Source organism: Corella eumyota, chromosome 1, assembly GCF_963082875.1.
Source record: "Corella eumyota chromosome 1, kaCorEumy4.1, whole genome shotgun sequence".
Lineage (NCBI taxonomy): Eukaryota > Metazoa > Chordata > Ascidiacea > Phlebobranchia > Corellidae > Corella > Corella eumyota.
Window position 1 is genome coordinate 14569477 of NC_137490.1, and position 276084 is coordinate 14845560.

At 28.5% G+C, this 276084-nt stretch overlaps 44 protein-coding genes, 1 long non-coding RNA gene, 1 other non-coding gene and 1 pseudogene across 60 annotated transcripts in view; 33 read left to right on the forward strand and 14 right to left on the reverse strand.

The window, feature by feature from the left end:
- Positions 1 to 7348: 7348 nt before the first annotated feature.
- LOC145744225 (uncharacterized) lies at positions 7349 to 12950 on the reverse strand. The gene is made up of 18 exons (XM_082562294.1): positions 12578 to 12950; positions 12350 to 12460; positions 12144 to 12231; positions 11824 to 12019; positions 11671 to 11741; positions 11486 to 11592; positions 11088 to 11242; positions 10728 to 10929; positions 10218 to 10373; positions 9790 to 9928; positions 9457 to 9673; positions 9209 to 9371; positions 8931 to 9115; positions 8661 to 8860; positions 8474 to 8578; positions 8108 to 8245; positions 7856 to 8006; positions 7349 to 7719 (listed from the first exon to the last, which is right to left on the reverse strand). The coding sequence occupies exons 1-18, from the start codon at positions 12948 to 12950 to the stop codon at positions 7624 to 7626; spliced, it is 2853 nt and encodes a 950-aa protein (XP_082418420.1). The 3' UTR covers positions 7349 to 7623.
- Positions 12951 to 14567: 1617 nt separating this feature from the next.
- On the reverse strand, positions 14568 to 18578 carry LOC145744446 (uncharacterized). Its single transcript, XM_082562309.1, has 13 exons — positions 18326 to 18578; positions 17985 to 18122; positions 17781 to 17897; positions 17565 to 17656; positions 17291 to 17474; positions 17065 to 17153; positions 16793 to 16883; positions 16585 to 16701; positions 16352 to 16499; positions 16040 to 16192; positions 15776 to 15941; positions 15539 to 15674; positions 14568 to 15330 (listed from the first exon to the last, which is right to left on the reverse strand). Exons 1-13 carry the CDS (start codon positions 18407 to 18409, stop codon positions 15124 to 15126), a joined length of 1722 nt encoding a protein of 573 aa, XP_082418435.1. The 5' UTR covers positions 18410 to 18578; the 3' UTR covers positions 14568 to 15123.
- Positions 18579 to 18989: 411 nt separating this feature from the next.
- Positions 18990 to 22697, forward strand: LOC145744525 (2-phosphoxylose phosphatase 1-like). Of its 3 annotated transcripts, none has more exons than XM_082562387.1 (6): positions 18990 to 19240; positions 19437 to 19547; positions 19679 to 19839; positions 20192 to 20357; positions 20785 to 20957; positions 21607 to 22697. In XM_082562387.1, the coding sequence occupies exons 1-6, from the start codon at positions 19171 to 19173 to the stop codon at positions 22363 to 22365; spliced, it is 1440 nt and encodes a 479-aa protein (XP_082418513.1). In that variant the 5' UTR covers positions 18990 to 19170; the 3' UTR covers positions 22366 to 22697. The 3 variants fall into 3 exon arrangements, with proteins under 3 accessions (XP_082418513.1, XP_082418522.1, XP_082418531.1); XM_082562396.1 differs by having other exon boundaries at positions 18990 to 19164; XM_082562405.1 differs by lacking the exon at positions 18990 to 19240 and having other exon boundaries at positions 19431 to 19547; positions 19665 to 19839.
- A 553-nt stretch (positions 22698 to 23250) lies between these two features.
- On the forward strand, positions 23251 to 24913 carry LOC145744729 (N-lysine methyltransferase KMT5A-A-like). The gene is made up of 5 exons (XM_082562666.1): positions 23251 to 23650; positions 23768 to 23858; positions 23948 to 24051; positions 24130 to 24276; positions 24517 to 24913. The coding sequence occupies exons 1-5, from the start codon at positions 23307 to 23309 to the stop codon at positions 24749 to 24751; spliced, it is 921 nt and encodes a 306-aa protein (XP_082418792.1). The 5' UTR covers positions 23251 to 23306; the 3' UTR covers positions 24752 to 24913.
- Positions 24914 to 25484: 571 nt separating this feature from the next.
- Positions 25485 to 31012, forward strand: LOC145744290 (sorting nexin-29-like). Its single transcript, XM_082562298.1, has 18 exons — positions 25485 to 25991; positions 26130 to 26300; positions 26673 to 26798; positions 26932 to 27002; positions 27119 to 27295; positions 27403 to 27979; positions 28087 to 28208; positions 28432 to 28501; positions 28565 to 28632; positions 28776 to 28893; positions 28997 to 29125; positions 29199 to 29281; positions 29384 to 29457; positions 29532 to 29660; positions 29775 to 29918; positions 30011 to 30151; positions 30228 to 30367; positions 30565 to 31012. The coding sequence occupies exons 1-18, from the start codon at positions 25861 to 25863 to the stop codon at positions 30638 to 30640; spliced, it is 2547 nt and encodes an 848-aa protein (XP_082418424.1). The 5' UTR covers positions 25485 to 25860; the 3' UTR covers positions 30641 to 31012.
- LOC145744997 (thioredoxin domain-containing protein 17-like) lies at positions 30850 to 32044 on the reverse strand. Its single transcript, XM_082562985.1, has 2 exons — positions 31942 to 32044; positions 30850 to 31693 (listed from the first exon to the last, which is right to left on the reverse strand). Exon 2 carries the CDS (start codon positions 31625 to 31627, stop codon positions 31250 to 31252), a length of 378 nt encoding a protein of 125 aa, XP_082419111.1. The 5' UTR covers positions 31628 to 31693; positions 31942 to 32044; the 3' UTR covers positions 30850 to 31249.
- Positions 32045 to 32643: 599 nt separating this feature from the next.
- LOC145763931 (creatine kinase, testis isozyme-like) lies at positions 32644 to 33751 on the forward strand. Its single transcript, XM_082575492.1, has one exon. The coding sequence runs from the start codon at positions 32645 to 32647 to the stop codon at positions 33749 to 33751; it is 1107 nt and encodes a 368-aa protein (XP_082431618.1). The 5' UTR covers position 32644.
- A 1219-nt stretch (positions 33752 to 34970) lies between these two features.
- LOC145744274 (microsomal triglyceride transfer protein large subunit-like) lies at positions 34971 to 41806 on the forward strand. The gene is made up of 20 exons (XM_082562297.1): positions 34971 to 35092; positions 35241 to 35372; positions 35463 to 35545; positions 35637 to 35765; positions 35941 to 36048; positions 36179 to 36295; positions 36665 to 36810; positions 37000 to 37085; positions 37292 to 37377; positions 37507 to 37667; positions 37861 to 38029; positions 38196 to 38309; positions 38451 to 38666; positions 38889 to 39103; positions 39229 to 39327; positions 39450 to 39570; positions 39706 to 39933; positions 40046 to 40170; positions 40322 to 40492; positions 40658 to 41806. The coding sequence occupies exons 1-20, from the start codon at positions 35035 to 35037 to the stop codon at positions 40800 to 40802; spliced, it is 2709 nt and encodes a 902-aa protein (XP_082418423.1). The 5' UTR covers positions 34971 to 35034; the 3' UTR covers positions 40803 to 41806.
- A 297-nt stretch (positions 41807 to 42103) lies between these two features.
- LOC145744413 (uncharacterized) lies at positions 42104 to 47919 on the forward strand. The gene is made up of 11 exons (XM_082562307.1): positions 42104 to 42322; positions 42628 to 42827; positions 42959 to 43078; positions 44137 to 44269; positions 44857 to 45024; positions 45111 to 45220; positions 45317 to 45367; positions 45448 to 45583; positions 45738 to 45806; positions 45870 to 46357; positions 46484 to 47919. The coding sequence occupies exons 2-11, from the start codon at positions 42631 to 42633 to the stop codon at positions 46890 to 46892; spliced, it is 1881 nt and encodes a 626-aa protein (XP_082418433.1). The 5' UTR covers positions 42104 to 42322; positions 42628 to 42630; the 3' UTR covers positions 46893 to 47919.
- A 2513-nt stretch (positions 47920 to 50432) lies between these two features.
- On the forward strand, positions 50433 to 53730 carry LOC145744770 (prohibitin-2-like). 2 transcript variants are annotated; one of them, XM_082562723.1, is made up of 10 exons: positions 50433 to 50680; positions 50929 to 51026; positions 51215 to 51285; positions 51720 to 51829; positions 52398 to 52481; positions 52563 to 52692; positions 52776 to 52879; positions 52988 to 53065; positions 53173 to 53249; positions 53487 to 53730. In XM_082562723.1, exons 1-10 carry the CDS (start codon positions 50594 to 50596, stop codon positions 53503 to 53505), a joined length of 858 nt encoding a protein of 285 aa, XP_082418849.1. In that variant the 5' UTR covers positions 50433 to 50593; the 3' UTR covers positions 53506 to 53730. The 2 variants fall into 2 exon arrangements, with proteins under 2 accessions (XP_082418849.1, XP_082418841.1); XM_082562715.1 differs by having other exon boundaries at positions 50436 to 50680; positions 52776 to 52878; positions 52987 to 53065; positions 53173 to 53273.
- Positions 53731 to 54110: 380 nt separating this feature from the next.
- Positions 54111 to 55139, forward strand: LOC145744966 (troponin C, body wall muscle-like). The gene is made up of 6 exons (XM_082562950.1): positions 54111 to 54140; positions 54229 to 54253; positions 54339 to 54482; positions 54635 to 54804; positions 54865 to 54964; positions 55077 to 55139. The coding sequence occupies exons 1-6, from the start codon at positions 54138 to 54140 to the stop codon at positions 55121 to 55123; spliced, it is 489 nt and encodes a 162-aa protein (XP_082419076.1). The 5' UTR covers positions 54111 to 54137; the 3' UTR covers positions 55124 to 55139.
- Positions 55140 to 55261: 122 nt separating this feature from the next.
- On the reverse strand, positions 55262 to 59606 carry LOC145744241 (uncharacterized). Its single transcript, XM_082562295.1, has 7 exons — positions 59500 to 59606; positions 58831 to 59211; positions 58231 to 58677; positions 56968 to 58079; positions 56623 to 56831; positions 56394 to 56473; positions 55262 to 56279 (listed from the first exon to the last, which is right to left on the reverse strand). The coding sequence occupies exons 2-7, from the start codon at positions 58910 to 58912 to the stop codon at positions 55399 to 55401; spliced, it is 2811 nt and encodes a 936-aa protein (XP_082418421.1). The 5' UTR covers positions 58913 to 59211; positions 59500 to 59606; the 3' UTR covers positions 55262 to 55398.
- A 2014-nt stretch (positions 59607 to 61620) lies between these two features.
- On the forward strand, positions 61621 to 87746 carry LOC145744092 (uncharacterized). Of its 4 annotated transcripts, none has more exons than XM_082562196.1 (30): positions 61621 to 61827; positions 61967 to 62086; positions 62220 to 62312; positions 62381 to 62564; positions 62669 to 62839; positions 62925 to 63271; positions 63436 to 63601; positions 63687 to 63912; positions 64000 to 64155; positions 64267 to 64435; positions 64503 to 64778; positions 64843 to 64973; positions 65042 to 65221; positions 65303 to 65406; positions 65670 to 65797; positions 65924 to 66056; positions 66231 to 66349; positions 66425 to 66640; positions 66795 to 66979; positions 84671 to 84848; positions 85036 to 85197; positions 85270 to 85458; positions 85537 to 85794; positions 85875 to 86062; positions 86171 to 86286; positions 86347 to 86492; positions 86563 to 86685; positions 86757 to 86876; positions 86962 to 87238; positions 87368 to 87746. In XM_082562196.1, the coding sequence occupies exons 1-30, from the start codon at positions 61702 to 61704 to the stop codon at positions 87559 to 87561; spliced, it is 5181 nt and encodes a 1726-aa protein (XP_082418322.1). In that variant the 5' UTR covers positions 61621 to 61701; the 3' UTR covers positions 87562 to 87746. The 4 variants fall into 4 exon arrangements, with proteins under 4 accessions (XP_082418322.1, XP_082418339.1, XP_082418347.1 ...); XM_082562213.1 differs by having other exon boundaries at positions 64267 to 64432; XM_082562221.1 differs by having other exon boundaries at positions 62940 to 63271.
- LOC145763686 (uncharacterized) lies at positions 67523 to 80607 on the reverse strand. The gene is given in 14 exon segments (XM_082575190.1): positions 67523 to 67981; positions 68095 to 68207; positions 68301 to 68886; positions 71545 to 71913; positions 72029 to 72141; positions 72241 to 72826; positions 74708 to 74824; positions 74990 to 74997; positions 75360 to 75813; positions 75929 to 76041; positions 76141 to 76726; positions 79555 to 79716; positions 79828 to 79940; positions 80040 to 80607. Coding segments are annotated over 14 exon segments (4347 nt in total).
- LOC145763688 (uncharacterized) lies at positions 82814 to 84382 on the forward strand. Its single transcript, XM_082575193.1, has 3 exons — positions 82814 to 83601; positions 83699 to 83811; positions 83924 to 84382. The coding sequence occupies exons 1-3, from the start codon at positions 83037 to 83039 to the stop codon at positions 84380 to 84382; spliced, it is 1137 nt and encodes a 378-aa protein (XP_082431319.1). The 5' UTR covers positions 82814 to 83036.
- Positions 87747 to 87876: 130 nt separating the features above from the next.
- On the reverse strand, positions 87877 to 89753 carry LOC145763942 (neuronal acetylcholine receptor subunit alpha-3-like). The gene is made up of 8 exons (XM_082575500.1): positions 89602 to 89753; positions 89391 to 89526; positions 89198 to 89331; positions 88930 to 89134; positions 88662 to 88865; positions 88501 to 88584; positions 88236 to 88388; positions 87877 to 88062 (listed from the first exon to the last, which is right to left on the reverse strand). Exons 1-8 carry the CDS (start codon positions 89736 to 89738, stop codon positions 87877 to 87879), a joined length of 1239 nt encoding a protein of 412 aa, XP_082431626.1. The 5' UTR covers positions 89739 to 89753.
- Positions 89754 to 92678: 2925 nt separating this feature from the next.
- LOC145763377 (uncharacterized) lies at positions 92679 to 97808 on the forward strand. 2 transcript variants are annotated; one of them, XR_014288415.1, is made up of 9 exons: positions 92679 to 92824; positions 93321 to 93443; positions 93711 to 93800; positions 94009 to 94300; positions 94456 to 94566; positions 96094 to 96169; positions 96548 to 96670; positions 97024 to 97081; positions 97411 to 97808. It is a non-coding gene; the product is annotated as an uncharacterized LOC145763377 (long non-coding RNA). The 2 variants fall into 2 exon arrangements; XR_014288416.1 differs by having other exon boundaries at positions 94231 to 94300.
- A 291-nt stretch (positions 97809 to 98099) lies between these two features.
- LOC145750734 (apoptosis-inducing factor 3-like) lies at positions 98100 to 102414 on the forward strand. Its single transcript, XM_082566820.1, has 7 exons — positions 98100 to 98843; positions 98930 to 99117; positions 99397 to 99629; positions 99936 to 100067; positions 100855 to 101045; positions 101445 to 101608; positions 101727 to 102414. Exons 1-7 carry the CDS (start codon positions 98104 to 98106, stop codon positions 101915 to 101917), a joined length of 1839 nt encoding a protein of 612 aa, XP_082422946.1. The 5' UTR covers positions 98100 to 98103; the 3' UTR covers positions 101918 to 102414.
- A 61-nt stretch (positions 102415 to 102475) lies between these two features.
- LOC145763953 (iduronate 2-sulfatase-like) lies at positions 102476 to 105602 on the reverse strand (annotated as a pseudogene).
- Positions 105603 to 106593: 991 nt separating this feature from the next.
- LOC145763984 (mitochondrial inner membrane m-AAA protease component paraplegin-like) lies at positions 106594 to 112557 on the forward strand. Its single transcript, XM_082575543.1, has 15 exons — positions 106594 to 107005; positions 107133 to 107284; positions 107603 to 107712; positions 107848 to 107944; positions 108140 to 108298; positions 108396 to 108593; positions 108669 to 108723; positions 108945 to 109105; positions 109416 to 109578; positions 109982 to 110092; positions 111097 to 111296; positions 111514 to 111633; positions 111766 to 111873; positions 112051 to 112218; positions 112334 to 112557. The coding sequence occupies exons 1-15, from the start codon at positions 106639 to 106641 to the stop codon at positions 112364 to 112366; spliced, it is 2202 nt and encodes a 733-aa protein (XP_082431669.1). The 5' UTR covers positions 106594 to 106638; the 3' UTR covers positions 112367 to 112557.
- A 1015-nt stretch (positions 112558 to 113572) lies between these two features.
- Positions 113573 to 116853, forward strand: LOC145750112 (uncharacterized). 2 transcript variants are annotated; one of them, XM_082566062.1, is made up of 5 exons: positions 113573 to 113672; positions 113777 to 114045; positions 114145 to 114411; positions 114551 to 116200; positions 116286 to 116853. In XM_082566062.1, the coding sequence occupies exons 1-5, from the start codon at positions 113600 to 113602 to the stop codon at positions 116628 to 116630; spliced, it is 2604 nt and encodes an 867-aa protein (XP_082422188.1). In that variant the 5' UTR covers positions 113573 to 113599; the 3' UTR covers positions 116631 to 116853. The 2 variants fall into 2 exon arrangements, with proteins under 2 accessions (XP_082422188.1, XP_082422195.1); XM_082566069.1 differs by having other exon boundaries at positions 113591 to 113672; positions 113761 to 114045.
- Positions 116854 to 117206: 353 nt separating this feature from the next.
- LOC145763805 (thialysine N-epsilon-acetyltransferase-like) lies at positions 117207 to 118072 on the forward strand. Its single transcript, XM_082575331.1, has one exon. The coding sequence runs from the start codon at positions 117332 to 117334 to the stop codon at positions 117845 to 117847; it is 516 nt and encodes a 171-aa protein (XP_082431457.1). The 5' UTR covers positions 117207 to 117331; the 3' UTR covers positions 117848 to 118072.
- Positions 118070 to 122574, forward strand: LOC145763804 (phosphatidate cytidylyltransferase 2-like). The gene is made up of 13 exons (XM_082575330.1): positions 118070 to 118159; positions 118291 to 118389; positions 118593 to 118703; positions 118792 to 118845; positions 118917 to 119039; positions 119138 to 119257; positions 119455 to 119625; positions 119823 to 119891; positions 119985 to 120134; positions 120209 to 120343; positions 120533 to 120636; positions 121077 to 121176; positions 121368 to 122574. The coding sequence occupies exons 1-13, from the start codon at positions 118094 to 118096 to the stop codon at positions 121383 to 121385; spliced, it is 1320 nt and encodes a 439-aa protein (XP_082431456.1). The 5' UTR covers positions 118070 to 118093; the 3' UTR covers positions 121386 to 122574.
- A 418-nt stretch (positions 122575 to 122992) lies between these two features.
- On the forward strand, positions 122993 to 124271 carry LOC145763962 (sulfotransferase 1C2-like). Its single transcript, XM_082575521.1, has 3 exons — positions 122993 to 123007; positions 123114 to 123785; positions 124101 to 124271. Exons 1-3 carry the CDS (start codon positions 122993 to 122995, stop codon positions 124269 to 124271), a joined length of 858 nt encoding a protein of 285 aa, XP_082431647.1.
- Positions 124272 to 124840: 569 nt separating this feature from the next.
- LOC145763388 (sulfotransferase 1C2-like) lies at positions 124841 to 126624 on the forward strand. Its single transcript, XM_082574827.1, has 2 exons — positions 124841 to 125766; positions 126057 to 126624. The coding sequence occupies exons 1-2, from the start codon at positions 125044 to 125046 to the stop codon at positions 126225 to 126227; spliced, it is 894 nt and encodes a 297-aa protein (XP_082430953.1). The 5' UTR covers positions 124841 to 125043; the 3' UTR covers positions 126228 to 126624.
- A 510-nt stretch (positions 126625 to 127134) lies between these two features.
- Positions 127135 to 130146, forward strand: LOC145763973 (sulfotransferase 1C2-like). Its single transcript, XM_082575531.1, has 3 exons — positions 127135 to 127860; positions 127982 to 128121; positions 129981 to 130146. Exons 1-3 carry the CDS (start codon positions 127135 to 127137, stop codon positions 130144 to 130146), a joined length of 1032 nt encoding a protein of 343 aa, XP_082431657.1.
- A 526-nt stretch (positions 130147 to 130672) lies between these two features.
- On the forward strand, positions 130673 to 133557 carry LOC145762854 (nucleotide exchange factor SIL1-like). The gene is made up of 9 exons (XM_082574713.1): positions 130673 to 130865; positions 131083 to 131224; positions 131317 to 131395; positions 131493 to 131675; positions 131819 to 131962; positions 132042 to 132221; positions 132362 to 132474; positions 132561 to 132738; positions 132839 to 133557. Exons 1-9 carry the CDS (start codon positions 130721 to 130723, stop codon positions 132968 to 132970), a joined length of 1296 nt encoding a protein of 431 aa, XP_082430839.1. The 5' UTR covers positions 130673 to 130720; the 3' UTR covers positions 132971 to 133557.
- Positions 133558 to 134424: 867 nt separating this feature from the next.
- On the forward strand, positions 134425 to 135463 carry LOC145740773 (oligosaccharyltransferase complex subunit ostc-like). Its single transcript, XM_082558615.1, has 4 exons — positions 134425 to 134602; positions 134805 to 134898; positions 134981 to 135178; positions 135271 to 135463. Exons 1-4 carry the CDS (start codon positions 134464 to 134466, stop codon positions 135287 to 135289), a joined length of 450 nt encoding a protein of 149 aa, XP_082414741.1. The 5' UTR covers positions 134425 to 134463; the 3' UTR covers positions 135290 to 135463.
- Positions 135277 to 136982, reverse strand: LOC145740771 (uncharacterized). Of its 2 annotated transcripts, none has more exons than XM_082558613.1 (4): positions 136300 to 136982; positions 136051 to 136195; positions 135862 to 135974; positions 135277 to 135796 (listed from the first exon to the last, which is right to left on the reverse strand). In XM_082558613.1, the coding sequence occupies exons 1-4, from the start codon at positions 136549 to 136551 to the stop codon at positions 135542 to 135544; spliced, it is 765 nt and encodes a 254-aa protein (XP_082414739.1). In that variant the 5' UTR covers positions 136552 to 136982; the 3' UTR covers positions 135277 to 135541. The 2 variants fall into 2 exon arrangements, with proteins under 2 accessions (XP_082414739.1, XP_082414740.1); XM_082558614.1 differs by having other exon boundaries at positions 135561 to 135726.
- A 636-nt stretch (positions 136983 to 137618) lies between these two features.
- Positions 137619 to 138624, reverse strand: LOC145763981 (uncharacterized). Its single transcript, XM_082575544.1, has 4 exons — positions 138373 to 138624; positions 138167 to 138314; positions 137995 to 138101; positions 137619 to 137879 (listed from the first exon to the last, which is right to left on the reverse strand). Exons 1-4 carry the CDS (start codon positions 138622 to 138624, stop codon positions 137619 to 137621), a joined length of 768 nt encoding a protein of 255 aa, XP_082431670.1.
- Positions 138625 to 139866: 1242 nt separating this feature from the next.
- On the reverse strand, positions 139867 to 140822 carry LOC145763991 (uncharacterized). Its single transcript, XM_082575552.1, has 4 exons — positions 140571 to 140822; positions 140368 to 140515; positions 140208 to 140305; positions 139867 to 140118 (listed from the first exon to the last, which is right to left on the reverse strand). The coding sequence occupies exons 1-4, from the start codon at positions 140820 to 140822 to the stop codon at positions 139867 to 139869; spliced, it is 750 nt and encodes a 249-aa protein (XP_082431678.1).
- A 579-nt stretch (positions 140823 to 141401) lies between these two features.
- Positions 141402 to 142570, reverse strand: LOC145764000 (uncharacterized). The gene is made up of 4 exons (XM_082575563.1): positions 142319 to 142570; positions 142076 to 142223; positions 141829 to 141935; positions 141402 to 141671 (listed from the first exon to the last, which is right to left on the reverse strand). The coding sequence occupies exons 1-4, from the start codon at positions 142568 to 142570 to the stop codon at positions 141402 to 141404; spliced, it is 777 nt and encodes a 258-aa protein (XP_082431689.1).
- A 1161-nt stretch (positions 142571 to 143731) lies between these two features.
- Positions 143732 to 154017, forward strand: LOC145763648 (2-oxoglutarate dehydrogenase complex component E1-like). Of its 2 annotated transcripts, none has more exons than XM_082575153.1 (21): positions 143732 to 144048; positions 144517 to 144714; positions 144922 to 145024; positions 146866 to 146966; positions 147289 to 147443; positions 148043 to 148189; positions 148469 to 148551; positions 148896 to 149012; positions 149476 to 149591; positions 149940 to 150055; positions 150208 to 150304; positions 150524 to 150604; positions 150741 to 150863; positions 150989 to 151177; positions 151511 to 151698; positions 151887 to 152014; positions 152246 to 152424; positions 152521 to 152721; positions 152835 to 153071; positions 153208 to 153362; positions 153571 to 154017. In XM_082575153.1, the coding sequence occupies exons 1-21, from the start codon at positions 143770 to 143772 to the stop codon at positions 153671 to 153673; spliced, it is 3096 nt and encodes a 1031-aa protein (XP_082431279.1). In that variant the 5' UTR covers positions 143732 to 143769; the 3' UTR covers positions 153674 to 154017. The 2 variants fall into 2 exon arrangements, with proteins under 2 accessions (XP_082431279.1, XP_082431278.1); XM_082575152.1 differs by lacking the exon at positions 144922 to 145024 and adding an exon at positions 145539 to 145671.
- A 2138-nt stretch (positions 154018 to 156155) lies between these two features.
- On the forward strand, positions 156156 to 170633 carry LOC145755034 (uncharacterized). Its single transcript, XM_082571236.1, has 15 exons — positions 156156 to 157115; positions 162727 to 162915; positions 163504 to 163631; positions 163882 to 164018; positions 164117 to 164230; positions 164440 to 164549; positions 165046 to 165114; positions 165370 to 165453; positions 165688 to 165840; positions 166236 to 166349; positions 166907 to 166987; positions 167125 to 167268; positions 167430 to 167501; positions 167647 to 167866; positions 168031 to 170633. The coding sequence occupies exons 1-15, from the start codon at positions 156363 to 156365 to the stop codon at positions 168429 to 168431; spliced, it is 2769 nt and encodes a 922-aa protein (XP_082427362.1). The 5' UTR covers positions 156156 to 156362; the 3' UTR covers positions 168432 to 170633.
- Positions 170634 to 171416: 783 nt separating this feature from the next.
- On the forward strand, positions 171417 to 190625 carry LOC145743883 (ectopic P granules protein 5 homolog). 3 transcript variants are annotated; one of them, XM_082561947.1, is made up of 53 exons: positions 171417 to 171538; positions 171672 to 171750; positions 171891 to 172142; positions 172358 to 172542; positions 172953 to 173087; positions 173599 to 173739; positions 173890 to 174000; positions 174463 to 174700; positions 174872 to 175044; positions 175224 to 175358; positions 175773 to 175952; positions 176183 to 176333; positions 176502 to 176622; positions 176785 to 176898; positions 177041 to 177285; positions 177532 to 177683; positions 177904 to 178030; positions 178186 to 178337; positions 178562 to 178711; positions 179038 to 179176; positions 179476 to 179629; positions 179882 to 180022; positions 180216 to 180361; positions 180457 to 180613; positions 180703 to 180909; positions 181021 to 181167; positions 181383 to 181502; positions 181641 to 181772; positions 181932 to 182096; positions 182282 to 182384; positions 182636 to 182803; positions 182875 to 182985; positions 183300 to 183439; positions 183639 to 183782; positions 184081 to 184201; positions 184361 to 184588; positions 184802 to 184959; positions 185119 to 185264; positions 185467 to 185665; positions 185945 to 186157; positions 186320 to 186412; positions 186651 to 186825; positions 187064 to 187268; positions 187483 to 187748; positions 187903 to 188101; positions 188326 to 188513; positions 188704 to 188848; positions 188990 to 189102; positions 189164 to 189357; positions 189540 to 189634; positions 189778 to 189909; positions 190083 to 190180; positions 190271 to 190625. In XM_082561947.1, exons 1-53 carry the CDS (start codon positions 171482 to 171484, stop codon positions 190463 to 190465), a joined length of 8235 nt encoding a protein of 2744 aa, XP_082418073.1. In that variant the 5' UTR covers positions 171417 to 171481; the 3' UTR covers positions 190466 to 190625. The 3 variants fall into 3 exon arrangements, 2 of the variants coding, with proteins under 2 accessions (XP_082418073.1, XP_082418080.1); XM_082561954.1 differs by having other exon boundaries at positions 186654 to 186825; XR_014281043.1 differs by lacking the exons at positions 188990 to 189102; positions 189778 to 189909; positions 190083 to 190180; positions 190271 to 190625 and having other exon boundaries at positions 189540 to 189624.
- Positions 190626 to 229239: 38614 nt separating this feature from the next.
- LOC145764009 (protein O-mannose kinase-like) lies at positions 229240 to 231094 on the forward strand. The gene is made up of 5 exons (XM_082575574.1): positions 229240 to 229482; positions 230005 to 230223; positions 230355 to 230458; positions 230546 to 230915; positions 231059 to 231094. The coding sequence occupies exons 1-5, from the start codon at positions 229240 to 229242 to the stop codon at positions 231092 to 231094; spliced, it is 972 nt and encodes a 323-aa protein (XP_082431700.1).
- A 916-nt stretch (positions 231095 to 232010) lies between these two features.
- On the forward strand, positions 232011 to 232083 carry Trnar-ccu (transfer RNA arginine (anticodon CCU)). The gene has a single exon. It is a non-coding gene; the product is annotated as a tRNA-Arg (tRNA).
- A 161-nt stretch (positions 232084 to 232244) lies between these two features.
- LOC145744380 (tetratricopeptide repeat protein 5-like) lies at positions 232245 to 235393 on the reverse strand. 2 transcript variants are annotated; one of them, XM_082563409.1, is made up of 7 exons: positions 234958 to 235393; positions 234107 to 234736; positions 233888 to 233988; positions 233550 to 233749; positions 233354 to 233451; positions 233098 to 233214; positions 232245 to 232653 (listed from the first exon to the last, which is right to left on the reverse strand). In XM_082563409.1, the coding sequence occupies exons 2-7, from the start codon at positions 234683 to 234685 to the stop codon at positions 232441 to 232443; spliced, it is 1308 nt and encodes a 435-aa protein (XP_082419535.1). In that variant the 5' UTR covers positions 234686 to 234736; positions 234958 to 235393; the 3' UTR covers positions 232245 to 232440. The 2 variants fall into 2 exon arrangements, with proteins under 2 accessions (XP_082419535.1, XP_082418770.1); XM_082562644.1 differs by having other exon boundaries at positions 234107 to 235393.
- Positions 235394 to 235453: 60 nt separating this feature from the next.
- Positions 235454 to 238868, forward strand: LOC145764019 (uncharacterized). Its single transcript, XM_082575584.1, has 8 exons — positions 235454 to 235478; positions 235768 to 236585; positions 236681 to 236884; positions 237079 to 237129; positions 237286 to 237504; positions 237648 to 237750; positions 237823 to 237928; positions 238118 to 238868. The coding sequence occupies exons 1-8, from the start codon at positions 235454 to 235456 to the stop codon at positions 238539 to 238541; spliced, it is 1950 nt and encodes a 649-aa protein (XP_082431710.1). The 3' UTR covers positions 238542 to 238868.
- A 248-nt stretch (positions 238869 to 239116) lies between these two features.
- Positions 239117 to 241321, forward strand: LOC145745991 (protein O-mannose kinase-like). Its single transcript, XM_082564552.1, has 5 exons — positions 239117 to 239679; positions 239863 to 240009; positions 240213 to 240431; positions 240554 to 240657; positions 240793 to 241321. The coding sequence occupies exons 1-5, from the start codon at positions 239311 to 239313 to the stop codon at positions 241103 to 241105; spliced, it is 1152 nt and encodes a 383-aa protein (XP_082420678.1). The 5' UTR covers positions 239117 to 239310; the 3' UTR covers positions 241106 to 241321.
- Positions 241322 to 241405: 84 nt separating this feature from the next.
- On the reverse strand, positions 241406 to 242241 carry LOC145747221 (meiosis expressed gene 1 protein homolog). Its single transcript, XM_082564908.1, has one exon. The coding sequence runs from the start codon at positions 242180 to 242182 to the stop codon at positions 241898 to 241900; it is 285 nt and encodes a 94-aa protein (XP_082421034.1). The 5' UTR covers positions 242183 to 242241; the 3' UTR covers positions 241406 to 241897.
- Positions 242242 to 243395: 1154 nt separating this feature from the next.
- LOC145750568 (glutathione S-transferase alpha-4-like) lies at positions 243396 to 245237 on the forward strand. Its single transcript, XM_082566639.1, has 6 exons — positions 243396 to 243614; positions 244087 to 244161; positions 244235 to 244344; positions 244492 to 244630; positions 244707 to 244838; positions 244912 to 245237. Exons 1-6 carry the CDS (start codon positions 243537 to 243539, stop codon positions 245041 to 245043), a joined length of 666 nt encoding a protein of 221 aa, XP_082422765.1. The 5' UTR covers positions 243396 to 243536; the 3' UTR covers positions 245044 to 245237.
- LOC145750558 (putative inactive peptidyl-prolyl cis-trans isomerase-like 6) lies at positions 245146 to 247237 on the reverse strand. The gene is made up of 6 exons (XM_082566628.1): positions 247113 to 247237; positions 246895 to 246990; positions 246514 to 246702; positions 245964 to 246174; positions 245686 to 245878; positions 245146 to 245603 (listed from the first exon to the last, which is right to left on the reverse strand). The coding sequence occupies exons 1-6, from the start codon at positions 247188 to 247190 to the stop codon at positions 245486 to 245488; spliced, it is 885 nt and encodes a 294-aa protein (XP_082422754.1). The 5' UTR covers positions 247191 to 247237; the 3' UTR covers positions 245146 to 245485.
- A 14146-nt stretch (positions 247238 to 261383) lies between these two features.
- LOC145749350 (THUMP domain-containing protein 1-like) lies at positions 261384 to 262601 on the forward strand. Its single transcript, XM_082565101.1, has one exon. It carries the CDS (start codon positions 261421 to 261423, stop codon positions 262468 to 262470), a length of 1050 nt encoding a protein of 349 aa, XP_082421227.1. The 5' UTR covers positions 261384 to 261420; the 3' UTR covers positions 262471 to 262601.
- LOC145749360 (caspase-6-like) lies at positions 262533 to 265812 on the forward strand. The gene is made up of 7 exons (XM_082565111.1): positions 262533 to 262779; positions 262866 to 263028; positions 263246 to 263361; positions 263554 to 263745; positions 264329 to 264482; positions 264651 to 264737; positions 264902 to 265812. Exons 1-7 carry the CDS (start codon positions 262663 to 262665, stop codon positions 265075 to 265077), a joined length of 1005 nt encoding a protein of 334 aa, XP_082421237.1. The 5' UTR covers positions 262533 to 262662; the 3' UTR covers positions 265078 to 265812.
- A 5719-nt stretch (positions 265813 to 271531) lies between these two features.
- Positions 271532 to 273723, forward strand: LOC145763590 (uncharacterized). 2 transcript variants are annotated; one of them, XM_082575065.1, is made up of 6 exons: positions 271532 to 271648; positions 271768 to 271890; positions 272136 to 272255; positions 272415 to 272531; positions 272987 to 273106; positions 273604 to 273723. In XM_082575065.1, the coding sequence occupies exons 1-6, from the start codon at positions 271579 to 271581 to the stop codon at positions 273612 to 273614; spliced, it is 561 nt and encodes a 186-aa protein (XP_082431191.1). In that variant the 5' UTR covers positions 271532 to 271578; the 3' UTR covers positions 273615 to 273723. The 2 variants fall into 2 exon arrangements, with proteins under 2 accessions (XP_082431191.1, XP_082431192.1); XM_082575066.1 differs by having other exon boundaries at positions 272418 to 272531.
- Positions 273724 to 275657: 1934 nt separating this feature from the next.
- The window catches only part of LOC145764027 (uncharacterized), a 1937-nt gene continuing 1510 nt past the window's right edge, over positions 275658 to 276084 (forward strand). The window contains exons 1-2 of the mRNA XM_082575597.1: positions 275658 to 275773; positions 275845 to 275964. Coding sequence (XP_082431723.1) covers positions 275701 to 275773; positions 275845 to 275964 — 193 coding nt within the window. The 5' untranslated portion in view covers positions 275658 to 275700. The remainder of the gene's footprint in view (positions 275774 to 275844; positions 275965 to 276084) is intronic.

The window sequence follows — 276084 nt, forward strand, 5'->3', positions numbered from 1 at the left end:
TTCTAGAAGTGGTCCTACAATTAAAGTGGTTTAACTTTTGATTTATATTAATCAGTTTTGGGTCTAAAACAAGTTAATGTATTTTTCTGCTTACCCATCGCCGTAATGACCAGAAGGACAGGAGCACTGAACTCCTGTACTTGGTGCTTTGTTGTCAACACATTCCGATACCTCCGAGCAAAAGTCATCGGCGTATCGACAATCGTCTTGATCAACGCATCCATTTCCAAGCGAATCTGTTAAATTAATTAAACAATATTAAATAAATAAATAAATGTTACAAATTTTTAATTTTAATATGGAAATTTCTTAGGTGTCTGTTAAAAAAATAACAGTAATGAATGTATCAAAAGTGTATACTCTTTTTAAGCTTACCTGTGGTAGGATTGACTCCGTTGCCCTCAAAGCCGTCGTTGCAAACGCACGTGGCGTGCAATGACGTCACGCCGGTGACGTCATCAGGTGTGCAATTCGAATTTTTGTCGCAATAGTTAAAATCGCAGACGTTGATTTCTGTGCAGACCATAAAAAAATTACATTAAACGTTTTCGGATTTATCAAGCACGAAGTTTAAAAATACTGGCAGAAGATATTTTACTTTATCACGTTTCGAAGTTATATTAAACTTATTTATCAGACAAAGTTTCGGTGAAAACACCGTTTAAATGCACATGGGTTAACCGAGCATACCTGGAACTGTGAATTCCTTGAAACTAACGCAGTTTCCATTTTTGCAACGTGACGAGTAGGTCAGACTGTCAAAGTTGGTCGTAATCATAACGTTGTAGGTTTTCCCCGGTTTAAGATCTGATAAAACGACTTTATAATAAAACTCTGTCGTGTCGCAGCTATATTCAGGTGTGAACACGGAGCGGGCATCTTCACTGTCATGTGCTGGAATTCGGAGACGCTGAACTCGCTGCAATAAAATTAAGAGTTAGATGGAGGGCATAAAATACAAAATAAATTTGTTAACGTGCTGTGTAGTGCTTTTAACTTGTGTTAATAAGTAGGTTAAATTAAACATTATAAAGTTAAATGTGGCGACTGAAATCATGTTCGAAGCAAAACTTTGTAAAACTCACATTCCAAAAAGGGTTATCAACAAAACTGTTTCGAGTTAACATGTAATCTCCAAAGTCGATCGTTGTAAGAGAAAAACTTAAAACTTGACCTGGGACGTTAGGTGGCAGCCACGTTGCCGTTAAATTTACTATTTTGAGTGCGGGGTCAACGCGAAAATCCCCTACAGTGATATTGCGCACTTTACTAACGTCTATTTCAGTAAGGTTTAAACCTAGAAAAAAAAAGAAAAGCGTTATTTTGGTGATTCCAGGAGCTGTATAAGAATTATAAACCAAATAAATTACCTAAGCAAATTAGTATTTTAGGTAAAGCAAAGCTTTTTGGAACTAATTCAAATAATTTTTCTTGAAATTTTTATGAGACAAGTGACTGTCTGGCCATATTTTTTTATGAATGGGAAATATGGTAACCGGTTTTCCCCAAATGCTATTAGTCAAAAAACATGTTAAATATTATTAACTTAAATCAAATGACGTTATTTGGCTCCACTTAAAATGGTTTAATTTTTATTTAGGACAACTTACCGCAACAGAACTCGGCTGCTTCGTGTCTATTCGGATGTGACGTCATCATCACGTGTTCAAGACAGGTAGGTGCATAAATTACATGGTTGATTGCGTATACATAGTTAGGTGATATGTATTGCCTGTAATTAAATATTAAATTATTTAAATGGCTGTATATTTAAGTTGATGGTTATTGCGATAAGTTGATAAAATTGCCATTTACCTGTAGTAGGGAACAATAGAAAAATGATATTCTTGTAAAAAATCAATTGTGAATGTTAAGTTTCGAATTGTCTGCAAAGCAAATGTAACGGTTAATATTTGTTTTATTAAACTATATAATATATTAATACATAAAAAGTTGCAATACTGGTGAAGTGTATGCAAAGAATTGTTGTTTGCTTTTTGTTTACCTTTGGTATGGAAAAATATGTTCCATGCTCGTTCCAATGAGTACAGTTTTCCTCCCCCACTGAACTCTCTGGGGTTTTAGAGATGCAGTAACTGTTAGATTGAACCTGATCTTTACATATTGTTGTATCGGTTGAACACTCGCTTGGGTCTGTTGTAAAAATCCAGTACTGATTTCTATGAAAAATAATAGATTGTTATATACCTGTTGTGGGCGTTTCGTAAAATGTTTATTAACTTATATAGGTTATGAGGCGTATTGTCTGCGTATTTTTTGCATCTTGAACAAAATGTACATACGTCATTGTTTACAATTAGGTAATTTATGTATATATGGTGGAATATGGTTAGTGATACGAACTATGGTTGAATTTTTAGTGATTTTTTATTTTAGTAGTCTAATTACATAACTTTTATAAATACAGAAAAATTGTGCTTTTTAAAAAATATATATATATTTTGTTTAATTGATAAACTTATTAAACAAACTAATTTTTAAACTTACTCGGTGTTGCAAAGATTTTTTGGATTTATCGATTTTTCTAAATTGTTGCTCGGTGTAAAATTCACAAGAAATCCATCGAATTCGACCTCTAAAAATTATGAAATACTGTGTTAAGTTGTTTTCGTGGTGATATGGCTATAATATTTCAAAGTATTGTTAAAAATATCTCTCTTACGTAATAAGAGGTCAAGTGAAAAACATAGAGGTAAATTTAAGTGGACACAAATATTTGCAACGTCGATAAATAATAATCAAAATCGTATTAACGATAAAATTTATTTTGGACCAGAGTGCCCTTTAAAAGCTCTATGTTTTTTTTGCATAATTGCATCATTGCAATATTATACCTCTATGTAACGTGACCATTATAAACTAATTAAATCCAGGCTCAAATGATTAGGCCATCGTGACAAATTGTAAAATTAATTTTTGGGTCACAAAAAATTATGCAAATTTCTGTTGGAAATGACACGATTTTAATACACGTAGATAAACACATGAACTAAAAAATTAAAAGGGTTAAAACAAGAAAATTATTTAGATTTTCATTTGAGTAGCTGATTTTTAATGTGAATTGTTCAATAACTGACTAATTATGTCGAACATTTTTTTTCATTTCTAGAAAAATTGTCTAGCACATAAAAAAATTAATAATTTGGTTTAAATTTAAAATAAATACCTTCGTGAAACCGAGACGAAATATTCCATGTTAGAATTGCATTTAATTTCTTTTCTTCTTCTGAAAACTTAAAGGAAGATTCGATATCAATAATACGAAGCGAATCCAACGAATCTGAAATTAAAAATATTTTTTATTTTAAGTCGCGATTAATAACGTTTGTTTGTTAAAACTGGATAATTGGCAAAAATATTTCACGGAGCGTCAACGTGTATTAATTGGATCGAAAAATTTAATTATTGCAATATTAATTGGCTTTTAATTAAAAAATATATTATTAATTAATTTTGCTTGGAATATTTTTTTTAGAAATATTATTGTACAAAAATTACAAATTCTAATAAAGGGCGTGTTCTAAATTTTTTTCTCAAAATTTTAAATCAGTAATTTTAGGAATTTCGGCGTTTCTGTGTTAACTAGAACATGCTGCCTTAATTAATCTAATAACAAACATAACCTGTGATAATAATAAATAAATATCAAAGTGTTGTAATCATTAGCGTCACCCAAAACAAATAATCGAAAATTATTCCCGAAATTTTATCGAGATTTAACACTTTATTCAAAACAAAACGATCAATTGCTGTGAAACAAAAATTTAATTAAAATTTTTAAGCGTTTAATGTAAATAACCGCCATTTAATCTTTTAAATTGTGTAAATAACCAGACAAAAATTGAACCTGACCTTTATCAATTTTACATTTTTAATGCTTACAAAAAATAAAGTGATGTTAATTAATAGGTTCCCACTAATAATGTAAACAAACATGACAAAATTGAAGTAACTGATTAGTTAAATAAATTACGAAAATTAAAATTTTTTAAAAATGTAATTTTATTTTGTGACTTACCCAAAACGCATTCGTTTAATGGGGGTGGGATATGATTAGTTGCATCGTCATCAAAACTGGGGTAATTTCCGTATGGGTAACTTGGGTAATTTGAATATTCTTCGTAATTTCCCTTTGAAGAGATGACAAATATCATAACCATAAAACATTTGAAAACTGATTTTGTCATTTTGTGTATTTCTAATAATTACCTATATCTTAAAAATAATTGATTGATTACTGTAAATTGGCAGTACAAAAACATAGCATTTTTATACCACTGTTTCCTATAACAATTGTAAATGAATTCTTTTTACTGTATTACGAATGCTAACAAACTACCTTCCAACTTGCATTTAAATACACATCATCTTATCTTGATAAATTATTTGATTTTGACTAACCTATTTCTCAATCCTTAACTTTGATCACTTAAAACCATTCAAAAGCGTGACTAACTGGTAAGATACTGTTGCAAAAACTGAATTTTAATTATTAGTCTGGTCATCAACTTGTGGCATGAGATTAAGACTTAGCCAAGATCGAGCAACAAAGCGTTGGGACTTGGCCGTGGTCTTTTATGAACAAGTGCTTATTAAGTAGCAGCACGGTAGCGGTTAAAAGCGTCATATTTTCTTGTGTTATCAGCGTGCAAGAAAAGATCTCGAATACTAATCCACACTTGAACCTATCGAGAGCGCTCAGGAAAAATTCCGTTTTACAAGAATAGTTTTGGCAACACCGTAATTTTGAATGTCACCTCTCGCTTGACCATGACGTCATTTCGCTCCCGAATATGAGAGAACAAGTTAAGACTTTATCTTACCACTTCTCCACAGCGTACACGAAAATAAGTAGCTGCTCTGGTAAACAGGTTGAGTTCGAGTTAAGTTAATTCGATAATTATAATTGTCTCAAGAACATGTCTTTGTTTCATGGAGTGCTTTGTTGTTGAGATATTTGAAATATTATGTCATGACTAAAACACTTTATAAATTATTTTCTCTTCATCTTAATATTTTTTTGATCTTTCAATTTTAGTGCTATGCATACGCATTAAATCCTCATGTAGGACCCAATAAGGTTATATATTGATAACGTAACCGGTTTTAGCATTCTAAGTTTTTTTTACTAAACTTTCTTTATTTTGCTTTTGTTTTTAAAACTTGTTTCTTTAAAATTATTACAAGTTGTTATATGACTAAAAAGTAATTCTGCATATTTTAGTCCCTGTGATCACTCTATTTAAATTACAAAACTAACATTTCACGGAATAAACCAAAAGTTTACTTATAAATATTACTTTGCTAGCACGTGTATATTTAAACGTGGTTGTCTTAATGCCTCGCGATTTGTTTTGACACACGGTTGTATCCGACTGCCGCATTCCAACGTAGACACCTCTATTTATATTCGGAAGTCTGTGGCGTGATACACTTTCTCACACACAAATACACTTTTCTTTGCTAATTGGTCACGTGATCCCGGCCGTAGTATGCAGACACGTGATTACGCTTTTTTCAGAAGTAGGCGCTCACACCGCGCCAAAACGACTGGAACGAATCGGCCGCGACCAGCCCTAGTGACGTCACGCACAATGGAATCGTGGTCATTAAAAATATGGTGCAGACTTTTTTCTTGAAATTCACAGAGCGCCGCGGTATTCGTGAAGTTTTGGTATTGTTTTATTAGAGTGCAGGCGTGCATCTAAATCGTGTGAACCTACCAAGTCTTTCAAGTTAATGAGATCCGAATCTTGTGTTAATTTCACGCAGATTGGGGATTGTTTTGTCATAGAAAATTGCGCGAATTGCGAAATAATTATATCACGAGTTTCTCGATATTAAATTTAAATAATCGAATTAACGTTTGCATTAAAATAAGCGAGAAAATAAGCCTGATAAATTACATCCCTGGATTAAAAATATCGTATCGAAGAAGTAAACTCAAATAATCCGTCTAAGTTTTGCGCAAAACACAATTAATCACTGGTATTAGACCACCTTGGTGGGATTATTAAAACTATTATTGTTCTAATAGTAAATTCCAATTATTTTTTATTATATTTTTCTACATGGACATACAAAGTTATTAGCTAAAATGTAAAATTTTTACCTATTGCTCATAACATTTTTATAAAATAAAAAAAGTTATGTTATTTTAAAATGTTGCTATTTTACATACGTACTACTAAGCATTAGTTAACTTTTTGCTTAAATACTTTTATTCTGAGTGCTTAAAATTATTTAACTTGTACTTGTATGTGGTGGTAATGGAACCGCCTTACACAAGAACGTGGAAAGCACGAGGTTTAACAAATTGTTTGAACAAAAACAAACATTTTGCCACGATTTCCTGTGATAAGCTTACTTTGATCAATTCGCTAAGTTTGTTTAGTTTTTGGTATGTCATAATAAACAATACAGGCGTTAATACATTGTATGCGTTATGTTAATGACTCTTTAATTTAAAAAACTTCATTGAAAAATGGTAAAAACAAATTTTTAGTTAATCGCCTATTTTTTGTAAAGGATATTGCAATAGTAAATACTAATCAAAAATTAAAAATTGTAGTTAAAAAATGGTAAAAACATGTTTTTTTATTTAAAATATGTCTAATTTAATAAATGTTGCACAATCTAGATGACATTTCGTAATATCTCATTAGCCAAAGATCTTTAATTTTTATTATATAATTTTTAACATTTGCGTATTGCGCTAATAAAAAAAGAGTACCAGTACTAACGATCTGGATAATAACTTAATGCAAATATGCTAATTGATACCCTTATAAATATTGTAACCTTTGGGCTACAGCAATGATTGGAATTTGTGTCTGTATGCAAATTTAACTTTATATCGCAATATAATGTGACGCTTTTTTGGCGAAAAATTTGCTGATTTTTAACGCCAAAATTAATTTGATTTATTTATTTGTGACTTAACTAAAACATGACGTAACATAAGCACGTTTATTACAAATAAACAGAGTCAGAAAATCATGACAATGCAAATTAATCAAATTTATTTAATATAATATAATTTTTTTTTAATTTCAAATGATTTCAAATTTGGTGAAGTCATCTTGAATAATCGGTCGGTCCAAAAAAAGGTTATCGAGTTATTTAACTAAAAGCTTTTTTTCATTTTTTTACGAATTCTAAACGCAAATTCTAAACGCATTTTCTTAATTAAAGCCATCAATTAATTGTTGTATTTTGTTAAATGTATAAACTTAGAACTTAACGAAGTCTTGCGTTAAGATGTTATCTAAAAATTTTACAAAAAATTGTTTTTTATTGGTGCCAATTGATTTTAGAACGTGAGAAATCTTTTATTACAACTTTTGTATAAAAACGAAAAAGCGATATGTTTTTTAACAAACACATTATTAACTATACATTCATAAATTTTTATAAAAAATTATAAAACAAAATAGGAGAACTCTTTTGCTCGGCGTAATAAGGTCAATTAATACTTGTTAAGAGATTTTTTTTAACAGTGGAAACATACAAAACGTAAACAAAAACGTCAGTTTAGTAAAGATATTGTGGTATAAAAATTGGTTTTGCAGTGGATGTTTAAGTCATCTTGTTATGGTCGATTTAAACTGGGATTGTTCCGTTGATTAGTTGTGCAACTTCGTCCGAGTTAGAAATTATTCCGGGGCTGGGCGGCTTCTTAATCTCATTTTCGTAATCCTACAGGTTTTATAAATTTAAAAAAAATTATAAATTTTTTTTTAAATTGGTAAAATTACAAAATCAAATAAATCGTTGTTAATTAAATTAGAAATCAAAATAAAAGTTAATTTTTGCTTTGTTTTTGTACACGCACCGTAAGATTCAAATTCTCAATATTATCCGCTAAATTTACATAGTTATCGTCTTTTTGGTTGTCGATCGCAACTCCCAAACTGCCGACAAGATCGGTAAATGTTGGCCGCGAGTGGGCGCTCCACTTCCAGCATTTGGTCATAATTGCGAACCTAATATAAATAGCTGAAATTATTTTTTAAACTTTTTTAATTTTTTCATATTTTTTTTAAATTTATTTTTGTGTTCTTCTATTTATACAAAAACAACTCACAATTGAACTGAGCACGTGCTCGGACGTCCCATTCGATATCCTCCTTTCAATTTTTCCAACAAATCCTCAGCTGAAACTCCCGGATGTGGCATGCAACCCAACGTCACCATCTCGTACATTAAATTTCCGAACGACCAACTATGACGTCATAATAAATATTTAACAAGACTGTATTATAACAAAAGCAATAGTTCTTTGACGACAGGATGTAAAGCGCTAATGGCCGCAATTTAAAACAATAAAAGAAAATCTATGTTGCTGTAAGTATATAAACAACATTGGCCCCGACAAATAACGCTGGTTAATTACTAAAAAACAATACCTTATAAAATGAAGAACAAACACAAAGAGTTTAACAACACTTACACGTCACTCTTGCTGGTTATCGGAACTTTTCCTCCCATCATTCTTTCGGGACTTATCCACTTGAAGGGAACTACACGTTCAGATTGTCCTTGAAGTATACCGTATCTGAGAAAAAAATGCGTTTTAAAAATTGGCTCAAATTGCATTTAGTTTAATGTTACAATTAATATAATTATGTTATGCAAACCTATATACGTCGTTGGCGAGCCCGAAGTCGGAGATTTTACAAATTAGATTTTCCCCTACCAGAATATTTCTGGCTGCCAAGTCACCGTGAATTATTCGAGTTTTTGTCAAATATTCCATTCCACGCGCCACCTGTCGAGCCATTTGACACAACGACTTTTCGGTCACGTGATAAGCTGGGTCGTTTAAGCATTTCGATGACTAAATAAAAATAAACAACTTGTAAAACATAACAAAACAAGAAAATATAAAATAATTAAATAACTCTTACCTCTCTTGCGTCCCATAAAAAGTGAAGAAGATCACCATATTTCAGAAACTCAGTGACCAGCAAGACTGGTTTTTGTGTGGTACAACAACCAATCACACCAAGAACGTTTTGATGGTCTCCAACATTTAACATAAAACCAATCTCATAAATAAAATCCTTTAAAGTTTCTTCTTCATTTATTCCTTCTACAAAGTTTTTTTTTAATTTAGTTTTATGTATCCGAGCTCTAATAGAGTTCAAAATTTCTGTATGCTTAATATTTATACAGTTTTTTTTACCTTTGACCGTTTTTACTGCTACTGGCACTTCTTGAGCAAACAACTCATTATCATACCACCCTTGATATACAACACCGTAATTCCCACGCCCAATGACGTCATCTAACCTCACTTTTGATCTTTCCAACTCCCATTTGTCACCGAAGGTTGGTTTCCAAAAATCCTTAAAAATTAATTCTTGTTAAAACATTATCTTTGTGAGATTATATATTTAAAAGCTATGATGTTATTTTACTTTTTATGCTTACCCCTTTGCCTTCCATTGCTGTCCCGGAATTTAATATAGTGTAAGAAAGCCGGTCGTTGCTGACGAAATGTGTCCACGGGAGGTCGCGTTTAAAATCACGTTTACGTTTAATTTTGTAGGCAACGAATGCAAACACTAACAATGCAAATACAACCAGAGGAATCGCAATTTTAAGGGCTAAAACTGATACGTGTTCGCAACCCGATCCGTCAATCATTCTATTAAAAAGGGAATAAATTTATTATTAAGATCATATTATGTGAACACATCCTAGTGTCTATGTTAATTATAACCAGGAATTTATCTTATAAAACACCATACATAAAGGGCTTACCCATCGCCTAAGTAAGAGTCAGCACACATACAAGTAGCACCCAACTCAGGTGCAGGGTTGTCAACACAAAGTGCTCCAACCGAGCAAATATCCGAGGAAAAACAATAATTGGCATCACTGCAGCCAGATGCAAATTGATCTAAATAATATTCGGTTATTGAAGTTCTAATTTTAAAATGTAAAATGTAAATCCGAACAATTACTTAATGAGTAGTGGGTGCCGCTTAAAAATTTAAACACGTCTGTTGCCTTTTATAGATATTTGTCAGCGAACGGCGACATTATAAATTTGCATACAAGACCGTTAAGAAATATTATGACTTGCTTTAAGTCACAAAAAACAATTATATTTTAATGTTTAATGAATTTTTTTGTACTAATAAAGTAATTTTACTAATTGGTAATTTAAATTATTTTTTTGAGCTTACTAAATTTTCCTTGAATAGTTGTATTTATTCCATTTCCTTCGTAACCAATTTGACAACTACATGTTGCATTCAACGTGGTACGGCCAGTGACGTCACTAGCTGTGCAATTTGCGTTAACATCACAATAACCAAATCTTTCGTCGCATGTATCGATATCTAAATTGTTCGTTAAATAGAAAATATGATTTGTTTTAACGACATTCCTTCCTTTAGGAAAATTGTAAAATTTTAGTTGCGTGCATTTGGTTTTGGCTTTAAAATTTTTAAATATTATTTTTTTTTTTAATTTGAAATTAAATCATAGCACTAATGTTAAATTGGCTATGGTTACTAAGCAACATTATCCTAAAAGGTCAAAATCTATATCTAGTTGTTACCAATATCTAAATTTAAATAAGCTTTATATATTGTTAATCGATGACGCAGATTCAAAAACACATGGTGTAAAACTGGAACAAGGTTAAGGTTAATCATGCCCCAATATACTTCACAGTTAAACTTCATAATTACCTTGAATGTTAAACATGCGATTGACATTGCAACGGCCACGCTCACACAATGTTGAACTAGTTCTGTCCAATCCAGTTGGTCTTATAGTGACGTAGTATTCCTTACCGGGCCTTAAATTGTCTAAGGTCGATGTGTAATAATATTCAAAAGCAAGGCATGATGTAACGTTGTCTGCACTGCTGTAAGGAAGTCGCTCGACGCGCTAAAAATACCCGACAAAATTTTTCAGGATGTTCGTAAAGACAAAATAAATTTTCGATTTTGATTTTTACGCCTTTATTTTCCAATAGGTAAACCATAAAAATTCACAACAAGAATGTTGAAATTGTATTCATTATGATTAAAATATAGCTTTTGTACCTGTTGCTCTAATCCTAAACTTAAAGTGTAATTATAGTCGTCATCTACTGCGGCAGGTAACCAGGTTACAGTTATCGACATAGAGTCGCTTGCGTGATTTATCATAGGTTCGCCAACCGTGAAATTTCTTGCTTGTAAATGCGGAATATTTGTATCTTAAAATATAAAATTTAAAATTTAAAGGACTGTGCTTTTGTTTAAATTTTTTTCAAAGTATAAATTTAAACGTTGTTTAGTACAACAAAAATGATATATTTATTAAAGCTTTTAAAGTTATGGCAATGGTTATAGTAAGACGCCAAAATGACTTAAACTCTGCATACTAAAAAATTAAAAATGACAGAATGCATTTTGCAATTTGTAAAATGCTATGAAAAAAAAATCCAAGTATTTCTTACCGCAGCATATTTGAGATGCGGACGTCCAATTCACACCACTTTCTATGAGTGAATTTGGACAATCCGATTCCAGAACGGTAAGAAATGATCTCTCAAAGGGAAATTGTCTGCAAAAACACGTTTATGTTATTTTACAAAATTTAAAAGAATTTTTTATTGAAGTTTTTGATCTGTATTTCTCATACCTGTAATAAGCACGAATTTCAAGGGTGTAAGTTGTGTGGAATTCAGTTTCAAACAGCAACGAACGAACGTTCTAAATGGAAAACGAGGTTTAAGCCAAACTGTTACGAATGAAACCTTAAAAAAAGATTACACATAAATTGAATCATTTTTACCGGTTGTATTGACATAAAATTCAGACTCGTGACGTAGTAATTGTCAACTCCTACACAATTACGTAATCGTGACGTCAGTCCCCCGCAATCAGAAGTGCAAACGCATGACGTCATATTTTCGTTAATTAAGGTCGAAATACAGGAGTCATTTAAGCATGAAGACGATGAAGTTGTGGTAGCCCAATAATTACTTTGACTTAATTGAAAATAAAAATTGCTAAATTTTTTTTCTACCGATGAAAGGTTGTTTTAACAAAATGCAAACCGTTATACTTTAAAAAAGGATCTATTGTCATATTTTTTGTTATGCAAAGACTTACCCAATGTTACAAACATTTATGGGAAGTATTGGAATTTTAGAAGCTGCGTTGTCAAAAAAGTGAATAATAAATCCGTCAATTTCAAAATCTTAAGAACAAAATTGAAAAACATGCTTAATAACACGACAACAACAAGAATAAAAAATCCAGTTTTATTTTTAACTTGTCATGTTCTACGAAAAATATCCATGATTGTGGTCACATACCATTATCGACTTCCCATGTTATATTACTCAAAATGCTAATTTGAGATTCTTCATTAACATCAGCAATTGTTTCATGTTTTAAGTTCACGATCTTCACAGAAGGCAAATCGGCTAAATTAATTATATACAAAATGTTTTTAAGGACTTTGTCAAAACTTGTAAAAGTAGTTACATTTTAAATTTTATATTTTAAAATGCAATTTGCTAATATTATTGTAACTGACTTACGACCAGGGTGACATGGTCTTGGTTGTCTGGTTGGTGGTCTTCTAGATGGTCTAGGTCTAGACGGTCTTCTTGGTGGTGGTTGTTGTGTTGGTTGTGCTGGTATTTCACCATTTACTGGTGAAGAGGTTTGAATAACCCTATTTGGTCCATTTCTAGATGTAGCTATTGGCGGTGGTACAATATTGGTTGTGGTCAGTAGTGGTGGTAAAACAATATAATTGGTTGTTGTTGATACCGGTGGTGCCGATCCTAATGGCGGAATATTTGGTGGTGGTGGAGATTGTAAATTTGGTTGTAAATTGGTTAAATTTTGAGCTTGAATTGATAAACATAGTCCATACAAAATCCATATTAAATTTGATGCAGACATCATTTATAACCAAATCTTTAAAAATAATTGTTTAGTATTTCATTTATATATTAAATAAATGTGTTATGATATTTAAATGTTAAACTATCTATTTTTTAATTAATTCCATTTTTTCTATTTATTTTTGTTTTCTGGAGATGCCTAATATCACGCGTTTAATTAGCTAACTTATACTTTTGTAACAGCAGACCTAAAACTTTAATTAACTTTCTAATTTTAGTTTTTTTCCTTTGACTTATTAAATATAACTAAACAAAAAACATCTTAACTTCTACTTTAAGTTAATTCCCATTTTTCAAGAATAAAAAAGAGGTTTTGCTTACTTTAAAACATAACATGTTCTACTTTTTTATGGTGAATATTTTTTTTCTAACATAGTAAATAGGCCTAACTATCTACATACATGCATGTGGTTTTTCGGAATTTTTTTAAAAACATAATTAATCATTAAAATAATTTGTCAGGGCCTTTCGCTAACTTTAATTTAGAACAGTTTTATAAGAAACTAGACACAAAAAATATGAATTACATATTTCGTTTTTCGAAAAACATACGTTTAGGCCAAATCTACTATATCCGCTTATGTGTACATCATTAATATTAATTCTAAAAAGGAAATTTACTCGACAAGTTATTCTGACGTCACAATGCGTGACATTGCGTGTTTATTTGTCGAAATACGTCACTTCATGTTTTATTTTTAAACGCATTTATTAATGTAAGTTTACAAGATACGTATTTTGGTCAAACTTTTGTACGTAAAACAGGAGCTGTTAAAAATCACGATTTGCGTGCAAAAATTTTCGAAATTATTTTTAAAAGTTTTCAGTTATTACCTTTTAACTCGAAGTGTTTTTAACTCAAACATTATAAAATATAAACCTTTTAAAAATTAATTATAGTTGCTATAAGTTGTAATGTATATTAAAACTTTTGAAGTTTGGTAATATTATGTGGTTAAGTTTATGTATCACCATATTAATGCGTATTTTAATTTAGCGACTTATAAACCAAATAGTAATAATTAAAATTCAAGGTATTTTTTAGCATAAATTGTTGTTAAAAACGATAATTTTAAAATTTTATGACATTGCATAGTAATTTCACAAAACTTTGCTACAATTTTTTTCATTTATTTCACACAATTTAATTATCACAAAACTTTTTCTACAATTTAAATGCAAATGCAGTCTGGAAACTATTTCTAAAAAAAGCTACTATGTTCGATGACTATTTCACACGCGCCATTCATTATTTACAAATTAATAAATTATATTACTAATTTAACTAACATGCATATACGTCTTTAGATTTATCAATGGTTGGGTTTAAAGGTTAATACTTAGAGTGGGACTTTGGACACCACAAAAATAATAATATTTAAACTTTAAGCGTAGCAAAAAAAACTTAACATCTTATTTAGGATCTAATACACTCCTACTATGGCTTAAACAATTAATAAACCCCAATAAAGTACGCTGTAAAAATGAGCATAGATAAGAAGGCCACACTTAATTAAAATACACAAAATAGTCGTGTTAAATTAAACTCGCTAACTTATTACCAAAACCTGCCCAAGAATTCAATCTACCAAATGTAATCTGTACAAGCGGCTTTTAATTAGAATTAAAACTACAGGAAATGCGAAATAAATGCGACACAAAAATAAGACATGAAACACAAACTACAAAGTATATAATCAACAAATTAAGTATAAAAGCGAGAGTCTAATTATATGTTAAACCTTACTTATTTATGAGTTTTTACGTCCAGCGAACTGACCAAAAAGCTATATTGTCAGTTATTTAAAGCGAAATAAAATAGGAGAAAGCGCATACAAACAATAAAGAAAATACAAAGCATTATCGATAAACAGAACAACAAATGCGTCATAAATGACGATGGGGAGTGAAAAATCTCCCGCATCTGGGATCAAGCCGAATGATTCAGCATGAATCGCCAAAGCTCACTAAAAGTGACCTCCCGCTAATAAATCATTTCAAAAATTTAATAAATCGATAATGGACATAACATCTTAGTTGTTTTTAAAATCTTTTAACATTAAAATAATTCACTGTAAAATGTTGGAGAAGTTAATTAATGTTTTTAAGTAAATTTGAATAGAGTGTTTATATACAATAAATACAAGAAATAACTTTATGTAGTTTGTTTTTGTTTAAAACTGGTTCTCTTTGATTTCAATTTTCTTATTTTCGGCTTTAATGGAGATGTTTAATTCTGCAATTCTTTGTGCCAACCTAAATCTTTTTCCATTCAAGATATTGCAATCTTCACCTTCGTTCATTTTTTCTAATTCATTCTTACATGTTTCGATTTCGTTTTCTTGCGAATCTATCTTCTTTTTAATGCACGTAATGCTTTTCTATAATAAATTTTTGTGAAGCATCAACAATTGTTTATAAAAACTTATAAACAATTGTTAAAAAAAGTAATAAATGATATAATGTACATGTTATAAAAAACACTTTGTGGGATATTAATTTTACTTAATTATTTTTTTCATTTTCATAAATTGATAATTTAAAACAAAAACAAAAATTGCAGATGATGTTGATTTTAGTTTAACTTACTATGTAATCCAAAGATTTTTTCAAACTTGTAGGTATAGATGGCTGAACAAAATCAGGACCAAAAATACTCGGTGCTGTTGGCAGTTCGGTTTCAACAGAGGACAGAATAGCGTTATATTGGGTGGTCGCTATAGTTCTAAAATAATAATTTTTTAAAAATAAATCAGCACATATTAAAATATTAACTAACGAGTTGTTAAGTGAACTTTGTTGTATATACAAATATAATCAACATACTCAGTATTATTGACTTTTGTCCTGCATTCCGAAAGGGAGTAAAGAAAATACTCGATTTTCTTTTTGAAAGTTTCTAAGTCGTCGAGGTTGCCTGTACCAGTAAAAAGCACAACTAAAATTCTACTTTCATCAATCTGGTGTATGGTTTCGTCAATCACCGACGAATCTTTTAAAAGAGAACAAGTTTGGTGATTTGGTAATTTATACTTCCAAGCAAAAATAAATTAATATACTTTAAAATAAAGTTTTAAAATTTCAACAGACTCTCAGAGATTTTTGCTTCCTGTAAGGCATCGATGGTCAGAGATCTACATTCTTCTTGGGTCACTTTAATATAAGCCCTTTTGGCATCAGGCAAATCGTTCCTGACTTCGCTGTCGACCATCGAATAGGCACACGTTGTTGACACAAGTTCACCTGTATTATTTGTAACATGATGTTATGACAATATAATATGTTTTTTACAAAGTACGTTTTGCAAACAAAACTGCATACTTGGCAAAATACTTTACCATAAAATGTTTGTTTGAGTTTGTTTTTGTACAACCTAACTCACAAAATAGTTTATTTAATTACGTGTCGCATTTGTGACGTTTTTATTTGAGGTTTCTATGATTTCTTTGATTGTTTTTAAATTGATCTCAACAAAATCAGTTACTTCTTCGTGCTGATTTTTATCGTTCATGAATGACCTTTGAATTTTAAGAACCTCGAATTCATCTTGCTATATTTTAAAAATATAAAATTAGACTCATTCTAGAGACACAAACAACTAACATATTGACATCTTGGTTAACACAAATAGTAACCTCTTCAACGTTGCTTGGAAGCCCCAATACAATGTAAAAGTTTTTCTCGGTATCTTTTGGTATGTGATGCATAAAATATTCCAAACCAACTACATCTCTATCTACAACTTCTGTATTCTAAAATGAAATAACTGTTATATTAGTTGTTACAAGTATAAATTAATAGGCCAATATCGGTATTCATAGCCCATACTTAAGAACATTGTACCTTCAAAAATTTTTGTGGCTTTTTTTTAATGACAACATCATCTTGTAAGCAACTTATCTTTAAAGTAATGTCCACAAGTGGAGAGGATTTTCTGTGAAGTAAAATATTGCATTTATAATTAAAATTTCTTGTTTAAGAAACATATTAGATAACGAAAGAAGTAACAACCAGGGACAAAGGTGCCTTTTTATATAATTCTGTATCTTAATTAAAAAAAAGTGGCTTTTTAAAACTTGTTTAAACATAATACCGCTAGTTCATTAAACAAATACCTGAGTTCAACGGGAATGTGTAAATCATTTTCAAAATCTTCGTTTTCTTTAATGACGAAAAGCGCGTCACTTCCCAATTTATCAGCCAACTATTAAATATAAAATCAATGTTGAATTAATTCAATTTAGTCACCTAGTTTTTTAACTATCACGTTAAATACATGCCAATTAAAAAACATCCTATTTTAGTCACAATAAAAAAATGCAAGTTTAAAACAGAATATACCTGTGTTAATAATTCAGAGGGGCATTCCTCTATTGCCATAACGGACAATGGAACCTCATTTCTTCCCTTAAGTTCGCTTGTTTTTTCTCTGTATCGTGCAATTAAGGCATTACCGTCCCATATTCCCTCGTTTGCTTCTCCGTCAGTAAATAACACAATGTAGTCTCTAAGGTTTCTTGAAGCACTATTTATTGTGAAAACAAGTTTTTGTAGGTAACATTAAATATGGTAAGATATTAAGCCTTGCAGATTGGTTTTATCAACGAAATCTTACCAGCCAATTAAATCCAAAGCTGAAAAAAGTCCACTACTTAAGTTTGTACAACCGGCAGTCTTCAAACTATCAATCTGAACTTCCGCAATTTTCTTAAAATTAAAAATTTAAGATAGAACCGTAGGCCTTTGGGTCCATTTAAATTAATATTATAAATAATAATAATTGTTTCAGTTTTTGTATTTCAAAAATTGTTTTAGTGTTAATATAAATTACTTTTCCATTATTGTTCATCAAAGTTGATTGAAGAACTGTTGTAGAAAATGTGCCAAAAGACACCAGAGCAAAGTAGTCCTGATTTGTAAGATGACTAATCATCGACTTTGCGAAAGTCTGCAAATTAAAAAAAGGGCTTAATATTAAATTATGTTAAAACCTAGACTATTGCTAATTAACTAAAAATATGTAAATTATATTTACTTGAACTCGTTTAAGTCGTGTTGTTGTTCCAGAAGCTGATGACATACTGGAGCTAACATCCACCACAAAGACGACGTTGTTCGGAATTTTACTCGAAACATTTTGGTGTGGCTTCAAAGTAATATTCACACCTAGATTCTAACAAAATAATTAAATAGCAATATGTCAATAATAGGGCAAAATTTTACTTATTTAATTTTTTGATATTCACTTGGGTCTAAACCAAATTTGAGTCCGCTTTATTTTTAAGCTCATAAGTCTTTATTTATTTTTTAGGTTCATAATTTGACATAGCCTACTCTATTGTAATACATTTTTTTACAAAAGTTTAAAACATTTACCTTGTTCTTGATTATTTTGCAAAAGTAAGATGCTTCCAAAAGATTTGTGGGTTTCTGTTGTTTTATATTAGGGTTTTGGTACATTTTTTTTTGTAACGTAGACTTATTCTTTTATACAAAATTGTACTAAAAAAATGTTTGGTCGTACTAAGAATTTTGATCTTAAAAGTATTGCAAAGACCAAATAGGCTAAATTCTGTGCCTGTAATTTATGTTATTGTTTAGAACAATCTCGGTTTGCTGCAACTCGTTAGCTCACTAGGCCTACTCCTTGAAGTATACCAAACAAATATGCTGGTCTACGTGACTAAAGGTAGAATACATATGTCCTTAAATTTCATAGTTATATTTTTTCGAATATAAAAGATTGTTGTTGTTAGATGATATCTTTTAATCATATAAAACATGTTTTTCTTTTGTGCGAAAGAGGAACCGTTTTTGTAATTGAAAAAAGCACCCCAAACCTTGAATTGTTTGATCACCTTTGCTTTGATAACCGACCTTGTTCGTACTTTTTTAAAACAAATTAAGCTTCGTTACTGACAAAGTGCTCGTTTTTCCTTGGCAAAAATTGAAATACGTGTGAAGAAACACTTTGTTATTATATTAAAAACCCTCTTGTGGTAGTAGCTTGTCGTATCTTATTACATACCGTTGAGTTTTGTTTGTGGCATACTCTCGTGTACGAGTTGACAAAGTTTAAACAGGGTATTGTTGTTTACCTATCTTTTCCTTTTGTAATGTGTGCTATGTTCAATAAATAATAATGTAAATTTACGAGTAACCAAAAATTCGCTCACGTGCGTTTGTTGCAAGTGTTGATCAAAAGATGATGAAAAGTAAATATGATGTTTTACCAGAAGAAATTCAGCACTATATTGATATTCCTTTTTGGAATTGTAACTAGTTATATAAGTAGGCAATAAAAATATTTTTCCTTGCAAATTATTTATGTTTAAAAAAGTATTGTATTATTTTTAAAATAAACTTTTTTTAATTGATAGGATTTTTTTATAATACTTTTATATATTTTGAATACAATTTTACTATCTTACTGTTAATAACTTAATAGTTATTTATATATATATAATAAATTTGACATTTTATTTAGCCTCCTTTATATCGTACGAAGGACAGAAATATACCAAAAAAGAAAACGTGATTTTATCACATGTCAACACATACTGCAATCGACTTGATTCTATTATAGATGGGGTTGAAGGTAGGATAAACTGTAAAATTATAAAATATTAACTTTCGTTTTTTGTCAGCTAACAATCCTATAAAATCGTCTTTTAAATTTTTAAATGAGAGAAATTATTCTATGGAAATTTGCTAGAAACCTGTTTTAAGGTGAGCCATTGGAACTTAATCATACTCTTGTGTCGGCTGTTATTCTTATTCGCCATGGCGACAGACTTGCTATGTCCAGACCAACTACTTGCACACAACTAACTCAGGATAATTGTAATCTATCCACCCAAGATGGTCAACTGAACAACCTAAAAATCTTTGTAAGTTTTTACAATATTTTACTTCATTGTAATTTTTGTTTATGGAAGTTAAAAAAATGCACTGTTATAAATTTTAAATTGAACATTTTTTAACTATAGTCTATTTTTTTTTTTTTTTTATTTTGGTTTTTCGCGCATTGATAAAAGTAAATAATAAATACGATATACAATTAATATTACAACAATGCGACGGGAAAAAATGACAAAATCAATTTAATGATTTAAAACATGCCAAAAGTATTAATGTTTACATAAAGATTTTAATTATTTTATGGCATGGTCACCAAACCCAGATTTAAAAAGACATTTCGATTAATATAAGATAAAGGCATCTAATTTTTTTATTTTGCAGTTAAAAGTTAATGAAAAAAGGATTCGCAGTGGAATTAACAAAGATTTGAATCATTTTCCATTATTTCCTGATCTTTGTTCTAACATTTCCATTTCAAAGGTTGGACTACTTCAAGTCATTAAACTGGGAAAATATTTAAGAAAAAAGTATATATCACCTTACAAAGGTTCCTACTTTTTTTTACTTACACACAACAATAAAGAAACATTATATATTCCATTTGAACTTATATATTCACTTTTATATAAGAAAAAAAAGTTGTTTATTGTAAAAAGGATAATCCTGTGATTAAAGTTTTTATAGTGGACTTTTGTAATTTTACTATCTTTTGAATTTACTTATAAATGATTAATTTTATGGTAAATTTAATTTTATGATTTTTTTGTAAAATTGTTTATCTAACGGATGTTTTTCGTTTAACTACTTCCCTTATAAAGTGCTAAAAAAGTTAAGTTAGTATTAGTATTATTTTAATTTTTTTGTACAGTCTCTAGCCTTTTTGTACAATTCTTAACTGATACTAGAAAATATTGTCTCACCCGTGTATTTTTATTTAAACTATATATAGTATTTAAATTAAAAATTCTTTATAGAACTTCAAAATGTCAGTGTTTCAACAAGTAGAACTTCTCGCACATTTCAAAGTCTCTTAGCTTTTTTATATTCCTTTTCATCAAAGTTCAATACCATTTCTTCATCAAGTGAAATTTATTTTTGTGATAGTGATTTGGATAGGAATCATGTTAATCTCTGTCAATGTGAAAAGGTGCTTAAATAATAAAACTATTTTACTTAAATTTTTTTGTTTTAATCAATAAGGCTAGAAATTTGAATTGTTTACTTTTTTTTTTGTATATATCTTTATCCTCGATGTGGGAAAGTCGAATGCGCGACTTAAACATAGAGTAACATAAGTTACTCCGACCCAGTCTCGAGTTGCCTGTGGCAGTTTGGGATATTATAGAGATTATAATTGCCCGGTAATTATGCTGCTGATTAAGTGCTGGCTCAGCAGAAGTTCATACCGTTTATAGCGCCTTACTTAAGGGAGCTACAGCATGAGATCAGTGGGGATTGAACCCACGACCTCATGTGTGGTGTAGCAAGAGTTCTTACCACTACACCACTCTGCCGGTACTACTACACCACTTATTATATCAAACTCTGCCAGTACTACTCTGCCGGTACTACTACACCACTTATTATATCAAACTCTGCCAGTACTACTCTGCCGGTACTACTACACCACTTATTATATCTACTACACCACTTATTATATCAAAATTTGATATTTTCTGAATAAAAAACCCTGCACTTATGACCGATTAGTAATAGAATATTTGTTTATTTTTTATCATATTAAATTCAAACCAAATTATCAACAAAATAATTTAGCAATATCCTTTAAAATTTAGATGCATCAAATCCGAACACTTCGTGCTGGTTTTCGAAATTGGAATTTGACAGAGAAAAATGTTAAGCATCTATACAAGATTTTGCAAATCGAAAATGGGGCTGGGGTAAGTAGCACAGATGGCCCCACATATAACATTGCAAGTCCAAGTCGAATTTGGGATTGGTTGGTCTCAGAGTATTACTGTCCACGTAGAAAATTACCATGCATTGCAGATCGGGATGGTGTTATGACATGCTTAAATTCATCTGTGTTAGAAGCCTTGCTGTCGAGTGTTGTCGATAATCACTTAAAAATGGTGTCAGATTATAATTACCTCGAAGCCACAAGTCTTGCCATGTTTCCTTTTCTTAAAGCAGTTGCCAAAATATTTCAATCACGTAGCTCTATGTATTCTTTAAAACCTAACTTGCCGGTTGATTTGCATATTTATTCAACTCATGACATCACTATAGGGCCATTGTTTAATGCACTAGGTATACCGGTATTTGAAAAAGTACCCTATGCATCAAGGGTGGTGTTTGAGTTATGGCATTCGCCAAAACTTGATTATTATTTTAAACTTTTATTTAATGGTGATGATATTACACAACGTGTTCCATTTTGCACAAATTCCGTAGCCCTTAGGTGGCAGTTTAAATCCAAGTTACACAGCACTGAAACACATTACTGTACATTGCATAATTTAACTAGTTTTTTGTCCAGCAGTTTTTTCAATGAGATGACTGCAAAAGATTTTATTAGTGCCTGTCGATTGTAACCTATATGTATTCTAGAGTATGCAATTTTTTAAAAGTGCTTTTACTGTATATTTTATAAATTTTCAGCTTTGCATTTAAATTTTTTAATTAAATTATAATAAGTTTTATTTTTTTAAATCAATGAACATATATTTTTAAATGATATTATTTAATGCTTATGGTTATGGTCACTACTGACCATTTTAATTGGGTTTTATTCCACTTTTTTAATTACATATGTTTGCTTTCTTAGGAATGTAATAATGTAAGTACAATGTTATAGTGCATTTTGTTAATTGATATGTTTTGCTCTTAAAATCATATAAATTTATCAGTGTAGGAACTATTTGGTATCCACTTTTTAAATCTAATGTAAAGTATTTGTATTGATCTTGTGAATGATACTGTATTTTGTTTCACTTCAAGTGAACTTAATATGTAGTGTTTTTGAAATGTGCAAAATTTTTGTACTAATTAAAAAAAAATTAAAGTTTTATTTATATTTCTTTAAAAAGAAACTTTTGGATAAAACATAGTTTAATGGATAAACAAAACAGTAAGCAAATAAAAATTTTAATTTTTAATTTTAAAAATTTAATTTTTTAATATGTTAAACTTTTTCGCTGTAACGTATATCTCAAGCATTTAAATTCGGGGATTTTTTTCTTTCCACACGCGAATTCAAAACAAAAGTGTAAAATGTTAATGCCGCCTAAACAAAATAATAGAAAGACGTTTAGATAAAGGCAGACAAGCGTTTAAGCACTTTTATGTAATGCAGTCTACATAGTGTTTACAGTACATTGATTAATAAAACATTAGAATTCTGTAACGATTAACATATGAAAGTACTAAAGTATAATTAATGTTTTAAATTTACCTTAGCAGATTAGCATATTCAATTTTGTATTAAAAGCTTAACAACATTGAAAAGCTGAAAAGGATAGTTTTACTATTAATTATGAATGAAAACGTGGAAATTGTTGAAAACCATGAAGTAAAAAAAGCAAAGTCTATAAAAAATAAATCAAACAAGGAACTAAACACTGCTTCCAAAACTAGTCAAGAAGATTTAATTGTTAATGATACAACGTTGCCAAAAATCTGCAATACACCTCAAAAAACTGTTTCCTCGGCTATAGATATTGGATATTTAAAAATGTCACCAATGCCTAGCAAAAAAACTGCAATTATAAAGACTGAACTAAATGCTACAGAAATATTAACTTCGCCAAATGCAAAATTAAAAACTAAATCAAAAAGAACTGCTTCAAAAAATAAATCAAAGCCCAATAAAAACAAAAAGTAAGAAATAAATTGGTATTCTCATCTTGCTGCCTGTATAAACAATTTTCATTGTTATAGATTATTTAAATTATTTATTTTATTATATAAAATTTAAATTTAACTTTGAATTCCAAGGGTGCCCAAATCAGAACCAGTTGAAAATCATAAACTCACAGACTTCTACCCAATTAGAAGAAGTTCTAGAAAAACTAAATCTTTAATAAAGGTAAAAATAAATTAAATTAACTAATAAGTGCCAATTTCTTCAATCTTGAGAATTGCAAAACAGTTATAAGTTCAAATAATTCCTTTTAGAAAGAACAGGCTGATGAACTGGTCAATTTAATTCAGTCCAACTGTGAGCATGGCTTAGAAATTGTAGAATTCACAGGAAAAGGCCGTGGGGTTGCATCAACAAAGTTTGTTTTATTTTTTACCTATTTTTAAAATCAGGTATATATTTGATAGTGCTTGTTAAAAAAATGTATTTTTTTCAGAAATTTTACCAGAGGTGAATTTGTTGTTGCATATGCAGGAGATTTAATTACTTGGCCCGAAGCTCGCCAGCGAGAGCAAGAATATTCACTTAATTCATCTATTGGATGTTACATGTATTATTTTAATGCAAGGGGGCAAAATTATTGGTAAAAGTCAAAAATTAATTTTTTTTTATGAAAGTATTTAGTAATTGTCCTAAAGGCAAAAAAATTAATAATTATTGCAAAAAAAAACTACCAAATTTAATACAGTTTTGCAGTTTTAAAGCCTGAAAAGATTAATATATTTACACACTTTGTTTGTTATGCAATGTAATGCACTTTATTTGTGTCTTCAATTTACGATTCCCTTTGAGGACAAGTTATTTACATTCTATTTTTAAACAGCATTGACGCAACTGCCGAATCTGGTAAACTGGGAAGATTATTAAACCACAGTAGAAGAAGCCCTAATTGTCACACACGGTTGGTTTGGGTACCAGATATTAAAAATCCTGAAAAAGAACTACCTCATCTTATTATCGTTGCAAAACAAGATGTTGCTATTGGAGAAGAACTGACATACGATTATGGTGATCGAGATAAATCAGCCTTAGAAGTTCACCCTTGGCTTAAATCTTGATTTTGTTTAAATACATTGTTGTTTTTTTAATATATCTAGAAAGTCCCAAACGACAACTAGGTTTTATTTTGTTTTTGTAAGAAAATATGTTGTGTTTTTTGTGGTTATATTTTTTGTACACATTGTTAACAACAAAGTAGGATATACAACTTTAATTTTAAGTCTACTATAGGATCTTATAAGTTTTGGGTTAAATTTTAAATCAACCATCTAAACTATAAAGATGATTAAATGGTTTAAAAAACACAATTTAATGCTTTTTTATTATTTATTTTCACTGCCAGTGCATATAACATATATGTGTCCAAACAGCAGTTGTTTAAAGTAATGTGTTTTGTTTTTTTACAGGTTTTTTAACAAAAATGTTTATGATTTCTAAATCAGTTTGTTTTGTTTATTTAAATTTTTTGTTTTACCTTAAATAAAAAATGCCAAAATGTATAAATCCCTTATTAACTTCATAAAATTTACCTTTAACATTATAAAATTTTAAGTTTTTCAAGAATTTATGACTGTTACATCCCCGATTTATAAATATCAATTGCAGTTATACGAAATAACTGTTGTTAACGTTTTAGTTTTCATTCGGTTATGGATAACCGCGCGTGGGCGACCAGGAGCTTTGTTTATGCCGAAATATTACAACCACAACGTTTGGCTATGCAGCGAAATAGAGAGTGGTATTACCGTTGTTGTACTCTGTGTTAACGTAATCAGCTTTGCGCAATAACATTTCTTATTGATTTTAAATTTAAACACTGTAGTCAGTCTTTTAATTCTTTGCGTTTTGTATGGCAGCAATATAAACCAAATGATAGGCGAGAGTTTAACAGTTTTATTTGGACGGTTTTTGTTTTTTGTATGTTGTTATTTAACCGCAATGTCAGAACTGCAGAATATATGTTTTGTCTACATGTTTTTTTTACTAACAGACTAATTACATTTTGATCAGTTAATAGTCTCCCGTCGTTTTAAACTATTTTTTTTGAAGTTTAACATAAGAAAAGCATGTGGATGGTGTGGTAGGACCACAAATAAAACAAAAATAAATTTGAAACTTGACAATACAATCTATAAAAAATGTTTTTTGCAGATAAATTTATTTTAGAATGTCATCGTTGACAAGCGACACAAACAAAGGAGAATGTGAAACATTACATATGAAATTACTGGATGCAGTAAGAAGTTGTCAGACTAATTTGGGTGGAAAACAGCAATTGGTTTCAGAATCAAGCAGTTGGTAATACATACACATTATTGTGTTTTAAAGTAATTTTATTTTATTACTGTATATATATTTTTTCTAAATAAGAGAGTTTTCAGTATGCCTTAATAAGTTTATTTTACATTTAAATAATGTTATTTTTTGTCCATTCAGGGTTTCCTGCCTTTGTACACAGATTGAAGTTGTGTTACAGCATCGTTTAAAAACAAATTCATTATCAAAAGGATTACTGGCTTTAAAACAAGTTACTGTTGGTTCTGTTCCAGAAGAAATTGTGTTTTGGCATTTTATCAGAAACCATTTGACACAGCATGAAATTGAACGGTAAATACTTTGAAACAAAGCAAAATTAAAGTTTTAATTGGTTAAATTTTATTTTTTGAAAAGCTTATTGTCTCGAAATTTATGTAAATCAAAAAAATTTGTGTAGTTTTAAGTATATGAACAAGTTTTATAGGACTATTTATTTAATTTTGTCAACATTTATGCATCATTCTAGAAATTAATAATTAACTGTTTGCAGGTAGGTGAAATGAGTAAATTCTGTGGGTCTGTTTTGTTATTTATTATTGTGTCAATATTTAAAAACATAAAAAAATGTAAACTGTTAGCAATAATCCTAAATTTCCATTCGTTTAAATGTAGCCTTAACTTGCAAATTGTATTACTTATTTTAATTTTTTTTAAATTTATTAGGTTTGAAAAATTGGTAAATATCACAACTGATGTTGGTCGAGGTCGTGCTTGGTTAAGGTCCTCGCTAAACGAACATTCACTTGAAAGATATTTTTACATGATCATTGGAGATGTTGACATGATAAAGTTAGTACTTAGTCTCTGTGCAATAAAAAACAATGTTAATTTGTTTTTTAACTTAATATCCTAAGCATTTTTAAACTATATCAAATTTGTCTAAATGTGAAAAAGTAAAAAGGATTATTATATTTAATTGTAGGAATTATTATGAAGATGGAGCATTCCTTCTCGATGAGGAAAGGGCAAGTACTTTACCGCAGATGGCAGCAGGTTAATAAAATCTTACTAATATTACCCAATATGAGATTTAAAAAAATAGCCATTTAAATTATAATGAAACATATTTATTTACTTTGTATGCTATATTTAATGTTTATTTACTTTAGGACTTGCTTCAATCTATTTTAACATTCGATTTGACAACCCTTCCTTGAATGGTTCTCCCAAACCAATGCCCAACTCACTCGGTTTTATTCCTAATATACTAACTCCAACTTTAAACAACATATCTTATAAAACAATATCACAACCAAATAATGAGAATATTGATGCAAAATATGCAGGTAATGTGCAAATTAATGTTATTTTAAATTGTTTTGCAAACTTGTTGGATATTCCAATTTATTTGGAATATTAGCATTTTCTTATATGGGTTTAAATTTGGTTTTAGAAAAAGTAAAGAAAAGATCTGGAAAACAAAAAAAGGCCAAGATAATTACATTTGGTGGAGATGATACCTCTTTTGATGGCCTCAGTGTAACTTCTTCATCAACCAGGGGTGAATCTGGAAAAGTCGTTACAAATCGAAGTATCTCCTCAAAATCTTCAAATATTTCAGTCTCCTCGGTAAATTCAGATGATTTGTATGAGATTGCAAGACCAGCACCACAAGTATCACAAAAAATAAACCATGATTCAATTCAAAATGGTTTTCAAAATCAAAACTCTAAAAATGCTGTAAATGCTGAGTTGACTAGAAGTGTAGCAGGTGTAGCTTTGCATCCAGAGAATTCAGAATTGAGTCACGAAAGTTCTCCTAAACCCGGGATTCCTTCATTTTTTTCAAGTCCTTTAAAAGAAAAATCTTCAACAAAAAATAAAAAATTAAAAGATCAAGAAAACGAAAATGGAATTTATCAAAGTGCAATGGCTACACAAAATTTGGATCAAGTTTTGCCAAAGAAAGGTGAAGTTGAAAAAATGAAACAACAGTTGTTAGCAGTTAAATCTGAGGAAGAAAATGACAAGTAAAGATGTTAAACTTATATTTTTATGTAGTAATGAGAAATTTTTTTTTATAATTGCAAATTGCATTAAATTTATTGAAATATATTAATGTTAAAATTTTAAATAGCCATGACCTTGTTATGGATGGTTGGTCAGTTCGGTCTAATTCTGTTCCATTGAGGGTAGATAATTCATCAAGTGAGTTGTACCTTGTTCATGATGATGATGATTTCTATTCTCAATCAATAGGTAATTTTGTGTTTAAATTTGATTATGATCTTTTATTGCTGGCATAACAAAATAATTAGGATTGCAAATATTAAGTTGTGATTTAATATTATATATAGTTCGATTTCCACTGTGAGCATGTAATTTCTCTACTGCATATGACTTTATAATGAACACTTACAACAATTCCAAAAATATTAGTAAAATGATCTCCTGAAATAGTTAAATTATATATATTGTTTAGAAGAGAAAAGTGAAAATTTTAATACAAATGAAGTAGAGGTATTACCGTCATTCTTGGAACGCAAGGCAAAGTAATTAAAATTTATTTTGAAGTTGTTTTGTTTCAAAGCATTACTAAGGTAATTGTTTTTTAGCACCCAAGCACATGAACCAACATCTTCTGGACAGAAATTGTCTTTTGATGCAGAACAACCTAACAATAGTAAGTTAATACTTTACGCATTCCAATGTGGTTTTATTCTTAAAATACAATTTTTTTTGTACTTATCACATGTTGTTGTGTAATTTTAAACATAATTTAGAACATATAAAACCACCTTAACTACCTGATTAACTTCTTCTTAGATTTTTGTTCGAATATAAAAAACGATATAGGTAAAAAAAATTTTTTAGATTCTGAAGACTTGAGACAAGCTTTAGTTGCGGTTATGCAACGCAAGGATGAAGTTGAACAAGCCAACAAGTAAGTTAAGCTAAAACATATTATCAATGGACAATGTCTTATTGGTGTGTTGCTTTTGTTATACCTTTCAACTTTATATCAACTTGGTTGTTTATTTTTACAGATCAATAAGAGGTTTGTTGGATACAGAAATGGAGCACTCTGCTGGCTTGAGACTAGAAATTGAAAAACTGCAGATGACAATTATGAAGCAAGTTGAAGAAAGCACTTCAGCTAAACAACAAGCTCAGCGGTAAAAAAAACTTTGCAAAGCATGTGTTGTTTTTTTTCTAATCAGTTAGTTATTATCTTGTTAATATTCTTAGAGAGAATGATATACTTAGAAACCAACTGAAGAAATATGTAGGAGCTGTGCAAGCACTTCAGAAAGAAGGAAAATCAAATGAGTGTAAATATTTAACTCTATATGATCCATCTATATTAATAAAACAGCTTATTGCAAATCTGCTGATAAAGTTAAGCAACATGACCCTTTTTCTTTTTATCTTAGTGGCAGTTCCAAATGATCAACAATCAAAGGAGCTGTTGGAAAATACTGATGTAGGAGCAGAGGTTTATGAAAAGGTAAATATTGTGCCCTTGTAATATTAGTAACATTTAAACTGCAGCAACTTGAATATAAGTCGTTCTTTATTTAGAAACTGATTGAAGTAGCAGAAATGCATGGTGAGCTCATGGAATTTAATGAACGCCTTCACAAAAGGCTTCAATCGTCAATTTCCTTACTTCACAACATGAGGACTGAGTTAGTGGACCTTCGAGGCCCAGTAAGAAACCACTTATGTAACTTAATTTTGTGTTATAAAAAAACTAAACTTTTTGTGCTTAGTATCAGTAACTGTAAAAACTTTTAACTTTGATTTATTTATTCTTTTTCCTAGATGGCAACTGACGACCGAATTTTTCAAATTGAAAATGACAATATTTCTACAACTGTAGAATCATTTTCACGTGCCTTGATTAATATTTGGATGCCGTCTGTTTATCAAAAGGGTAAAGGTCCTGATTCCCATCATGTTTATCAGGTAAATTTTTTTCAAAAGTAGTAATTAAATAATTCCTATTTACATTTTTTTTGTTTGAAATCAAAATGTAGTCTTTAATATACAATTTTTAGGTTTACATTAGGATTTCAGACGAGGAATGGAATATTTATCGAAGATATTCCCATTTTCATGAACTACACATACAGATAAGAAAGAAATATCCAATTATTGACACTTATGCATTTCCACCTAAGAAAACTGTTGGAAATAAAGTTTGTTTAATTCTGATTATTTTCATATGCATTGAAATTTTAAAATTTAATTTTTTAATAAATATAATTATCGCAGGGGACCAAATTTGTGGAACTACGCAGGAAAGGACTTCAAAGTTATTTAAGATTGTTAATGAACAGTGTTGTTCAAAATCATGAAAAGATTGTTGCAAGGCCGACCAAACAAACACTTATTACTTTGCTGCCATTTTTTAGGTGATTCAGACTTTGTAGTTAAAAAGTTCTTACCATATTATATGTTTTTATTGCCTAATTCCATAAAATTGTATTAAAATGATTGTCCCATTATTGTTGCTTTTTGGTAAGTTTCTGTTTTTTTTACTATAAAACTAAACTTTAGGTTATTAATCATAGTTTTTAATTTATTAAACTAATAAATTTTATGTTTCAAGTGAAACCATGATAACAACAGAAGATCCAACAGCAAGCAAAGGCAAATTTTCCATTCTTAAATCTCGTCGTAAATGATTATTTAATTGCAAATTCAAAAAAAGCCATGATTATTTTAGTTCTATAAATAAATATAAAGCAGTATATTTGATTTTTATGTTCGTTAATAAAGTGCAATCTATTTTATTATTTCAAGAATTTTTTACCTACATTTTTTTAATTAAAAAAATTGTTTAGTTTTATTAGGCTGTTCAAGTAATTTAATTTTTGATAACCACTCATTATTGTACAAAGTAATTTTATATATTTAAAGACAAAACAATTAAAAAAAGTAAAACAATTTTTCATTTAATCTTTATTGTCATTGGAAAAATTTGTTTTAACACTAAATTTGATATTGGACTAATGCCATGTTTAAAATTGCATAAGTAAATACATAGATAATATACAAAAGAGCTCTTTTAAAGTACTATTTTATAAATATTATTTTATAATAAGTTTCTTGTATTGCAAATAATTGCAGATTCAAATATTTTTAAGTGTTAATTTACAGTTTTTAAGTGTTTCATTATACATTTTATAATTAAAAAATCATTTGTTGCAATAGTGTGGTTTGTAATCTAAAAACAGTAGAAAATTATTTAAATTAAGTTTAATTGCACTTGTAAAAATAAATTTGATCATTTTTCAGTCTTCATTAAAGAGCATAGAGACCAAATTTGGTTGAATTTTTTGCTCAGTAAGGCGCTGGTTGGGTGAACCCCATTTCATTAAAGTGGGCACACCAGTTAGTTTCAACCTTTTATCAGTACGAAATTCATTTTCTTTGTTTTTCCAATATTCCCTTCCACCCACTGCGCAGTAAATAAAGACTACATCACTGTCGAGTGATTTTAGACCTTCTCGAACGATTGGTTCGCTGACAACACAATCTGGACACCAACTTTTTCCATTGCTATCCTTGTCTCCACAAAATAAACAAAAGATCGTTTTTCCTTTCAAAGTGTCATCAGTAACTTGCTTAATAAAATCCCCATAACCCTGTGCTTTTAATTCTTGAACCATTTTTCGATTGGGAAGATAAGTGTTTTTGTTTGCAATAAGTATATTTTTGAGAATTTTAACATATACCTAAACACACAAAAATTAAACTATATTAATGTTATAGCTATGCAAAAAGGGGCCTTTTGTATGGTTAATTACAAGCTTTTTCTTGTCCCTTTTTGGTAGCGAAGGAAGTATAATAGAAAAAAAAGAAATTTGACTCTTACATGGCTTTTACTGATTAAAGCACATTTTAAAGGATAACTAGGGGTGTAGATGTATCTTTAAAAAAGTATGGTCCAATAATACTTTGGGTTATATTTGCGTTGCCTTACCTCCTTACCCACTTGTCTGCTTGTAATTTGACATACTTTTGGTTCTAATCAGCCAAGTAGAAAAAACACTTTTATACACATAAAGGGTGAAATAATTATGTCGGATTGTTTACATAAATTTATAAGGACACTACTTTTACTTTCTGCCGAGTCAACGATAATATTTTGCTGCATGTACATACTTGCACACGGGTTTGTGTTATAAATAGTGGATTAATAATCCATTGAAGTTCGCTACGCTTGACTAAAAAAAACATACGAAATAAAAATGTATCCTCTTTTGGCAATAATCATGAACAATAGGTAAGTCGTTTTTGAACAAAATACATTTTTTTCAATAACGTCGTTTTATAACATCCAATGTCAAAATACAATGTTTAATGTTCTTTTTATATTTATATTATATAGAAAAAATGGAGCACGGCGTTTTATTTGTGTTGTCTGTTTCAATCTTAATTTTTTGTTAATTATTGTAATATATGTCCTTTAACAACTGACGATGTCACTTCAACGTGGTTATTTATCGTCACATACTGCACAGTGTAAAACCTCGCACGTCAATGTAGTGGTAACAGATGATTAGTTGAGATAAAACAGAAAGCCTAGATATAAAAGTCACTGTTGAAATGTCATTGGAGTTAAAAGCATACACCACTACACCAGACAATACAGCTTTTGGTAAACTAAAAATATTGTTAAAAAAATGGAAGGACAGTCAAGTTTTAGCTCGTTAGAAAACTATCCGGACCTAGAGGGAATAGATTCTCACATGTCTCATTGCCTGACTGAAGAAGTATATGAAAAGCTACATGGCGTAGAAACTATAAGTGGTTTTACAATTGACCATGTTATACAAACAGGAATAGATGACTTTAGAAGTGAAGATCGAAATAGACAATCAGGCTGTGTGGCTGGAGATGAACAAACTTACGAAGTATTTTCAGCGTTTTTTGATGACGTCATAGAAGCTGCACATGACGGTTATAAACCAGGACAAAGTCACGTCGTTCAAGAACTGATAAACGAGGGTGAACTGGTCCAGGTTAACTTTGATAAAACAAATGTTTTTTCGGCAACTGTTCGTCTTGTTCGAAACATTCAAGGGTTTTGTTTTCCAACATTTTGCACCCGTTCTGAACGAAGAATTGTCGAACGAATTTGCAAAGATGCTTTGAGCAAATTAAAGGGCAAATACCATTTGGTTCAAAAATTATTGGATGATTCGGAGATAAAAATATGTGGAAAATCGCTTTCTGAGTTTATTGATCGGTCATCTATGCACACTTGTGTTGGTCGAGACTTTCCTGATGCACGTGGACTGTGGGTAAGCGACGATGAAAAAGTGGTCGTCACTATAAACTGCAATTCTCATGTTACATTGTTTTCCACGTTTTTGGAAGGAAATATCGTGGAGACTTACAATGCTGTCAAATCCCAGTTGCAGTTACTGGAAGCAGCTATCACAGAAGGAGGAAATCGATTTGCAGTTAATGATCATCTCGGTTATATAACAACTTTCCCAGAAGACCTTGGTATAGGAATGCGAGCAAGTATCGAACTAAATTTTCCCAAATTGGCACGAAATCACTATTTTGAAGAAATTGTTCGTAAGCTGCGACTACAGACAACACAGCCAGATAAGGAAGGCTGTATGATTGCATCAAACATCGACAGTCTGGGTTTTACTGAGACCCACGTTATTCAGTTAATTATGAATGGATTGGTATTTATGGAGGAATGCGAAAAACGACTTCAGAAAACACAGACTATTGATCGATTAGTCAACGATCTTCTGCCAATACTGCGTTAAGTAAAAAGTTTAATGTATGCAAATAATTGTTTTAATGTTTTCTAAGTTTGTTAACAGCTATAAACTTTATTGTAACAACGAATACGCTTTATATTTATGTCAATTTAATTCACTTTTTCGCAATTTTTAAAAATAGCGCATACTTTTGTCGTTTTTGTACGAATAAAATTAAATACCAACATTGCCGCATACTATTTTTTATACAATCTATTCGAGTTTTACAAGAACTTTTTTTATGTTGAAATTTCTTTGTCTAAGAAGAAATTAAATGTGTCGCAATAATAACATCAGCTGAAACCAGTGATGCATGGCGGAGATGTAAACAAAGTGAAGTAATAACATGTTTTGCACATTCAGCAAAAACGTAAAGTACCGGCAAAACAACTTTCCGGTTTAACAGTTCAGTTAGTACCTCAAGTCAGTTTAAGCATTTTACAATATTTTTTTAAAATTTTTTATTAAATATTCACTTTGTACTGTTGTAAGTAAAATTGCAACTGCCTTGGCGGCTAATAAAAGTCTACAATTTAGCAGTTTCTTTTTTAAAAGTGTTTTTAAGTAAATATTTAACAAACTTTTTAAAATGTGATCAGTTAATTATTGTCTGGAACTATGTATTATTAGACTGTAAATATAAGCTAATACCAAGGAACAAAGACTAGAGTATATAACAGTTATTAATTTAGCATTAAGATGATTTTTACCCATACAAAAAATAATTTAGTATAGCAATGACAAGATGCATACTTTATTACATTTTATATAAGTGTTGCAGTTAACAGAATTTTTTTATTCTAATTGGTCAGCATCTTGTTTGTTTTAAAGATAATAAGTCATATTGCTGAGAGACCAAAGTACTGAAATTGGACTTTGACCAAGTATTTGTCCTGTGTACTTTACCTTTCTCTCTTGCTCTTTGCATAGTTCTCTCTATTTCTCTAGTCTTAATTACTTTTTAGATATAAAAACATATTTGTACACATTTGATTTTAGTGTGGTAAATTTGTGCTGGTAATTATTTGCCACGTTGTCTTACTAGTTGCATTTCAGTTGAGTAATATGTTGATGATGTAAGAATAAATATTTATTAGGGAGATCACATGTTAGTGTCTTGTCTACTACTGATATAAATTCACAATACTTTTAGCTATGATATTTAATTTTCTAATTATAATATAAATTTATAACTGAAAATATTATTGACAGAGTTATAAATAAAATTGTATATATATATCATTTGTGTGTATTAATATTTTTAAACTAGCTTTTTAAAAAAATTAATCATGGGATTAATACCTAAAGTTTTCTGCTTGCTGCTATGTATATGCTATTGTATCACAGGTATGTTGTAACCAGTTTAAAAAATAACTTTAAATAAAAAAAAATTATACGATTGTGTTTTAATATATGTATCTTTTTTATATTTTTTTTATTAAAGGATAAAATATATGGTACTGTAATTTACTTTAATCTATTCATATTAATTTAGTCCCAGTTTGGTCTTCAGGGCTTCATATAAGTCACTCTAAGTTGTATCGCTATAGTTATGAAGCTGATGTTATCCTAAACGAAGCTGATATTGCAGAAGAAGATAAAATACACAGAATGCATGCAGATGTTGGTGAGATAATAATTATTAGACTTAAAAAAAGGATAAACTTTATTTAGATTTTGATGATAAAAAAAGTTAATAATATTATTGTTTTTCTAGGTCTAAAAGTAAATGCTGTGTTTGAAATATTTTCAAAGTGGACAAATCCACAAAATCCGAATGATCAAGTTATTGAAATGCAGGTATGTTCATATAACTTAAGTATAACACTTTTTTCCCCAATTACAACACTAGTAAACTGCTATAGCAATTATCTAAATGACATATTTTTAGTTTGAGGAAGCTGAAATATTCAATGTAAGTGATAGACTAAAAAGAGATAACAGTTTTCATTCTGCAAGGAAAAGTAAATCTCTTCGAAGTATTACAAAACCACTTATATTTCGATGGATTGATGGAAAGGTAACAACTTTATATTTTGTTTATTTATTTTTTTGATTTAAATTGATTTTAATGTTGCAGTTATGTATGCAACAATTATTTTTATTTTAAAATATAAATATTTTATGTAATGCAGTTGTCATTTTTCTAAATTTTCATAACTAATATTTTTATATATGTTCTTTTTTTTGATAAGGTGATGGAATTTTATGTAAACAGTGCTGAAACAGTTTCTTCACTAAACATTAAACGAGGAATACTTGGTTTATTACAACTTCAAACATTATCTGGAAAAAGAGAAGAGGTATTTATTTAACTTAAAACTTTTACTAACTTTTTTAAGGATTGACAATAAATCATGTTAACACTGTTTTAAAAGTATTGTATCTTATAACACTTTGTTAAAGGTTAAACAGTTTGTTTTATCTTTTTAGGAAGACCCTGCTGGTTTGTGTAGTGTGAATTATTTAGTTGAAGATAAAGAAGTAAAAAAAATTAAAGAATTGGAAACTTGTAAAAATCAGGAAGAGAGATACACTGCTTTAAGCAAGGTTTTTAAAAAAATATTTCTTTTTTAAGTTAAATTTTTTGTACAAATTCACAGATTTATGTGGAATTATGACAGGATCTAACATTTACAAATGTAAATAATAATATAAAAACTGTAATCAACAATTAGATACTTTTAAGAGAATATATTTATAGGATTATTACAAATAGTACCTATATTTAATAGGTTAGGTTACATTATTGCAAAACTTAAACTTTTTTCCCATGGTTTAACTGTTCAAAGTACATTTTTTTATTGACGCAATATCTGGGGATTTTTTTTGTTCTTTCTTCAGCATATACTGGTACATAAGAACAATTTAAAAACATTTATTCAGTTGAAATACAACCTTGCTAATTGTTTGTTTAAGGCATTAGGAGTAACACCTGCTTCCACAAGCCGGGCGCTGTACACTTTATCTGATGACATGTCTCATATTTTGTTTGCTGTTGCTATGGAATCCTACTCTCTTCGTTTGAACATTAAACAGGATATTAGTCTGATCGTACTTGGAAAGTAAATAATGCAATTTTGACTTTGTTTGTTTATATAATATATCTATAAGAAATAGTTATGGGTATAGGGTATAAAAAAATTTATTTACTTTTATACTTTGAAGAATTTATTTGATGAAAAGTCAGATTTTTTTATAACTGTTTTTGTAAAAGTTTAAATTTGTTAATTGCAATTAATGTTATATTTTAGGCAAACATTGGGTTTAATAGATTTGGTAGACCATACAACGAAAATGTCATCAACTAAGGAAGATGCTTTAAGTGAATTTGCAAATCGTATGTTGGAACTATTACTAAAAATAATTAACTAAACCTTTTTGTGCAAAAAAAATTGTACAAAAACTTAATGACTATAAATATATTTGTGCTCCATTTATTTATGGGCTGTATAATTTTTATTGGGGGGAAATATATTATTACTGTTAAAAAAAAATTATTACTGTTAAAAATTATTGTTAAAAATTGTTATTTTTGCATATCAGGAGCTAGAAAGCTTGGAGAAAAGTATGTCAAAAAATCGTTGGTATCCATAAAGGATGTAAAAGACTGTGCAGAGGGATGCTTAAATGTAGGTTTTAAATTTTAAATGTTATAGAGAAATAACTGTGTATGCTTATTTTAACAATAATTAATACATTATTTAAATTTTAAAAAGTTTTTATAATATTGTCGTTTTTTAAATTGTTTTTAAACACAGATCAAACAAGTTCTAGAGGAATTTCATGATGAGTTAACAAAGGGAAATATGGCAAACAGAAGCTCAGTTCAGGCTTATATTACTGCTGTTCGAGCTGCAAGACAAGCTGACAAAAAAACTTTATTAGAAATCATGAAAAGCAAAAAAAATCAAGATATTAAGTAAGTTTAACAAAGTTTATTAAAATTCAAGTAAAATATGTGAAAGTAACTTTTCGTAACTGTTAACATTTTTTTTATTTTATTTCTAACTTAAGTTAGATGTTTTCTAACTAACTTTATTTATTACATTGTTTTTAACAAACAGTGCTTTATTTACACCAAATTCCATTTTTATATTTTAATGCTCGTTTAGATTGACTTTGATTGACGTTCTTGCTGCTACCCAGACCGAAGCTTCACAAGCTGTGCTCATGAAATCCTTGGATTTTAGTAAAACTGAAAATACAGGAGATATTGAGAGGGCATTATCTGGAATATCGTTTTCTTCACATCCTACTGAAAATGCTTTAAAAGATTTATCTGTAATTTTTACTGTATATTGAATGCAATATTTTGTTATAATTTTTGAAACAAATATTGTAGAAGTTATTTGTTTTATTAGGCATGCTAAAAAAGTGTATAATTAATTTATTAGGTAATATTTCGTAATATTTTTCTTCTTTGTTACATCTTTATTCTATTTTTTAGAGTGTGTTTCAAGGAAAGATAGGCAATCCTAAAATTAAAGAATCTGTTGCACTTGCTCTTGGTGCAGTTTTAAACAAGTTCTGTAAAGCCGCAAAGGAGAATTGTGAAAAGAAGGTAAGTATTAATAAGTGTAATGCTACTATTGTTTGATATCTGTAATACTTTTTTGTATTTACTTAAATAAGAATAATTTGGACAATTTGCAGATATTAATTATTTAAATTTGTTTATTCTAAAAAAATAACTTTTATTTAGTCTTCCAAAGAAGTGATCGCAGTGATTCAAAAAGGCTTAAAAGATTCTAAAACTGAAGCTGAACAAACTCTTTACATTCAATTTGTTCAAAATTCAGGGATACCAGATTTTATTCCACAACTATTAAACTTTTCTGCAAACAGCGAGTTTCCTTTGGTTCATCATTTGGCAATTACTTCACTTAGTGTTTATGACACAAAATATTTGGATAAATCAGTAAGCAAAAACTAAATAAGGCTGCTGAAGTAGCTACACTTGTGTTAAATAACAATTAACTATGTACGAACCAATAATTGTTGGCAATTTTGTTTTGCTAAAGTTATATTTTTAATTTTAATGTTATGGGTTTTAGTAAAATCTTGGTCTAGCATTTTAGACAACATTTTGTTGTTACAAAAATTGTACTTACATTTTAATTTTTTAAATTACAATTTTTAGGTATCTTGTGTTATGAACCAAATTTTCCATCAAAATTACAAGAAATTTGAAAGTACAGTTAGATCTGCGGCTGCTAATTTAGTTCTTATGGCCAATCCAACAACTGACAGTGTTAAAAATATTTTTCTTTCATTGCCTTATCTTAAATCCAGAGAACTTGCCAATTTTGTGTTGGCCCGTGTTTTAGATTTAATTAAAACATATCATCCATCAAGGTAAAATATGGTTAAAAATTAGGTTATTTTATTTATTTTAGTAAAATATGGGTTAAAACTTAATTTGTTTTGCTGTTATTATCAGGTTTTTATGTTTGCCATAAAAACCCCTTTTTCTATTTTAGGGAAGTTCTTTTATCTGTCCTTAACAATCAATCTTATGGGAATTATTGGACATTGGCACAATCAGGAATGGCTTCAGCGTTTACTGGGTTTATGTACAAGTATGGGATATTATTTAAATTATATTTAAAGCAGGCATATCTTTATTAAATCCGACAATGCATTAATAAAATAATACACACTTAAATGTATTTACTTTTTTTTAAATTATGCTTTGTTTTAGTTCTACTGATTCTTCTGGTACATATGGCTTGTTTATGGAGTACAGCAACGCTGGCATGATGAGACGAACTGCTGTTGACTTTAGTATGCACAGTCAAGGGGATAGAATTGCATTAACACAAGTAAAATGTTTTTAAGTTTAAATTTGTTTTACAAAATAGATGTTCAAAATTTACAATATTTATTAGGCTATTTCTTTATTTTGATTTAAATTTGAAAATCAAATATACCATTTAAATTACTTTTTTTATTAAAAGCTTGGAATAGTTGCCCAAGGTTTGGAGGGGTTAACAGGAAGTACTCCGGATGAAGGAGAAGAAGAGCTAGATTCAATGGTCGGGATGGCTTCTTCCATGATGGGGGTCAAACTTCGACCCTTAACCTTCTTTAGGGGTTATAGTGATATGATGTCTTTGATCTGGGCGGGAGGTTCAGGGGATCCAGCTGGAGTAGAAGCAATGTTAATGTTGACAGATCACTTGCAAGTAAACCAATAAGAAATTGCTCATTTAAAATAAATTTAAAGTACATTTTAATGTGTTACATTAGAATTTTTGTAATTTACAATGGAATAAACTTTAATAATTTTGATTTTAGCATATTCTGCTATCTTCTGGTTTAAGAATTAAGGCTGAAGTGTTTGGAGCAATTTCAACTAAAATCACAGCAGAAATTAGCTTTTCTTTATGGAATAGAAATGTGGAAATTGTATCAAAAAATGCGTAAGTAAACCAGTAAAGTTATAAAAAAAGAAATGTTGGTTTTTTAGATATCAAAATAGTTTTAAAATAAGAGCAACTTTTTCATAAAATTTTTTATATAAAAAAACATATTTTTCATACTAATGTTTTTAAAACTGTAATGTATTTTTAGAGGAGCATTATCGATACAATGTAGATTAACTTTGGAATCACCAATTATTAGAGCATCAGTTCGCAATGCATTTGATACCAAAACAGCGTTAGAATTTTCTGTATTCACCGACTTTTCAACATTGCCTCCAAAATCTTGTATGAGATTATCTTACCCTCCGTTTTTATTTGAGTAAGTATTCTTTGTTTGTAGTTTTACATCTAACTCTCACTAGTTATTAAATCAATTATTTAAACACATGTGGAATTGTGTTTTCTTTTATTACATACCTTTAAACCAGATAAAGTGATTTAAAAAATATAGAGTAAACCCAATAATGTATTTTTTGGTTTGCAGAAAAACTTTAAGAAAATTTGAAAGAGTGAAAGGTTCTGTGAAGCGTTTGTTAACAATGAGACGTGAACAATGGAACATATTGGGCACAACTTTGCCATTACACCAAGGAAATTCGCAAATGTGCACTAAAATAGTAACATCCTGAAACCAGTTGAAACCAATAGATAGTACAGTTTAAATTGCCGATATTGGCGTTATTAAAAAAATACACTATTATGGTTGCTAATGAACAAAATACTATTGAAATGCCAAAATGCAAATAATAGTGCTATTTTTTAGGTTAGCAATTGTTTTTAAGGTTTTTTAATGCTGCGATATAAGAAATTTTATATAACTCAAATCAGATATGTTTTTGCTGTTTTTAACATCATACCTTAAATTTAATTCATTCTACAAGTTTTTTTATTGTAATTTTTTATCTCAAAAAGTATATTTCACATTGTTTAAAGACAAAAAGTTTAGCAATGAATATAAAATATATTTGAGAATTTCATAATTATGTATCATTAATGCAAAAACAAAAGAATTTTAAAATAGCGAGGGAAGAAAAATCTTTAGTCTTATTTCTTGTCATAATTTCACACTTGCCTTAATATTTTGTTGTTTTATAATCATTATTTTTTTAATTATTTTTTGTATCTGTACCTGAAATTAAGTGATCACCACATTTTCTGTAACTTTTAACATTTTTTGCTATCTTCCATTTTCAAACTTTATAAAAGTACATAAATAAATGTGTTTTGCAAGCAATGCTGTACTGTACTTGTGTTTTTAAAGCTAATTGTACTTTGAACTACTTTTCATCATTTAGTCAAAGCAGTTTATATGTTTGAACTAACTAGTAAAACTGTGGTTAAAACATATTTGAATGAGTTTTGTGCAATTTTTTTCCAGACCTTAATGTTTTGTTAAAGTAACTTAGATATCTTTAAGTGGGTTGTGAATTTTTAAATTAATAAAGATTAAAAACCCTAAAATTTGCAGTTATTAATGCACTTTTTCTAATATTTTGTAATAGTTTTCAGTATTTGGCGTATTTAATACCTTTACTGTGAAATTTAGCTTAATTAGGAGTTTTACCAGTACTTTAACTTTTTTATTAATTGTTTGTTACACGTTTATTCATTCTAACATTATTAACGTTTTTGTACTAACAATATAGTCACTTTTGCCAATACTCTAAAGTGCTTTGGTGTATGAATTGTTTAAATAAAATAAAAAAAACTTTTTTTTTTTTTTTTCTTGAGTTTTCTGTTATTTGAAATTCCAACTACTGTAAGCTTGTGATTGGAAATTTCGAAAGAGGCATTTTAGATATTAGACATAAATAACATATGTCAAAACTTAAAGCCAAGTTTAACTGTCGGGAAATGACCTTCGGGACAACTTAAATTTCCGCGAGTTGGCAGCAAACGGAATGCGGCATTACGTCATGGGTCGGCAATGCTTTGATGTTTTCTTTTTTCAGAATGTATACAAAGAGACCGGCCTCGTGTTAAAGTACCACGCGTTATCTGTGGTTTTAGAGAAAGAATTTTTGGATGCGTTGGTATTCAAGTTAAATGCGTAGGTAGAAGATTCATGGTATGGTGGCCCTATCAACAAAACGTGGTCGTAAAAGTTTATAAACGCCTTTAATTTTACAAACAAGAAGTAATCGAAAAGGTAAGCCTTTTTTTTAAATTTATGCTGTAATCTTATTTAAAAATAAAATCTGTTCTTTTTTTTATAAAAGTAAACTTGTCAGTCAGTCAGTAGTTGTGCAAATACAAACAACCGAACAAGCGCATTATTTTAAATCTTGAAAAAAAATATTTAAAATCTTAATCGGTTATAAATAAATCATTTATTATCAAAGTATAATAAACAGATAGAGTTTTTACTTAATGAAAATAAATATATAAATTAATTTAAGTTTGTTTTATTTTTTTTGTCATATAAAAAGTGAAAGAATGTTTTTTGTTTAACAGGCAATGACAACGCATCAGCCATGCGATGCGTCTGGGCCACCACTTCCTGCTCCAGAAGATCGGCGAGAGGAAAATTCCGAAGAGAGTGATGGTGCAGGATCAGATTGGAGCAATTCTGATAGATACAAACCTGTGGAAAAAATCGGGGTTGGAGCTTATGGGGTGGTTTTTAAAGCTAAAGACTTACGCAAAGATGGAGAGTTAGTAAAATTTTATTAAAAAAATACTTGTACGATACTTAACCTATTAAGCATTAATGAAATTGCTATATAGGGTTATTAAAAATAATATTAAGTTCTCATTTATATTTTACATTCACTTTGTTATATAGGTTTGTTGCCATGAAATGTCTTAGAGTAGAAAATACTGAACAAGGAATACCCTTATCTATGCTACGTGAAATTGCTCTTTTGAGACAATTAGATTCAAGGTGTCATCCAAATGTTGTAAGGTAATAACTTTCTTATACATATAAAAGTTAGTCACTAAACTATTTTTTATGATGGCGTTTTCTATCCTAAGTGGATTCTATACTTGAAATTCCAGCATTGAGAAGTGTTGTTACTTGTAAGTAAACTGCTTCATGATGAGATTTTACGAGCCACTTCATAACAAAGTAATTTTCACAGCTATTTTAATGGGATTTGCTCAAAGAAAAGAAATTTTAATGAGTTACTTGACATACATTTCTTACTCATGTTAGGATAAAATGTATTCTTGGTACAAATGTTTTGATTGGTAAAAACACATTATTATCGACTATAAAAGTTTATTAATAGGATATGCCCAACTTTGGTGATATCACAATCTTTTTTACCCAGTGACATTTTTCTGTGAACTTGTTTTATGATATGTGTGAAGTTAAGAATAGCCTTATCAAGGAAGGAAGCAATTTGATAGATGATGACATTTAAAATTTAAAACCAAACGGGATGATTCACTGAAAAAAAAATTTAAATTCGTATTTTCGAAATTCCAATTATCAAATGTTTTTGTGATATTTATTAAAAAAAATGGTCAAAAATATTTTTATTTTTACGATAGTAATTTGTAATATTTAAAAAAATAAATAATCATAAATAAAATAGAGCATCACCTTAACATTTGCATATGGTTGTTTTCTCTGTAATTGCTTCCCTTTTTACATTGAAGGCATGCTTTTATGAATGGCAATATAGTTTTTATTTTTGGACATCCTGACGTAACCTGATCTGGGTTTTACCGCAATTATGTAGCTCGATACTAGGCTTGGGAATGTGGTTTTTCTTGTTAATTTTTAATGTTTTACTACCTGATCTTAGGCAATGTTAGTTCTGTTTATTTAGCGTATCACATTTTCTTGATGTAGGAATAAAACTTTAAGAGATGAACAAAGTTTTTTGTTTTAACATCCAATAAATATGTTCTGTTTGTGTGTGTGTGTGTCTTATTATTTTTAATTTAATGTCCAAATATGCAAGTAAAAGTTTTTAATCCATCTGCTTTTTAAACAAAAATTTTTTTTTTAAGGTTGTTGGATATCTGTCCGGGACAGCAAACTCCACGTGAGACTCAACTTATGTTGGTATTTGAGCATGTAGAACAAGACCTTGATATGTTTTTAAAGAACTCTCCGGATATCCTACAGACATCAACTATACAAGTTAGTATAACTCAAAGTCTACTTAACTTTAATAAATGTAGTTTTTGGGAATGTTTGTGTAAACTAATTGGGTAGCAGCCAATGATCAAAATGGAAAATGTAGTCATCTTTTTCCTTCGGCTTTTTTCACTGTAATATTGGGAAAGTTTTAACATTCTTTATCAGGTTTTAGTATTGACATACTTAAACCTTAGTACATAGCGTTCATTATTAACTAAGTTCTGAGAATGTTAAGGCATCTCGATTTTCAATTACGGTAATTAAGGAAGGGGGAGGCGGGGAGAGCCTATTGGTTTTTTGCTGACGCCAGCATGGATACATAAATCATGTTACCAATTAAAGAGTGCACTTTGGTGCATAAACGAGATTACGATAAATTGTTTAAGTTAGAACAAAGCCTTCTTGTATGTAAAATACAAACACAAAAAATGTAATCTTAATTTTAAGAGTATATCAACATTGATTTTTTGTATTAAAAGTGATAAACTGAAAAATTAATTTAAACTTTACTTAAACAAATTTCTTGGTTTTATGTGATGACTGTTCTTTGATTATGCCAACATAAAATTTTATTAAATAATTTTAAGAACGTCATGAGACAATTACTTCATGGAATTGATTTTCTACATAGTAGAAGGGTGATTCATCGTGACCTTAAACCTCAAAACATTCTTATTACGGCAAATGGGCAAGTGAAAATTGCTGATTTTGGTTTGGCAAGAATTTATAGCATCGAAATGGCATTAACAGCAGTGGCAAGTATTTTTTTAAATGTCTTGTTTGATTTTTGACTTGTGCACCTTTCAAGTTTGTTAAAATCAAGTTTTTGCTTAACTTTCAGGTTGTAACTTTGTGGTATCGCTCCCCGGAAGTTTTATTACAAGATAGTTATGCATCGCCAGTTGACTTGTGGAGTGTTGGATGTATTTTTGCTGAATTATACAACAAAAAGTAAACCATCAGTTATAAGTAGATACTTTAGGTGTTTATCTTGTAAATCCTTGTTTTTTGTATGTGTATTAAATAAATTATTTAAATTTTTTAAAGAGCATTGTTTAGAGGAAGTGGGGATGTTAATCAATTAAAGAAAATATTTAGGTAAGCATTACAATATTACTAAACTTTTATTGCGTCATAGTTAAAATTTTATATTAAAACGAAGTGTTACATTTTTTTAGTCTGATTGGTCGACCAAGTGAAGAAGAATGGCCACCAGATGTCGCTATTCCGATCACCTCTTTTCCGTGTCAATCACCTAAACCTGCTATCCACATTGTTCCTTGTATGGATGCTGATGCCAGAGATTTACTGATGGTAAATTTTTCAAGTTTTCCTATTTTGTGTTACTTTGTTGTTTTATTTGTATAAGCGATAATTGTTTTACCACCATGTGGTTTAGAATAAGTTTATTAGTTTATTTTTTCTTGAAACATTAATTCTCAAGTACCATTGAATTTCTACTTTTTAGAAACTTTTAACTTTTGATCCAGATCAAAGACCATCAGCTGGTGTTGCTTTGGAACATGATTATTTTAAGGCAAGTTTGTTAGTGTAAAAATATCCTAATATAGTATTTTAATATTTTTGTTGGTAACTATAGAAAATAAAACCACCCACAGAGCCTAACAGTTCTAACAAGTTAACTGAAGATAGCCCTTCTAGTTCTCGAGGGCATAGGCGAATGCCTTATGCTCAGCAGATGACATCTGGTATTCTCAGCCAAGATGCAAAGGAGGCATCCACATTTGCAGGAAGATTTTTTGACGAGAAATATGGCTATGATTCAAGTCACAGTGGTTATGACTGCCTTGATAGTAGCTCTGAAAATCCTGTTCCAGGTTCAATTCAACATTCAACAATAACACCTGATCTTCAACAAGTAACAACTAGTGATACACTGCCAATAAAATCAGCCAACCGAAGTAGGCGATCTTTTGGTGACCCGTTGCCACTTTTAGCAAAAGATGGGGCATCAGGTTTTCAGGAGGCAATCAAGTCTCCCTCTAGAAATGATGAGTCAGCTTTTCTCACCCCACCATCAGATCTTGCTTCCTCGTCTTCCGAACTTGTTACTTCTTCTTCCTCCAGGTTAGATTACACAAAAAAACAATGATTTTATTCGAGTTCAGTTACTATTGTATTTAAAATTAAGGTTGTTTTGTAATTTAATAAATTTATTAAACTTTACCAATAAAAAAAATTAAATTTATTTAGGTCTTCTACTCCTCCCTCATCTTGCGAAGATCTTCCTGCTTCCACAACTTGTCCTCAATCTTTTTCTATTGAGGCATCCCTTGCTCGCCCCATGTCTACAACCCCCTCCGTTGATGCCCCCAAACTACGAACTCATAAAACTTCAGAAACTGAACAAAGTCGAATGTCTTGGACACTAGGTGACTCCCAAGATACATATATTTTGCCTTATGAACAGATTCCAAAACTTTCAGCCTCAATGGAACCTAATTTCAAAACTCCAACAAACCAAATTCGTTACACAGACAAATATCTTGCTTTGCGCGATTCCGTTGAATCAGAGACCCCATCGTGTGGCCATTCATCACAAAGCTCGTACAGTAGTAGTGAGGGGGATTCCCAAACGTCACTGCCTCGCCCAGAAAAGTAAAATTAATTCTTACTTTACTTAGGAAACAGTATGACCTCATGTTATTCCATGCCACAGTAAATTTAGTATTTGCACTTAATTATGTTGATAATACCCTCTGGCTAATTTCAGTTTTAAAGGTACAATAAAGTGTGTTATTGAAAGTATTTATGAAGTAGTACTTTAACATTACAATTAAATTTACTTTAAATTTCTGGTATATTAATTAAAAGTGGCCTTGTAGTAAAAAAAATTTACAAACAACTTGGTTGTATTGTTTATGTCACTACACTAACTTGTCTTTTAAACCTAATTAAAATATTTCATTGCTGTAAGGTTACTTAGTTCAGGAAACTAAAACCTTTTATTTATTGCTTTACACTTGCGGTATTTAAATGTTAAAATTCTGTTTAAATAAGTGCCTAGCTAGTCTATTGCGCGCAGTTTCCACTGTTTGTTTAAAAAATGTTATTTTGTTTATTGCTAAACTCTGTCGCCAATTGTATTCGTTTAAACACTGCCAGAATTAAATATTACTGCCATGGCCTTGTAGAATCTTTCATTTTTTTTCATTTAGCCATGTTAAATTCTTTCTACCTTTAATTTCACACATAGTCAATTCATATGCAAATATTTTTATGTGTATTATAATTCACGCACCATAGGTGTTTGGTGACATAATTTTGCTATAAGTATATTTTAATTTCAACCATATTATAGGTTTGGTAAGCAACTTTCTAATTCCTGTAATTTTTACATGATAATCGAAATATTTTAGGATTATAATAATGTTTAAGGTGCTTCTCATTAACATTTGCATTAATAGCAATGTGGTGTGTTTTTTGCTCTTTTGTGTTGTGTAGAATTAATATAGTTTTGTAGTGTTTTGTTTTGTGTACATATTTTTACCACTGTTTTTTTTTAATTTAACCCTTAAAGTTATAATTGGTAAAACGTGGGCTTAAATTTATAACGTTTTCTTGAAAAAAATTATTAATATGAAGGTGAAACAACCTTTTTAAATGCCACAAAAAACTGTGTAAATATTTTCGCCTATCTCTGAACTGATATTGCTGCTAAGCTCTGTTTTTTATTATTCCAATAAAGTAATTTTTGTGTTTTTTTAAAAATATATTTTGGTTAGCAATAGTAAGTTTAAAAGCCAGGTAAATAAGTTTAATATTTACATTAATAAATAAACTATCGAGTATCCCTAGGATAAGCAGAGAATTTTTTTTGTTTTTTCAGACTGGGCTCTCAGACCATATACTTCAAAAACCAACACCAACCTTACCATATTCCTGCAACCACCCTGAACAAATAATTTGGACCATACAAAGCTACTTATTCATTCAGCTACTCTAACACTTTGCGTCACAAACTTAACTTAATTATGCAATCTCTCTTTAAACTAATGTAACAAATAGCGTTATCACTTAATTTGCCTTTAAATTAATGATTGGTCTGCACCCGCTGATAAGGGCGTCACCGGATTGATTTAAGTTTGAGAGCAGGCAAAACGGTGGTAGTATTCGGGTGACGAGTTTGTGAACGTTTTGTATGTGTATCTTTTCGCTACATTAAACTATAAATTATAATACGGCATATGATACGAAAGAATAAAAGACTCGAACGTTACATTGGAGGTCCTGCCGAGATTGTGGAATAATTGCAATAATTGCAACGCCACAAAAAATTCCCCTGCAGACACCAAGCTTAATTCGTAAAGAACAAAATCTGGACAAAGATATAAATACGTTTTGCCATGGCTCATTGAGCAAAACCGCTTATTCCTATTATCAACAATGGGACAGCCTTACACTGCAGGATGGTATATTATATAGAAGATGGATTTCACCCTACAATCAATCTGAAACTTATCAATTGATTGTCCCACGATCCCTTCAACAATCTGCATTGGACTTTCCCATTAAAAATTATCACACGCCTAAAATGGCGCTAAAACATCTGCACAGAAGGTACTACTGGTATTTTAGTAGGTCCGACGTGCTTAAATTGTTAAGAGCAGAAAATTTTACTGTGGAAGAAGAAAAAATTAATTTCAATCACATCGTGAACTCATACAAATGTTTTTTTAATGGAGAAAATGTATGGCTAAGACAATTTGGGGATAAGCCTTGCGGCCCATATAAAGTAGTTAAACGTATTAACGATATAACATATTTAATCCGATCTGTCAAGTTTATGTCTTATCACATAGTTAGAGACATCAGGTTAATTAAATTTCATGAATTACCTGGCAAATCTTATTAGTATTAACTTTAAACGTATAATGTTCTGTATCCTCTGATTTATTATTAATGTTTACCGCTTTTATGTTTACTGTGTATGTTTTTGTTATATTGTAAAGCATTCCTTTATCGGGAAGGGAGGAATGTAACAAATAGCGTTATCACTTAATTTGCCTTTAAATTAATGATTGGTCTGCACCCGCTGATAAGGGCGTCACCGGATTGATTTAAGTTTGAGAGCAGGCAAAACGGTGGTAGTATTCGGGTGACGAGTTTGTGAACGTTTTGTATGTGTATCTTTTCACTATATTAAACTATAAATTATAATACGGCATATGATACGAAAGAATAAAAGACTCGAACGTTACACTATCAATGTAATACATTTTAATTAATCAAGTTTCCTCTTTCTTTTCTATTATTAACTAGTTTTAAACATTTATATTCACTTACTCTATATACGTGAACCCCCACTAGTTGGTGGGTTGTTTAATATTTTTGTGCGTTGTATGCGATATACGTTGTGAAAGGCCATTCTGGGACGTTCTTTCTTTAGGTAGGTTTATTTCGGTTAGTCCCTTTATCACATGCAATTTATCGTGACCAGTTCGTGCTTTCCTACTAGAGCCATACTGGATTATATTAAATGTAATTATTATTTTCTTTGAGTTATTTTTTACACTGTAACTACCATCGACAGTGATTGCTCTACTATTATAAATCAAATGTGTCGTAACTTTCTTTTTTTTTCGTACAATTTTATTTTGTTATTTCGTCACTCCTTTGTTATAGTTTTATTTTTTTGGTGTATATATTGTAAAATGTATTTTATATATCGCATTTAATAATAATATAATCTATACTGGGTTTGGTGACCATGCCATAAAATAATTAAAATCTTCATGTAAACATTAATACTTTTGACATGTTTTAAATCATTAAATTGATTTTGTCATTTTTTTCCGTCGCATTGTTGTAATATTAATTGTATATCGTATTTATTATTTACTTTTATCAATGCGCGAAAAACCAAAATAAAAAAAAAAAATAAAAAAATAAGCTACATTACATTGGGCTGTAAAATACAACAACAAAAAAATTGTTTTCGATAAAGGATTCAAGGTTAATGAGAATGGATTTAGTAGACATTATATTAATTTTGATAAATATATTATTAAATGTGCATGTAATGGCTTTCATTAAATTTGTTACGTTTTTATATTTAATAAAAAGGTAAGTACGATCAAAAAACGGAAACCCTGAAACTATTCTGCAAAATTGTGTGTGGGCACGTGTTTCGTGACTTTTTCGAAACTTGCATCATTGTTTGTAAAATTATAAACTTTTGAGGTTGCTGTGTTTTAAATGCTATAAATTTCATGTTTTAATTCTATTTTAACTTATTGGTAAATTTAGAAAAGTTTTGACCCGTAGTTTACAAACTAAATTCGGCAGTCTGGTTAAATTAGAATGAATCGGTTTGCTAATCTCGGAAAATTTGTTAGCGGTGGTGGTTCTTTTTTAATTGCCGCTCTTGGTATAGGATACGGTGTTAAGGTAATATTTATTATTTTACCTAATAAAGTCATATATATATATATATCACTGTTCTAAATTTATTTTGTTTCTGTCTAATTATAATTCTTTTTTTGATATTTTTTTATTTATGATCGTTCGTTGGAAACTTATCATATTAATTTTAATGTCACATGCAGTAATACAATAATTTTGCATCATAAGACACTTTTTTAATTTGGATAGTTTATATTTTTGTTAAAAATGAATGTCTTGGCTTTTTATTTTAGGAGTCCATTTATACGATTGAGGGCGGTCACAGAGCTGTTATATTTAGTCGAGTGGGCGGTGTACAAGATACAATATACAAGGAAGGACTACATTTCAGGTAGTTCATTAAAGAATTTTATGTATTTCAATTCTCTCGACCCCTATTACAAATAATTAATTTGTGAGTTTCTACATTCATGAACATAAAAAGTTTTTGTTAAGGAATATATATTTATAGATATGTATATATACTTGTGTTTTATTCTAATAAACTCTGAAAGTTTAAAATGCACCATTATATTCTAGAATACCATGGTTCCAGTATCCAATTATTTACAATATTCGATCTAGACCAACTAGAGTAGGATCACCTACGGGTAAGATCCTGTTTTTATTTTTTTTTTGCTAATTTACTTGAATAAGTAATACACACTGTATTAAAAATTGTCATATGATGATTAGAAAGGCGAATAAGAGTCAGGATTTTGCTCGATTGTTGCCAACTTGTGACTTGTAATCTTGATGTTTGGTCAAAATATTTAATGTTTTTAACATGACCTTGCATTGTAAACCCAAGTTCTCATTAAAGGCATCTTTAAGACTCGGAAACAGGAGAGTGATTTTGTTTCTGTTTGAATAAGATGCAACATAAATCTTCACATCTTCTTTGTTCTTGTTAGCAGCAATCAAATTAATGCAAATCCTGGAAAATGTGTTACATATTTAGTAATCTGATGACAATTTCTAAAAAAAATTTGTTTTCGAATATTTCTTAATTGTTTTTTTAATATTTGTGTTAATTATTTAACAGGTAGCAAGGATCTTCAAATGGTTAACATTAACTTAAGAGTGTTGACTAGACCTGATAGTGCTAAACTTCCAATTATAACTAGGACTCTAGGCCCTGATTATGATGAAAAAGTAAGTTTATTTTGTTCGATTTGTGTAAAACACAGTATATGTTATAGCCAATGTAATTTATTTTCTATTTTGAAGGTATATGTTTACCAAATTTATATAAACATATATCTTACAGCTAAAAATCACCAAAAATCTTGCTTAAAACAAGTTTTTTGGTGTTGTTAATATGTCAAAATATGTCGAATGATGAAACAAGTATTATTAGCCTTTATTTTGCTTGATTGCTGCCACCTTGTGACTTGTAATCTTGGTGTTTGGTTCGAAAATAAATTTTCATATAACATAACCTTACATTGTAACGCCAAGTCCTCATAAAATGCTTCTTTGAGACTCCAGGAACAAGAGAGTGATTTTGTTTACTGTGTGACAAAGAACCTACAAAACCTTTCCTTTATATATATTTTTTTTTTTATACTTTGGTGGCTCTAATCTCGTGAATGCAAATTAAGGAAAATGATTTACGTTTTTAGTATCCTGATGACATATTTTTGGAACCCCAAAGTTAACTTATTTTTAGAATTTTTAGAAGTTACTTTTTTTTAAGTTTATATGAATTTTTACTTTTAAGGTTTTGCCATCTATTGTCAATGAAGTTTTAAAAAGTGTTGTGGCAAAATTTAATGCATCTCAGCTTATCACACAGCGTTCACAGGTACAAATATATTAATAAAATTGTGATATTTAGGAAGCCTTTTTGCCAGCCTTTTTTAATGTCATAATTTTATTATTTTAGGTCTCTCTTTTAATTAAACGAGAGTTAGCACAGCGTGCACAAGACTTCCATCTTGTGTTGGACGATGTTGCAATCACAGATTTATCTTTTAGCAGAGAATACACCCATGCTATTGAGTCAAAACAAGTTGGTAAGAAAAACAAAATCCAAACATTGTTGCACTTCTATTTTGCTAGAACACACATTTATGTAATCCTATTTATTTTTTTCTAGCTCAACAGGATGCCCAAAGAGCCCAATATATTGTTGAGCGTGCTAAACAGGAACGTCAACAAAAGATTGTACAAGCTGAAGGAGAAGCTGAAATTGCTAAAACCATATCCTTTTATAAATCATCTTACTTACCCAGTGTTAAATAAAATTTTTTATTTATTTGTTAAAATTTACTACAAGTTCAAGTTATTTTTCCTTAACCTTTTTTTTACTTGGGTGAGGCCATCAGCAAAAATCCAGCTTACTTAAAACTCCGAAGAATACGAGCTGCACAAGGCATTGCTAAAACTGTAAGTTTATGTCTGCATCAAAGGCTTTATCAACACAGCTCTATACATTCTTTAATTAAATATATGTTGTGCTACCATTTTTAGTAACACATTATGATTTTTTTTAGATTTCTCAATCTCAAAACAAAGTATATTTGGATGCAAGCAGCTTGATGCTTAATGTTGGAGAAGACCCATTTGCATTGTAAGAAATTTATTTGTTATTAAGGTCAGCTGTGTTTCATATCTTGCTAGTTGTATTTAGTGTTAGTATTCGGACCAATATTATAAGTATAATCAGTAGGTTTATACTATAATTAGTAGCTGCATATTTATTTTAATAAAAGAACATATGACATAAATGATGATATTTACTTAATTTTATTATTTAAGCTACCTGAAAATGTGTATTTTTTTTAATTAGTAAACATATATTTTTTAGGGAAACAAAACATAAATAAAATACGTTTACCAACCTTTATCCACTTTTAATCTACTCTCGCACGTTGGAATAGAAAATTTTCACTGATGACGTCATTTTAAAGTCACGTGTTGTCCCGGTCACGTGATTATGAGACATTTATTTCCACCATAGCAATTGTAAATTTAGCGGATAATTATTTTTTTGTATTGATGTTTTGTGTTTGGCATATTTAAATGCGAATAAATTGTAAAAATGTACCTTACATATATTGTAAAAAACTTCTATTTCTCTATACTTTAATGAAATGATTGTGGAACGCTGTTAGCAAAGGTTTTTAGATTACGGAAAATGTTTCAATAACATTTTAATTTTTTTTTATTTTTCTTACTGTTAAAAATATACATTGGTTTAAAATAAACCAAACCGCCTCAAACTGGTGTTAGCTTTTTTTCAATTATGACATCGAACAAGCTGCACTTGATTTCATTTGCAGGCGTTGTACGTCATTTGTCAGCACCCTTTATAAAACATTAACACCTCGTTGTCACTCGTTTTCGTAAATGAAAAAAGGCAAACTCGTACAAATAGGAAAGATCACATCAGAATTCATCATTAGTTTTATTATCAACTTCAATTCGTTTCAACTAATCAAGAATCTTTTCAGAAAAAATGGTGAGTCAATTAGTTTTAAAATGTGTTTAGCTATTGCAGTTGTTAATTTTATAAAGGCACATGTAATTAACAAAATCTTTTTTTCTAGTCTTTCTCCGACGAATTGAAAGAGGGTAAGTGTGGCTTATATATATTGACAAATAAATATATTTATTTAAAACTGTAACAAAACTTCTAACATGTTTTTATTTTGACTAGAATGCACTGGCGCTTTCGAAGTTTTTACTAAAGACTCGCCCGATGGTAAACTAGGACCAGAAGAGTTAGGTAAAGTAATGAGAATGATAGGACAAACACCAGGTGATGATGAAGTTCAAGAAATTATTCGAGACTTTGCTGAAGGTCAGATGCATAAACATTTTTTTGATTAAAGTTTGTAAACTAAATGATCAATACATTTAAATTATCATTGGTTTTATTCAATATTTTTAATTTTACTTATTTTGTTAATTATCAATTGCTATACTTTAAGAAAGTGCATTTTATTTATCCAGGTGATACTATGGGCCTCGAAGAATTTCTCGATTTTATGGCAAACCAGTTTTCTGGAAGTTCGGACAAAAGAGAAGAAGATTTGAGCAAAGAATTTAAAAACTTGTTGAAAGAAACTTTCCGATTTTACGACAAAGACGGCGACGGCATTATTAGCTGGGATGAATTAAAGGTTTGCAATAAAAAGATATGAAACAGACCTAAAAACTTTTAACACTTTTGTTTTTTTCAGATTGCACTTAAAAATACTGGTGAAAAAGTTGAGGATTGGGAGGTTGAGGCTCTAATGAAAGATGTAGATGAAAATAATGACAAATTTATTGACTTTGACGGTAATTTTAATTTTATTTAGAAAAATTACAAATGAAATCTATATCTTTGTTTAACTAGTAAGTTCTATTTGGTAGCAATTTTTCTTTATTTTTTTTTTTTTAATTTTTACAGAATGGATTAACATGATGAAAGAATTGGAAGGTGTTGTTCAATGTTAAATCAGCTCAAACCAACTTGTTTTGCCTTTAATTGACATATTTAATATGTTGGTTCTAACTTTAATTGTTTTTTTATTTGTTAATATTGTTTTACAGTATGTGTGCAAATAAATAAAATAAAGAATTCGTTTTTAGTTTTTGTTGTCTTTTTATTTTTTTAATTAACATTAATCACAGTGACAAAATTATAATTATAACACTACTGTCGAAACTTTAAATAGAATTTTTATATAAATATTTAGCAATAATAGTTTTTAAACCAATAGTAAAAATAGCTATGCCTTGCTAAGTGCTTGTCTTATAACTGGATTTCGCTGGTGTAACGTCGACTTTGAACTAGTTTTTTTGTCGTACGAAAATTTTGGTCTGTCGTCTTGTTTCAAACCTTCTTTCTTTTTTGTTTCCCCTTTCTCTTCTGCGAAATCTTCACTCATTCTCCACTTTTTATTTGGTTCTTTTTCAGCTTTGGCTGGAGAAGCCGACGCTGGTCTGGGTTTAAGACCAGAATCCACTCGCTTTTTTTGGTCTAGTATTTTTTGAATTCGTCGCTTTGCTAAATCAGATATCAGTTCGTTAGTAAGCGGATCGTGAACCATTCTGGATTCCTTTGGCTTTGTTTTTGATCTTCGTTTGTTTTTGGGCTTTATTGGCGTTTTTCCGTCTGTTCGTACCCAGTCGTTGTATTGGTTTCTTTCTGGACTTTTATTGTTGTCCTGCTTCTCGGTGATGACATCTTGTGTCTGGGCAAAAGTACCTGGAGGTGGAATGTCAAACATGGATGGTGTTTTCTCGCTTGTGACTTCTAAAAACTCGCGCAAAAATCCATTGGTTGCTCGTTCAGACGACTTGTTCCCCATAATTGGTTCTCTAGCTGATAAGTTAGCGTGGGCGTTCCCTAAAACAGTAACATCTCCATTCTCGAAGTCAAACTTAACTGGAACGAAGTTTTCCTTTTTCATGGCGTGTGTTGCCACTGGAGTGTTAAAACTAACCTTTGTGGGTGCTGATTTAGGACGTGGTTTTGATCCATCTTTTAGCTTGGAATGCTGCGCCGGTGGTAAAGGAGTTATAACTGCCGAGCTTCTTAAATCAGAGAAGGTGGTAAGCATGTGATCAGTTTGTCTTGAATTACGAGGCAAAGTTGAGTCCGCTGCGGCTGATAAATCACAAAAAAATAATAAATAACATTTTGTATCATAGATATATTAAACATGAGCAAATTATCTACACAGTAAAATCATATCTTCTTTTTTTTGGACACCCAAGATACCTGTATTTGGACGTGAAGAGTTAAAGTTTTTTTCACAGTTTGCATCTAAAGTTTCTTTTCTTCTTCTTAACAATATTTCTCTAAAAACAAATTAAGCATTTTTAGTTTCAAAGTTTTAACAATATTTTGCCAACTTTGTAAATAGGCATAATTTTATGTTAGATAAACATTGTTCTTCTTCTTTTTTATATTTAATCAAATATGTAAAAGGTCATTGAATTCGTTTTACTTGTTTTTACGTTTCTTCCACTTCTCGTATTCGACAAGAGCTTGTTCTCTATGTTCTTCTTTTTCGTTATACTCCTCCATCAGTCTATCGCGCTTTACTCGATTTCGCCTTGAAGCCATGTGCTTCTCTTGTCTTGCCAAATTATTTTTGCGCCTTAGCCATTCAGCTATAGCCGGGTTGTCGGTATTTTTTAATTGATGATCAGTGTCCTAAGAATAATAATAATAAATACAGTCCTACAAATAGTTTTGTAACGTTATAAACGATACCTCATATTATATGAAACGAAAACCTTTAATACTTCTAGCTATATGGTTAACTAATTAACGTCCAACATTCACTAACCTTGTTTTCTTTGGGTTGTTGTTTTTCGGGCTTCCAATTACATTTGATTGGTTCAGTTCCTGGAGTAACTCTCGGAGAGGGAGGGACTGTATTTGCTTGGCCGTTTCCTTCATCTTTAATAACGATATACGCCTTTGGGATAGCAGTTTTTGGTCGTGGCATTCGATGTACATCTTCTCTGTTCTTTAATTGGCGTTGTTCTGTTTTGGATTCGTTGCTTTCTTTGTCCGTATCACGTGCTGAATGTTTATTACTTCGTGACACCGGTCGTCGCTTGTAGTTGTTGAATTTAGGTCGTACAGGAGCTCGAAGAAGCGATACCCTTTTTAAAGGTCCTTGTGGTCCAAGCAAGCTATTTACTTCTGATTTAGAGCATTGTAGGGTACCCAATAAAGATGCGAGGTAATTATATGAAAAAACTTGGCCTTGATAATAGTAATGGCTCGAGGATTTGATTTCTTGACCTCGTTCAGTGCTCGAATAGGAATCATTTGACTTCCGTCGATTATTCATTCTTACATGTTTTTCTTTAATCGGGTCAACGCTTGTATCTGGGCTTTTCAATATACCCTTAGGCTCAGTCTGAACCTCGGGTGACGGTATTACTACTTTCACTTCATCAATTTTTTGATTTTGTCCGGTTGCATCTGACTTCTCTTGCAACTTTTCTTTTCGCTGTCTTCCTGGTTTAGCGGTCTTTGGTCTTGGCGGTTTTCCTGTCATTGCGTTTACCTTATCAGCCTTTGAGGGTATTCGATGGCTCAAAAACAATTTGTATGCCTCTAATCTTTTTAATTTGCGTATAAGGCGGCGTATAGAGCGTTTAACTTCGGCTTCCCGACTTCCAACTATATTAAATTTCGGTTTACGATAAGCTAATCGTGCGTGTCTTAACTTTGGCGGGTCTTCGCCAAATTCACGATCTCTGGTCAAATTTGCTTTTTTGCTGGAGCTTTTCTTTGGGCGAGCAGGGGGTTGTCTTGAGTATCTATCAAAATCTAACTTTTGTTTTTCATAACTCTCGGAAATGTGGAGATCCAAGTAGCGATGAAGTAGTTCTTCTCGAATCTGACTCTCACGGTAGGTGATCAAGTTTTCGGTTACGTCACGATCTAACAAAGACAGAAATATCAAGTTACATGTAACAATTTACTGACAAACAAACACAGTTTACATGGGACTCAAAACAAACAATACATTGTTAAAAAAGTAGTGTATTGTTTAAATAAAGCAATTATTTCAAGTGGTGTTATGCTTATTTACCAAAAGTATTTTCGCTGTCGTTTTCGTCGAAAGTTCCCTCGAATGTTGAAATTGAAGACAAGCTATAAGTGCTGGTTGATGAACTTCGTATCTTTTGTTTTTCTTTGTTAGATTTTTCGAAAATGTCGGACGACGATTTCTCACTGCTGTTGCTTGACGCACTTCTGCGTTTTAACCCGGAAGGTTTTGCTGTCTTTGGTCGAACTGGTCTTTGATACAAACTTTCCTGTTTTTTTACTCCGTTTTGAACATTATTTTTTATATTTTGCTCGTTTTTTACTGTTTTTGGTTCAGATTTTGCAAATGACGTATCCGTGTGGCCAATCTTAGATTTATTTTCGAGTTTTTTTTCTTGTTGTTCATTAAGGATGGTTTCAAGAAATGGAATTTCCGCTTCTTGATTTAAGTTCTTTGATTTATTCTTACGCTTTTTGGATTTAGATTGGCCTAGATAAAAAAAAAGTTTTTTTTTTGTAAATTTTTTTTTTTATAAATTTTTTGTTGTTAATGCAAATTTGAAAAACTTTACTTTAGAAAAAAAACTTTATCAATTTGCAATAAAGTTAAGTTTTGTTCACTAACAAAGGTTAAAACACGAACCTAGTTCCTTGGCCGTTAATTCAGATTGCCTATCAGAACTATCCTTCACGCTTTCTGAGCTAAAAACACTTCGCGTCGGCATCGTAAATCAATTGAACCACACTTGACAAAGATCGGGTCACGTGACTTCTAACCGCGTGCTCTATGTTGGGAGGCGCTTCGTAACAATCAATTGTTTACGGGCAATTCTCGTCTTTGTGGCGGAAATAAATATGAATTGTGACGTAATAAAGGAATCTGGGTTGTTGTATTGGGAACGCACACGTCGTGTGCTTCGACAATGGAACTTCGGTAGTCCAGGTGAGAGCCCTCGAAACAACTTTGTTTTGTTGTTTATTGCTTGAGCGTATTACACGATCTATATCATAACAAACCCTTGTCCTGTGAAAAACAAAGCAATGGATTAGCCCTCGGTGTCAAAACAACTTTCACTAAACTGCGATTTTGTCTTCAGAGTCTGATCGATGGACTGACTACGAGATATTTGATGTAGCAAATTAAACCACATAAAACCTATTAAACTACAGCGCATTACCGATTTGCTAAAGCATTTGTGAACTATTTTTTTTAGTATTTCAATATCAACCTTAACGTGTTGATAATCAAACCGAAATGAATATCACGCCTAAACATATAGAGATTTTGTACAATTATTTATTTATTACGTACCCTATGTCGACAGAGGCTAAATCAAACAAAATATATTCAGATACAAAATATTTCCTGAATATAGGCAAAACAAAGCATCAAACCTAGTTTATATATTACAATAAAATTTTTATACAAATTTTAATTTTTAGATGATTTGGTATACATTTAAATTATCACTTGCTTTATAATTACACTTTGGCCTGCTAGCGTAATTCTGTAACTATGACAACCATTTGCTATTCTGTAGTGGTACGTTCAATAGTAAACAACTCGATTCTTTACATTAGAATCATAAAAGTAATACTAACTTCTAACATTTCGAAATATCAAAATATTTGCAATTACCTAAGTTAAACACCTAAAATCCTGATTTGTCATCGTTTAAAACATTTAATTATTGACGCTATATCTTCGATTTCGATTAGCTAGGGTGTGTAATACTAGGCTGTGGTTAACTATTGTTGTTGGCAGCTAGGTGACGGCAGGTTACGACTTGTAGCAAACTTACAAAAGCTCGAAATGAAATGCTAACAATTACAATTACTTGAGAACTATAAGCGCTGTTTACATAGCAGACATTTTGGACTTAGAACAAAGCAATTTAGCGTTTGAAAGACCATTATATTATTACGTGACCAATTCGATTGCTGTAATTCTAATTCGATTTACAACCCATTTGTTAAATACAAACTGCATTCATTCCGTCGATTTTTAATGGTTATTACTGACAGAGTATTATTACTTTTACGTGATTTAATCAATTGGTTATATACAAAGAGGTTGTAAATATCAGTATTATTATTCACAATAAACTTAAAAATCGCCCGTTTTAGTGCGAAATAATTCGCATGTTTTGACTGCATTTCGACTAGCCCTGTGGGTTGAACTTTGCTGTTTAAATAAAAACTTGTATTTACTAAAGATTGATTGCTATTATATTCACGTAGTTTAATCAAGTGGTAAACAACAAAACTGGTGTTATTATCAGTACTATCAAAAAATACACCAAAACCACCAGTTGTGGTGCGCACTGTTTTGTGTGTTGCGACCATAATATGACCAACCAGAAATTGTTTATTGGTAAATTATCACACAAGCGTCATAAAAACATTAAAATGCACAGTTTTTATATACTTTTGATCTTTGTTGGTTTTCTTATTAAAGTTTATGTTTTGTGGCCTACGGAAGAATATAAATTTTAATGAATTTGCCGATGGCGAATATTTTATCGTATATTTTACTTGGTAAATATCAAACTTTTTTTATAGTTGAATTTAAAATTAACATAATTAATTGTTGAGGATCACACTAGCAACGCTCCCTTAACAATAGAGCTGCGTTAAGTTTATGGGTTGTAAATATCACAAGTAATACTTTAAACAATCCTTTGCTTTTATTTAATATATTTATCGATAACCTTTTAAAGAACAACTGAAGTGATCAGTCACTTAATGATATGATAAGACTCCACTCAAATACCACATCGTTAAAACGTAATACGTCATGAAAGCACACATCTTGGTATGTATGTATGGCCTTCTGTACCGACCAAGCAAATAAAAACAAATTTTATTTTTTTCGAATAACCTTGGAATTTTGTTTGTGAGGCTATTATTGTTGTTGATTTCGACTTCGTGGTCAAATTTAGAGTTTTGGCAGACGACAGATAGAGCGGAAACAATATTGCGCTAAAGGTTAACTTTTGTGCTAGTTATGACCTTAAAATTTACAAAGCTATTAACATTTGATTACTTTTCGCTGTGTCTGCGTATGCCTGAATGAGAATATTCCTTAAAGGAAAATCAAGGAGTTTATTACATCAAAGAATGTCCACGTAGTAATTGGTTTCCAGTAATAAAAATAGGACTCATTGCCGAACGATATTTAGTTAGTCAAGTGGCATGTAGTAAGTTAAGTAATTCATGATATGATACAAATAAAATGCGAGCTTTAATTTAAAAAAAGTATTTAAACATCTGCTTACTAATTTTATAAAGTTATTCTGTTTAATAAATAAAGAAGGTCTGGGTAAACCTTAATATTGCTTTAAGTTTTAAATGAAAATATTTATTAAAAAAGCTTTCAACAAAAAATAGTTTAAAAATATTAATGCAATTCAACTTAGTATGTTAGGTTTGATTATTTATAGAATCATTATGTAAATTTTACTTAAACGTCACATTTGAATTGTTAAAGGGGAATTCTGCTTAAAAAGCAGCTATGGGTACGTTAACTATCCTATATGGAATTTTACTGCCGATATGCACGTGCAATATAATAACAAATCAATTTTTACATGGAAATAAACAAACTGAAAATAGTGCGAGTTTAGATGCCACAACCCAGGTAAAGCATCTGTTTAAATGGATAGGCTAAATATGCTAAGAACTACCAACTATTTTGCAAATTTATATTCGGCCCTGAAATGATTGTACATCAAATTTAAGCTATTAAAACACATATCTTGCTGTTTTTAAATTTTTAGTCACCACTTAAGAGCCACGAAACCAGTGGGAGTGCATTCAAACAAAGGTCGTTTTTATCTTCTTATAATTTCTATCGTCTTCGGCACAAAGGAATTTCTCAACAACAAGTTCAGGCTGAGGTTAGTAAATTTTAACTTTGTAAAAGTTAATAAAACGAAGTAATTTTATTTTGCAAATTTGTTGGCCTTTTTAAAGTATTTATGTTTTATACACTAAAATTTTTAAAGTCGAGAATGAGTTCTTACTCTTTAGAAAGAATTGCAAGACGAATTGGAAAGGCTTGAACGAAGGCCAAGATGGGCTCCTTCAAAACAGCATTCACAATCCTATACAACCCCTTATTCGGTAAAAAATTTAACGAATAATTTTATGCAACTTTTGTTGAGTAATTTTAAGGACTTTTATATCTCTAGTTATATACCTCAAATACTAATAATGGTGCTGAGTCAAGAAATTTACAACGACAAGTTCAGCGACTTTTAGAAGAAAACAAGAGAATGGCAGCATCCATTGAAAGTTTAGTTCGATACAAATCCACATCCGAGCAACGAATAAACAGACTTGAAACACGGATTAGGAGATCACCACAAGTCACAGGTTAGGGTTTTAAGTAATATAAATTAATTCAAGTTTTTTTTAAAAGAATATCAGGACAAAAATATTATTAAACCTATTTTGCTTTAACAACTTTTAATAACAAGCAGGTGAAACTAGCAACGGTGTACAAAGGATAAATTCGCAGGCTATTGCAACACTCCAAGAAACGCTTTTGGAATTATCTGAAACTATAAATAACTTGGAATCGCCAAAAATGGACACGCACCAAACATATCTTTCTCTTGAAGAAGTAAATACAATCACTAAGCCCATTGGTAATCAAGTAAAAATAAATTTGCAAATACTTTAATTGCATATTAACGGCTTTTGCTAACTATTTTTCATCAAATTTACTTTTAGCTAATCTGTCTTTAGATGTGTCTGAGCACGTTACAGCCAATAATGAAAGACTTGGTCAACACGACGAATTACATCGCAAAACGGTTATCGATATCACAAGTTTACAACATCAGTTAATGAGATTGATTATTAAAACTTCAGACCAAGAATTGAAACTAAAAGAACTTGAATTAAAGAATGCTACCAGTGACCCAAACGTGCAAGTTAATCGGCTGCAAGATGTTGTTCAACAACAGGACAATGCGATTAATACTTTACAACAAACAGTCGCTCAAAATGGAGCATGCTGTGGTCAAGTCACTACACTTTCGGAAGAAGTCGTTACCTTAAATGAAAGAATAGACGAAGTGAGTTAAACACGTAACGTTTGTTAGAATTGTAAGGGGTTATTTTACTTTAGAAATAAAATTCTGGACGTCTAAGTAATTTATTAATTAATCAAAATACTAAAAATATTGACTCAAATATCATGAAAGTTTTTTATAGTGACCTAATATCTAGTTTTTTACAGGCTGAAGCAAAGATTATCGAAAGTAAATCAGTTATTGGAGCACAACAACGTAGAAGTGAAATACTTACAAACAAGTTAAACCTACAAAAACTGGTTCTTAAAAGACTTCTTAGCAATACTAAAATGTATCAAAGGAACATTATTAATATAGAAAGCAGATTGCATGGTATAATTATAAAAAAAATTTCTTAAATACAAAAAATACAAAACTTCTTTTCTGGATAATTATTTTACTTTTTGATTTTTTTTAGAGTCTATGGATCGTGGACTTGAAACTTTAAATGAAACTATTTTTGACAATATTTACTTGAGTGAGTCGTTAGTCGATCAGCGAATTGAAACACACGTGCAAAGGGAACATGACAAAAACAACGAAATTAGTTTCCCAACGGACTTGCATTCGAACGATATCGACACCGAAAAATTTCTGACTTATAAAGAGGAAGTTAATCGAAATTTTACAGAAATTGCTCACAGGTTAGTTCTATATTTAATTAAATTTCAATGTCAAAAAATTTGGTTATAAACATGTGTTTAAAGAAGTATTTTTATTATTTGATGTAGAATTGGAGCCAATGACAAGACTTTGGTCGGAGTAATGCTTCGGTTTGATGAAATTGAACGAGATAATGGACACCGAACAAGAGCACTGTGGAGTAGAATAAGAATGGCTGAAAAAAAAATTCGAAATCTGGAGGACAAATTTAAAACTCGCTTGCCGTAAGCAAATTATATTATATTACTGGTTGGTTGGTTGTTCAGTAATATTTTAAAATTGTGTTGCAAATTTTCGGAATAGTGTATTACTTAGACCATCATACATTTTATTAGAGTAAGGCCGTTACAAAATGTTGATGTTGCGGAAGACATTTTGTTTCTGAACAGTTCGTTCAGACAACTTCGGACAACCGTGAGAAGACAATTTAACAACGTGGCTCTCTTGCACTCCCGTGTGGAGAGGCTAAACGCCGCCGAAAACAGAATAAACGAAAGACTTGTGGTAACAAAGATCTTGTTAAATTGTTTTTTTCTGCTAAGCTGACTATTGTTTTGGCTTCTTCATTTAGAATTTTAAACACGCAGCCAATAACGATAAACTTCATTTCGAAAATGTGACGTTTAATCTACGTCACTCTCTGATGACACATGTCTTTGACTCTGGCCAAGTCATGTCCGCTAGATTGGATGTTTTTGGAGAAAATCTTCAAGAATTATTTGCAAAGACCCTAAAATTAAACTCCGATCTGGATAATATTGCTGCCACTTGTTCGAGTTTTTTAGTTGACCGAGGCCAACAACTGAACGAACTTGAATCAAAAGTTAACCAAATAATGCTTAATAAAGTAAGTATAACAATAACTCTTCTTACAATGTTTTTCTCATGTATTGTATTGTACTTTTTTACAGGCTCAATATGGTTGCGAAAATAAAATTACAGTATCTATTCAATCTTTAAATTCAACACAGCAAGTTATATTGCATAAGCTAGTGAAAATTAAGAAAAGGACTACGGAAGATAATGCTACTCTGCACGGCTTGTACGTACTTTATTTATTTATAGCATTTACGGCTTTATACCAAACTAATGACGTGATCTATTTTTTAGATTTGTTGAATTGCAAAATCGTGCAAACCTTCCAACAAACGAATCAATCCCAAGTCAAGCAGAATTACAAATAATACAAAATCGGATAAACAATTTAAATTTTTCAATTGATACTCTCGGTGATTATACTGTTAGTTTAAGCAAGAGAACATTGATGACAGCAGAAACTCTACAAAATCGGCAAGCATATTTTATGCATTAATTAGTTCTGTGAAAGATAATTTTGCACCGTTTTTTGATTGTGTTATTTTATCTAAACAGGCTTGATGTTGTTGATACCAGCTTTGCAGAATATGCATTGGCCATTATATCGAGCAATGAACTCATTGTCAACTTAAACAACTCAATAAAAAACAACAAAAAAGGTTTTTTATTTTTTTAAATTCTTTGTTCAGCCTAACTTGTCGAAATTAGCAACGTAGTTCATTTGCGCTTTCCACGCCTTTTAAAAATTTTAATCGCTTTTCGTCTTTAGGCTTTACTAAATTTTAACTTAAGTTTCATTAAGCTTTGTTTTATAACTATGTCAAGTAACTTTTTTTTTGGCAGATATGTTATTCAGTTATTTTTTTAATTTTGATATAAAAGATGGCGAGTTTTAAGTTTGACCTAAATTTTCTTTTCTAAGAGTTTATTCGATTTCGTGAAAACACGAATAATGCGTTTGCTGACTTCAGGTTGAAACTTAAAAATTTGAAATCAAGAAAAGAGATTAACAAGGCCATAAGTAATGGATTACGAACTGTAAATACAAAGGTAGGCTTAATTAAAGATTTTATTGTACTCCTGTTATAATATTTAAACTAAACTACTTTAACACAAAATAAAAAGAAATTTGCCAAGTACATAAACAACTTTAGAATGTTTGTAATATTTTATTAGGTAACCAAAATAAGGCAAATTGTAAATAACTTACATTTTCGACAAGATGGATACCAACAACACTTAGATGGTTTAAATGCAACATTTCGTAGGCATACTTTGAAATTTAACAACACTGTTTCTATTGTACAAGGTACGTTAATTTAAATAAATTTTAATTATTTTTTTATGCTATGAGTTAAGTTTCACAGGTACATTCAAGAAAAGGGTATAGGAATAATTTATTTTTTATTTTTAATCACTTAGCATTTACTACAAAATATTAAACCTTCATTTGCAAAACAATATTTAAATAATTTTGGTTTAGGTGACATAAATCAACTAAAAGTGGTCGATGCTTCTTTGCAAAGATCTATTAATCTTAACAACAGAGCTCTAACGGAGCACAGAAATTTGCATAACAACTTAACCTCTTTGTCGGATGGGGTAAATACATTTTTAATTACTTTCAAACTATTTTAAATATCTTATATAAATATGTTGCACATTTATGTTTTTAAGCTATATGATGTAATTGACGAACATAGCGAAGCTCTTGACGTTGTTCGCAATGTTGTTTCTCAATTAAACGAATCTTTGGAAGGTGAAAAAGATTACATCAACGAGGCAGTTTCTCACCAAATTCGACGACATTATAACGAAGTAAGGGAGTTCAGGATAATAATGTACAACTTTACATCACTAGTACAAAATGTGCTAATGGATATGCTAAACCAAGTAGGTTAAACATTTTTGTTTTTGTTGTTTTTGTTATCAAATATGTATATAAATGGCCCTGGAGAATAATCTAGTGGTAATCTGCTTTGTTGCAAATGTAAATATTACAATGCAATTTTTATACAATCAAAGAAAGAAATATATTTTTGTTTAGGAAATATCAATAGCTTCCAACAAGATCAAACTACGTTCCATTATAGAATTAATGGACAATTATGATGCATCAAAGGAAAGAATAAACCAAGATATTGCCAGATTGCAAACCAGAATGACAATGGTGGAAGTGGGTGGAGAGGAGACGACACGACAAGTTGCTAAACTTTTCATGTACGCTGCCAAGTAAGTAAAATGTTATCAATGTAGGAAGGTAAAACTATGTCTTTTGGTATAAACAAATAGATATTGCTGAACACTTTGGTTTGTTAAACAAAGTGTATTATTGTTGGGTTTCTTAGGAATTTTAATAACATATTTATTTTTGTACATTTACACATGGTTTTGCGCTGAAACAAATTTAGAGTAATACATTTAAAGTACATCAAGAACGGTGTTTCATATTTGTATGATACGACCTGTTGCCATATGACTAATTGGAATCCCATTGTTTTCAAAGTCTGTTTTTGAGAACATACTTTAAAATATTCGTACGTATACACGTACATGCGATTGATGGCAGTTTTTTTGTCTAGTTTTAATTTTTTTAGATATTGCATTACATGTGAATTTTAATATTTATTCATAATCAGTTTTTTAATAAATTGTAGTAAAGGAGATAGTTACACAAATTGTATTAGTAAAAACGTATCTTAATCACGAAATAAACTTATAAAATATTCTACAAAGGCACTTTTAAAAGCTAAATATATTAGTACCAGTGGCAGTTTATATAAAAACATGTCGGTTTGGAACAGGGTAGAATGGGTTATATTGCGAACTACAAGCGGTTGTTTCCACATTGTGTTTTTGGGATGAATCCCACCAGGACAGAGGTTGTTTAAAGTTCTCAAAATTAAAATTTGGAGAAACATTTTCGTCGTTGGGCAAATAGGATGTTGGTTGATTAAAAACATTACCCATATCTGATGCAATGTTGGGTGATTGTGGCGTAATAGCTGGTGATGACGTAGGAAAGTTAAACGGGAATGAATAAGTCCCAGTTTCTTCCTGTCTTAGCATAATTTCTGGTGGAGATTCAGGGTGAACTTCGGGAGAACTACACGATGTTTGGGGTGATGGGATGTGTGAAATCAGTACCCCCATGACGTCACCGTTGGATTCGTGCATTTTGATGTGCTTACGTAATGAACTAGGATGAGTGTAACTTCTGTCGCAACCTTCATACTTAAAAAAGAATAATCAATTTAGTATATGCGTTGCCAGGATGAAAAGCAAATTCAATTTGGTAAAATAGATAATTAGTAAATTTTACACATCAAATTAAATATGACATTTACCTTGCAAGCGTAAAGTCTTTCAGTATTGTGCATGTAGCTGTGCTTTTTACGATCTGAACTATTTCCAAATCTTCGTTCACAACCAGGAAATTTACAAGGAAACGGTTTTTCTCCTGCAACAAAAATTTAAAATTATTGTCATGTTAGATTTTACAAATAAACAGTTTAGAAAATTTTCAAAATATATTTAATTAAACTGTACTTACCACTGTGAGTTCGTTTGTGAATTTTGAGATTTTCGCTTCTTCCAAAACTTTTTCCACATCCAGGAAAGTTGCATACAAAAGGCTTCTCTCCAGTATGAACCCTAATGTGGTTGACCAATTTGTATTTTGCTTTAAACGTGCTTTGCCTTCGAACACAACCTTCCCAATAACAAGTATGGTCGGCTTGATCAAGTCCCCCGACATGGTCCTGAGTTACGTGGTTTACCAAATCGTGCATGTCGTAGAATACAAGGTTACAAATATTTTTTTCTTGAGGATTTTTCCATTTACAAGTCACCGGATTTTGAAGCGGTGAACTTTGAAAAGTTTGGGAACTTGGTGGTTCATAATATCCTTGAGCCAAATGATGATGAGATGGCGTCATCGGAGTTGGTATATGATGAGGAAAATGTGGAACTCCATATCCCGTATAGTAAGTTGAAGATTGAAGATTTTGTGGAACATACGTTTGATGGTGAGCAGACAAAAATGACGCATGCGCAGTTAAACTAGCGGCTGGATCATAAGCTGCATATGGTCGATCAGTGATGACTGAGGAATGCATTTTAATATAACTTTGATTATTCTTTAATGAACTTGTTGCAATGATGATAGAAGCAACTGATGACTTCATGCCGAGAGTTCAGGACTATTTGTAGCTATCTCCAACTTAGGTTATTTTTTCTTAAACAATGCTTAATTACCGTCATTATCTCTCCTTGTTTGACTTCCGATCGCCCGTCGCGTTCCCATGCATTCACGCATTCCCATCTCGCTTACCGTTCATTATCGCTCGTCCACTCTCTATTTAATTGTTATTGGCACGCTTAACGCACGTGACAACTTACAGTGTGACGTCATACAACACTTGTTTATTGACATTGCTTGTGAATATTTGCACTTGAACCCCTAGCGAGTGTGAGTAAACTAATGGGAAAGTGTTTACGTCACTTTTTATCAAATATTTGCAGTAAACAAAAAGTGTTTTATTAGGTGTAATTAAAATCGGTTGATTTTAGGTTATTTTTAATCGTTTGTAAAACTTTGGAATATTTTAATATTCACATTTGGCAAATGTTTTTTTATTGTATGTATATTTAAAACAAACGAAGTAATTAAGCATTAATTTTTTTTGTAATTCTAAGAATCTCAAAAAATTTACAAGCGTGAAATTTTAATTAGTGTTTAACCATTTTAAAGGAAGTTAAAAAATTATTTAATTATACTGTTCACTTCATTTAAAGTAATTATCAAACAATAAAAAGTTAATGACAGTCGTCTAGCCAGTCGTTCAAAATCGGAAGCATTTTATATATTATACTAAATATTAAAATTAAGTTTTGTAAAGATTTTTATTAAATAAAGTTAATATTTAATATTAATACCGAGATATTAATTTAATATTTTTTTATAAAACGATTTTTTATTTTTGTTTATTATGTTTTTATTTTACACGAGTTCGAAATTCAAAACATATTTACTTCCGATTTGTTTATCTCCGATCTATTTGCTTTGCATATCTACGAGAATTTCGCAGATTTAGAAAAGTTAAAATTACGTACAGTCCACCAAATACTAAAATTACAACACAGCAAAGACTTTATTAAATATTTAGTAGCTTATTTTTGTATGAATAATAGTTTATTTAGGTATTAAAAGAATTTTAATATATTTCATGATAAAGTTATAACAAAATTGATTAGTTAGGTATTGCATATTCTTCTAATTTTGTATTCAGTTGTATAGGATAAATTAAGTGATCAAATTTTAGCCCAAAGCTTTGTGTAAAGTTTTTTGTTGATTCACACCTATTGAAATACCCGCAGGCAATTCCGAATCTTTAATAATTGTTAAGCGAGTCTGAAGCGTGTTAATAATGAAAATGTAATTACCCTTTATTAAATTGAACGTGAAAATTATTTCTTTGTTTTAATTTCCTTTTTGGTAATCCGGTTTAATTTATTGTCACCATTGCGGTTATTCTTTAAAAAAATAATTTTGTTAACTTTTGATTTAATTATTCAAATTAAAGTTTTATTTATGTTTTAAATAATAGGTAATTTTAAAAAATCGTTTTTTAATATGAGTTTTGTATTCAAAGTTGTTATTTAAATATTGTTTTAAATAATTCAAAATCTTTGTTAAAATTTTGTAAAATATTTTGAAATTGCAAAAAAAGTTTTAGGGAATTCTCTGTCCTAAAGTGTCGTTAGCAATTTTGTGATTTTACTGACACTTGCGAGGAGTTTAAGTGCAAATATGCACAAGCAATGTCAATAAACAAGTGTTGTATGACGTCACACTGTAAGTTGTCACGTGCGTTAAGCGTGCCAATAACAATTAAATAGAGAGTGGACGAGCGATAAAAAACTGTGTGCGAGAAGGGAATGCGTGAATGCATGGGAACGCGTCGGAAGTAAAACAAGGATAGATAATGACGGTAATTAAGCATTGTTTAAGAAAAAGGAACCCAAGTTGGAGATAGCTACAAATAGTCTTGAACTCTCGGCATGGAAGTCATCAGTTGCTTCTATCATTATTGCAACAAGTTTTATCCTCCTAAAGTATACACAAGTCTGGTTTGATTTAGATTCGCCCAATTTTATTTTATTTTATTGGCAACCTGGACATATTAAAATTTATTTTTTACATACCCTATTTAAAATATTTAACTATTAAATTTATTTTTCACCCTAAAATACTTTGCATCATTTCATTATATGATTGAATTAGATACAAGTTATAAAAAAGTTTGAATTATGCAATATAATTGTTAAAGAACAACGTACCTTCTTATATAGTAATTTTGATTTGTTAATATATAAATATATAATGAACTCTATGCTTTTGCGGAAAAATCTGTTTTAATATGTTTTCGAATTTAATATTTTTTTAAAAACACCTGTGCATTTTCAAATTTTACCTCAATTTGTAAACACAGAAACTTCTATTTTTTAAGATTTTTTAAATAAAATTTTAAACAGATATATGTGGGCCATTTTGCGGGATATTTAAAATCTATCTGGTGTAAACTATTAAAGTGATAATAATTTTTGCGTAAACAATTTTATTTTGTTAAAACATAGAGCGCAAAATACAATACAATATAAATCTATATCAAAAATTTAAGTAGAACTACAAAAAAAATTTAACATGAACCAATGTAAGAGGGTATATAATGAGAAGAAAAGTTCGAGAAAGGTTGTTGTGTTTGGAAATATGATTGTTGTGAATCATTTAAAACTAAATGGTTAATTTCATTGTGGGTTTGCTGGTTGGTCAGAGCAGATTGTTGGCAATGCAAAAAATGGCTATTTTCCAAAGCTTTTGTATTAAAAACATTTTTATTGATTGGTAAAGGGGTTGGCAATTGTGATGCATGGATAGGTGATAACGTAGGAAGGTTGGGCGAAAATGAAGGAATTGCAGTTTCTTCTTGTCTTAACATTACTTCCGGGGAAGATTCAGGGTGACTTTCAGGAGAACTACACAAGGTTGGAGGTGATGGAGTGGATGATATTTGTATCCCCATAACGTCACCGTTAGATTCGTGCATTTTGATGTGCTTACGTAATGAGCTTGGATGAGTGTAACTTCTGTCGCAACCTTCATACTAAAATAAATAAAAATGATTATTTATAATTTATTTCTAGAAAGTAATGAGAATTTGAATTTGCAACAATAGAATTTTAGGAAATTATTAAGATAATGTTAAATATTATAATTACCTTGCAAGCGTAAAGTCTTTCAGTATTGTGCATGTAGCTGTGCTTTTTTCGATCTGAACTATTTGCAAATCTTCGTTCACAACCAAGGAATTTACAAGGAAACGGTTTTTCTCCTGAAAAGAAAAATTACAATTATTTTTAAATTGAATTCGCAAATGGACAATCAAGCAGAGAAAGAAATTAACAGTATATTGTTGTTAAACTAGATTTACCTGTATGAGTTCTTTTGTGAATTTTGAGATTCTCACTTCTTCCAAAACTTTTTCTGCATTCAAGAAAGTTGCAAACAAATGGCTTCTCTCCAGTATGAACCCTAATGTGATTGACTAATTTGTATTTTGCTTTAAACGTGCTTTGCGTTCGAACACAACCTTTCCAATAACAAGTATGGTCGACTTGATCAAGTCCCCCGACGTGGTCTTGGGTCACGTGGTTTACCAATTCATGCATGTCGTAGAATACAAGGTTACAAATATTGTTTTCTTGAGGATTTTTCCATTTACAAGTTACTGGACTTTGAAGCGGTGAACTTTGAAAAGTTTGGGAACTTGGTGGTTCATAATATCCTTGAGACAAATGATGATGAGATGACGTCATCGGAGTTGGTATATGATGAGGAAAATGTGGAACTCCATATCCCGTATAGTAAGTTGAAGATTGGAGATTTTGTGGAACATACGTTTGATGGTGAGCAGACAAAAATGACGCATGCGCAGTTAAACTAGCGGCTGGATCATAAGCTGCATATGGTCGATCGGTGATGACTGAGGAATGCATTTTAATATAACTTTGATTATTCTTTAATGAAACTTTTTGCAATGATGATAGAAGCAACTGATGACTTCATGCCGAGAGTTCAGGACTATTTGTAGCTATCTCCAACTTGGGTTATTTTTTCTTAAACAATGCTTAATTACCGTCATTATCTCTCCTTGTTTGACTTCCGATCGCCCGTCGCGTTCCCATGCATTCACGCATTTCCATCTCGCTTACCGTTTATTATCACTCGTCCACTCTCTATTTAATTGTTATTGGCACACTTTACGCACGTGACAGCTTACAGTGTGACGTCATACAACACTTGTTTATTGACATTGCTTGTGAATATTTGCACTTGAACCTCTAGCGAGTGTGAGTAAACTAATGGGAAAGTGTTTACGTCACATTTTAATAAATATTTGCAGTAAACAGAAAGTGTTTTATTAGGTGTAATTAAAATCGGTTGATTTTAGGTTATTTTTAATCGTTTGTAAAACTTGGGAATATTTTAATATTCACATTTGGCAAATGTTTTTTTATTGTTTGTATATTTAAAACAAACGAAGTAATTAAGCATTAATTTTTTTTGTAATTCTGAGAATATCAAAAAAATTACAAGCGTGAAATTTTAATTAGTGTTTAACCATTTTAAAGGAAGTTAAAAAATTATTTAATTATGCTGTTCACTTCATTTAAAGTAATTATCAAACAATAAAAAGTTAATGACTGTCGTCTAGCCAGTCGTCCAAAATTGGAAGCATTTTATATATTACACTAAATATTTAAATTAAGTTTTGTAAAGATTCATATTGAATAAAGTTATTATTTAATATTAATACCGAGATATTAATTTAATATTTTTTTATAAAACAATTTTTTATTTTTGTTTATTATGTTTTTATTTCTCACGAGTTCGAAATTCAAAACATATTTACTTCCGATTTGTTTATCTCCGATATATTTGCTTTGCATCTACGAGAATTTTGCGGATTTAGAAAAGTTTAAAATTACGTAGTAATAAACAACAGCAAATATTATATTAAAAATTCTGTAACTTATTTTTTATTTAAATTAAAGTTTATTTAAAAATTAAAAATAATTGTAGTAAAACATTAATTTGGTTGGTAATGTGTGTTTTTTTAACTTTGGATTTAGTTTGATAGGGTAAATTAAGTGATCAAATTTTAGCCCAAACCTTTGTGTAAAGTCTTTTGTTGATTCACACCTATTGAAATACCCGCAGGCAATTCCGAATCTTTAATAATTGTTAAGCGAGTCTGAAGCGTGTTAATAATGAGAATTTAATTACCCTTTATTAAATTGAACGTGAAAATTATTTCTTTGTTTTAACTTCCTTTTTTTAATCCGGTTTAATTTATTGTCACCATTGCGGTTATTCTTTAAAAAACAATAATTTTGTTAACTTTTTATTTAATTATTTAAATTAAAGTTTAAATTATGTTTTAAACAATAGGTAATTTTATATAACGTTTTTTAAAATTAGTTTTGTTTTCAAAGTTGTTATTTAAATATTGTTTTAAATAATTCAAAATCTTTGTTAAAATTTTGTAAAATATTTTGAAATTGCAAAAAAAGTTTTAGGGAATTCTCTGTCCTAAAGTGTCGTTAGCAATTTTGTGATTTTACTGACACTTGCGAGGAGTTTAAGTGCAAATATGCACAAGCATTGTCAATAAACAAGTGTTGTATGACGTCACACTGTAAGTTGTCACGTGCGTTAAGCGTGCCAATAACAATTAAATAGAGAGTGGACGAGCGATAAAGAACTGTATGCAAGAAGGGAATGCGTGAATGCATGGGAACGCGTCGGAAGTAAAACAAGGATAGATAATGACGGTAATTAAGCATTGTTTAAGAAAAAAGAACCCAAGTTGGAGATAGCTACAAATAGTCCTGAACTCTCGGCATGAAGTCATCAGTTGCTTCTATCATTATTGCAACAAGTTCTATCCTCCTAAAGTATACACAAGTCTGGTTTGATTTAGATTCGCCCAATTTTTTTTTTTTATTGGCAACCTGGACATATTAAAATTTATTTTTTACATACCCTATTTAAAATATTTAACTATTAAATTTATTTTTCACCCAAAAATACTTTGCATCATTCATTATATGATTGAATTAGATACAAGTTATAAAAAAGTTTGAATTATGCAATATAATTGTTAAAGAACAACGTACCTTCTTATCTAGAAATTTTGATTTGTTAATATATAAATATATAATGAACTCTATGCTTTTGCGGAAAAATCTGTTTTAATATGTTTTCGAATTTAATATTTTTTTAAAAACACCTGTGCATTTTCAAATTTTACCTCAATTTGTAAACACAGAAACTTCTATTTTTTAAGATTTTTTAAATAAAATTTTAAACAGATATATGTGGGCCATTTTGCGGGATATTTAAAATCTATCTGGTGTAAACTATTAAAGTGATAATAATTTTTGCGTAAACAATTTTATTTTGTTAAAACATAGAGCGCAAAATACAATACAATATAAATCTATATCAAAAATTTAAGTAGAACTACAAAAAAAATTTAACATGAACCAATGTAAGAGGGTATATAATGAGAAGAAAAGTTCGAGAAAGGTTGTTGTGTTTGGAAATATGATTGTTGTGAATCATTTAAAACTAAATGGTTAATTTCATTGTGGGTTTGCTGGTTGGTCAGAGCAGATTGTTGGCAATGCAAAAAATGGCTATTTTCCAAAGCTTTTGTATTAAAAACATTTTTATTGATTGGTAAAGGGGTTGGCAATTGTGATGCATGGATAGGTGATAACGTAGGAAGGTTGGGCGAAAATGAAGGAATTGCAGTTTCTTCTTGTCTTAACATTACTTCCGGGGAAGATTCAGGGTGACTTTCAGGAGAACTACACAAGGTTGGAGGTGATGGAGTGGATGATATTTGTATCCCCATAACGTCACCGTTAGATTCGTGCATTTTGATGTGCTTACGTAATGAGCTTGGATGAGTGTAACTTCTGTCGCAACCTTCATACTAAAATAAATAAAAATGATTATTTATAATTTATTTCTAGAAAGTAATGAGAATTTGAATTTGCAACAATAGAATTTTAGGAAATTATTAAGATATTGTTAAATATTATAATTACCTTGCAAGCGTAAAGTCTTTCAGTATTGTGCATGTAGCTGTGCTTTTTTCGATCTGAACTATTTGCAAATCTTTGTTCACAACCAAGGAATTTACAAGGAAACGGTTTTTCTCCTGAAAAGAAAAATTACAATTATTTTTAAATTGAATTCGCAAATGGACAATCAAGCAGAGAAAGAAATTAACAGTATATTGTTGTTAAACTAGATTTACCTGTATGAATTCTTTTGTGAATTTTGAGATTCTCACTTCTTCCAAAACTTTTTCTGCATTCAAGAAAGTTGCAAACAAATGGCTTCTCTCCAGTATGAACCCTAATGTGATTGACTAATTTGTATTTTGCTTTAAACGTGCTTTGCGTTCGAACACAACCTTTCCAATAACAAGTATGGTCGACTTGATCAAGTCCCCCGACGTGGTCTTGGGTCACGTGGTTTACCAATTCATGCATGTCGTAGAATACAAGGTTACAAATATTGTTTTCTTGAGGATTTTTCCATTTACAAGTTACTGGACTTTGAAGCGGTGAACTTTGAAAAGTTTGGGAACTTGGTGGTTCATAATATCCTTGAGACAAATGATGATGAGATGACGTCATCGGAGTTGGTATATGATGAGGAAAATGTGGAACTCCATATCCCGTATAGTAAGTTGAAGATTGGAGATTTTGTGGAACATACGTTTGATGGTGAGCAGACAAAAATGACGCATGCGCAGTTAAACTAGCGGCTGGATCATAAGCTGCATATGGTCGATCGGTGATGACTGAGGAATGCATTTTAATATAACTTTGATTATTCTTTAATGAAACTTTTTGCAATGATGATAGAAGCAACTGATGACTTCATGCCGAGAGTTCAGGACTATTTGTAGCTATCTCCAACTTGGGTTATTTTTTCTTAAACAATGCTTAATTACCGTCATTATCTCTCCTTGTTTGACTTCCGATCGCCCGTCGCGTTCCCATGCATTCACGCATTTCTATCTCGCTTACCGTTTATTATCGCTCGTCCACTCTCTATTTAATTGTTATTGGCACACTTTACGCACGTGACAGCTTACAGTGTGACGTCATACAACACTTGTTTATTGACATTGCTTGTGAATATTTGCACTTGAACCCCTAGCGAGTGTGAGTAAACTAATGGGAAAGTGTTTACGTCACATTTTAATAAATATTTGCAGTAAACAGAAAGTGTTTTATTAGGTGTAATTAAAATCGGTTGATTTTAGGTTATTTTTAATCGTTTGTAAAACTTGGGAATATTTTAATATTCACATTTGGCAAATGTTTTTTTATTGTTTGTATATTTAAAACAAACGAAGTAATTAAGCATTAATTTTTTTTGTAATTCTGAGAATATCAAAAAAATTACAAGCGTGAAATTTTAATTAGTGTTTAACCATTTTAAAGGAAGTTAAAAAATTATTTAATTATGCTGTTCACTTCATTTAAAGTAATTATCAAACAATAAAAAGTTAATGACTGTCGTCTAGCCAGTCGTCCAAAATTGGAAGCATTTTATATATTACACTAAATATTTAAATTAAGTTTTGTAAAGATTTATATTGAATAAAGTTATTATTTAATATTAATACCGAGATATTAATTTAATATTTTTTTATAAAACAATTTTTTATTTTTGTTTATTATGTTTTTATTTCTCACGAGTTCAAAATTCAAAACATATTTACTTCCGATTTGTTTATCTCCGATATATTTGCTTTGCATCTACGAGAATTTTGCGGATTTAGAAAAGTTTAAAATTACGTAGTAATAAACAACAGCAAATATTATATTAAAAATTCTGTAACTTATTTTTTATTTAAATTAAAGTTTATTTAAAAATTAAAAATAATTGTAGTAAAACATTAATTTGGTTGGTAATGTGTGTTTTTTTAACTTTGGATTTAGTTTGATAGGGTAAATTAAGTGATCAAATTTTAGCCCAAACCTTTGTGTAAAGTCTTTTGTTGATTCACACCTATTGAAATACCCGCAGGCAATTCCGAATCTTTAATAATTGTTAAGCGAGTCTGAAGCGTGTTAATAATGAGAATTTAATTACCCTTTATTAAATTGAACGTGAAAATTATTTCTTTGTTTTAATTTCCTTTTTGGTAATCCGGTTTAATTTATTGTCACCATTGCGGTTATTCTTTACAAAACAATAATTTTGTTAACTTTTTATTTAATTATTTAAATTAAAGTTTAAATTATGTTTTAAACAATAGGTAATTTTATATAACGTTTTTTAAAATTAGTTTTGTTTTCAAAGTTGTTATTTAAATATTGTTTTAAATAATACAAAATCTTTGTTAAAATTTTGTAAAATATTTTGAAATTGCAAAAAAAGTTTTAGGGAATTCTCTGTCCTAAAGTGCCGTTAGCAATTTTGTGATTTTACTGACACTTGCGAGGAGTTTAAGTGCAAATATGCACAAGTAATGTCAATAAACAAGTGTTGTATGACGTCACACTGTAAGTTGTCACGTGCGTTAAGCGTGCCAATAACAATTAAATAGAGAGTGGACGAGCGATAAAGAACTGTGTGCGAGAAGGGAATGCGTGAATGCATGGGAACGCGTCGGAAGTAAAACAAGGATAGATAATGACGGTAATTAAGCATTGTTTAAGAAAAAAGAACCCAAGTTGGAGATAGCTACAAATAGTCCTGAACTCTCGGCATGAAGTCATCAGTTGCTTCTATCATTACTGCAACAAGTTCTATCCTCCTAAAGTATACACAAGTCTGGTTTGATTTAGATTCGCCCAATTTTTTTTTATTTTATTGGCAACCTGGACATATCAAAATTTATTTTTTACATACCCTATTTAAAATATTTAACTATTAAATTTATTTTTCACCCAAAAATACTTTGCATCATTTCATTATATGATTAAATAATATACAAGTTATAAAAAAGTTTGAATTATGCAATATAATTGTTAAAAAACGACGTAACATCTTATCTAGTAATTTTGATTTGTTAATATATAAATATATAAGTAACTCTATGCTTTTGCGGAAAAATCTGTTTTAATATGTTTTCGAATTTAATATTTTTTTAAAACACCTGTGCGTTTTCAAATTTTACCTCAATTTGTAAACACAGAAACTTCTATTTTTTAAGATTTTTTAAATAAAATTTTAAACAGATATATGTGGGCCATTTTGCAGGATATTTAAAATCTATCTGGCGTAAACTATTAAAGTGATAATAATTTTTGCGTAAACAATTTTATTTTGTTAAAACATAGAGCGCAAAATACAATACAATATAAATCTATATCAAAAATTTAAGTAGAACTACAAAAAAAATTTAACATGAACCAATGTAAGAGGGTATATAATAAGAAGAAAAGTTCGAGAAAGGTTGTTGTGTTTGGAAATATGATTGTTGTGAATCATTTATAACTAAATGGTTAATTTCATTGTGGGTTTGCTGGTTGTTCAGACCAGATTGTTGGAAATGCAAAAAATGGCAATTTTCCAAAGCTTTTGTATTAAAAACATTTTTATTGATTGGTAAAGGGGTTGGCAATTGTGATGCATGGATAGGTGATAACGTAGGAAGGTTGGGCGAAAATGAAGGAATTGCAGTTTCTTCTTGTCTTAACATTACTTCCGGGGAAGATTTAGGGTGACATTCAGGAGAACTACACAAGGTTGGAGGTGATGGAGTAGGTGATATTTGTACCCCTATGATGTCACCGTTAGATTCGTGAATTTTGATATGCTTACGTAATGAGCTTGGATGAGTGTAACTTCTGTCGCAACCTTCATACTAAAATAAATAAAAATGATAATTTATAATTTCTAGAAAGTAATGAGAATTTGATTTTGCAACAATAGAAGTTTAGGAAATTTTTAAGATATTGTTAAATATTATAATTACCTTGCATGCGTAAAGTCTTTCAGTATTGTGCATGTAGCTGTGCTTTTTCCGATCTGAACTATTTGCAAATCTTCGTTCACAACCAAGAAATTTACAAGGAAACGTTTTTTCTCCTGAAAAGAAAAATTAAAATCATTTTTAAATTGAATTCGCAAATGGACAATCAAACAGAGAAAGAAATTAATAGTAAGTTGTTGTTAAACTAGATTTACCTGTATGAGTTCGTTTGTGAATTTTAAGATTCTCACTTCTTCCAAAACTTTTTCTGCATTCAGGAAAGTTGCAAACAAATGGCTTCTCTCCAGTATGAACCCTAATATGATTAACCAATTTGTATTTTGCTTTAAACGTGCTTTGCGTTCGAACACAACCTTCTCAATAACAAGTATGATCGACTTGATCAAGTCCCCCGACGTGGTCTTGGGTCACGTGGTTTACCAATTCATGCATGTCGTAGAATACAAGGTTACAAATATTGTTTTCTTGAAGATTTTTCCATTTGCAAGTTACAGGATTTTGGAGCGGTGAACTTTGAAAAGTTTGGGAACTTGGTGGTTCATAATATCCTTGAGACAAATGATGATGATGAGATGACGTCATCGGAGTTGGTATATGATGAGGAAAATGTGGAACTCCATATCCCGTATAGTAAGTTGAAGATTGGAGATTTTGTGGAACATACGTTTGACGGTGAGCAGACAAAAATGACGCATGCGCAGTTAAACAAGCGGCTGGATCATAAGCTGCATATGGTCGATCGGTGATGACTGAGGAATGCATTTTAATATAACTTTGATTATTCTTTAATGAAACTTTTTGCAATGATGATAGAAGCAACTGATGACTTCATGCCGAGAGTTCAGGACTATTTGTAGCTATCTCCAACTTGGGTTCTTTTTTCTTGAACAATGCTTAATTACCGTCATTATCTCTCCTTGTTCGACTTCCGATCACCCGTCGCGTTCCCATGCATTCACGCATTCCCATCTCGCGCTCCGTTCGTTATCTTTCGTCCACTCTTTATTTAATTGTTATTGACACGCTTTACGCACGTGACAGCTTACAGTATGACGTCATACAACACTTGTTTATTGACATTGCTTGTGAATATTTGCACTTGAACCCCTAGCGAGTGTGAGTAAACTAATGGGAAAGTATTTACGTCACTTTTTCATTATTATTTGCAGTAAACAAAAAGTGGTATATTGTATGTAATTAAATCGTGTAAATTTACGATATTTTTAATTGTTTTTAAAACTTAGGAATAAATAAATTTTCAAATCTGTGCTAATTTTTAAATATATTATAATATTCAAATTTGATAAAATGATTATCACTTAGATAAACGTGCTAAAGAATAACATACAATTAATTTTATTGTTAAAACAAGTTTTAATTCCAAGAATTACAAAATTTCAGGAACACAAACTTTTAATTAGTGTTAAATTTTAAGTGTGTTAAGGTGGATAAAAATATTTAATTAAGTTTTTAATTAGTGTACGGTTATAAAAAAATAGTAATTTTATTAATTACTTTTAAAAAGTTGTTAAAATGTTGAATCTATTTTTTTAATAAACGATAATACTAAAATTACACTCAGCAAATATAATAAATTTGTTATGAAATTGCATTTAGGAATTATATAATTTGGGTTTTAAGTCTATTTTAACTTCTAATTTGTATTTTTAAATTTCTTGATATATGTAATTCAATTTTGCGAATGCAATTAATTTAAAAACTTTATTATTTTGTTTTTAATTACAAAAATCTAAATAATTTTAATATTTTTAAATTTTTTTAATAATAATATTTTTAAGAAATTATTATTTTTTTAATAATACTTCAATTTAAATAATTGTTCTATCAAATTAATTTACGGTGTTGGTGGGTTATAGACGCAAAGGTAACAATAAATTTAACCAGATTAACAAAAAGGAAGTTAAAACAAAGAAATAAGTCTTCGACGTTCAATTCAATAAAAGGTAATTAAATTCTCATTATTAACACGCTTCAGACTCGCTTAACAATTATTAAAGATTCGGAATTGCCTCCGGGCTTCCACATGTGTGAATTAACAATGGTTTTAAATCTTTTAGGCCTTAATTTTTTTAGTACTATAATTACCACTAAATTATATTCTGTTTTATTTTATTTTATTTTAACCTATTTTGTAATATGTAATATAATTTTTAAATAAAAAAACATAAAACGCCTAAGATTTTACAAATGCAAAGAGTTGTTAAATAATGTTATTGAAAAAAATGTTGAAAATTAAGTTAAATTTTAGTCGTCACATAGTTAGTTGCTTTTCGGAGAATTCTCGGAGATAAACCGCGAAATAAAACGAATAAATCGGAGATAAACCAATCGGAAGTAAATATTTTGTACATTTTAAACTAATGGGAATTAATTTTAACGTACTCAAAAACTTACAAATGAAAAAAAATTAATAATGGTAATTTTTTTTGACAACTTTATTTTAATATTTGGGTAAGACAAAACAGCTTACGATATTTTAACGACTTTCTAGACAAAGTCATTAACTTTTTAATGTAGTAATCGCCTTAAATTATTTGAACAATGAAATTTAATAGATTTTGTGAACTTCCTTTAAAATAGTGGCACACTAATTCAAATTTCACGCTTTAATTTTTGAAATTCTTAGAATTAAAATAGTATTTTTGTAATTTGTTATGTTTACAAAGTATAGAAAATTGATTGGATTTGACTATTAATAAGTTTTGTAAACAACCTAAAAGATTTCAAATCACACGATTTTAATTACACCTAATATAACTCTTTTTATTTACTGCAAATATTTAATAAAAAGTGACGTAAACACTTTTCCATTAGTTTACTCACACTCGCCTAAAGTTCAAGTGCAAATATTCACAAGCAAAGTCAATAAACAAGTGTTGTATGACGTCACGCTGCCACGTGCGTTAAGCGTGCCAATAACAATTAAATAGAGAGTGGACGAGCGATAATGAACGGTAAGCGAGATGGGAATGCGTGAATGCATGGGAACGCGACGGGCGATCGGAAGTCAAACAAGGAGAGATAATGACGGTAATTAAACATTGTTTAAGAAAAAAGAACCCAAGTTGGAGATAGCTACAAATAGTCCTGAACTCTCGGCATGAAGTCATCAGTTGCTTCTATCATCATTGCAACAAGTTTCATATAAGTTTAATCAGAGTTATATTAAAATGCATTCCTCAGTCATTACTGATCGACCATATGCAGCTTATGACCCAACTGCCAGTTTAACTGCACATGCTTCATTTTTATCTGCTCACCATCAATCGTTTATGCCGTCAAATCTGCAATCTTCTTCTTACTATACGGGATATGGAGTTCCCCATTTTCCTCATCATATACCAACTTCTATGACATCATCACATCATCATTTGTCTCAAGGATTTTATGAACCACCAAATTCCCAAACTTTTCAAAGTTCACCACTTCAAAATCCGGTGACTTGTAAATGGAAAAATCCTCAAGAAGACAATATTTGCAATCTCGTATTCTACGACATGCATGAATTGGTTAACCACGTGACCCAAGACCACGTCGGGGGACTTGATCAAGTCGACCATACTTGTTATTGGGAAGGTTGTGTTCGAAGGCAAAGCACATTTAAAGCAAAATACAAATTAGTTAATCATATTAGGGTTCATACTGGAGAGAAGCCATTTGTTTGCAACTTTCCTGGGTGTGGAAAAAGTTTTGGAAGAAGCGAGAATCTTAAAATTCACAAACGAACTCATACAGGTAAATATATTTAAAAAATAATATACTATTAATCTCTATTTTTGTGTTTTTCCATTGGCGAATTTAATTTAAAACTAATTTAAAATTTTCTTTGTAGGAGAAAAACCGTTTTCTTGTAAATTTCCTGGTTGTGAACGAAGGTTTGCAAATAGTTCAGATCGAAAAAAGCACAGCTACATGCATAATACTGAAAGACTTTACGTTTGCAAAGTAATTGCTATATTTATCAACATCATATTAATTTCTTAACTTTTTTTGTTGCAAATCCAAATTTTGTTTATTGTTTAGAAATATATTATAAAATGAATATTTTTTATTTTAGTATGAAGGTTGTGACAGAAGTTATACTCATCCTAGCTCATTACGTAAGCACATTAAAATGCACGAATCCAACGGTGACGTCATGGGGGCTCAGATTTCACCCAGACTATCACCCCAAACTGTATGTAGTTCTTCAGATGGAAATCAATCAACTTCTCCAGAGGTATTGATTGGCCAAGAAGAAACTGCGATTCGACCATTTCCTTTCAATCTTTCTGCATCATCACCTATCCATTCGTCCCAACCAAACAACATTGCGACAGACATGGGCAATTTTTTTCAACAACCAACAACCTATTTGCAAAACAATGAAAATATTTCTCCAAATCAGAATTACGACAATTTAAAACAAACCTCGTCATGGTGGGGGTCGAAACTCGAATCAAACGTTGCTACGGCCCATTACAACTCACAATACAATCCGTTTCACTCAGTTCAAAATCAACAAATATTTATATAAAAGTTGGTTTTAATTCCAAGAATAACCCGTAACTTATTTTTGTGCTTTTGTGGTTAATAATTGCTTTGTATATTTATAAATAAATTAAAATTATAAGCAGCGTGTCTACTTTTTTACTAAAAAAGCTTTAGGCATTTATCTAACAAATTTATAAAAAAAAGAAAAAATGTCATAAAATTAACGGTTTCAGGATTTATTTATATTTTAATAGAGGCTATATTTTTGCATCAAGTTTAACATTAGTTCTAAAGTTAATGCTTTGGTGACTAATCATTTAACATTTTTTAGTCATCAGCACAGACTTGAGGAAATAAATGACTTGCAAGATCGTACTTCTGACTTCCTTACAAATATCAATGGTTCCGTTAATTTACATTCAACACACTTACAAGAAATTGAAGATATGCTTGGGGCAAATCAAATGTTGCTTTCAGACATCGCTGAACTCTATGCAACACAACAAGAAGTATGTTAAAACTTGTTTTAAAATCAGTAAAACATGCTTGCATGTACTATTAAATACAGTTTTGTATTTTATGTAACAGTTACCATAATAACCTTTGCAGTTGCATTAGTGCGATTTTTATTTCTGACAATTTTTTTCCAGTTTTTTATTGCCTGGTTTAATTTTTTTAATAAATACACATTTTTAGGATTTTTTAGAGCATAGAGATGATGTTCTACAAGATATAAACAAAATAAAAAAAGATCAAGTAACATCGGATCTAAACTTGATTAGTACAAATCAAACCCTTGAAATCTTACATTTATGGACCAGTGGCGTTCATTCTGCAATCAACGTCATACGAGATGATGTAAATCAAATTTTTGTAATAAATTAAATATATTCTAACGTTTGGTTTAACCTAGTTGGTTGCTTTAATCAGGTTAGTCTCAATCAAGAGAGGATCAGCATTGTTGGAAAATCTCTTGATGTAATTACAACACTTGAAGGAAATATTAGTACAATTGGTCAAAGAGTTTCAGATAACAAGGCCTGTTGCAACAATTTTAATAAAAAGATTACCGAGGTGCAGGAAGATATGGATCGAATAGACGAAGATTACATGATTTTGGTAAATATAAACCAAATATTTATAAAAACTTTTGCTACTTCTTTAAATTTGCATATTTAAAAGCTAAATCATTCATAGAACTCGGCTGTAGTTGATTCTCGTTCCATGTCAGACCGCCAAATCCATAAAACAAATTCCAAGTTGTCCAAACTACAAATCAACTTGTTTAACTTAACTCAAACTGCAAAGCAACACGCTCGTCGGTTGCATAACTTTAGATTTGATCTAAATAAATTCAAAAACAAGAATTTATCAGAAGAGCTTGTAAATGTTGTTGCTAAACAAATGAGCTTATTTAATTTACTTAAGGAAAATATATCCAATCATGAAAACTTGGTCAGTATCACTTATTTTTTTATGTACTTTGGAATATTTCATTGTTAAAATTTTGATTTGAAAAAAAAGTTTTTCAACAGCTATACTTGCACTCTGGTCATATATTTTATGCCAACTCTAGCATATTATCCGCTGAAAAATTAATCAATAATTTACGTGAAGATCTTAATTCTCAATCACAAGTTTCAGCAAACCTACTACAACTTTTGTCAGAAAGTGATCAAGTTTTGCGAAAGCTGCAAACTACGTCATGGGGTGCATCTGCAAGGTATTCTCATTAAATGTATCGTATTACTTCTTTTGCATAGCAAATTTTCTGTTTATATTGTTAAATATTTATAAAGTCACCACACTAAAATACTTTTTACTTACGTAGGCTAACCGAAATATCGGCAAGAACAGACGATGCCGAGGAACAAATTAGTTTACTAGAAGCTAAATGCAGTTCGCGGGATAAAATAGAAGCTGTCGAGTCTCATCTAAACGATTTTGGTATACATTTGTATACATAACATTTACAAATATAAGCATCAAATAATATTGTATATACAGAAACGTCTTTAAATGAGGTATATGATCGATTTGACACGATAGAATACAACCAGGCTGAAGCATACAATGTTACCTCGCTACTTCTTGACGAATTTCACGAAATATCCTATCAGATTAGTTACCTAAACCTTACTTCCTCATTTGGGGTAAGTGTTATTGTTCTACAATTTGATTTTTTTAAGACTTATTTATAAAAACTAGTTTCTATGTTTTAAGACAAAGGAAGAAATCGCTGGCCTGATGGAAAAATTTCAACTTCTGCAATTTAAAATCGACGATGTTGAAAATAATTTCTCTTCTGACATCGAAAACAATAAAGAACATTTATTGGATTTTCAAGTACGTTTTATCATGTTATATTTAATACAAAATGATGAAGCTGAGGTAAAATTACATTGTTTCACATTTAGATGGCGTTTGTTACTATGGGCCGACAATTGGAAAGATATGAAAATCAATTAAAGATTTCAAATTCGAATTATTCGAATCAGTTAAACTATTACTCTACTTCAATAGACTACCTCAGAAGGGTTAGTAAATAGCTTATGTTGTCATTTTAGTTAATTTTAGCTTCTTGTGATAGAGTTTTTACCGTGATCGGTATTAATGTTACAGATAGTACGAGAAACAACAGATGCTGTCCAAGAGAACCGAATTCGAATCAACCATATTAATCTGACCTCTATTTTGATTCAACTAACCCAGTCACATCTTCTAAGTAATACTTCTTCTTTTTCTAACAACTATGATCAAGATGTATTGCAAAGGCCAAGTGGTATTTTAAGCAACAGGCCAAAGCTTCGCAAGAAGTTGCCAGAGGCTCTTCAACAAGCAAATAAATTTATTTTGGACGAGGAAAACTATTTTCAAGCTGTCGGTGATTACTATTACGGTATTTATGTTTTATATAAGAGCCGTTTTTGTTGAGTTTGTTGTATATTTTAAAAAACATAAAATTTTATGCGTTGTTCTCAATATTTAATATGATCACTTAATTTATAAAGCCTTAATCATTAAATAGATTATGAAGATAGACCCAGATCTGCCGACAATCAGATGATTGATCTTGACGCTCTTCTAAGTGGCGATGCTGATAAAGCACGACTTGAAAAAAGGCTACGTAATCCTAAAATGTTTAAAAACTATGAACTCTATGATGACGAGAGTTATGAAGGAAGCTACGATGATGATTACATTAATGACGAGAGTGGTTAATGTAATATAGTTAAGGGATTTTCATAAAAAAAAGGTGTCGGATCAAATCTAAAGAATTTTTATATGAGATAATACTATTTAAAGTGCATGTTGTTTTATTAACGCCCGCTTCCTGCTGTTTTGTTATAAACTTGTGACAACAGTATTTTTCTTCACCTCGAAATGCATATTGCCGTTTTACCAAATATTACAATAAACATTTTTTAATTGTGTTAAAAAATAGAGTGCAGTAATGCAAAAACTTAAAATTAACACAATACACTTAACAAAAATACAACAATTTGTGAGAAATACACGTTTTGAAAACGCATCTTCTTACTCTAAAACGTCTACTACATTTTCGTGGTTCTCCGGGACAAGCTCTTCGACAATTGCTGCTTGGCTCACGTCCATTGAAGGCTGGAGAAATAAGCCAGCTGTTCCAAATATGCATACCAGTATAAATACCCACAGGAATATGCGATCGATGACCATACCGACATATTTCCAATCGTTTTCGATCTAATTTATCGAAAATTAAAACAACGTTGTTTAATTAATTAGCGTTTGTGCTTAGGTAAAATGACGAATGACAAAGCAAAATCTTTATCTAACGTTTTGTTTTATAACTTCATGCCTAAACCAATCTTGGTCATAAACAGAATAAGTTTAAACTAAGTTAAAATAAATCTTACTGCGCTGGCTTCGTCCTCTGCTTTTAAAGTTTTTGCAATATACGTCACCCCTTCAATAGCCTTTTTTATGTCCAATGGAAGTTTTTGGTAATCAGATTCAGATTCTTTCAGTTTTCTTTTTGTTTCGTTGTTTGCTTTTAAATGTTTGCATTTCTGAAGAAGTTTTATATATCGTGTTAAAATATTCTCTAAGAAAAAACAAAAGCATAAGTTTTTATAATACGACCTTTGTTTTCGCTTTATTAACATCTTGCCCCCATGTTACATGTAAATCTTTTTTGTCAGAAACTCTACTTTCCTCTGTTGGTATCTCATTTTCTTTAAACCTGGGTCTTTTCATTAACATAACCTAATAAGTTTTTATATTTAAATTATTTTGGTAATTGTCCAAAAGTGTTATTGTTATACGTTTATATGATATCAAACCTTTGGTAGTATTTCCAAAAAAACGCGTTGTACCCAGTTTGGCATTACATGCGTATTTTCCGACCTGTAGTGAACATTAAGAACCAACACAGTAATAATGATTGACAACGTAACGAAAATCATCGTAAATAGAAGATATTGGCCGATCAACGGAATAACTAGTGACGTCGACGGAATAATTTCGGTGATGACCAACAAGAAAACCTTAGAAATGTTATACTTTAATACAGTTTCGAATCTTATTTAATAAAATCAAATATATGTATACCGTCAAGGATAGAAGGACTGATATGCACAACGTTATTTTTTCACCACAATCAGATGGAAGATAAAACACAAGTAAAGATAAAAACGAGATGAGAAGACATGGGATTATCAGATTGACTGTGTAAAATAAGGGAAGTCGACGAATGTGAAATGAATAAGTTATGTCTGGATAAATCTCTGGGCAGCAGTTGTACTTTCTTTCGTGCCTGAATATAAAATATTATTTTTTAACTTTTTTGTAACGTTTAAAATTAAAAACAGCTTTTTACCTATAACCAAGTACATCTAGTACTTCCCATTCGCCACTTTCCCAATACTCTTTCATGTTTGCTTCGTTGCCAGGAAAGACAAGATTAACACGTGCCTTATCGTATGTCCACGAACCAAATTTCATTGTACAATTCTATTAAAAAGTATTAAGTCGAAATTCTTTGTATAGTTCAATATAAAAGGTTTGCTTACCTGGGTGTCAAATGGAAAATAAGTAACATCTATGCTACACGAACTTCTAAAAATGGCGGGTGGCATCCATGACACATTACCATCATACGAAACAATAGCTTTAGTATCATGATCCACTTTGAATCGTCCCACGGCTCTGTATAACAATAAGTTTAACTTGCAATGCTTTTTGCTAGTATAAATTTACTCTTTATTGTGACTTATTTTGTACGTGTTGTAAAGCACGATATCAGGTTTCCAAATATTTTCTGAGGGTATTCGCATTTGCTCAACTCCACCATAGTCACTTGGTTTCCACTTTAACTTGTGGTCGTTCCAATCTTGTTTTAGCCAAAGATTGGTCATCATTATCTGATTAATTTCGTCCTATAGTATAATTAAATTTAAAATTTTTTGTAACAACAACTTATGTTACAGTAAAATTAAGAGCTCGCGCAATGCAATTAAAAGCAGCCTAAAACTAACTCTTTAAATGGCCACGTATATTTGTTTGTAATACATAGAACATTTAATAATAATTATATTAAATTTAACTACCACTTTAACAAGCTGTGAAACAAATAGTTCAAATTCAACAACTACGCTTTCATTGCTGTTTGCCACCGGTCGAATCCAGTTTGTATAATTACTCAACAACTTTGTGTATAAGTCTTCTTCGTGTTTCGATGAAAAACAACCTAAATTTTTATAACAATGGTTAAAAGTGTTTAAAGTTTAAATGATAAAACAACTTGTTGTGACATTTTTTTTTCTTTTAAACTTAATAAGGGTTAATTTTATGCTAATCACCTGAAAAACCGAGCAAACTAGTTAGAAAAATTGCTTCGATAAAATTTAAAATCCTGCACATTTTCTCTTATTTAGCTCTGAAGATATTTTTTAAACCTATTAACTTTAAATTTTGTTTTTTCTTACTGTGAATACTTCTATAAATAAAATAATCATCTCACATTTCTGTATCGATTTTGATTCAAAGGCGTTAAAAACAAAAAGTAATTAAGCGATGGCTTTTGTGAGCTTTCTATCGATTTAGTGCCATTGCATTAGTCAATTTTGATATAGCAAGTGTGATATAATTTACAAAGTTAAAACACGTTAATGAAACACTTAATTTGAATTTTATTTGTTACATAAAAATTTACATAATTTTTAAAGATATTGAGGATAAATCCAATCTTTTTATTAAAAGTATGTGATTTTGTGATGTCATAGTCTGCGTAAAATTGTTTTATAATTTGTTCGTGCATTGAAGGCTTGAATAGCAAGCAAAAAAAAATAAAAATTTTTTGTACAGCAGGTGATAATATAGAATTAATATTAATTTTTTAATACAGAATAGTTTTAGGCTAAGTGTTATGTAAACAAATTTTATATCACTACTTTAATAATACACTAAAAACTATGTTTTTTCTAATGAATAGAGTTCTTTAATTTTAATAAAGAAATGTAAGTTTGTAAAGTTAATTTGCAAAAACAACTTAAGCCTAATTTAACAAATAATGGACAACTCCATTACAAACCTTAGCAAGTTTTAAGATTACAAGCAAAAAGACAAATAAAAAACCGAAAAACTACAAAAACAATAAAAAAAACTAAAATTACCAAGATGTCTGAAATGCCGATTTGGAAGAGATTTTTGGAAAATTTTAAGGAAAAACTTAAAACAGCATACACTGTAACAGAAACAGTTGGAAAATTACTTTTTCAGACTTTAATTATTGTTTTACTTATATTTTTGTTTTCTTTTACGGCTATAGAAATGATGATTGGAGCTATAGGAATGATACCACATTAAAATAACTGAAAATTCGATTTCAAATCTGTTAAATTTTAGTTAAATTTATAATAAAGTGTCAAAAAGCATTATTTGTTTGTTTACGTTGCCAATCTTGGCATAGTTTAACGAATGTGAATTTTTGTTAATGTAATTTATTACTTTTTTATTTAGTTGAAAAACATTAAGAGTATTAAGCTTTTATTTAACATAATGCTTATTAAACAGTTTGTTATGACCTTTCTTGGGGCATTTTTTGGTACGTTTTTAGCCTATTTTGCAAATGAAAGAACAGCGGTTCCGGCCATTGTATATCACGACCGCTGCATTTATAACAAGCATATAAATTTAGCAATGGTTCAACGTCAAGCAGAACAGAAGGCGATACGAACTGTTACCCGCAAAATGTTAATATCTAAAGGCCAAGAAATCAAAGATGTAAATCCTAAATGCCAATCTACGGAAATTAAGCAAAAACCCTCCCCAAGAAAATCACAGTTTAACCATTTTCAGAAAATTGTCAAGACAAAACTTTTTAAAAATAGTTTTATCCTAACTTTAAACAATTCCAATTCCGTATTTCCGACAAAACAAAATACTGGTTGCAGTTGCATTGTTTGGCATAAAAATATTACGCCTGAAAATCAAAATACTTTTAGCCATAACTTTGTACATAATATAACTGATTATGGAAACATATTTAACGTTTCGAAAAAAGAACGTGTTCAACCTCATCTAAATATTAACAAAACAAAAACTATTTTTAACGAAACATCACATTTTACAAAGGTCAAGAATAAAACTAAGCACAACAAAAACAAAACTGCTTCTTTTTTACACCACGATCACATCGAGTGTTTGGATGCAAGACTTGAAGAAGAATGCGCAGATATTACAATGGCATTTAGTTATTTGTTGACGGGCAAACAAGAAATTCTAACAACAACACAGGCTTGTATAATATTAAAGAATTGGGCTTTAAAATCCATTACTTTTAAGGGCAATAGTTTTAAAACAAATGGACAAGAAAAAATGAAATGCAGTGCCTCGTATAAAAATAGAGCAATTTCGTGTTTGCTGCTTGTAAACTTTCCTTTTCACTTGATAGCGCTATGTGCACACTACATGTTTTTGATCTATTTGGCCTCTAGCTCTGTTTGCTTGAATAGAAAAAATTCGCTTGAATAGAAGTTGCAGTTGCTTGTTAGGCAGTTTAAAACTTATACTGCTATTGCTTAAAATAAAAATAAAATTGTATTAACTGTGTGCCATAAGGTATATAAGAAAATGTTTTTTTTATATCGTACATTTTCTGAATATTCGTTTATGCCCTGTTGACATGGCTGCTAAACCAAATTCACCAAGCTCAAGCGATATTGAAATGGCGTGCAGTACAGGCAGTAGGCGGCGCTTTTATTTATAACACTTTTTCACAATAAAAATTTTGTTATCACACATTTTTGGTTTAATTTTTTGTTAAATTAATTGTTTTTTGTTAAATTTTTAGGGTTTTAAACAAGCGTTGGATGTAGATTATGTTAACCAGTGTTATAAATAAGTTTTGCATATGTGTAGCTGCAGAATGGTTTTGGGTGACCTGATTTTGCTGATTGTAACAAATGTTAGAAAAATAAAAACAATAAAGCTCATTGTTTAGATGGTAAGTTTTTGTTGTTATTACTTCATTTAAATTCAATGAAACTAATATATATTTCAAAAGCATACTTGCTGACTTGTGAATTATATAATTAATTTGTATAAAATTTTATATTTATTTTATAGAAAAAGTTTTTAACTAACTTGTATAGATATTCATGCATTTAAATACAAATTATTTTACGTGTTTAAAGTATTTATGTTACACTGTCACATTTGTATAAAAACCAACCACAAATAATAAGGGTATCGTACAACTTAACACAGCGTGGCATTGACATTTAAGCACTTAGAATTGTTTTTAAATTGTGGTCATTGATTTCAAAATATTTTCTGTCCAGGTTTTACGGGTATTTATAGGTAATACCAAAACCTTTTAAAATTTTATTTTTTTACAAATATTTGTCTTGCACATAAACAAAGCATTAACATTTTTTTCTATGAAGTTATTTAAATTTATTTGCAGTCATCTTTTTAATTAGTTTTTGTGATTTTTTTAGCGTGCAACAATATTTACAAAACAATGACGAAAAACTAAACTTGCAGTTCAAGTGTAGAGCACTTAATCTTGCACGGACATTGCAATCTCGCACAGACATTGCAATTTCGCACAGACATTGCAAGTACGTATACAATTAAAAGTTATAATACAATTGTTAAGTATTATAGGTTTTTAAATTTAATTATAAATAAATTTCTTAATGATCTGTTTTCGAATAGTTGAATTCAGTAGTTTTTGCTTGAAAGTATTTTTTTAATTGATTTCTTGTAAAAAGAATCCCATTCACTAAATTTTTTCTTTCAAATTAAACGGGCTAAAAATAGTTTTTAATTTCAATGCCGATTCTCTAACAATTCCCCGACATATTAAGTTTCTTATTTATTTATAGGTGCTATTCGAATCACTTGGGAAAATCGCACAATTTAGAAGACCCAATTGAGTTGTCACTTGTGGTAATAGCAAACATTTACTTGCGACTGTAAGTAAAACAACTATTTAAAGTTTATGTTGAATAACGCTTATATGTTTGTAAAACGCTTAAACTAAATTTACAGACAAACGAGGTGTAAACTAAGTTTAAATTATCTTGTTTTGTATTTGAATCTAATACAAAACATTCAGTCTAATTAAATATTTTTACCTTTTGAGCGTGTAAGTTTATGTTAAACGATTTTAAATATTTTTAGGTTTACAGACTTAAGGACTGTTTACCTTTCAACGAAGAATAAAATACCCCTTAAATAAGTTTAACTTAGTTTTTTTGCTATTTTTAAAAACAAATTAAAAAAGCACAATGTTTGTGGTACCCTGGCATTTTATTTTATTTTTCGGAACTAAACAAGTTTCTAAAAACTTAACTTTAAATTAAAATTAAGTTTTTATAAGTCTTTAATGAATATTTTTTAAAGGTTTGCCAGCTGAATTACGAGTTTTTATCATGAATAACAAATAAACAAAATGGATGCCAAAATAAATTAGGTATATATATATATTATTTTATTTTCAACGTTTTTAACTTTTATTCTTTTTATTTAAGTAAGATGCAAAGAAAAGGAAAAAAAATACTTACTTCTTATTTTAAGTTAAATATTTTTAAATAATTTATTTCGCCATTTTTTGTATTACTTATTTAGAGTGCATTTTTCAAAAACAATTTACTGAAAGAGAAGTAACGAAAAAAAAAGAACTATGAAACATTATATAGATTTTGCAGTTTTCTCGATTAAGGTTCTGTTTATTATAAGGTAAATTTAAAAAAAAAACTTAATTAATTGTCTTTAAGTATATACAATTTTTCACAACTAACCAACTAGATAAATTACTTATAACTCGTAAATTAAAAGAGCAAATGCCCGCTATTAAAATATATGCTGCTGAGTACTTTAGTAAATCAGTATAATAACTAGCTAATAAAGTGTTTTTAAATCTTTGTAATTAATTTTATATTTTAAAACCAAACAATTTTAATTTTAGTTTTAAAAATCAAAAAATATTGAAAACACATTTTTATTGTGTTATATCTAGAATAAGTGCAAATATCAAAATTTCTAAAAAAAACACAAACTTATAAACAAACAAAAAAGGAAATATAATTGGGTATGTTACTTTTAGATTTGCGCAAACTATTAAAATTTGATAACTAAGTTTTAAATAGTTATAAAATTTTAATGGTACATACACAAACAAGCTAATGCTAAGAGAAAAACAAACAAAAATAACCTCAGGGCTTCTACATGCATTTAAGTACATTTAGCCTTAAAATCGTTTTTAGCTTAATCCACCCGATTTCGTTGACTGATTTTAGTTTTACGGTAAACCATTTTAGTAGGCTTATTCAAATTTTCATAAACTTTGACATTCTTTGAAAATCTCTCATTGGACGTTATTAAAATTTACCTTTTTTTAATTGAATTTTTAGAGACGAATTGGTGTAGAATAGGATTGGTAGAAAATGTTAAATAATATTGTTTACGGTAAAGATATCTCGGTAATCCCATTGATTATTAGATTTATTATTCCGCGTTGTATCGTTTTTCTCCACACAAAACCCATATAATCCCACACTAAACCCCTATAATATGTTAAACATCTAGGTTTAACTTTCAAACGAACGTGTAATCAAATGTTATTTTATGATAAACAAGTATAACTTGTTCGACAACATTGTAAAGAATATATGGGAAACTTTATATGCGGTGTAAAAGTGAAATTTGATAAGTTCGTCTTTAAAACATTTTCGTAAGAACGTCAAGAACGCCGCTTTGATGTAATACAACACCAATATTTAAAAAACTTTTGTTAAACGTTAACAAATTTGTAAAACATGAGTGTAAATTTGTTGATTGGTAACAAAAACACGTTTTAATTGCAAAAATTGCGAAAAAAGTTTTCAAATATATACATTTAATTTGGTCAATTTAAATATTTAAAGCCAAATAGTGTTAAGAGTAGTTAATAATTTTTTAAACAGATTGTTTTACCGTGACGGGCTTAGTTTTAATATTTCCTAATTAACCCCAATTACTTCCAAAGTTAAGGTTTACGCTTAGGTTCAACAAATGTAATTTTTCATGTAGCTCACGAAAATGCTCACTTGGGACATCTTGCGGCATGTTATTTTTTGCAGCGCATTTCGCAATCCAACTTTATCGCATAATACCCTTTTTTATCATTAAAAGCAATCAATTTTTATGTGAATATTATTATTTCTGCGTAATTTAAATGCACAGGCATAATTTGCTAGATTTGTGAATTAATTTTTTGTTTTACAGATTGACGTAAAAAAGGATATCACGTTTGTGTAACGAACAAACAAAGAAGTAAGAATTAATAAAGCATGTAATTAAGGTAAGTATAAACATTTAAATATTACAATTTTTTATTTTATTTCCTCCATTTTTTAATCTTTTAACGTTTCTTTGATTTTGAATCGTTTTCTGTTACTTTTTCTGTTGAAATAATTTGTTTTATTTTCTTTTTTTGATTTTAAATCTTTATTTTATTTTTAAAATTTAAATTTGATTATATTTCGTGTTGTTAAACTGGTGTTTTCTAATTTACGTTTTTATCATTTTCCGCTCCCGCGCTTTTGTTTTATGGCGCGAAAAAAAAACACGTGACTTTGTGTTCACCACGTTTCTATCTTATTTAACACGCCTTACTGTTTCTATGAAAACTAACAGTATTTTAATTTAATTCAAACATTTCTATATCGTTATTATTTAGTATCATCGAAATCCGTAACTTTTGGTGGATCACGTAAAAAACGTCATTTTTGGCACAAGTCATCCGTAAATTCTCAACATTTTGACAAGCAAACATCTTTCTCCTGCGTTAACTCAAGTAATGGTAAGTCAAACACAAGATTTTTTTATCACAGTGAGTGTGCAAATAATGTGGTAAATTAAAAAAATATAAAGTGTTTTTATACGTTGTGCTTCACAGTGAGTTAATGTTAAATTAATCACATACTTTTGATCACTCCTCTGTGAAGTATTTAGATTTTTTTGAAAAAAAATTTTATACACTAAAATTATAAGTCACAGATGGCCATATTGCTGTAGGGGTAATGTAAAGGTGGTGTGAATCTTCACATGTGGTCCAGAGTTCAATTCCCAGTACTTCCATGTTATTGCATTTTTTTAATTTTGGTGATCAGTTTTGTTAGTTAAAAATCTTTTAATAATTTTTTTGTTTATCAGGCTGAAGTGGAAATGTCTTCCAACTGTTTCTTTACATTTTTACATATTGGAAACAATGGTGAGTGTTGTTAGTTATTAGACAACATAATTTATAAAGCTAAACAGCAAAAAAATTAATAAAAACTTAAACAGCAAAAAAATTTAAAAAACTATTTTTAATAGTGCACAAAACTGTTTTTTTTAATAGTGAACAATTTGATTTTAAAATTTATATATTACTTCTTTTTAACACAATCATAAATCTAAATTGTTTTAATATTTTAACTCATAAAATAGAATTAAATAAAAAACATTGCATAAATTAAAACATTTACCAAACAATACTAACAAATCTTAAAATTTCACAATACCGAAAGTCAAACTTTATAAATTTTCCTTTGTTTCTAGTTTATCTATATGTGCGTTATGACCTCGATAAAAACATAGTTTATCATGGAGGTTTTATCGATGGTGATTGTCTTTTACCAGAATTTTGTGGACCAGTTCAACCAAGAGTGTAGTGATATTTTATCTGTCCAACTCAAATAATGGTGCTAAAAGATCCACTTCAGGATTGTTCATTGCTGTACCTCAGTTGTTGTTAACAAGATGGTGCTGCGAAATCAAAATTTAGCAATTTTTTTAATAAATCTGATCACTTTTGTTTCGAGAACTGATATATTCAATATATTCGATTATGTCATTGTAAAAACTTAACATATGTTTACAGTATTTGAGAAATGTGGTACTATGTGTAGAAAATAAGTAACAATTTAACTCTAGTTAATTTATTACCAAGTGTTTAATATGAGCATTTAATTGACTTAAAACTTTTTTTGTGATTGTATTGTTTTTTGTTGTTAGAAGAAAATTTGTCCTTAACAAATATATTGCTCAATCAATTCGAGTTTTTACTATTGTTTAATAAATTCTAAAGAGTACTTTTATTATAAAAAACAATAAACTATACTGAAAAATCTGAAAAATTCGGCCATTTTTTTAGTAAGTCAGAATTACCAGCCATTTTTTTCTATTTTGCACGTGCAAACGTAACCATATTTTTTCTCCCAACCAGACAAGTGGTTTAGAGAGAAAAAATCCATGCAACTAACTTACGTCAAACAAGCCCGATCTGCCACTGTCAGCCAATTGTTTATTTTTAACCAACGGAAATTGGAACGAACCGCGTTTAGACATAATCACAGTGCAAAGATTTCTAAAACCTGTTTTCATTTATTTAACCAAAACCAAGTAAATTATTGCAAACGTTTAGAGCTTTCAAGTTTCTATATAAAATATATTGCTAGAAATATGGGCGGAAATGCAACAAAAGATCCCAAAGATGAAATTGTCGAGGCCTATGCCTGTAAAGTAAATGAAATGAAAGATGGAGAAATGAGAGAAATTGTCGTTGGCAGTGGTAAAGCATTACTGGTTCGATCACAAGGAGAATACAGTGCAATTGGTCACAAATGCACACATTATGGTGCACCATTGGTCAAAGGAGCTTTAAGAAATGGAATGGTACGATGTCCATGGCACGGGGCTTGTTTTAATGTTAAAACTGGTGACATTGAAGATTACCCAGGATTGGATTGTGTCCCTAAACATGAAATCAGGATTGAAGAGGGAGATAAAGTGATGATTCGTGCTACAAAGTCATCGTTGGCGAGCTACAAGCGGTACAAACCAATGGTACAAACACAGGATGAAACTGGACCACATATTCTTATCATAGGAGGTGGACCAGCATCTGTTACCTGCGCTGAAACATTAAGGCAGAAATCTTTTATGGGAAGAATTACAATTGCAACGGCAGAAAATCATCTACCCTATGACAGGTTTGTAAATTAGTATATATAAATTTAATGATTTTACTTTGTTTATGTATTTCAAAAAGTTGTAATATTATTTCTTGTTCATATAGGACTAAGCTAAGCAAGGCAATGGATGTTAAGGCTGAGGCAATTTATTTGCGGCCACGAGAATTTTATGAAGCAGTCAACATTAACATCATCCTGAATAAAGTAGCAACAGGAATTAACACTACCAATCAGGTTGTATCTTTTGCAGATGGTGATGAAATGAATTACGACAAACTCATGATTGCAACAGGTGGGGGTTTTTTAATATGTTTTGTGTATTTTTTTGTAATATAAAAAAATTTTAATAGTCATGTGAATACACGAAGTTTTCGAGTTGATTTTTTAAGGTAAAAGTTAGGAATCTTAAAATGACCTTAAGTTGAGTACCATTTGCATGAAAAATGCTTACCATATATGAATTAACAGAGAGATATATACCGAAAGAAGAACTCTGTAAATTGTAATTAACGTTGTTTTATGTTCATTATTTAACATACATAACCCAACTTAACATATTATTCAAAAAAAGGTGGACATCCTAGGACATTACCAATCCCTGGGTGGGACTTGAAGAACGTATTTGTGCTTCGTACACCAGAAGATGCCAACGCTATACTTAACATTGCAAAAGAAAGCAAAGTTGTTGTTTGTGGTGCTAGTTTTATCGGAATGGAAGTGGCTTCATCATTGGTATCAAAAGCAAGCGAAGTTAGCGTGTGCGAGTTTTTTAGTGTCCCATTTGAAAGAATTTTGGGATTAGAGGTAAATAATATTTCTTTGTTGAAACAGGATATAAAATATTACAGTTATTTTATTTTTTATTGTTAATAAAATTATAATAATTTTAAGTAAGTTCATACAAATTCAATAGGCCTATACAAAAACTTTACTCTTTCCCTTTTTATTAATTTTTATTTAATGCTTAGAATATAACTTGTAATTTACTAAAACTTTGGTATTGTTAGTAAATTTTTAAACAAAGATAAATAATAACTAATTCAGTTCCATCGTAACAGTATCATGTTTAGAGTTTTCTTTTTTTTTTATAAACTTAAATGTTAAAAATAGGTTGGACGATACTTGCAAGGATTGCATGAAACAAAGGGTGTGAAGTTTTTCATGAATGCATCGATGGTAGAACTACAAGGAGATAACGGTGTTTTGCAAAGAGCTGTGTTAAAAGATGGCTCTATATTAGAAGTAAGTGATTTTGTGTTACACTATATCAATATTAACACTGATTAGGTGGAAATGTGTATATCATTGTTTAGTAACCTGATTTATAAATGGTCTGGGCAAATATATTTTCGACCTAAATAAACAAATTGTTTAGATAATATCTGTGTTTAGAGCTATAGAAGTTGCAATTTTAATTTTTGTTTGGTTTATTATTTCTAGGAAATCAAGCCGCTAACGCTTAATTGTATTTCATAGTAAAATAGTCTGCATTTGTTAAACTGTTTTAATTAGGCTTTGAAAATATTTGTTATATATAATATGTTTTAGGAAGGATAAGCTTAATTACTTTTAATATTGAAATGACACAATTTCCTGTGTATTAGTGACTGATGTTATTTTCATGACAACTTAAAAGTTATTTCTAATTGCAGAACTTTTGGCTATTTCTATAAAACCATCATTTTATAAATTAAAACCAATATTTGAATTTAAAATTTGTATCTGGGTCCAAGTAATTAAATTATTATTTTAAACAACGGACTTTACCTTTAGGGCACTTACTAAAGCATAAAACTGTGTAAAAATAAACATTCAATCGTGATGTACTTTTTTTAAATTTGGGCAGTTCTCAGAACCTGCTAATACAGATAGATTCCTTAGTAAAGTATACAAAAACAATGTTTAAAATTGTGCAACTAAACAATATAAAAAAACTACTATTTAAATTAAATTGCTAAAAACTTTACTTTTTTAATTAAAAACTTTACGTTTTTAATTGTTTTAATTTTTTTATTAAACTTTTTGCTAGGCTGATATTGTTATTGCTGGCGTTGGTGTTATCCCTTCTACCGAATTTTTAAAAGACAGCGGATTTTCGATGACCAGCCATGGTTTTGTAAATGTTGATCGCCACATGAGGGTTAAAAAATCTGGAAGCGAATCTGGTGAAGTATTTGAAAACATTTACGTTGCTGGTGATATTGCCATGTATCCACAACGGTAAATTTATTTTAATTTTTTAAAGTTTTTATTGGTAAAAATTGTCTAGTCAAGTTTTTAGACTAATATAAATGTCTATAAAATAAAAAAATCCTATTTTAAATTTGCATATGATTGTATACACAAACAGTTCAAAAGATAGTTAATTAAATTCTTGTTATTGTTATTGTTAATGTGATATGACTCAATGAATTAATCTTTTTGTGTAATTTTAAATAAAAAATCCACCAAATTAGTTTTTTAACGTCCATAATTTTTACACTGTTAAATGCACTGTTTAGATTTTTAAACTGCAAACTTCTTGTGATTCAATATTAATGGTGTATCAATATTTAATGATAGGTTGTATTTATTATTTACTTCTACATTGACTCTGGATGTTAACTTTAATTTTTATAGTTTACGTGATTATCAGCCTTCTAATATTCAACATTGGCAGATGGCACATTATCATGGCACAGCAGTTGGTACTAACATGGTGGTAAGTTCAGATGAATTACTCACAGTTGATTCCATTCCCTTCTTTTGGACACAGCAATATGGAAAGAGCCTTAGATATACAGGTCAGTTAATATGTAACCTTAACATGTTATTGCTTTCTGTGTTTGTTTCGTAGTAGTTTTCTATATAAACCCTAAGATGGTACGAAGATATTTAAAATTTTGATGACATATTGTTTAGGTTATGGCGTTGGTTATGATGATATTGTTACCATTGGCGATGTGTCTGCCGGAAAATTCTGTGCCTACTACACTGCGGGCGAAAAAGTTGTTGCCTTAGCAACCATGAACATGGATCCTACAGCCGCCGACTTCGCACAGAGACTAAAATCGGGAGAAGTTGTGAAAAAATGTGATGTAAAAGAGGAATAAGTTGAAGTGGCAAGTATTAGAGTTCTGATTTTTGTTTTGTAATTATAGTTCCAAACTTGAACACCTATTTTTTATGTAATTTCAGATTATGTTATTTGTATATTGAAGAAACAATGCTTTTGTTATTATTTTTTTTGTACTGATGATTTATCAATTATTTAAATTTTTGTGAAGTTTCAGATTGTTGCTTTATTGTTTCCCGTGATGTTATATGTCTATATAAAAGTAATTTAAACATTTAAATACTTAAATTTGTGCAGTTGCAATGTCTTCAGCGTGTTTAAGGAGAAGTAGTATTTAAACAACTAATCAATTTAAAACTTTATCATTAACTACCTTCGCAAGATTACTACCGATTTTAATAAGTTGTTTAATAATGTTTAAACAATTATTGCAATATGTTGAAATTCGGCTTGTGATTTTTTTGTGAATAATAGAGATTTAGTTAAAAATAAATTAAAATACATTTAATTATTTAAGTTAAAAGCCTTTTTTTATTTAGAAATTTTAGTTTATTGTTAAATGTTTAGCGGGTTATTAAAGGAGCACTGGATGACTATATTGATGTATTAGTTTTGTCAATGAATTGGCTTTTAGTACATTAGGTTACTGTAGAAATTACATTTAGTAGTAACAAACCACAAATTCTACAAACAACAACAAAATACTTATTGTTGTTGGTAAACAATTACTTATTGACCCACTATTACCCCTGGGTAATGCTTCTCTCCAACCCAATATTAACTTTTTTCTCATCTTTTTAACGAGTTCAGCATATGAGGCGTTGTCAGCCTGGTTAAACGATTCTTCTGGGTCTATGTCGTGAATGTAAAGCTCACACTTGAAAATTATGTGGGTAAAATCGAATCCACTCGGTATAGCGATGTGACTTGGTTCTTATTGAGTATCCCATAATATTTATTTCCTCCCTAGTGTTTGGCGAATCACTATCTCTTTGAGGGTCGGGAGAAGGCCTAGGATACTGGCTAAATGCTGCAGTCCAGTTGATTTTTTCGTCTGTTAAAACAAAATTGTCAAGACTTTTTTAATAAGCTTAAACATAATTATGAAAATAAGCATTTTAAGCAAAACTATAACGCGTTAAATAATCTCGTAATTTATTTTTTTTTTAAATGTTAAAAAATTATATAAAAAAATTTCCATTTTAAGTTTGCTACACTTGTGTTATATGCTTTTAGCTAAAATTCTGTAGCAGTTTGTAAAATTTTATTTTTGTGTATTTGCTTTATTTAAGTACTTACATAATAGTTCTATATGTACAGCCTTTTGTTTAAATTTGTTTAACAAGTTTGTGTTTAACATAAAACATAATCACAGGCTTTAAAATTAATTTATGTCACTAGTTTCCTGTAACATTGGCTAAATTTAATATTGGTAAATATTAAATTTATTGGTAATAAAAGTGTACTTGGGATTAAGCCTGTGCAAAGTTTACAAGTCGCAATTTGTTATTCTGTACCTTTGCATTCGTTTTCTTTGCTTTTTGCAAACACGCAATCCATAACTGGTTTAAAACTCAAACCTTCCGTACATAATTCAATCTATTAAATACAAAATTTAAACAAATTCTATTTAGTTATTGGTTGTTTAAATTAAAATAGCCCAACGTCTAATTCTATATATAATATATATAAACTACTAATAGAAACAAACAACCAAGCTTGTTACAGGCAATATTTAAACTTATTTTAAATGAAGTATCCGGGCAAGTCATTGGTATTTCAAAGCCAGCTAGGTCGAGTATTGAAGGAAATAAGTCAATCAGCTCGACTAGTTCATCGGTTTGTTTTCCTGTATTGTTTTGTTTTTAGTCAACTTTTTGTTATCCATATAACATTTACTCTAAAATATCATTATTAAACATTGCAAGCGTATATACCGCATTCAATATTTATGTTAAAATTACCTTTGTAGAACGTTTTATTTGGGGGGGGGGGCATAAACACGTTCTGATACGAAAATTTCTTTTCGTCGATAGATAAAAACTTATTATTTGTGAGGCCTGGGACATATACAATGAGGGGAACTTTAGTTATTTTCTCAAAATTAGTACATTTTTCCCATTCAGCGTTTTCTCCCAAACTGTATCCTAATAAACAGAGTGGTAGTAGATGAAAGGTTTTTACAAGATTTTGTTATGTTGAAGTACGGCTTATTTTTGAATGTTAAAATGCAAAATATACCATTATCACTTGTAAAAACAATGATGGTATCGTCTGCGAAACCCCACTCTTCAAGTTGATGTAATATTTCACCTACGATGCTGTCAGCGTAAGACACAGACGCGTAATAATGTTGTCGCAACCTAACCTAGAAATAGTAGTTTTTTATGTAAATTAGCTTTAATAGTTCAGTATATAAAAGCAACATCTCTTTTGGATTTTTATTAATTTTTTACATACTATTTAGCAAATCCTTAGCCGAATATAGCATTCCCTTACTTGAAATTCGTCTGGAATGACCTCAAATGGAAATGTTAGATTATGTCGTCGAATTATGTCGTTATTCTTTTATGTCGTCGAATCTTTTTGGAAAATCCCAAGGCGCATAAGCAACGGGTGGTAATTTATCAGGATATTTTCTATGTTTTGCCAACTTAATTTTGTTAATAGGATAAATGTCCAAAAATCGCCTGGGAAATCTGAAGGGTGCATGTGGTCGAATGACTCCAACAGCCAAAAAGAACGGCTAAAAAAGAGACAATTGCACAAAAAAACTTAATTTTTATAACTGAGTTTTGAATTAAAAAATATATTAAAGGGTTTTTACTTGGATACTTTGATTTTTACTAATTTCCTTTATTATTTGTTTTGCAACTTCGGCACTTTTTGTATCAGCAAGTTCGTCATCGGTCATGGGATCATTGTTAATCGGACACAACATGTCTTCGTACAACTTGTTGGGTGTTTCAGTTCTATTGCAATCCTAATTAATTGCTGAATGAGAAAACAATATAATGTCTTTATTGTTATGAAGCTAGTTAGAAAGAATTTAGTTTTACCTGGGTTAATCCGTACAAGTCGCCATACAAATTATCTGTATAAGGTTTAAATACAGGCTCTGACCATGAGTAAGGAAAGTCATAGTTAAAGTCTGAAATTTCTTCTGTAAAATTTAAAAAAATCTTTTAATCATTACGTTTTATAACTTAACAAATGCGTGATATAACACTTTACCATGGTGAAAAACTTTAGAAATTCCGTACGAAAAGTATCCGTTTTCTTTAAAGTATTGTGGAAGGGTCGTATAATTCCCGGTAGAACTTCTCCAGTACTTATCAAAAGTCCAAATTTGTGTGGTGTCCGGTCGTCGACCAGTCAGAAACGACGTTCTACTTGGGCCACACACACCTTGCTAAAAATAAAAATTGTCATAAAGTTTTCATCACAAAATTTTTACACAAACTATTATGGGATAATATGCTTTTTATACTTGAACATGTGCGTTGTTAAATTGAAAACTATTCGATGCAAACTGATCCAAGTTTGGCGTTAAGGCAGGACCGCCGTAGGTGCCCAAATCTGTTCCGAGGTCATCCGAAATGATTAACAAAACATCTGGATGTTTAGCTGCGTATCCTGTTTGCCATAAAAAATGTTTAAAACTTGTTTGTGGGTATTTTTAACATGTATTCCAGCAGCAAATTTGCTTAAAACTTACCCATTAAATACAGAATCAGAAGATATATTACAGCAGTCGTTTTCATGTTTAACAACTAAAATCCTTGTCTGTGTATCTATAATATAGTAATGTATTTAATTATTTTAAACACATGAATCATAATATTTAAATTCAACTAAAGCCGATACTATTTTAATTTAATAAATTCTAAGCATGTATTTAGCCTATATGCTTTGAAAACGACGTTGTAAAACTTTTGTTCTATGCTTACACTTTGTTTAACAATTTTGAACTTTGTAATGAAATTTGTTTTAACATGGTAAACATTACATACCACAACACAGGTATTAGTAGGTTTGCATTTGTTTTAGGTTTTCTTCAGTTTGTTAAAGTTCTGTATTAAGGTGACACTTGTGCCATGTTAGTTTAAGTAGAACAAACCTCATATTTTGTTAAATCATTTATTTTGGCTAAGCATGTTTGGGTAAACAACCACTGAGTATAGTAGCATTAATATTCTAACTAAACACTATTAAACAATGTATTTTTATTCCAAATAAAATAAATAATTTTACACTTTATTAAACAGAAAATATGTGTTAACATATTAACAACTGTTAAAACGTGTTAACATATTCACACTATAAATTTGCTTACGAAATTTAAAAAAGACTAGTTTTTTAAGGTTAAAAAATCTTGTTAACCAGAAAAAAAATTATTTAATACTGTTGTTAAAAAATACATTTGCAATTAAAAATTTTTTTTTTTAGATTTTTTTTTAATATTGGCTCTTTTTAAATATTAATAACATTAATAATAACCAATTACACTTTATGATTTTTTTAATAATTTTTTTAATGCAAAAAATTTTAACTTAAATTAGATTACGTTTTTATTTTTAAAACAATGTTATATGTATTTTATTAAATTACTAACATATTTTATTAATTTCCACTGTTTATTTTTGGAAACATTGGACCATAATACCATGACTTTGTTGTTTACATTTCTATCCTTGTAAATATAAAAAACCTTCTAACTAAAACTGTAACAGTTTTAATAAATCGTTCTTTTAGATAATGAATACTTTAGCTATCAGCAAATTTGTAATTGCATCTGCAAGATGGAAGTTGATTTCAACAAATTATTTTCCTTATTACAAAAATATCACTCGACCAATTTCATTTTGCATTCGTAATGAACATAATAAACAGCTTATATTTTCTCCACAATTTTTAAAACAAGATCTTAAGCAGCCCAAGAACTTTTCAGATTTTGACCGAGGTTTTCATACAAGCAATGCACTTTATCAAAAAGAAAACCAAGATAAGGAAAACGATAAAGAAAATAAAAAAAAAATGATATTTTACTCTATTGCTACATCATCATTTATGATTGGATTTAGTTTATGGCTTCTATATGAATTATTTCCGAAAAATAAAATTGGTGAGACATTTTGTTAAGTTGTTTTATTAGATTTAGTGCATTCTATTTTTTGCTTCAAATGTCATTTGAAACATGAATTTTAAACGTTAAATCAAATTTATATATGGTAATCTTCCAACTTTTATAGAAAACCCTACAGATTATTCAGCAGTAACTTGGGATCAATTTGTGAATACTATTTTGATATCTGGAGAAGTAAAGAAAATTTTTGTGAATCCTGATGACAGTCATAAGGCTTTTGTTCAACTTCACCCTAATGCTAAACTGAATGGAACAAGGGTTAAGTTTTTTCTTAATAATTGTGCTTACCTTAATTTGTCTTTTTATGCGATGTGCCAAAATATAATTGAAAAACTGTGACAAAAAAACCCAAGTATATAAAAATTAAACATATGTAACATTAAATTAAAAAAAAACAAATTTATTATTGTATTAAAAATGTTGCATTTTTTTACTATACCTTATGCTGTAAAACTGGTAAAGAAAGTTCTCTAAGCTTGTTTATTTGTTAACTTCACATATTAACTCTATTCTACTGAACATGTTATCTGATAACTATACAATCTGTTATATGCTTGAATTTGTTTTATTTTAAAGACTCGTTACAAGATGATAGTTAATTTAAAAGACAACAGACAACTTGAAAACATGTTAAGAAAAGAAGAAAATAGACTCAGGATTGACCCTTTACAAAGCATAGAAGTGCAGTAAGTGGTTAACAACTATTAAGCTACCTATTTATTACTTTAAATTGGCCCAAAAATAATTTTTTAGCTTTTTGCCAATGTATTATAAGATTGTTTAAAATATTAAATCCACTCAAATGTTAATATTTTGTCCAGATACTTAGAAAAAGGTGCACCCTCTTTAGGCCTACTTTTATTGATGCTTGCTATGCTAGTAACTCCTCTTTTGGCAATGCCATATGTATTTGGCAAGGTTAGTATTGCTTTACAATATAAAATTTAATGTATGTGATAGTGTTGTATGACTTATGATTTGAATTTTAGTTTGTTAACTTGAATAAATATATTTGACTAAAAAAAAGTAAGCCTTTATCGTAAACTTATTTATTTGTATGAATATACATTCAAGGTTAAAAAAACTTACCTTCAAAGATTATATTACGTTTAGGGTGGCAAAAATATTATGAAAAATAATGAACAGGTGATGTCTAAAATGGGTTTAGTACCAGAAAAAATTCTTGTGAAAAAAACTGGAATTAGATTTCGTAATGTTGCTGGTTTACATGAGGCAAAACAAGAAGTTAAAGAATTTGTTGATTTTTTAAAGGTCCAAAATGTTTTTACATAATTTTAATTGGTTTGAAATATTAGCATTTTGTAAAAAGATATATAATTTTATATTTTATGTTATATTTATAAAATAGAATTCGAAAAAATATACAAAGCTTGGAGCAAAATTACCTAGAGGTTGTTTGCTTTCCGGGCCACCTGGTGTTGGAAAAACATTACTTGCAAAAGCGTTGGCAACGGAAGCTGGTGTACCATTCATTCCCAAGGCTGGATCAGATTTTGTGGAGCTCATCGGAGGTCTTGGTGCTAAACGCATTCGGCAATTGTTTGAAGTAGGAAAACTTTATGGTAGTTTCAATGTTTAAGAAAAACTAAAAAAATGATAATTTTTTTTTGCTTTTTCGTAGACAGCAAGAAAAAATTCTCCTTCTATTATATATATTGATGAACTGGATGCCATAGGTAATAAGCCAACAAAAAATGTCTTGTATGATTTTATTGTTTAAAACTTAACATAAAGTAGTTTAATGCAAGTTAAAATATTACATGCACTAAATGTAAATAAAGTTTAGCTACTTTTAGGCAAGCATTTTTTTAATTGGTTTCATCTTTTAAATTTTAACTTTTTACATGTAAACTGTTACATCACCTTTTAAATACTCTAATTTAATCTTGCTAAATAGGAAAAGAAAGACATAAAGGTAGTGGGGGAAGGATGGAGAGTGCAAACCGAGAATCGGACCAAACTTTAAACCAGATCCTTGTTGAAATGGATGGGATGCTAAGCAGCAAACACCAAGTTATTATTCTAGCTTCAACCAACAGAGCTGACCTCCTAGACAAGGTTACCACAACAGTTTTAAGTGTAATAAATGAACTGTAAAGTCGTGTAGATTATCTTGAGCTACTATTTGTAATCAAGTTATTGGAACACTTGCTTTTACTACATTGGGTCCTAGCTAGATCCCCTTGCTCTTATGCTGTAGCGCCTATTAGTAATCAGCAGCTTAGTTATTGAGCAGTTATAATTTATTGTATTCCAAACCACCATCATTAACTGAGGGTTAAGTAACAAATGTTACTTTATGTTAAGGTTGTTAAACTTTCTACAGGATATTTAAATAGAAAAAAAAAATTTTAAATTTACTTTTAAGGCATTGTTACGTCCTGGTAGATTTGATCGAATCATAGAAATTGGCCTTCCTAATGTAAAGGAGCGCATGGAGATACTTGAACTTCATCTTAAACAATTAAAGTTGGATGGTCACCACTCTCAATTTCAGGCGAAGCTGGCAAATTTGACCCCTGGAATGTCTGGTAAATAAATACAAAGAAATATTATATTCAACCCATATTTATTTGGCAGTTTAATTTTTTATTAAAGTCCTGAATTTTAGAGAAACACACCTATTTGAACTTGTCTACATCACAACATATGATAATAATAAAACACTCCTAAATAAAACATCAACTTTGTTGTTAAACAAATGTATTGCTAAACAATAACACAAAGTATCCTATAGTAATAAAAAAATGGGCTGTAAGTAAATTATTAATATTTGCTTAAACATAATGCCTCAAACTTAAATATAGCTACTTAGGATAGACGTCAAAAAAACAGTTTATATTTGTAAATAAACTTGCCATTTTTTTTAATGTTGCCTCATTTGTGGCAAAACTTGTTATTTATTTTATCTTTAAAAACAGATATATCTTGTAGGAGCTGATTTGGCAAATATCTGCAATGAGGCAGCGATTTATGCAGCTCGGCAGAATGATGAATGTGTGGAGGAGCATCATCTAGATTATGCTGTAGAAAGAGTAATTGCTGGTAATTATACATTCATATTCTTATTTTATTAGGCATTTTTAGGCTATAAAATATCATGCATAAAAATGATTTAACTTCAGTTTGTCTTTCTGTTTTTTTTGCTTACGTAAGTGATGGCCTGAATTGTTTTAGTAAGGTATATACTTGTTTTAAAACTGATAGTTTAATCCCCACTGCTCTCATACTGTAGCGCTCTTCAGTAAGGGGCTATAAATGGTATGAACTTCTGCTGAGCCAGCACTTAATCAGCGGCATAATTACCTGGAAATTATAATCTCTATAATATCCCAAACTGCTAAAGGCAACTCGATACTGCGTCGGAGTAACTGAAGTTACTCTAAGTTTAGGACAAATATTAACCTTCCCACATCGAGGATAAAAATATATACCTAAAAATAAGGTGAAGTATAATCAGGCTAAATACAATTCAGGGAACGAAATAACGGGTCGCTATTCGCTAAAAGCGAATCGTTTTTTAAAATTAGCGAATCGTTTTTTACAAATATATTAGAAATAGCAAATCAACCAAAAAAGGTTAAGGCAATAATAAAACTTCGTGTGTATTTGTGTATTTTTACGATATATTTTAAACCGGTTTAGACTAATTTAATTACATCAACATAATCCTGCGTAAATGTAGGTTACTATAGGGCATTTAATAACAATAACTTTCCATATTTTGGCAATGCGTAAATTTCGCTCCCGAGTTCGTTTAGTTGTTGCGCAATTTTTTAAATATATAACACAGCTTTAAAGTAATCAAAAATGTTTCGTTTTTCGTGCGAAATATTCTTAACGATTGTTTAAAAATACGTTACATTTTAAAAATGCCACGCAACTCGTTAAGTGTTACAAAAAAACGAAGATTATAACTTGAACCTAATAATTGCTCTAAAAATGCGACCTCATTTTTAGCGAATCGTTTTTTAAACGTTAATTCGTACCTTGCAATTACCACATAAAAAGTTATTTGTAAACAAAAAAGCTTAAAATAAAATTTAAAGGGGCTCCAAGGTCATCGACCTCTGTTTCACCGGAGGAAAGAAAAGTTGTTGCTGTGCACGAGTCCGGTCATGCTCTGATTGGTTGGTTACTGGAGCACACAGATGCACTTGCCAAGGTGACAATTATTCCGAGGACAAAATCAGCTCTTGGTTTTACAAGAACAATTCCGAACGATCGATATTTACACACCCCTGAACAGGTTATTTCTAGTACAAATTGGAGTTCAGAAATTGGTTATTGTCATTAGCAAGAGTTTTATGATAAAAAAATAGAGTTTAAGTATTTTTTTAAATAATTTTTGAAAACTAAACAGAATGCTCAGATATCCAAACTTAAAAAAGGGATAGAAGTTACAATAATATTTTTTGTAGAAAAAAATTTCGATATATTTTAAAAAGATTTTTTTTTGTTGGTAGATGTTTGATAACATGTGTATGTTGTTGGGTGGCAGAGCAGCAGAAAATATAGTGTTTGGTCGAGTTACTCAAGGAGCTCAAAATGATTTGGAAAAAGTTACAACAATGGCAAACTCACAAGTTAGTTGCAACTCAAATCAAGTTTTTAAAATAAATTTTTTAATTCTTATATTAGGTTTGATGTATTTTTATAACTAAAACCGAAAGCCCTAGATACCCTTTTAAATACTTTATTATCGTTTTCGAATTTAGGTAAAATATCTGGGATTTAACGAAAAAGTTGGAAATTTATCTTTTCCACAAAACCCAAACCCAACAGTCAAGCCATATAGTAAAGCTTTAGAAGCTATTATGGACCAGGTATATATTTTATTTTAATAAATATTTTTTTTACTTGGATTCAATTTTAAATGGATTAATTTATGTTCCCAATATATTTTTATTGTGTTCCCAATATATATTTTTTTATATATATATAGATTTGTCCACTAAGCTTTAATGTTTATAGATTTTATTTATTTTTTATTTTAAATAAAGGAGGTGAATTTGCTTATTAAAAAAGCGTACACTAAAGCGGAAGAAGTATTACGAAATAATCGTAGTTTACTAGACAAACTAGCCGGCGAGCTATTTTCCCAAGAAACCCTTGGATATGATGATATCGTAAATATCATCGGCCCCCCAAAATACCCCAACAAAAAACAGGTAATTTCCCTCTTTTCTGTTTTAAAAAATATTTATAATTGTCATTATTGTTTTTAATTAAATTTATAATTGTCATAATTACCAATTTAAATGTTAATTAAAAAAAATTTTTTAGGTTATAAAAGTTAGTACTGGGCCATCGTCATAACCGGAAATCGTCATACCACATTTTTATCTAAAATTAATAAAGGAGATTCCATTAAAAGTCTTGTCTCAATAAGCTAGAAAACGAATTTTTCCCTCCTTGATGCGATTTAAACTCGACAGAATTTTGTTCACTGTGATTTTAGTTGTTGGAACAGGAAATCGTAAATTTTCGTTATATCGCCAATAAATTGCTGGTGCTTCGTAGTATAATAAATACTTCGTCTAATAGTACGTTATACTTCTGAATAACAGCCGGTTTGCCAGAAAAAAAGTCGTACTTGTAAGGATGTAGATATAAATACAAATACATGGCACCACAGCATTGTATTTGTTATTTAAATGTCTATTGTTAGACATTATAGTACTTAGTTGTGCCATAAAGATAAAGCCCATCTATTTGTTAGCCCCTCACAGTGAATTTCAAATACGTTTAAAAAACTTAAAAATTAGGCCTTAATTAGGTAAGTATTTAAATCACACCGTATTTTTTAACCTAAAGGCGACACAAAATTGCCTAAAACTATTTGACCAGAAACATTTTCAAAAAGGTCGCCCTTGTTTACGTGAGTCATTCACTGTAAAAATGACGTTCGAATTTCAATCTACGTCGTGTTTAATGAAAATGTGACTACAAACCAGGAGCAATTAAGTTTGATTAAATTGTAATGAGAATTGACCGTACGATGGTTACATAAATAAACTTAAGCTAAAATCATACAAATTCGTCAGAGCGTAGACAACAGATCCAGAAAAATTTCGATTGTCCGCAGTATTTATAGATCTAGAACAACAATAAGTTAGCTCGCTACGTAAAAAAACGTCAGAATAATGAAATCACAGGAAACTCGAAAACAACATATTGCTACCGTAGCTGTTATCAGTATATAAAGCTGTATTTAAAACATATGTGTTTAGGCATGGTAGACGTGATAACTAAATAAGTTTATAAAATATTTAATAACAGTACTTTACGTGTAGGAATTTTAAGTAGTTCACTTTAGTAAGGCTAATAAATTTTTAATGTAGTTAAATTTATATCCATTGCCTAAGGCAGATAATCTTTTTTTAAAAGTTGTATTTATAAATGACTATAAGTATAGCTAAACCACTTAAAACACGTGTTCTAGGCTATAACGTTAAAGATATTAAATTAAAACTAAAGAATATATTTGTTTTATCAGTCATAGGTGATATGTTTATACAAAGAATAACATGTTTGTTTTTTAGGTAAAAAATGTGTGAATTAAAATATCTACTTGCTATATTATTTTTAACAACTGTGTATATAGATATCGCGTTTTGTGAAGGTAAGATAAAAACAAACCACAGCTTGTTATTATTCATTTTAAAATACAAAGCAAGCCTGTCAATATGTGTTGCAATAAAATAGATTAGGTAAAATTTTGTTTAGGTCTGCAGAAACGACAAACCCGGCCATTACGAAACTCTTCGGGTAGCTCAATGCCAATGAACAATGCGTTGCAAAGGAATTGTACTGCTGGGTCAGGCTTGTTTTTGTGTCTAGATGGTAGTGGCTGTGTTCAAGAGGATTTTTATTGTGATAATCGGCCTGACTGCCCGGATAGAAGCGACGAAATAGGTTGTAAAGCCAAAACCAATACGTGCTTGCCATGGCAGCTGACCTGCCAAAATGGCTCTTGCGACAATGCTTCTTTTCAGGTAATAAATGTGGATTATAAGAATAGTATAGAGCAATTCGAAGCTAATCTTAAGCATACTTAATATATTTTAATTTCTAAACCTTTCTATAAATTTTAGTGCGATAACGGAAAATGCATCAAATTAGGATTTGCTTGCAATCGTCGAGATAATTGTGGGGATAGATCAGATGAGATGAGAGCAATTCCAGGTTTAAAATGCATATTTGGAAGTTTAACTGATACGTGTGTACTACCACAACGTTATGTAAATCGGCCACACCAAAGACCTTTATGTAAAGACGATGGAGACACATGCGTTAATAGAAACGGAGAATTTAACTGTTTCGAGTGTTTGGATAAACGCCTATTGATATCCCAAAGACAGGTAATTAAAATGTTTTGTAAAGCATGTTGTTGCAAATAAGCTAGTTATATAAAAAATGTTTTGCTATCTTGTAATTATTTAGAGCAATTTTTGCCCTTTTGTGGATATTGTGACCAAACTGTATTTTTTGTTTTTATAGCTTTGTGATGGGGTATTCGATTGCGAAGATCTTTCTGATGAATGTTTATGCGAAAACAGCACAGTGCCTGTTATCTGCTCAAATATTTGCTTAGGTGGCAGTGGAAACGATTGTCGGAAGGGGACGTTCATGTGCGGTGACAACCTACAATACGAGGCCAGAATTCCGGACGTTTGCGACCGAAAAGTGGATTGCCCTAACGGAGTAGATGAGCAATACTGCCGAAAATTTGCATCTAACATCGTAATCGAGTGCGCTGGTAACCAACGAAACGACAAGAACCTAACAGCGTATGTGTGTGACGGGCGACCAGAGTGCTATGACTACTCGGATGAATGTGGTGCAGGCTGTGAAACGGAAGCCCCGTTTTGCGTCTTTCAAAGTATGCTTGAAAGCAACGACCATCTTGTTGTACAGTGTGACAATAGATTTGATCTTACAGTTGAGGCTGTTTGTGATGGATTGTGGTCGCCGTGCGAGCCCAGAATAGAGGCCGAAGAAGTTGGTTGCGAAAGTCGCTTCTACTGCGTTACTGATTCTAGAGTGTTTATTAGTATTGATAAGTCTCTAAGATGTAATGGCTACATTGATTGTGAAGACGGGTCAGACGAAATTGGCTGTGATCGATTTTACTGTGAAACAGGGGAGCGCCCATTCTCTGTTCCGAACAGTTTTGTATTTGATGATTTTAGAGACTGTGAGGATGGCAGCGATGAATGTCCTATGTCGTTAGACGAAAACTCTATTTCTTCAAGAAGCGAACTTATCGCTAATCCCTTTCTTAGAGGGTGGCTTTGGCTTATGGCAATCGCTGGCATTATTGGAAACGTTTACGTTATTATAAAAACTTTTTCAAAATATAAAAAGCTAAATGCTTCAAGTCCAATCGCTCAGGTCAACCATTTTTTAATATTCAATCTAGCGATTGCCGATATTCTCATGGCGTTTTATCTTATTATTCTTGCCAGTTATTCTGTAATATATTCAGGAACGTACTGTTATGAAGATGAATTATGGAGGACAGGTAAGATGTGTGGTGCAATGGGAGCTCTTTCAGTAATTGCAAGCGAGGCTTCCGTGTTTGTCTTAACTGTATTAACCGGGGTTCGCTTGTACTCCGTGTTTTTCCCCGTACAATCAAGGCACATTAAAATCGTACACGTTTTGCCCGCTACCATTGTTGCATGGGGACTTGCGGCTACGTTGGCTATACTACCCCTTTCTTCGCTTCTATTTGAAGTGGTCACGGCAGGTGCTTGGTTACCTAGTAAGTTTTTCACCTCAACAATGGTAACCAGAGATCAAGCAATGCAATTTAGTGATGAAATTGGCGTGTTTACTCCTAACATTACAACTTTAGTAACAAGGCCAAATCAGGACTTGCCTTGGTCCAATATAATCCTGTATTTAAAAACAAACAACCCCGCTAATTCGATTCGAGGCCTTTTTGGTTTTTATTCGATAAACGGTGTTTGTCTTTCAAAGTTGTTTGTGACAAGACGTGAGCCTGGTTGGCAATTTACAATTACTGTGATCTCTATCAACCTAATTCTGTTCTTTTTTGTCGCTGGGGCTTATTTTGCAATTTATAAGCGATCTTCCAATAGTATAACTTCGAGAACAAAAAAGGATAGAAATTCACGTATGCAGGTGACCCACCGTTAATTTACTTTTACCGTTAGTTTACTTATGTTTTTGTTTTCATAATTAAGAACTCTAAATATGTTATTTTTAGTATAAAATCATCAAACTTGTTGCCACTGATTTTGCTTGTTGGATACCTATCTGTGTTATGGCATTTGTTCACTTTTCCGAAGTTGCAAATCTTAGTGGTGGACTTTCTTATGTTATCACTGCCGTGGTTTTGTTGCCAATCAACAGCGTTCTTAATCCTCTGCTTTACTCAAATAGTTTTGAAAAGCTATGGGCAAAATCGAAGCCCGCTAGGGCATGGCTTAGCAAAATAGTTCAACGAACAAAAGGCAAGGGTTGTTGTTCACATGATACTACAACAAAGGTCCAACTAAACGCGAAAAATAATGTCTCTGAACCACAATCAACCTACACAACATCTATTTAAATCTTTAGATTAAACGATTTTTTAATTATTGTCAATTTTTTGCACTTCTATTTTCTGCAATTACCTGTTTTATATTTATTGATTTTGTGTTTTAACCTAATGGCTTATTTTTTTCTTTTACCTTTTTATTTATGTGTTAAAATAGTACTACATTTTATTAACAAATAGGCTGTTTCGAAAAATGCAAGAGTACATTAAGTGTTACGGTTAAAATATATAAATAAAGGGCAAAGCAATGTTATTTTAGCGTAAAAAAGTTAATGGAATACAGAGAAAATTTTAAAAGTTACAGATTAATTTTTTTTAAATAAAACGTTTATTTTTTTTAAAAAGTAAGGCAAATTTTAACTAGTTTGATATATTTATCAACAATTGTAAAACTTAAGTTACAAATTTGTAATGTTTATTTATCTAAGCTTATTTTTTTACTTAGTTAATAAATATGTTTAAATATTATTAATAAAAAATTTTAATTTTTTGCAGAAACTTTTGGCAACACCAAAATCTCTAGTTCTAAGGTTATTTTTATAAAAAAATTTGTACTATAGTCTGCAGATTTAGTTAAGCAAGAATTGCTTTAAAAAGGGAAATTTCGATTTATTTTAAAATACAAGAACGTAAAAGTTTTTTATGTAGTGCGTATATTATGTTTTCACAGATATAATTGGTACATAACTAAATGTAAATGACCACACGCAAACATGTCAGAATTTCAATACAGAATTCGCAAAGGATGTGTTGACGATTGTGTTCATATCTTGAAAATGATAAAGGGACTTGCAATTGCTGAAAATATGGAAGATCAATGTGATATGACAGTTGAAAAATTAAAGGAAGATGGTTTTGGTCCAGACCCACAATATCATTGCTTAGTTGCAGAAACAGATTTTGAAAATACAAAAGAAATTATCGGATATTCTATTTTTGTATACACTTTTAACTCATATAAGGGAGAAAAAGAAGTTTACATTGAAGATATTTATGTAAAGGAAAATTTTAGAAGGGGTGGAATTGCAATTGATTTTGTGAATAATGTATGTACGATTGCTCTGGATAATAATTGCAAACGATGTGCCCTTGCCTCTCTCAGTTGGAACGAACCTGCTATGAATTTATACAAAAAATTAAAAATGGTCGACAAAACTGAACAATTTGGTTTAACATTTTATCAATTTGAAAAAGATGCGATTAACACTATGGCAAAATTTCGACTATAAGCCATACAAATATTTAATATTATTATGCTATTTTTTTAATTTAATTGGTGCATTAATATTTTTTTTTAATATATCGGTTAGGGTGTTATGGTTTAATGTTATATATTTATCTATACATTTTTTGCTGTATTTGTAAAGTATATAGCTATGCAAAGCCCGTGTTAGTTTATAGGCTAGCAATTCAATTCATATGGATTTTCAATATTTTTTTTATCAATTGCCAGATTGTAGGTTTCAATATTTAAAATGAATAGTGAACATAGTGACAACGATATAAGAAAAAGAAAGCTTGGTGGCGATTCTGCAAAAGAGGTTAGTTTGATTTTTAAGCAATTCGTTATTTAAAAACAAAAACTTGTTAAGGTGTCAAAAATCTGTATTGGTTATATACATTGCTAAGTAGACCATTTCTATTGACTTTTTATATTGTTAATGAACTGTAGGATGGAGATCATAATAGCGATTCAGCATCGGGAGAGGCTCCGAAACCTCCAGCAAAACCTTCGGATGAAACCCCAGAGTTTATGAAAGAGGCTTTAAAAGTATTACCTATCTAACTTTTACCAAACCAATAACTACTTAAAAATGTTAAAGTGAAACTAGGTGTCAATATTAATTATTTATTAACATATAAAAGTGTGTTAAAATGACCTATATTAGTATATAGGTATAGCTTTTTTTTAAAAACCAGAATTTATTTTTTATAAATACCAAACAGTACTATTAACAGTTTTATTTATACCAGGATTTATCACCGAGATGGAGAAATTGGTGGATTCGAGGCTGGTTTTCAATTCTAATGATTGCTTTCTTTTGTGTTCTAATTTATTTCGGACCTTTTGCTTTCTTGCTTACTGTGAGTACTACAACATTTTTTTTAATAATCTACAATTTTTTTGAAAAATATTTGACTGGGTGAGCTAATTTAATAATAACTTTTTTAGGTGATTGTATGCCAGGTCAAATGCTTCCATGAAATTATTTCAATAGGTTATCAAGTAAGTTTATAGTCTAGTTCAAGACCTAATTCTTTATTAAAAGTTCAAATTATGAACAAATTTTTTTAAAGGTTTACAAATCGTACGATCTACCCTGGTTTCGAACAATCAGTTGGTATTTCTTGCTGTGTTCCAACTATTTCTTTTATGGGGAAACATTGGCTGAATACTTTTCAGCTTTTATTCAAAGTGAAGTAATGACATTTTTTTAATTTAAAATCAATTTTTTAGGATTATTTTTGTTTGTGAGAAAAAGAGTGAGGGCTAAAATTAAATCATTATTTATTTATAGAATTACATGATGTTTCTTGCCAAGTACCACAGAATGATCTCATTGATGCTTTATCTATTTGGTCTTATTATGTTTGTACTGAGCTTGAAAAAGAAGAATTATCGACTGCAATTTTTTATGGTAAATATTACAAAAACTGTCCCTTTCAAAAAGATCATGTTACATTTTTTAGCAAGTATGTTTTTTCAACATATTAAAATTCCAATTTTAATTAATTTATTAAAGATCCCATTTTTACATTTAACTGAGTTAAAGTTTGTTTAAATGCCAATTTAACAATGAATTTCTTTTTAAATAATTTTTATAATATTTATTAGTTTGGATGGACCCATGTTACACTACTTATTATAGTGACACAATCTCTGTTGGGAATGCAAAACATGATGCAAGGTCTAATTTGGCTTATCATACCTCTATCTATGGTGATATGTAATGACATCATGGCTTATATTTGTGGATTCTTTTTTGGCAGAACACCTCTTATTAAGGTAGTTGCAAATAATTCTAAAGAAGTGTCTTTTTGGTGGGCTACTTATAGATTTTAAATTTGTTAATATAAGAAATGTCATCACATTTTAGAATCAATTAAAAGCTTTAAATATGATTAATTTATTGTTTTTTTTCTGATACATTTTTTATGATACAAGTATTATAATAAAATATTTTAAAATAATTATTTTTACAGCTTTCACCTAAGAAAACATGGGAAGGATTTATCGGAGGAGCTTTCTTTACAATATTGCTTGGTTGGTTTGTAAGTAACTCTTCTGCATTTATTTAAAATTTAAACAACATTTTCCTTACATGTTCAAAATTATAGAACAAAATATTTTGTTTGTTCTTTTAGATGTCTGGGTACTTGTCCCAGTTTTCCTATCTTATTTGCCCGAGTGAAATTTCTTCCAACTTTCGAGTTAAACTCGAATGCAATCCGCCAGCAAGTTTTATTCTGACCGAGTATTCTATTCCACTATTTATTCGAGTGTTCTTAAAATTGGTTAGTTAAAAAAATGCCTTGTTTAAAGTTTAACCAACAGTTTAACAAGCTATTAATTTTTGATTTTTGCTTAGGTTAAATTAGATCAGGCCACAATTCTGATCTACCCCTTCCAACTCCATGTACTATCAATCTCCTTGTTTGCTTCTTCAATTGCTCCTTTTGGTGGTTTCTTTGCAAGTGGATTCAAGAGAGCATTTAAAATTAAGGTATGCAATTTTTGAACTGGGTTTGACATCGTTGTATTTTTTTAGGCTTAACGAATGAAGTAATTTTTTATAGCTTTTAATATTACTTTAACTCAGCTATTCACTATGTAGAATATAGCCAAGCCCGGCATTGTGATTGTTATGCTTAAATAAGTTTAAACAAAAATTGTGTTTCAATTTTCTAATTAGGATTTTGGGGACACAATACCAGGTCATGGTGGATTGATGGATAGATTTGATTGTCAATATTTAATGGCAACATTTGTAAATGTTTACCTGTCAACTTTTATCAAGTGAGTTTACATATACTTAACATTAAAACCCAATTTTTACTATTACAACTAGTGTATTAAGAACTGTTATAAGGAATATTGTATTTTAAAATTGCTAATAAAAAAATTTTTGCTAGTTTTTAACTTATAAACATTAAACATTATTTGATTCATAGTTAGATTATCTTTTTAATTATGAAATAATGTGTTGGTTCACTAGGGTATACTGCTATGTCATTCTATAACTTAATACATCCTGTTGTCAATTTTTCTGCAAAATGCAAAAATGTAAAATATGCATTGCCATTTTAGGATGTCCTGTTATCACTTTACATTCTTAAAACGTATATTCAATTAAACTAAAATTTCAGAACATTTCTATAATATAGGGTATATTTCATTGGACATTTTTCCCTATATAATAGAGATATATGTATTTAAACGTTGTTGTATCTTTATAGGTTACCTACGCCCAACAAAATACTAACTTCCATCATGGCAATGAGTGCAGCAGACCAAATGTGTTTGTTTAACAGTTTAAGAGAGCATTTGACGTCACAGGTACATATCCAACCAAATGTCTAATAATAACTTTATAAATAACAGGAAATGGGTAAGCTTATGATTAATTCCATTATGCAATAGAAATTGTTGTTATGATATTAATGCCTGATGCACTAATACAAAACAAACAAGTTTTTGTTTCATTGTATACCATGAATAATATCAGTAATAAACAGGGCATATTTTAGGGCGAGATGGAGGCATAGCGATGAATTAAAAGATTCATGACCAACGACATGTTTCCTTTTACAAGCTAAGTTGTTGTTTTGATGTTCCATACTGAAAATATTCATCACACTTTTTAGTGTTGCCACTTTATAATTTTTAATATTTTGTATTTGGCTATTTTGTTCAACCCTGCTTAAACCAAAGCTTATCTGGGATTAAAACTGGTTGAAACCTTGTAAGCATCCTCAGTTGATTAAATATTCAGAAATTACATCTATTGGTAAATAGCTACTATAATATAAAAACTTGATTTATTTGCTTTCTTTTTGAACGGATAACATTTTTTTTTTCTTGAAACAACCTATCAATGATGTTTAAATGAAACTAAAGAAAAAAAATGTTATTTTATTTTAACCATTTGTATGTAGAGTAGTCACTGCATTGTTCTGTTTATATGCAAAAATGAGTCTAATAAATGTAAAATGTAAGCTTTTTATTTTAAAGTAATATTTAATATATCTTATTTGTTGATAGTGTTTTTAGTTTGTAAATAGGTTAACTGTTATTTTTTATAATTGTGTGTATATATATTATTTTGTTGTCTCCCCGCAGTAATTTGTAGCTTATTTGCTTAATGCACTTTTTTAAGACTGAAGCTGATAAAGAAATTGGTTTATGGATTATTTTATAGTCTGTGTTGTAAAATTACAGTTAACTAAAAATTTGCTGTTTTAAAAGCTTTGTGTCTATGTAAATAATTGGTGTGATGCTTCGGTTTTGTATATTGGGTGATAATTTGTGTGTAAGTGTATATAGTTATAACAAAAATAGTTTTAATAAAATATTATTTTGTAACATTGGAAATATTGTAAAATTAAAAAAAAAATGTTATTCCTTACATTTATATATTTAGTCAACACTTCCTAAATGTCATCTATTTTATTTTTGTTTTTTAGTTTGTATGTAAAATAGCTCTTTTTAATTGTAAAATTTTAAATAGAAAAAAATTTAAATGTATATAATTTTAGCTCTTTCAATAATTATGTTTGTTTATACACTGTTATGCATGTATATATTAAATCATAATTTGTATAATTTCCTTGTTTTGATATAATATTATTACGTGATTTTAATGTTTTTATTAAATTGTGAAACGTATAGGCTACCTTATCGGAAAGCCAAAACATTTAATTTTGCACGAAAACTAACGTAACTAAATAAATATTAAATAAAAATAAAACATTTTATCTTAGGTTTTAATCCAGTTTTATCAATTTCCAAAATGTCACAAGACTTCAATTTTTAAATAAAACAGGTAGTGTAATGGTTCGACCCGCTTTTCATGCAACAGTAGTTCAAAAAAAGGTTTTTTATTTAAAACGTGACCTAAACAAACAACCAACGAACTACTGAACTTTGTTTAGACACTTGAGTCCGCGTGATCGCTGACCTAACAAACGTTCTTGGATAATTTATTATTAAACAACTCCGGTAGCAGAACTGCTTGCGTTAGATTGCCAACATTTGAGTATAAAATTTATATCCAAATAACAAAGATTAAGTATTAAAAGGTATTTACATGAACTTAGTGTAGCTTCTTTAGTTTACATTGTCACTTTCCACGAAATCGACACTCTCAATATTAATGGGAAACATTAAGGTATAACTAGACACTTTTTATACAGGAAAGGGGTATTGCAAAAGATAATAAAAAAATGTCTGAAGTGAAACCAAAAATAAATAAGTTGTATCACCCTGTAACGAAGGAAGAATATTTGTATCCAAAAGGGTACGGCCAAAGTGTATTTAATTCAGCGTTGTCATATGTAGCAAAACCTACTGATATATTTGTTTGCTCGTATGCTAAATGTGGCACAACTTGGTTACAAAATATTACTTGGTTGATAGTGCACAATGGGGAAGAAATACCAGGCACCATTCGACAGTCAATGCCCATGCTGGAATTCGACGGCGCAGAAGCTGCCAACAATATAGACGACTCTCAATTTCCAAGAATAATCAAAACTCATTTTCCTCAGAAATGGGTTCCTTATTATTCTCAAGCAAGGTATTTGTATATCACAAGAAACCCGAAGGATGCATTTGTCTCCTACTACTTTCATATGTTAGGTTTTTACAAAGATTTATTTGCTGGTTTAAAAATGGAAACACTGTTTAACATGTATATCAATGGCGAAGTGGCGTTGGGATATTATTTCGATCACGTGGTTGAATGGCATGCCAAACGAGAGGAGTCCAACGTTTTGTTTTTGCTATACGAAGATCTAAAGAAAGATATTCGTTGCAATATTTTAAAAATTGCCAGTTTTTTAGGAAAAGAATATAGAGACAACTTGCTCAAAGATGACAATCAACTTCTAAATAGGATAATTGAACTGACTGAGTTCAAAAAAATGCAAAGCAAGCCTGATAAATGGGTAAGTTAGTTTTCCAATTCTTACGGTTGTAACATCCCCGCAACTTGTCAAACAGCTTATTTTTATATGGGGTATAATAGATTGGGTGACGTCACGATTTTCCTGAGGCATTTTGTGGTGGCAGCGTCTTTTTTTACTTAATTTACGAGCTATAAAAAAGAACAATGTTTTCGAACTTTTGCCTAAGTAGTTTTTTACTATTTTTTGCCTAAATAGTTGTTAACCATTAACGTCGAGATTTGAGTTGAACTAATAAAAAGCAGCCTTACTACTACAAAAAAATTGATGAATTAGAGGTTTGTTTTAATGTTGTAGAGCAGAGAAAAACGTCCCGACAACATGCCCTTTATTCGAAAAGGAGAGGTTGGTGATTGGAGAAACCATCTTACGAAGGACCAATCAGAAACAATGGATCGTATCTTGTTAGAGAAAGGACAAGAATCGGGTGTTAATCTATTGTGGAAAGATTACCCAAATTTGTTATAGACGAACTGTATTTTAAATATTGCAATTTAAAAAAAAACAATGGTTTAGGTTTCATACTATATTTGGTGTTGTTTATGTTTAAAAGTCTTGTACAGCAATTCAATTAAAAGCAGATCAAGCGATTTAAGTGCCTATAGTCATTCCGGAACATATAGGTTGTTTGAAACTGACGTAATCACTCAAGGGTTTTTCGCTTACAAGTTTATGCAAGAAATTTAAAAAATTTATAATATTTTATTGGTGTCGGGTGCACCTACAGTCAAAATATGTCTTAATTTAGGTAATTTAGTAAAAAATATACTCGTAATTAATCTAATTCAATGTATTTTTTAATAATATAAGTTTGTAAACGTATATAGCTGCATACTGCAGAATAAAGTCGCCTTTTAATAGCCTTTTTTGCGTACAAAGCGACTAGCTCGCGAACAACGCAAAGCAAAAAAGAGAGCTTTTCGGGGAATTCCCGACATAAGAGAACAAACGTAAAATTTTGCGTTGCGCGCGGCGCACGCGCTTGATGTAAACAGGCCTTTACAATTCAGTTCTAGTCAATTTTGGTAAATTTGCTAACATGACGTATAAAACCTTGTTTAGTTTTATAGAAATTTGATAGTGTTGTTTTTAACAGTTGGTCAAGTCACTTTACAGGTTAGTAAATTATTAACTATACCGCGAATTCGACACTCTCTCAATATTAATGCCATGGGAAACATTAAGGTATAACTAGACACTTTTTATACAGTAAAGGGGTATTGCAAAAGATAATAAAAAAATGTCTGAAGTAAAACCAAAAATAGATAAGTTGTATCACCCTGTAACGAAGGAAGAATATTTGTATCCGAAAGGTTACGGCCAAAGTGTATTTGAGTCAGCGTTGTCATATGTAGCAAAACCTACTGATATATTTGTATGCTCGTATGCTAAATGTGGCACAACTTGGTTACAAAATATTACTTGGTTGATAGTGCATAACGGGGAAGAAATACCAGGCACCATTCGACAATCAATGCCCATGCTGGAATTCGACGGCGCAGAAGCTGCCAACAATTTAGACGACTCTCAATTTCCAAGAATAATCAAAACTCATTTTCCTCAGAAATGGGTTCCTTATCATTCTCAAGCAAGGTATTTGTATATCACAAGAAACCCGAAGGATGCATTTGTCTCCTACTACTTTCATATGTTAGGTTTTTACAAAGATTTATTTGCTGGTTTAAAAATGGAAACACTGTTTAACATGTATATCAATGGCGAAGTGGCGTTGGGATATTATTTCGATCACGTGGTTGAATGGCATGCCAAACGAGAGGAATCCAATGTTTTGTTTTTGCTATACGAAGATCTAAAGAAAGATATTCGTTGCAATATTTTAAAAATTGCCAGTTTTTTAGGAAAAGAATATAGAGACAACTTGCTCAAAGATGACAATCAACTTCTAAATAGGATAATTGAACTGACTGAGTTCAAAAAAATGCAAAGCAAGCCTGAAAAATGGGTAAGTTAGTTTTCCAATTCTTATGGTTGTGACATACCCGCAACTTGTCAAACAGCTTATTTTTATATGGGGTATAATAGATTGGATGACGTCACGATTTTTGTTAGGCATTTTGTGGTAACAGCGTCTATTTTTACCTATTTTACGAGCTATAAAAAGAACAATGTTTTCAAACTTTTGCTTAAGTAGTTTTTAACTATTAACCGCGAGGTTATAGTTAAGCTAATAAAAAGAACTCCTCTTTACTACAAAAAAAATAGTTGAATAAGAGGTTTAACTTTATGTTGTAGAGCGGAGAAAAACGTCCCGACAATATGCCTTTTATTCGAAAAGGGGAGGTTGGTGATTGGAGGAACCATCTAACAACGGACCAATCGGAAACAATGGATCGTATGTTGCTAGAAAAAGGACAAGAATCGGGTGTTGATCAATTGTGGAAAGATTACCCAAATTTGTTATAAAAAGTTATTTGTACGTGATTCAATTTTAAATTGATTTAAACGCGTGTTTTTACTAATGCTAACAGTGAATATAAATAAAGAGTAGAGCAAACTAGGCTAAGCACCCAACAAATATTAATCTAAAAATTGCGGCGTTTAGTTTTCGCCGATAAATTAGACGAGGCCTCAAGCAATTTGCGTGTTTACAAAGTCGCAAGTTAAGTTGCATTTCATTTGGTGTTACATATATTCGCATAAAACAAGATACAAAAAATAAAGCTTTTTAGATAACTATGCAGATTCTTTTTTGTGTTGTGTTTATTTTGTAGCCTGTAATTGAATCGAACTTTTGAGATTGTTTTTATTTTACGTTGCCAATGTTTTGTAATAATTGATTTTGATGACGCAAACGCATGACATGTACAACTTAATTTATCTTTAGTTCTAAACAAGTACTATTTAAATTAAATTAAAATGTATAGCTTTACAAATAATTTGTTATGTTAGTTTTAAGTTACTTCTTCCTGTTAAAGAAACAGGGCCATACTGCCAAACTTCCTGGTAAAGCCACAACGGTTCGTTTGTGATTGTATTTTATAGTTGACAATACACGATAAATTAAGGGCGTACTTATAAAATACTTATAACATTGGGAGCCTACTCGTTAAAGTTTATTTAACCATGTCGTGTCCATTATCTTTCAGTCAGGTATATGTAGCCTACTTTTGTGTACACACAAGACTATACAACTATGAGTAAATAGATCATTTTTACAAACAACGAGTACAAACAGCCATTGGTTGCACAAAAAATAGTTAATAAATAATTAATTAATGATTAGCAAAATGTAAGTTGAGTTAATCAGAATTGTATTTTTATAGATTGTCATAGAGCACAAGAAAAACAGTAGTTTAGAATACTAAAAATCATGGCTAAAGTTCAACCGACCTTTGTTACATTGTATCACCCTGTAACGAAGGAAGAATATTTGTACCCAAATGGTTACAGCCAGAGTGATTTTAATTCAGCTTTATCGTACGTGGCAAAACCTACTGATGTATTCGTTTGCTCGTATGCTAAATGTGGCACAACTTGGTTACAAAATATTACCTGGTTAATAGTGCACAATGGGGAAAAAATACCAGGCACCATTCGAGAATCAATGCCCATGCTGGAATTCGACGGCGCAGAAGCTGCCAACAATATAGACGACTCTCAATTTCCAAGAATAATCAAAACTCATTTTCCTCAAAAATGGGTTCCTTATAATTCTCAAGCAAAATATTTGTACATCACAAGGAATCCAAAGGACGCATTTGTCTCATACTACTTCCATGTATTGGGTTTCTCCAAATACTATAATGCCTTGGGTCTAGAAATGGAAACATTGTTTGATTTGTTCGTAAAAGGTCAAGTTGATTTTGGAAGTTATTTTGACCACGTGGTTGAATGGTGTGCTAGGCAAGAGGACCCAAACGTCTTGTTCCTGCTGTATGAGGATTTAAAAAAAGACATACGAGGCAATGTATTAAAAATTGCAAGTTTCTTAGGTGATGATTACGAGAAAAATTTACTCAATAATGATGAAGAAATTCTAAAAAAAATTATCAAGTTAACCGGATTTGGAAATATGAAAAGCGAAACTAAAAAATGGGTAGGTCTAGTAAACGGAATAACAACTAAAAATATTAAAACAACATCTATGTTGGTTGTATTTATATGGTAGTTGTAAAATAGACATACGTCCTTTTAACGGTTTACCAATTGTGTTGTAGTGCAACGCAACTCGTCCCGACAATCTGCCATTTATTCGAAAAGGAGAGGTTGGTGATTGGAGGAACCATCTAACAAAGGACCAATCAGAAACAATGGATCGTATTCTGTTAGAGAAAGGCAAGGAATCGGGTGTCGATCAATTGTGGAAAGATTATCCAAATTTGTTATAAACTTTAATTTAAATTACAAACAATTAAAATTATTAAAATAATTTTATATATTATTTACTATATTTTGTTTATATTTTGTGTTACAGTAAGCATGTAGCCAGTAATACCTAACTGATTTTGTAGATTTTCCTAATTTTATACAACTAATTTGTAAACATTATTTAAGTAGCTTTTCATAGTATTTGATTTTGAACAAGCAAAAGCATGGTGTGTTATTTGTTTTATTTTAGCGCAATTTACTTTCTTACCCGTCAAATAACTTCCTTACCTGTTAAGGACGATTGCATGTTAAAGGTAATAGGTTAAAGTTGACGGTGGTACAAAAATGGCAAATCTTAATAATCGCACTGTCGCTAATCAGCAAAGGAAGTTAAAAGAGAACCAGTTCATGTAGTATATATTAAGTTTATTTAAAAGGCTCTATTAGTCGTTATATGCAATTAGTGCGATTATTAAAACACCTCCAAATTGAACCATACAACATTTAAAGACAAAAAATGGAAAATAAAAGAGAACTTTACCTAAGGTATAGGCAATGTTTGTGAAAACGTGTTTACTCACGCATGCTAAAATTTCGTTTAGTTATCTTTTCCTTTATGTAAACATGCATGTGACTAACACTAAACAGCATAAAAGCATTGTCATTTAAACAAACAGTGTAGTGAAATATAGTTAAACATAGCCTGAAGAGTTGAGCATGGTAAAACCTTTAAATATATTTATTCGGGCAAAATTTAAGTTTTGTTAACATAAGTTGTAACTTTGTAGGTTGTGGTAATTTATAGCCTTTTTAAAAAAATTGTAATTAAGTACATTAAAAATGGCTGAGGTTCAACCGATATTTGCCAAAATGTATCACCCTGTGACAAACGAAGAATTCCTTTACCCTTTTTTTTTTTTTTTTGTATATATCTTTATCCTGGATATGGGAAAGTCGAATGCGCGACTTAAACATAGAGTAACATAAGTTACCCCGACCCAGTCTCGAGTTGCCTGTGGCAGTTTGGGATATTATAGAGACTATAATTGCCCGGTAATTATGCTGCTGATTAAGTGCTGGCTCAGCAGGAGTTTATACCGTTTATAGCGCCTTACTCAAGGGCGCTACAGCATAAGATCAGTGGGAATTGACCCACGACCTCATGTGTGGTGTAGCAAGTGTTCTTACCACTACCCCACGCTGCCGGCCTGTGTTCTTACCACTACCAGGCACAATTCGAGAATCAATGCCCATGCTGGAATTCGACGGCGCAGAAGCTGTCAACAATATAGACGACTCTCAATTTCCAAGAATTCTAAAATCTCATTTTCCTCAAAAATGGGTTTTTATAATTCTAAGGCTAAATATTTGTACATCACAAGAAACCCAAAGGATGCATTTGTCTTATATTACTTTTATGTCATGGGTTTCCACCAATATTACGATGCTTTGGGTCTAGAAATGGAAACGTTGTTTGATTTGTTCGTAAAAGGAAAAGTCGAGCTGGGTAATTATTTTGACCACGTGGTTGAATGGCATGCCAAACGAAAGGATCCAAACGTTTTGTTTTTGTTGTATGAGGATTTAAAAAGCGATACCCGTGGCAATATACTAAAAATTGCCAAATTTCTGGGTGGTAAATACCAGAAAAATTTACTCAGTAATGGTGAAGAAGTACTAAAAAAATTATTGAGGTAACCGGATTTAAAAAAATGCAAAGCGAACCAACAAAATGGGTAGGCCCTGTATTAAAGTCTGTATTAAAACAGTATTAGTCACTAATACTTTAATGTATTTGATACTATTTTACGTATTTGTAATATATTTACTAATTATGTGGTAATGCACCTCAAGTCGTCCTGACAATCTGCCTTTCATTCAAAAAGGAGAGGTTGGTGATTGGAGGAACCGTCTCACGAAAGACCAATCAGAAACAATGGATCGTATTCTATTGGAGAAAGACAAAGAATCGGGTGTTGATCAGTTGTGGAAAAATTACCCAAATTTGTTATAGATTAACTTATGTAACATATACTTATATGTTTAATTAGCTCCAAGTATGTCAAAAGAGTTTCACAAATATCATATAATAAATCAATTCAGTACGCGAACTTCTTTTTCACATTTATCTATCACTAGCCTTGTTTGTAAACTTTAAATTTTTATTTCACGTGTCCTATAGTTTAGCTTTGAGTAACGCAATTGAATGAAATGTTTAAGAATGAAATAATAATTTTATGATTACGTGTACTTTATTTTTATATATAAAAAGGGTGCTGTTTGTAATGTTGATAAGTTATTAAAATCAACTCTATAGGCCAGACAAATGTTTTTATTGGAGGTGAAATATATAAAAAATTAGTTTATGAATTGTTAAGGTCAGGAGATATCCAGTTAGTTAACCTGTAAATAGGCCCGTATTATTTAAGTAGTTGCAGTTTCTGTTTTTTCTTTATTTCATTTCTTTATATACTCATGTTGTATACCCTTTTTTGTTAATTAAATATTATGCCAAGATTCTGTTTTTTTTTCCTAGTTTATATGCAATATTTAATAGTATAACTATTAATACAATTAATAACAACAACATGTACAAGTATTGGTCCAATATATTTTTTACAATTATTCTTACCACATATATTTTTCAAATCTTTGGAGAAGACTTGGACGAACTTGAAAATGAAGAAATTAAAGAATTTGTTGCAACACATGAATGGCAAAGGGTAAAACCAGGTAATATTATAATTAAATTTAATGTATAGGAAATTAAAAAAATTTAATTATTTTTGCTTTTAACTTTTTAACAAACAATGTTTTTTAATATTAGTCACAAGGCCTGTGTAACTTTAAATAGCACATGTTCTGCTGTTTTATTATATTAAGGAACTAAAAATTCATTATTAAAAAAAATCTTGAATTTAAATTATTACATTTTTGTTTCAATTTTAAGGTCAGGCCATTCCAAGTGGTCTTCATGTGCGAATGGATTTATCTGAAGGGGGAAGATGGGCAAAACTATTGGACAAAGATGAACCAAACTCAGTGGCTGTGGCCCCAATAAGCATACCTAATTCAAAGCAAGAAAAAGAAGAGTAAGAAATACTTGTTTGCTGTTTATTTCAAATCATTCTAATAGATTTATGGTAATGTTTATATATATAAATTTGATTTTCGGTTTGTTTAGAAAGTTAGATTTGCACTCGATCAGTGAAATAAAAAAAGCTTTAAAAAATATGAAATATCCGGATAAAGAAAAAGAAAAGGTAATAAAATCTTTATTTTAATACTTTTCAGAAATGTGGTTTGTTCATTTTTCTTGGGTAAAAAAAATATCTTACTGAGTTTTTGTATCTATTTTAGAATCAAAAAGCAAGTCAATTCAGAAGTATGAAAGAACTTAAGGAGTCCATAGAACATTTCGAGTTAAATCAAGAAACAGACATAGAAGTAATTAAAAGATTGCTTTCAAGAATTCAAAATAAAACAACTGATAAAGATGCTAAATTAATTGCATTAGAAGACATTGAATACTATATACACCAAGTATGTTTTTTGTATAGATTTTAACAATTAAATCTACTATATTTTTGTATTTTTTTTTAAGTGCTTAAATTATATACAACTTAAATAGTATATATATATGATTATAAAGTTAATTTATTCTACTTTTGAAATTTTTTTTTCAGATTGATAATGCAAATGACATGGTAAAAATTGGTGGTTTATCTGTTTTAATGGATTGTTTAAATTCAACCCATTTTGAAATTGTTGCCGAAGCTGCCAAAGTTATTGGTTCTGCATCACAAAGTAATCCCTCTGTTCAAATTAAAGTAAGCAAAACAAAAAATATAAATAATGAAATTATGTAAAGTTAGCTTTACAATATAATTGTATTTATTGTTTTTAAAGGTTACAGAATCTGGTATTTTGACAAAATTAACATTTATGCTGGCAAACATTCAACAAACTGCTGTCGTTCGTAAAAATTCTTTGTTTGCCATTTCTTCTATTATACGAAACTTTCCCTTTGCCCAACAAAAATTTGGCGAGTATGGAGGACTTAACATTCTAAAAAATGTGTTTCAAGAAGTAAGAATATAATGTCAATATGTTGGTTATATAACGTTTGTAATACCTAAAATGAAAAAATTTATTTTATTTACATTATGCCATATTGGTAAAAAATTTTTGATTCTAATTAACAATTTAAACCTATTTCGTTAATGTAGGTGGGGATGGACAGGTTAAGAGTCAAAGTTGTAAGATTAATAAATGATTTATTTGTTGAACGAAGAGCTGGCACTGATGTTGTAAATGAAGAAAAAAGAAAACAATATAATAGGTTGCTTTTTAAAAAAAAACATTTTTATATTAAAAGTAATAAAACAATAAGTAAACAGGAATTGGTACTGACATTATATGTTATAGGTTTCCATTAATAAGATATGTTAAAGAACTTGGATATTGCTCATTAATCCCACAATTATTAAAACTGCCTTCTCATGATACTAGAGAAGCATGTATAATTGCTATGGAAAATATGTTTACATTTTGTAAAAAAGATTTTCACACTGATGCAGTTAACACCGCTCTTTTATCAATAAAGGTAAATTTTGATTTTGCCCTTTTAATAATTAATTATATATATATATCATATATTATCTTGATTAGAGTATTATTAAACTAATGTTATTTTTAATGTATAGAATGAATACAAAATTTTAGCTGATGAAGAAATTCAAAATGGAGATAGTGATGGTTACTTTCAACATCTTTTAAAAGTTACCGATAATTTAATTACCCAGATATTTCAAAAAAAAATAAATGAAGAACTGTGATTTATATTTTTTTATTGTGTAACGCATAGTAAGTTATCGTCATTTTTTTTATTTATATATTTCTGGGGTTTAAAAGCCAGAAAGTTTTGAGTCGGAATAACTTTTGTTTTAGTAAAAAAAGTTTTAATAACATCAGATTGTGTTCTAATAGTTCTATATTTAAAATGTTACTATCACTAAACCGGCAGCGTGGTGTTGTGGTAAGAACTCTTGCTACATCACCATGAGGTCGTGGGTTCAATTCCAACTGCTTTCATGCTGTAGCGACCTTAAGGTGCTATAAACAGTATAAACTTCTGATAAGCCAGCACCTAATCAGCAGAATAATTAACAGGCAATTATAATCTATATAATATTCCAAACTGCTAAAGGCAACTCAAGACTGGGTTGGAGTAACTAATGTTACTCTATGTTCAGGTTACGCATTTGACCCTCCCACATTGAGGATAAAGATTTACACAGAAAACAAATAAATACTTTAAAAAAAGTATTTGTTTGTTAATTTTTTAACGTTGTTCCTTAGTTTTCAAATTTAAGTTAATTGTATTTTTTAATGCTTGTTTTAGTTAATTGTATATTTTAATGCTTGTTTACTTATCAAAAATCAAAGATTGATATTTATTAATTAAAATTTAATGTATTTTATAAGATTATTAAGTGAAAAACATATTTAAAAAGTATTTGGTTTGTTTATTATATTTTAATGCTGGATTTTTATTAAAATCAAAAATTAATTTTAGACATTCAAAATTTGGTCTAATGTTTATCCTGATATCAACAACTTAAAACTGAATTTAGTGAATGTAAATGTGATATCAATAAGAGAAAAATGTGTTTTAACAATTTTTTTTGTTTTTAATATTTAAATTTCTTATTGTTTATCAAAGATTAAAGATTAATCTGTTAAAACTTTTAAATTAATTTTGTTCTAAATTTTTGTTAAGTTACAATAAGGCAAACGGTAGAAGGTAAAAGGTTTTTTCTGTTTACATTGATAAATAAAAACTTAATATTTGATTTGTAAATTTATTTAACATTTTTAATTAGTTCTGTTTATGCATATATTTATTTTTTATAATGATTTATATTAAAAATGATAAAATAATTTCGACCCTATGTTATTGATCAAATAAATCTAGTTACTATTTATGTTAAATATTAATTTATTTTAAATTTTGTACATCTAAGACAAATTTTAGAATGAGATTTATAATACATACAACAACATTTTTTTTTTGTTATAATGTCTCTATTATTTTCCCACGTATGCGGAAGTAGGAAACGTCACAGTACATATGTGGCAAAATATAAACAAGATTCGCTTGTAAATGTTCTTTAAACTTTCCAGGCAAATTAACAAAGGTTTTTAAGAATAACAAAGTAGTTCTTATTAAATCAGTTAATCTATAAATTAGCGATGTCAATATGTACTATTTATTATTTATTTTTTTAACTTAGGTTTTCGTTAACTCGTTTAAGTTATTTAGTTAAAAATGGAATCAGTTTATGCTGCACCGTTTAAATTTTTGCTTTGTCCAAATATTAAACTAAAAAAACCAACATGGTTTCATCAACCTTCTGCAATGACTGTTTTTGCAATGGTAATGTTCTCATATTTTCTCGTTACAGCAGGTAAGCATTGTTAGATTTAACACATTAGTGTTTTTATGACATTCTTAACAATTTTTATTTTTAATTTATTTTACATTAAGTGACAATAGGAACATTTGTTTGATTTGAAATAGCAACTTTATTGTCAAGATTAACTAAAATATAAAGATTTAAAAAATTAATGCAACTTGTATATATATTTGATTGTTTTTTTGTAAATAAGGTATTATTTATGATGTGATTGTTGAACCACCTAGTGTTGGACAAACTGTCGATGAAAAAGGAAATGCGAAACCCGTTGCTTTTCTTGCCTACAGGTTTGACCTTTGCTTAAAGTTAGTTTTATTCTGTGAATATATTAAAGGCTTGTAGTCTTTATTTTGTTTTTCTTATTTCTAGGGTGAATGGACAGTATATTATGGAGGGGTTGGCTTCGTCATTTTTGTTTTCGCTGGGCGGACTAGGTTTTATTATATTGGATAAATCAAACAAGCCAAATATTCCTAAACTCAATCGATCACTTTTAATGGTCATTGGAGGTCTCTCTATAATTATAAGCTTTGGCATGAGTCGAGTCTTTATGAGAATGAAATTACCGTAAGTATATCATTTATTGCAAACTAAAATAAAGCAAAATAACAGTAAAAAAATTACATAGCCTACCAAACTACTGTTTAATGTTTTTGCAGGGGTTATCTTTTGTCTTAAATCTGTATGACACATTTTTAAAAACAAACAAGCATCATGTTTTAATATCTGATGAAGCTACTTAAATTTGCATTTTTATCTACTGAAGCAAGCTAACAAATTTGTTTGAATATATATGTATTCTGTATGGTTAATTTTTAAACTGATCTTCAGAATAAAAAGCTGAATTTGTAATAGTTTTCAGTTTTTGATTAAAAATGAAAATTTACAGCCTACAAATCCCAGTTATCGATTTTATTTAAATTAAAATTACTACGAAACAAAAATTAAAGCATAGCATTTAGATAGTATAAGTGCTAAAGTAATAGTTATTAGACCTAAAGTTATAATGCATTCCTTTTTGACTTGTTTAAAAAGTTTTGTTTTATGAATCAGTTCATTTACATACTCCCCTCCTTTATTTCGATGTGGGAAATCTTGGTCCGGTATTGGAACATCTAAAAATTTACATAAAGGTTCCCAACCTTCACTTAATTTAAACAGAAGTAATTGATCTTCAGGAACTGTCTGTAAAATATTAAAATAAAAAATATTACCTAGATAATTAAACAAGCCTTGGAAAATTTTCATACCTGTTTAACATATGCGTTATGTTGCCTGTACTTTAATTTCATCACATCAGTGTTTATGAATTGTTTCTGAAAACCCCATTGATTAACTGGTTCTGCACCACATCCTACCCGCCCTATGTATACAAACCTTCAGGTTTCTAGATTTAATAACGTTATGCAAGGAATTTATTAAATCTGTGTAATACTTACATGATGCATTAATATAACTTCGAAACTTAAATCCTGTATACGAAAACATAAGCAGCATCTGCATTTGAAAGCGACTCTTGCCATGAAGCTGATTTAAAAAACTATTTATCCATTCCTCATCAGTATTTCGTTCAGTATGTATTACCTATAATTAGGAATATAAACATTAATGTAGTACAAAATATTTAATATAGTGAAGTTACATCTAACTTCTGGATAGAGCCTACTTAAAAGTGTATCACAGTTTACCTTAACATCTGGAAACGCTTTAAAAATAAATTCCCAAATAAAACAAGCAGCCATATCAGTTATTGCATCTACGCCTTTTAGTACTTTTTTTATTTCTATATTAGTACAACCGTTGTTTAAAATAGATTTGAGTTCACTTCCAATAAACCAATATTGTTCTTCAAAATCGTAAACTTTGTAACCAAGTATTCGTAACGCAGAACATAATGATTTAGTGCCTGTTTTAGGCATTCCAGTACAAATCACCCTCATTTCAAAAATACATATCTTATCGCCTATTCTTACAAACAATACTTTGATAGTTATAACGATATCAAGTAACTTAAGCAGCGTAACCTACTTTTGATAAATTTTGGTACTATCAAGTGGCTATTAGTCACGCTTAAATAATTAAATAATGTTGGGAATACTCGATCAATTATTGCTTTAGTAATTCCTGAATTTTTTCATTACGTTTTTATGTAGTGCGCACGTTTTTTTATAACAGACTTAAAAACCAACTGCGTATCTAAACCGTTGCATTTCATAACAGCGAAAGGTCGCTTGAACTATTTTACTATCTGCAAAACATTGTTTTCGATTTAATTTTATTATTGTCACAGTTAAATCACATATAGCTAACTGTTGACATTTGTGTACGCGCGTTTTATTCCTATTATTCAATATTAAAGTAAACTTCTTTGTGTTCGGTTTTAAAAGTAAAAAAGCCGTTTCAAAATTTTGCCTTATTCCCTTTTCTTTATGTTTTAAAATTTTGCCTTATTCCCTTTTTTTTATAACTACCCACGCGCAACATAATTTTTTCACCTCGAAATCCAATAGTTTTTTACAATAACATGACTTTCATGGCCTACCTTTTTATAAATAACTTTTGCATTCCATACACATTATAAAACAATTTGTAAATAAATCAGGCAGAAAAATCCGTTGCAGAATCCAAACATTTAAAAATCTTTCTATTTTATTTATTCGTACAACTGGTATTTAATTTTGTACTTTACTTTCTATAAACCAACACTGTTTATTAAAATGTAAATCTTAACCTTTCTTACTTTTGAATTGTTTTAGCGATTTAAGTTTTATAACCTCTATTCCAACACTTTCAAAAACAATATTCCTACAGTATTAAGCAAACGACCCTCATAAGTCTTACAAAATCTTACAAAAGCACATTTGTGGCTTGGTGCTATGGTTATAACTGAAGTTAGTTTGTTATTCAATTTTAAATATTAACGATATAGATTATAGAATACGACGTTTAAGAACAAAGCGAATTTACTCTATACTTTTACTAACGTTAAAATCTCAGCGACATACATTTAAAAGAAATAAAAGCCAAGTTTTAGGTAGCAATAGTAAATAACAAATGAGGCGATGGCTGCCAAAACGCCTAGACTAAACATGCACTCCATTTTTATTCTTCGAAACATTGCGCTTTCCCCCATTATCTCACCGACAATCCTCCCTCCCTTATTTTGATGTGGAAATTCTTTGTCAGGTATGGAAGCGTTTAGAAATTCGCACAAAGGCTGCCAACCTTCTTTTACATTAAACTCCAACAGTTGGTCTTTGGGAACAGTCTGCAAATTTTGTAAAAATATTCATTAAGGTTCTAAATTTAATTTGATAAATGTCAAACTATGTTCGGTTAACAAGCTTGTTGAAAACAGGCTGTGAATTGCAAGCAAGGGTTACCTGTTTTACGTGAGAGTTATGTTCTCTATATCGCATTTTGCATACATCGGGGTTAATCTTTGTTTGATTCCATAGAGATGGAGCTTCCATGCCAAGGCCCACCCTCACTTTGTAAAAAAAAAAAAAATTGACAAAGTATATCAAATTAAATGCAATAGATTTTTAAACTTACCCGATGCGTTTGCCAAAGTTTTCAGTTTTAAACCCGTATAAGTTGTCCAGATCAAAATTCGAAGAAGAAAATTGTCGTCCACCACTTTAACCTGGTTTATTAAACTTTTCAGCCATTCTTCTTCAGTTTTACGTTCGCAATGTACAATCTTAAAAATGCATGTTTATTAGATATTGCAATGGAATGGCACACCCTTTTATATATACCTTTGCATTGGGATACGCCTTATAAAGCAAATCCCAAATATAGCAGGACGGAGAATCAGTAATGGCATCAACTCCTTTAAAAATCTCTCTTATTTCTTCATTCGTGCAACCACTATTTAAAATTGAATTAATTTTATCTCCAATCAACCATAACTGTTCTTCATAATCGTAAACTTTGTAACCAAGTATTCTTAAGGCCTTACACAACGACTTTGTGCCTGTTTTAGGCATTCCACTACAAATAACTTTCATTTTATTTTTCAGTAAAGCTACTAAAATAGACTTAAATTCAACTCAATAAAAAAATCTTAAACAAGTGCTATTAGTAATAATTTCAAGGAGAAATGTAGACTAATTTTTGCAACTATTCAAGCATGTACTTTGTGCAAACGCATGAATTGTACAAAGCAGCTCTAGTTGTATTGTTATGTTTATTTCCCTTTACCCAAGTTTATGAATCGCTCTCCAAACAGGTAATTCTTAGTAACCAAAAAAGAAATGAACTATGATATTGCAATTTTCTAACAATTTGATCAACAATTAAAACACATATTAATATTTGCTTAATGTTTATTTCTCTTTACCCCAGTTTATGAATCGCTCTCCAAACAGGTAATTCTTAGTAACCAAAAAAGAAAGGAACTATGATATTGCAATTTTCTAACAATTTGATCAACAATTAAAACACATATTAATATTTGCTTAATGTTTATTACTCTTTACCCTAGTTTATGAATCGCTCCCCAAACAGGTATTTCTTAGTAAGCAAAAAAGAAATGAACTATGGTATTACAATTTTCTAACAACTTGATCAACAATCAAAACACATATTAATATTTGCTTAATTCGATATACAAGAAAATCAAATTAATTGTTTCAATATACAAGGAAATCAGCATAATTGTTAAAACAGGCAAAATTAATTCCTCTTATGACTGAACTATAAGACTTTGGCATAAATTAATTTGATTTAATTAAATACACAAAAAGAACAAAATCCTAATCACGTGACTTTAAACAATACGTTATAAAATAAAAACCTAAACGGCCAAGCAATATTTACGAATATAATTATCAAAGCAAATAAACATCTGAAAACTTTGTCTTTAAAAGTTAAAATAGCATTTAAAGAAAATATGTGCTATGGTTATTAAGTTTACAGTTGTATAGTATTACTTTTTAATTTGTCTTAACATTTGTAATGTTTGTATAAGTTCCTTTATACCCCGTCCTTATTTTGATGTAAAAAATCTTGGTCAGGCTAAACAAACAATTTATGTGCTATAGCATCTGAACAAAGTTAATATGTATTTTATTTTTTTTAATAAAAATATATTAAACAAAAAAGTGTTAAAAATATACATACATTAAGTTAGTTTGTTATTCACCTGTTATATATTGACGATGCAATAAAATACGACATTTAGGAAAATGAGCGAATATATTTTACATTACGAGTATCTTTAAAATCTCAGCTACAAACATTAAAAATAATTAGGTGCTAACTTTAAGGTAGCAATAGTAAATAACAAACGAGGCGATGGCTGCCAAAGTGCCTAGACTAAACATGCACTCCATTTTTATTCTTCGAAACATTGCGCTTTCCTCTATTATCTCACCGACAATCCCCCCTCCCTTATTTTGATGTGGAAACTTTTTGTCGGGTATGGGAGCGTTTAAAAATTCGCACAAAGGCTGCCAACCTTCTATCACATTAAATTCCAGCAGTTGGTCTTTGGGAACAGTCTGTATTGTGTTAAACATAAAGTAACTCTATGTTAACTAACTTTTTTTTAACTAGATACAAGCTGTAAACATGGGGTCACCTGTTTTACGTGAGAGTTATGTTCTCTATATCGCATTTTGCATACATTAGGGTTAATCTTTGTTCGATTCCATGGAAATGGAGTTACCATACCAACGCCTACCCTCCCTTAGTAAAATATAAATTACAAAATATGTCCACAGAGCTGCAATATATTTTTTTTAACTTACATGCCGCGTTGGATAAAAGTTTTAGTTTCATGCCTGTATAAGTTGTCCAGACCAAAATTCGAAGAAGAAAGTTGTCGTCTATTACTTTAATTTGGTTTGTTAAACTTTTCAGCCATTCTTCTTCAGTTTTACGTTTGCAATGTACAATCTTAAATGTGCATGTTTATTAGCGTAATGCAAAAAAACACCCTTTTATATATTACCTTTGCATTTGGATACGCCTTATAAAGCAAATCCCAAATAAAGCAAGACGGAGAATCAGTTATTGCATCAACGCCTTTAAAAATCTCCCTTATTTCTTTATCCGTGCAACCATCATTGAAAACTGATTTTAGTTCATTTCCTATGAGCCAAAGTTGTTCTTCAAAATCGTAAACTTTGTAACCAAGTATTCTTAAAGCCTTGCACAACGATTTTGTGCCCGTTTTAGGCATACCAGTACATATAACCTTCATTTTTTATTACTGTAAAGTTTAAACTGAGATAAAGTTAAAATAAAGGCCAAGTTTGATTATATTACAACTTATTCACAGTAGTGCCCCGAGGCTTGTTATTTTTAATTTGATCACTTGGCTAACAATGTGACATTAAGTTTTAGTAAAGGCTTTGATAAAAGATTAATAAATTAACCATGGTTAATCTTGCTGCGAAAAGAAATAAAAAAGCACTTAAGTTTTTATTTGCGACGTCGACATCTCTTACATTTTACAATGTTTACATAGCCAATACAAATATAGTGATTACTGCAGCTATTGGATGTACTTTAATCCATCAAAAGTACAGTAACCTTGGTATTATGAACATCGGGTCAACAACCTATTGATGTGTTTATATTTAACTTGCTAACATCACATAGCCAATCACTCAAATGTTATATATGGCTATGATTTAAAAAGCAGACAACTTTATTGGCTAAAATAGAATTATATTATTGCATGAACAATGATAAATTTTAGAGTTGTTACAATAAAAAGTATTTCTATGAAAATTGACAGAAGAATTGTGTTTTACACAAAATGACACTACATGCATCTTTAAAACCAAGATGACAAAGCAGATTTAATTATTGGGTAATAATTGTAGATCACATAAGATGTGACAGCTATAATCAAACTTAAACTTATTACACATTCTTGTTTAATTCTTTTAAATACAACTGCTTCCTCCATGAGTTCGTCCATGATAGTACCTCCCTTATTTCGATGTGGAAAGTCTTGCTTAGGTATTGGAACGTTTAAGAATTTACATAAAGGTTCCCAACCGTCGCTAAGTTTCAACTCAAAAAATTGGTCTTTTGGAACAGTCTGCAATTTTTTTTAAAAGAATGCATTTGAAAGTAATATTACAAATAAATATATACATTTGTTACTAATTGTAAAAGCATAAAATTTAATTTTTTTTTTATAAAGTACAAACCCCAAAACGTTTCAGCACGAGTTTTTTAAAATGTTTATTTATTACCTGTCTTACGTGGGAGTTGTGTTCTCTGTATCTCATTTTAATTACATCCTTGTTAATTTTTCCTCGTCTCCAAGGCTTAGAAGATTCAATACCGCAGCCAACTCGTACTAAAAATTAAAATATATCATATAAAAATGTTGCAAAAATTCTTATATGAATAGAATGAAAAGATGGCTTAAGCTAATAAAAATTGTAAATATTTAAACCATCTCATATATACGAAAGGTAATACTAATATAAGACTAACTTGCAGAATTGGCAACACCTTGTAACCTTAGGCCAGTGAACGATAATATTAACAGCATTCGTAGAAAAAAATTATTTCGAACTTTTGTTATTTGGTGTAAGAAACTTTTTATCCACTCGTCTTCGTTCTTACGCTCGCAATGAATGATCTTAAAATAGTAGTCTATTTATGTTTCTGAGTCTGACTATATTGTAAAATTGTTAAAGATACGAGATTTTTCTCAAGACATAATTAAATGCAAACCTTGGCATCTGGAAACGCTCTAAAAAGCAAATCCCAAATGAAGCAAGCTGGAAAATCTGTTGTTGCGTCCACCCCTTCAAAAATCTTTTTTAATTCTTCATTGGTGCAACTGTTATCCAAAATTGACTTTAATTTATCTCCTATTAACCACATTTGCTCTTCAAAATCGTAAACTTTATAACCAAGTATTCGTAATGCGGTGCATAAAGACTTTGTGCCTGTTTTAGGCATTCCAGTACATATAATCTTCATATTTAAAACTGAATATTTTACAGCTAAGTGGCCACTTAAAATTACAAAAAATCTAATAATAAAAGTCCTTTATATTTATTAAGTCAATTTTTATATTAACTGCCTAACATATCTTAACAAAATTTACCTACACTAAATTTACTGTAGAACGCAAGGCTATATATTTACTTATTTACTCAAGGTAAACATTGTAAAGATTAACTCGTTTCGAAAATGAGGTTATTCATTAACAAATGCATGATATTCTAAAATCTAATAACTTATTGCCATTAAAATATTGTTGATATTTCCATGCATTTAAGCTTTCTGATATATGTCAAATATATGACTATAGCCTAGGGGACGTGAGATACACACAACGTTTATATGAATAGAGACAAAGTTTGTATCTTTTTTGTGGCTTTATCAAACTTTTATTGACGAATTCTTGTATAGTTTATATAACATCTGTCACAAGATTAAATTTTTAGAGACATTTGTATTTATAGGTTAAATTTTTCCTGGAATATTATCATACTTTCAGAGACGAATCTTTTAACCATTTGTGGTTTAAGCCATATATAATCATTTTAGTTACTGAGAATATATATTCAAAAAATCATTTTTTTACATTTTAAAATTATATTTGTGGTCGTAGAGTTGTCACCAAAAATTCTTCATTTTATTTTTTAAAACTGGAAACCCTGAGATGTATTGACCTTGTTTTCTATTATTGTACGTAGTTCAGTTGTTCTACCTTTGATTGGGAGGCAGAAAGTAGGCGTTTTTATTGTGGTGACTTAATCTATTATTCGTTTTTTGTGAAGGTATGAACGGGCTTAGTGTCGCATACCTTTCATGAAACAAACTCATCGTGACTAAAGTAGACTTTATAAATCTGAAACTTAATTATCAATTATAGTTGGACTTTTAGAAAGTCGATAGTTTTTGGTTTAAAAGTAAAATCTGGATTGGCACTTAATTAAATCTTATTAATTAGATAATTAACGACTACTCGAATAAAATGACATAAAAGTAATGTTTGGCAAGATATAACAGAACCTAATTTGGTACAACATAACAATATATAACTTTTTTTCTACATAATTTTTTAATTTCTTTTTAAATTCAAACTGCTCATTATCAAAATTTGTGTTTCTTTTCATTCATTTGGATGTTTTGTCGTTTATGGATTTATTTTCACTTTTAAATCAAAGAAAATGCATCGCTCAAAGGCAGCATTTCAGGTGCTTCAGCGCCTGACAGTTTCGGCACGGACTTCTAAAATTGTAGCCCGAAACTTTCAAACAGCAAAGCATCCTAAAAGGACGTTAACTAATTTGTACACACGAAGACATTATGCAAGTACCTCAAGTTCTAACAAAAATGCTGCGCGCGCTGCAGCGGCAAAAGCTGAACCATTTTTAAATGGTAGCAACTCAAATTATGTTGAAGATATGTATGAAAGTTGGCTTGAAGACCCAAAAAGTGTTCATAAAGTAGGTTTCTTCTTATTTTAAAGATTAAGTATTTGGTTAATATAAAAATTCACAGGATTTATTTTAAAAAATGTATATATATAAAACAAGAATATAATAAAAATATTTATAGTATATACATATATTTTTGTATTAAAATGTATGTTTTTTTATAACAATAACATTACTACTGTTAACAATTTATTCCCTAATTGAACAATAAAGTTCAAGTTGAAAGACGGTTGAAAGTTGCAATTATAATCAAGAATGTAGGTAAACTTTATACCTTAATTGGCTATTAAATAAACTACTTACCTTGCCAATTACTTTACATATTTTAATTGCTAATGTTCTAATTCAAATTTTTAAATTGAGTATTTGTTTACACAATTAATTTGTTTCTTGTAGCTAAAAGTTAAGCTTAGTGTGTTGTTGTGTATGTAAATTAAACTATTTCTTGATTAAGAAATTAAAATGTTTGTTTTTTAGTCTTGGGATTCATATTTTCGTAATGTAAATTCTGGTGCTCCTCCTGGTCAGGCTTATCAATCACCTCCTTCCATTGGAGGTGGAGGAGTTCCTAGCAGTGTAGGTGTTCCTGGAGGAGCAGGAGAGATCAATTCAGGTGAACTGAAAGAAGTTGTAGATGAACATCTTTCTGTACAAGCACTTATTCGAGGTTATCAGGTATAATACAAATTAAAATTTTATAATTCTGTTCTGTAATATTAGAAATTTTTTTTAAATATTTTTAATATGATGTGTAGTATATACAATTTATCATTTTTTAATCTAGTTAATATCTATCTGGTATGTCTAATAAACCAGTTATTTGCAGACAGATTTTTTTTTTAAAATTGAGTTGTATAATTAAAATTTAACCCGTCTTACTAGATTCGGGGTCATAGTAACTCTCAGTTGGATCCTTTGGGCATTTTAGATGCAGATTTGGACTCAACTGTTCCGCCAGAGTTGTCTTTATCCAGTTATAACTTGGGTATTTTAAATTAAGCTTAGGTTTAGTAAGTTGTGTTTTTTGTTAACGTCTTTTAGGAAAAGGTTTAATTTGTTGATTTTTGCACATCGCCAGAAGCTAAATGTGTTGTATGCATTTGTGTATGTTAGTTTAATTAGAATATTGCAAGAATTTTTTTTTTAATTTATTATAATAACAAACTATTACAAATAATTTATCAGAAACCTCGATATGTTAGATTGTTTTTATTTTAATATTCTGCAAATGAATTCTGGCAATTTTGTTCTGCTGAAATGTTGCATGATTTTGATTAATTTATAGTTAAGGGTCAGTATTTTGGATAGTTTTTACAAGGGATGAACACAAGCAAGATATAAAAACATTAATGCAGTGCAGTAACTCTCAGTTTTTTTTTTTTAAATTTTTAGGAAAAAGCCAACAAATTATGTAGATATATTTCCTCAGGTTGATGATCCTTAAAAACTTTACATTAATTGTAAATCCCTAATCTTAATTTTTAATGGCTTCTCTTCAGATACGTGGCCATTTGGTCAGCAACTTGGATCCGCTTGGTATCGCTCGACCAGTTTCAATCGAAGAAAATAACCTAAACTTTGATGACCAACATTTTCGAGACATTCTTATCTACGGCAAAAATATTCCGTTTGGTCAGCGAGTAATGGTTAACGTGTGTGGGTGTAGTCGTGCTTGAGTGAATATCTGTAGATACTGACATTTCATTTCTGTTGTAATTTTTAATAATTATCATACGGCATAATTGTTTGGGCTCAATTTTATGTTGTGTTAAAGATTGCCTTTACACAACTGAAAAGGAATGATTTAAACTTCAATCCTAGGGTGATGTTGTTAATATTAATATCATCATCATTTTAATATAATACTTTGTTTTGGTTTTGATTTGTAGAAGGTGTTGTAACAATAATGTAAACTATTGGCTATAACGAACATTTCAATATTAGTGTTGCTAAATTTAATCTTTAGTTAAGAACTAAATTGTAGTGGTTTGGTTGTTTATGTTGTAATTTTCTTTTGTTAGGTTTTCAGAATTGAAATTATAGTAAAAAGCTTTTATTCTTGCTGTGCAACTGCAATTTTTTTGTCCTTATTATTGTAGAACATACCGGAAGTCAGAATATCAGGATTAAGCAACAGTTATTAGGTGCACAACCTGTAATGTTCACCTAGAACTTTTTAACAATTAATCCAGTTCACTAAATCTACCTAAAATTAGGTTTTACAGAAAGAAAATTTTAGGAAATTAGAATTTATCTCCCCTAAGCTTTGTAACAGTACAGCACTTAAATGTAAAAGGATGTTGTTGAAATTATGGTTGCATGACATCTGCGTTGTCATTGTGTTAATTTGTAGTGTGATTTGAAATCGTTGACATGGCGACAAGTTTGACCAATCATAATTTACCCTTTTTCTAAAGCACTATAATGTATACTGAATATGTTTTGCATGCTTTTGTTATGTGGTTTGGTTTTAATTAACTTCTGGTGATGTGCAAGATTCAATTTTAATTAAATTGCCTTTGAAAAAATTCAATCATTTTTTTTGATATAATAAGTTAACTTTACATTTGACTGAAGTGTTTAATAATATTTTAATTCAATCTACTCCCTTAGTATTGTAAGTAAAAACTAACATAAAACAACCATGTTTTATTGGTAAATTGAATTAACAATCAAAAAATAGATTTTATTTGGCAAGCCTATTGATGAATAGATTTTAATATGTTTTGAAGTAAATTTTATGATATAAAACACTAACCAATATCAATTTTTTAAATGAAAAGAAATTGCATTTTTGTTTACAAACAACTTATCTAACTATAAAAGGTGAAGCTGAAATGGATAAGGTTTATCAACTCCCCAAAACAACAATGATTGGAGGTGAAGATAAGTCACTTCCCCTTAGAACAATCATCGAAAGATTAGAAGTAAGTTTTTTTTTTTTATTATTGTCCAAAAAATATAAAATTTAAATGCATAACCATTACCAATGTTTAGCTGATTTTCTTTATTAGATTTTTTGTATTTTGTTATTAAGTTGTTTACCACGTTCAAATAATTTTTATACATTTTTTATGTTTAAAAGCATTTTTTACCATACCAAAAAAATTGAAAATTTTGACAACATACCTATAACCAATGCAGGGCCACAAATATAGAATATTTTTGTTATTTGTTTTTCAGTAATTAAGTTAACTTATGCCATTTACCTTGTTAAAATAATTTTTATACATTCTTTGTGTTTAAAAGCATGCATATTGTCGAAGCATTGGGGTTGAATACATGTTTATCAACAACTATGAGCAGTGCAACTGGATTAGACAACAATTTGAACCTCCCAAAGTGACAGCCCTGTCTGAACCAGAAAAATTATTGGCTTGGGAAAGATTACTTAGAGCAACAAAGTAGGATTATGTTGTTATTATTTTGTAATTAAGTTTTAATTGTGGTTTTTGCAGTCGATAATTGCTGCTATTAAGTGTATCATATAAATTTTGATGACAGATAATATGACCAAGTTAAGAGCTTTAGTGTATAGGCCAAACTTAACGTGATCCAAAGTTTTTGGCAATTAGGAAATGAGATAATTATGCTGGATTATTTATTACCTGTAAACACCGGAATTTTATGGAACTATAAAATAACAACAAACTAATGACTTCCTATGAACTTTTACAAAATGACTCGGGTTTTTTGGCCTAATAAACCCCGGTATATAAATATAACTAGTATTGTTATATTTAATTTTTCATTAATCAATGATAGGATTTCTGGAAAATTGTAACACTATATCCAGTTACAGCTGACTATAGAACAATAGTTTTTTTTTACAATGATATTAAAAGCACATTGTATTATGTCTTAAAATTGCGAAATTATGTAATATGATATATCTCCTAAATTAGGATTTCTTTAAGAGTTTAATATCATTTAAATTAATAAAATATTTGATAATTTGTATAATAGGCTATTCAAGAATGACATTGTTTTTTACTTTTTTTAGGTTTGAAGATTTTTTGGCAAAAAAATGGACAAGTGAAAAGAGATTTGGTTTAGAAGGTTGTGAAATGTTGATTCCAGGATTGAAGACAATAATTGACACAGCTTCAACACATGGTGTGGAAAGTTATGTCATGGGCATGTCACACAGGTACAATTTTGTGTATTATCTTTAATAAGCTTCGTTTAAGAAATCTTTTTATGCTTTGGTTTTCTTGAGTTTTTATAAATTTACGATAAATATGATGCCTTCGGTAATTCCATTAAATAGCAATTTTTAATATCTTTTGATCAAAAAATTTATTTTTGTATTTGTGCAATAAATTAAAACCCGATATTTCCAAGGATATAATTAAACAACATCGGTTACGCACTTTTCTATGAATTGCGTTGCAGCTCCCAAAAAATGTTCATTTACTTTTTTTTACAGAGGTCGATTGAATGTGCTTGCAAACGTTATCAGGAAGGATCTTGAACAAATATTTTGCCAGTTTGACAGCAAACTTAGAGCTGGTAAGATTTATTTTATATTTAAAACTTTTTCTAATATCCTTTTGAATAGATTAAAAGTGGTGTTGAACAAATGTGTTAAAACATAAAATTTCTTTCACGTTGTTATTCAAAATTTTAATTAAGGTGTCTGTATGCAAATATAAGTCTTACCACTTTTTAAAATAGCAAACATTGTTATGCAGTGATTTAGATTTTCAGTGTTATAGCAGTTACAACATAAATCTATACCATTGTCGTCAAAAAAATTTTAAAAGTCGACACTTAATTTTGAAATGTGACATTGACTTATCACTAGAAATTATAAATAATTTAAAATTTAATCGACTTGCATAATTATATGATAGGCGATGAAGGATCTGGAGATGTTAAATATCACTTGGGAATGTCACATCAGAGAATTAACCATGTTACTCAAAAACTCATCAACTTATCACTGTGTGCTAATCCATCCCATCTTGAAGGTTAGCAATGATTATATTTTAAGTTCATTTTTTATATTTTATTTTAAAGCCAAAACATATAAACTTATAAATTGGTTTTAAAACTGCGATTTTTTGTATTATTTTTTATGGTCATTGAAACTTCGCCAATTTCTTAACAAATATATGTTTTGGTTTTATAGACGGGCAATGAATGTGTTGGCATCTTATGTAATTAGCTTTTAAATCAGTAGTTTCTTATCACCTAGGGACATAATTCTTGAGTTTATACCACAAGCACCAATATTTTTATTATTTCTGTGCACTATAATAAAAGAAAGAAGGCAATGTTCACTTGGAATTTCTTTAACAAAAGAAATACATCCAACTTTTTAACTAAAAATAAAATGATAGCTGCATTACTCATATCTCTTTAATTTTTATATATATTGATGTGTTTAATACATTTGATATTTTATTAATATCACCAATGCTTTATAAACAGCTGTTGATCCGGTGGTGCAAGGAAAAACAAAGGCTGAACAGTTTTACAAGGGGGATAATGATGGACAACAAGTAATGTCCATTCTAATGCATGGTGATGCTGCCTTTTCTGGACAGGTACTGTGCTTGTTTAATTTAAGCAGTTAATATTTAACTATTTTATTGTTAAAAAGGCATTAAAAACTTGAAATGATTCATCTGTTGAATGCTTTATTAGACATTTATTACCTTACTTTATTATTAAAAAAACCTTGGTTAATTTTGTGACAACAATAAAAATTTACAGTGTTTTGTTATTAATTTTTATTGTGCTATATAAAGTTCTTATCTTATCCTTAAAGTTAAACAAAGTATATATCACCTACTTACATATTATATGCTATTATTACACTTTTGTGTATTGGGCTATAAGTTTTAATGTGCGTCACATGATGACGTTATATTTGTTTTGTTTGTTTGCTTTAGGGGGTGGTGTATGAAACTTTCCACTTGAGCGATTTACCAGCCTACACCACGCACGGCACCATTCATGTGGTTGTTAACAACCAGATTGGTTTTACCACTGATCCAAGACACTCAAGGTGGGTGTTTTGATTTTTTTTATAAATTCTGTCAATAATTTGTTGTATTTTAATATGAACATTTTTAAAATATTGGTTCATTTTTAAATACCTAATAACTTTGTAAAATTTGACGTCTGTAAAAGTAATTTAAATATTTGCCATATTTTAAGATCATCTCCATATTGCACTGATGTAGCAATGGTGGTTCGAGCTCCGATATTTCATGTAAATGCTGATGATGTGGAGGCTGTTATTCATGTTTGCAAGGTACATAAGACTATTCTTGTGATATTCCCATGTAGAGCAATACATAAACTTAGGCTAAGTATGTTAAACAAACTTTGTTCTTTTAAAAGGAAGTACCATGATAAACTGTTTTTGTTTGCCTTTTAATCCTGTAAATTATAATGTTTCAATTTTTTTGGTATACGAAGCCAATTTAAAATTATTAAAAATAGATTTTTACATATTGTTGTATATGTTTAGGTTGCTGCAGAGTGGCGAATGAAGTTTGGTAAAGATGTTGTTATTGATCTTGTTTGTTACAGAAGGAATGGGCACAACGAGGTAAAGTGTTTAAAAATAGACAACTTTTATTAGTTGTGTGTAGATGAACTATATTTATTAACCCACTATAAAAAACATGTACTAGATATTATACTTTAAACTACTTGAATGTTTTTTAAATGATTTGCTTTTACAGATTGACGAACCAATGTTCACTCAACCTCTTATGTACCAGAAGATCAGAAAACATCCAAATGCGTTTAAGTTATACAGTGATAAATTACAAACTGAAGGTTTGGTTAAACCTGAACAAGTGCAGGTAACTGACTAGTAGCATCTGATATTTTTTTTTAGTAAAACTTACAAATTTTTCATTTGCCATTATATTGACAACCAAATTTTTATGACAATGATGTAAAATTCATTGCATAATATTTTAAACAGACAAAGGTAAAAGAATATGAACAAATCTGCGAAAATGCACTCGAGAATTCAAAGGAAATTAGTGAACTGACGTTTCGACATTGGCTAGATTCCCCATGGAAAGGATTTTTTGATGATCCTTATGGTTCAATGACACTTGTGTGCAAGGAAACTGGAGTTAGTGAAGATACTTTAAACCACATTGGAGATGTAAGAAAATTACTCTTGTTTTGCATTGCAATGTACAGCTGACTCAACACAAATAATCTTTGTTAAATTTGTTAAGTCTTATTATATTTATAATACAGCCTTTAATTGCTATTCTGTGTAATAATAATATAATTCACTAAGTCATCATAGTCATTAATTGAATTGTTTTAAGTATGCCAAATTTGTAAGCAATTTAGACTGGTTAAAGTAAAGCAGTTTGTCTGTGTCTTGTATACATATTAATTGTAAACAGTATTGCATATATATTTTAATTTTAGGGTGTTTTTTTAAATACTTAAAATATAATTTCTGTTTTTCTATTTATTTAAATAGAAATTCTCTCAACACGACGACTTAGTCATTCACAAAGGCTTGCAACGTGGGTTGAATGGTAGAGCTGATATGGTCAAGAACAGAACAGTGGATTGGGCACTTGGTGAAGCTATGGCATTTGGTTCATTACTTCAAGATAATATTCATGTTCGTCTTAGTGGTCAAGATGTTGAACGTGGTACTTTCAGGTATTTTTTATTTATTTTTCTTAAGCTATTGTAATTTTTGGAAAATGATAAGTTTTCACTTGAGTATTGGATTTTTTATTGGTGGTTTTTTAGTTTATATTAACTTCCCACATTGTTTTACAACTATACTTTGTGCAGTTGCAGTCAAGAATGAGATTTATTAAGTAAAAATTTGTTTCATTTTACAGTCATCGTCACCATATTTTGCACGACCAAAACATAGACAAAAAAACATACGTTCCTTTAAACGATTTGTACCCGAATCAAGCCAAGTACACTGTCTGTAACAGCTCGCTTTCTGAATATGGAGTATTAGGTAAACGAAGGGTTTCGTGTTAAACAAATGTATTGGTGTAACTGTATTACTTCCACAAAAATTGTAATGTGTTTAACATGTGTATACTGCACTTAAGTAAGTAATGGTAATGCCAAAGTGTATCTATAATGTGATGGCTAGTATTATCGTACTACCTTAACATTATAGATATGCACTCTGTACATTGATTTTAGAAATTTGTTTGTAACAAAAATCTACTGCTGTTATTAGGATTCGAACTTGGATATTCGATGACAAATCCTGATGCCCTTGTGTGCTGGGAGGCACAGTTTGGTGACTTCAACAACACAGCACAGTGCATTATTGATCAATTTATATCAAGTGGTCAAGATAAATGGATGCGAATGAGTGGACTTGTTTTGCTTTTACCTCATGGATATGAAGGAATGGTAAGTCAGTTTTAACTGGATTTTGTTCTTTCAGTTTCTATTTTAAATAAAAGTTTTAAACATCCTTTTTAATTTATTGCTTTTGTTTTCTTTAAGGGCCCAGAGCATTCGTCAGCAAGACCCGAGCGATTTCTCCAAATGCAAAATGACGATCCTGATCTGATGCCTAACATCACTGCAAATGACTTCGTGGTAAGACAGTTAAGTGAAGCAAACTGGATCATAGCTAACTGTACCACACCAGCCAACTTGTTTCATATCCTAAGAAGACAAACAGCTTTGCCTTTCCGCAAACCGGTAAAAATATTATCAAAAATGTACATTGCAAATATCCAGCCTTTGAGTTTTTAATTTTGTACAATATTTGTTTTCATTACTGGATCAGCCACATTAACGACGATCTTGTTTAGCTCATTATTTTCACACCCAAGTCTCTTTTGCGTCACCCACTGGCTCGGTCGTCCTTTGATGACATGCTCACCGGATCTTCGTTTCAACGGATTATCCCCGAATCAGGACCCGCCTCTGAAGAACCCGAAAAAACCAGACGTGTTCTATTTTGTACTGGAAAAGTGTACTATGATATTTTGAATGAGAGAGAGCAGCGTGGGCTTACCAAAGATGTAGCAATTACAAGAATCGAACAGGTAAAAAAAATACTTGAATGTTATGTCCATTTTTTTAATTTGTGTCTCACTACTTTGTTATAAATCATATAGTTTTGTTATAATAAAACTCATTTATTAGTAAGATTATAGAACTCTGATACATACCTATTTTCAGATTGCTCCTTTTCCCTTTGACTCTATCAAAGCAGAATTGGAAAAGTATCCTAATGCTGAAATTCATTGGTTGCAAGAAGAGCACAAGAATATGGGTTACTATGACTACTGTAAACCTCGATTGAGGACTGCTGGAAACTGGTGCAGACGTGTACAGTAAGTTTGTTTTTAATGCTATTTTGTGTGTGGGGTTAACAAGTTACAATAAAGTTTTTAGTTGTTAATTACATTAATGTAAAAAGGCTAAGTTGTTTATTCCACAGGTCTATATACATGTTTATATTTATTTACAAAATATGTTAATAGTCTAAAGATTAACTATTTTTTAACCTGCCTAGTTCTAAAATGCTGATATTCATTTTAGTTACACTGGTAGAAAACCAGAAGCTTCCCCAGCAGCAGGATCTAAATCCCAGCATGTCCGACAACAGCAAAAGCTATTCGATGATGCCTTCCGCCGCCTTTAAATACCTTTACTTTCTACCACTCTGCTTATATTATCTGTATCTTCGTACATAAATATATATATTAAAAGTATTTGTTTTCTTTATGCATACTTTGTTTATATATAAAGGCGTGTTACTTTGTACAATATTTAATCATATGCCTTTGTAGGTATCTGTTATATAATTTAACTGCCTGTCAATTGTTGGGCTCTATATTTAAACGCCCCCTAACTATGTTGGGTGTAAGTTAAGTTTCAAACAAAACGTTTCTGTATTTATCTAGGTTATGATGTTATAGTTTAAATAAGTCTTGTGCAGATGGCGACGTTTGTTTTCGCCCTAATAAATTTTTGTTTTGCATTGTGGCTTCTTTGTTTTATGTTTTATCTGGTTGGTTGTGTTTTTGAACATGACAGCAAAATGTTATTACTGTATTAATTAGGAAAAACAAGGTAAGTTTAAAAATATCAAACTCATTTTAGTTTTTGGTCAGAGCTAGCTAATTAGTAATTTTGACATTCGTTGTTGCTGAACAATGTCCTATAGTCTGCCAAACCACAGTTATTACAGCTATACAAGAAAAAATTGTCTAATAAAGCAAGTATTTAAAAATTGTATGGAATGTGTTTTTATGTTATATTTAAAATATTTGTTAGTTAACCTTTCCTTCGGCCTAAATGTGGTTAAATCAGTAATTATATTTAAATTACAGACTTGCCATCCCCTTTTATTTTAGCCTACGGTTTATGGGTGCCTCAATGCTTTCACAACTTTATACGGCTAAGGTTTTAAAAAGTATTCAGTACATTTTGCTTATACTTCTAATTTTTTTAAACTGATTGATTCTAAATGAAACAGTAGCATCAGGTTAATGTGAATGTAGAATAAGTAGCCTCAGTCTGTGATCGCAGCCTTGTACCATCTCCATTCTATTTTTTTTATCCCAGTAGCCTAAGTTTAAGAAAAATAGTCTGGCAATATTAAGGAAGTTATTGTACAACAGTGACACAAAGAAAATTTTTGATCTTTAGTTGTTGTGATGCAGATAATAAAATTTAATGAAATGTGGTACCCGTGCAGATTCAATTTACTATAATCTAATTAAGTAAGAGAAACAACAAGGTAATTAAAAAGGTTTAAGTTGTATAACCAAATCTTTTTTAATTTGTTGGTAGATATTTAGTGGGTATCCATTATATCCTGTTACACTTTCTTTGGCTCCTTTTACACCTACAGTGGAAATTTACATAGGTCACGTGACAAAAGTTTGACGTCATGTATAACTATACAAACAATATGGCTGACGCGCTTAGGTAGGGAAGGTCATGGCGTATCATACCCGCTAAGGACTTTAGGCTTTCAGAATATTAGTCTGGATTAAATAATACATAATTAATTAAGATATCTAAATTTACCAAGTTACCAACTAAGGTTGTGTTTATAATTATGTGTATAGTCGTAGAAAAACTCCTGAATAAAATGATTTTGCTACTTTGCAAATGTTCTATCAGACTGCCTGCCTGGTCTGCTGGTCGCAAGATAAATTTAGCTTTTAATCGAACAATCTATTAATAGCAAATCGAATAAATAATAAAAAAATACCTTTTAAAAGTTAGGCTGTTAGTAATTCAGATATTTTTATGTATGTTTTTAAACCAATTTGATAGTTTGTTTTTTTGATTTACTGATTGATCTGCTGATTTGTTTTTCTGTTGGTTGGTAAAATTTGCAAAGGTTTAGAACAAAACACAGTTTATTGTTTTAGTAGTTTGGACTGTTAGTTTGTTATAAAATTTGATAAAATTATAGAATTTTATTTATTAGAAATAAAATTGTTTTGTCAAACTATTTTTTTGCGTTTGTTAGGTTGGCAAAATGGGTAAATGTGGCTTTTTAAATTTGTTGTAAATTATCAAATATTATGTTGTATACTGTTTAGTTTATTTGTTAAACCTAAATTTTGTAACATAAATATTTGGGTTATTATGTTCAAATTCATTTCATGAATTGAAATTAATTTTACAAATTTTACAAAATTTTAGAAAATAAACAGTTAAATTGGTTAAATGGTCAAGTATGATTTAAAACAGCTGAATTACAGTCATGGTTACTGAAAGGAAGTGACTATTACACAAAGCAAGTAAAATTGCACTTCTGTAAAAAATTGTCTCAGAAAAATATTTTGTTAGTAATTTCCTGTAGGATTAAAATACTCACAGGTCATGAAACCACAACTATTTCATTTTCTGTATCACGTCATAATTTGTTAGTTAGAAAGATCCCACGCATCAAACTAAATCTATATGTAGTCAAACATTTTTTATGCCACAAGAATTTTTATTAATTTGCTTTTTGTTATGACAAAAGCTTGTAATAATATTGTTAAAGCATTGCTATATTTAAACCAATGCGCGTATTCCCCAACATTTTAGTGATTTTTAATGAATCGAAGGAACTGTAAATTATAACTTGTTTTAATTTAACATTTTATATTTTTAGATTTGCATTTTAGAGCACACTTTCTGGATTTTAAATCACCCCTAATCATAACACTGTTAGTTAAAAACTTTAACATTGCTGCACCTTCAATGATGCACAAATTTATTGGATCATTACTTTAATGATGAAAACAGTTTTGCGATAAGGATTACTATCAGATTGTAATTTTTTGTATAATAAAAAAGCTTACTAAGTAAAAAAGGTGGTCAAAATGGATAATAACATGGAAGAAATTTCAATGATTGATCCTGACTTTGAGCCTCAGTCAAGACCAAGATCATGTACGTGGCCGCTAAACCGACCAAACATAGGTAGAAAAAGTGAGGAAAATGATGTTGCAATGGCAATGGAGGCTACGATAGAGGAGGCCACTTCTCAGGAACAGTTAATGGCCGAATCAGCTGTGAATTTGGTGCCAAATCTAGTTAGCACAATTAAACAGGACCATGAATCATTTATAGGAACTCAGAGTGCTTTTCCACCTGAATATGGTGGAGTATTGCTTGGTTCACCTGCATCTGCTAACCTTGTCACAGACTTTTCAAGTATCATGCTTTCACCCCAGCAACAACAAATAACGACGACAAACAACAATGCGACCACAAACTTATCGTTTACCGATTTGACACCTTCATCTGCACCGAACTCTCAAAGTTTTAATCATGTTTCTCAGGATATTAAACCATCTGCCAATGAACTGTCTTTGATTTCTTCCCCATCTCAACAGCTGTGCACCGGATTGGGTGACACGAGTAGTATTTCAACATCGGGTATTTTAACCAAACCTAAGACTTCGTCGCGCAAAAATGCATGGGGTAACATGTCATATGCTGACTTAATAACCCAGGGAATCGAAAGTTCACCGGATAAGCGATTAACACTAGCTCAAATTTATGATTGGATGGTTAAAAATGTTGCTTACTTCAAGGATAAGGGAGACAGCAATTCTTCAGCTGGTTGGAAGGTAAGTTACATATAATTTTGTGTTGAACATTATTAGATTGTATACAGTGTAGTTACAATTATTCTAATGTAAGTGAGGTTATGTTAGTGCTGATTTTTGGAATACTTACTCTTGTAAACAAAGGCAGTGGTTTTTTAGATTGTAAAATGTGTGAACATGAGCTCATATATTAGTCTTGAAATTATTCATTATTATTATTGGAAGATATCAAAAAAGTTAAAATTAAAAAACAGTTTATAATTCTTCGTTAAAGTATAACAATTGCTATTTATTTTGTCAGTTTAACTTTCTGTTTTGTAATGCTTTCAAACCAATTGTAAGTGGCGTTTCAGCTGATTTATTGCAGTTGTACCCCCATTGATTGCACTTTGCTTAACTGTGACACATTGCAGTTAGCTGCGTAGCTAACTGATTGTAGTAATTGTGATGATTTTTGCATTGCATCATGCTATGCATTCACTATTAACGGTGTGCGTAAAGGAAGTGAACAATATCACCTGGTACTACTTCCGTTTAGTGTGAATCATAGATTAATGACACTGCAAAGATAATCATTTTTTTCATCTTATTTCAATCACTGCTGTTGTATGTTGGATAAGTTAAAATAACACGCTTGATGTTTAAGATAACAAAATATGAGTATTGAACTCGTTTCGCCTCATTGTTGTATCGCACAACTTTTTAAACACAGGTAGGGTGTGGAAAAAACGTTGCTCGTTTTACCATTCACTCAAGCGTGGACGTGTGGTTGTATTAGGTTATTTATACTACTGATGTATCTGGGTTTTTGATGTTACAAAAGGTAATCTACCCATCGAACTGTACTTGTACTCACTTGACATCTTTGCATAAATACGTATTGCATTTGAACGCTAATCGGCGAGCTCTGGGTTGTTAAAATATAAACTTTTAACAGCCTTTGTTATAGAACCACTGTAATGCGCTAAAAGCAGCGTGTCATTACATTGATATAGTAGTTTCCGTTTTTATGAGAGTTTCCGTTTTTATGAGAGACATACTATAGAACGGACCGCAAAAGTGATAAATTATTTAAAGAAAGCCTCTTACTTTACCGTGCCATTTCACATTGCGCGTAACCACACACTCTATTTTAGGAGTTTTATATAGCAATCTTTGCACAATTTAATAGGCCTATATTAAATATAGAGGTCACACACCTGTTTCGAATATTTCGACGTTAATTCTCCGCCGAACTTGTCTGATAAAAGTGACAAGCCTTTTGTTGACAAACCCATTTCCTTTTTGTATGTAATTGAGTGGTACCCAACATCTAAATTTTTTTTCTTTAAAAATTTATCAATAAGTCAATATTTTTGGTGTAATTTTTGGTTTAGACATTGACGTTGCCGTTATTAAGAAGTTGAAAAAAACTAATTAATAAATCTCAATTTCAGTGCAAAGTTTTCTGATTTTTATTTTTTTTTATTTCTTTCATTAAATCGCGTGCATTGGCAAGCAAATTTAGTAATAACGTTCTTTATAGTTTAACGATTCAATCGTAAAATGATTGTGCCCACGGCATATTGATAATGTCGTTTTTGCGCTCGTTGCTAATTTAACCAGACTGTTCGGCATAATAACCTAGTGTACTTCGCCAGCAGTGTAATCGCATTCGGTCCCTAGATATTTGAATTTATAATTTACTCGCAGCTTTACCTGTACGTTGATTATTAATATGACCATTTAATAGGATTTTATTTTATCCATTTAAATAGCAAGGTATTAAAAAAATAAGATATTATACGATGTAATAAGGTATTATGTCTGCTTCGTTCCGGCTAAAAATAGTAAAAGTATGTAAAAACAATCTCGTAAATGATGTTTGCATTTTTTACTCCGTCGTATTTCGTACGAAACACTAACCGCGTTTTTAAAATAACTGGGAGTCTGTGTTAAAAGAATACAAGCGTTAGTAAACACGTGTTACGATCACGTGACTTGTATGTTGTTTACATCGATTATTCAAATCTCGGAAATTTTGGCGTAAAATTAGCCTTGTGACGTAATTTTCCGTTTCCCAAAATATTGCGCCCACGACCCTTAAATAAAGTCAGCCAGGTGGAACTGCTGACGTGGGTGAAATCATGGCCAAACAATTTTTCCAATAAATAATATTCTCGAAAATGCGAAATCATTGGCCTGTGTTTACATTTTTTATTTTTAAAACTTGCTTATTATGGTAACTTGAAGTTTTGTGTTGCTGGAATGTTTGTTTGATATTATTTTGGGTTTGGTGACTAATCACACAGGTATATGCTCACCCACCAATACAGTAAAAATGTTGTTGTTGGAAAAAAGAATTGTTAACGTCTGCGTTTAAAATATTTTTAAATAGCCCAAATAAAAATAGTTCCAATCCTTTTTTACCAGACAACCCAGCTTTTTTTCAAGGAGTTCCAATCTCATTTAATGTTAGCAACCGTTACTTTAACGTGTTATTAATCTGTTTAATTCGGGTGCAAATTGTTGATTTCTACAAATGTAGGTCGCCTCGAAGCGCAGCCAAACATAGAACACAAGGTTCATCAAAATAACTTCGGATCGGAGTTCCGGTTTAGGCCGCTTTCCTTAATACGTAGGCATTCGCTCAACCTGGTTTGGCCTTCTTTCGGGCCTAACAATACACTTTGCGTTAGGGAGAAACCGCCGATTGGTTTGTTATTGTGCTTTGGTAGTCGTGTTTTGACGCAGTTTGCGAACGGTCAAGGCCGTTTCTTTGTGATTGCGATTGTTAAATAAGGTATGTAAACAAACACTCTATAAAATACATATTTGCGATAATGTTAGCCAAGGCTGTAAGGAGAATTAGCAATACCATGTGGAAAAATAAACAAAAAACGTAAATGTAGTATATATATATATATACTTTGTTTTCGTTTTTATTTTGGGACGGCCTTTTATTTACGTCAAAAAATTTATGTTACCTCGACGACAGTGTATAATTCTAGGTTTAAAGCAATAAGTGGGTGTTATTATTTTGTCGTAAGTGATCTATAACCATCAACGAGCTAACCTCCTTCGAAGTTAAAACCTTTCTGTGTTTTGATCGTAGTAGATTGTCGTGACGTCACATTCGTGATGACTCACCCACGTGGCGTGTTGTTATTGTGCTTTGGAGAGCGATTTCCCGTTCTATCTAGAACCGGATTGTCGGCATATTGAGATGCGTAGCTACTACTTTATTCAAGAATGAGTTTTCCGGCTTCGATCTTATGAATGAAAATCCGAAATTAGCGTAACGTGCCTTTGTTTATTTGTTTGGTAATTTTTTAATTTATTTTTGGCTTCTTTTTAGTAAATATTTAAAGATTTGAACAAAATAATTTTTTTCTTGCCCAACGTCACATTCTTGTTTATTATTTTTTTATTATAAAACATAAAATATTAAATATACATTACTAGGTACGTTTAGAGGGTTGCCACAGATTGTAAAGATTTTTTTATTTGTAAGGTTTCAATATGATTGAAAAAATAAGCCATTTATGTATGTTTCAATCAAAAACGTAACTGGTATCATAGGCCAAATTCGTTTTGAACTTTGACCAATTATTGTCATTCAATTACTGTTGGTGAGGCAAAACCCTGCAATTATTTATCTAAATCTTTCCACTGCTCCTTGAAGGTGGTTATGCCTGACAGCATATTTGAATTACAATGACTAAGAAAAAATTTCACCTAAACCACATAGAAACGTATGTTATCATGGGGTGCATTGTGCTTAGTTAATTTAAAGTCGTGCTTTACTTGAAGTTTCACAAAATGATTTTATGAAATTTAGGTTTGTTATGATTTATGCTTAATGACAATTTAAACTTATCTAATGGAACACTTTACTAGTTGTTCAATCGTGCCGATTACATTACAAAGGGAGTAACGTGGTTGGATTAATTGTTATAAAAGGCATGTATTTTAAGTTTTACATGACAATTACATGTTAATTAAAATCGGAATACGATTGCCGATAGGAGCATAGTAAAACATGGTGATTCATGTGTAGGTGTGTAATAAACTCGATCCAAGGTTAACTAGATCACCACAAAGACTCCCAATTATTCTTGCACCACACTCAGCTACGCGTTTTTGCTGTCGCTGCGTTTTGCGAGGTAGTAAATCTTTTTTAAGGGTTAAAGTACACCTTTCTATAAAATTAACGACTCGCTAAAGCGATGGTATTGACCTAGTTTTTAGTTTGGTTCTGTTGTTCTTTGTATTGGTAATACAGTACTTTAAGTATCGTGTAATTCCTGTGGTTTTTCGTGAAGAAATCGTGTAATAGGCAATATTTCATCCCGATACCGCGAATACAATTACATATTAACTCAACACGCACTCCATACAATTCGAAATCCGCGTCGTAATACTACATAACGAAAAATCAGAGTGTGTTTGAATTAAAACCGCAACCCCGAATGCCGCGTGCGTAATATACCTAAAAGCAAATCCTCATAATAAAAGAGCAGCATTGTTCCTCGTTGTGGTATAATATAATATCGACCCGTTTGCCCGCAGTGTGTGCGCGTGTGTTCGCTAAACGATGCGCGCCGCTGGCGTTTACTTGCCTTCGAAAACGCAACTATCACCTTTCAAATGCGTAAGCGAGTGTGGTGATCACGTGGTATTCGCATGTCAACGACAACGCGGATGGCGTGAAAAAGTTAGGGCGTTCAACTGCGCGCTACCTTTAGCTAATCCGATCCTTACTCAGTTAACATCGATCGACTGTTTACTACCTTTTGTTTTTAGTCTTACCTTAACGCCTTGTTTTTTTTTTGAGCAATATCATTTACTCTGGTTAATCATTGTTCAGATTGTAATTTTAAAGGTATTTAAAAACATGTTTTACTAAAGTTCAATTAAGTTTTTGTTTAATGTTCATTAAATTGTTTTAAAGTTACACCTTTAGCTCCTTGCTTTAATAACACTATTAGCCATTTTGTGGTCAAATTGTTATGTTTCGATACTGCATTCTAAAACTGTGTTATAGTTCAAGATAAAAAAATTCCCAGTTAAAATGAAAAACAAAATTTCAAATGAAAAATTCCTATATATTTAATAGGTTAATGACATAGTTTTATGTTTTTGTTATATATAAGTTGGCGTTTTTTGTTATTAATAAGCAAGCTTAGCTTGCTATTCCTATTCTAATGATTAAATGTAGCACAATGCAACTCAGTCATGGTAGGTTAATTTTGTTCAATGGTCAAATAACACACCTACAAATAAATTGGTCAACCAATAGTGAATTGACTTAGGCTCTTTTGTTATTCTATAATTAAAGTTTGTTACACTTTGTAACTTTTCTAATGTGTATTGTTGGACTGGTCTATATTTTTAAATAGTAATTGTAACAATTTACTTAACAAGTTCATCTTTTGTTTAGTGTTTAAAATAATCAAAATATTATTTTTGATTTATCCAAAATTGATTCTGGCTTCCCATGTAATTTTTAATAATAAAATGATTGTCAATTCCAATCTATATTAAGAATTTAGGTCATTAAAAGCAAAATAAAAATATATTTAAGTGCATAAAAAGGGGGGATTTTTACTTTAAACAAATGCACCAATTTAAAAGTTTGTATATTCTGCAGAACTCGATTCGCCATAATCTGTCTCTGCACAGCAAGTTTAAGCGAATACAGAACGAAGGCACAGGAAAATCTTCATGGTGGATAATAAATCATGATGCCAAACCAGGGAAAACTCCGCGCAGAAGATCAATGGAAACGTCGAACTCGAAATATTCAAGATCAAGAAGCAAGGCTGTTGCAAAACAAAAGGTTTATTTTTTGTTATAATTTAATTTGGTATAATCAAAAACCAATGTGCAAAATAATCAATATCAAAGAAAAAAAAACAGTTTACTTTATTTTGAAAAACAACTTATTATGATCTGCATAATATCTTGGACTTTAGTTTTTTTTTCCGTGTTCCAAAATATTATGATATGGATACAGGACTTGTTTTAATGATTTGCAAATAGGTTGTTGTTTAATTTCTTGGTACAAGTGTAGTATATTGGTTTACTGTAAGAACAAAATATTTTTTGATTAAATTAAGCCTGTATTGCAGCCAATTTCACACAAGTGAACTTACAAATATAATAATTTAAGTTATTTATTACCCTTTAAGTACATCAAATACGGCTTCTTAATAAAATGTTTAAAAGGGCATCTGTTAATGCATTTTATTCGCTTAAAACACACCCTAAATTACATAATTGTGAGCAAATCACTGTTATATTCGCTACAATTATTTAAACATATTTTATGATGCCAAGTTTTCAAAAAAAGCTAGATTACTCTTAAAAATATTAAACTTCTATGAATTACCTGTTTTATAAATAATTAAACAATTGCAATTGTCAGGCTGAACTGTTAAAAAAGCAACAACAAAAAGTGTCAAAGAAAGACTCTCCTCCATGGGCAAGAAGTCCAACGAGCGTGGATAGCGATTATGATCATCCTCTCAACAAATCACTCGCATCTGATTTTAGGTAATGTTAGTGATTTTTAGATAACATGCAATCACAATCTGTTTTTTTTATTAAAGTAACTAATAAATTTTTAAAACACTAATATGCTATATATACAACTTTTGTTTAGGAAAAACTCTTTAGCTATTAATACATTTGTTTTGGGTAGACTCTAGGAGTATTTGGTTGTGTCTAAAATTGTTTGTTCAACAAAAAATATGTGTTTTATAATTTAAGAAAAAAAAAATTAATTAGTAAAAACTTTTTTTAGACCACGTACAAGTTCGAATGCAAGTAGCGTAAGTGGAAGAATTTCTCCCCGCCATGGAGGAAGTTACATTCCTCAAGATCTTGAAGATGATGGTCCTCCAATAGCATCTCCTCTTTCCTCCTCTTATACTCCTGGAGGTAAAAGAAAATTTTAAATTACTCCTTAAGTAATCCTTTAAAAAAATTTTTGTATAAAGAATTTTAAACTTGGGTAAATTTTTCCGTTAATATCTTAGGTCCCATGTCAGATTTTTTTGTAAATCGTGGAGATTCTTTCAGTCTTGTTGATTCATTTGATGTAAATAGTCCATCTGATCCATTACACAGTGATCTATTGGACAGCATTGCAAGTAAGAAAACAAAAGCAAATTAAAAAAGATTTATATTACTAAAAATTTTTTAACAATATTTGTCATATAATGCTGCCATGAAAGTGATTTAGTCTCTATATTTTTTATAAAATAAAATTTTATGTTTTTATTTTATAGAGAAGTTAACATGTTAAAATTACCATTTAAAAAAATTATGCATGATACATTAATTTTTATGATTTTTTAAGATATGGAAGTTATGAGCATACCTTCACCAATGAATCAGGCAAATATGAGCAATCTTAATGATGACAGAACCAACATTTACATTAACTCTGTGGAAAGAAAATCATCTCAGGTATAAACTAACCAAAAATTAAAATATTTAGTTTTTGCGAAATATATTTCATGGTTTTATAATTCTTGTAAGGGGCGCTTTTAGTGTTTGTTCTTATTTGTTGTTTATTTATAGATAAATTTTTTTTAAATGTCAAAGAATTTATTTTTCTAAAATTAAAACAAAAGGTTTTATTTTAAATAATATTTACATATTTAAAAATTAACATTTTTTTAAATACATGGTGTATAGTGTGCATAACAGGATATTATATCTTAAATTAATTTTTCCTATCCTTGATTGACACCTAATTTGCATATATAATAACATACGTGGAAGACTGGTAATGAAGTTTTGCTAACCATGATTTTATGATTGTACTACAATAATGCCAACTTAATTTGTTGAAGTTTGTAGATTAGTAATTGCATTAAATTGTTTCTTGAATCTTTACTTTTTTTATTGAGTTTTTTATCTTGTTTTTTATGTAAAAACTAATTAAATCTTTTATTTATAGGAAAGTGGTGCATATACTTCACCATTATTTTGTCAACAGCTAAAAAATCCAAAGGTTTCAGCAGTGCAGGTTACATTTAAAAGTTTATAATTATTTTCTGTATAATGATGAAGCCAAATTCTAATTTAATGTTAAAAATAAATAATTCTTATTATTAACTATGTTCAAAAAAATTTTGATAAGGATGTTGTGATAGAAATAGAATATTAAACTCTTTAATCAAAATACTATTTATAAACTATTTTTTTCACTTATGATCTTTTTTTAAATTTACATTTAAAGTCATTGTATTAACATTCAAGGTTTTGTGTTTTATGTATACAGGGCCAGAATGTAGGAAATACAAACAGAGGAATTATATCAAGCCCAAATCTTGCTACTCTTTTGCAACAGGGCAAATCTACAAAGGTAAGGTTTTGTTTGAACAGTATTAAATAACAGGCTTTTTTATTGGCTACACTTACTGTTATTTGATTTATTTTTAGAACTGTATTGTAACATGCAAATTAGGTAGAATAGTGTATTTCTTTATGTTCATTTTGTGCCCTTGAAATTCATGGTTATTAATTTCTCACATTTTTTGCAGATTTTATTTTCCCATACAAAATAAAAATATTATGTACACTTTGTTTTTATTTTTAGTCTTCTACTCCTTCGGCAAAGATTCGAACCCCAAACAGCCAGGATAACTTGGACGGGGTTACATCAATGAGAAGGGTAAGAGCAAACACGATGCCTCGATTACAACCACAACCAAAGTACAACATGATGGCAGCTAGCATGCATAGACCACAGGTAAAAAAATAACCTAGTCTTTGTTAAATGTAAGATACTAAAATGCAGTCCTGTAATTTGAAAAAAATAATATGCCCAGAAAAGTTTGTATAAAAGAAGATTACCGGAATTATGATTTATTAAAAACCGTTCTGTGGTTATGAATCATTTTTTTGGGTAATTTTGATATCCTGGTTTAAAAATTAAGCTGTTTTAATCTAGGCAAATTTACCTTTAAAGTGAATGCAAAACAAATATAAATCTCTGTTGTTAGTCTTATTTTGGCAAAAGTTATGTTACAAATAGTAGGCTTTTAATATATTATTTGTAATTTAAAAAAATAATTTTTTCTTCGTTTTTTTTCTTAAGCTTGGGTATATGCAAAAACAAAATTATAATTTATGTGCTTATTATAGAGTGGCGAATCACTCGTATTCTCACCATATGGAGGTCAACCTCAACAACAACAACAACAACAGAATGATATTACTTCTTCTGTGTCTCCACAGAATGTATATCTGCCATCTATGGTAAGCGGCTAAATTTTGTGTCTATTTTTTATAAATTAATTGAATTTTTGGTGTTTTTAATTTTTACAGTCACTGGGATAAAAGAAAATTAATTAAGTAATGTATAAAACTGTGTTTAAAATATGAACCATTATTTTTTTTTGGGGGGGGGGGGATTTATTGTTAACTTTAACAAACTGTTACAATTGTCTATAATTAAATTAGAATCTTACTTTATATGGCATATTGTAAATAATCATTTAGTATTATAATAGCACAGTAAGACACACACACTTTTGTTGCTATTAGAGACTGCGTTATGTTTATGTTTTATTGCACACTTTAGATCAGTGACAGACTTGTGATTTATGACATTTTTTACGTAACTACTTTATAGTAATACTTAACATTAGTATGTAACCTTTCTTTAATATAATTTATGACATTACATTTTTAAAATTTGGTCAATTGGTTGTGTATTGATAATTACCTTTTAACTTTAACTTGTGATTTTGCTAAAAAAAATTTATTTAAGGTCTGTATTTTAATTTCATTTTTTTATTTAACTTTTTTTTTAGTTTCCATTCAACAATGGACAACAACAAATGACATCGCAACAACAGCAACAACAACAACAACAACAAGCAAACTTGCGACAGGTAAAGGCACCTTTTTGTTAAGAATAACCCTTTTATACACTTCAATTCTAGTTATCTTATACCAATGTGCATTTCTTATTATTTTAAACATTTATTATTTAAAATTAATATTAATTGGTTATTTTTTTGTATTTTAGCAACAACTTTCACAATCTCAGCCAGATAATCCTGCTGGTTTATCCTCGCTGATGAACCAAAACAAAACTTTATATCAACTTCTTGGCCACCAGAGGGGAGGAGAGGTCCAACAAATTAGTGCCAATCAAAACATGCCACAACAGGTAACCAACATTTTGTGGTGACATTTAAAAAATGTAGAATTATTTATTGGCTTGTATGTTCTGTTGTGACTTTATAAGGTTTACCCCATGTCTTTACTACAATTTTAGCCCAAAATTGTGTTTTTAAGTTTTTTTATATTAATTTTGTCTTTCTTGTTCAGGTAAATCCTTCATTACAACAACGGCCTGATTTAGAATGTAACATGCAAGCCAGCAGCTTCCAACAACAACAGGTTATTTTCAATTAATGTTTTTCAGAGAACTTTTAATATTTTGGTCTAGATTTTTGTATTTTTTATTTATGATATTTTTCCAAAGTTTATTCACAATTTAGCTATTGATTACGTTTTTTTTTTAATAAGAATAATTCTTTTCCAGAACATATCCAATCAAAGCAACATTGATCAACAACAACAACAAAGTGGAGAATTCAGCAACCTTCTCCAAATGAACCAGAAATTTCCATCAGATATTAACTTGGACAATCAAGATATTTTCGACCCAGGTCAGTTGGATATTGACACCATGTTGCAAGAAATGGACACACCAGAAAGTTTTGGAAATGAGTTTAATTCCTATTTTCCACCCTCTACATCCGGTAACTAATTCTTTACTATTTTTCTTTTTTAAATTTGAAAAGTTTAGTGTTTTATTGGTTTCATAACTATTTATATTTTTTAATCAAAACCAGATCATTCAGTATTTTAATTAGATTTATTTAAGCTATAAAATATTTATAAAAGTTTTATTTGTTTTAACAAGGTTATGGTGAACCAGAGAATAACTTACTTTCAAACATGAACCTCAATCAACCCAAGATGGAGGATTCGAGTGAAAACAACGGTTTTCCATATTCCAACAACATACAACTACAAACCATGCAACAGCAACAACAACAACAACAACAAATGTCTCAACAGCAGCAGTACGATCAACAACAACAACAAAGACCAGGCATGTATAACATGGCATCATGTGGAGACAATAACTCTCGGGTCATGATGGGGTTAGAGAGTAACCCCCGGTCTGTACCCATGGTAATGTCGGGGCCAGGTGGATCCATGATGATCGCAACGTCGGGAATGAACCAACATTATAATCGACCCCATCATGTTTTAAGGCCCCAATCATCAGTGGGTTCAGTAACTGACTATCGAATGTAAATATTGTTTTTGTTGTTTATTTTTTATTAAAAAAAATTTACAACAGCGGGTAATGTCTAGTGCTTTGTGTTTGTTTTTAAGTTATGCTATAATCTTTAACACACAACAGCTTTCTGTAAGTTTTTATGTGTGTGTGTCAACGATTCGACCCTGTCAAGACGGCTTCCCCCTTTTTTCTTTTGTAATAATTCCACGGATAACCCTTGAGATTGCTAATATGTTCAAGGTGTGCTCTGTAAAGGTGTACAGGTGCGCGATTCCCATTGTATTTGTTTTATAAACAAGCGGCCTTTTTTGTGGTTTAATGAACATGCATATTTTCGCCTTGCTGTTCAAAGAAGGATAGTGCTTTTATTGTGTTTTTTTTTTACTTATTCCGTTTTGTGCTGGATATCACAACTAATTCGTGTTAATTGTTTTTAGTTTTTGTTTGTTTTGTTTTTAAATCAATTACCTAATAATCAACGTTGTTTCTGAGCGCATTTTATATCTCACAAATTCTATTTTCGTAATTCTTTAGACAAGCAAATCTGTGTTTGCTATTTTTAATTCAAAGTAATTAGGCACGAATTGTCGTGGTGCTTAGTTCTCGTATATATTACGCATATTTAGTTTTAGTCGTACGCCCTACTGTTTGCGGCAATATTATTTTTCACGGTTGCATTTTTGCAATGGTGCCTATATACCGAACCAAATTATATTTTAAAATGCGTAAACTCTTATATAACCTTAACTTTTATGCGATAATTAGGCACAATGCTGCATAGTGTTTAGTCGTGGTATATGGTACACATTTATAGTGGTATAAATATTGCCTAACTGAGTCGAAGCTTCGTATGAAATTTTCCATTTTGGGATACCGTATCTTAGCGTGAGACAATACCTACTTTATACTAACTCATCGTTTTTTTAGGTCTAGTTTTTAATGGTTATTGTTAATTGAACACTGTAGCAAAATGAACTATTTTTTAAGTTTCATAACTCGCCGCTAGTTTCGGTTTTTTTCGCGGTGTTCTTTTTGTAACAGCGACTTTTCGTCTTACCGGATTTCTGACGTCATTTTTTTGCATTTTGGTGCAAAATTTTATTTCATCGGTAGATTATTCATTGGCTAGTGCTTTCGATTCGTTTTTTGTTTCGAATTTGGTGTTTAAATTTTTTTTAATGTTTGTCTTATTGTTTCGTGCTGTACCATACAAAAGTTTCTAACTCGATTGTGTTTCTTGAAAGTTCAGCATAGCTTTTTCGACCTGTCGCTTATTTTTTTTCTTGTTTCGCAGCTATGTTTTTTTCTGACAAATAATTGTTTTCGCAATGACGTCACTACCCATTTTTAATGACGTCAGCCTTTATGTCATTTACAACTTTATTCGTTTTTCTACTGCTGGGTCAATATTTTGAAATTTTTCGTAAAATTATGATTTGTAAATTTTATAGGCAAAATTTTACATCAATTGTGAATGGTACGAACAGTTGCTCTAAATAACTATTAAATGTGCCTTTTGTGTGTTAAATTTGCTAAATTGTTTCACTTTGAAAAAAAAAAACTTTTTTTCGAGGCATCCACTTTTTTAGGGCGAACAATTTAAATCAATTTTTTTATTAAAATTAAATATTTTTGTAGTTTAACATGTTTTAGCCTTGTTAATTGTCGTCGTGTATCGTAAATGTTTATATTAGTAATAATGTACATATTAATTCTCTTGTTTTTTTATCGTGGTGCTTATACATTGAACGTATTTCGAATCTTTTTTACAGCAAAATTATCGCTTTACCTGATTAATTATTCACAAACTCAAATCTTTATTTCTAAACCCATTCACAAAATCACCCCAAAAATTAAAATAATTTTGCTTGAAATTTAATTAGTTTATTTTTTTATTTAATTCGATTTTTACCAAAGAACTATTACAATTAAAAATATTTTTATCGCAAACGGTTGTTTTTTTCGTAACAGCATTTTGCAAATTTTTTGTATTCTTATTCAAAATGACAGCATTTAATTGCTTTGGTAAAGTTTTCGCGAGAATTTTGTTTCTAATGTTGGAATAAAAATTGTTCCTGATTTAACCTTAATTATCGTGGTTCTGCAATTTTAGCTTTTTAAATTTTTTTTTATCGTGTACAGCTCGTTTGTTATAATGTGTATTATCTTGAACCGTATTTTGGTCGTATTGATTAACATGAAATTTCGGTAACGAATTTGATTTGTTTATTTCATGGATTAAATTTGACCATAGACATATTTTTTAGGTAAGTTGAACCTAGGCAGGACATAAAAACACACGATGGTCTATAGTTAAACTTTATCAGAAAATAATCAGCCTATGCTTTTATGTTATTGTCAATCTAAAACAAGTCCGTATAAACCTAAGAAAAATTCAAGTTTTTGTCATTAAGTGTACTTTACAATATTTACAAAAGTAAAATGTAGGTCTGTTTGTTTAAAATTACTCTTATACAAAAAAACGACGTCTGGAAAAGGTAGCTATTGATTTTTTTTAACAGTTGAATCATAAATAATTTTTACATAAAATAGCCGTATTAAAGTCGTAATGTCATACGACCTTTAGAGACTTGGCAGTACTTTGTTTATACGGTTTTGCAAAAAACTGGAAAATTTACTCGCATTTAAACATTAGATAGTGCCTTAAACTCTGGGTGAGATCGAGCCGTTAGGTGGTCTCGTGACTTAATTCAGTCAAAGTCAGCTGATCAAAAACGTAAACAAACGAAGTTGCGGTTTGGATAATCTATAAAAGTCATTATTAAAGGTTTTTTTAACTGCACACACTAATATTTACTAAGAAAATCTTTTGTAGAAGCTTTTTGACTTTAACGTCAGTTTACAATCTAGTTGTATTTTGAAGAAAGCTAATACAAAAAGGCAAAAAAGGAATTAAAAATTACAAGTTTGCAAGTAGACCAGAGTCTGGTCACCAGACTTTTTTATTGATTTAAATGCTCTTTCTATACAATTGCAGTACCACATTAACTTTTTTATAAGTTATTGAATAACATTGTAAATAATCAATTAGCCTATATTAAATATGGAAGCTGTACGCCCAAAAAGTCGTACAACAAAAAAAGAAAAAGTCAGAACTAAAGTAAGTTATAACTTATGTTGGACTTTTCTTTCCAATATATCTTTTAGGTAATTCTTAAAACGTTTTTTGCATGTCTGTATTAGCAATAAAATTGCATAATATTTGTTTTTATTATTTATTTGTTTGCATTAAGGTAACAACAACAATTAACTCAAACATCAAAGAAAAGAGTGTTTCGAATGGAGAAGTCAAACAAATAAACAATCATACCGGTAATGTTAATGTGTAAACGTTAAATGTATTTATAAGTTCTGTTAAATATATATTTTTTGCACTATAGATATATGCATAGATTGAAATAGTTTTTTTTAAATAGGCTATATTATATAAAAATTAAAATTTATATTTTTAGAAACCATTACCAATGGAGACCAAAGCAATAACATAAATAAAGAAATTTTAATTAAAAGCAATACTGAAATAAAGAAAGAAATTAATAAGGAAATTATAACTGGTGAAAATAATCAAGAAGCACATAGCTCAGTTGTTCCAGTTCAATTCTATAAAATTTGTTCGACAAAACAAGATTTGGATTCATCTTTAATGTCAGAAAACAGTTTAAACGACAGCGTGAAGAAAGAAAATAATTTGCCTGTAGATAATGGTAATTACATGTTTTGTTATTAATTGCTGGTTTAAATATTTTTAAAGACAATAATTTATTGTTACTATCAACATGTAAATAAATTTAAAAAATTTTTTTCTTAATTTACCTAATTCTTATTTTAGTTTCTTTGTAAATATTTTTATTATAATTTTTATTTTTGCGTTTCGTTTGTGTTTAACCAGTTAACCCTTTGTTTATTTTTTTATGTATAGAAAATGAAATTCCCTCAGCACCAATGGAAAATAAGGAATCAGAATTAAACAATGCTACAAATGATGACATTTTAGCAACTGCTCCACCTATATTATTTGATCCACCAGAATTGTCGTCGATAAATAAAAGTGAATTTGTACCTGAATCAGTGGATGAAATTATCAGTATGGATCCAGAAAAAGAAGTAAGTGTTTGTGAGAGTAAACTTTTTGTAGTTAATGTTGTTTAATATTTGTAATATACATTTCATTTTTGTTTTAAAAATTTATAGAAATTTATTTGATGTTTTAATATTGTTTTCTAAATATTACATATATTTCAGTGCACTTGTATTTTTTTTGTGGAAATAAGTTGTGTCTTTTTTACTTAAATCACAAGAAGTTTAACTCTACTGCTATTTGCATATTGTTTAGTTAATAAGTAAATTGTGGTGTGTCTTTTGCTTAACTTGTTTTGCAACTTGTGGTTTTCTAAGATAACTATATCAGGAGTTATATCTCTTTTTGTGAAAAAAATTTACAACATGATATAAGTATTATATCTGTATAAAAATATCTAAGCATTATTTCCAAAATAACAAGTGTTTGTTTTTAGGGTTGTAACAGTGATGTGGTTTTACCTCTTCAAGAATATGATTGGGATATGGCAGCCACAGATGAGCAAAATACTGAACAAATCTATCCTCAACTTGATAGTTTAATTGTGAATGACGAAGATCAAACTACAATGGTGGGTTTTGTTTTTGTAAATTTTGGATATTTATTTAAATTATCATATTTCATATTGTGTATACAGTATTGTTATAACATATTTAAGCTTAAGCCATTGTAATGCTCAGACAAACAGCTAATTTCATTCTACACATAATCAATTATTCAAAACTGTGCCTAATATAATTCTATAGGGATTTCGTTGAATTGCTTAAAAGTACATTTTTCAGATTTTATTAATGGCCCTCAAAATTAGTTTAATAGCCAAATGGCCTAAGTTTAATATAAAATTTTGCGCTCTTTTTAATTAAATATGCCAACGAATTTTTTAGAAAACTTTTGTTCCTTACCCTTTGCCAAAATTTTTTATTGGTTTATAACATTGCCATTTTAATTTATGTAAGATTATTAACATTTGCATATTTTTGAGTGAAAGATGTCTGCAATTAAAATTATTTAATTTTTTTATGATATAACTGACATTCACAATAAACAAAAGTTTTTCATTTTATATTATTTTATGGTTACAGAAACCTTTTACCCAAGCAGAATTGTCCATGTTTTATAACAACACCTTATTGGAGCATGCTGACACTTATACTGATCAATTTATTGCGCTTGCAAATGAAAATGATGAGCCGTTTATGACACTTCTACAAAATTATTACATGGTATGTGTTAATATTTCAAAAAAAACTAAAATGCATAAATTTGTTAAATATGATACTATATCAGTACTTATTTGCTCATTCTATAAATAATTTAGTAAAATTAAATTTATTGATTAAAAATATATTTTATTTTTTATTTTTTTTGTTCAGACCAGACATAGATTAATCGGGGCCAAAAACGAACATGAAAACCAAAAAGAAGTCGTACAAAGAAACCTTGATAAAGTTTTTCGAACTGGGCAGGGTAAAGTTGAAGCAGAGGTAAATCAATTTCCTTTTCTGTAAAACTCAAACAAAAGTTTTGCATAATCTTATCAGATTTAATAACATAGATAAGATAATAATTTTTTTAATGACTTTCACTCTTTAATGACTTTCAAAAAAATTGTATTAGACTTATCAAATAAAGAACAACTCTTAATTTTTTAAAGCATAAAACTTTCAGGTTTAATTAAATGTCACAACAAAATCTTATTAATTTTTAATGATTTGAAAAGTTCACCAGAGTTTCAATGTAATTTGTTAGGTCAAAATTGTACATAGTTAATTTATTCTGTTAAGCCTTGATGTTTTATTAATTATAAATTTTGTTTTACAACGATACCAGTACTAGTATTATTCTTATCTAAACAACTAAAAAACATTGTCATTTTTAATTTACAAATACATTTTTGTGTTAAAAACTTTTTTAAGTTTTTACTTAAAATATTTATTCGTTTTAAGGCTTATTGTCAAGACCGCAGAAAAGTAAATACCACTTATCATTTTGATACTTGTTCCTATGACAACGAGGCTGGTAACACTTTGTCGTTATCTCTGAGAGAAGGTCGCAGAATAGCAAGTGAGAGTATCACAACTGCTGTTTTTTCATCGACAGTTGCTAGATTGCATTGCGAGCAGTTTCTTTATACTGCAACTGAAAAATATAGCTTAAGAAGAAATAAGTTAAAACAATGTTCAGGTAACACCTAAAATTAAAGCTAGCTTATTTTGAAATTAATACACATAGTGAACAAAAAGGTATATCCATTTAGTCAACATTTATTTTTATTTTTTCTTCCAATTAAATCAGAGTTTTTAGATTGATTAGTCAGATTATCCTAATTAATATAATTTTGTATTTTAATAACAGGAAATTCTTCATCAAAGATGACACAAGCTTCTTTATTTCTCCAACTGGTTGATGAATCAGTCTCCGAGCTGAAGAGAATTGTGAATGTTTTGTTTCTGTTTGTAAGAAGAAAAAGAGGGAAGGAAGAAGAAAAAGATCGATTTTGGACAGATGTGCAAAGATGGGTGGCACTGGTAAATTTTAGTTTATTTTTTCTGATTTTAATTATTTTTTATCTTTTAAATTAAGATTTATATTTAAATACTACTCTGTGCTGTGTATGTTTGCACATGCTGTTTAAACTTTTATTGTGAGACAAAGGCACATGGCAATGTGATATTGAATGTGAAAATAACAAACATTGTGTTTGTAGACAATCCAACATCTTTTGCAATCAGTTGACTCTCCAACGACATCAGGTCGACATTTTAGTGAAGAGATGTTTGTGTTAAATCACATTCTAAGATGCCCACCCGGAGTTCATAAATGGAGTGATGGACTTGTTCAAGTAATTATTTAAATTACTATTAATTTAATTTTTACCATGATTTCAAATGTAAATAGAGTTTGTGTAATTTTATAAATGTTTTCTTGCTATTTTTTCTTGCTTTAACTATTTAGTATTTGGCAATTTTGCTCTAAGAACAAGAATATTAACTGCAAACTAATACATAATGTTTGTTTTAGAAGTATTGTGGTATATTTCTTACATTAACTTTTTGTGGTTAGTAAAGCTTGCCCTTAGTAATCACAATTTTATCGTTTTGTGTAGATTTAAAAATGTTTGCCTAATAAAATAAGTATGTAATGTACTTTTATAACTACAAGATTATACCTATAATACTTAATGTTAAAACCTTTAAATTTATCTGATTGTAAAAAAAGCACATAATTAAATTTATCATATTATTTGTTATTTTAGATATCTGGTCCTTCCCTAAATGGTGGTAAAACAAGAGACAAAACATCATTGGATCACTCTTTGTATTTACTTTACTTGATGTTGAAAAACACCAAGGGCAGAGAAGATTTTTTAGCTGACTACAAAGTTTTGGTGTCTGGGTTGGAAGGAGATAAAACAAATATTACTGGATGGACAATGGTAAGTAAAATGTTGATATATACTGATTTTATTAGTAAAATTGTTTAATTAATTGTTGTTTTACTGTTAAAAATGAATTGTAATTGTACTTTAAATATAGATTAAACAAATTAATTTTTGTTGAAAATGCCATTGGAATTTTTTTTAATTTTGGAATTTTTAATTTTAAATATAACAATTTTTTATTTACATTTGAAATTTTTTGAAATTTTGATCCTCTTTTCTTGCAGATTGATGAGGATGGTGATGAGATGGATTCTCTTAATGCCTCCAACATCCACAACCTTCTTCTTCCATCTGAGAACGATCTTATTGTTTTGTTCAAACAAATTCACATGGAAACTATTCTCGCTCATGTTTTTAATCTTGAAATTAATTCTGGTAAGAAATATTAAATTATTTTAAATATATTTTGCAATATTTAATATTTTTAACCTTTTTTTATATGTAATAATGTATGTATATTACCCTAAAATCATATATCTAATTACAAAAAAAAATTATGACTTTTGGCAAAAATCTATTTTAATATTTACTTGTTTGACATAGATGGTACATATCAATACATACAAGAAATGCTAAAAAGCGAGGACATATTAGCAAGCCTCACTATTTGTGATCTTATTTGTGAATTATTGGGGGAAGGGTTAGCTAACCTTGGTAGACCAAAGTAAGTTAATTAACTTTACTTGTGCATATCATCTTTTAAATGTTGTTTTCATGTTTGCCTATTTTGTAAATTTTTTTTTACTGAAATGTAAAATATTACTTATTTAAGTAAAGGTTTAAAAATAAATGTTTTAGATTTTAAAAAATTTTGTGTTTTTTTCAGGTACAAACAAATGGTTAGAAGAATAGCGCAAGCAATCAGAAATATTGTTCTTCTTATGTCAGAACATTGGTTAAACTACAAGCAAGCTGTGGAAAAAACTACTGCTGTACAAGAGTAAGTTAAACACAATGCGTATATTTAAATGTGTAAAAAAAATGCTAAAATAATGCTTGCCGGTAAAAAAAACAAAACTAGTAAAGTTTACTGCGGAATTTATTTTTATGTAAAAACTCATAAATTTACATTTTTATTTTAGGTACGGTATTTATCGCGTACAACTTGAATATGACGAATTCTGCAAACGATGTGTTTCTAGACTTTTATCTGTGGCTCGCCTTGGCATTTACCAATTTATTGCCGACCTCTCCTACCACTCGGTGTCTCAAAAAGCTGCCGAGACATTTTATTTGTTGATGAATGTACCTGCTGGGGTGAGGTCTGAGGTTGATAGTTTAGTGAGCACTAACTACACCCAACAAGAATGGCTGGATTTTATACAAGGTACATATTGAAATTATACTTTTATTGTAAATAATTTTTTATTGTTTTTGATATTTTTTTAATTTAATAAACAAATTTAAAAGTTTGATGATTTAAAAGAAATGGAATTTAAACTTAATTTTGTTTTTATTGAGTGATTTAAGCTAAAACTTTAACCTGATAAATAATTATGTGAACAAATATTAGTTTAAATTTAAAAAAATAATTTTTAAAGTTTATAAATGTTAACAAAAAAACTATTTTTAGATCCAGACACTAAATTAGCATTTGAGGAGCAATTATCAACAATGCCAGCGAATGAAATTGTTTATTTGTTGACAGCATTTGCTAACTTGGCCCAAGCTAGACCAACATCTGAGCAACATCTTGTTAACACCATTTGTGTTGACATTTTTAAGGTAGATATATTTATTTACAAATTTTGGTCCAACTTAAATTTAATTTTTTTTTAATACATTACTTTCGTTTTTTATTTTTTTGTTTTTACTTTAAACAACTTTAAACGTAATCAACAGTAACTTAACTTTATATGTGTTCATTATTTTCTGTGTTTAAAAACAATGTCATAATATAGAATAAAACATTTTAATTTTATTTTTTTTTATTTTATATTTTAAGGTCTCGTTTATGTATGCATCAACAAAGGATATTTGCAGTAAAACTGGAAGAGAATTACTATCTTCTGTTGCTGCCTATCATCCTTATTGTATATCAACTTTGCTCAAATTTGTGGCAGACAATCTAGGTGTTTTATTCAAAATAATAACTTTTCAAAAATATATACATATTTATTCCCAAAAATATGTTTTTAGTACTTATTTTACTAAATAATGCTTTTTATTGTTAGGTAAATATGTTCTCCTTAAAAGGTATATCATATTTTTCCTCTTTCGCATTTAGATACATTATCCCAAATAGCAGTCTATGCAGTGAGTGACTTACCTTACACTTTATGGCAACCCACGTTAAATGACTTGAACCTTATTAGAACCTGGTTGCTTGGCTACTTACTGGGGTCAACAGAATTTCGACTTGCCCAGATTGCTATTCAGGTAACGATAAATGTTAAAGTTGTTGTTAAATTAGATTAATTCCCAATAAATATAAAATTATTTTGGTAAATGTGGTACAGACATTGTGTTTCTAAAAATAGAGGTGGATTTAATCAAGTAAATCAATATTAAATTTATTTGACCACACCAAAATGCATTTTAGGCATTTGTTGTTAATTGTGTTTAATTTTAAATGCAATTTTTAAATGTTTGATATTTTGTAGGGTTTAAACTTTGGTTACAATAACAACCAAGGTTGTTTAATGTTAGACCATAAAGTTCACTGTAAAATTGCAATGTTAATTGTTGAGACAAATGTTAAGATTGAATATGACAAACTTCATTTGGGACTGATGTCAATGAGCATAGATCATGTAAGTTGTAAATAAGACAAAATAATGTTTTAAAGGGAAAATAAGTAATTGCCTGTCCAATGAGATGGACTTTGATCGCCGTAATAGGGCTGCAACAATTAATTTATAAATAAACACATGCAAATACTGGCAGTTTTCTTTTTTTAAGGATCTGTAAATTAGAAATGTATTGTCCAATAAGCTGTATTATATATATGTAGATTAGTATAGATGTAGATGACTTAGGATTTATTATGCGTTTGTATATAAGTTATGATTAATTGATATCTAAGTCCAATGGTTATATAGATTTTGTTTATTCACAAACATTTTGGTTACACTAACAGGTAAACAAAGTAGCATCAGCAGTGCGATTAAGTTCAGGAACAACTGAGCAACAATTTATTTCTTGGAGTTGGCATGTTTTATCACAACTTAAACTTCACCAATACTTAACAACACCAACATTACCACCTCAACATACAGGTTTGTTTTTTGTTGTTATCCATAAAAATTTTAAATTTTCTTTGTTTTGAAATATTTTTGTTTAAAATTAACTTAGTCGATTAGTGTCTCTATAGACTACATATTAATAGGGCTGCATTTAAACCAACAATTGACTCCAGGCACTAGAAAGGCATTTATTTATTTTGACAATCCTATAAGTTGGATATACAAATATATTAAATTTTTTAAATTAATGGATGGTTAAGAATTATGGACTAAGCTTTATTAAAGGAATCATACTTTAAAATTTTATATCATAATTTTATTTTAAACCTCAGATGACAAAGTGAAAGAAAAATCTAAAAACCAAGAAACCTTCCAAGTAAGAGAACTAAACACAGACCCAACATTACATCCTTTATTACATGCTATCAACGAAAAGTCTTCGATGGCATTATATGTTGCTTTGCTGATCACAAATATTGGACATAGGTAGGTTTTTTTGATATTTTTAGGATATGTAAAAAATTATATTTTGAACAGCAACTAAAATTTTGGTAAAATCCAAATATAGAATTACCAGTTGTTTAAGTTAAATTTGGCAATTAATTAAATAATGTGATTGATTTTGTAACATTAACACTATACCAAATTTAATCAAATAATTCTGTTTTTATATTCTATATAGATTATTTTTTTTCTGTTTTTATATTCTATATAGATTAAGACTTATTTTTATTTTAGTTTGGATGGATTTTTATCTCAAGGAATTGATTTTCTTCACACATTAGCATCAACCAATCACATAAGAGCAGCATTGAAGTGCTTGGATTGTATATTACCTCTGTTTTACAAATCTAATATTAACTTGGGAGAAAACCACCGGTAAACAATCATGTATTGCTTAATAATTTTATGCACAAATAATAAAGAAATAGTGAATAAATTATTTGTTATTGATATTGTATTTTTTTAAAAGTATCGTAATATTAGTGATAAAATATATAAAAATATAAATACTTAATAAAAGGATAAAATAAATATGGCTAATTTTTTAACCGCACTTTGATATTTTTAGGTTTATAGAAACACTTCACTGCTTATTACATTCCACAAATGAAGGTTTTGTAAGTGGGTTGACTAGCAGAATATTACCAGATAACTCGAAGAATGACGACCCTCTCATTTTATTATCTTCAATTATTGAAAATCACATTTGTATAAGTAAGTAATTGAGTTTTATTTTTAATTTTAATAGCAAAATAGTTAGCCTATTCAATTAAGTTAATTGTACAAAAATGTTATTGATATTTTTTTAGCCACTGACGCCAGTAACCAAACTGCAGTGGTGTCTTACTGGTTGCAAATGGTTTTAGCCATACCAGGATGGTTCAAAGACAACCAGCTTCAATCACTGACTGATTATATTTTTAAAACTTCGAGAAATATTGGCGAGGGTTGTATGCTTGAGTGTAGGTAAGTAAACTTCATATTATTTATTTTTAAATGATTTTTTTTATATAGTAAGTTTATAATTTTTTGACATTTATTTTTTTTATTTATAGAACAATGTTGTACAACAGTTATGTCAACCTAATAGTACATGGTCACACTATAACAACCAACCAACCACATAAGTCTGTGGTGTCATCTTTTCTGCATATGGTTACTGGTAACAACCAGCAAGGACCACCATCTTTTATAGAAAGCATGGTTAACCAGTCAACAATTAATGTGTATTTATATATGGCAGTTTTAGAAGCTGAAACAAGGTACAATAAATTTGTTAAAAATTATAATAAAATAATTTCAAAAATTTACTAAATCTTGATTGTTGAGTGTATTACAATGTCAAAAATAATAAAAAACTTTACTGATTTAAGATATGAGGATGACAGCAAAGTATGGATGTCATTATTAATGATGTTAAGATCTGAACCCAAGTTATCAATAGAATCCGCCATTAAGAAATCTGCAAATAAACTTAAACTAACCCATCCCCCCATTCAATCTTCACTAGCTATATACAGGCAAGTTCACTTTTTTAAAAATATAGTTAATAACATTTTATTTTTTAGCATGGTCTTAATTAATAATGGGGGTGGTTGATTATACTAAAGCTATTCAAAACTTTTTTAGAATGTGCAATTATTTTACGGTAATTTAAACATCATTTAAGGGTATATATTCAATTTTTTTAAAAAGTTATTTTTAATTATTTTTTTTTGATTTACATTGTATTTAGATGGGGAGAGCTTGCACTTAATACACCATTCAATCATCCTTTATTACCTGTTATTTGGTACAACTTCTTTCTAAGATTTATATTTATTCCAAAGGACGGAAGAAGCAGTTTGGGTTGTCGGTAATTTATTTTTATTCCAACTTTTTTACTTCTTAATTTTTACCAAATAGATGTGCTAAAAATATTAACCAGTGTTAGGTATAGAAATAATTGCATTTAGCATAATATTTAATAATCCCTAAAAAAAAATTATTTTAGATTTTTTGGAGCTATTAACATGCTTCCAATGTATAACAAATTAAGAACCAGGCTCCAGAATACATCAGAATTTCATCATGGTTTAATTTTAAGTAATTCTGTGTTGAGTGACGTTAAAGCAATGCACACCATGTAAGTGGCAATCATTTTAAATATAAAATATTAACTTTAATAATAACAAACATCAAAGTTAAATTGAATTTTTGATTCAATGATTTTAAAAATAGTAAATTAAAACAATTAAAAAAAACCTTACTAATTTGAGTTTAGGATTTTTCAATTTTTTTTTAGGTTTGTAAAACTATATCACACATTTAAACTGTGGTTAGAAGAGTCAAAAATGCATGATTACGATTTGTATTTGCCCTCTCTACCTAACCAATATCATCCTGAGTTACTTATTAAAATTAGAGGACACAAAACAAATGCCTGCGACGACGCTATCAACAATTCAAGGTTGTACAACAAAATATTTAATTTGTTTATTATATTACATTCAACTTTTGTTGTTCATGTATTTTGTTTCTATGACAAATTAATGTAATTACCAGATTTTTCTGTTAATATACAATCTAAATATTTATTGTAGCTTGTAAAAAATGTTATTTTCTATTTCTAAGTTTTAACATTTTACGTTTTAGAATTGAAAAAGATTTAATCGAATTAACAGAAAATTGGATAGATTTGCAAAAACCGAAGAAAACCCAGCGCAATCATAAAAGACATAGTTACCACAGATACAAAGTAAAACATAACTTTTTTATTAAACCGCTTAAACACAATAAAATTGGCTTTAAAATTGGGTATCAACCTTAAAATTTAGTAAAATTTTTGTTAAGCATAAAATTTAATTTAAAAAATCTTAAATATGACCAAAATGTGTATATAAATATCTATATACTATATAGTGAATGCTTTTTATGGTGTGTTGAATAATAACTGTGCCTTTCAAAATAGGATTAAACTTAAACATATTTAATTTTTTTATTTTCCAGAACAACAATTCCACTAATATTGTTCGAATTACTCAACTATTACGTCAATTTGAACCACCCTCCAATATACCTGATATTTATTTAAAAGACCCTCTTACCTCCCCTGTCCATGTTAATAATACTGAATTATTGGAGGATTATAACTCTGTATTAGAAGCTATTGATCAGGTAATTTTTAAGTTAATTTTAAACTCTTAAAGTTTTTGAGTTTTAAATTTATTAATTTTTTTTCTGCTAAGGATTTGAAAATCGTTTCAAGTTTTGCTGACAGCTTTACTCATATTCAAAAGAAACATCATCTTATTGATAATGAATATATGAAGATTTTACCAGATCTTTATTTTATGAAGGTAGTATAAAGTTTAAAAACATAACTCACATAATTACTGAGGGTTTTAAAACAAGAAAAACTAAATAACTGTGTTTTGCTTTAAACTAAAAAAATGTTAATCATGAAAATCAAATGTACCTCATATACACTAGGCTTTCTTTTATAGTCTACATTTATTAACTTAAATAACTAACTAATGTTAACTTTGTATACAATTATATTTCCAACAACTTAATAAAATTGCAATTTAAAAGTTTTTATATTTTTTAAGCTTAACAAATACAATTTTTTTTAAATTTTTAAATTTTTGACTTTTTGTTAAATTTTTGTTAGAACACAGAGTTAAGTGTGATGATTGAATGTCAATCTGCATTTTCACCAACTCACAAATGCTCTGGTCCTGCTGAGGTTAAGTTAAGATTTAAACAAAAAGCCCTGGGCAATATTGTTTCTGACAAACTGGAAGCAAACAGGTATTAAAAAAGTTAAAAAAATGTTTAAAAGTTAAAATTTTATAATTTATTTGGGAAACATAGTTGTCTTTTTTATTAAAAATCTAATTAAACTAAATATTTATTTTATTTTGTGCATATTTTTTTTAATATCGACCAAGTATCAAGTAATAATAAATTTATTGGCAATGTCAAATTTATCTAATATATATTTTATTAGAAATACATACACAGAAGCGTTTAAAGAGTTCATGACTGAAGAATTAAGTATGGAGTTATGTTATGCTGCATTACATATCGAAGGTGTTATAAGGGCATTGGAACTGAATTCTAATTCACCTGCATTATCACAAGAAATACACAGGTATATAAGAAGATATTGGATAAAAATTGTAATAATAAGCTTCTATTAGTGTACATGGCAAATTTAAAATTCATGGTTTACCAGTGTGAACATTCATCTAGTTCCAATATACAAGTGCAATATTTTAAAGCATTTTTCTTTATTGTTAGTTGGCAATTTCAAATTTTTACAAGTGTGCTTGCTTTTAAATAAGCTTTTTTTTATTAGTACTGGCTTAGTATATTAAACTTATAGTACATTTATATCATGTATAGTAAACACAGCATCTAACTATAAAATAATTGATAATTATTTTTAGAGTTGTTAAGGAAAGTGGAATAAAGTTGTTCTACTTATTAGCTGATATGTACTCAGGAGAAAGGAAAAGTTGTCACCCGACCAAACAATTACTTGCCAATGTTGTTGAATTAACAGGACAGGTAATTCTAATTTAATGGGAAAAAATGAATGGAAAAAATAAGTCAATATTATTATTTGTGTCAGTCAATATTATTTCAATATTATTATTTGGTCAAATTAAGTTAAATAAAAATATCATTAGGAAAAAAAATTTTAGAATTTTAAATTCATTTTGTCAGATTTTTGTATCCCAATCACATGAACAAGCTGTTCACATATTAGATCAAGTATTAAACAACCCAGCCTCAGCAAGTCTCCTATCTCCTCATTTTGCGCCTGGAAGCAAATCTGGGAAATCGATTGATGACAGTTTTAAAGAATATGTTAGAATGTATTTAAAAGTTGTAAGGGTTGTATCAACTACTACCAAGGACGATCCCGATGTTTTATTTGTTCTTTTAACAAAGGTATGAATGTGATATAGAAATTTTAGACTTTTAATTTTAAATGACTTTATATTTACGCGTGTGATATTGCATAAAAATAATTTTTTTGATACTCTTAAATATATCGATTTTTTAACCAAATATTTTTTTTAATTTAATTTTAAATATAATTTATTTCCTTTTTTATTTAAAATTTGTATCTTGATATTTACATTAATATATTTAAATTTTTAGTTTGACATGGGCTCTTGGTTGAATGAATTGCAACCTATGTTAAGTGACAGAGTAGAGTTATTACAATATGTTGTTATTGGGCTAATTGGTTGTACTTTAAAGTCAAGATCTCACAACAAGCATAGCAAAGTGGAACAAAATAATAGTAGTCAACCAAGGTAAATTATCAAATTATATATTTTGAAGTTTGGTAATAATTTAAATTTGTATAAATAAATTATATTTTGTATAAATAAATGTCTTTTATTCATTTAATTTTGCTTGTGGTTAAATGTAAATACTGATTTTGCATAAACTGAATTATTTATATTTTGCAGTAAATCAAACCAAGTTTTTAGTAATGCAATCACACACAAACCCTCACATTCAGCGGTTCACGAAATTTATCTTAACCAACTTCGATGTTTAGTACACTTTAGGTTTCCAACTACTTTTGTGGATGCTATTCGATTTCTTTTAGAAGGTTTGTAAATATATTAATAGAATTAAAAAGTAGTTTGTTAACTTTTTTTATTTTTAAAACAGGACTTAAATTAAATATAAGAGATAGGGCTTTAATTTAGTTCCTATAGTATAATAATGTATTCTTTTATTAATATTTTAACCATTTTAATTGCATTATCGTTAATTTTTTTTTAATTTTAAAACTAACTGTATTATTTTAGCTTCACGCACACAAGATATATCAACTAAACCTTGGGAAATTTTAATCACGACTTCATTCACAGAAAAGCTTAAAACTAATGAAAACACTGAAAATTTGTTGTTTTATTCATCTTGTATCGATTGGAACACACTTCAACAAGCAATACAACTTCTAGTCGATTATTTTGATAATTTTCGATCAACTGATACTGATGCAAGGTTAACTTTTGTTTAAATTCTTGGTTTTTAGCTAAATTATAATGGTTTGTAAAGTGATGTTGCCTTTAGTAAAAAAATATTTTTGATTGGTTTAATTTTTTTTCTTTTTTTAAACTTTATTTTAAATTTTAAATAATGAACCTTTTAAAATAAATTATAATATTTTTAAAAATATTTAAAATGCGGTGTTTTATAAATTTGTTTTGTTTTTTCTTTATTAGTTAATTTATTTTGAAAAAAAACTTTTACCGATGTATTATAAATTTTTTCTTATTTCAGATCAACAAGTCTTTACCTAAAATGGCAACCTTATGTTACTCACGTTAGTCAACTTTATGAATACATTTGTCGAACTTTACTAATTTTTGTAAGAAGAGATCAACTTCCGTTATTATACACAGAAACTAAACTGACTGAAGATCAAAAATGGACAACTTTGGAACCTGTTTTTACTTTGTTTGGACCCTGGATTATGCCACAACTAAATGACAAGTAAAACAATTTTTTTCCATAGAACAGAAGTATAAGGCTCATTCATTTAAATAATTTTAAATAATTTTAAAAGTTTTTCCTTTTTACAGAGTTTATACATGCAAGTGTTATATGGCTTTTTTTTGTTTACATTTATTTGCTTATTATATTTATTAAATGTAGAGAGAATATATGGCCATGGCAGGATTGTGATGGTGAAAGTGCCAAACCCATGATGAACTCGTTTAAGAATGTTTTAATTGACTTCTGCCAAGGGTAAGCAATAAAAAGTTTCGAATTTCTTAAAACATAATTTTAAATGGTATTTATTATTTTTTTGTTTTATTTTAACCAAATATGTTTTTTAATTTAATTAAACACAGTTTGGATTATTTTTCATAACTTTGCAATTAAATTGAAAAATGTTGTAACCAAACAGAATGTAAATATTTAGTTTAATTATATTTAAAAAGTTTAAACTTATACTCAAACTTAAAATAATCCTTTTTGAAAGCAGAGAAAATCGTGATGTTGCACCATTATTATCATATGTATGGTCCAGGTATGCTAGTACAATGCAACAATCTACAGTACCAACTTATATATATGATGCTTATCACAATGCATTATATGATCTACCTTGGGTTTTATTTATTCCCGATCTGAGTGCTTTGGATGAAATGATTAAGGTATGTTAGTGTAAAATATTTGCAATTTTTTGCATATTGGAAAAATAACTAATTGCTCTTTAGATTACATTTTTCTCTACATTTAATTTAGTCCTTTTTGTTACTTGTTTATTTTATCTGTAAAGGTTTATTAAATTTTATGCTATCCATTTTATATATTTGCTATAATGTATAACACTTTTTTGTAGAACATAATTTTACAAAAAATAATTTTTAAAATAAATGTATTGTACTTAAGATTTGTGAAGATGGAAATGAAACTCCCATTCGATTTCTTTGTTATCTTGTTCCAAAAATTCCATGGCAAATAATTATTGATATGTGTAATGTATCTCATACCATGGAACCAGTGTCAGTAAGTGATGACAATAATGCAATGAATCCATTTATTGATATTACTGGAGAAATTTTGTGCAGATTTTTACACATTTTGTTTGCTTTGGGTAAGTAACCATATTATTTGTTTATTGTTATATATACAATTTTTTTTACTACTGAAAAAAAATTTGTGTTTTTGAATTAACTTTTTGTATTTTTGCTTACATATATTTTCTTTATTCAAAAGTTAGTTTAAAAGTTTACATAAAACTTATGTGCAAAGTTTTACTAAATTTTACTTTTTTCAAACACTTAAAATAGTATTTTTAAAATCAACAGGATCCAAACCTTCAAGATTGCAAGACTTTCCAGATCTTAATTCCCTGTTTAACCAAGTTGAAACTTTTCCATGGGATTGTATTGAGTCAGATCAAATTGAATACCTTGCTAATTTGGTTTCAGATCATTATTCGTGGCCGAGTGTATTAATGCACGATGCAAGTAAAACTTTGCCATCTGATCCAAGGGCGACTGCTTTGAGGCTACTCAAAGTTGTGTGCAAGTTGCCATTGGTTGGAAAAGAAAAACAAGATGTACAAACACCGGTGTGTATATAACTAAAAAAAATTCAATTGAAAAAAAATTAAAGTTATAAAAATAATAAAAATCGGAATGTAAATTATAATGTTAAATTTACATCAATATTCAATTAATACCGTTTTTTTAAAACTGTTTATTTAATTTTTCATTTTTTGTTAGAATAACTTACCCTTGATGCCTTGGCCAACTATAAAGTCAGAAAACAAGTGGTTGAAGAGGCAGTCATATTGTCGATGTGTTGGCAGATTAATTTGTAAAATGAAGCATGAAGAAAAACTACCTTTAAATGTTGTCACTAAAGTATTATCACAGTTGATTGTCAGAATTATGGAAAGCTTACAACTTACATCAATAAATGGTAAATAAATACTAATTTATATTTATAGTTATAACCGATGGATTACTAATATTTTTGATAGTTAATTATTTTTACTTAAATAAAACTATTAAAAGTCATGTTTTAAACTAATGTTAGGATATAAGGAACAGTTTTTATTTTCTATCATATAATTGAAAAAAATGCATTTTAAAATGTTGTAAAATTATTTTTATTTTTAAGAAAGTTGAACAATTTTTGTTTAGAAATTAATCCATCAACATCTCACCACCTTAACACAGTATTTAACGTTGTGTTCAACTACCTCAATATTTTTATGGAAAGTTTACATGACTCCACACTTAGTGCTATATTGAATGTTATTTCACGTCCATCAGTTTGTAATGAATGCAAAAATAAGGGAAATACAGACCAAAATTCAATGCACTGTCAAGTAATAACTTTTATTTACTTAATGTATTTAAAAGTGTTTTTCTATTTTATGTACGACTTTCCCAGTTAAATTTTATTTTTAATTATTATTTTTTTATTTTTTAAACTTTAATTTGGAGCATTTACTTTTTTAATAGTGGAAGTTTTTGGTTAATTTTTATTAACACCAAAATATTTTTTTTTATTTTTAGAGTTGTGTTTACCTAAAATCCAGATCTCTAACTCCTTTGACCATATTATCAAGTTTAAGTTCATGTTGTGATGTTGTGCAATATAGTGGATACAGTTGTAAGATAATAGAGGCTTGTATTAAAAGTTACATGGAAGAAATAATAGGTATTTACTATAACAAGTTTGGTTTGGTGTAACTTAAGGTATTTTAAATGGTATTATTATCACTTTCTATATTCAATTACTATTAAAAAAAACCTTAAACTATTTTAATATTGCGATAAATGGCGTTTTTTTTAATTACAGTTACCCAAATAGATAAGACAGAATTTCATACTGAACAAAATAATACAGAATTGGTTCAAAAATACTGGAACGACATTTTAACAGCTTTTCACGACCCAATTTTAAACCAAAAGGTGATAAAAAAAAAAGCAAACATACATATAAATAAAAATAATTTAAAAATATTTTTTTTAGGATTTTACCCGAGACAGTTTAGCCAATGGGTGTCTTTTAACTTTACATGTGCATGCTATGAAATCCTACCAACTACCTGGTTACTATAGTAACATGGAGTTTCTCAACATGGAAATACCAAATGAAGAGTTTCGTAATAAGTTATATGATTTGGCTGTAAATGATATTCATTTAATCTCATCAGCTCAACAGTTGTAAGAATTTAATATTTACATCAAGATTTGAAAATTACTTTAAATATGCGGGTTTCTGTGTTAATGTACATCACATTACTTTTAATTTTGTTTTATAATAATTTTTAGGTGAATAAAACAAATATTAACAATTTAGAAAAATACTTTTTTTGTTGTTGTAATAATTAATAATTTTTTCATAGGCCAGCAAATGAAAGCAAGCTATTTGTTGTCTGGGATCATTTTCTTTGTATTTGTTTAATACTTTACAAGGTTGTTACCTTACAACCTAATGAAGGTTAGTTATAATTATTAGTTTGTATAGATTTTTATTAAATATTTTAAATAAAATATATAAAAAAAGCTACAATATACAATAATATATTTTTATCATTTTTACCAGGTGAGCAACGTTTTTTTAACAATTTTTTTTATTTTAAGGTTTAAACATACACAGTGTAGTGGACCTGTTGTCTAGTTTACTCCCTTTATTAGAACAAGTAAGTTTGGATAAAGTTAAAACTGGAATTCTTGGCAGTATCGGCATTGGAAGACAATCTCCTCTTTCAATTGGTTGGTACAAAATATTGTTGATTTTTTTAAAATTTGGTAGTAAAAAATTAATTTAAAAAGTGACATAGGTTTAAAAACATTTTACTTGTTAAAAAAAAACTTTAGTTGTATATATTTTTAATGTAGATATTGCTGTTTAAGTTTATTATATTAATAAGTTTTTAATGTTTTAGAGTTAAGATTATCAGCAAGGTCAATTTCAGTTTACCTTAAGCAATGGCTGGCAAGAATCAATCCAGAATCTAGTGAGGTCATTGAAACAGCTACAAAGGTAAACAACTTAGTTCCATAAAAACAGGTCTTTTAAAACTTAAATGATGATATTTTTAACACATTTTTTATTTAAAATATTTCTCCGCAGGCTTTTGATTCATTAAAAACATTGCCGGTTACCAACAAAACCTATCTTTCATATCAATCTACAATTAATAAGGCTTGCCAAGTATTAAAAGAAGAAAGCGATAATTTACATCACAGACCTTTTCTGACTTTGTTTGTAAAAACACATTTCTCCAATATATCCTATTTAAATTATTTAACTTTGCACCATACTTAATAAAAATAGGGTTTAAGTTTGTCAAATTGCCAAAAACAGGAAAAATTTTACATCTGTAATATTTAAACTTAATGTTTTTTTTACATCTTAAAGATAAAAATTTCGTAAAACTTTACCAAAATCATATTTAGATCAACCCCATAGCTACAATATATTATTATACCAGAACGTATTTGTTTAAATTTGATATACTTATACCTAAATAAGTTTCTATTTTCTCATGATAAATATTTTTTTTATAAATTTTATACTATTATATGTTATAAAATACAAAATTTGTTTACTTAATATATTATTGTTTATAAGTATTCTATTTATTTCTGTTTTACTGTCTTCTAAATTCCGACAGAATTGTTTCATGTGCAATCAAATGTAATAATAATAATAAATAATATATTATTATGTTTAAAAGTATATTAAAAATGTTTGCAGTTTACGTGAAACTTTTGTATGTGCTGTCATACAAAAAAATTAGTATATATTTGATAGTGATACATTAGGTAGGGTTTTATATTTTTATTTTAAAAAAATCCTTACGTATGCAGTCTAACAATAAAATACCTAAGATAATATAATTGTCAAGTTTTGATTAATATTTTCGAAAAAATTTGTTATTTTTTTAAAAAAAATTTGTATGCAATATCATTGGCCAAAAATATCACGTGACCTAATTAAACCCAAAATAAAAATTACCTCAAACTTTTGTTTTACTGAAAATTTTCGCGAAATGTTTTATCTTGAATGTTAGTTAGGCCAATGCGCGTCTAATAAAATACAAAATTTTAGGTTTTGAGATTTCACTAATTTTTAATAAAAGTTTCATAACTTTTATGAATATTAATATTTTCGAAAAATATTCTGTAAACACGGTAATTGGACCTGTGCGGTTCTAACACAACAATTATTTTTTGATTTAAAATTTTTAATTTTTTTTTAAAAAATTTGTATGCAATATCATTGGCCAAAAATATCACGTGACCTAATTAAACCCAAAATAAAAATTACATCAAACTTTTGTTTTACTGAAAATTTTCGCGAAATGTTTTATCTTGAATGTTAGTTAGGCCAATGCGCGCCTAATTAAATATAAAATTTCAGATTTTGAGATTTCATAAATTTTTAATAAAAGTTTCATAACTTTTATGAATATTAATATTTTCAAAAAATATTTTGTAAACACGGTAATTGGACCAGTGCGGTTCTAACACAACAATTATTTTTCGATTTAAAATTTTTAATTTTTTTTCAAAAAATTTGTATGCAATATCATTGGCCAAAAATATCACGTGACCTAATGAAAACCAAAATAAAAATTACCTCAAACTTTTGTTTTACTGAAAATTTTTGCGAAATGTTTTATCTTGAATGTTAGTTAGGCCAATGTGCGTCTAATAAAATACAAAATTTTAGGTTTTGAGATTTCATAAATTTTTAATAAAAGTTTCATAACTTTTATGAATATTAATATTTTTGAAATATATTTTGTAAACACGGTAATTGGACCTGTGCGGTTCTAACACAACAATTATTTTTCGATTTAAAATTTTTAATTTTTTTTCAAAAAATTTGTATGCAATATCATTGGCCAAAAATATCACGTGACCTAATGAAAACCAAAATAAAAATTACCTCAAATTTTGTTTTACTGAAAATTTTCGCGAAATGTTTTATCTTGAATGTTAGTTAGGCCAATGCGCGTCTAATAAAATACAAAATTTTAGGTTTTGAGATTTCATCAATTTTTAATAAAAGTTTCATAACTTTTATGAATATTAATATTTTCGAAAAATATTTTGTAAACACGGTAATTGGACCTGTGCGGTTCTAACACAACAATTATTTTTCTATTTAAAATTGTTTTATTTTTTTTTTCAATTTGTATGCAATATCATTGGCCAAAAATATCACGTGACCTAATTAAACCCAAAATAAAAATTACCTCAAACTTTTGTTTTACTGAAAATTTTCGCTAAATGTTTTATCTTGAATGTTAGTTAGGCCAATGCGCGTCTAATAAAATACAAAATTTTAGGTTTTGAGATTTCATAAATTTTTAATAAAAGTTTCATAACTTTTATAAATATTAATATTTTCGAAAAATATTTTGTAAACACGGTAATTGGACCAGTGCGGTTCTAACACAACAATTATTTTTCGATTTAAAATTTTTAATTTTTTTTCAAAAAATTTGTATGCAATATCATTGGCCAAAAATATCACGTGACCTAATGAAAACCAAAATAAAAATTACCTTAAACTTTTGTTTTACTGAAAATTTTTGCGAAATGTTTTATCTTGAATGTTAGTTAGGCCAATGTGCGTCTAATAAAATGCAAAATTTTAGGTTTTGAGATTTCATAAATTTTTAATAAAAGTTTCATAACTTTTATGAATATTAATATTTTTGAAAAATATTTTGTAAACACGGTAATTGGACCTGTGCGGTTCTAACACAACAATTATTTTTCGATTTAAAATTTTTAATTTTTTTTCAAAAAATTTGTATGCAATATCATTGGCCAAAAATATCACGTGACCTAATGAAAACCAAAATAAAAATTACCTCAAATTTTGTTTTACTGAAAATTTTCGCGAAATGTTTTATCTTGAATGTTAGTTAGGCCAATGCGCGTCTAATAAAATACAAAATTTTAGGTTTTGAGATTTCATCAATTTTTAATAAAAGTTTCATAACTTTTATGAATATTAATATTTTCGAAAAATATTTTGTAAACACGGTAATTGGACCTGTGCGGTTCTAACACAACAATTATTTTTCTATTTAAAATTGTTTTATTTTTTTTTTCAATTTGTATGCAATATCATTGGCCAAAAATATCACGTGACCTAATTAAACCCAAAATAAAAATTACCTCAAACTTTTGTTTTACTGAAAATTTTCGCTAAATGTTTTATCTTGAATGTTAGTTAGGCCAATGCGCGTCTAATAAAATACAAAATTTTAGGTTTTGAGATTTCATAAATTTTTAATAAAAGTTTCATAACTTTTATAAATATTAATATTTTCGAAAAATATTTTGTAAACACGGTAATTGTAAACATGGTCATTCTAACACAACAATTATTTTTCGATTTAAAATTTAAAATTTTTTTTCAAAAAATTTGTATGCAATATCATTGGCCAAAAATATCACGTGACCTAATGAAAACCAAAATAAAAATTACCTCAAATTTTGTTTTACTGAAAATTTTCGCGAAATGTTTTATCTTGAATGTTAGTTAGGCCAATGCGCGTCTAATAAAATACAAAATTTTAGGTTTTGAGATTTCATCAATTTTTAATAAAAGTTTCATAACTTTTATGAATATTAATATTTTCGAAAAATATTTTGTAAACACGGTAATTGGACCTGTGCGGTTCTAACACAACAATTATTTTTCTATTTAAAATTGTTTTATTTTTTTTTTCAATTTGTATGCAATATCATTGGCCAAAAATATCACGTGACCTAATTAAACCCAAAATAAAAATTACCTCAAACTTTTGTTATACTGAAAATTTTCGCTAAATGTTTTATCTTGAATGTTAGTTAGGCCAATGCGCGTCTAATAAAATACAAAATTTTAGGTTTTGAGATTTCATAAATTTTTAATAAAAGTTTCATAACTTTTATAAATATTAATATTTTCGAAAAATATTTTGTAAACACGGTAATTGTAAACATGGTCATTCTAACACAACAATTATTTTTCGATTTAAAATTTAAAATTTTTTTTCAAAAAATTTGTATGCAATATCATTGGCCAAAAATATCACGTGACCTAACTAAACCCAAAATAAAAATTATCTCAAACTTTTGTTTTACTGAAAATTTTCGCGAAATGTTTTATCTTGAATGTTAGTTAGGCCAATGCGCGTCTAATAAAATACAAAATTTTAGGTTTTGAGATTTCATAAATTTTTAATAAAAGTTTCATAACTTTTATGAATATTAATATTTTTGAAAAATATTTTGTAAACGCGGTATTTGGACCTGTGCGGTTCTAACACAACAATTATTTTTCGATTTAAAATTTTTTATTTTTTTTCAAAAAATGTGTATGCAATATCATTGGCCAAAAATATCACGTGACCTAATGAAAACCAAATTAAAAATTACCTCAAACTTTTGTTTTACTGAAAATTTTCGCGAAATGTTTTATTTCGAATGTTAGTTAGGCCAATGCGCGCCTAATTAAATATAAAATTTCAGATTTTGAAATTTGATAAATTTTTAATAAAAGTTTCATAACTTTTATGAATATTAATATTTTTGAAAAATATCTTGTAAACACGGTAATTGGACCTGTGCGGTTCTAACACAACAATTATTATTCGATTTAAAATTTTTAATGTTTTTTCAAAAAATTTGTATGCAATATCATTGGCCAAAAATATCACGTGACCTAATGAAAACCAAAATAAAAATTACCTCAAACTTTTGTTTTACTGAAAATTTTTGCAAAATGTTTTATCTTGAACGTTAGTTAGGCCAATGCGCGTCTAACAAAATACAAAATTTTAGGTTTTGAGATTTCATAAATTTTTAATAAAAGTTTCATAACTTTTATGAATATTAATATTTTTGAAAATTATTTTGTAAACACGGTAATTGGACCTGTGCGGTTCTAACACAACAATTATTTTTCGATTTAAAATTTTTAATTTTTTTCAAAAAATTTGTATGCAATATCATTGGCCAAAAATATCACGTGACCTAATTAAACCCAAAATAAAAATTACCTTAACCTTTTGTTTTGCTGAAAATTTTCGCGAAATGTTTTATTTTGAATGTTAGTTAGGCCAATGCGCGTCTAATAAAATACAAAATTTTAGGTTTTGAGATTTCATAAATTTTTAATAAAAGTTTCATAACTTTTATGAATATTAATATTTTTTAAAAATATTTTGTAAACACGGTAATTGGACCTGTGCGATTCTAACACAACAATTATTTTTCGATTTAAAATTTTTTATTTTTTTTCAAAAAATTTGTATGCAATTTCATTGTCCAAAAATATCACGTGACCTAATTAAACCCAAAATAAAAATTACCTTAAACTTTTGTTTTACTGAAAATTTTCGCGAAATGTTTTATCTTGAATGTTAGTTAGGCCAATACGCGTCTAATAAAATACAAAATTTTAGGTTTTGTGATTTCATAAATTTTTAATAAAAGTTTCATAACTTTTATGAATATTAATATTTTTGAAAAATATTTTGTAAACACGGTAATTGGACCTGTGCGGTTCTAACACAACAATTATTTTTCGATATAAAATTTTTTATTTTTTTTCAAAAAATTTGTATGCAATATCATTGGCCAAAAATATCACGTGACCTAATGAAAACCAAAATAAAAATTACCTCAAACTTATGTTTTACTGAAAATTTTTGCGAAATGGTTATCTTGAATGTTAGTTAGGCCAATGCGCGTCTAATAAAATACAAAATTTTAGGTTTTGAGATTTCATAAATTTTTAATAAAAGTTTCATAACTTTTATGAATATTAATATTTTCGAAAAATATTTTGTAAACACGGTAATTGGACCTGTGCGGTTCTAACACAACAATTATTTTTTGATTTAAAATTTTTTATTTTTTTTCAAAAAATTTGTATGCAATCTCATTGGCCGAAAATATCACGTGACCTAATTAAACCCAAAATAAAAATTATCTCTAACTTTTGTTCTACTTAAAATTTTTGCAAAATGTTTGATCTTGAATGTTAGTTAGGCCAATGCGCGCCTAATTAAATATAAAATTTCAGATTTTGAGATTTCATAAATTTTTAATAAAAGTTTCATAACTTTTATGAATATTAATATTTTCGAAAAATATTTTGTAAACACGGTAATTGGACCTGTGCGGTTCTAACACAACAATTATTTTTCGATTTAAAATTGTTTTATTTTTTTTTAAATTTGGATGCAATATCATTGGCCAAAAATATCACGTGACCTAATTAAACCCAAAATAAAAATTACCTCAAACTTTTGTTTTACTGAAAATTTTCGCGAAATGTTTTATCTTGAATGTTAGTTAGGCCAATGCGCGTCTAATAAAATACAAAATTTTAGGTTTTAAGATTTCATAAATTTTTAATAAAAGTTTCATAACTTTTATGAATATTAAAATATTTTAACTTTTATGAATATTAATAACACGGTAATTGGACCTGTGCGGTTCTAACACAACAATTATTTTTCGATTTAAAATTTTTTATTTATTTTTTTTAAATTTGTATGCAATATCATTAGCCAAAAATATCACGTGACCTAATGAAAACCAAAATAAAAATTATCTCAATCTTTTGTTCTACTCAAAATTTTTGCAAAATGTTTATCTTGAATGTTAGTTAGGCCAATGCGCGCCTAATTAAATATAAAATTTCAGATTTTGAGATTTCATAAATTTTTAATAAAAGTTTTATAACTTTTATGAATATTAATTTTTTCGAAAAATATTTTGTAAACACGGTAATTGGACCTGTGCGGTTCTAACACAACAATTATTTTTCGATTTAAAATTTTTTATTTTTTTTTAAAAAATTTGTATGCAATATCATTGGCCAAAAATATTATGTGACCTAATGAAAACCAAAATAAAAATTACCTCAAACTTATGTTTTACTGAAAATTTTCGCGAAATGGTTATCTTGAATGTTAGTTAGGCCAATGCGCGTCTAATAAAATACAAAATTTTAGGTTTTGAGATTTCATAAATTTTTAATAAAAGTTTCGTAACTTTTATGAATATTAATATTTTCAAAAAATATTTTGTAAACACGGTAATTGGACCTGTGCGGTTCTAACACAACATTTATTTTTCGATTTAAAATTTTTTATTTTTTTTTAAAAAATTTGTATGCAATCCCATTGGCCGAAAATATCACGTGACCTAATTAAACCCAAAATAAAAATTATTTCAAACTTTGTTCTACTCAAAATTTTTGCAAAATGTTTTATCTTGAATGTTAGTTAGGCCAATGCGCGCCTAATTAAATATAAAATTTCAGATTTTGAGATTTCATAAATTTTTAATAAAAGTTTCATAACTTTTATGAATATCAATATTTTCGAAAAATATTTTGTAAACACGGTAATTGGACCTGTGCGTTTCTAACACAACAATTATTTTTCGATTTAAAATTGTTTTATTTTTTTTTTTAATTTGTATGCAATATCATTGGCCAAAAATATCACGTGATCTAATTAAACCCAAAATAAAAATTACCTCAAACTTTTGTTTTACTGAAAATTTTCGCGAAATGTTTTATCTTGAATGTTAGTTAGGCCAATACGCGTCTAATAAAATAAAAAATTTTAGGTTTTGTGATTTCATAAATTTTTAATAAAAGTTTCATAACTTTTATGAATATTAATATTTTCAAAAAATATTTTGTAAACACGGTAATTGGACCTGTGCGGTTCTAACGCAACAATTATTTTTTGATTTAAAATTTTTTATTTTTTTTCAAAAAATTTGTATGCAATCTCATTGGCCGAAAATATCACGTGACCTAATTAAACCCAAAATAAAAATTACGTTAAACTTTTGTTTTACTGAAAATTTTCGCGAAATGTTTTATCTTGAATGTTAGTTAGGCCAATACGCGCCTAATAAAATACAAAATTTTAGGTTTTGTGATTTCATAAATTTTTAATAAAAGTTTCATAACTTTTATGAATATTAATATTTTTGAAAAATATTTTGTAAACACGGTAATTGGACCTGTGCGGTTCTAACACAACAATTATTTTTCGATATAAAATTTTTTATTTTTTTTCAAAAAATTTGTATGCAATATCATTGGCCAAAAATATCACGTGACCTAATGAAAACCAAAATAAAAATTACCTCAAACTTATGTTTTACTGAAAATTTTTGCGAAATGGTTATCTTGAATGTTAGTTAGGCCAATGCGTGTCTAATAAAATACAAAATTTTAGGTTTTGAGATTTCATCAATTTTTAATAAAAGTTTCATAACTTTTATGAATATAAATATTTTCGAAAAATATTTTGTAAACACGGTAATTGGACCTGTGCGGTTCTAACACAACAATTATTTTTCGATTTAAAATTTTTTATTTTTTTTCAAAAAATTTGTATGCAATCTCATTGGCCGAAAATATCACGTGACCTAATTAAACCCAAAATAAAAATTATCTCTAACTTTTGTTCTACTGAAAATTTTTGCAAAATGTTTGATCTTGAATGTTAGTTAGGCCAATGCGCGCCTACTTAAATATAAAATTTCAGATTTTGAGATTTCATAAATTTTTAATAAAAGTTTCATAACTTTTATGAATATTAATATTTTCGAAAAATATTTTGTAAACACGGTAATTGGACCTGTGCGGTTCTAACACAACAATTATTTTTCGATTTAAAATTGTTTTATTTTTTTTTTTAATTTGTATGCAATATCATTGGCCAAAATTATCACGTGATCTAATTAAACCCAAAATAAAAATTACCTCAAACTTTTGTTTTACTGAAAATTTTCGCGAAATGTTTTATCTTGAATGTTAGTTAGGGCAATGCGCGTCTAATAAAATACAAAATTTTAGGTTTTAAGATTTCATAAATTTTTAATAAAAGTTTCATAACTTTTATGAATATTAAAATATTTTAACTTTTATGAATATTAATAACACGGTAATTGGACCTGTGCGGTTTTAAGACAACAATTATTTTTCGATTTAAAATTTTTTATTTATTTTTTTTAAATTTGTATGCAATATCATTAGCCAAAAATATCACGAGACCTAATGAAAACCAAAATAAAAATTATCTCAATCTTTTGTTCTACTCAAAATTTTTGCAAAATGTTTATCTTGAATGTTAGTTAGGCCAATGCGCGCCTAATTAAATATAAAATTTCAGATTTTGAGATTTCATAAATTTTTAATAAAAGTTTCATAACTTTTATGAATATTAATATTTTCGAAAAATATTTTGTAAACACGGTAATTGGACCTGTGCGGTTCTAACACAACAATTATTTTTCGATTTAAAATTGTTTTATTTTTTTTTTTAATTTGTATGCAATATCATTGGCCAAAATTATCACGTGATCTAATTAAACCCAAAATAAAAATTACCTCAAACTTTTGTTTTACTGAAAATTTTCGCGAAATGTTTTATCTTGAATGTTAGTTAGGCCAATGCGCGTCTAATAAAATACAAAATTTTAGGTTTTGAGATTTCATAAATTTTTAATAAAAGTTTCATAACTTTTATGAATATTAATATTTTCGAAAAATATTTTGTAAACACGGTATTTGGACCTGTGCGGTTCTAACACAACAATTATTTTTCAATTTAAATTTTTTTATTATTTTTCAAAAAATTTGTATGCAATATCATTGGGCAAAAATATCACGTGACCTAATGAAAACCAAAATAAAAATTACCTCAAGCTTTTGTTTTATTGAAAATTTTCGCGAAATGTTTTATCTTGAATGTTAGTTAGGCCAATGCGCGCCTAATTAAATATAAAATTTCAAATTTTGAGATTTCATAAATTTTTAATAAAAGTTTCATAACTTTTATGAATATTAATATTTTCAAAAAATATTTTGTAAACACGGTAATTGGACCTGTGCGGTTATAACACAACAATTATTTTTCGATTTAAAACTTTTAATTTTTTTTCAAAAAATTTGTATGCAATATCATTGGCCAAAAATATCACGTGACCTAATGAAAACCAAAATAAAAATTACCTCAAATTTTGTTTTACTGAAAATTTTCGCTAAATGTTTTATCTTGAATGTTAGTTAGGCCAATGCGCGTCTAATAAAATACAAAATTTTAGGTTTTGAGATTTCATCAATTTTTAATAAAAGTTTCATAACTTTTATGAATATTAATATTTTCGAAAAATATTTTGTAAACACGGTAATTGGACCTGTGCGGTTCTAACACAACAATTATTTTTCGATTTAAAATTGTTTTATTTTTTTTTTTAATTTGTATGCAATATCATTGGCCAAAAATATCACGTGATCTAATTAAACCCAAAATAAAAATTACTTTAAACTTTTGTTTTACTGAAAATTTTCGCGAAATGTTTTATCTTGAATGTTAGTTAGGCCAATGCGCGTCTAATAAAATACAAAATTTTAGGTTTTGAGATTTCATAAATTTTTAATAAAAGTTTCATAACTTTTACGAATATTAATATTTTCGAAAAATATTTTGTAAACACGGTAATTGGACCTGTGCGGTTCTAACACAACAATTATTTTTCGATTTAAAATTTTTTATTTTTTTTCAAAAAATTTGTATGTAATATCATTGGCCAAAAATATCACGTGACCTAATGAAAACCAAAATAAAAATTACCTCAAACTTATGTTTTACTGAAAATTTTCGCGAAATGGTTATCTTGAATGTTAGTTAGGCCAATGCGCGTCTAATAAAATACAAAATTTTAGGTTTTGAGATTTCATAAATTTTTAATAAAAGTTTCATAACTTTTATGAATATTAATATTTTCAAAAAATATTTTGTAAACACGGTAATTGGACCTGTGCGGTTCTAACACAACAATTATTTTTCGATTTAAAATTTTTTTTTTTTTTCAAAAAATTTGTATGCAATCCCATTGGCCGAAAATATCACGTGACCTAATTAAACCCAAAATAAAAATTATCTCAAACTTTGTTCTACTGAAAATTTTTGCAAAATGTTTTATCTTGAATGTTAGTTAGGCCAATGCGCGCCTAATTAAATACAAAATTTCAGATTTTGAGATTTCATAAATTTTTAATAAAAGTTTCATAACTTTTATGAATATCAATATTTTCGAAAAATATTTTGTAAACGCGGTATTTGGACCTGTGCGGTTCTAACACAACAACTTTTTCAATTTAAATTTTTTTATTTTTTTTCAAAAAATTTGTATGCAATATCATTGGGCAAAAATATCACGTGTTCTAATGAAAACCAAAATAAAAATTACCTCAAGCTTTTGTTTTACTGAAAATTTTCGCGAAATGTTTTATCTTGAATGTTAGTTAGGCCAATGCGCGCCTAATTAAATATAAAATTTCAAATTTTGAGATTTCATAAATTTTTAATAAAAGTTTCATAACTTTTATGAATATTAATATTTTCAAAAAATATTTTGTAAACACGATAATTGGACCTGTGCGGTTATAACACAACAATTATTTTTCGATTTAAAATTTTTTATTTTTTTTCAAAAAATTTGTATGCAATATCATTGGCCAAAAATATCACGTGACCCAATGAAAACCAAAATAAAAATTACCTCAAATTTTGTTTTACTGAAAATTTTCGCGAAATGTTTTATCTTGAATGTTAGTTAGGCCAATGCGCGTCTAATAAAATACAAAATTTTAGGTTTTGAGATTTCATAAATTTTTAATAAAAGTTTCATAACTTTTATGAATATTAATATTTTCGAAAAATATTTTGTAAACACGGTAATTGGACCTGTGCGGTTCTAACACAACAGTTATTTTTCGATTTAAAATTGTTTTATTTTTTTTTTAATTTGTATGCAATATCATTGGCCAAAAATATCACGTGATCTAATTAAACCCAAAATAAAAATTACCTCAAACTTTTGTTTTACTGAAAATTTTCGCGAAATGTTTTATCTTGAATGTTAGTTAGGCCAATGCGCGTCTAATAAAATACAAAATTTTAGGTTTTGAGATTTCATAAATTTTTAATAAAAGTTTCATAACTTTTACAAATATTAATATTTTCGAAAAATATTTTGTAAACACGGTAATTGGACCTGTGCGGTTCTAACACAACAATTATTTTTCGATTTAAAATTTTTAATTTTTTTTCAAAAAATTTGTATGCAATATCATTGGCCAAAAATATCACGTGACCTAATTAAACCCAAAATAAAAATTACCTTAAACTTTTGTTTTACTAAAATTTTCGCTAAATGTTTTATCTTGAATGTTAGTTAGGCCAATGCGCGTCTAATAAAATACAAAATTTTAGGTTTTGAGATTTCATAAATTTTTAATAAAAGTTTCATAACTTTAATGAATATTAATATTTTTGAAAAATATTTTGTAAACACGGTAATTGGACCTGTGCGGTTCTAACACAACAATTATTTTTCGATTTAAAATTTATTTTTTTATTTTTTTTAAATTTGTATGCAATATCATTGGCCAAAAATATCACGAGACCTAATTAAACCCAAAATAAAAATTACCTCAAACTTTTGTTATACTGAAAATTTTCGCTAAATGTTTTATCTTGAATGTTAGTTAGGCCAATGCGCGTCTAATAAAATACAAAATTTTAGGTTTTGAGATTTCATAAATTTTTAATAAAAGTTTCATAACTTTTATAAATATTAATATTTTCGAAAAATATTTTGTAAACACGGTAATTGTAAACATGGTCATTCTAACACAACAATTATTTTTCGATTTAAAATTTAAAATTTTTTTTCAAAAAATTTGTATGCAATATCATTGGCCAAAAATATCACGTGACCTAACTAAACCCAAAATAAAAATTATCTCAAACTTTTGTTTTACTGAAAATTTTCGCGAAATGTTTTATCTTGAATGTTAGTTAGGCCAATGCGCGTCTAATAAAATACAAAATTTTAGGTTTTGAGATTTCATAAATTTTTAATAAAAGTTTCATAACTTTTATGAATATTAATATTTTTGAAAAATATTTTGTAAACACGGTATTTGGACCTGTGCGGTTCTAACACAACAATTATTTTTCGATTTAAAATTTTTTATTTTTTTTCAAAAAATGTGTATGCAATATCATTGGGCAAAAATATCACGTGACCTAATGAAAACCAAATTAAAAATTACCTCAAACTTTTGTTTTACTGAAAATTTTCGCGAAATGTTTTATCTTGAATGTTAGTTAGGCCAATGCGCGCCTAATTAAATATAAAATTTCAGATTTTGAAATTTCATAAAGTTTTAATAAAAGTTTCATAACTTTTATGAATATTAATATTTTTGAAAAATATCTTGTAAACACGGTAATTGGACCTGTGCGGTTCTAACACAACAATTATTATTCGATTTAAAATTTTTAATGTTTTTTCAAAAAATTTGTATGCAATATCATTGGCCAAAAATATCACGTGACCTAATGAAAACCAAAATAAAAATTACCTCAAACTTTTGTTTTACTGAAAATTTTTGCAAAATGTTTTATCTTGAACGTTAGTTAGGCCAATGCGCGTCTAACAAAATACAAAATTTTAGGTTTTGAGATTTCATAAATTTTTAATAAAAGTTTCATAACTTTTATGAATATTAATATTTTTGAAAATTATTCTGTAAACACGGTAATTGGACCTGTGCGGTTCTAACACAACAATTATTTTTCGATTTAAAATTTTTAATTTTTTTCAAAAATTTGTATGCAATATCATTGGCCAAAAATATCACGTGACCTAATTAAACCCAAAATAAAAATTACTTTAACCTTTTGTTTTGCTGAAAATTTTCGCGAAATGTTTTATTTTGAATGTTAGTTAGGCCAATGCGCGTCTAATAAAATACAAAATTTTAGGTTTTGAGATTTCATAAATTTTTAATAAAAGTTTCATAACTTTTATGAATATTAATATTTTTTAAAAATATTTTGTAAACACGGTAATTGGACCTGTGCGATTCTAACACAACAATTATTTTTCGATTTAAAATTTTTTATTTTTTTTCAAAAAATTTGTATGCAATTTCATTGTCCAAAAATATCACGTGACCTAATTAAACCCAAAATAAAAATTACCTTAAACTTTTGTTTTACTGAAAATTTTCGCGAAATGTTTTATCTTGAATGTTAGTTAGGCCAATACGCGTCTAATAAAATACAAAATTTTAGGTTTTGTGATTTCATAAATTTTTAATAAAAGTTTCATAACTTTTATGAATATTAATATTTTTGAAAAATATTTTGTAAACACGGTAATTGGACCTGTGCGGTTCTAACACAACAATTATTTTTCGATATAAAATTTTTTATTTTTTTTCAAAAAATTTGTATGCAATATCATTGGCCAAAAATATCACGTGACCTAATGAAAACCAAAATAAAAATTACCTCAAACTTATGTTTTACTGAAAATTTTTGCGAAATGGTTATCTTGAATGTTAGTTAGGCCAATGCGCGTCTAATAAAATACAAAATTTTAGGTTTTGAGATTTCATAAATTTTTAATAAAAGTTTCATAACTTTTATGAATATTAATATTTTCGAAAAATATTTTGTAAACACGGTAATTGGACCTGTGCGGTTCTAACACAACAATTATTTTTTGATTTAAAATTTTTTATTTTTTTTCAAAAAATTTGTATGCAATCTCATTGGCCGAAAATATCACGTGACCTAATTAAACCCAAAATAAAAATTATCTCTAACTTTTGTTCTACTTAAAATTTTTGCAAAATGTTTGATCTTGAATGTTAGTTAGGCCAATGCGCGCCTAATTAAATATAAAATTTCAGGTTTTGAGATTTCATAAATTTTTAATAAAAGTTTCATAACTTTTATGAATATTAATATTTTCGAAAAATATTTTGTAAACACGGTAATTGGACCTGTGCGGTTCTAACACAACAATTATTTTTCGATATAAAATTTTTTATTTTTTTTCAAAAAATTTGTATGCAATATCATTGGCCAAAAATATCACGTGACCTAATGAAAACCAAAATAAAAATTACCTCAAACTTATGTTTTACTGAAAATTTTTGCGAAATGGTTATCTTGAATGTTAGTTAGGCCAATGCGTGTCTAATAAAATACAAAATTTTAGGTTTTGAGATTTCATCAATTTTTAATAAAAGTTTCATAACTTTTATGAATATAAATATTTTCGAAAAATATTTTGTAAACACGGTAATTGGACCTGTGCGGTTCTAACACAACAATTATTTTTCGATTTAAAATTTTTTATTTTTTTTCAAAAAATTTGTATGCAATCTCATTGGCCGAAAATATCACGTGACCTAATTAAACCCAAAATAAAAATTATCTCTAACTTTTGTTCTATTGAAAATTTTTGCAAAATGTTTGATCTTGAATGTTAGTTAGGCCAATGCGCGCCTAATTAAATATAAAATTTCAGATTTTGAGATTTCATAAATTTTTAATAAAAGTTTCATAACTTTTATGAATATCAATATTTTCGAAAAATATTTTGTAAACGCGGTATTTGGACCTGTGCGGTTCTAACACAACAACTTTTTCAGTTTAAATTTTTTTATTTTTTTTCAAAAAATTTGTATGCAATATCATTGGGCAAAAATATCACGTGTTCTAATGAAAACCAAAATAAAAATTACCTCAAGCTTTTGTTTTACTGAAAATTTTCGCGAAATGTTTTATCTTGAATGTTAGTTAGGCCAATGCGCGCCTAATTAAATATAAAATTTCAAATTTTGAGATTTCATAAATTTTTAATAAAAGTTTCATAACTTTTATGAATATTAATATTTTCAAAAAATATTTTGTAAACACGATAATTGGACCTGTGCGGTTATAACACAACAATTATTTTTCGATTTAAAATTTTTTATTTTTTTTCAAAAAATTTGTATGCAATATCATTGGCCAAAAATATCACGTGACCCAATGAAAACCAAAATAAAAATTACCTCAAATTTTGTTTTACTGAAAATTTTCGCGAAATGTTTTATCTTGAATGTTAGTTAGGCCAATGCGCGTCTAATAAAATACAAAATTTTAGGTTTTGAGATTTCATAAATTTTTAATAAAAGTTTCATAACTTTTATGAATATTAATATTTTCGAAAAATATTTTGTAAACACGGTAATTGGACCTGTGCGGTTCTAACACAACAGTTATTTTTCGATTTAAAATTGTTTTATTTTTTTTTTAATTTGTATGCAATATCATTGGCCAAAAATATCACGTGATCTAATTAAACCCAAAATAAAAATTACCTCAAACTTTTGTTTTACTGAAAATTTTCGCGAAATGTTTTATCTTGAATGTTAGTTAGGCCAATGCGCGTCTAATAAAATACAAAATTTTAGGTTTTGAGATTTCATAAATTTTTAATAAAAGTTTCATAACTTTTACAAATATTAATATTTTCGAAAAATATTTTGTAAACACGGTAATTGGACCTGTGCGGTTCTAACACAACAATTATTTTTCGATTTAAAATTTTTAATTTTTTTTCAAAAAATTTGTATGCAATATCATTGGCCAAAAATATCACGTGACCTAATTAAACCCAAAATAAAAATTACCTTAAACTTTTGTTTTACTAAAATTTTCGCTAAATGTTTTATCTTGAATGTTAGTTAGGCCAATGCGCGTCTAATAAAATACAAAATTTTAGGTTTTGAGATTTCATAAATTTTTAATAAAAGTTTCATAACTTTAATGAATATTAATATTTTTGAAAAATATTTTGTAAACACGGTAATTGGACCTGTGCGGTTCTAACACAACAATTATTTTTCGATTTAAAATTTATTTTTTTATTTTTTTTAAATTTGTATGCAATATCATTGGCCAAAAATATCACGAGACCTAATTAAACCCAAAATAAAAATTACCTCAAACTTTTGTTATACTGAAAATTTTCGCTAAATGTTTTATCTTGAATGTTAGTTAGGCCAATGCGCGTCTAATAAAATACAAAATTTTAGGTTTTGAGATTTCATAAATTTTTAATAAAAGTTTCATAACTTTTATAAATATTAATATTTTCGAAAAATATTTTGTAAACACGGTAATTGTAAACATGGTCATTCTAACACAACAATTATTTTTCGATTTAAAATTTAAAATTTTTTTTCAAAAAATTTGTATGCAATATCATTGGCCAAAAATATCACGTGACCTAACTAAACCCAAAATAAAAATTATCTCAAACTTTTGTTTTACTGAAAATTTTCGCGAAATGTTTTATCTTGAATGTTAGTTAGGCCAATGCGCGTCTAATAAAATACAAAATTTTAGGTTTTGAGATTTCATAAATTTTTAATAAAAGTTTCATAACTTTTATGAATATTAATATTTTTGAAAAATATTTTGTAAACACGGTATTTGGACCTGTGCGGTTCTAACACAACAATTATTTTTCGATTTAAAATTTTTTATTTTTTTTCAAAAAATGTGTATGCAATATCATTGGGCAAAAATATCACGTGACCTAATGAAAACCAAATTAAAAATTACCTCAAACTTTTGTTTTACTGAAAATTTTCGCGAAATGTTTTATCTTGAATGTTAGTTAGGCCAATGCGCGCCTAATTAAATATAAAATTTCAGATTTTGAAATTTCATAAAGTTTTAATAAAAGTTTCATAACTTTTATGAATATTAATATTTTTGAAAAATATCTTGTAAACACGGTAATTGGACCTGTGCGGTTCTAACACAACAATTATTATTCGATTTAAAATTTTTAATGTTTTTTCAAAAAATTTGTATGCAATATCATTGGCCAAAAATATCACGTGACCTAATGAAAACCAAAATAAAAATTACCTCAAACTTTTGTTTTACTGAAAATTTTTGCAAAATGTTTTATCTTGAACGTTAGTTAGGCCAATGCGCGTCTAACAAAATACAAAATTTTAGGTTTTGAGATTTCATAAATTTTTAATAAAAGTTTCATAACTTTTATGAATATTAATATTTTTGAAAATTATTCTGTAAACACGGTAATTGGACCTGTGCGGTTCTAACACAACAATTATTTTTCGATTTAAAATTTTTAATTTTTTTCAAAAATTTGTATGCAATATCATTGGCCAAAAATATCACGTGACCTAATTAAACCCAAAATAAAAATTACTTTAACCTTTTGTTTTGCTGAAAATTTTCGCGAAATGTTTTATTTTGAATGTTAGTTAGGCCAATGCGCGTCTAATAAAATACAAAATTTTAGGTTTTGAGATTTCATAAATTTTTAATAAAAGTTTCATAACTTTTATGAATATTAATATTTTTTAAAAATATTTTGTAAACACGGTAATTGGACCTGTGCGATTCTAACACAACAATTATTTTTCGATTTAAAATTTTTTATTTTTTTTCAAAAAATTTGTATGCAATTTCATTGTCCAAAAATATCACGTGACCTAATTAAACCCAAAATAAAAATTACCTTAAACTTTTGTTTTACTGAAAATTTTCGCGAAATGTTTTATCTTGAATGTTAGTTAGGCCAATACGCGTCTAATAAAATACAAAATTTTAGGTTTTGTGATTTCATAAATTTTTAATAAAAGTTTCATAACTTTTATGAATATTAATATTTTTGAAAAATATTTTGTAAACACGGTAATTGGACCTGTGCGGTTCTAACACAACAATTATTTTTCGATATAAAATTTTTTATTTTTTTTCAAAAAATTTGTATGCAATATCATTGGCCAAAAATATCACGTGACCTAATGAAAACCAAAATAAAAATTACCTCAAACTTATGTTTTACTGAAAATTTTTGCGAAATGGTTATCTTGAATGTTAGTTAGGCCAATGCGCGTCTAATAAAATACAAAATTTTAGGTTTTGAGATTTCATAAATTTTTAATAAAAGTTTCATAACTTTTATGAATATTAATATTTTCGAAAAATATTTTGTAAACACGGTAATTGGACCTGTGCGGTTCTAACACAACAATTATTTTTTGATTTAAAATTTTTTATTTTTTTTCAAAAAATTTGTATGCAATCTCATTGGCCGAAAATATCACGTGACCTAATTAAACCCAAAATAAAAATTATCTCTAACTTTTGTTCTACTTAAAATTTTTGCAAAATGTTTGATCTTGAATGTTAGTTAGGCCAATGCGCGCCTAATTAAATATAAAATTTCAGGTTTTGAGATTTCATAAATTTTTAATAAAAGTTTCATAACTTTTATGAATATTAATATTTTCGAAAAATATTTTGTAAACACGGTAATTGGACCTGTGCGGTTCTAACACAACAATTATTTTTCGATATAAAATTTTTTATTTTTTTTCAAAAAATTTGTATGCAATATCATTGGCCAAAAATATCACGTGACCTAATGAAAACCAAAATAAAAATTACCTCAAACTTATGTTTTACTGAAAATTTTTGCGAAATGGTTATCTTGAATGTTAGTTAGGCCAATGCGTGTCTAATAAAATACAAAATTTTAGGTTTTGAGATTTCATCAATTTTTAATAAAAGTTTCATAACTTTTATGAATATAAATATTTTCGAAAAATATTTTGTAAACACGGTAATTGGACCTGTGCGGTTCTAACACAACAATTATTTTTCGATTTAAAATTTTTTATTTTTTTTCAAAAAATTTGTATGCAATCTCATTGGCCGAAAATATCACGTGACCTAATTAAACCCAAAATAAAAATTATCTCTAACTTTTGTTCTATTGAAAATTTTTGCAAAATGTTTGATCTTGAATGTTAGTTAGGCCAATGCGCGCCTACTTAAATATAAAATTTCAGATTTTGAAATTTCATAAATTTTTAATAAAAGTTTCATAACTTTTATGAATATTAATATTTTCGAAAAATATTTTGTAAACACGGTAATTGGACCTGTGCGGTTCTAACACAACAATTATTTTTCGATTTAAAATTGTTTTATTTTTTTTTTTAATTTGTATGCAATATCATTGGCCAAAATTATCACGTGATCTAATTAAACCCAAAATAAAAATTACCTCAAACTTTTGTTTTACTGAAAATTTTCGCGAAATGTTTTATCTTGAATGTTAGTTAGGCCAATGCGCGTCTAATAAAATACAAAATTTTAGGTTTTAAGATTTCATAAATTTTTAATAAAAGTTTCATAACTTTTATGAATATTAATATTTTTGAAAATTATTCTGTAAACACGGTAATTGGACCTGTGCGGTTCTAACACAACAATTATTTTTCGATTTAAAATTTTTAATTTTTTTCAAAAATTTGTATGCAATATCATTGGCCAAAAATATCACGTGACCTAATTAAACCCAAAATAAAAATTACTTTAACCTTTTGTTTTGCTGAAAATTTTCGCGAAATGTTTTATTTTGAATGTTAGTTAGGCCAATGCGCGTCTAATAAAATACAAAATTTTAGGTTTTGAGATTTCATAAATTTTTAATAAAAGTTTCATAACTTTTATGAATATTAATATTTTTTAAAAATATTTTGTAAACACGGTAATTGGACCTGTGCGATTCTAACACAACAATTATTTTTCGATTTAAAATTTTTTATTTTTTTTCAAAAAATTTGTATGCAATTTCATTGTCCAAAAATATCACGTGACCTAATTAAACCCAAAATAAAAATTACCTTAAACTTTTGTTTTACTGAAAATTTTCGCGAAATGTTTTATCTTGAATGTTAGTTAGGCCAATACGCGTCTAATAAAATACAAAATTTTAGGTTTTGTGATTTCATAAATTTTTAATAAAAGTTTCATAACTTTTATGAATATTAATATTTTTGAAAAATATTTTGTAAACACGGTAATTGGACCTGTGCGGTTCTAACACAACAATTATTTTTCGATATAAAATTTTTTATTTTTTTTCAAAAAATTTGTATGCAATATCATTGGCCAAAAATATCACGTGACCTAATGAAAACCAAAATAAAAATTACCTCAAACTTATGTTTTACTGAAAATTTTTGCGAAATGGTTATCTTGAATGTTAGTTAGGCCAATGCGCGTCTAATAAAATACAAAATTTTAGGTTTTGAGATTTCATAAATTTTTAATAAAAGTTTCATAACTTTTATGAATATTAATATTTTCGAAAAATATTTTGTAAACACGGTAATTGGACCTGTGCGGTTCTAACACAACAATTATTTTTTGATTTAAAATTTTTTATTTTTTTTCAAAAAATTTGTATGCAATCTCATTGGCCGAAAATATCACGTGACCTAATTAAACCCAAAATAAAAATTATCTCTAACTTTTGTTCTACTTAAAATTTTTGCAAAATGTTTGATCTTGAATGTTAGTTAGGCCAATGCGCGCCTAATTAAATATAAAATTTCAGGTTTTGAGATTTCATAAATTTTTAATAAAAGTTTCATAACTTTTATGAATATTAATATTTTCGAAAAATATTTTGTAAACACGGTAATTGGACCTGTGCGGTTCTAACACAACAATTATTTTTCGATATAAAATTTTTTATTTTTTTTCAAAAAATTTGTATGCAATATCATTGGCCAAAAATATCACGTGACCTAATGAAAACCAAAATAAAAATTACCTCAAACTTATGTTTTACTGAAAATTTTTGCGAAATGGTTATCTTGAATGTTAGTTAGGCCAATGCGTGTCTAATAAAATACAAAATTTTAGGTTTTGAGATTTCATCAATTTTTAATAAAAGTTTCATAACTTTTATGAATATAAATATTTTCGAAAAATATTTTGTAAACACGGTAATTGGACCTGTGCGGTTCTAACACAACAATTATTTTTCGATTTAAAATTTTTTATTTTTTTTCAAAAAATTTGTATGCAATCTCATTGGCCGAAAATATCACGTGACCTAATTAAACCCAAAATAAAAATTATCTCTAACTTTTGTTCTATTGAAAATTTTTGCAAAATGTTTGATCTTGAATGTTAGTTAGGCCAATGCGCGCCTACTTAAATATAAAATTTCAGATTTTGAAATTTCATAAATTTTTAATAAAAGTTTCATAACTTTTATGAATATTAATATTTTCGAAAAATATTTTGTAAACACGGTAATTGGACCTGTGCGGTTCTAACACAACAATTATTTTTCGATTTAAAATTGTTTTATTTTTTTTTTTAATTTGTATGCAATATCATTGGCCAAAATTATCACGTGATCTAATTAAACCCAAAATAAAAATTACCTCAAACTTTTGTTTTACTGAAAATTTTCGCGAAATGTTTTATCTTGAATGTTAGTTAGGCCAATGCGCGTCTAATAAAATACAAAATTTTAGGTTTTAAGATTTCATAAATTTTTAATAAAAGTTTCATAACTTTTATGAATATTAAAATATTTTAACTTTTATGAATATTAATAACACGGTAATTGGACCTGTGCGGTTTTAAGACAACAATTATTTTTCGATTTAAAATTTTTTATTTATTTTTTTTAAATTTGTATGCAATATCATTAGCCAAAAATATCACGAGACCTAATGAAAACCAAAATAAAAATTATCTCAATCTTTTGTTCTACTCAAAATTTTTGCAAAATGTTTATCTTGAATGTTAGTTAGGCCAATGCGCGCCTAATTAAATATAAAATTTCGGATTTTGAGATTTCATAAATTTTTAATAAAAGTTTCATAACTTTTATGAATATTAATATTTTCGAAAACTATTTTGTAAACACGGTAATTGGACCTGTGCGGTTCTAACACAACAATTATTTTTCGATTTAAAATTGTTTTATTTTTTTTTTTAATTTGTATGCAATATCATTGGCCAAAATTATCACGTGATCTAATTAAACCCAAAATAAAAATTACCTCAAACTTTTGTTTTACTGAAAATTTTCGCGAAATGTTTTATCTTGAATGTTAGTTAGGCCAATGCGCGTCTAATAAAATACAAAATTTTAGGTTTTGAGATTTCATAAATTTTTAATAAAAGTTTCATAACTTTTATGAATATTAATATTTTCGAAAAATATTTTGTAAACACGGTATTTGGACCTGTGCGGTTCTAACACAACAATTATTTTTCAATTTAAATTTTTTTATTATTTTTCAAAAAATTTGTATGCAATATCATTGGGCAAAAATATCACGTGACCTAATGAAAACCAAAATAAAAATTACCTCAAGCTTTTGTTTTATTGAAAATTTTCGCGAAATGTTTTATCTTGAATGTTAGTTAGGCCAATGCGCGCCTAATTAAATATAAAATTTCAAATTTTGAGATTTCATAAATTTTTAATAAAAGTTTCATAACTTTTATGAATATTAATATTTTCAAAAAATATTTTGTAAACACGGTAATTGGACCTGTGCGGTTATAACACAACAATTATTTTTCGATTTAAAATTGTTTAATTTTTTTTCAAAAAATTTGTATGCAATATCATTGGCCAAAAATATCACGTGACCTAATGAAAACCAAAATAAAAATTACCTCAAATTTTGTTTTACTGAAAATTTTCGCGAAATGTTTTATCTTGAATGTTAGTTAGGCCAATGCGCGTCTAATAAAATACAAAATTTTAGGTTTTGAGATTTCATCAATTTTTAATAAAAGTTTCATAACTTTTATGAATATTAATATTTTCGAAAAATATTTTGTAAACACGGTAATTGGACCTGTGCGGTTCTAACACAACAGTTATTTTTCGATTTAAAATTGTTTTATTTTTTTTTTTAATTTGTATGCAATATCATTGGCCAAAAATATCACGTGATCTAATTAAACCCAAAATAAAAATTACCTTAAACTTTTGTTTTACTGAAAATTTTCGCGAAATGTTTTATCTTGAATGTTAGTTAGGCCAATGCGCGTCTAATAAAATACAAAATTTTAGGTTTTGAGATTTCATAAATTTTTAATAAAAGTTTCATAACTTTTACGAATATTAATATTTTCGAAAAATATTTTGTAAACACGGTAATTGGACCTGTGCGGTTCTAACACAACAATTATTTTTCGATTTAAAATTTTTTATTTTTTTTCAAAAAATTTGTATGTAATATCATTGGCCAAAAATATCACGTGACCTAATGAAAACCAAAATAAAAATTACCTCAAACTTATGTTTTACTGAAAATTTTCGCGAAATGGTTATCTTGAATGTTAGTTAGGCCAATGCGCGTCTAATAAAATACAAAATTTTAGGTTTTGAGATTTCATAAATTTTTAATAAAAGTTTCATAACTTTTATGAATATTAATATTTTCAAAAAATATTTTGTAAACACGGTAATTGGACCTGTGCGGTTCTAACACAACAATTATTTTTCGATTTAAAATTTTTTATTTTTTTTCAAAAAATTTGTATGCAATCCCATTGGCCGAAAATATCACGTGACCTAATTAAACCCAAAATAAAAATTATCTCAAACTTTGTTCTACTCAAAATTTTTGCAAAATGTTTTATCTTGAATGTTAGTTAGGCCAATGCGCGCCTAATTAAATATAAAATTTCAGATTTTGAGATTTCATAAATTTTTAATAAAAGTTTCATAACTTTTATGAATATCAATATTTTCGAAAAATATTTTGTAAACGCGGTATTTGGACCTGTGCGGTTCTAACACAACAACTTTTTCAGTTTAAATTTTTTTATTTTTTTTCAAAAAATTTGTATGCAATATCATTGGCCAAAATTATCACGTGATCTAATTAAACCCAAAATAAAAATTACCTCAAACTTTTGTTTTACTGAAAATTTTCGCGAAATGTTTTATCTTGAATGTTAGTTAGGCCAATGCGCGTCTAATAAAATACAAAATTTTAGGTTTTAAGATTTCATAAATTTTTAATAAAAGTTTCATAACTTTTATGAATATTAAAATATTTTAACTTTTATGAATATTAATAACACGGTAATTGGACCTGTGCGGTTTTAAGACAACAATTATTTTTCGATTTAAAATTTTTTATTTATTTTTTTTAAATTTGTATGCAATATCATTAGCCAAAAATATCACGAGACCTAATGAAAACCAAAATAAAAATTATCTCAATCTTTTGTTCTACTCAAAATTTTTGCAAAATGTTTATCTTGAATGTTAGTTAGGCCAATGCGCGCCTAATTAAATATAAAATTTCGGATTTTGAGATTTCATAAATTTTTAATAAAAGTTTCATAACTTTTATGAATATTAATATTTTCGAAAACTATTTTGTAAACACGGTAATTGGACCTGTGCGGTTCTAACACAACAATTATTTTTCGATTTAAAATTGTTTTATTTTTTTTTTTAATTTGTATGCAATATCATTGGCCAAAATTATCACGTGATCTAATTAAACCCAAAATAAAAATTACCTCAAACTTTTGTTTTACTGAAAATTTTCGCGAAATGTTTTATCTTGAATGTTAGTTAGGCCAATGCGCGTCTAATAAAATACAAAATTTTAGGTTTTGAGATTTCATAAATTTTTAATAAAAGTTTCATAACTTTTATGAATATTAATATTTTCGAAAAATATTTTGTAAACACGGTATTTGGACCTGTGCGGTTCTAACACAACAATTATTTTTCAATTTAAATTTTTTTATTATTTTTCAAAAAATTTGTATGCAATATCATTGGGCAAAAATATCACGTGACCTAATGAAAACCAAAATAAAAATTACCTCAAGCTTTTGTTTTATTGAAAATTTTCGCGAAATGTTTTATCTTGAATGTTAGTTAGGCCAATGCGCGCCTAATTAAATATAAAATTTCAAATTTTGAGATTTCATAAATTTTTAATAAAAGTTTCATAACTTTTATGAATATTAATATTTTCAAAAAATATTTTGTAAACACGGTAATTGGACCTGTGCGGTTATAACACAACAATTATTTTTCGATTTAAAATTGTTTAATTTTTTTTCAAAAAATTTGTATGCAATATCATTGGCCAAAAATATCACGTGACCTAATGAAAACCAAAATAAAAATTACCTCAAATTTTGTTTTACTGAAAATTTTCGCGAAATGTTTTATCTTGAATGTTAGTTAGGCCAATGCGCGTCTAATAAAATACAAAATTTTAGGTTTTGAGATTTCATCAATTTTTAATAAAAGTTTCATAACTTTTATGAATATTAATATTTTCGAAAAATATTTTGTAAACACGGTAATTGGACCTGTGCGGTTCTAACACAACAGTTATTTTTCGATTTAAAATTGTTTTATTTTTTTTTTTAATTTGTATGCAATATCATTGGCCAAAAATATCACGTGATCTAATTAAACCCAAAATAAAAATTACCTTAAACTTTTGTTTTACTGAAAATTTTCGCGAAATGTTTTATCTTGAATGTTAGTTAGGCCAATGCGCGTCTAATAAAATACAAAATTTTAGGTTTTGAGATTTCATAAATTTTTAATAAAAGTTTCATAACTTTTACGAATATTAATATTTTCGAAAAATATTTTGTAAACACGGTAATTGGACCTGTGCGGTTCTAACACAACAATTATTTTTCGATTTAAAATTTTTTATTTTTTTTCAAAAAATTTGTATGTAATATCATTGGCCAAAAATATCACGTGACCTAATGAAAACCAAAATAAAAATTACCTCAAACTTATGTTTTACTGAAAATTTTCGCGAAATGGTTATCTTGAATGTTAGTTAGGCCAATGCGCGTCTAATAAAATACAAAATTTTAGGTTTTGAGATTTCATAAATTTTTAATAAAAGTTTCATAACTTTTATGAATATTAATATTTTCAAAAAATATTTTGTAAACACGGTAATTGGACCTGTGCGGTTCTAACACAACAATTATTTTTCGATTTAAAATTTTTTATTTTTTTTCAAAAAATTTGTATGCAATCCCATTGGCCGAAAATATCACGTGACCTAATTAAACCCAAAATAAAAATTATCTCAAACTTTGTTCTACTCAAAATTTTTGCAAAATGTTTTATCTTGAATGTTAGTTAGGCCAATGCGCGCCTAATTAAATATAAAATTTCAGATTTTGAGATTTCATAAATTTTTAATAAAAGTTTCATAACTTTTATGAATATCAATATTTTCGAAAAATATTTTGTAAACGCGGTATTTGGACCTGTGCGGTTCTAACACAACAACTTTTTCAGTTTAAATTTTTTTATTTTTTTTCAAAAAATTTGTATGCAATATCATTGGGCAAAAATATCACGTGTTCTAATGAAAACCAAAATAAAAATTACCTCAAGCTTTTGTTTTACTGAAAATTTTCGCGAAATGTTTTATCTTGAATGTTAGTTAGGCCAATGCGCGCCTAATTAAATATAAAATTTCAAATTTTGAGATTTCATAAATTTTTAATAAAAGTTTCATAACTTTTATGAATATTAATATTTTCAAAAAATATTTTGTAAACACGATAATTGGACCTGTGCGGTTATAACACAACAATTATTTTTCGATTTAAAATTTTTTATTTTTTTTCAAAAAATTTGTATGCAATATCATTGGCCAAAAATATCACGTGACCCAATGAAAACCAAAATAAAAATTACCTCAAATTTTGTTTTACTGAAAATTTTCGCGAAATGTTTTATCTTGAATGTTAGTTAGGCCAATGCGCGTCTAATAAAATACAAAATTTTAGGTTTTGAGATTTCATAAATTTTTAATAAAAGTTTCATAACTTTTACAAATATTAATATTTTCGAAAAATATTTTGTAAACACGGTAATTGGACCTGTGCGGTTCTAACACAACAATTATTTTTCGATTTAAAATTTTTTATTTTTTTTCAAAAAATTTGTATGCAATATCATTGGCCAAAAATATCACGTGACCTAATGAAAACCAAAATAAAAATTACCTCAAACTTATGTTTTACTGAAAATTTTCGCGAAATGGTTATCTTGAATGTTAGTTAGGCCAATGCGCGTCTAATAAAATACAAAATTTTAGGTTTTGAGATTTCATAAATTTTTAATAAAAGTTTCATAACTTTTATGAATATTAATATTTTCAAAAAATATTTTGTAAACACGGTAATTGGACCTGTGCGGTTCTAACACAACAATTATTTTTCGATTTAAAATTTTTTATTTTTTTTCAAAAAATTTGTATGCAATCCCATTGGCCGAAAATATCACGTGACCTAATTAAACCCAAAATAAAAATTATCTCAAACTTTTTTCTACTCAAAATTTTTGCAAAATGTTTTATCTTGAATGTTAGTTAGGCCAATGCGCGCCTAATTAAATATAAAATTTCAGATTTTGAGATTTCATAAATTTTTAATAAAAGTTTCATAACTTTTATGAATATCAATATTTTCAAAAAATATTTTGTAAACACGGTAATTGGACCTGTGCGGTTCTAACACAACAATTATTTTTCGATTTAAAATTGTTTTATTTTTTTTTTTAATTTGTATGCATTATCATTGGCCAAAAATATCACGTGATCTAATTAAACCCAAAATAAAAATTACCTCAAACTTTTGTTTTACTGAAAATTTTCGCGAAATGTTTTATCTTGAATGTTAGTTAGGCCAATGCGCGTCTAATAAAATACAAAATTTTAGGTTTTGAGACTTCATAAATTTTTAATAAAAGTTTCATAACTTTTACAAATATTAATATTTTCGAAAAATATTTTGTAAACACGGTAATTGGACCTGTGCGGTTCTAACACAACAATTATTTTTTGATTTAAAATTTTTAATTTTTTTTCAAAAAATTTGTATGCAATATCATTGGCCAAAATTATCACGTGACCTAATTGAACCCAAAATAAAAATTATCTCAAACTTTTGTTTTACTGAAAATTTTCGCGAAATGTTTTATCTTGAATGTTAGTTAGGCCAATGTGCGTCTAATAAAATACAAAATTTTAGGTTTTGAGATTTCATCAATTTTTAATAAAAGTTTCATAACTTTTATGAATATAAATATTTTTGAAAAATATTTTGTAAACACGGTAATTGGACCTGTGCGGTTCTAACACAACAATTATTTTTTGATTTAAAATTTTTTATTTTTTTTCAAAAAATTTGTATGCAATATCATTGGCCAAAAATATCACGTGACCTAATTAAACCCAAAATAAAAATTACCTCAAACTTTTGTTTTACTGAAAATTTTCGCGAAATGTTTTATGTTGAATGTTAGTTAAGCCAATGCGCGTCTAATAAAATACAAAATTTTAGGTTTTAAGATTTCATAAATTTTTAATAAAAGTTTCATAACTTTTATGAATATTAAAATATTTTAACTTTTATGAATATTAATAACACGGTAATTGGACCTGTGCGTTTTTAAGACAACAATTATTTTTCGATTTAAAATTTTTTATTTATTTTTTTTAAATTTGTATGCAATATCATTAGCCAAAAATATCACGAGACATAATGAAAACCAAAATAAAAATTATCTCAATCTTTTGTTCTACTCAAAATTTTTGCAAAATGTTTATCTTGAATGTTAGTTAGGCCAATGCGCGCCTAATTAAATATAAAATTTCAGATTTTGAGATTTCATAAATTTTTAATAAAAGTTTCATAACTTTTATGAATATTAATATTTTCGAAAAATATTTTGTAAACACGGTAATTGGACCTGTGCGGTTCTAACACAACAATTATTTTTCGATTTAAAATTGTTTTATTTTTTTTTTTAATTTGTATGCAATATCATTGGCCAAAATTATCACGTGATCTAATTAAACCCAAAATAAAAATTACCTCAAACTTTTGTTTTACTGAAAATTTTCGCGAAATGTTTTATCTTGAATGTTAGTTAGGCCAATGCGCGTCTAATAAAATACAAAATTTTAGGTTTTGAGATTTCATAAATTTTTAATAAAAGTTTCATAACTTTTATGAATATTAATATTTTCGAAAAATATTTTGTAAACACGGTATTTGGACCTGTGCGGTTCTAACACAACAATTATTTTTCAATTTAAATTTTTTTATTTTTTTTCAAAAAATTTGTATGCAATATCATTGGGCAAAAATATCACGTGACCTAATGAAAACCAAAATAAAAATTAGCTCAAGCTTTTGTTTTACTGAAAATTTTCGCGAAATGTTTTATCTTGAATGTTAGTTAGGCCAATGCGCGCCTAATTAAATATAAAATTTCAAATTTTGAGATTTCATAAATTTTTAATAAAAGTTTCATAACTTTTATAAATATTAATATTTTCAAAAAATATTTTGTAAACACGGAAATTGGACCTGTGCGGTTATAACACAACAATTATTTTTCGATTTAAAATTTTTTATTTTTTTTCAAAAAATTTGTATGCAATATCATTGGCCAAAAATATCACGTGACCTAATGAAAACCAAAATAAAAATTACCTCAAATTTTGTTTTACTGAAAATTTTCGCGAAATGTTTTATCTTGAATGTTAGTTAGGCCAATGCGCGTCTAATAAAATACAAAATTTTAGGTTTTGAGATTTCATCAATTTTTAATAAAAGTTTCATAACTTTTATGAATATTAATATTTTGAAAAATATTTTGTAAACACGGTAATTGGACCTGTGCGGTTCTAACACAACAGTTATTTTTCGATTTAAAATTGTTTTATTTTTTTTTTTAATTTGTATGCAATATCATTGGCCAAAAATATCACGTGATCTAATTAAACCCAAAATAAAAATTACCTTAAACTTTTGTTTTACTGAAAATTTTCGCGAAATGTTTTATCTTGAATGTTAGTTAGGCCAATGCGCGTCTAATAAAATACAAAATTTTAGGTTTTGAGATTTCATAAATTTTTAATAAAAGTTTCATAACTTTTATGAATATTAATATTTTCAAAAAATATTTTGTAAACACGGTAATTGGACCTGTGCGGTTCTAACACAACAATTATTTTTCGATTTAAAATTTTTTATTTTTTTTCAAAAAATTTGTATGCAATCCCATTGGCCGAAAATATCACGTGACCTAATTAAACCCAAAATAAAAATTATCTCAAACTTTGTTCTACTCAAAATTTTTGCAAAATGTTTTATCTTGAATGTTAGTTAGGCCAATGCGCGCCTAATTAAATATAAAATTTCAAATTTTGAGATTTCATAAATTTTTAATAAAAGTTTCATAACTTTTATGAATATTAATATTTTCAAAAAATATTTTGTAAACACGGTAATTGGACCTGTGCGGTTATAACACAACAATTATTTTTCGATTTAAAATTTTTTATTTTTTTTCAAAAAATTTGTATGCAATATCATTGGCCAAAAATATCACGTGACCCAATGAAAACCAAAATAAAAATTACCTCAAATTTTGTTTTACTGAAAATTTTCGCTAAATGTTTAATCTTGAATGTTAGTTAGGCCAATGCGCGTCTAATAAAATACAAAATTTTAGGTTTTGAGATTTCATCAATTTTTAATAAAAGTTTCATAACTTTTATGAATATTAATATTTTCGAAAAATATTTTGTAAACACGGTAATTGGACCTGTGCGGTTCTAACACAACAGTTATTTTTCGATTTAAAATTGTTTTATTTTTTTTTTTAATTTGTATGCAATATCATTGGCCAAAAATATCACGTGATCTAATTAAACCCAAAATAAAAATTACCTCAAACTTTTGTTTTACTGAAAATTTTCGCGAAATGTTTTATCTTGAATGTTAGTTAGGCCAATGCGCGTCTAATAAAATACAAAATTTTAGGTTTTGAGATTTCATAAATTTTTAATAAAAGTTTCATAACTTTTACAAATATTAATATTTTCGAAAAATATTTTGTAAACACGGTAATTGGACCTGTGCGGTTCTAACACAACAATTATTTTTCGATTTAAAATTTTTTATTTTTTTTCAAAAAATTTGTATGCAATATCATTGGCCAAAAATATCACGTGACCTAATGAAAACCAAAATAAAAATTACCTCAAACTTATGTTTTACTGAAAATTTTCGCGAAATGGTTATCTTGAATGTTAGTTAGGCCAATGCGCGTCTAATAAAATACAAAATTTTAGGTTTTGAGATTTCATAAATTTTTAATAAAAGTTTCATAACTTTTATGAATATTAATATTTTCAAAAAATATTTTGTAAACACGGTAATTGGACCTGTGCGGTTCTAACACAACAATTATTTTTCGATTTAAAATTTTTTATTTTTTTTCAAAAAATTTGTATGCAATCCCATTGGCCGAAAATATCACGTGACCTAATTAAACCCAAAATAAAAATTATCTCAAACTTTGTTCTACTCAAAATTTTTGCAAAATGTTTTATCTTGAATGTTAGTTAGGCCAATGCGCGCCTAATTAAATATAAAATTTCAGATTTTGAGATTTCATAAATTTTTAATAAAAGTTTCATAACTTTTATGAATATCAATATTTTCGAAAAATATTTTGTAAACACGGTAATTGGACCTGTGCGGTTCTAACACAACAATTATTTTTCGATTTAAAATTGTTTTATTTTTTTTTTTAATTTGTATGCATTATCATTGGCCAAAAATATCACGTGATCTAATTAAACCCAAAATAAAAATTACCTCAAACTTTTGTTTTACTGAAAATTTTCGCGAAATGTTTTATCTTGAATGTTAGTTAGGCCAATGCGCGTCTAATAAAATACAAAATTTTAGGTTTTGAGATTTCATAAATTTTTAATAAAAGTTTCATAACTTTTACAAATATTAATATTTTCGAAAAATATTTTGTAAACACGGTAATTGGACCTGTGCGGTTCTAACACAACAATTATTTTTTGATTTAAAATTTTTAATTTTTTTTCAAAAAATTTGTATGCAATATCATTGGCCAAAATTATCACGTGACCTAATTGAACCCAAAATAAAAATTATCTCAAACTTTTGTTTTACTGAAAATTTTCGCGAAATGTTTTATCTTGAATGTTAGTTAGGCTAATGTGCGTCTAATAAAATACAAAATTTTAGGTTTTGAGATTTCATAAATTTTTAATAAAAGTTTCATAACTTTTATGAATATAAATATTTTTGAAAAATATTTTGTAAACACGGTAATTGGACCTGTGCGGTTCTAACACAACAATTATTTTTTGATTTAAAATTTTTTATTTTTTCTCAAAAAATTTTTATGCAATATCATTGGCCAAAAATATCACGTGACCTCATGAAAACCAAAATAAAAATTACCTCAAACTTTTGTTTTACTGAAAATTTTCGCGAAATGTTTTATCTTGAATGTTAGTTAGGCCAATGTGCGTCTAATAAGATACAACATTTTAGGTTTTGAGATTTCATAAATTTTTAATAAAAGTTTCATAACTTTTATGAATATTAATATTTTTGAAAAATATCTTGTAAACACGATAATTGGACCTGTGCGGTTCTAACACAACAATTATTTTTCGATTTAAAATTTTTAATTTTTTTTCAAAAAATTTGTATGCAATATCATTGGCCAAAAATATCACGTGACCTAATTAAACCCAAAATAAAAATTACCTTAAACTTTTGTTTTACTAAAATTTTCGCTAAATGTTTTATCTTGAATGTTAGTTAGGCCAATGCGCGTCTAATAAAATACAAAATTTTAGGTTTTGAGATTTCATAAATTTTTAATAAAAGTTTCATAACTTTAATGAATATTAATATTTTTGAAAAATATTTTGTAAACACGGTAATTGGACCTGTGCGGTTCTAACACAACAATTATTTTTCGATTTAAAATTTATTTTTTTATTTTTTTTAAATTTGTATGCAATATCATTGGCCAAAAATATAACGTGACCTAATGAAAACCAAAATAAAAATTACCTCAAACTTTTGTTTTACTGATAATTTTCGCGAAATGTTTTATCTTGAATGTTAGTTAGGCCAATGTGCGTCTAATAAAATACAAAATTTTAGGTTTTGAGATTTCATAAGTTTTTAATAAAAAATATTAATATTTTCGAAAAATATTTTGTAAACACGGTAATTGGATCTGTGTGGTTCTAACACAACAATTATTTTTCGATTTAAAATTTTTTTATTTTTTTTAAGAAAATTTGTATGCAATATCATTGGCCAAAAATATCACGTGACCTAATTAAACCCAAAATAAAAATTACCTCAAACTTTTGTTTTACTGAAAATTTTCGCGAAATGTTTTATCTTGAATGTTAGTTAGGTCAATGTGCGTCTAATAAAATACAAAATTTTAGGTTTTGAGATTTCATAAATTTTTAATAAAAGTTTCATAACTTTTATGAATATTAATATTTTTGAAAAATATTTTGTAAACACGGTAATTGGACCTGTGCGGTTCTAACACAACAATTATTTTTCGATTTAAATTTTTTTATTTTTTTTTCAAAAAATTTGTATGCAATATCATTGGCCAAAAATATCACGTGACCTAATGAAAACCAAAATAAAAATTACCTCAAACTTTTGTTTTACTGAAAATATTCGCGAAATGTTTTATCTTGAATGTTAGTTTGGCCAATGCCCGTCTAATAAAATACAAAATTTTAGGTTTTGAGATTTTGTCAATTTTTAATAAAAGTGTCATAACTTTTTTGTTTTTTATTATATTTAAATTCTTTTTTGTTTATTAAAAATAAAAGTTTGATATTAGGCATTTAAAATTTAATATAATGTATTTTATAATATTTGTAATAAAATACATGTTTAAACAATAATTTTTGGTTGTTTATTTTATTTAAATGCTTGTTTATTTATTAAAAATCAAAAATCTATTTTAGGAATTTAAAATTTAGTATAATGTATATCCTGATATTAACAACATAAAACTGGGTTAAAAAATTAATTTTATTTGTACAATATATTTAAATAAATCAAAGATATGTAATATTCTTAGTTAAGGTGTATGCATATTTTTTTTAATTCTAAAAATTTATGCTAAAAATAATCAAATAATTTCGAACTATATTTTATTTATCAAATAAATCTAGTTATTATTATTATGGTTCGAAATCTTAGATTTCGAAACATATTGTTATTGTCATTATATTTATTATTATTATTGTTTTTATTCTTATTTGACGAATTTTGAAAGACGATAACTTTTGTTCTTTAATAGTAAAAGTTCTAAATTTTTAGTATGTTTGTTATTATCTCAACGAATCGCAAACCTCCTATTAACAACATTTAAATGTCACTAATTACTAATTAATATATTTTATTATTAAAATTTAAAGATTAAATTTTCTGAAATTTTAATATGTTGTAGGTATTATTATTTTGTATGTTGCTGTTTAAAATGAAGATTTAACTCTAGCTAAATATCGTTTAATCATTATTTTAGTTTTTTTTTATAAAATAACGAATCAGTGTGAGTTTAACGCTTGAATAATTTAATAGCGTTCTGGTCGCCGTCAAAAATCGTCCTTTTCGCTGTCAATTAAAGTAAAAAATATTGGTTGAAAATTTAAGTAAAATGTTAAAGGATAAGTCAAAAATGTGTAAAATTTTTTTTTTTAATTGTTTTGTTATTATTATATTTTAATACTTGTTTAATTACTAAAAAATTAAAATCGGTATTTTGCTTTTAAATTTAGTTTACTTTTCTATTACAATATCAATGAATGCGTGTTCGTTTGTTAAAATTAGGTTTAAATATAAAAAAGTTCATATTTAAATTTATAATTTAATTAATAAACCTACTAAATAAATTATATTTATAAAAAAGAATCAAACGATTTCGAACCATATTTTATTTATCAAATAAATCTAGTTATTATTTTTATTCTTTCTAGTCCCAATTTTGAAAGAAGATATCTTTAGTTTCTTAGAATTTAAAAATCTGAAGTTTTAGTATGTTGTTTATTATCAGATTATGTTTTCATTCTCCTATTTACAACATTTAATTATCACTAATTACTAATTAATAAGTGTTTATTTATTAAAATTTAAAGTTTGTTATTAATTTTTTAAATCTTGGTCAATTGTATATCATGATATTGGTAACTCAAAAATGAATTAAAATTTTAATTTTTATCACTAATTACTAATTAATAGGTGTTTATTTATTATAATTTAAAGGTTGTTATTAACTTTTTAAATTTTGGTCAATTGTATATCATGATATTAGTAACTCAAAAATAAATTAAACTTTTAATTTTTATCACCAATTACTAATTAATAGGTGTTTGTTTATTAAAATTTAAGGGTTGTTATTAGTTTTTCAAATCTTGGCCAATTGTATATCATAATATAAGTAACTCAAAAATAAATTAAACTTTTAATTTTTATCACTAATTACTAATTAATAGGTGTTTGTTTATTGAAATTTAAAGATTGTCATTTATTTTTTTAATTTTTTTAAATGCTTGTTTATTCCATAAAAACTAAAGATTGTGGTTTAAGCGAAAAACAAAGAAAACATTTTAATTTGTTAGTGTAATAATTAAAAAAGGTATACGTAATATTTGGTTAATTAGTTTAGTTAATATTTTTAATTAGGTAATGTTTGAAGATATCTTTTGTTCCTCACAATTTAAAAATATGAAATTTTAGTAAGTTGTTTATTATCAGATTGTGTTTTCATTCTCCTATTTACAACATTTAATTATCACTAATTACTAATTAATAGGTGTTTTTTTAAATTTAAAGATTGTTATTAATTTTTTAAATCTTGGTCAATTGTATATGATGATATTAGTAATTCAAAAACGAATTAAAATTTTAATATTTATCACTCATTACTAATTAATAAGTGTTTCTTTATTAAAATTTAAAGGTTGTTGTTAATTTTTTTAATTTTTGTCAATTGTATATTGTGATATTAGTAACTTAAAAATGATTTAAAATCATAATTTTTGTGACTAATTACTAATTAATAGGTGTTTGTTCATTCAAATTTACAGATTGTTAGGTGTTTAAATTTTGGTCGGTTATATCTTGTAATATTTATAATTCGAAAATGATTTAAAAAATAATTCTTATTTGTTTGTTATATTTAAATGCTTGTTTGTTCATTAAAAATTAAAGTTCAATATTAAGCATTAAAAATTTTGTATGATGTATTTTATAATATAGGTAGTTAAAAAACATATTAAAAAAATAATTTTTGTTTTTTTATCATATTTAAATGCTTGTTTATTTAATAAAAATAAAAAATCAATTTTAGAAATTTAAAATTTACTATATTTTATATCCTAAAACTACCAACTTAAAACTGGGTTAAATATTAGTTTTTGTTTGTATAATATATATAAATGCTTGTTTATTTATTAAAAATCAAAGGTATGTAATATTATTAGTTAATGTTTATGCAAATCTTTTTTATTAATAAAAACTTATGTTGAAAATAATCAAATAATTTCGAACCATATTTTATTTATCAAATAAATCTAGTTATTTTTATTATGGTTCGAAATCTTAGATTTCGAAACATATTGTTATTGTCCGTATATTTATTATTATTTTTATTTTTATTCTTACTAATCCGAATTTTGAAATCGAATAACTTTTGATTTTGTGTATATAAATTTTTTAAATTTTAGTATGTTGTTTATTATCATATTGTGTTCCAATCCTCCTATTTTGATAATTTAAATATTATTAATTAGTAATTAATAGGTGTTTGTTTATTAAAATTTAGAGATCGTTATTAAGTTTTCAAATTTTGGTCAGTTATATATCATAATATTAATAACTCGAAAATCGATTAAAAATTTAATTTTTGTTTGTTTATTATATTTAAATTCTTGTATGTTTATTAAAAATAAAAGTTTGATATAAGGCATTTAAAATTTAATATAATGTATTTTATGATATTAGTAATTAAAATACATGTTTAAAAAATAATTTTTGTTTGTTTATTTTATTTAAATGCTTGTTTATTTATTAAAAATCAAAAATCAATTTTAGGAATTTAAAATTAAGTATAATGTATATCCTGATATTAACAACATTAAATTGGGTTGAAAAATCCATTTTATTTGTATAATATATTTAAATGGTTGTTTGTTTATTAAAAATCAAAGATATGTTATATTCTTAGTTAAGGTGTAAGCATATTTTTTTTTATAACAATTTATGCTAAACATAATTAAATAATTTCGAACCATATTTTATTTATCAAATAAATCTAGTTTTTATTTTTATTCTTACTAATCCGAATTTTGAAATCGTATAACTTTTGATTTTGTGTATATAAATTTTTAAAATTTTAGTATGTTGTTTATTATCATATTGTGTTTCAATCCTCCTATTTTAATAATTTAAATATTATTAATTAGTAATTAATAGGTGTTTGTTTATTAAAATTTAGAGATCGTTATTAAGTTTTCAAATTTTGGTCAGTTATATATCATAATATTAGTAACTCGAAAATGGATTAAAAATAATTTTTTGTTTGTTTATTATATTTAAATTCTTGTTTGTTTATTAAAAATTAAAGTTTGATATTAAGCATTTAAAATTTAATATAAAGTATTTTATGATATTAGTAATTAAAATACATGTTTAAAAAATAATTTTTGTTTGTTTATTTTATTTAAATGCTTGTTTATTTATTAAAAATCAAATATCAATTTTGGGAATTTAAAATTTAGTAAAATGTATATCTTGATATTAACAACATAAAACTGGGTTAAAAAATTAATTTTATTTGTAAAATATATTTAAATGCTTGTTTGTTTATTAAAAATCAAAGATATGTAATATTCTTAGTTAAGGTGTAATTATTTTTTTTTTTATAAAATAACGAATCAGTGTTAGTTTAACGCTTGAATAATTTAATAGCGTTTTGGTCGCCGTCAAAAATCGTCCTTTTTGCTGTCCATTAATGTAAAATAAATTGGTTGAAAATTTAAGTAAAATGTCAAAGTATAAGTAAAAAATGTGTAAATTTTTTTTTTAATTGTTTTGTTATTATTATATTTTAATACTCGTTTGATTACCAAAAATTAAGATCGGTATTTTGCTTTTAAATTTAGTTTACTTTTATATTACAATATCAATGAATGCGTGTTCGTTTGTTAAAATTAGGTTTAAATTAAAAAAAGTTAATATTTAAATTTATAATTTATTTAATAAACCTACTAAATAAAATATATTTATAAAAAAAAATCAAACGATTTCGAACCATATTTTATTTATCAAATAAATCTAGTTTGTAATTGCAATTGCTGTGGGTGCTTTTCTAAACTATCGACAATATCTAACAATTCAAATGTCAAAAATATCAAAAAGGACAAAATTGAAATATGTAGAAGAAAGAACTAGGCCAGAAAATCCTATAATGAAAATATCAAAAGGAAAAAGATTAAAAAAGTTAGAAAATAAAATTATTTGCAAAAGGGGATATTTTAAAGTTGCTGAAATGAAAAAATGCACACAGTGGCTAGAATGTAAGGATATTTTAAAATTCAAAGAAGAAATAACGGAGAAATCGGGTTTAGGAACTGGAAAAATGGTATAGTTATTACTTTTATAAAATTTAAATTTAATTAAATCTTTCTATAATCGGATTAGTATAAATGTTAATTTAAAAAAAATTATATTGTATTAAAATTTTAAAAAAATTTGCAAATATTAGAATAATGTTCAGGTGTATATAGTAGAATGGAAAAATTAAATTAAATTTGCGTTGAGTATTAATCGAATGAACATATCAAACTCTGCGGAAATGGCAAAGAGAACCAGATTAGGAGCACAGAACTTATTAGCTATGCAGCCAAGCAAACACGTTATACAAGTAAATTTTATTAAAAATTGTCTAAGTCAACAGTTTTTTATGAATAAAGGGTTACAAATTAATAAATTTAATAAAAGCAAACCTAAATTTCCATTATGTTTTCATCATATACTTGACAGGAATCAATAACACATTTTTTAAATTTACTTAAGCTAACCTTCTGCCTTTTAAACATACTACTGCAACTGTAAAAAGTTTTTATTAAAACCATAAATTTAACTTTTTTAAGTTACACAATAGGTTGTGGGATATAGTGAATTTGCGAGTGACACTTACTTAGTTACTGAAAGCTGTGAGAAAAATAAGGATTTACTACATTTTATTAAAAGTGAAAGTTATGCCGATCTTACTTCTCTCGAAAAACTTAGTTTAGCCCTTCAAATGGTTGAGGCCTTTGTGTTTTTGCATTATAAAAGTGGACCACCTAAAGTTCACTGTGATTTACATATTGCTGAACAGGTGAAAACTTTAAACCCAGTAAGAATTTAAATTTAAGGTGTTAAAAATAAAATAAAAATTTTCTTAATTTTTTCAGTTATAAAAAACTGTTAATTTTCCACTAAAATCAATTAACTTTTTTTTGCGTTTAGGCTTTAAAGCAATTTTTGGTAACTGATGACAGAAGAGTTGTTTTAAATGACGTTGATGAAATACCAATAGATCAATCTTTCAATAATCACACCGCATTTTGCTAGTAAATATTTAGAAAATTAGTTAATGTTTAAAAATGCCACAAGTTTTTAACTTATTTTAAGCTTTAATCTATGCTTTCACAATATAGTTCTGGAAATGTTGCGCATTGTGGAAAACAAATAGAGTTTTACCCTCCAGAACAAAGATATACGGATGAACAGTGTCGCGAAACTAAAGTCTATGGCGCTAAAATCCCAGTTAAATCTGATGTGTGGGAAATACCGTCAATTACGCTGAAGATATTATCAGGGGGAAATTTTAAGAAATTATTAAAAAAAGATCTATTTTATATCCTTCGTCTGCTTATGCCAATTCATGCGAAATGTTATAAATTAAAACCAAGCGAAAGATGGACATCAAAACAAGTGTTAGAGGGTTATAAGGAAGTTTATAAAATACTTAAAGAAGAAGTTAAACTAAATACCAAATACAAAGTTGGACAAACATCAAATGTTAAAGTTATTAAAAACCTAATAAAGTTTAAGAAGAACATTTAAATAAGTTAAAGTCAGATTTTAATAGCGCTATTTTTTTAATAATCATGCGCATTTTATAAGACAAACTTTGTTTTACAAAAATTAAAGCTGCTTAAAAAATGCAGAAAGACCACATAGCTGAACAACACACGACTTGTTAAAATGCTAAAGGGCTTATTGGTAAATACTCAAAATTTTTCTTATTTAACTTGTTTCTAATTTAAATTAAACGTGTTATACTTCTCCTAACGTGTAAACAAAACACCAATCATATTTGTTTAAATAGCCTGCAGCGCCAGTTCCACAATTAAAATAGTTACATTTTATATCTCGTTTAACACATTTAAAAATGTTTTTTGGTAGTATTTGCTATTAATGATTTTATACCATTAAAAAAGGTTTATGTACTTAAAAATATGCTGTTTGACGAATGCAATATTAAATAAACTGTCTTTTTCTTTTATGTTTTCTATTGAAACTTTAGCACAAAGTTATTACCTAAACCTTTTTTAAAACTAAATAATATTTGCACATTATTAACTTTAAACGCCCACATTTATACATTTAGTTTGACAACTAAATGTTGACATTTCTTAATCAACTAAAAGGAAACGTACGATACATAAATTAACAGCTTTCGCCTGCAAAGCATAATTGACTGTTCCTGTTTTACCCAATTCTAGAACAAAAGACCACTTTGTTTGTAAACACAAGCCTTAGGTAGTGTAACGAATCCGCCATTTTCTTATTTACTAGAAGCTGTCATCTGCATTTATCACGTGTTTACACCTATAGTCACGTGTTTACACCCTCTCTTTATCACTTGGGCTGTACCACGTAACTTGTTTGTTAAAACGTATTGACTCGTGATACGAGTTGTGGACGACTGTACGTACTGTTACGCAATAAAATACTGTTAAATATACAACGGCTTATTAAACAATATATATCAGGCAATTTACGTTACAGTACTGACGTTGAACAATTAAGATAACACCAAATAGTTGCCTACGGATTTTTATTTTGTTTAAAAAAGTTTAAAGCATTGCTATTTTTGTGAACACTTCGTTAACAACAGCCCCGGTGGCCTAATGGATAAGGCATTGGCCTCCTAAGCCAAGGATTGTGGGTTCGAGTCCCATCCGGGGTGTTTTTTGTAATTATCGGTTTCACCAACTATAATTCACGCAAGAAGTGTATGTTTAAGAATATCATTTTAATGTTCTTAATCCCACAAAAATTACAATTTTTTTAGCCTATTTATTATATTTTATTCTATTTTGCATAACTCTTTTCTCTATTTATCAGAAATTAGCCAAGAAATAAATTTTATTACAAAAACAAAACATTTGTGTACACGAAATGGCATGCATATTTATGTTCACAGAACTAAGCTTTACTAAGATATAAATTGAAGTGACAACATATAAAAAAAACTCATTTTAAGATTTTTTTGAAAATTTTCACGAAATCCCAATAGGATTGTACTAGTGTTTAAACGTTTCATTTAGTTTTTGTTTACAGAAAGCGATGCTTTAACGAAACCCAAATGTTCGTTCGTTAATTTTTTGCCGTTAACGACCAGCACAACTGGATTAGAAACACGAATACTGCAAAACTGCCACGTTTTTGATTGGTCGCCTTCTCCCCACGTTAACTCTTGGTTGGTGACAAATGGTTCTGGAATTGCGACCGAGTCTCCGATAATCATTCCCTTACCCTTTAAAATACAAATAATTAAACGTTTTACACAGAGGATTCATCGTAGGATTTAACGTTATTTAGACTGCATGAAACGTACAAAATATGATTTTGTTATTGATACAATATTAGCTTTTTTTATCAAGTCAACCCTTTATAATAATTTTTTTAAAGTTACCATCAAGAAAACATAATTATCTAAAAAAAATTTTATTTTAATTTTACACACATTTTTTTGATTATCTTCGAAATACAATTATAATTATTTAAAGAGTATTATATTAATGCACAATTGTCAACAAAAGTTTAACGTTAAAACTGCTCTGTGGTATGAACAAGGAAAATGAATAATTTCAGTTTACGTTAATTTTACCAACTTATAATACAAACATTAAAACGTATTCGTAATAATAATATTTTACAAAATTGTATAAACTATAAAATGTATGAGTGTACTCCATACCTGAGCAAGATTGTATATGGTTACTGCACATGATTTTCCTTCCGAATCAACAATAGCAATAGTAAAAGGCACGGAAGAAACATCAGCCATACTGCATACAACACGGCCTAGAAGAACCTAAAATAAGTGTTATATTTTTTCATTTGCCCTTAGTAATATGCAATACTTTATTATAAGACATAACACACTTAATGTGTGTATAAAATTATGTTAAAACATTCATCAAATAGCTGGTGCCATTTATTTTAAATCATACCTTTTCGCAATTTAGTCCAGGTTTTAATTTTGATAAAGGTAAATTTTCGAGAACGGTTATTTTATTGTTCAAGGTGTATGAACCACCAGCATATGGTCCTAAAACAGAAAAAAAAAAAAAAAAATTTAAATGTATATTGAAAAGTGAATCTTAGAAACAACTTTGCAAATCGTTTTTTTTTTGACTTAGTACTTACCCAAGTCAGAATTTTTAATCGATTTAATCAACGTTTGTAATTTTTTTCCCTTTAATTTTCCTCTTTTTTCAACAAGTTCATTGACTTTGTCCAAATATTTAATTAAATCACGAGATTTGGTTTTAGGTTCTGACCATGTTGGGTCCAACGATGAAGCTGTTTCCCAACCTTTCAAGGCAAGAAGAAACTCTTCTTCAAATCTAAGAAACATTTTTTTTATTTAATAACAAAGTTTTTTACAAAGCTATTAATATCATATAATATGGTTCCAATTCATAAATTATGACAAGTTTAAAAATAATTTTTTTTTAGGTACTAAAGGCTAACATAATTTTTACCTGTAAGCTTGTGATCTGTTAAAGTGTAGATCAGGATTGTGCAAAGATGATTTGTCAACTTTTTCGGATTCAGAATAAGCTTTTAAAGATGATGCTAAAACCTATACAAAACTTAATGTTAATAACCAAACACAAATATGAAATTAGGCAAATAATATAAAAAATAAAAGTACTATAGCATAAAATCAGTTTTAACAACAGATAAAATTTTAAAATAACCTTTTCATTTTGTTCTGTTGTAAAAAATAGTGACAAGTATGCGTTCCCTAAAATATACCAAGAAGTTCCATCATTCAAATCCATTTCCACAGCTTGCTTAGCATATTCAACACTTTGAATAACTAACTTCTCATTATCACCAGCTTTGACTGGTTTGATTTGTCTTAACACCATTGATAAGGATCTCAGAGAGACTTTGTCCTTCGAGCGCTTTAATGCACCTTCAAAACAGTCTTTAGCAGCAGTGATATCCCCCTTCTTCCAAAAGTTTTCACCAAGAGCGTTCCAGCCTTCTATAATGGATGGGTTTCGTTTGACAACTTTAGATAAATGTTCCTCACAGTCTGGGTTGTATTCAGGCATCACATTAAGTGCTCTTCCCAATTGCAAGAGATAAAATGTTTTTGAGCATGACACTTCTAGGCTGGCCAGCAACGAAATTGTTTCATTCATTTTTTGCTTGACCAAATTAGGTTTATCAAGAATGTGTTTTAGACCTTGGTTTGCGACAAAATTGTCACGAAACTCATACAACTTGTCCACCATCTCAGAAGCTTGATTTTCAGAACTCGCACCCATTTTTAATAAATAAAATTTTAAATAAAACAATATCGATGTTTTAAAGGTTGTCTGTAAAAATGATTTGTTTTTAAATTAAAATATGTTGGGATGGAATATATTTAAATATAACTCATAAAAAAAATACAAAAAAATAATAAAATAATACATTAAATCTGCAAATGCAATTAATTAATAAAAAAATTATTAAAAAAATTAAAATTATAAGTGGTTTACAAAATTACAATGACACATATTTTTCAGGTTTAGTCATTTATAATCATAAAACTCACAACAAATTATGCAAATTACTGCATTTTTTTCTTAAAATCACAAAGTGCATTTCGTTATAAAAACCTACTGATGCATTACCATAGACGAAAGAGGTGGATATTGATTGGAATTCTACATGAAAGGATTTTAGTAGCTTAACTGTAAAGAATTGTTTAGCAGTTTTATTAATTATTTGAGTGAAATTATGTTAGTTTAAAATTAATTGAAGAAAGTATTAATTTTAGGTGTTAAATAAATAAAGTTTAAATAAAAAAGTCTACTAATATATAGACAGACCTTAAAAGGCGGAACCTAGATTAAATTTAATATTTAAGAATTAGCAAAATGTTAGCAATTAAAAGCTTTTTGATGCTATTTACAATTGTCTTGGTTATAAGTGTTTTGCATAACTATCTACAATATAAAAAAATCTTAAATCTTCAAAAGAAACATAAAACAACTTCAGCTACATTGACTACAAAAAACGTTAATGATAATGATATATACAAATTAAACATGACTAATAAAGCACTTACAACAAGTCATTTACATTTAGAAAAATCCAAACCATTTAAAAATTTAAGCATACTAAATAATGAAACAACAATAAAAATACAAAACATTGAACCAAAAGTCATAACACCAACAAAAAAACCAAACATCAAACCAAAAGTTACAACACCAAATACAAAAACAAATACTGAACCAAAAGTCACAACACCAACTAAAAAAACAAATATCAATCCAAAAGTCATAACACCAACTAAAAAACCAAACATTGAACCAAAAGTCTTAACGCCAACTAAAAAAACCAAACATTGAACCAAAAGTCATAACACCAACTAAAAAAACAAACATTGAATCAAAAGTCACAACACCAACTAAAAAACCAAACATTGAACCAAAAGTCACAACACCAACTAAAAAACCAAACATTGAACCAAAAGTCACAACACCAACTAAAAAACCAAACATCAAACTAAAAGTCACAACACCAACTAAAAAACCAAACATTGAACCAAAAGTCACAACACCAACTAAAAAACCAAACATTGAACTAAAAGTCATAACACCAACTAAAAAAACAAATATTGAACTAAAAGTCATAACACCAACTAAAAAAACAAACATTGAACCAAAAGTCATAACACCAACTAAAAAAACAAATATTGAACTAAAAGTCATAACACCAACTAAAAAACCAAACATTGAACCAAAAGTCACAACACCAACTAAAAAACCAAACATTGAACCAAAAGTCATAACACCAACTCAAAAACCAAACATTGAACCAAAAGTCACAACACCCACTAAAAAACCAAACATTGAACCAAAAGTCATAACACCAACTAAAAAAACAAATATTGAACTAAAAGTCATAACACCAACTAAAAAAACAAACATTGAACCAAAAGTCACAACACCAACTAAAAAAACAAACATTGAACCAAAAGTCATAACACCAACTAAAAAACCAAACATTGAACCAAAAGTCACAACACCAACTAAAAAACCAAACATTGAACCAAAAGTTAAAACACCAACTAAAAAACCAAACATTGAACCAAAAGTCGTAACACCAACTAAAAAAACAAACATTGAACCAAAAGTCACAACACCCACTAAAAAACCAAACATTGAACCAAAAGTCATAACACCAACTAAAAAAACAAATATTTAACCAAAAGTCACAACACCAACTAAAAAAACAAACATTGAACCAAAAGTCATAACACCAACTAAAAAACAAACATTGAACCAAAAGTCATAACACCAACTAAAAAAACAAATATTGAACCAAATGAAGCAAAAATAAAACCAATATGTGAAAAGGGATATTTTCAAGTTGCTGAAATGGAAAACTGCATAAAATGGCTTGAATGTGAAGAGATTTTGAAAATAGTAAAAAAAATAAACAACAGCGAAGGATTTGGAATAGGAAAAATGGTAAACTCAAATTTTTTTTAAAGTTACTATTTTTTTTTAAAAGTTATTATTTGATTTAATTATATTATAAAATGCTTTAAATAATGCAATTTCATAAGGTGTTCATAGTGCCATGGAAAGATTCAATTAAATTTGCATTAAGCGTCAATCGAAAAAATGTTTCACATCCCGTAGCAATGGCTCAAAGAACATGACTAGGAGCACAGAATTTATTGGCTTTGCAACCCAGCAAACATGTTATACAAGTAATTACTTTAAAACAATCACAATTATTTGGTAACAGTCTTGAGTAGGTTAATTATATGGCAAAAGTGTTAAACAATAAAAATTAAAAAGTATACAAAAAATTTTTTTATGTTTGAAATTTTTTACATATTGCCGAAATATTTATGTTGTACAAGGTCACTGGATACTGTGAGCAAGGAAATGACACATATCTGTTAACTGAAAGCTGTGAAAAATTTAAGGATTTACGAAAATTTACACAAAGTAAAGAATACACCAATTTAACTTCAATTGAAAAGTTTAGTTTAGCCATTAATGTTGTGGAAGCTTTTGTGTTTTTGCATTATGAAAGTGGGCCACCTAAAATACATTGCGATTTACATGTTGTTGAACAGGTAGTAAGGTTTTTTTTATTTAGTTTATTATTAAAAATTTAATGTAGTTAATCATTCATATCAGTTCATACCATTTAGAAAATTAAAATTTACACACATAATCGTTTAAACCCCAAAAAAACTACTTAATTTTGTTTGTGTAGGCTTTAAAGCAATTTCTGGTAACAGATGACAGAAGAGTTGTTTTAAATGACGTTGATGAAATACCAATAGACCAACCATCAAAAATCAAACTGCTATTTGCAAGTAAATACATAATACAAAGATTTTATTATGACACTAGCTAACAAATATTCTTATAAGTTACTTATTTTTCAGTGGGGATTGAAACCACGACCTTATGTGTAGTGCAGCAATTGTTCTTACCACGCTGCCGGATTTTTAATAATTCTTTTTTAAAAACAATTTATTTATGTATCACAATTTAAAGGTACTTAAAATAAAAAATGCTGTCTTGAGTGTGCGGTTAAATTATCACAAGCATATTTTAATTGCAAGTGGTAGGCATGTTACAACATTTACTATCAATAGAATGGGCAATTAAATAGTTGATTTAATTTCTGCACTGGAAATATTTTAAAATGTAGTCTTAACAGATATTTTTACCATGCAGGTCTGGTGATGTGGCGCATTGCACTAACATGATATGGTTTTACCCGCCTGAACAAAGGTACACAGATGCGCAGTGCATCATAACTGATCAACTTAACGCTCAATTTCCCATTACACCAACTATAAAGTCTGACGTTTGGAAAATACCTGGAATAACGCTACAAATATTGACAGGGGGAGATTACAAGAATTTATTAAGCAAAGATTTGGGTCCCGTCCTTTATCTGCTTACTCCTGTTCATGCTAACTGCATAAAAGAAAAACCAAGTGAACGATGGACTTCAAAACAAGTATTAGTTAAGTACCAAGAAATTTATAAGAAACTTAAAGAAGGAAATGAAAAAGTATTTTTACAACTTCTAGCAAAGTTAAAAGCAAAACGGCAATCTCAGTTATTAAAAAGTACAAACGTTACTAAAACTTGAGCAACTTTATTTTAACTTTGTATCCCAAAATAAAAAAAAAAAAAAAAAAAAACATTTCGAAGATTTCATCTCTCTTAGAGTCTTTATTAAGTGTGTTTATTTTTAACTAAGCTTCTGATTACATAAAGTTATGGGTTTTAGAAAAATTTGGGTGTTTTGTTTTATTTTTTTAAACAAATCTTTCTCTTCTAAAAATAATAATATAAAAAAACATTTTAAACTTATCTGGAACATATCTAAAACAAAGAATATTTAATACAATGAGGTTTAACTTAAAACCTCTGTTTTTTTTAAATTACATAACTACTACAAAAGACCTATGCAAAATCACACGAAACTTGTTATAACTATTAATTTGTTATTCTTAAAAACAAGAGTATTCAATACAATTAGTTTTAAAGGAAATACCTTAGTCTCTTTTGAAATTTAAACAACTATAAAAGACTTACGCACAGTCACACAAAACATAAAATAACTATTAATTTGCTATAAATATGTGTTTAGTATCTTGCTTTTACAATAACATTGTCTGATCAAAACTTGGTTATTTATTCTCATTTTTTTTACAGAAAAGATCTAAAGTTAAAAAAAACAGTAGAAAAACCTGATTTACTGGCAAATTCTTTTTCAAATAAGAATGTAAACATAAAAAATTGAACAAGAAATTGCCTGAGGGCCTATTGTTGAGTACCAATCCAACTAGACAAGATTTCCCAGTGTGATAGTAAGTCTAAAAGCAAATTGTTATGGAAAAAACAGTCTGCTAAAAATGAAAAGTTTGAAAACAGGTTACATAATTGTAATGGTTATTCTGATGATATGCACAGTACAGAAATGCCTGCAATACATGAACATGCAATATGGATTATTTTTGCAAGAAAAGCATGGTAAAATGTACCCAAACCAGGCAGTTGCAGGTATTTTTAATGAAAATAATGTCAAGAATAAATCTCAAACGCAGGGTGAAGAGGCACAAAACAAAGACAATTTGCTACCTAAAAAACTGGAAAATGGATTGTGCAAAATAGGATTTTTTAAAGTTGATGGAATGAATGATTGTAGGGAGTGGTTAAAATGTGAAGAAATATCTAAAATGAGAAAAAATGTTGAGCCAATGGGAGGTGGAATAGGAAAGCAGGTACTAGTTAAATATATTGCAAACCCCTATAAAATAGTTGTTTATTAAACCATTGCAATATTCTCGACAACAATGTTTAAAAGTTTATAAAAACGCAATTTTCAATAAATTATATTTAACCTATAAAAAGTTAAAACAACTTTAAAAAGTTCAATTTATGAAAATACTCAATATTCTTTACAGGTTTACCTAGTAAACTGGACTAATTCAATTAGCTTTGCATTAGTAATAACAAGATGGAATTTACTTAGCCGTGAACGAATCACAACTAGAGTTAGGCATGGTGCTAAAAATCTAATAAACCTTCAACCAAGTAAACATGTTATAAAAGTAAATATTTTTCCTTGAATATCTTACAAAGAATATATTCAAAAAATAAACTATTGACCTTTCATTTACCATTTTATAATACCTTTATGAAAAAAATAATTAAACAATCACCACAAAAATATACTTTTACTAATTAATAATATATTAATAAAAATATATATATACACTGCATTTAAAAATAAATACTATGCAAAAACTTTTAGGTTGTAGGTTATTGTGAAAATGGGAATGAAACAGCTTTAGTCACAGAAAACTGTGCGAAATATAAAGATTTCAGAAAGTTTATGGGAAAGCGTGATTTTAGGATTTTATCTTCACTTGAAGTATTTAGTTTAGCTATTCAAGTGGTTGAAGGTTTTGTGTTTTTGCATTATGAAAGTGGGCCACCTAAAGTACATTGTGATTTACACAGCGCAAAACAGGTTTACTTTAAATTATATTAATTAGGTCCACATTAAAACCAAATCTGACAAGCTATAAAAAATCCTTGATTACAACTTTAGTATATGCTCATTAGTTTTTATTACATATTTTATTTTAACAGGCTTTGGAACAATTTTTAGCTACAGATGAGAAAAAAATTGTCCTAAATGATGTAGATGAACTACCAATCGACCAACCACTGAAAAACAACACTGCCAAATGCCAGTAACAACAAAACACTTAAGACATATCTAATTAATAATTCATTAAAATCAACCACAGTAATCTATTTTGCCTTGTAAGGGCATAAAATTTTTTTATTTAAATTTTTTAATGGCAAAACTAATACCTTATTTTTAGGGCTGAACCACAGTGCAAAATGTCAAATACATCATTTCTAGCACCTGAACAAAGATATACAGTTGAGGAATGCAGGAAGAAACACTCACAAATCGAAGTAAACATAAAATCGGATGTTTGGAAAATTCCTGACATAACTAGTGAAATATTCTTGGGTGGAGAACTTAAATACAAAGTCAGAACAGAAATGAAAGGAATCCTGAAACTATTGGAACCTATTCATAAAAATTGTAAACGAAAATTGCCAAAAGATAGGTGGACATCCCGACAAGTTTTAAAGCAATATCAGGAAGTTTACAATCGCATGATTTAAACTTTACATGCTTGCTACATGTCACACAAAATCCAAGTACAAAACATTCAACATTGTAAATCATAATATATGGTAGATTATTGGTTAAATTAAGTTACCAAAGCAAATATGTAAAAATTTATAAATTTTTGTTTTACCATAACTAAATTATTTACCTACCCAAAAACTTCTTTTAACTATATTATATATACAATTTCCATAAAATAAAAAATATATTTAAATCTTACTTTTACATCATAGATTGTTTCTCAGATTAAACATAACCTAAGATCATTACCTCATACAGTTTACATAACCTAATCAGCATAATTTTCCTGAAACATAAAACAACTAAGTTTAAAGCTTAAATTTATCATAAAAATCAGAAAATAAAAACCATAAAAAGCAGCGTTAGCCAACAAACAAAATGTAAAAACAAAATCAAAGAAAAAAATTACAGTGGTATTTAATATTATAAAATATTGTACAGGGTTGCAACATTAAATATAGAATAAATTTTCAGGGGGAGAAATGTTAAAACATTTTTTGGCAATTTAATAATTTTGACTTTTGTCAAAGTTAAGACTTTAAAATAAATTACGTAAGCTAGTAAGTCCACACCAATATTTAAACAAGTAAGCTTTAAATAAACTAGGCAAAAGGTATTGAGCAAATTTCAAATAAACAAGGCACAACAGATTTTTTTGTAATATAGCTTTTATTAAAAATCTATTTAAACTTATGTACAAGTGACAAAAACATCATATTGTTTGGCAAATAGGAAGCAAACAAGTCTTTATTTTGAAAAAAAGTTTAGTATTGGTACAACTTTATCTTGTGTACTTCTTTGTCTTGGCATTCGCGGTTACGGTTGTAATAATAGAAAGTACCATCACGTCGCTGCAGCTTTTTAACATAACCAGGATGCACAGGCCAACGCTCAGGCTCAATTTTTTTAATTATTTTATATTCGATTTCGTCTCGATATCCAGCAGCCTGAAACCTGTAAGCATTTTCCACTTCGTCACTCCAAAATTTTGCGCGCATCATTGATTTAGGTTTGGGTCCATCACCAATTTGATCCAGTGTGGAAGTCATTTTATTGTTTTTTTTTACTCAGAAAACAGATTTTCTAACAAAATTTCAATATCTCAGTTTTGCCTAAATATGCAATAGACGAAACAAAAGTAAGATATCCAATATTTAACATTTTTCGATATGCTTTAATTACTAATTAATGTATTAGACAATTCAAAAATTATGCTGACGATTTACGGAATGTGCTGGTTTTCCGAATGTAATTAAACTATTTGCCGTACTAGTTTAAAAATATCGTATTAAAATGGTAGAAAATACTGATTTACGTTTTAATACATAAACATGTTGTACCCACAATGTAACAACGGTTCTAAATAATAAAGTTGAATTGCGTGCAAGCTTGAATTGGTTGCCAAGCATTTCGTAAACATCTTGAAAAAACAACCGTTTAAATAAAAACAATAGAAACAACATAACAAAATGTTTATCCTCGTTTTAATTATTAAAAAAAAAGTTTATTAAATAACGTTTGGAATTTTTTTGTTGGAGATAAATATTATTTATTAAATCTAAGGTTTGTGATAATCAAGATAAAACGGATCAAATGAGTCAAGTAAACAAGATTTTGACCGGTTATATCCGGAGTTGTACAGGGAGTTTCCCTACTATATACATTTCCAACAGCTGTTTTTGCAAATATCTGACACCATTTGTTTATAGATAAAAAATCATATCAAACTTAACTTTCAATTAATTTAGGAAGAACTTGCTTTAATTTTTTACACACAAATTTTTAATTAGAAAATAAAAGCTTATTTTTAACACCTTTTCCTTTAATTTCTTTTAACAATTATGTTTAAAATCTAACCAAATTTAAAAATTAACAGTGACCAAAATTTTTTGACAATATTTCCTAAATGTAGTATGTTGTTAAACTAAATATAATATCACAAATCATTTTATAATTAAATAGTTAAACGGTTGTTAAAGCGAATTCCACATATAATGCAATCGGTGCCCGAGTTTTTCGAACTGTTTTTGTTTTATTAAAAAAATTACCAAAAAATGTTGATTGGGAGTTAACAATTTGACAAAGTATATTAACTTATTTTTAGAAAGCACCCTGGCAATAAAAATATACATAAATAAATCCTAAAATAATGAAACAAAACCACCAAACTGGTATAGACAAGTTTAATAGCTATGGTTTAAAGTGGTTATACTAAAACTTGATAAACGATAATGCCTACTTGTTTAAACAGGCTAAAACAAACAATAGAAACCGATTATAAGTACCTTCAGTGGAAATTTTACTGTTATTTGATGAACGATACTGGCTTTAACGCTTTAACTAAAATACTGTAGTTGCGCAATAAAATACATTCTGATTTGTAAAATTAGTCCACAAAACGAAATGACAATTCTTTATTACTTTGACGGACGAGGTAGGGCAGAAGTAATAAGATGGATGCTTGCTGCTTGCGATGTTCAGGTGAACAATTATTTGATTAGAAATATATTTCTTTAAAAATTTAAATCATTTCGCAATAGTGAATACCAACGCAGAAAAGTAAGTCATATCATTGATGGTATATATACGTTCATTGGTCCTATAATTTTTTGACGTCACGTTTAACAATGAGCGACTATTTTGGCTGATTAACGCACGTGTTATAGGTTCACTTCGCGGCTACCCTTTGCACCCTATAAATATGTCATTTAAAAATGTTAAACGTATATCTTGTTAGTTAGGCTTGCTTGCATAATACCTAATAGGTAAAGTTAAGATCATCCTATTCTCACTCAACGCATGAGCGATTGTGTGAAAAACCACCATTAAAAGTGTAAAATAATGTAATTACTAAATTGTTTTTTTTTTATAATAGTAAAAACTGTTCATACGCAACTATATTTGTTTTCTTGTAATCTAAGTTAAACACATTAAAATAAAAAAAATATTGTAGTATGAAGAGGTGTTCATAAAGACTAGAGAACAATTTGAGGGTCTTATTGATGAGGGTAAACTACTGTTTAAACAGGTTTGTTAAAGTATATTATATGACAATTAAAATAATTTTTATTTAACAACATATTATTTTATTGTTATTTTAGGTTCCTGTTTTAGGCATAGATGGAATGAATATATGCCAAACCCAAGCAATTTTAAGATATTTGGCCAGAAAATATAATTTGTATGGAAAAAATGATAAAGATGCAGCATTGTAAAAATATATTTTTTTAAATGTTTTTATAGTTAAATTGTAGATGTGATTTGTATTAATATCATGTTTTAGTTTAAATTAATTACAAAGCACTTTACCACCAACTGTAAGGGGATTATTGTTATTTTTCCTTTTTATTTTTTTTAGAATTGATATGTATGTAGAGTCAATTAATGATGTTAGTGTTCCATTAGTTGGAATCCCATTCATGGGGGACAATAAGAAGGTTGTATTAGAACAATACAGAACAAAAACTCACGAAAGGCATTTTCCAGTTTTCGAAAAGGTGCAATAAGGCATTTATAATATGAAAAAGGGTTAAAAAATTGTATTTTTCTTACTATTTATTTAAATGTTTTTAGTTACTGACCAAAGAAAAAAAGAGTTTGATAGATGGTCAAGAACAAACTTTGGCAGATGTTTTGCTTACTGAATCACTTTTGTTAGTTTTGGAGTATGACGACTCAATGTTGGATGGATTTTCTTGCATTAAGGTAAAACCATTCAAAATAAAATAACAAAAAATAGAACAGCTAAAAATAATAACTGTCTGTACCTTTATTAAAGGATTGGCTTAATCGCCAAAAAGATACACCATGGATAGCAAAATTTATGAAGCCAGGAAGTCATAGAAAACCACCTCCTGGGCCAGATTATCTTGCCACAATAAAGGCAGTATGCTATCCCAATTCCAAATAAAAAATAATTTTTTAATAATCATTTAAAAAAGCGTAGTAATTACATATGTGCAAATGTGTGTATCTAACTAACTGAATTATCAATGAAACTTTAGTTTTTATAAATTTTAAGCATAGGTTTTTATTAGTAATATTAGTGGTTGGTTGTCTTTATTTTTGCATTAATATAATAATTTCACCAATAAAACGAATATCAACAGCCTTTTGTGTACTGCCTTTTTAGTTTCCTAAAGTTTTAAGTTATGAATTAGAGAAAAAAACACTGCGTTTTTGGTACCAACAGACATAATATCAAATTATTTAAAAAGATACAAAAGGTTTTAAAAAAATTAGGTTGAATATATTTTTTAGTGTTGCATGGAAACAAGATAGAATTTATTTAAAAAACAACATAATTGATACATTATAACAGTGATTCAATAACATATAAAATTGAATGTTTACTAAAAACCAGGAACAAATTCTCCACATGCCATAACTCTGCAGTCAACCTTTGGCCTTTCATTAAACGTTGGTAAATTTTCCAGTTTTTTTAACAGTTCTGTTCCCTCAATTAGTGTTCTAAATAAAAAAAAATTAAAAGAATCTGCTACTAAGACTTTTAAATTATTGTCAATACAAAAAATAGTGATAATATACTAACCCAAATGCAACATAACTGGAGTCCATCCACGGTGTTGGTTGCAAAGTGACATAAAACTGTGAGGAATTTGTATGCCTACCTTTGTTGGCCATACCTAGCATACCTCTGGTAGTATGAGGTACAGAAAAATTTTCATCTTCGAATACTTCTCCATAAATCGATTCACCGCTATCTCCTCTTCCGTGAAGAATATCTAAATAAAAAAAAAAAATTTTAATTTTCACAAAATATCTTGCTTGAACACTTTTTTAACGAACAATGTATGTTAAGTTACTTACCCCCACCCTGTATCCAACCATTGGGGATTATTCTGTGTATCGGGGTGTTTGTATAATTTAAGTTCAATCCACTTGGTAAATTGCCACATTCACCTGTGCACAATGCTCGAAAGTTTTCGCAGGTTTTAGGACAAACATCAGAAAACAACTCAAATAAAAGGCGGCCTTGTAAGGAGGCATCAATTGATATGTCCATATATACAAATTTGTGCTAAAAATAATTTATTTTAATAAAAAGGACATATTATTTTTTGGTCGATCTTTGATAAAAAAATAATTAAGTATGACTTTGTTAATTTAAAATTAATCCTGTATTTAGATATTATTATTTATATAACAAGCACCGTGTCATTGTGGTTAGAACACTTAAATTCACTACATGAGGTATTGGGTTTGATCCCTAATGCTTTCATGTTGTAGCGCCTTTGGCGAAACTAATGTTACACTATTTTTAGGCTGTAAGGTTAACAAATGCACATCCATAAAACAAAATATATATACTAAAATATATACTATAAATGATTGATTCATTAAACACTTTATTAGAGACCTTGCTGTCTGTAAAATATTCATTGTAAGCCTCATTGGCCATAGCAGAATATAAAGGAGCTGGTCGAAAGTCTTCATAGCTGTATTCATCTTGTGCCCATTGTAAAAGTTCTTTTTGGTTTCCAATCAAACTACCATTAACAAAGCAAATGACCGGCTCAGAAAAGGACCACATGTCTCCTTTTAATTCCTGACAAACACATGAAAACAAATAAAACAACTTTGCCTTAAGTTACTTATGTGTGTTTTAAATCATTGGATTTTTTTTCCATCGCGTTATTGTAATATGTATTGTATATTTTTTATTTAATTTCATTAATGTGTGTGTAAAAACCTAAATAAAAAAGAGTAAAACACTAGCCTACACAAAATTAAGCCTTACTATTTTTTTGCTTTCCACAAACCTATCCCACTCACATTCCAACATTGCTTTTACAATTGGAGCATCAATTTTTCCTTTGAATTTCATGTGTAGATCCTTAATATAAAATTATGAAATAGCGCCTGACCGTAACTTTTCATTTTGGTTTTGTTATTAATAAGATCGTTTACTTTTTTATCTGTTGCTAAAGACAGTAATGTGTTCTTTTTTTAATTTACCTCCACGCATGATTTTGCGATGTGAAATGATTCATTTTGTAAAAGTCCAAAAACTTCAATGACAGTCGATGGACCCATTTTATATTGTTGATAATTTGCCAATCACGTTCTCGCTATAACTTTGTTTACAAAAATAATAATCTCATTTACGCTGGGATAACTACCATGGCAACCGACTGTACGTTAGGTGGGGCTGTTTAATAAAATCTAAATGATGTAATAATTTTCTTTGTCGGTTAAAGGGTATTTCCCACATATTTTTTAATTATTAAAAACTACTGTTAAATTTTTTAACACAATCCTAAAAATACTTCTCTAACAGAGTTTTTAGTTGGTTGGTTTTTTATTCCACTGTATTAAGCTTAACAATAAAGCAGCATTGCTTATTTTAACCCCCTTATTTATTGAAAATCATTTTAAAATGGTTGTAGGAATTATCCCACTATTTGGATTTACTTTTAGTTTAAAATTTATAAATAAATCCCAAACAAATTCTTTTTGTTTTTAAGTTTATTGTAACATTACCAGCTTGACATAACTGGCTTTAGCGAAACGAGAAACAATATAAAATTTAATAAAAATGTTAAAACATAGATTAACATTAATTTAAAATTTTTATCAAAATTAGAAGTAGACTTTCTATTGTTCCAAAAGGAAATTAATATTGATCAATTTGGAATAAATTGTTGAAAAGGTATTTTTTGTCTTTATAAAAATGTGTTAACAAGTATTTGACCTGGTTTTGACAAAATTTATTATTAACAGTCAATTTTAAAATTATTGTTTTGTTATAATCAAAACCAGGTCCTTCTGGTTTGTTGGTGATAAGCCATTGCACCACGACAAGGTCAACCAGAAAGCAATGGGTTAGTTCTAGGCCAACACCGAAATTTTATGGGAGTCTTCAAGATAAAGGAAAGATCAGAAACCCATAAAACCCGGCAAAAACCTTTGGATGTATACGGCGGACTAAAACTAACTCTCGGTGGTTGTACCTTTTAGCACAAAATCAGTCTGACCGCGATTGGTTCTGAACCACTAAGAACGAATAAACTGAGATAACCTGAACTAAACTGTAATACTAATATACTGTGATGATTGAATTAATATTTTTTACACCAAGTTCAGATTGTTGACTTCAAAACCTGAAATCTTTTAGAAAAATAAATTTGTTATGGTTAGAATTAATTTTAGTAATAAGTTAGCCTGTGGAGCTAAAAAAAATAAAATGGTTAGGGGTTAATATTAGTTAACCTGTAGAGCTAAAAAAAATAAAATGGTTAGGGGTTAATATTAGTTAACCTGTAGAGCTAAAAAAATAAAATGGTTAGGGGTTAATGTTACTAAGCCTGTAAATCTAAAAAAATAAAATGGTTAGGGGTTAATATTAGTTAGCCTGTAGAGCTGAAAAAATAAAATGGTTAAGAGGTTAATTAGCTAAAAAAATATGCCAGTAATAAAATTGAAGTTTGATGACTTGAAAATTTGTTAAGACGACTTGAAATTGTTGATTCTTGAAAGTTTTTTAAAAGTCTAAACTAAATAAATTACCTAAACCACCGAGCTAACAACAAAATGTTTCTTACTTGGAAATATTTAAGTCTACAAATTGTCTAGCTGTAATCTATAAAAAAACTAAATGCTTTTTAAAACTTTTTTAGCTTTTTAAAACTTTAAAATTTTTTTTTTTTGATTTTTTAAAACTAATTTATCTTGATTTGCTCTCTATTGATTTTCTAAAACTAATTTATCTGATTTCTCTTAACGCAACTACTTACGACGGAATTGCAAGCGAGCGCGAAGCGTCGGAATCGATGCGAAATTAAAATTCTTATATGAAAGAATTGAACTAAGAATGAATGTTTCATTCAAGCGAACTCGCAACATAAAATATCACATAAGTGATATTAAAACACATCAAGTGTTAAAATTCTTTTTTGAAAGAATTTTTTTTAACTTAAAATTCTTTTCTAAAAGAATTTTTTTTAAGTTAAACTTCTTTTCTGAAGGAATTTAACTTGAACTATGACACCACATTTGTGGTTATCATAGCAACCAACCTTTATTTGTTCCATCTTCCGTCCTGAGTTTCTTAAGTCCCGAGTTTGTTATTTTCCATCTTCGATCCCGAGTTTTAAGGCCAGAGTTCGATAAAAATCCAACAGCAGCAAAAATTAACAACACAAATTATCAACTATCAACTTTTAAAAACCTTTAAAAACCATTTACGACAAAATAAATTAAAATTTTACATAAAATTGAAGACTTCATCCAAAATCTTTTATCTCCTTTAATGCCCTGCAAAGACTTACATACAAGAATAAGTTTAACCCAAGCATGGAAAATACTTGACCAAACTTTAAGTTAGAAAGGTAGTAAAACGATCATACCAGATAGGAAACTAATATGATGGAGAGCGGCGGAAATTGCGAACGGTTATCTGAATCGAATATTTGGCGTATTCCGTATACATCCAGTTCGCTGCAAAATTACAAAAACCAATTTGAGGCTGGTCCTCTACAGATATTTACTTACAAGTTATCAAAGTTATTTAAGTTAGTTTAGTTTACAGTTTAATGGCCCCCACTATCTTATCCTAACCTAACATGACCCTTCCATTTAACCCTATTTCCTAAGTGGCCTTAGTTGCAACAATGTTGCAGTTAATGAAAGATTGGAAAGTGCCAGGAGGCGAAGCAACAAACGTTAGAGCTATCTTAGCCTGGTGAAAATTAACAAGAAGAGTTTAAATAGTAAAAGGGATAGAGTTAATTAACTTAATTAATGAGGCATTACACCACTGAGGTTCGATAGTGTAGTGAATAAAATTCACTTCATGGAATGGAATATGTAGCAAATGAAGTTTACATCATGGATTAAAATGTATATTGAATGGAATTATCATCCTGGAAGAATCTCTAAAACAAAAAAAGGTTGTAAGACGAAAGCAAAATAAATATTGTATGGTGAACAGTACCACAAAACTAAACGATAAACGTAGGAATTTCTTTATTTTAAGGCTCAGCTTGTAGAAAATTAAAAAGTAAATTAAAACTTACTTTGTAGCAGTTGAAGATTTAACAATTTAATTTTTTATTTTGTGGAATGATTTTCCTTTAACCATTCTGTTAAAATGAAATAAATTTAATAACTCTAATTAATAATATTTTTAACCTTTTTTTTAAATATTATTTTTATAAGAAATTCGACCAATTATTTATTGTTTGATGGTCATCCAATGCCAAACTACTTTAATTTTAACACACCATTCTAAAAAAATAATAAGTTTAATAATTGGTATTACCTTTAGCGTGAATGACTTTAAACTTCATTGCTTTTATATTAAAAGCCCTAATCCAAATTAGGCATTGTAACTTTGCCTGCAAAAATAAATTTCTTATTAATATTTCCATATACTGATAAATTTTACTTTATTATGTTTAACAACCAGCAGGTAAATTAAAATATTGTTGTGTCCATATTACAACAGTTTCTATGCAGGCTGTATGGTGGCAAGAAACTAGATTTTATAAAAAACATAAATATATCAGCACAGATGAACAAGCAATATGATGGTAAACTACAAACATCAAAATTTTTAAATAACTTTAAAACAGTAGAACATCTCACATGCGATATATAAATAAGATTACCTTTTTTTTGGATAGTATAACAGTAAACTTGTTTTTTTAATTGCTTCATTTTAAGTATACAGCAATCTAAAAAAAAACGTGTAAAGTTTTGTAACCTTAACACAATATTTTTTAGTTATGTACTGTCAAGCATGGTTTAGTGGTTAAGTTTTCAGCTTCACTACAAACATGGATTCCAATTCCTACTGCTTTTATGCCATAGCAGCCTAAGGTAAGGTTCTATAGAGAACATAAACTTTTGCTACTTCAAAAACCAATCAGTAAATTAATTAACAGTCAATTAAAATACTATTTTGGGTAAACAAATGTTACTAAAAATATAAGTCAATTTAACTTTCACCTTGATTCAAGTGGATCCGATTCAAATTGTCAAAGACGTTGCCTTGCTCGCAGTGTGAAATCATTTTTTGCCTTTTAAAATAAAAACAAAATTTATTTTTAAACCCAATTAAATATTATTATTTGTCTAAAAAAACATTAAAAACTATTAAAACAAAATTAGTTGTAGTTACCTCTGGTTTGAAAGGCTATAACTTCATTGTTTTTATATTAAAAGCCTTCATCCACATTAAACGATGTAACTTTGCCTGTTAAAGTAAATCAAAATTAAAAATTTATTTTCCATACCTAAAAAGTAAAAAACAGAGTAAATCAGAAACTTTTAATTTTTGTTTTTAGCCACCTGTTAAAATTGGATTGCTTAGCAGTTCAACTGGTTTCTTATGTATTGTGAAACTACAAAGTTATCTGAAATAAATTAAGGAATTGCTAATAAAAATATAAACGTTTAATACTTCAACCAGATTTTATCAACATAAAAGCAATTAAAAATTTATTAGGAATTTACCTTATATTGTGATAACTTTGTCTTTTCAAACGATTTCTGTCGGCATATTGTTCCTTACTTGTTTGAGAAGTAAAAAAGGTGTTGGCAATTAATATTGTTCAGGGTGGATCAAACATTTTTCGGTTCAACCTCACTCCAACCTTGCAAGATCGTATAAAATAGAATGGTGGGATTAGGCAAACTAGGCTCAATACATAAATTGTTTGTTTTAGCATCTAGCCTTGGAAACCATGAGTAGCAACCATGTTTGCATTAACTTTATTTTCTTCAATAACAGAAATGCATTAAGTTGATTCAACTTGTTAAAATGCTCATCTTTTATGCGAAGCAAAATCAATTTCCTAAAATATAATTAATAATTTAACCTTGCAATAAAAAAAATATGTTAAATTAATTGTTAAACTTTACTTAAATAAAATGGTCAGAGAATTTTTTAAAGTTATCTGCTAAAAAGGTGAATTAACCAACCAACATAAATTAGGTAACAGACTTAAAATACCTGGATAATTGGATCGACGAATGGTCCTTTAGGTTAAGTGTTGTTGTAGTAGAAAACATCTTATCAAACAGAGATTGGTTACATAATAAACGCAATATTAATAGGAATGGTGGCATTGGATGAGTTTAAGCAATGTATGAATTTCTTGGTTCAGCAACTAGCTTTGGGTGACCATAATTAGCAACCATGTTTTCATAGACTTTATTTCCCCAATAACAAAATTGCACAAAGTTGATCCAAATTATTTAAATGCTTGTCTTGAATGCAAGGCTAAAACAATTTAAATTTTTAATACCCTTTAGCGTAAATGACTTTAAACTTCATTGCTTTTTTGTTAAAACCTTTTATCCAAATTAGGCGATGTAGCTTTGCCTGTAAAAATAAATAAAATTTAACATAAATTTTCCATATTCAAATAGATAAAAACAAAACAAATCACAAATTTTTTTTAATTTTCTTATAGCTACCTGTTAAAATTGAATTGTTTAGCTGTTTAATTGGTTTCTTGTGTATCTTGAAACTTAATTACAAAGTTATCTAAATCGAAAAAAAAAATCGTTGATAAAAACATAAACTTTTAATACTTCAACCAGAACAACATAAAACCAGTAAAAATTGTGTAAGAATTTACCTTATATCAGAATAACTTTGTCCTTTTAAATGGTTTCTGTCGGCATATTGTCCCTTACTTGTTTGAAGAGTAGATAGTGTTTGCAATTATTATTGTTCAGATTGGATCAAACATTTTTCGATTCAACCTCAATCGAACTTTGCATTAAAAAAATCATGTTACAATAATTGTTAAACCCTACGTAACAAAAAAGATTAGAAATTTTTCAAAGTTATTTGCAAAAAAAGTAAATTAACCAACTAACATAAATAAGGTAGGACTCAAATTAACCTGATTATTTGGATGGAGAAATGTCCCTTTAGGTTAAGTATTGTTGTAGTAGAAAACATCTTATTGAACAGGGTGGGGTTGGAAAAAGACCATATCAAAATAATGGTTTCATTAAGTAAATTTAGGCTCAATGCATAAGTTGTTTGTTTTAGCAACTAGCCTTGGGAACCATGATTAGCAACCATGTTTGCAATAACTTTATGTTCTTCATTAGCAGAATTGCATAAAGTTGATTCGACTTGTTAAAATGCTCGTCTTTTATGCGAAGCAAAATCAATTCCCTAAAATATAATTAATAATTTAACCTTGCAATAAAAAAAATATGTTAAATTAATTGTTAAACTTTACTTAAATGAAATGGACAGAGAATTTTTAAAGTTATCTGCAAAAAAGGTAAATTGACCAACCAACATAAATTAGACAACAGACTTAAAATACCTGGATAATCGGATGGACGAATGGCCCTTTAGGTTAAGTGTTGTTGTAGTAGAAAACATCTATTGAACAGGATGGCATTGTAAAAAACGCAAAATTAAAAGGAATGGTGGCATTAGATGAATTTAAGCTTTCCTTGGTTTAGCATTCAGCTTTGGGTGATCATGATTAGCAACCATGTTTGCATTGACTTTATTTCCCCCAATAACAAAATTGCGCTAAGTTGATGCTAATTGTTAAAATGCTAGTCTTGTATGCGAGGCAAAAACAATTCGAATTCGTAATACCCTTTAGCGTAAATGACTTTAGACTTTATTGCTTTTATGTTGTAACCTTTTACCTAAATTAGGTGATGTAGCTTTGCCTGTAAAAATAAATTAAAATAAACTTAATTTTTTCATTTTGAAACAAGTAAAAACAATACAAACATTTTTTTATTTTTGTTATAGCAAACTGTTAAAATTTAAAAAAAAATAACTAACTAAAATAAAGTAGGTAGCAGACTTAAATTTACCTGAATATTTGGATGAAAAAATGTCCCTTCAGGTAAGTGTTGTTGTAGTAAAAAAATCTTTTTAAACAGAATGGTGTTGTTTAAAAAGATCACATCGAATGGTGTCATTAGATGAACTAGGCTCAATACATAAATTGTTTGGTTTTAAAACTAGTTTTCTGGACCTAATTGGCAACCACGTTTGCTTCGACTTTATTTTCTTCAATACCGAATTGCGCAAATTTGATTCAAATCTTTAAAATGCTTGTCTTGTATGCGAATCGAAGTCGATTTAAAGCTTGCTGAAAATAAAATTAAAAGTTTAACAAACTAGTTTTTAATTTATTCCTTTTTGTTGCATTTGTTATATTAAAGCACACTTTCTTTTACAAAAGAAAAACAGAAAAAGTATGTATTTGCTTTTAATCTTTTATCCAGACACTATAAAATAAGTCTACCTGTTAAAATTGGGTTGTATAGCTGTTTAATTTGTTTCTTGTGTATCGTGTAACTTGATTACAAAGTTATCTAAAATAATTAAAAAAATTGTTAATAAAAATACATACTTTTAATACTTTAACCACGTTTTATCAACATAAAACCAATTAAAAATTTAGTAAAAATAATTTACCTTATTTTGTGTTAACTTTGTCTTTTTAAATGATTTCTGCCGGTGTATTGTCCCTTACTTGTTTGAGAAGTAGAAAAGGTGTTGGCAATTAATATTGTTCAGGGTGGATTAAACATTTTTTGATTCAACCCCGATTCAACTTTGCATTAAAAAAATCTTGTTAACATTATTGTTAAACCATATTAAATAAAATTTGGTTAAAGATTTTAATGTAAGCTGCAAAAATAACAAAAACCGACCACAAAAAAGTAGGCATTAATTTTAAATTTACCTAAATAATTGGATGTATAAATGGCCCTATAGGTCACGTGTTGTTGTAAAAAAACATCTTTCAAACAAAATAGAATGGTGGCATTATGTGAATTTATTCTCAATGTACAAATTATTCGATTTTAGCATCCAGCTTTGGGGACCGAGATTAGCAACCATGTTGGCATTGACTATATTTTCTTTAATAACAGAATTGTACAAAGTTGATCCAAATTATTAAAATGCTTGTCTTCAATGCAAGGCTAAAACAATTTAAATTTTTAATGACCTTCAGCGTAAATGGTTTCAAACTTCATTGCTTTTATGTTGAAACCTTTTATCTAAATTAGGCAATGTAGCTTTGCTGTAAAAATAAATTAAAATTTAACATAAATTTTCTATATTGAAATAAGTAAAAACAAAACAAATATTTTTTTGCTATAGCTAACTGTTAAAATTGTATTGTTTAGCTGTTTAATGGGTTTAAAGTGTATCTTGAAACTTAATTATAAAGTTATCTAAAATGAAAATAAAAATTGTTGATAAAAATATAAACTTTTAATATATATATACTTCAACCTGAACAACATAAAACCAGTTAAATAAAAATATGTAAGAATTTACCTTATATAGTGATAATTTCGTCTTTTTTAATGATTTCTGTCGGCATCTTGTCCATAGTTGATTGAAGAGTACATAGTGTTGGCAATTAATATTGTTCAGGGTGAATCAAAAATTGATCAATTTGACCTCTATCCAAATTGCATTAAAAAAATCATATTACAATAACTGTTAAACCCTACTAAAAAAATGGTTAAGTTATTTGCAAAAAAAGGAAAATAACAAACCAAAATAAAGTAGATAACAGAACTAAATTTACCTGAATATTTAGATAGAAAAATGGAGTTTCGGTTAGGTGTTGTTGTAGTAGAAAACATCTTATTGAACAGAATGGTTTTGTAAAAAAATTACATAAAATTGGTGTCGATAGTTGAACTAGGCTCAATACATAATTTGTTTGATTTTGAAACTAGTTTTGGGGACCTAAATGGCAACCATGTTTGCATTGAATTTATTGTCTTTAATAACAGATTTAAGTTGATCCAATCGTTAAAATGCTTGTCTTGTTATGCGAAGCGAAATTACCTCGAAGCTTCCTGAAAATATAATTGAAAGTTCAACAAAATAGTTTTTAAATTATTACTTTTTGTCGCTATTGCTACCATAAGGAAAAAATTATTTTACAAAAAAGTAAAAACAATAATTTATAATTATATACATTTAGTGTGAATGACTATAAGTTTTATTGCTTTGCTTTTATGTTAATAGCCTTTATTCAAATTAGGTTACATAATTTTGCCTGTTAAAATAAATTAAAACTTATTTTTAATTTTCTATAATAAAAAAAATAAAGCAAATCAGACATTTTTTTTTGTTTTTAGCTACCTGTTAAAATTGGATTGTTCAGCTGTATAATTTGTTTCTTGTGTATCATGAAACTTGAATTTAAAGTTATCTAAAATGAAAAAAAATTGTTAATAAAAAAAAACTCCATATTTCAACCTGATAACCATGAAACCAGTTAAAATCTCTCTTAGGAATTTACCTTATAACTTTTGTCTTTTTGAATGATTTTCATCAGCATATTGTTCCTTAGTTGATTGAAGGACCTTATATTGAGGTAACTTTGTCTTTTTAAATTATTTCTGTTGACAGTCCTTTTTTGATCGAATAAATTGGTAAATATAAGTAGAATGTTGTTGTGCGTTCAATTTTGTTTATGCTGGATCAAACATTTTTCAATTTGACCTTAATTCAACCCTAAATTAAAATGCAATATTTTTTTGAATTATTAAATTTTATCTATTAAACAATTAATCTAGTTGTTGAAACCTACCTATTAAAATAAAAAAAGTTAATTGTTTTAGAAAGTAGAAACAAAAATTAAACAACCAATCATAATAAATTAAGAAACGTACTGAAATTTACCTGGATAATTAGATGGATGACTGGCTCTTTAGGCAAGTGTTGTTGTAGTAAAAAACATCTCATTGGTCAGGATGGTGTTGTAAAAAAATCATATCAAGTAGGAAGGTGATATTAGTTGAATTTGAGCTCAATATAAATTTTTTTTGGTTTTGTGACTAGTTTTGTTGAACTGTGGTTAGCAACCATGTTTGCTTGGACTTTATTTCTTCTAAAAAAAATCTGGTTTTCTTTAATACGCAGTGTTTCTCTAAAAATAAAATTCCAGTGTTTTCCGTTCGAAAAGGATTTCAGTGTTGCTCCAAAAACCAAAATCGAATTCTAATGTTTTCCTGAGAACAGGATTTTAGTTTTTCTCCAAAAACAGAATTTCAATATTTCCTTGCAAGCAGGATTTCAATCTGCCTTTAAAAACAGTATTTCAATGTTTCTTCAAAAAACGAATCCCAGTTTTCCTCAAATAGCAGAGTTCCGTTTTTTTCCAAAACTAGGATTCCAATATTGCTTTAAAAGTAGAATTCCAGTTTTCCTTTAAAAACAGGATTCCAATGTTTCTTTAAAAAAGGATTCCAGTTTTCCCTCAAAAACCGAATTTCAGTTTTCCTTCAAAAACAGAATTTCAGTTTTCCTTTAAAAACAGAATTCCAGTTTTCCCCCAAAAACAGAATTCCAGTTTTCCCCCAAAAACAGAATTCCAGGTTTCCTCCAAAAACAGAATTCTAGTTTTCCATTTTTTCTCCAAAAACAGGATTCCAATGTTTCGTCGAAAATAGAATTCCAGTTTTTCTCCAAAAACAGAATTCCAATTTTCCTCTGAAAACAGGATTCCAATGTTTCTCCAAAATCAAGAATCCAGTTTTCCTCTAAAAATAGAATTCCAGTTTTCCAGTTTTGCTCTTAAAACAGGATTCCAATGTTTCTTAGAAAATAGAATTTCAATATTTCCTAAGTTTTCCTTCCTGTTTTTGAAGGAAAACTGAAAAAACAGGATTTCAGTTTTCCTTCAAAAACAGGTTTCCAATGTTTATCCAAAAATGGAATTCCAGTTTTCCCCTGAAAACAGGATTCCAATGTTTCTCCAAAATCAGGAATCTAGTTTTTCTTCCAAAACAGGATTTTAGTTTTTCTCTAAAAACAAAATTCCAATTTCCTCCAAAAACAGGATTCTAGTTTTTTTTTTAAAACAGATTTCAAGTGTTTTATATCAAAAATTGTGTTATTGTCCTTGGTGTAATTTTTAACAGTCAATGTTAATTGGCAATACGTTTTAATGTAATTGTTCATTGTTATTGTTTTTACACATTATCGGTAATAGTATTTCACAATGCAAATAAATAATAATAAAAATATATAATAAAAAAAAAATATTTTTAACCCTTTTCTTTTATAATTTATAAACATCGACTCTTGTGTAATCAATAAACAATAACTATTGGTTATAGTATTTTACAATGCAAATAAATCATAATAAAAATATATAGAAGTAATAATAAAAATATATAAAAGTATATAACAATAAAAAATATATTTGTAACCCCTTTTTTGTGTAATTTATAAACATTAACTCAGTTTAACTTAACTTTAATGTTTAGTAATACCTAACAATAATATACCAATTTAAAATGAATGTCAACTTCACTAATGGTGTTATGTAGTAGCGAATAGATTAACATAACTTTAAAAACCGAACAATATTTATTCTAAAAATTTAGACAACCAAGTTTATGATGTTTTGGGATATGACAGGTTCGCAAAAGCTTGCCTTAGCGCTAATAAATATGACCGCAAAAAGCATATGCAGTTAGTAACATCATGCCAAAAATAAAACCCATGCAAATCATGCAGCCTAAATGCAATTTGGGGAGAGAGGAGAGGGGAATAAAAACATTTATAAACCCAGACTCTAAACTTGTAGAACAAAATATTATTCAAATTTTTAATACTATTTTAATCTATTCACATGTACTTTACACCATAGTTTAGTTGACAAAATATTTCGAATCGTTATATTTTTGTTAGGCAGACCTTCTTTTAAAATTAAATTAAACAGGTATATATATATAAATTTGTGTTTTTAAAAAAATCACTGTTCGTTTTATAGTAAAAAGATATAATCACAAAATAATACAAATGTAAAAAATATATAATATTTAATTAAAATATTTTAATGAGGTATAAATTCAAGTTATTAACTAAAAATATTGCGTTCGTTTTACCATAGTAAAACAATATGATTACAAAAGGTAATAAAAATGTATAAAATATATATATATAGGCCTATATAAATAAAATTTAAAAAAGTTATTTATATACATATAAATTAAATAACCTGTATAAATTCATTATTTTAGCATTATACTACAATTACTGCGTATGTTTGTAATAGAACAAAATGATCATTTTTAACAGCAATAACGTATATATAAATAAGATTTAAAGTGCTATGCATTGTCATGTTCTAACCTTCTGTTTTTAAGTTACAGTCATTGTTTATGACATTGTTAATGTCTGTAAATTTCCGCAAAGAGCTGTAAGTTTTTTTAAAAAAACTCACCCATGTCCACAAACAGACAAACATTCGAAAACTTAAATTTACAAACTGTTAAATATTCCATAGAACTTGCTCAAATCGACTATTAGTTAAAGATTCCAAAAAAACTCGCTCAAACCCACAAGTAGTCAAAGATTCCAAAAAACTCGCTCAATTCCACAAGTAGTAAAAGATTTCAAAAAATGCTCAAATCCACAAGAAGTTGAAGATTTCTTATAAAGATCGATGTGACCAAGAAGCCAATAAAAAAACCTGTATTAAGAAAAGTAAATTTTAAAATCTCATGGGAATCGATATTTTTTTTAATTGATTTTTTTTATGAAAGGTAGCTAACCATGTTTTGTTAATTATATTAATGCAACTGTCACTGCAAATAACTTGTATAACTTAAATTTAAAAATTGTTGTTACCAAAATATGCCAAATTATTTTTAAAGGGTTACTATAACGTCACAGTGCCTCGTGTTTTAAACCATGGCAACGATTGTTGACCAAAGTATCGCAAGGGTTAATACGAAAAGGCGATTAAACACGTTTGAATATTTCTTACTTTCTTTTTTTAATTAAAAAGGCTTAACTTACATAGTTAGTAACAATAATTACCCTAACTTGACTAAAATTTCACTTTAGTAATAATAATCTTGTAATTTATTATTAATTAACTTAAAACGATTGCGACATTAAGTCCTTTATGAGTGCCGTAATAAACCTAATTTTTACATCGCAATAATCAAACTATTGATTATTAAAAAATAAAAACCTATGTATTTAATACCAATATTTATTGTCTTTAATGAACAAAGTTAAGTAAAAACTTAAAGAAACTTACCAATAAATAAACATCTAAAAACAGAGCTCAAAAACACGTCTGCATAGCAGGAGTGCAAGGCGAAAAGAAACTTTAAAGAACAAATCTGTGACGTAAAAAACACGTTCCCGGGTTTTTAGTCTTGTAATTCTTTTGTCGGCATTCCGACGCTGATTGTTTTTGATTAAAATAATGAAATAATAATTATCCTCATTTTTAGAATAGAGTATTATTTTAAACGTATTAATCTATATTTTTAGCAAAATATTAAAAAATGGTTGTTTTAAATTATTTACTGATCATTTCTTGGCATTGTTATAATGGCTTATGATCCTAAAGTTATAAAGTGTTATTAAAAAAATATTATGATGAGCCACCATGTTAACTTGGTTCGATTTTCGACAATTGCTAGCAATACATATTACTGTATTTTGTTGTGAAAATGCGTTCAACCATTCTGTAAATGCTGCAAGAAACAAATACTGTATCATTGATTTTTTTTTACAAATGCAGTCTCCTAAGTTATTAAAATTGCTAATTGGTGTTTGGCTATGGGGACTTGGGTAAGTGGGGGACTTATGACGTAACGTTTGGTCTAAAGTATTTTGGTAGCTGATCCGACCCCTATCCCAAACCCAAACTCCCTTTTTCTAATTTTCCCTTCCAACAAATTCCCTTACTTTCTTTACAATTTCTGTACCACGAAAGTAAAAAGACAGAATATAAGTTATTAACTAAAACGTTAAAAGTAGTTTAGCGACCGGCGTCGCTAAGAGTCAACGTCCCAGAAATACAAGTTCCTGGCGGTCCTAAATAAAAAACACAAGTATCAAGGGGCAAACGTTTTAAAAACAAGTCACACACATTGTTTAGAAATTAAGTAAGTTTTTTTTTAAATGAGCCTAAAATTTTTAAGCTCAAATGTAGGATACTTACTTAAAAAATAAAACATCAGTTTTTTATCCGTTACGCTTCAGTACTATTACAATGCTTTGTTTTCTGTTAGCTATAAACTTATAACAGAAAGCATAATAAAAAAAGTGTTTGGATTGCGACTTTATTTAGAATTTAGTAGTAAGAAAACGTAATAAAATGACGTTTACTTGTATTTTATATTATTTTACGTTAATATTTTTGACTACTGTACCACCTGGCCGTATTAAACGTATATATATACTATATTAAATGTTTACAAATTTCAATTTGTGCAGCAGTTTTTTTTAACGTTTTAAATAAGATTTTCAATTTCATTAATAATGGGAAAAAGACGCAAATATTCCTATTCAAATAAATCAGGGAAAAAATCAAGAGGGGGTGATTTCAGTTATGGAAACGCAAAACTAGAAGCAGGAATGAGTGGAATAATAATAACTCACGACAGAAACAGAGAAAAATTTTGCCGAAACGATGCGTTTCGTTTGTTTAATTTTTTGGCAAATGAATGGTTTGGTGAGCAAAAAGAAAATCAAGAAAATGTTGATATCGAAAATTCAGATACTAACAATAGTGATGACTGTGACATTAATAAAGAAAAATGTCAGAAGAAGGATAAGGAAGAAGACGAAGACTGTGATATTGATGCTGCACTCTCCAAAGAAGTAAGCGAGATCAAAACCAAATTTCTGCCCCAAAGTAAACAAAAACAAAGATTTTCAGCAATGAACAGTGGTTGCAATAACCTTATATTTATTCGCTTGTCTGAACTTGAAGTTAAACCAAGTGAGTTTGTGATGCGACTTGTTGAAACAATCAATAACATGAACCAGAACTCCACCATTCCTATATCACGAAATATTCTTCGCATTCATCCAGTGGATGTAAGTTGTAAAGCACATCTTACTAACATTAAAGAATGTGCGGAGTCTTATTTACCACAAGCATTTGCCGACATTTTAAAGAAAAAGGCTGAAGATGAGGAGACTTTAAAGCCGATTTTTAATATTCTTTATCGGGGGAGGAATAATGATCACATGCATATGCACACTGTGGTTGAGTTTATATGTGCAGCTGTTGATGACAGTTGTCCTGGATGGAGTTATAATTGTCGTTCGCAAAGCATTTATATCTTGGTTGATGTTATTAAAGCTGTGTGTACAATGTCTGTCGTAAAAGATTATGTTAAACAAAAGAAGTATAATGTCAGAGAACTGTTTTCTGTAAATGAAATGAAATTTTATGACCAAGAGACAACTGTTGTTGATGAGAAAGAAACAAAATTCAATAAAAATATTGAAAAAGATTTAAAAGCAACGGAAGAAAATGTAAATTTTTCCAAAGATATTGAAAACCAAAAACCCATCGAGTAACAATTTTTTAGGCTGAAAAAAATTTGTATAATTATTAAGGTCACTTAACGTATTATTCCAACATGCCTAATTGTATCTTTTTTGTGGGTAAGTGGTAATGTAACTTCTGTTTTATTTAAATTTTTAGACTTCTAATAAAAATTATTTAACAAATTGCAACTGAAAACAAATTTACTTTGTATAAATTGTATTATGGAGAGTGATGGTAAGAGTACCCCAGTAGAAGCTGGTGCTGTTTTGTTGGGTGGCTTAACTCCCCAAACTAACTCAAACAACAATGCAACTACTGATAAACAACCCAACACTCAGGTAAGTATGTTGTACCTTTACCAATGTTTTGACATGCATGAAGTGACATTCTTTATTCTTGTTGAATATGTTAATGGTTAATTTAGGTTGATGCACTTGGTACTGGAGATGTTGATACAGAGGTAGACCGCTCTTTGTCAAAAGAAAAGTATCGCAAATCAGTTTCATCTTTGAGGGCTTACAGCATGAACCTTAAACACCGGGGCCATGCAGTGATTTTCAACAACGAAAATTTTCACAGGACAACTGGTAAGCACTATATTTACTTTCAATCTAACAAAGAAACCATTGTATATATACATATATAATTTAAAATGAAAAGTCTGTTTAAAAAAATATTTTTTAGAACATTAAATGGATCAAAAATAAATAAAAGTAATATAACAAAACTTGTTAAAACTAAACTACCTAACCTTATGTTGGTATTATAAATATTTTTATTCAACGCTGTTCTTTTATTGACCAGGAATGAACAAAAGAACAGGAACTGATGTTGATGGCAACAACTTGAAACGAACTTTTAAAAAACTAGGATTTCATGTTTCCTTGTACAAAGACTTAACATGCAAGGGAATGTCCAATGTAAATAATTAAACTTTGAAATTTCTAAACCCGTAAAATTGGTTCCATGAATAAAAAGAAAATAATAAACTTTTTTTATTGTAAAAGCATTTTACTGCTTTGAAGTTACACAGTTGTATTTAACCTTGTTGGTATTACTACTTTGCTACTTTGTTTCATTTAGACACTTTTAAAATGGCTTCATTTCTTTAGATAATTGTTGATTTGGCTGAAAAAGAGGATCATACAGATAGAGATTGTTTTGTGCTTGCAATATTGAGCCATGGTGATGATGGAACTATTTATGGGACAGATGGAATCATCATGGTAAAAGATGTGGTCGATTCTTTTCGTGGAAATGTATGTCCTTCTCTAGCTGGAAAACCCAAGATTTTTATGTTCCAGGTAAATATAAATTCGGGGGGTAACTTATATAATCAATGTTATTAATTATATTACTATAGCAAATATTTACTATATATAATTATTATAGCCCAACTAATGTATGATGTGGTTATTGCATGTAATGTATTATTGATTATGGGCTTGTTATTTACTGCAAACAGTTCTCACAAACAAAGCAATTCACATTTTATTACTCAGTGGTTTTATTGTAAAATCAATATTGCCTTAGACATTTTTTAGTAATTTCAAGGCTAGTGCAAAAAATATTGCACCATAACCACAAAATTCTATTTACTGTTTTGTAATAAAAACAACAAAAACAATATAGTACTGTTAGTAGGGAGAAACAAACAAACAGTAAAGCTGAATGGTGAAATATAGCAAAATTAATATTAAATATTCATGAAAAACAATACTTGGCTGACTTTGCTCTTAAATCTAAATTACTTCCTCTTGCTAATTAACGAACACAGCTTAAATTATGCTACATCAAAATTAAAAGTGTTTACTGTCTTAATAAAACTTTAATAAATTTGTAAAAAATCTGGTTATTTTTTAAACATTTTTTAATATTTTTATTCAGGCATGTCGAGGTACTGATCACGAGGTCCCGATAGAGCCATCTGGGGATGTGGTTGATGCAATAGGTTCTAATCCTGTAGTGTATGTGGATGCTGCACCTGCACTTACTTTACCTTCAGGATCGGACTTTTTGTTCTGTTATTCTGTGGCAGAAGGTTAGATTTTCTTATGTTTTCTCTTTGGTAAAAACTATGTAAACTTTTCAGTTAAATCATTATATAAAGGGATATCTATAGTTTTCTATTTAAGTAGTTGACATAAATTTATTTTTTTGATTAATCTTTTGAAAAATATATGCCTAATTTTTTTGCTGTTGTTTCTAGGTTTTTACTCTCATCGAGATACTGTTCATGGCTCTTGGTACATCCAAGATTTCACAAGTGTTATGGAAGAATTTATTCTTAAACCAGGTAATCATTAATTTCTACTTTTACGACCAAAAGCAATTCCAGCTTACTCTTAAAAATCCATTTACAACCTAAAACTATTGTTTCTTACCTATCTGATATACCTAACTCGCCTTGTTAAGTAGACAACTCTATTTTGTTTTCAAATATTATTTTTTTCTTTCTAGACAGAAGTATTACAGAACCTATCGACTTTTTGGAGGTTCTTACTATTGTGAATGACCGTGTTTCACAGAGAAAGGTGGAAAGATGTTTACATCGCTCTATGATCGGGAAAAAACAAATGCCATGTTTTCTGTCCATGCTTACGAAGAAGCTGTTTATTCTGCCCAAAAAGAAATAGACCTGTTAAAACATTTGCTTAAGATCAGATTTTTAAAAGAATGGTATTTTTTTCGTTTTTAATTTCAATTTTTTTGATCTATTTTGTACACACTTGATTTAAATGCCTGTTTAAAGGTCTACAAGTTTCTTGTTTTTAAAAAGTTTTTAGGCACTTTCCATTCAGCACAAATTATTTTTAAACTGTTTAAAATATGCCGTTTTTTATCATTACATTCATTACAATGTGCTCTTTTTTACTGTATATCAACATAACACTCATTTTAGTTATTTTGTAGACATTTTTTTTGCACATTCACTTTATTTTATTTGATTTATAATAAAATGGCATTTTAATATATCACTACATTCATTTTCAGTATTCGCCATTTTCAAAATTATTTTAAATTTCACTTGCCAGTTAAATGATTAAAATATTGATTAAGCAGATAAACAAAAAATAAATTTATTTGAGCAAAAATGAAACGCCTGAACTTTCCTTCAAAATTACACAACTTTTAAACCATTATTGCAGTTTTGTTTTTGTCTCACAATAATTAAAAACAAAACAATCATAATTTTTTTTTGTCATTGCAAAATCAAGAATTGTCATTTCGTTATTGAACATTGCTCAGTGGAAATTGTGCATTTAATGGTACACTACTGTCATGACATAGTCTTAAAAGTATTGTGCTGTCATATACCAATGTTTTTGTAATTGTTTCGTGCTTTTTAAAACCTCCAATAAATGATTACGATAAAATGTGTTAAATGTTGGTAGTCAGGTTACTGTTCGGTTAGTTTGCATATTTCTGATTTTTTGCCCTTAAAAAAATAAATCGTTTCGCCGCGTGGTGTCGGTAGAGACCCGTTAAAAATAAATTTGTTTGCAGAACAAAGCTGTTAAGGCTGCAAATCCCAATATTTTTACTACACGATTTAATACATTTAAAATGTGAACGATTTTGATTATTTGCTTATGCCACAACTATTTTGAGTGATACACAAAAAATCCTGCTTACCAGGTTTTACGATGAATAATGTTCGGTGGTTACTTTTAACATGCGTGAAGTTTGTTCAACTTTTAAACCCATTTTAACTTTAAAAAAAAACATGACATTATCAACGTTTAACTTGGCATTTCTTAATTTAAAAAAAGTCCAAAAATAGAGAAAATTTCCATGGCCACATGCACCTTGAGCACATTACGCTGCTGTGGTCCAAAACCGATAAACAAATTAAAAAGAGACACGATTTTTATATTACCGCAGCCAATTATTTTAAAAAGTAGTATGCAGCTAAAATAACAAACCTGATCATAAAAAAACAAAACTGCAAAATCAGAATTGTTTTTACTTCTAAATTTTAATAACACTGTTTTGCGAAAAATGCACTTGGAAAATAGGCGTGTATGTAAAAAGAGATGTCAAAAAACATTTAGTCTGCTTAAAATTGCATTATTGATACTAAGCCTAAATTATTTTTGGTAAATCCAATCAAAGGTTTTGTTTCAACGAATGGTACTACCACATTCCAAAAACTTATTCACAAAGTGTTTCTACTTAAAAATTCTTAGTCCGGTAACTATGTCAACATTTTCCTTAAAAATTACACAACTTTTAAACTATTATCGCAGTTTTGTTTTGTCTTACAATAATTAAAAACAAAACAATCATAAATTTTTTTTTGTCATTGCAAAATCAAGAATTGTCATTACGTTATTGAACATTGCTCAGTGGAAATTGTGCATTTGATGATACACTAATGCATTTGATGATACACCAATGTTTTTGTAATTGTTTCGTGCTTTTTAAAACCTCCAATAAATGAATACGATGAAATTAGTTAATTTTTAGTAGTCAGGTTACCGTTCGGTTAGTTTGCATATTTCTGATTTTTTACCTCTTAAAAAATAAATCGTTTCGCCGCGTGGTGTCGGTAGAGACTCGTTAAAAGTAAATTTGATTGCAGAACAAAGCTGTTAATGCTGCCAATCCCAAAATTTTTACTTCACAACTTATGGCATTTAAAGCGTGAACGATTTTGGTTATTTGCTTATGCCACAACTATTTTGAGTGATACACAAAAAATCCTGCTTACCAGGTTTTACGATGAATAATGTTCGGTGGTTACTTTTAACATGCGTAAAGTTTGTTCAACTTTTAAACCCATTTTATCTACAAAAAAAAACCATGACATTATCAACGTTTAACTTGGCATTTCTTAATTAAAAAAAACTCCGATTTTTTTGTTTCAACATGCACCTTGAGCACATTACGCTGTGGTCCAAAACCGATAAACAAATTAAAAAGAGACACGATTTTTATATTACCGCAGCCAATTATTTTAAAAAGTAATATGCAGCTAAAATACCAAGCCTGATCATGAAAAATTAAACTGCAAAATCAGAATTTTTTTTAGTTCTAAATTTTAATAAGACTGTTTGCGAAAAAAGGCACTTGGAAAATAGGCGTGTATGTAAAAAGAGATAATAGGCGTGTATGTAAAAAAAACAAAAAACATTTAGTCTGCTTAAAATTGCATTATTGATACTAAGCCTAAATTATTTTTGGTAAATCCAATCAAAGGTTTTATTTCAACGAATGGTACTACCACATTCCAAAAACTTATTCACAAAGTGTTTCTACTTAAAAATTCTTAGTTCGGTAACTATGTCAAAATTTTCCTCGGCTTATTGGTAAACAAACTTATTTTGAACTACATCAAATAGAACAGAGTGCCAATTAGCCTGGCTTCTAATTCTGGGAGTAGCCGTTGAGTGGCGTGGGCAGTTCGCTTGTAAGAATTACAGAAAAATACTAAACATTCAAGCTTTGAAGTAATATAAGGCCTGCAATTAAGGACTATCTTGATTAAGTTCTTCGTCCTAAAACAATCGCATTTTTGCCAACTTAATTTCTGGTTAATTAAAGTTATATTTGTGTATATGTCTAAGTGTTCACTATTAAAAACGAGTTATTATTAGTAAGTATCGTGATTGGGCACTTAGACGAATTGACATTGATTTGTACTTGCGAGCATTGCAACTTTGAATTTATGTTTTCTTGTAGAGTTTTAATAAAATACAGCTGTTTTTTTGCCGTGTGAACAAAAATTCATTTCCGGAAAACAACATTGCATATTTTCACATGTTAACCTACTGTAGCAATCTAAAAAACTAAAAACCGCAGTTAAGATGCTTTTAGCTTTAAAAATACCAACAAAATGACTTGCATTTATTTCTCTAAAAATATACACTTGTTTTGATGGAAATTCGTGAAAATCTTGGCAATCTTGGATTTAAATAAGCTTTCGTAAAATGCCTGGCCGATGGCATTTTCAGTTCGAACCAATCCAAATCAGTGTTGCAATCTATATTTATAATGCCTGGAAAATTCCAAATTCCGAATAATGCGATTAGGATTATGCGGGTTGCTGCGTTTGTTGTAAGATTTGTTGCTATAAATAAATGTTAATGTTCTTCCTATAGATAAAGCTGGATTACAATTTTAATGCAGCACTGCCAAACAAGGTTATTATAACAATAAACTTAGACCAAATTTTTTTGGTAAAACCGATTTTTAAATCAGAAATTTTTGCGATCGAAATTAAAGCCACTTTAACAACGACTTTGCGTCTCCATATTTTAGAAAATTTTTCATTTTTTCGAAACACTTTTTGATTACAAGAGACGGAATTCTTTTAATTTCCTTTAATCGACGTCTAATTACTTGGAAACACTTGTTATCGACCGTCGTAAATAGATTGTTTACAACTTTGTATGGGAATTTAACTGGAAAAATTTAAAACCTAATTTGTCTGCTCGTGACGTCATGGGCCATACGCATTTGCATTTAAAATTATATTAAAAAAAAAAATTAAAAACAAGAACCTAAAATGTTGTCTGCAAATTTGCAAAAAGGTTTTAAATAAAGCAATTGCCTCAGACGAAATTGTCGACTAAGTCTAAATTAGTAATTACACTGTATTAACGCATACCGGTACGCGTTATTTCTTTGTTATGACTACGTGTAATGATACCAAATTATACTTCAATTAATTCCAAAGCCGTTATTTACATGATCACTAATAAATAAGTTTATTTACATAACTGCAACGTACAGACTTGCACGGTTTAAATTTATTTTTTCGGAAGTCGACTTTCGTGACAGTCGACGTGCAGAAGACGCGGCCTTTTTGTTTTGATTTATTTCAAATTACATTTCGATTGAAATTAATCCATATGTAAAGTATATATACGATCATTTCAGTATCTTGCGGTAACCAGGATTACCATATAGTTAATCAGTGGGCGGTGTCGCGAAAAGTTTCCGTTGCTAATAAGCTTAAACGATCCGGTAATAACTTTGTGATGAAAATAGCGCCATATAGTAGTCAAGGCGTGTCGATACGAAGTAATGCCTAAGGTTGGCTGTACCCAATTCTACTTACTCACGTGTTTATAAATGTGTTCTTTTCTTGTGTATAAATGTTTTCCTCGCCTTTTATATAAATTGAATTAACATTGGATTATGTTTTTTACAGGCGTAATTTATTCTAAAAATATTTATCGCAAGGAAGTCTATAATAACATACCGCGCCTTTATTTGATTTTATAAAGTACCAATTAAAAGAATATTAATTTTTTTATCGACAACGCCTTGGCAAAAAGAAAATCAAGTCGTATATTCTTTTTACGAATATAGAACTAAAGTCATCGTAATAGTGCCTGTAGATATAATTAGTTATCGCGTGATGGATTATTTTTGCCTTCTTTATTTTTTGTTCCTTGTTCTTCGACTGGATTATAGTTACACCACTTAGATTAATTTTATGCACGAAATTTTTCAGATCCGGATAGATAAGCTTTTATTTTATAAAAATTGTTTATATGACTAACCCTTATAATTTCTCAATTCAATAAACTTAAAAAACTTGAACATGGATTTGTTTGAAATTAAGTCATGTGAGGATGTATCATAAAAATCCCGAAGCAAATAATTTACATAAAATAACATAAGTGAAATTGCTTGATGATATAAAAGATTAACTTAGAATATAACACGTCTAAAGTCCACAGACTGCGGTAAGTTTCAAAATCACAAAATCATTATAAAAAACGTGATTTCAAAAATCGATTTTAAAATTAATTAATTAAACATGAGAATTTTGAACTTTTAAAATTTCACATTAATTCTTAATTATCTCAAATAGGAATTCTAATGACCAAATTCTTAGTACAATCAATCAAGAAAATGTCCGAGTTTCGGTTCTTTGTGTGAAAGTACTTTCGATCCCTAATTTAAAATGACGTATATACATTAAAAACATTAGTTAATAAACATAGCCTGTAAATTTATTTTAAAAATCCAGATTAAAGTAAAAGAATGTTGCGGTAATAAGATTTGTTGTGTTTAATAACATGATTTGTTCTATTAATAATTGTTCCTAAATTAGAAACTTTATTACTCAATTGTGCGTTAGTTCAAATATTAAAAACCTAATAATAAAAGCCATACGCTTATTTTTGACGATATCGGTTTAATTGCAGTTTCTTCCGAACTGCAAAATTGCACCAAAAAAAATTAAAAATACCGACGTTAGACTGTGATGTAAATTGCATTAAAAATCCCAAGCGTCTAATTACTTGGCCCGCATGTCGCAATAAACATAATTAACTTTGAGTTTTTTTATTGCAATATTGCAAAACGATAATAGGAATTTAATGTCGAATATTGCCGCTAATTGCTTTTTTGCAGAAAGTGGATTAAGTTTGAATTTTTGAATTTTTTAACTACGTATTTAGACGGGAAATTTTAAGCGGAATTTTCCAAAACAGTTTGAGGTTCTATATGCCTAAACTTTGGATTTAATCTATATTGTTATAAGATTAAGATTTCACATGTATTCTTTATCATTTGTTTTTTGTGTTCACCAGCAACTTGCAATAAATACCTGCGCGAAAATTTCCCGATTTGCATATGCTGAAAGTTTTACTTATTTCACATAATAAAACGTTTATAATATTTCGACCTTGCATAATTTATGTATATTTTGTTTTAAAATAAAACAGACATTTAATTGTGTAGTTGGTTTATCTTAATTGCGCAGTTTTCCATAAATTACAACTGCCTTGCTTATTTTATTCAATTTAACGATCAGCTATGAATCGTGCATAATTTACATAAACAACTCAATTTTAAATAATTAAAAACGTAAAGTTAATTTTTAATCAACACAAGTGCATAATACTTGTTTATTGCAGGCTTATTTTAAATTCTGCGGAATATTTCAATTCCACAAGAACACGATAAAAACCGATTTATTTTTGAACATGATTGTTTTCGACTCTTCGTCCAACTTTTTGCGGGTAATCTTCCTTCGTCTTGTCACAAGATTTGCAGACCACAACTTGGTAAAGTTACAAGATTTCCTCTATAAAAAGCAAGCCAGAATACAATTTATTATCATTATTAGTTTTGAGTTTTTAAAGTCAAACTAAAAAGAAACAAACAACGAAAAGATGAAGCTCTCGCTTGCGATTTTGTTGGTCATGTTTGCTGTAAATGTGTACGCTCAAAGCTACCCTCCAAGTATTTGAATTAATTTTTTTGTAATTTTTTAAAAATTTATTTATTTTGTGGAAATGTTAACCTGTTGCAACTGTTTTATTATTTATTTATTTTTTATTAGCGTTGCATTTTACTTTTAGGACCAAACCCCTGCTATTTTACAAAGTGTCACAAATATGCAACATGTAAATCTTTTGGTCCCCCTTGGAGAGCCAAATGTATATGCAACAAGGGATACTCCGGAAATGGAATTTACTGCAAAAGTATTTTTTATTTTATTGTCAAGTGTTAAAAAAATTTATAAAAAATATTTTTTAACTTTAACACAGTCTTACTTGAATCGTGGTACAATTAGTTAATTTAGAAAATTACAAAATTTGTTTTGTTAATATTCTTCACAACAAAACTTAAAAAAAACTTTGATGTAAACAACAGTTCCAAGATTTTAAAAAAATTGCAATTTTTAAAAGATCAGTTTTTGTAAAAACATTTTTTTTTATTATTTTAGAAATTGATCCATGTCACGGTTTTTATTGCCCACCCTATTCCTCTTGTAAAGTCGTTAACTACAAACCCCAGTGTTTTTGCGATAAGGGGTACAAGAAAAATTCCAAAGGAAAATGCATTAGTAAGATTAATTTCTTCATATTTATAATTTAAACAAAGTATATAAAATAGCAATATTCTTTAAACATTGTTTATTATAAACGCCATCCTAAAGGAATTTTTTTAAGATTCATAAAAGTTTTTAAAAACGGTTTAAAAATATCTTTTTTTAATTTATAAGTAGACCCATGTGATCACATTCATTGCCCTGCCTATTCGTCTTGTAAAATTGTGAAATACAAGCCTCAGTGCATTTGCAATAAGGGATACAAGAAAAATTTCCACGGAGTTTGCATAAGTATATTTGACTTTTGTCACGGGGTATTTAAAATACTGTTTGTCCTCAAGTATAATTAAAATCGTGAGCAAAACTAAAAAAAATTGTAAAATAATGGAACTGCCAATACGCGCCAATTAAACTCAATAACAGTAATTAGTTTAAGTTAAACCCTTAGCCTATGAAAATTGTTTTACTAAAAAGATAATACACAATTTTTGCTTTTAAATTTTATTGTTAATTTAAAATAATATCACTTGAAATCGAATATTTTATCCATTTAAAATGTTTTGCAAATTTTTTAAAAATCTGTTAAAAAATATGTTTAAAAAAATACAAAGACCACTAAAAACCAATATAAAAAAACAAACCTTTGACATGAAAAAAAATATCCTGAGATTAACAAAAAAGCCCATTTTTAAAAGATATTCATTTTTTAGTAACAACAGATTTAAATTTTTTTTTTAATATTTTAGAAATCGATCCATGCCACGGTTTTTATTGCCCACCTTATTCGACTTGTAAAGTCGTGAACTACAAACCCCAGTGTTTTTGCATATGGAGGTACAGGAAAAACTCCAAAAGAGTTTGCATAAGTATATATGACTTGTTCAATATTACACAATTATTTTAATTTGTTTTCCATGGAAATAGCTACTCGTGCTGTAGTAAAAACCATTTTTATTTTGTTTGTAAAATGACGTGACTGCCAGAACGTGCTAATTAAAACTCATTAGCAATCGTTAATTTCAGTTTATTTAAAGCCCTTAGCCTACAATATTGTTTTACTAATGGGATAATATACAGTTTGTGTCAAATCACTTGAAGTCATATGTTTTATCCGTTACACAAGATTAAGGTGTCGAATTTTTTTATCATGATGGCCTTTTATCGTGTTTAATTACTAAATAAATCAATTAATAACATTTTTTCATAGAACATTTTTTTAATACTGTGGCAAAAAAAACAAAAATTGTGATCAACCATTAATAAACAATTTTTATATTTACCATTTATTATATTAAATTAAATTGTGTTATTTTAGATTTTTTTTTAAGATGTGTTTTTTCTAATTTTAATATTTTTTTTTTAGAAAAGTGGTGAATGAAAAATAGAAAAACATTTGTTTCAATGGAGAGCGGGACAAATGTTAATATGTCGAGTATAAATGCTTATATATGTTTATATAATCGGCAATAAAAATAAATAAAAAAATAACTTGTGATTTGTATAACCAGTATCACGCCAGACAGTATAAAAAACGCTTCTTCTCCCTTTATTATTTGCTTACCTGTAATTAAACACGATGTTACAACAAGATAAACTTAAAAGTTATATAATATCATTTCTAAATTTTATTAATCAATCAGAAATTAAATTGTAAAAAAACAAAAATATAAAACTTTAACTAGTCTTACTGGCATTACATTTATATTAGACCAATTTTTAAATGCTTAAATGTCCAACAAGATTTTATAATAAACAAACAAAATATACTTTTTAACCCAGTTTTAAATTGTATATATTAAAATATACATTATACCAAACTTTAAATGTTTAAAATTAGTTTTTTATTTTAAATAAATAAACACACATTTAAATATAATAAACAAAACTTGAACATGAATTTGTTTGAAATTAAGTCATGTGAGAATGTGTCACAAAAATCCCTACGCAAATAAATTACATAAAATAACATAAGTGAAATTGCTTGATGATATAAAAGATAAACCTAAAATAAAACACGTCTAAAGTCCGCATACTGCGGTAAGTTTCAAAATCACAAGATCATTATAAAAAACGTGATTTCAAAAATCGATTTTAAAATTAATTAATTAAACATGAGAATTTTGAACTTTTAAAATTCCACTTTTATACTTAATTATCTTACATAGAAACCTTAATGACCAAATTCTTAGTACAGCTAATTAAAAAAATATTCGAATTTTGATTCTTTGTGTAAAAGTACTTTTGATTTCTAAGTTAAAATTACGTATAGACAAACAACAAACATTTTTTTATAAAAAAACCTGTAAATTTATTTTAAAAATTCAGATTAAAGTAAAAGAATGTTGCGGTAATAAGATTTGTTGTGTTTAATAACATGATTTATTCTATTAATAATTGTTCCTAAATTAGAAACTTTATTACTCAATTGTGCGTTAGTTCAAATATTAAAAACAAATATTTAAACTTTTCAATTTAATTAAACCTAATAATAAAAGCCATACGCTTATTTTTGACGATATCGATTTAATTGCAGTTTCCAGCGAACTGCAAAATTTCATCAAAAATGATATATATTTAACGACTAAATACTTGGCCCGCATGTTTTAATAAACATAATCAACTTTAAGTCACTAATTATAAGATTTTTTATTGCAATATTGCAAAACGATAATAAGAATTTAATATTATATATTGCCGCTAATTGTTTTTTTTGCAAAAAGTGAATTAAGTTTTAATTTTTTTACCGCGTATTTAGACATGACTTTTCAAGCGGAATTTTTTAAACAAGTTGAAGGTTTTATATGCATAAACGTTGGATCTAATCTTTATTGCTACAAGATTCAGATTTAACGTATTTTCTTAATTATTTTTTTTTGTGTTTACCAGCAACCTGCAATAAATGCCTTTTTGCATACGCTAAAATTTTACTTATTTTACACAATCAAACGTTTATAATATTTCTACTTTGAATAATTTATATATATTATGTTTTAAAATAAAACAAACCTTTAATTGTGTAGTTGGTTTATCTTAATTGCGCAGTTTTACATAAATTACAATTGCGTTGCTTATTTTATTTAATTTACCCAACGATCAATTAGGAATCGTGCATAATTTACATAAACAACCCAATTTTAAATAATTAAAAAATTAAAGGTAATTTTTTAATCAACACAAGTGCATAATACTTGTTTATTGCAGGCTTATTTCAAATTCTGCGGAATATTTCAAATCCACAAGAACACGATAAAAACCGATTTATTTTTGAACATGATTGTTTTTTGATTCTTTGTCCAGATTTTTGCGTTTGATCTTTCTTAGTCTTGTCATTAGATTTACAAACCACAACTTGGTAAATTTACAAAATTTTCTCTATAAAAAGTAAGCCAGGCTACACTTTATTATCATTATTAGTTTTGAGTTTTTAAAGTCAAACTAAGAAGAAACAAACAACGAAAAGATGAAGCTCTCGCTTGCAATTTTGTTGGTTATGTTTGCTGTGAATGTGTACGCATCTGAAGACGACCATCCAGGTATTTGACTTTTTTGTATTTTTGGAATTTATTTACTTTGTGCTTATGTTAACCTGTTGCAACCGTTTTAGTTCCGGTGAATCCATGCCATACAGTCAGATGCTCGCCTTATGCTAAGTGTATTGTTCGTTACGGCCGAGCTCAGTGTGTCTGCAATGATCACTACGTGGGAAACGGTTACACATGCACCCGTGAGTGTTATCAGTAACAATAAATTTGCCTCTTTTAACATCAATTTTAAAATAGTATTAAATAAACTTATAAAAGATATTTATTTTTTTATGTTATTTTAGCATTGATTTATTTTTCTA

Bases quoted from the DNA above. Each gene is read 5' to 3' on its own strand.
- LOC145744225 (XM_082562294.1), bottom strand. From the start codon at position 12,950: ATGATGTCTGCATCAAATTTAATATGGATTTTGTATGGACTATGTTTA. The intron at 12,461-12,577 runs GTAAGTCAGTTA...TAATTAATTTAG, and splicing joins AAGACCATGTCACCCTGGTC to CCGATTTGCCTTCTGTGAAG. The intron at 12,232-12,349 runs GTATGTGACCAC...TTTGTTCTTAAG, and splicing joins AACATGGGAAGTCGATAATG to ATTTTGAAATTGACGGATTT.
- LOC145744446 (XM_082562309.1), bottom strand. From the start codon at position 18,409: ATGTACCAAAACCCTAATATAAAACAACAGAAACCCACAAATCTTTTG. The intron at 17,898-17,984 runs GTAAATATAATT...TTTAATTTGCAG, and splicing joins CACGACTTAAACGAGTTCAA to ACTTTCGCAAAGTCGATGAT. The intron at 16,884-17,064 runs GTATTTGTTTAA...TTTACTTCACAG, and splicing joins CACATTCCCGTTGAACTCAG to AAAATCCTCTCCACTTGTGG.
- LOC145744525 (XM_082562387.1), top strand. From the start codon at position 19,171: ATGATGTTTTACCAGAAGAAATTCAGCACTATATTGATATTCCTTTTT. The intron at 19,241-19,436 runs GTAGGCAATAAA...CATTTTATTTAG, and splicing joins AATTGTAACTAGTTATATAA to CCTCCTTTATATCGTACGAA. The intron at 20,958-21,606 runs GTGCTTAAATAA...TTTAAAATTTAG, and splicing joins ATCTCTGTCAATGTGAAAAG to ATGCATCAAATCCGAACACT.
- LOC145744729 (XM_082562666.1), top strand. From the start codon at position 23,307: ATGAATGAAAACGTGGAAATTGTTGAAAACCATGAAGTAAAAAAAGCA. The intron at 23,859-23,947 runs GTAAAAATAAAT...AATTCCTTTTAG, and splicing joins AAACTAAATCTTTAATAAAG to AAAGAACAGGCTGATGAACT. The intron at 24,277-24,516 runs GTAAAAGTCAAA...ATTTTTAAACAG, and splicing joins GCAAGGGGGCAAAATTATTG to CATTGACGCAACTGCCGAAT.
- LOC145744290 (XM_082562298.1), top strand. From the start codon at position 25,861: ATGTCATCGTTGACAAGCGACACAAACAAAGGAGAATGTGAAACATTA. The intron at 25,992-26,129 runs GTAATACATACA...TTGTCCATTCAG, and splicing joins GTTTCAGAATCAAGCAGTTG to GGTTTCCTGCCTTTGTACAC. The intron at 29,282-29,383 runs GTAAATATTTAA...TTTTTATCTTAG, and splicing joins AGAAGGAAAATCAAATGAGT to TGGCAGTTCCAAATGATCAA.
- LOC145744997 (XM_082562985.1), bottom strand. From the start codon at position 31,627: ATGGTTCAAGAATTAAAAGCACAGGGTTATGGGGATTTTATTAAGCAA.
- LOC145763931 (XM_082575492.1), top strand. From the start codon at position 32,645: ATGGAAGGACAGTCAAGTTTTAGCTCGTTAGAAAACTATCCGGACCTA.
- LOC145744274 (XM_082562297.1), top strand. From the start codon at position 35,035: ATGGGATTAATACCTAAAGTTTTCTGCTTGCTGCTATGTATATGCTAT. The intron at 35,546-35,636 runs GTATGTTCATAT...ACATATTTTTAG, and splicing joins ATCAAGTTATTGAAATGCAG to TTTGAGGAAGCTGAAATATT. The intron at 35,766-35,940 runs GTAACAACTTTA...TTTTTTGATAAG, and splicing joins TTCGATGGATTGATGGAAAG to GTGATGGAATTTTATGTAAA.
- LOC145744413 (XM_082562307.1), top strand. From the start codon at position 42,631: ATGACAACGCATCAGCCATGCGATGCGTCTGGGCCACCACTTCCTGCT. The intron at 44,270-44,856 runs GTTAGTATAACT...AATAATTTTAAG, and splicing joins TACAGACATCAACTATACAA to AACGTCATGAGACAATTACT. The intron at 45,584-45,737 runs GTAAATTTTTCA...TCTACTTTTTAG, and splicing joins ATGCCAGAGATTTACTGATG to AAACTTTTAACTTTTGATCC.
- LOC145744770 (XM_082562723.1), top strand. From the start codon at position 50,594: ATGAATCGGTTTGCTAATCTCGGAAAATTTGTTAGCGGTGGTGGTTCT. The intron at 51,830-52,397 runs GTAAGTTTATTT...TTTACTTTTAAG, and splicing joins GCCCTGATTATGATGAAAAA to GTTTTGCCATCTATTGTCAA. The intron at 52,880-52,987 runs ATATCCTTTTAT...CCTTTTTTTTAC, and splicing joins AAGCTGAAATTGCTAAAACC to TTGGGTGAGGCCATCAGCAA.
- LOC145744966 (XM_082562950.1), top strand. The intron at 54,254-54,338 runs GTAAGTGTGGCT...TATTTTGACTAG, and splicing joins CTCCGACGAATTGAAAGAGG to AATGCACTGGCGCTTTCGAA. The intron at 54,965-55,076 runs GTAATTTTAATT...TAATTTTTACAG, and splicing joins CAAATTTATTGACTTTGACG to AATGGATTAACATGATGAAA.
- LOC145744241 (XM_082562295.1), bottom strand. From the start codon at position 58,912: ATGCCGACGCGAAGTGTTTTTAGCTCAGAAAGCGTGAAGGATAGTTCT. The intron at 58,678-58,830 runs GTTCGTGTTTTA...TTTTTTATCTAG, and splicing joins ATTAACGGCCAAGGAACTAG to GCCAATCTAAATCCAAAAAG. The intron at 56,280-56,393 runs GTATCTTGGGTG...GTGATTTATCAG, and splicing joins CTCTTCACGTCCAAATACAG to CCGCAGCGGACTCAACTTTG.
- LOC145744092 (XM_082562196.1), top strand. From the start codon at position 61,702: ATGGGTACGTTAACTATCCTATATGGAATTTTACTGCCGATATGCACG. The intron at 85,459-85,536 runs GTAAATATAAAC...AATCATTCATAG, and splicing joins ACGAAGATTACATGATTTTG to AACTCGGCTGTAGTTGATTC. The intron at 86,287-86,346 runs GTATACATTTGT...TTGTATATACAG, and splicing joins GTCTCATCTAAACGATTTTG to AAACGTCTTTAAATGAGGTA.
- LOC145763688 (XM_082575193.1), top strand. From the start codon at position 83,037: ATGCATTCCTCAGTCATTACTGATCGACCATATGCAGCTTATGACCCA. The intron at 83,602-83,698 runs GTAAATATATTT...TTTTCTTTGTAG, and splicing joins TCACAAACGAACTCATACAG to GAGAAAAACCGTTTTCTTGT. The intron at 83,812-83,923 runs GTAATTGCTATA...TTTTTATTTTAG, and splicing joins AAAGACTTTACGTTTGCAAA to TATGAAGGTTGTGACAGAAG.
- LOC145763942 (XM_082575500.1), bottom strand. From the start codon at position 89,738: ATGATGACCAATCTTTGGCTAAAACAAGATTGGAACGACCACAAGTTA. The intron at 88,866-88,929 runs GTATACATATAT...AACATTTCTAAG, and splicing joins CAGTCCTTCTATCCTTGACG to GTTTTCTTGTTGGTCATCAC. The intron at 88,585-88,661 runs GTTTGATATCAT...AAAACTTATTAG, and splicing joins TTTTGGAAATACTACCAAAG to GTTATGTTAATGAAAAGACC.
- LOC145750734 (XM_082566820.1), top strand. From the start codon at position 98,104: ATGCAACTAACTTACGTCAAACAAGCCCGATCTGCCACTGTCAGCCAA. The intron at 99,630-99,935 runs GTAAATAATATT...TGTTAAAAATAG, and splicing joins AAAGAATTTTGGGATTAGAG to GTTGGACGATACTTGCAAGG. The intron at 100,068-100,854 runs GTAAGTGATTTT...ACTTTTTGCTAG, and splicing joins AAGATGGCTCTATATTAGAA to GCTGATATTGTTATTGCTGG.
- LOC145763984 (XM_082575543.1), top strand. From the start codon at position 106,639: ATGAATACTTTAGCTATCAGCAAATTTGTAATTGCATCTGCAAGATGG. The intron at 107,006-107,132 runs GTGAGACATTTT...CAACTTTTATAG, and splicing joins ATTTCCGAAAAATAAAATTG to AAAACCCTACAGATTATTCA. The intron at 111,874-112,050 runs GTATATATTTTA...TTTTAAATAAAG, and splicing joins TAGAAGCTATTATGGACCAG to GAGGTGAATTTGCTTATTAA.
- LOC145750112 (XM_082566062.1), top strand. From the start codon at position 113,600: ATGTGTGAATTAAAATATCTACTTGCTATATTATTTTTAACAACTGTG. The intron at 113,673-113,776 runs GTAAGATAAAAA...AATTTTGTTTAG, and splicing joins AGATATCGCGTTTTGTGAAG to GTCTGCAGAAACGACAAACC. The intron at 114,046-114,144 runs GTAATAAATGTG...TATAAATTTTAG, and splicing joins GCGACAATGCTTCTTTTCAG to TGCGATAACGGAAAATGCAT.
- LOC145763805 (XM_082575331.1), top strand. From the start codon at position 117,332: ATGTCAGAATTTCAATACAGAATTCGCAAAGGATGTGTTGACGATTGT.
- LOC145763804 (XM_082575330.1), top strand. From the start codon at position 118,094: ATGAATAGTGAACATAGTGACAACGATATAAGAAAAAGAAAGCTTGGT. The intron at 118,160-118,290 runs GTTAGTTTGATT...AATGAACTGTAG, and splicing joins GTGGCGATTCTGCAAAAGAG to GATGGAGATCATAATAGCGA. The intron at 120,637-121,076 runs GTGAGTTTACAT...GTATCTTTATAG, and splicing joins TACCTGTCAACTTTTATCAA to GTTACCTACGCCCAACAAAA.
- LOC145763962 (XM_082575521.1), top strand. The intron at 123,786-124,100 runs GTAAGTTAGTTT...TTAATGTTGTAG, and splicing joins AAAGCAAGCCTGATAAATGG to AGCAGAGAAAAACGTCCCGA.
- LOC145763388 (XM_082574827.1), top strand. From the start codon at position 125,044: ATGTCTGAAGTAAAACCAAAAATAGATAAGTTGTATCACCCTGTAACG. The intron at 125,767-126,056 runs GTAAGTTAGTTT...TTTATGTTGTAG, and splicing joins AAAGCAAGCCTGAAAAATGG to AGCGGAGAAAAACGTCCCGA.
- LOC145763973 (XM_082575531.1), top strand. From the start codon at position 127,135: ATGGCTAAAGTTCAACCGACCTTTGTTACATTGTATCACCCTGTAACG. The intron at 127,861-127,981 runs GTAGGTCTAGTA...ATTGTGTTGTAG, and splicing joins AAAGCGAAACTAAAAAATGG to TGCAACGCAACTCGTCCCGA. The intron at 128,122-129,980 runs ATTGTGGAAAGA...GTGGTAATGCAC, and splicing joins AAGGAATCGGGTGTCGATCA to CTCAAGTCGTCCTGACAATC.
- LOC145762854 (XM_082574713.1), top strand. From the start codon at position 130,721: ATGTACAAGTATTGGTCCAATATATTTTTTACAATTATTCTTACCACA. The intron at 131,963-132,041 runs GTAAGCAAAACA...TTGTTTTTAAAG, and splicing joins ATCCCTCTGTTCAAATTAAA to GTTACAGAATCTGGTATTTT. The intron at 132,739-132,838 runs GTAAATTTTGAT...TTTAATGTATAG, and splicing joins CCGCTCTTTTATCAATAAAG to AATGAATACAAAATTTTAGC.
- LOC145740773 (XM_082558615.1), top strand. From the start codon at position 134,464: ATGGAATCAGTTTATGCTGCACCGTTTAAATTTTTGCTTTGTCCAAAT. The intron at 134,603-134,804 runs GTAAGCATTGTT...TTTGTAAATAAG, and splicing joins ATATTTTCTCGTTACAGCAG to GTATTATTTATGATGTGATT. The intron at 134,899-134,980 runs GTTTGACCTTTG...TCTTATTTCTAG, and splicing joins GTTGCTTTTCTTGCCTACAG to GGTGAATGGACAGTATATTA.
- LOC145740771 (XM_082558613.1), bottom strand. From the start codon at position 136,551: ATGAGGGTGATTTGTACTGGAATGCCTAAAACAGGCACTAAATCATTA. The intron at 136,196-136,299 runs GTAAACTGTGAT...TCCTAATTATAG, and splicing joins AAGCGTTTCCAGATGTTAAG to GTAATACATACTGAACGAAA. The intron at 135,975-136,050 runs GTAAGTATTACA...TTGTATACATAG, and splicing joins AAGTTATATTAATGCATCAT to GGCGGGTAGGATGTGGTGCA.
- LOC145763981 (XM_082575544.1), bottom strand. From the start codon at position 138,624: ATGAAAGTTATTTGTAGTGGAATGCCTAAAACAGGCACAAAGTCGTTG. The intron at 138,315-138,372 runs GTATATATAAAA...TGCATTTTTAAG, and splicing joins AGGCGTATCCCAATGCAAAG to ATTGTACATTGCGAACGTAA. The intron at 138,102-138,166 runs GTAAGTTTAAAA...TTTTTTACAAAG, and splicing joins AACTTTGGCAAACGCATCGG to TGAGGGTGGGCCTTGGCATG.
- LOC145763991 (XM_082575552.1), bottom strand. From the start codon at position 140,822: ATGAAGGTTATATGTACTGGTATGCCTAAAACGGGCACAAAATCGTTG. The intron at 140,516-140,570 runs GTAATATATAAA...TGCACATTTAAG, and splicing joins AGGCGTATCCAAATGCAAAG to ATTGTACATTGCAAACGTAA. The intron at 140,306-140,367 runs GTAAGTTAAAAA...TATTTTACTAAG, and splicing joins ACTTTTATCCAACGCGGCAT to GGAGGGTAGGCGTTGGTATG.
- LOC145764000 (XM_082575563.1), bottom strand. From the start codon at position 142,570: ATGAAGATTATATGTACTGGAATGCCTAAAACAGGCACAAAGTCTTTA. The intron at 142,224-142,318 runs GTTTGCATTTAA...TACTATTTTAAG, and splicing joins GAGCGTTTCCAGATGCCAAG to ATCATTCATTGCGAGCGTAA. The intron at 141,672-141,828 runs GTAATAAATAAA...AAAAAATTGCAG, and splicing joins ACAACTCCCACGTAAGACAG to ACTGTTCCAAAAGACCAATT.
- LOC145763648 (XM_082575152.1), top strand. From the start codon at position 143,770: ATGCATCGCTCAAAGGCAGCATTTCAGGTGCTTCAGCGCCTGACAGTT. The intron at 146,967-147,288 runs GTAAGTTTTTTT...TGTGTTTAAAAG, and splicing joins CAATCATCGAAAGATTAGAA to CATGCATATTGTCGAAGCAT. The intron at 151,699-151,886 runs GTATTTTTTATT...TTCATTTTACAG, and splicing joins GTTGAACGTGGTACTTTCAG to TCATCGTCACCATATTTTGC.
- LOC145755034 (XM_082571236.1), top strand. From the start codon at position 156,363: ATGGATAATAACATGGAAGAAATTTCAATGATTGATCCTGACTTTGAG. The intron at 164,019-164,116 runs GTAAAAGAAAAT...TTAATATCTTAG, and splicing joins CTCCTCTTATACTCCTGGAG to GTCCCATGTCAGATTTTTTT. The intron at 167,269-167,429 runs GTAACCAACATT...TTTCTTGTTCAG, and splicing joins ATCAAAACATGCCACAACAG to GTAAATCCTTCATTACAACA.
- LOC145743883 (XM_082561947.1), top strand. From the start codon at position 171,482: ATGGAAGCTGTACGCCCAAAAAGTCGTACAACAAAAAAAGAAAAAGTC. The intron at 179,630-179,881 runs GTAGGTTTTTTT...TTTTTATTTTAG, and splicing joins ATCACAAATATTGGACATAG to TTTGGATGGATTTTTATCTC. The intron at 180,362-180,456 runs GTAAGTAATTGA...ATATTTTTTTAG, and splicing joins TGAAAATCACATTTGTATAA to CCACTGACGCCAGTAACCAA.
- LOC145764009 (XM_082575574.1), top strand. From the start codon at position 229,240: ATGTCAAAAATATCAAAAAGGACAAAATTGAAATATGTAGAAGAAAGA. The intron at 229,483-230,004 runs GTATAGTTATTA...GTTACACAATAG, and splicing joins GTTTAGGAACTGGAAAAATG to GTTGTGGGATATAGTGAATT. The intron at 230,916-231,058 runs GTTATTAAAAAC...TAAAAAATGCAG, and splicing joins GACAAACATCAAATGTTAAA to AAAGACCACATAGCTGAACA.
- LOC145744380 (XM_082563409.1), bottom strand. From the start codon at position 234,685: ATGGGTGCGAGTTCTGAAAATCAAGCTTCTGAGATGGTGGACAAGTTG. The intron at 233,750-233,887 runs GTAAAAATTATG...AATGTTTCTTAG, and splicing joins AACAGATCACAAGCTTACAG to ATTTGAAGAAGAGTTTCTTC. The intron at 233,215-233,353 runs GTATGATTTAAA...CACTTATTTTAG, and splicing joins CTGGACTAAATTGCGAAAAG to GTTCTTCTAGGCCGTGTTGT.
- LOC145764019 (XM_082575584.1), top strand. From the start codon at position 235,454: ATGACTAATAAAGCACTTACAACAA. The intron at 235,479-235,767 runs GTCATTTACATT...TTGAACCAAAAG, and splicing joins TAATAAAGCACTTACAACAA to TCATAACACCAACTAAAAAA. The intron at 237,751-237,822 runs GTAAATACATAA...CTTATTTTTCAG, and splicing joins AATCAAACTGCTATTTGCAA to TGGGGATTGAAACCACGACC.
- LOC145745991 (XM_082564552.1), top strand. From the start codon at position 239,311: ATGAAAAGTTTGAAAACAGGTTACATAATTGTAATGGTTATTCTGATG. The intron at 239,680-239,862 runs GTACTAGTTAAA...TATTCTTTACAG, and splicing joins GAGGTGGAATAGGAAAGCAG to GTTTACCTAGTAAACTGGAC. The intron at 240,432-240,553 runs GTTTACTTTAAA...TTATTTTAACAG, and splicing joins ATTTACACAGCGCAAAACAG to GCTTTGGAACAATTTTTAGC.
- LOC145747221 (XM_082564908.1), bottom strand. From the start codon at position 242,182: ATGACTTCCACACTGGATCAAATTGGTGATGGACCCAAACCTAAATCA.
- LOC145750568 (XM_082566639.1), top strand. From the start codon at position 243,537: ATGACAATTCTTTATTACTTTGACGGACGAGGTAGGGCAGAAGTAATA. The intron at 244,345-244,491 runs GTAAAAATATAT...TATTTTTTTTAG, and splicing joins AATGATAAAGATGCAGCATT to AATTGATATGTATGTAGAGT. The intron at 244,839-244,911 runs GTAAAACCATTC...CCTTTATTAAAG, and splicing joins ATGGATTTTCTTGCATTAAG to GATTGGCTTAATCGCCAAAA.
- LOC145750558 (XM_082566628.1), bottom strand. From the start codon at position 247,190: ATGGGTCCATCGACTGTCATTGAAGTTTTTGGACTTTTACAAAATGAA. The intron at 246,703-246,894 runs GTAAGGCTTAAT...TGTGTTTGTCAG, and splicing joins TTGTGGAAAGCAAAAAAATA to GAATTAAAAGGAGACATGTG. The intron at 245,604-245,685 runs GTTAGTATATTA...TTTTTTATTTAG, and splicing joins TCCAGTTATGTTGCATTTGG to AACACTAATTGAGGGAACAG.
- LOC145749350 (XM_082565101.1), top strand. From the start codon at position 261,421: ATGGGAAAAAGACGCAAATATTCCTATTCAAATAAATCAGGGAAAAAA.
- LOC145749360 (XM_082565111.1), top strand. From the start codon at position 262,663: ATGGAGAGTGATGGTAAGAGTACCCCAGTAGAAGCTGGTGCTGTTTTG. The intron at 262,780-262,865 runs GTAAGTATGTTG...TGGTTAATTTAG, and splicing joins ATAAACAACCCAACACTCAG to GTTGATGCACTTGGTACTGG. The intron at 263,029-263,245 runs GTAAGCACTATA...TTTATTGACCAG, and splicing joins AAATTTTCACAGGACAACTG to GAATGAACAAAAGAACAGGA.
- LOC145763590 (XM_082575065.1), top strand. From the start codon at position 271,579: ATGAAGCTCTCGCTTGCGATTTTGTTGGTCATGTTTGCTGTAAATGTG. The intron at 271,891-272,135 runs GTATTTTTTATT...TTATTATTTTAG, and splicing joins AAATGGAATTTACTGCAAAA to AAATTGATCCATGTCACGGT. The intron at 272,256-272,414 runs GTAAGATTAATT...TTAATTTATAAG, and splicing joins TTCCAAAGGAAAATGCATTA to TAGACCCATGTGATCACATT.